At 44.3% G+C, this 288,358-nt stretch overlaps 3 protein-coding genes across 20 annotated transcripts in view; 1 reads left to right on the forward strand and 2 right to left on the reverse strand.

Annotated features, from left to right (window-relative positions):
- Positions 1-7,182: 7,182 nt before the first annotated feature.
- On the reverse strand, positions 7,183-230,956 carry ARHGEF33 (Rho guanine nucleotide exchange factor 33). 15 transcript variants are annotated; one of them, XM_068232187.1, is made up of 18 exons: positions 109,894-109,942; positions 79,345-79,496; positions 67,587-67,657; positions 66,647-66,696; positions 63,747-63,911; positions 56,690-56,811; positions 50,475-50,611; positions 50,313-50,372; positions 48,737-48,955; positions 35,495-35,624; positions 34,193-34,325; positions 25,140-25,223; positions 22,625-22,708; positions 19,200-19,348; positions 17,435-17,596; positions 15,358-16,120; positions 14,330-14,481; positions 7,183-10,540 (listed from the first exon to the last, which is right to left on the reverse strand). In XM_068232187.1, exons 5-18 carry the CDS (start codon positions 63,864-63,866, stop codon positions 10,411-10,413), a joined length of 2,445 nt encoding a protein of 814 aa, XP_068088288.1. In that variant the 5' UTR covers positions 63,867-63,911; positions 66,647-66,696; positions 67,587-67,657; positions 79,345-79,496; positions 109,894-109,942; the 3' UTR covers positions 7,183-10,410. The 15 variants fall into 15 exon arrangements, with proteins under 15 accessions (XP_068088288.1, XP_068088280.1, XP_068088279.1 ...); XM_068232179.1 differs by lacking the exons at positions 67,587-67,657; positions 109,894-109,942 and adding an exon at positions 129,059-129,118; XM_068232178.1 differs by lacking the exon at positions 67,587-67,657 and having other exon boundaries at positions 109,894-109,943.
- Positions 230,957-266,233: 35,277 nt separating this feature from the next.
- Positions 266,234-278,603, reverse strand: MORN2 (MORN repeat containing 2). The gene is made up of 5 exons (XM_068232196.1): positions 278,419-278,603; positions 275,134-275,184; positions 274,147-274,253; positions 269,502-269,638; positions 266,234-266,433 (listed from the first exon to the last, which is right to left on the reverse strand). Exons 1-5 carry the CDS (start codon positions 278,441-278,443, stop codon positions 266,331-266,333), a joined length of 423 nt encoding a protein of 140 aa, XP_068088297.1. The 5' UTR covers positions 278,444-278,603; the 3' UTR covers positions 266,234-266,330.
- DHX57 (DExH-box helicase 57) overlaps positions 267,165-288,358 on the forward strand; it is an 80,550-nt gene continuing 59,356 nt past the window's right edge. Inside the window, exons 1-3 of one of the 4 annotated variants that reach the window (XM_068232193.1) lie at positions 267,165-267,183; positions 283,023-283,267; positions 284,447-284,581. In XM_068232193.1, coding sequence (XP_068088294.1) covers positions 283,023-283,267; positions 284,447-284,581 — 380 coding nt within the window. In that variant the 5' untranslated portion in view covers positions 267,165-267,183. The other 3 variants (XM_068232195.1, XM_068232191.1, XM_068232192.1) reach the window with 3 other exon arrangements.

Consider the following 288,358-nt stretch of genomic DNA (forward strand, 5'->3'; position numbering starts at 1 on the left):
ATGTATGATTTTCCTTGCCCTGAAGGGTGGCATCAAAACTTCAAATGATCGATTAATAGCAGAAACAAAATTTATAAATCAGTTCCAAGCTGTGGACAAGGGCTTGAATAAGGACAAAAACTTTTTATATTGGTATGAGGCTGATGATATTGTGAGGATGTAAGCCCGACGAAGGCTGCAAGGCTGAAAGCTTGCTTATTCTTATTCATTTTTAGTTAGCCAATAAATGGTATCATCCTGATTTAAAACTTCTTGCTTTTACTCATGGCTAACACGGTACAATACCCTACTGCTACTACTTTTAACAGGAAGTCTCTGAAGTGGTGGAGGAGGACCTTTTTTTGGTTGTTGGAGCTGGCAGTAGTGAATAGCTTCATAATTTACAACCAGTTGCATCCACATGAACCACATGATTCCATGTAAGAATGGGAGAGAGAGTAAGAGGGAGAGTGCATTTCTGTACAAAAAAACCCTGCATTTTTTCCTAAAGGGAGTTGTTTCTACTCTGAGTGGAAAGGGTTAAAGGGCTCATACACATGTCCAATTTTGATTAGCCTATTTTACCACTTCCATGCAGTATGAGGGCCAACAGATTTTGAATACTATTGCAGATAGTGTAGATGATCACTTCCATCTATGAGAGCTTAATTGGCCAATCATTGGTCAGTTAAAAAGGTATGTGTGTAGCCAAAGTATTCACACCCGTTTTTGTGATTTCACTCTGACGCCGGATACAAAGATTTTTAGGAAATTCTATTGGCTGTGGTGGACCATGATGTAACTAGGTACCCTGTATAACTGTTTTCACTCTGCTGCATGGCTGTTCTAAATGGGACTCACACTGCTGAATCCAAAATGCCACCATTATATCATCATCAGCAATCAGAGCTTCCTGCACTGCTTCTGGACAGGGCAACGCACTATTATAGGGCAACTGCGCATGTCTCCGAAATCAGCTGTCCGTCAGTTGTTTTTGGAGCTATTGCGCATGTGTAGCTAACGTGATGATGCAATATGGCTACATCATCACGCTAAGGAGACGCTAACAATCTAGGGCATGCCGACACCATACCGGTGTCAAATTACACAGTGAGTGCCGATGTAGCTGCCATTAATATTACAGCCTATGGCAGCACTCAAATTAGCTGTCTAGTGGACAGTCCCCTGGATATTTTTACTGTTACCCAAAAGCAAAAAAACTTTAATTATTGCTCAGGTTGAGACCCGTGAATGAATTACTGCCCTTGCCTCATGTGTTGTCTCCTTAGGCTGCAGCTGTGTGTAAGCTGTATTAGGAAGGCTACATTCACTGTGCCCTCTCCCATGGGAGACCTGGGTTTTTCTCTTCTTCAGTAGTCCAGCACCTATTCTGTGAGGACTCACTAATACTGCTACTGCCTGCCTACTGAGCGCGCCCTAGTGGCTACTGCTCTGGCCAGGAGAAAAGCACAATAGAAGTGTTCTGAACATTCTGCAGTCAATTAAGGTTTTTTTTTTTTATTGAAGTGTAAAGAGGAACTTGTAAGGCTACTTAACTCTGGGTGGTTTCAATTCCTGGAAAAAGAGTGTAATGCGATGCATGCAGTGTTGTACCTCATAAAATGCGCATTAACAGTTGCAGTGAAGCATACTTTCTATGTATTGTATCCTTTTTTTACCTCCATTGCAATGGAGGTAAAAAAGGATACAATACATAGAAAGTATGCTTCACTGCAACTGTTAATGCGCATTTCATGCGGTACAACACTGCATGCATCGCATTACACCAATGGATCCACTGTACTGCTAACACGCCAATGTAAGCATTCTATTATAATATAATATTGTCCACACCGCACCAGTGTAAAAGTCCAGCCCTGTGTGCACACAAAACACATCTGGATGTGCAGAAAGAACAAATGCCAGACATTTTTTTTCATGTTTTTATTATTTCTTATCAATCTCAGCACCATCTTGATTACTGCAGTTAATTGTTACACATAAAACTACAGGAATAATACTATAAAAGCATATAATAGATATCTGTTTTACTATCATATAGATTAATGTCAGCCACATATTTCCTATGACTATGCTGGTTGGAGACCAGTCCAGGGAATCTGTTCCTATTCACCTGCTGCACTTGCTGGCACTACAGTTCCGAAGTGTTCCATTACAGAAGACACATATATGTCTGTGGATCTATACATGGTGGGAAATTGAAAAGCAGTATCAGGTTCTGAAAATCAGAGTTCCCCTGAATGTTACAATTTGTGCTTTGGCAGTGATAGCTGCAGCCAACAGGAAGACCAGTAGAATTCACATGTGGTGTACCCCAGTCTGCAGGAAATCTGACTATTGAGCCCAGTAAGGCTTCTTCCACAGCTAATTGAACTGTGTGTTCAGCAAGCAGTTGCCAGGCAGCAGTGAGCAGTTGTAAAGTTTGAGAGGCATTTCACTGCCTATGAACTGCACGTGGAAAAGAGGCCTAAGGATCCCTTGAGGGCTGGCTGATCAGCTCCCCATATCGGAATCTTTTCATGGAACTACAGTCAAAATCTCCCCTCTTGCCACAGTGGATTAAGACCATGTTTACATAGGTTTGTTGTGGTGCAGTGTAAAGGCCACTGTGTAATGCGGCTTACCGCACTGCAATTAATCGCCTGTGCGACGTTCACAGTGTGGCGGGGGCACTGCATGCAGTGCATTACTGCAAAATGTGCTCGTTAAAAGTAGGGGAAGCATACTTTGTTTTACTTTATACTTTATCCAATGTAACACTTAGACAACGTGTAGCACCGATGTTCATTGTGTTCCCTGTGGCCGTTGCATTTCCTGTTACAGCAGGAACATGGCCTTAAAGAGACTCTGTAACAATTTTTTCAGCCTTAGTTCTTCTATCATATAAGTTCCTATGCCTGTTCTAATGTGCTGGGGCTTACTGCAGTCTTTCCTAACTGCACTGTCTCTGTAATAAATCAATGTATCTTTCCTCTGTCCTGTTTGTCGGGCTAAGGCTTTGAATGTGTGGAATGTGCAGGGCTGCTTGTCATTGGATAGAAGCGATACACACCCTCTGCAGGCCCCCTGCACACTGAATGACTCACACACTCTGTATATGTGAACCTATTAGGAGCTGGTTAGTTTGTTTGTAAACACTGCCTAAAACTGTTAATTACAAGCCAGGATTGCAGCAGAGAGTGGCAGAAGCAGCACAGAGGGGCACAGGAGAAAATAAGGAATAGAATGGTATGCTTTTTAGTGTAAGAATATTAGAGTACAGATTCTCTTTAAAAAAAATAGGGCCCAAGGCAAGATAGATTACCAAAAAGACGATGAGGGAGCCAAAACTACTAAGGTGGTAGAGGGGTTAGAGTAGGTGGCTGGGCAGGACTGGGAAGTCAGTCCGAGCAATTTTTGGGTACCTGGAGTCTGACTACTCAGTTTATGAACCCACAAACTCAGAGTCTGGCCCTTTGATATCCTTAAGCCCATGGGCATCAGCCTAGGTTACCTTGTGCATGATATTGCTCTGACTAGCCACACCATAGGAACAATCTGGTTTTGTTTTTTTAAGTGCCTGAAGGAGCACAAGAGTAAGTAATCATTAACAACTAGCTGTATACAGCTGCTTTGGTTGCAAAAACAAAAAAAGTTATAGCAGCTGCAGACAGCTGCATGAGCTCTGTAGTGTTTCGTCTATTTGTTCCCAATACTTTTAATGTACGTCATGGCAATGAAATTATTAAAGCAAATCTTTGGGTCTTGTTTTTTTTTTCCAGGCCCATAATTTTGTATAGCTATAATACTGGTGGCTTAGAATCTGCCCAGGGATGTCTGTAAGGTACCACACAATCCTATCCCTATTCTCACCACTCTCCTGTCAGATGTGCCCCCATATTCATTGTATGTGGCCATTCCTGTCAGCCATTTCACTGCTGTGATCAGTGTGATGCACCAGTTATAGTCTAGTCTAGTGTAGTGTAAGGGGAAATTCTGCTGTTTATAATTAATTAAAAAAATGAGTTTTATGTAGTAATAAGTCCTATAGAGACAATGCTACGCATATTTTAGCTATATCTAAAAGCATAAACTAACGTCTGGACAGATTTTATATAAAATTAGAAAGGTTGTGCTCATAAATGAGTCCAAGGATACATGAGACTATATGACCCATGTCAGGATAATCCATAGGATAAGCCTCATCGTTTATTTATGGGTACATACTTTGCAGAGGAGGAGAAACCTCTCACTGTAGTTGCTGCACTGTGGATAAGCAGTTGGCACTCTCATCTTGCAGCGCAGAGTCGAGTCCTAGTTCAAATATTGGCCAGAGTACTGTCTGCACAGAGTACTGTTTTCCTGTGTTCTCTGAGCACTCCAGTTTCCTCCAACATCTCTATAAAATACTGGTAATTTAACTGAAAGGGACATTAGACTGTCACTGTGTAAACAAGGTGTAAACTGTGAGCTCCTTTAAAAGACATTTAGTAATGGTACCTGTTCAATCCACTAAAGTAGAGCTACAATTCTTACTCCTGATCTTGTAATGACTGACCAGTTGTGCTTTCTTTATCTCCTGTTCTCTGATATAGTTGCATCACAGGACAAATACTCAAGATGCCCCCACAATGGGGACCTGCAATATATATTTGCACATATCGTTAATAACCGTTATAAAATTGTTAAAAGAAGCATTCTAAAATACCAATAAATCTTAAACTGTATTCACAAAACACCTCCATCAGGATGAATCAATATGTATTTAGAAATAAGTGCAGTGTTGTCTGTTGTCTAGTGTCCGTTCACAGTCTCATCAGTTCGAGTTATCTCTTAAAACTGGCCAACCAGCCTGGTCATGTACAGCCTGTATAACTTTCTATATCACTTGCTACTGCTCAAGCTATTTATATTTTCCTTACGCTACACGTAAACACTGTTATGTATAGAGTGCTTGGTGGGCCCCACTGTAAAACTTGCATCGGGGCCCACAGCTCCTTAGCTAAGCCACTGGAGGAGATGTCTGTTGTGGTTCCTAGGACCTTCCGGAAGACAAAAGCACAGAAAAGACACAGTAGCCCCTTATGGTGTAGTAGTTCGTTAAACCAGGTGTGTAAGGCCAAATATAAACAACTCACAAGTGTGGGTTGCACTACTGGTAATGACCGTGTCAAGCAGGTGAGGAAAACCTCTAATCCTTTAACAGTGGACTCACTTAGGTCTTTTGGATCATCTGTTATAGATCACTCCCTTGAAAAGCTTAATCAGGAAGAGTTCCAAAGAACTCTACACATACAGTGCTGCCATAAGTATTCATACCCCTGGCAAATTTTGATTTGAAGTTAGTTTTATTCAACCAGCAAGTAATTTTTTTGACGGGAAATGACATAGGTGTCTCCCAAAAGATAATAAAAAGATGTACAAGAGGCATTATTGTGGAAAAAGTATTTCTCAGCTTTTATTTACATTTGAGCAAAAAGTGTCCCGTCCAAAATTATTCATACCCTTCACAAACTGTCACAGTCTGTGGGAAAATTCAAAGTTCTATACCATTCCAAATAATCAGGGTAATTAGGATGTTTTAGAACAGCTTGGACTAATTGTGAACAGCTGTTTTAATCAACTCAACAGGTGAAAAACAGGGACTCTGTAGAGTATTTGTGGACAGTCATGGCTAAGACAAAGGGGCTCAGTGGACATGCGGCTGCTCATTGTGGCTGCTCACAAGTCAAGGGCTACAAGGCCATTTCTAAATGTTTTCAAGTTCCAGTGGCTACAGTGCAAAGTATTAATAAAAAATACAAGATGTTTCCGCACTGTCGGAAATCCCTGAGGTCGTGGTTGGAAGCCAAAAGTAACACGTGTGCTAGCCAGGACAATAGTGAGAGAGGTGAAAAAGTATCCAAGGATTACCACCAAGGCCATCCTGGTGTATCTTGGCTCTCCTGGTGGCAATTTCTCAAGGCAGACAATCCAAAGACACTGCACTCTGCTGGGTTCCACGGATGCAGACCAAGGAGGACACCACTTCTCCAGATAAGGCACACAAAAGCTTGCTTGGCCTTTGGAAATGCTCATCTGGACAAAGACGACGACTTCTGGTCTTCTGTGTTATGGTCAGATGAAACAAAAATGTAATTGTTTAGTCACAAAGATATTTCCTTCATTTGGTGTAAAAAAGGAGAACCCAAAGAACACCATGCCCACTGTCAAATGTGGTGGGAACCTAATGCTTTGGGGGTGTTTTATAGCCAATGGACCAGGGAACCTAATCATGGTAAACGGAACCATGAAAAAAAGAGCAATACATGAGGATTCTCAACAACAACATCAGGCAGTCTGCAGAGAAACTTGGCCTTGGGCACCAGCGGACATTTCAGCATGACAAGAACACTAAACACACATCAAAAGTGGTGAAGAAATGGTTAGCAGACAGCAAAACAACATTAAAGTTTTGGAGTGGCCCAGCCAGAGTCCTGATTAGAATCCAATTGAGAATCAGCGGAGGGAGCTAAAGATCAGGGTAATGGCAAGAAGACCCTCCAACCTGAAAGATTTGGAGCTCATTGCTAAAGATGAATGGTCAAAAATACCTCTGGAGACATGCAAAAAGCTGGTCTGCAATTACTGGAAGCAATTGATTGCTGTAATATTATTATTATTATTATTTATTTAGTATTTAGTATTTATATAGCGCCGACATATTACGCAGCGCTGTACAGTGTGTATATATATATATATATATATATATATATATATATATATATCTTGTCACTAACTGTCCCTCAAAGGAGCTCACAATCTAATCCCTACCATTACCATATGTCTATATTATGTAGTGTAAGTACTGTAGTCTAGGGCCAATTTTTTTTAGGGGGAGCCAATTAACTTATCCGTATGTTTTTGGAATGTGGGAGGAAACCGGAGTGCCCGGAGGAAACCCACGCAGACACGGAGAGAACATACAAACTCTTTGCAGATAGTGCCCTGGCTGGGATTCGAACCAGGGACCCAGTGCTGCAAGGCGAGAGAGCTAACCACTACGCCACCGTGCTGCCCAATAAAGGCTTTTCTATTGATTATTGAGAAGGGTATGAATAATTTTGGACTGTATACATTTTGCTCAAATGTAAATAAAAGTTGAGAAATGTTTTTTTTCCACAATAATGCCTCTTGTACAACGTCTTATTATCTTTTGGGAGACACCTATGTTATTTCCCTCAAAGTTATTTTTATTCAACCAGCAAGTAATTTTTTAAGTCAAAATTTGCCAGGGGTATGAATAATTATGGGCAGCACTGTAAGCCCAATCCCCACCCCCCTCCTTCCCAAGCTGAACTTGGAGAGTCAGGATGTACACTGCGGTGCTAGAGGCTCCCTGAAGAGGATAACTCGATTTGGCTGAATAATGTGTAAATACAGTAATTCGATAAAGGCTTGCCTGAGGCAATAAACCACTGATAAAAGATTAGAGGTTCTTCACTAGAGCACTACGCAATGCTTTTCGCCGGTCACAGCCTGCTTCATCAAGCTCATAAAATGTCTTTGAGGAAAACACCTGTCACGTTTTTACAGGCACTCCAAGTGATGGAAGTTTTCTTCAAAGACATTTTATGAGCCTGATGAAGTGGGCTGTGACCTGAAATGTGTTGTTTTATGCTGGGAATACACGGGTCGTTTTTGCGGCAGATAGTTGGTTAGATAGATCATTTCTGACACGTCCGATCTCCCATTCAATTGTTTTGCCTCTCGATTCCTGATAGAGGTGAATGGAAAAAGATAAGAAAAACGAGCAGAAGAAAACAGAATCGTGTGGAGAATCAAGCGGCAAAATAGATTGAGCGGAAAAAAATGACCCGGGTATTCCCAGCATACGTGCTCAAATGAAGAACCTTTAATCTTTTATCAGAGGATTACTACCGTTTATCTGAATTATATACACATTTTTCAGCCAAATCAAGTGATCCTCATTGGGGGACCTCTCACACCACACTGTATATTGACAAATACTGCTCAGTGCAAATTCCAAGAGGATGTAAATGTAATGATTTGCAACAGAACACTGGCGTCATGTGACTTTCATTGTCTTATAAATCAACCCCCATGATGGCAATACAAAGCTGTATTCAGCAATATACTTTACATACTACGAATCATTCTTCCTCACTTACAGAAATCTTCTATATACATTTACTTATACATGGAACATACTAGCCTGCTGCTCCTGGGAGGAATCTCAGCTGTATACCCCATTACCAACTATCCGTACTGTATTCCTGGATTGGCACAGTTTTCCAGGGACTTACACATGCCACTACTAGATCCAGCCATGTCTCCATCAAACACTACTTAAATACTTTGGCAGTGGTGGATTTGCTAGCACTGCAGAGTAGGCAGTCTGATTGGCCCCTATAATAGTTTTGCTGTAGGGCCTGATGATTTCTAGTGATTTATGTACCAGCAATACTATGCTTCTATTATTATGCATTACTTACGATAAAGTACTGGCACTTTCTTCAGCATTTTACAAAAGGTATTCTAAGTAACAAACCACTAACTGTCCCTGAAAGGAGTTTACAGTCTAATGTCCCAACCATAGTTCAAGACCGTGAGTGAGTGAGTGAGTGAGTGAGTGAGTGAGTGAGAGTGTCTGCTGCACTGCCTCTACTTGGGATTTTCTTTATCAAAATGGCACCATAAATATGTGTCTAGATCAGGCATGGGCAAACTTGACCCTCCAGCTGTTAAGGAAGTACAAGTCCCACAATGCATTGCAGGAGTCTGACAGCCAGAGTCATGACTCATAAAGGCAAATGCATTGTGGGACTTGTAGTTCCGTAACAGCTGGAGGGCCGAGTTTGCCCATGCCTGATCTAGATGCATTTTTATGTGGGGGAAAGATTGCATCCATTCTCTTGCTCTGCCGCACCACTTGCTGGGATGGCACCACAGGTAGTGCGAATGGGCTTAGCTCTTTCTGAACCACTGAGATCAAGTCTGCATACTCATTCTGAGTCACTTATCTCTAGCTTCACTGGCTGTATGCTTATTGCAGGTATAGTTATAATACTGATGCTGTCCACTTAAATAAACTAGTCAGGAGATGGGCCTTCTGGTGGCAGTGGACAATGCCATGGCAGTCTATAGCTGTGAAGCCCTCCCTAACATAGTCTCCTCCCCCAGCCACCCGAGAGACCCAACCTCCTGTCTACCTCCTAGTTACTAATCTGGATTAAGATAGCCACACACTCAATTACTGTCACCCACAGGGATTGGAACCCTTGGCCAACAGTTCAGGGCCGAGTGTTAAACAGTCGATAGTGATGTGCCTGTTGGCAGGTTGGGTGGATAGAAAAACAATGTGCTGAGGGGTCAGTTAGGTGTCATTGTCACTAAAGATCTGGCATGTGGAATCTTTAAACAAGGTCCCTAATACACATGCTAGAGTGTCAGCAGGGACAGTCCTTAACAGCCGAGTGTCATCTGGCATGTGGACCTAGCTTTAGAAGGTCACTACACTGCTATGTCAAGATCATAATATATGGAAATACTAGGTGGAGGAGTCCAATTTATCCTTATTATACTCTACATGTGTATGCGGGGGTGGATAGGCAATAGATCCCGGTATTTTGTAGCAAACCGCAGCCAGATTATGTGTATTTTTGTGGGTGGGGGGACGCGGGCGGGGGGGGGGGACTAGCAAGAACCCTATTTATTGAAGTCCACCCTTCCCCATGTAGTCTGGAAAAAATTGGCCCTCCATGCCCATGAAGTTGGACAGCAGTAACCCCAACCAAACTTAACTTCGTTGCATGCCTTACGATTTCTCTGAAAGTACAAGACTTTTCCCGTGACACTTTGTACATACACTGGTCTGGCAGATGCACAGCAGAAACAACATACATATTTTCTGAAGCGGACAGCTGGTAAATAACTGCTTGAGGAAAAATTTGCCAATCAGTGCAGAAAGATTTCTGAACATTTTGGGAAGTCATTGTTACTGTCTGACTGATATATTTTGACGCAAGCAAGCAGAAGTTTTGGTGACACCATTCTGCACTGTACAGTAACTCTGATATACACTGTTGTACTGACACGATTATAGGTATCCATTAATGGATGTTGTCAGACTCTGAAAAACAGCCTTAATTAGAAGTGGACATCATTGGTGGAGAGTAGAACTAAATCTGAAGACTGAGTGGGTAGCAGTAATGGTGTTACATTCATTATACTAAGGAACTAAATGTAGCCCTTACAGTATCTATTACTAAAATTAGATCTATACAAAGGTTTATATTTTCTACTTTTGTGAAAAATAAATAAATTGTTAAGTGTTCTTTTGCTACCAGAGTTTTCAGCAGTTAGTTTTTGGGTCCACGGACTGGCAGCCAGCTGTGGTTCATGGTGGGTCTATATGAAGCGGATGTCTCACTATACAGCTGTCCCGCGGTCAAGCTCATTTATAAGCGCAGAGTGAGCTCGGAAGATCTCCTGCCTGGTTGGAGACTGGTCAATGGATGACTTCTCACTCGTCTTCTCTTTCCCATCTATTCCACATGACCTAAAATCTCAGAACACAAAAATGATACAGGTTATTCCTTTTCTTCTCTCTTCTGAAATAACTGCTTTTTAACCAACACAATAATGGCTATGTTTAGAGGAATCCTTGCACTGTTTCCTGAGTGGCACTTAAAGTACTTAATGTATATCATTGTAAACATGCTAAATTTTGAGCACCAAAGAAATTGGCAAAAAGTGTGTGCATGTGTGTGGTGGAGGGTCACCTTATCTGTGGGTCTAGAGCCCCATCGAGAAAGAAACGGGGTCTGCCAAAAGGGGTCTGCCATGGGCCTCATGGAGCCCTGCAGTGGGCCCCCTGAAATGCAGAGTGTAAGAGAAGTGTAGTGGTACTTCTACAGGCCCCAGTGACAAGAACACTGTCCTTCCTCTTCAGCATCCCAGTCTCCATGGCACCAGCAGCATCTCTCATTACGTGATCTGCTGACAAGTACTGGCAGGTTAAGTGATGTGACACACCACTAGACCCATAGAAACCAGGACACAGGATAAGGAAGGACAGTGATCTAATTGCTGGATCCACTCACATTTTGCATGGGGGGTCATCTCCGACTACATAATTCCTGTGGGAGTACCCTCTGTCCGCCTAAACTGTGCTAGGAAGATTATCATTGACTATGTATACTGGTGGGACACCTCTGAACAGAAACAGTAATCAGTCTTGTTGCTGTCTGTGCTAATAGGTACATTCCTGTAAGGTACAAACATCCAGTCAGGCTGTATTTCCTATTCTCAAGTGGGAAAAATGTCCAGATGATCATAAGAAGTTGATTTACTCATCAATCTGACAGTCTATTTACCAAAGAAGTGTTCCAGAATAGTAGAACTCTGTACAGTAACGAATATACTTAGTAGCAATGACTAACAATGACTAACTACAGGTATTGTATATAAAACATGTACGCTTTACATTTCTAAAAATATTTATTTGATTTCAGTATAATTGCTGAGCTTCTGAAAATACTACTTTTCTGGCTATTGCATCACAATGATCCTTTCCATTTACAACCTTCTCAGTCACGTGTCTAGAATATGCACATCAGATGTCCTAACTTCACTGGCTGTGCTATTATACCAAACCAGTAACTGACAGACCGAGTCTTTAAAACTGTCTGAATCCCAACTTCTTACAAGCAAAAATAAAAAAACAGTGTAGTTAGGGCATCTGCATGCTTATTCTGGGCCAGTGACAAAAGTTCAAATTTGGCATTGGCATCTGCTCCTGTTTTCCTAGTCCTTATTTGCAGGTTTCTTTTCTGTTTACCAACTTAGGCCAGCTTTCCTATTGTTCCCCTTCCATGTGCAGCAATGCCCCTCCCATGCTATGTGTAGCACCCTCTTCCATGTAGAACATCCATGTACAGCAGCCTCTCCCTTTTATATAAAGCTCCCTTGGGCAGCAGCTCTCCTCGTTCACGTGTTTCTCCCCATTTACAGCCTCTTCCATATTCAGAAATCCTTTGTCCACGTCTAACCGCCCCCCATGAACAGCAGCCATCAAAGGCCTTTTGTGACAATCCAGCCCCGCGATCCCGTCGAGATCTGCTCCCGTTAGCGTACGCAGGAAGTACGGGCGCAGACGGACAACGAGACCGGTTGCTGGATCGTCAGAGGGAAGAAAGAAAAGGCGACAGAGTGTGCCAATCCCGTCTAATCTGCTCCTGTTAGCACACGCAGGAAGTACGGTGAACAGACTGATCATAAAGATTGGTCGCGCAGCTGGCGACAATATGTAATGGGACAAACATCCACCAATCCCGTATTACTAGGCCACTGTTGCCATGCAGGTCTCATGCACTAGAGACTGCTGGAGGCAAATTCACTGTGTGCGTAGTAAACGGTTAAGATCGGTTGGAGGTGCCCATACATGTACAATTCTGATTGTTTGTACAATCTGTAAACTAAAAATATCGATTTCGCGCTGGAAATCAGGTAAATACACTGCCACCACTCTTTCAGTTCAGTAGGGAGGAAAGAGACTCCCGCTATCATAATACGGTAGCCAGCCCAATCACATTCGACATGCTCCAGTCACCGTTCGGGGAATAGTCATTTCCGACGGCTTAAAGACTGTGAGCAATGTGACGTTAAAGAAAGGTTACTGGGTCCCTATATGATGCAATCTCGAATTGTATTTACAATCGAGAAACGAAAGTTATCGATTTCGCACAGGAAATCTGGTACTAGCTAATCCTAGAAGGAAGAAACGGTTATTTACAACCTAGCTAGCAAATCAACAATTTATAAGCAAATTATAAAACAATGCAGTAGTAGGACTGACTCTTCAGAGGGCAGATTCGTTATAGCAGCAATCAGATGACCAGAACAGGCACACGACTGAACGATAAAAAATCGTTAGTTTATTTCTAAACTACATACACACAGCTTGATTTAGAACAGTTTGGTTTGATAGAGAGTAGAGATGAAAAGAAACAGAATGTCTGGATATACAGTTCAAATACCGTTATTGGTAGTCCATGCGACAATCGCAAGTCTTTGGCGTAAAGTCCAAGATGGCGGTTTTGGGCCCGTGTCCTGCGGGCTGGTCGATTTGATGTTACTTCGACGTCAGATAAAAGGTGAAGGACCTGGACTTTTGGGTCATGTCAGTTTTGCTCCTCACTGTAGGTGGGAGGAGTTATGACACATACAAGTCCAGCCTTGTGCAATTTGAATAAGGCAGTGCCCCCTTAGGCAGGGAGAGGTTTGGGCCAATTCATATTTTGCCCGCTCTCGGCATGCCCGTGGGTAATATCAAGAACCCGAATAAATATTCATAATCAGCGCAAGTGTGTGAATCTGCTAATACCAAACTTGGGGGGTTTAGAGTGAACGGTGACCCCAAAATGCATATCTCTGCTTTGGCAGAGCTTACCGTTAATTCGGAAACATCCAATTGTGTGGTTTGTTCCGAATTTCCGAATAAGCGGGTTCTAAAGGCCGTTGCCTATTTGGAAAGTCATCTTTATGACAAAAGAGGAATTTCATATTTGTGAGATCACAGAAAGGTTTTCCTAAGGACAGAAGTCTTTTGAAGCGCGGGCATCAGCCTAGGTGTCAGATCTCCTGCTGAGACTGGGGCTGAACAGTCTAGAGAAAACTGCAATTTATGAGCTTCTGTCAGCTAATATCTACCCCTCATCTGATGGATGAGCTTATAAACTCTCTAGGGGGCCACATAAGGCCAGGAAACACCCTGTCCCATGTAGGTGAGAGATTTTGTAATTAGAAGCTACCAAAGAGCCATGGTTCTCTAGCAGCCAGAGAGTAAGAGAAAAAAAAAAGTGGATTTTAAACCAACAAATGTCAGTTTGGCTGGTTTGCAAAGAACCTGGCGTTTGTGACTCCATCACGCATTCGATATGTCATATCGACGGCGTCACACCTTTAAGACATTTCTAGAAATTTGGTTCTATCACTGCAACTTCAGGGGTGGATGGCACATCTTTTGCGTCCGGTAAACTAAAATGCGCAAACTTATTTAATACATTATTTAAAAATGTTTTAAAAAAATAGTATTATATAAGGAATTGCACAATGGTGCAGACAGGTTCCAATGACCATCCTACTGAAGCTGCACAAAGCCTGTCCTGGTTACATTCATTAGTGCAATAAAGCATAATTCACATGATTTTAATAACATTTTAATACAAAAAGGGGTATGTTTTAATAACATATGCAATGCAGTATTATTTTAAATAAAAAGCTGAGTTCCATTTTCAGTCTACAAGACACAAGACTTGGCCAGAAGACAAACTTTCTTACTACTCACTTCTTTTTAAACAGCTTACGGAAGGAGCTCCGGAATCCTCCTTTCTGATCTGATCGGGGATTATGATCACTAAAAGATGTTTGTTCAGTTTCATCTTTTTGGTAGAATCTTGCATTTCCATCCATGTGGATATCCTTTAAAAAGTAGATCAACTAGTATGAGAGATAACGACAGTAATAAGAATAAAATACTTGTGTGTAGAATTACCGTATTTCTTCTTATATGTGCTTAGCATTTACTAATAGATTGCATTCTGTGCACTGGAGATCCTTCTAAAACATAAGTGATCAAAATACTGGACAGGACTTTTGAAAACAATGCTTTGCTATTATTTAGATGGACAATAGGGCCGATGGGCAAAATTAACCTTTGGCCCCCCAGAACCCTCTGTAAGCAGAATTAGGACCCCCTTTATTTCTGAAAAATTGCAACTCCCAGGGTACCCATGCCAGCTGCTAGGCTCCCCGTTAACCCTTCCCCCCACCCACCCCCCTCAGCTTTATCATGGTCCCTGGGTCCCCTGCAAAGTTTTTGGCAGCATAGTGACTCACCTGTCCTGGTCGGCAAGCTCCTACATTATTCCATGCATCCCACTTGGAGCCCTGTGTTCATCCTCACAGGGGCACCTCTCCTCCGTGACTCAGTTCATGTTATTACATAATAACATGCTGCCGGGTCAATGGGAAGATGCGGTCAGAGGGGATAGACAGGACAGAGACTGGAATGCATGGACTAATGGACGCACGTGTAGGTCGGGATAAGTGAGTCGCTACACTGCCAAAAACTTTGCAGTTAATCAACATAAAGATGAGGGGTCTGGCAGTGCATGGGGCCCTGAGGCAATTGCCTAGTTTGCCACTATGGAAGCGCCGGCCCTGCACTCTTCTGGGTCTTATCAAATCATAGCAAGAATTGGCATATAGTCTACTGCCATCTACATAAATATAAATGTTTAGCTAAACTGAGCACCTGTTTTGATGCAGTTCGCAGTGCACAACCACCCTTGGAAGTTCAGTGGACATCCTTACCTCTAGTAGGGATCGACTATCTACTTGTTGCCTCTGTGGAACATAGAACTGCCTGTGGGGGTTGCGAGTTGAGGCTGACAGTAGATGGGATTGGGTGCCTTGATCCTGCTTGAACTGCATCCTATTGGCGTGGGTGCTCCTAGTGCTGTACAGTCTGGCGTTGGCCAAAGCTTCTTGATTACGAGGAAACTCCTTAAGAGATCGGCTCAGAGGTTTGTTTTTTACATGGATACCTTCATGCCGGTAACTGTTATTGCTCACAGGGGAAATACAACTTCTTGCCAAGGGCAGATGAGAGCGATCCGTCCTGTTAGATTCAAGTGTGAAGTTGATGGGCCTCAAGAAGCAAATGTCAAGACTAGACTCAGAAGAACCTGCAGAGCAAGACTCAAACAGAGGCCTGTTAGGAAATGTCTCTTCTTCATAAGGAGTGGACAGGCCTATTATCTCACCGCCATACTCAAATTCTTCATAGTTGTTTGCGAAAGTGCCATCAGGTAGAATGTTCGATGAGGTCCTCATGGATCTTTCCATATCAATCATTGAATTAACAGGATTACTTTCATAGTCCATCTCAGGAATAGACTGTAGAGGAGTCAGAAGAGAACTGACTTCTTGGTCTGTCCCACTGAAAGACGCCGGAGCTGATGAGCTTTCGGTCCTGTCATGTTTTTTTCCATTAACTTCCCATTCTGATGCCTTCAGCGGCTGGATGACTTCTATGGCTGTCTGTCTGCTCTTTTTCAGATGTGGAATCAAATGCCTTGAAAACGATACAGATAGTATAACACAGTTAGTCTACTGAGTGCACCAGTCATGCGTACACACTAGCTATGTGAGATGAATGTGTGTTTGAGAAACTGAAACCTGTCAACGCCCATGGGGAAAAGCTCATCACCACATAATAAGTGTACCATTCACTCAGGGAACAGATAGTCCACATATTATGCAACCAGCAAACGTTCTTTATTCTCTGTTTTCTAGTGACAGGTACATTTTGCAATATGGTACTTACAGAACAGATTAGGTGACACTATAAAGCATCAACCCATCAAATAACAGTGATTTGCAGCCAGATTCATTGAAAACCTACGGAAGTCTGTAGAATTGTGGAAACTCAGTGGGGCTGATTTAGCAATACAGGTGTGGAGAAACTGGCAGCAATTTTCCAGGTCAGCCATTTTTCAGCTCAAAAATAATACACAAATTCTAACTGGTTTATGTGGACAAATGTGGTTTGTTTTTCTCACCTACCTTGGCAAATCAGCCTCATTTGTAAAAAGGCAATTAGTAGGGCAAGCATGTTTCAGGAGGGTAAAGCCTCTGAAGCAGGTAAAAAGGGGACCAGAGGTGCCTGCTAAAATAGCGGGCACAGGGCCGCCCACTATGCAAACTTCAGCATTAACATTGCCACCTATGAGGGAGCCAAACATATCGGCAGATAAGGTTGGGGGGCTCTTTAGGGTTAGGCGCTGGGGGGGGGTCCTTAGGGTTAGGATCTGCCAAGGCCAGTTTTAAGGTTAGGCGCCAGGGGGATCAGTTGACGTTAGGCATCAACAGGGATCATGTTAGAGTAAGGTTAAGTTAGGTCGTAGTAGAATATCAGCAAAATTACCGTTATTTTACTATCAGAATTTAGTGACTATCTCTGCCTCCCTTTTTATCGCAGGCCCTTTTTATGTACGCAAAACTTCCCCAGTAGAGCAATATCAGAGTAGTGATTCAGATTATTACACATGCTTACTTCTGACTAGTTCTGTCTGGAAATGAAATATACACATATTCTTTTTTTCTCATTTTCTTTTTTTTCTTTACATGTATTATTCAATTTCATATTTTTGACTTAGGTGATATTTAAATTTGTTTTGCAAGTTTGCCTCTTGCACATACATACATAACTAATATGCCATATTTGTTTTTTTTCTTATCCAATTTGGAGTTCATCTGTACAGCTTTCCTGCATGGCATGGAAATAAGACTTGTATCCAATACATAATAAATGAAGCACAACCCATCAGACAATGACTCCTCATTAAACTTCCTGGATAGCGAGAATGTCTCTCTTGGGGCAGCTTACGTGACTGATGTGTTGGAGCCAGGCGCCGCTGTGTAAGACTGGAGCATTTCATCAGGCTGGGGTGTGTTTTCTTTAATATTTGGAGTCAAACCATTGGGAACTTCCTGACTAGTGGCTGTGCACTGAGATGCCAGACCCCTGTACAGTTTAATGAGGGAGGACCTGTAAAAGCAAAGCACCACTTAGTATCAAGTAACCAGTTACAAGCAATAATGTTTTCATGCAAAAAGTGATACAGTGACTTTGCAGAAAGTGCCACAAGGAAGGTGAGTGCTCCAATTTAAAGACATTTTGTAACGGATGGGCTTTCTGGGGATATGTGTTTCCAGAGCTTGGTTACAAAGACCTTGAAAAAGCGATATGGGATGACAACCAGGAGCTAGACTGTAAGCCAATATAAAATGTCTAAATAAAGTATATGTAAAGTGCATACTTATTAAACAAGGTCACCACTGAGGAGAGCACTCTGAAAGCCTTTGGGGAAAATTGTTCCATCCCTACTGAGATACGGAGGTGAATCTCTCTATAAGGTTCAGAAAGGGTGATTGTTCTTCAAAAATAAAAACATTTTCTGAAAACATTAAAAGCATTTTAAAGGCAAGAAAAACACACCATAAATGGGTTAAACAGCAGTATAAACACAAAGATTGTGGAGGGACCCTTCAAAAATTACTTCAAATATAAAAGGAAGTGTAAGTAGAACAGTTACTGTATATACTTCAAATACAGTTGTGTGTCTATAGCCCACTTTTTATTAGGAAATTGAAGGGGGTGGGGGGAACTTATACTCTGGTCATCCTACTATTTTAACTAGATTTAGGCCTAAAACCGTGCTCAAACCCATGCAAAGTGGCACATGGAAGCATATTATGTCATTGTATCTTTCCAGGAGGCCCTTCTTCTCACACATTTGTGTCCATCTCCCACCAGAGCTCCTTCACATCTCTAGACTTAGGACCAGGACCAACATGAACACGAATGACCCATCCTACCGCACATTAGGCCGCCGCTACAGATCTATACCCTTCAAAACAGTCAGGCAAAGGAACACCTGCTTTCCCCAAGTTGTCCTTCTCCTGAACTCAAGACCACCCCCAACAAAATCTCCCAGCCTCCCACATCTGTATTACCTGTATCTCTTGCATTACTGAACCTATGAATATAGATTCATAGGTTCAGTAATGCAAGAGATACAGGTAATACTGTAATAGTTCCAAAGCCTTGTGTACCAAAAACAATTCCAAGTGCAACGCCTGTCATCCTGGCAGCAAATATTGAAATCCCATGTTATATCTTACTTTTGAAACATTGTCAAATGGCTTTATTTTAGGTAAACACAAAACACAGTAAACAAAGTGATAACTTGTCTCCCCCCGTTTCCCTTCTCCTCCCCAAAAAACTATAACTTATGACACAGGGCTATATTACTACAGCACATGTGTATTTTTCGTTACAGGAATTTCCCCAGAAAAATCATACATTTATTTTGCCTAAAAGTCCTACTTAACTGCATGTGTTTGCATGCATGCAACAGTGGACCTTTTGTCCTCTAATAACATGTACCTATTGCATTGCTGGCCAATATCCTCCTCTTTTAAAATTACATACAATAGTTTTACTAGAGGATTCATCAATTATTATTAGCAATGAACAAAATAATTGTCCTAATAAGTATTCTCAATTGACCCAGGAAGGAAATTAAAGTTAGTCTACTAAAGTTTCCCGTTCACACATTCTAAAATGATTTTGTGTAGAGAAATCTTACTTCTTGAGTTTCTTTCTCTTCTGTATTAGCAGATCTTCGTTGTACTGGAATAGTACGCTGTAGTGAGAAATGAAAACACGCAGGCGCTGGACACACACCAGCAGCAAGTAGTAATCTGGGTGGTCTTGCTCTGTGTACTTTAGGATATTCTGAACAGAAAGGGAAGAATGCAAAAATGAATAATAAAGGAGATCAGTACTGAAAATAATGTGGAGCAGGTGGCTTTGCTACTTTTGCTACTTGACTGGCTGATCTGCTATTGCTACTTGACTGGCTGATCTGCTGATTCTCTGCCTTTAACATTTCTGACTTTGTGTTACTTTGAGAGTATGCAGATCTGATTTTGTTTTTTTCTTTTTTACTGCACGCTGACTCCCCTGGCTGTGCAACAGTTCTTTCTGAATTGAACCAGTTGCTAAGCCACCAATGAGCATCCTTGATCTGGTCATCTGCTCCATTTTTACAACAGTTCTGATCCAGTTTTGCTTGCACTAGTTTTAGTAATTGCGGTCCCACAAGAATTAATTGGACAATAAGGTTACCGCTCTATCATCGATTAAAGGTGCACCGGTGTAGTGCAGGGGGATACTTAGACCCCATGCCCTAGGTGAGTGTGTTACCTACTGTGGGCAGGCCTAACAATCCCATTGTGTATTTTTACGTTTCTATCAATTAATTCACAAAGTCTGTTCCACTGAGGCCATATTTCTCTTTGTGCTTGGCAGGAATGAAGATTATAATCGCTGCTTACTTTGCTCACCATCATTTCCATTGGATTGACTCAGTGTTAATGGATTATACAATTTAAAAAAATGTTATTCTATCCATAGATATCTTTTTTTGCATTTCAGAGCATTGGCTACATTATTGAAATTGTATATATGAAATATGAAGTCATTTTGCTTGATTGTTGCTCATATGCTAATATGTGTGTACCTGATGTATGCTGTTTGAATAATTTATTGGAGGATATGATGTCATAAGTCCCAGCAAACCACAAGTCTGGGCAGTGGGACAACAAACTAGACCAGCAGCTCCATAAATACAATGCACAGGAACTTCAAATCCAAGCTCGGTTGCAATAAAAGAAAATGTCAGAGGTCAGAGTGAGGTCTGGAGAAGTTCCTGGATGTTCCTCCAGTGATCAGACAGCCAGTTGCTTCTGATGGATTCTGTCTGGAGCGTCGGGCTCCACTACAGCAGTGTGTGAACTCTTATGCAGTGGGACACCAATTACAGATTCTGGGCTCTCCACAGTTATAACAAAAGGTAGGCAGACAATGCTTCTCTTGGGAGAGACCCAACCTCCCAGATATTCATCCATTAGAAGGGAGCGGCACAGGGCAGGATAGTGCTTAACAATCACTCTCATGGCAACAGGCCAGCTCAGAGTTCAGCAGTGTGGCCTGGTGTGGACTTTGACTTCAGCTGTAACTTCCTTAAATAAGAAAAAGGCAAGCAGCAAAAGTGATGTGCAGGGATGGACAATGTATACATCAACTTGTGACACAGTTATTATTATGACTCAGTCAGGTTTATTGTTGTCTTAATGTAAAAGTCAAGAAGATTCCTGTAACATGTAGCTGCTTATGATCAGTTGACCTCCAGGAAATCTGTTTCTCGTTGAATGGTTTATTTAAGGATTTTTGCATTGGTTTTATCTTGGTGTATGGAAACCTGCCCCCATATATATACTGCAGTAGAGCATTACTTCTTTTTGTGCTTGTATCAGAGATAAAGGTTATTCATATGCTACCATATTTATTTCCTTTTAAACAATACCAGTTGCCTGGCAGTCCTGCTGATCTTTCTGGTCAGTAGGGTCTAAATCGCAAACCTGAAACAAGCATGCAGCTAATCTTGTCAGATTTGTCAGAAACATCTGATCTGCAAGCTTGTTCGTGGTCTATGGCTAAAAGTATTAGAGGCAGAGGATCAGCAGGACAGCCAGGGCACTGGTATCATTTAAAAGGAAATACACATGTCAGCCTCCATATCCTTCTCACCTCGAGTTCCCTTTTAGAAACTGGTAATTTGTAAGCCAATAAAACGGATTTAGTGCTCCACAGCAGCTGCATATTGGAAGGCTTGGTTCCCCATCACAACGAAGGATGGCATTTCAAAGACACATTTCATATAAAAGATATTAAGTAATAAAATGAAACGGATTACATTCTCTGCTGTATTCAAGGTTTTTTATTTCTGCATCTTCACAGCTCTCTAGGAGCTCAGCTAGCGGGTAACCCCCTAGCCTTGGGACAACTTGGGATATTTTAAGTTTGCCTTTTTAATAACTGGTGTCACCAGCTAAAGTAAGTTAGCCATACATATTTTATTTGTAATGCACTAAAGATTACACAAAACACCATTCTTATTTGTCCAGTAACAGCTGTGCGGAGGGTGAGGGTGAACATCTCCCCATTATCCCAGAGACAGTAAGTATTGCGGTGCTGCCACATCAGTTGGGCACCAGGTGGTCCCGCTAATAGCATAATATCAGTCATTTAAATAACCAATATTTTACTATGCAGCACCCGGCATCCATTCTCACTTGAACTCTCTAAGAACATCTAACCCCTCCACCTAATGCCTGATGCCTAACCCTAACCCCCATTCCCCTAGGCACCTAGCCCTTACCCCGCACCTAATACCTAACACTAAGCCCTCAGTAAATGTCTAAAACCCCTCACCTAATGCCTAAACCTACCCCCCTCCATGGTAGACACCTAGCCCTAACCCACCACCTATTGCCTAAGACTAATCCCTTGGTGTCTAAATCCCCTTCCCACCCTAATGCCTATCACTAACCCCCCGGTAATTGCTTAAGAAGAACCCACCTCACCTAATGTCTAAGCCCCCCCCCCCCCGCCTTCCCCCCAGTTAGCCTAAAACTAACCACAAAACCCTGGCACCAAAAAGAACCAATATTTGTAGCTGGTCAACTACAAGCATTAATTATTATGTAGAAGCCGATCAGCTAGTTGCCACAATTAGGCACCCAACTACAGAAAATTAACACAGGCATCTATTAGAGGCTTGCCGATTGCAGCGCCCATTTGACCTGACCACTCCAGCGAGAGGTAAGGTCTAGGTTAGAGTTTGATTCCGGCCTCACCACCCTAAAAAAATCCCCTTTGGGCTATGTTCCACTTTAATCTCTATAGACAAATAGCTTTCAGGTGAAGGTGCCCTTTGCTAAAAGCTGCCAAATCTGACTGCCTGTACCTTCTGGTGTGCTTTAAGTAGGAATGCATTGAGGATTACTACAACATGGAAAGATCTTTACCACTTCTGTTGAGTAAAATGTGACAAGATTGCAGCAGGGATATAAGAATGTATCAGCACTTACATTTACTGATTATTTATATTGAGACATTACTTTGTAACATTAAAAGGTAATGCTGAATTTATTTCATTGGTCTTACCTGCAGGAGAATAAGGTATTCTGGAATTCTCTGTACTACATGGAAAAGCAGAATATACAGATCTGACTTTATGTCTTCTTCAGCCTAAATGGCAATAAAAAAAATAGAAAAATGTAATTTATAGTTATTTAGTTATTAAATTATGTTTGCGTCAATGTACAATGTTGTTTGACATCAATGGCAATTGTAAACTATAAGTGGCCAGCCAGCATCTACCTCTACTCAAAACCTCAGTTATTTGACCATGTCAACACACCAATAAAATAGACAATACAGTTTTGCTGAAATTGTTAATAGTCTTTAGGTGCCATTGACTGAAGCCTGTAGGTGTCCTTTGTTTACATTATTTTCTGCTTATGTGACCTTAACTCTACTCACCACTAGAGGTCGCTGCTGGCAGATGGTCTCTGTGTTAAGGTGCATGACAAAGTAACAAAGTAACAGATTTCATGTGCCAAAGAGGACATCTAGAGGACAATTTGAGCAGTGACCACACAAGAATGAAGTGCACTAAAGAACACCAGTGAAGATGCAGTGTGTAATTTTGAGAAACCTTAATCATTTTAAAAAAATAAATCATTCAGAAAACTATTGATTATCCTTTTTTTTTCGATAAAAATCTGATCAGACATGTTGGTAAAATCTTTGTATTCAATCTAATGGAATAATCGAATGAAATTATCTAATAAAAAAAAAAGGAATTTTTTTTACCATGTATGGGTACCATTAGGAAGATGCTTACCTGGCTCAGTCATCTGGCCATGGCAAATATTCTTTTTCGTTATGGCCATAGCTACATGATTGGTCATGAGTGTATTACCTAGGTAACATGAGTTACGCTAATTACGCAATGCACGCTCTATAATTGATGTAAGTAACAGTACAATTGTCTGAACACTGCAATGTTGCCACTATTTAGCCACTATTTAGTAAATATACCCGTATATGGGTATGTACGTTTCAGAAGTGTATGCAAAATGTGTACATTTTGTATTACACTAGTATTTTTTTTTTAAATAATGGTATGCAATTTTTATGCAGTGTGTGTAAACTTACTGTGCTTGTCTAATCAGGGACGGGCTGAGGGAGAGGCGAGAGAGGCTCCAGCCTCAGGGAGCAGTGTAGGAGGGGGATGTACAACTCACTCAGCTATCACTCCCCTATTGTGTTTGAAGTAGAGAGAAATAAGAAAAGGGGATACATGGCAGTGACTGCAAGCCAGATAACTAGAGAGGAAGGTGTTGGGGGCCCTGGGGTGCCTCTTAGTCTGATAGCAATTAGTGTGTGACGGCTGGGGTGGGAGGGATGGAGGAGTGCACTCTGGTGTCTCAGCCTTAGGTGCTGGAGGACCTTGTCCCAGCTCTGCGTCTAATCCCTGTGTCTTTTTCTACCAGTTTTCAGCTTTTACATGAATCATTTGACCTTCTGTCTCCGTATTATATAGGGTGTAGAGCTCATGGTGGGAGTGTGTTTGAGCATTTTCCATCAAAATGCTGCAATTGATTGTGTGTCACTGTGCATGGGTGGAGTGTGGGCGGAGTTGCCTCTGGGTGTGTCAGTGTGCATGGGTGGAGTGTGGGCGGAGTTGCCTCTGGGTGTGTCACTGTGCATGTGTGAAGTGTGGATGGAATTGCCTCTGAGTGTGTCACTGTGTATGGGTGGAGTGTGGGCGGAGTTGCCTCTGGGTGTGTCACTGTGCATGTGTGAAGTGTGGGTGGAATTGCCTCTGAGTGCGTCAGTGTGCATGTGTGGAGTGTGGGCGGAATTGCCTCTGGGTGTGTCACTGTGCATGTGAGAAGTGTGGGTGGAATTGCCTCTGAGTGTGTCACTGTGTATGGGTGGAGTGTGGGTGGAATTGCCTCTGGGTGGGTCAGTGTGCATGGGTGGAGTGTGGGCGGAGTTGCCTCTGGGTGTGTCAGTGTGCATGGGTGGAGTGTGGGCGGAGTTGCCTCTGGATGTGTCACTGTGCATGTGTGAAGTGTGGGTGGAATTGCCTCTGAGTGCGTCAGTGTGCATGTGTGGAGTGTGGGCGGAGTTGCCTCTGGGTGTGTCACTGTGCATGGGTGGAGTGTGGGTGGAATTGCCTCTAAGTGTGTCAGTGTGCATGGGTGGAGTGTGGGTGGAGTTGCCTCTGGGTGTGTCAGTGTGCATGGGTGGAGTGTGGGCTGAGTTGCCTCTGGGTGTATCACTGTGCATGGGTGGAGTGTGGGTGGAGTTGCCTCTGAGTGTGTCAGTGAGCATGGGTGGAGTGTGGGTGGAGTTGCCTCTGGGTGTGTTACTGTGCATGGGCGGGGTGTAAGAGGAGTAGAAGGTTGCTGAGTCCGGGAAGGGGAGGTGAGGGCGGAGGTTTCAGGTATGTGTGGATGGGTACACACCCCACATCTGGACTCTGCTGACATATGCAGCCATCCACCAGAGGTCACAGTGCTCTATTCAGCTTTTACAATGTATCAGGAAGATTGAGTAAATGATTAAGGTAGGGAAATAAAGAAGGACAGAAGGAAGAATAGCTTACCTCTTTAAGAACCACAATATGGATGACAGAAATACTTTCTGGCAGGTCTTTCAAGTAAGCCACGTAATAGTCCAAGAAATTGTTCTTGAATAAAAAAAAAAGAAACAAATATATAGCTACACCATTCACAATGAATTGCTTATATGACATTAAAAGGCACCTGAGCTACAGGGAATATGGAGGCTTCCAACTTCGTTCCTTTTCAGGAAATAAACCAGCTGCTTGGCTGTCATGTTAAGCTTTTCACATTAGTAGTTTGAGTCACAAGCATGCAGAAAGAAGCTGCATACAGCACAGTACCGGCACTCTCAGGCATCTATCTGTGACTAGCAGTTTGCATTTTTAATGCATTCTATTTTTAAATATACAGTGAGGCACTGATGATGATAAATCTATGATGCCATGGAGGGGCCTGTGATCATTTCCAAAGCCAGTGGGTCAGCAGTACGCTAGAGGTAGGCAAGCAGCATTAGCCAATTGTGGCAACTTCCTCTCACTTCAGGAGCACCTGTTACACACAGCACAATATACAACTGTTGTCTGTTCACAAACAAGTATATAGGTTAACCTTTTAAAGTGACAAGCACTATGAAAATGTATCACCAGCCACAGTAAATAGCCACCACTATGCACAGAGATAGGCGTGGGGGAGTTAGCATATTTAGAAAAAACAAATGTAGTGTCATAGGCCCTGATTTAAAGAGAAACTCTGACCAAGAATTGAACTTTTTCCAAATCAGTAGCCGATACCCCCTTTTACATGAGAAATCTATTCCTTTTCACAAACAGACCATCAGGGGGCGCTGTATGGCTGATATTGTGGTGAAATCCCTCCCACAAAGAAATTCTGAGTACATACTCTTGGCAGTTTCCGGTCTGTGAACCTTGCTGCATTGAGGGAAATAGCTGTTTCCAGCTGTTTCCAACTGCCAATAAAACATGCAGCAGCTACATTACCTGCCAACAGTAAAAATGTCACCATGTAATAAATGTCACAATGTAAATCAGGGAATTAAAAGATTTTACAATGGGCAAACATTAACTAAATCATGTATACATAATTATTGTAAAAATGAAGCTTTTTTTATTACATTATTTTCACTGGAGTTCCTCTTTAAAGGACAACTGTAACGAGAGGTATATGGAGGCTGCCATATGTAATTCCTTTTAAACAATACCAGTTGCCTACAGTTGAACTTTAATCACGGATTGGGGGGGGGGGGGGCTGTGTGTGGCTGATATTGTGGTGAAACCCCTCCCACAGTGTGATGTCATGACCATGGTGATGACAACTTCCTTTCTGTGAACCTTGTTGCATTGTAGGAAATAATGGTGCTAAGCAACAAGTATCTCTCCCTTTGTGCGTTAGTATATCTATAAAAAGACAATCTTTTAGCCTATCGCAATGTTAGTGGGTGAGGTTATAAATAATGGCAGTTGGTGCTGTCTATGAATAACATGGCAAATATCAATCATTTCTTGATCTCTCTTCTGTTTTTAGGCTTCTCACTCTACAATGTATTTATTTATTTATTTTTTGCTTCACTACAATTTTTCAGTAAAGTTCCTCTTGAAGCATTTTTACCACCAGATCGATCACGCTGATCAATCGGACGTGATGGAGGAGTGGCGGCAGATCGACAGCCCATAACATTGCACTGAATGGAATACTGCAATGCTGCAGTTTGACACATTTTCAACAGATTTCATGGTAAAATCTATGCAGGGCCTGTAGAGAGTTGAATATCCCTTGTTCCTCTCCCTCTCTCTCCTCACTAAAAAAAAACAATAAATAAACAGCACACATGCTTCACAGAGGATGTATACTGTGTTTGTACAGTGATTGTTGATTAGAGCTAAATTCCTAATAGAGAGCAATACAGTAATTGGATCATGATTTTCACATCCAGCTGCCATAGTATACTGTATGTACCTTAAGCCAAACCTAAAGAAAAAATAAACTGATGAGATTTATTTATTTTTATTTTTTTAAGTATTTATATAGCGCCGACATATTACGTAGCGCTGTACAGGTATATTGTCTTCTCACTAACTGTCCCTCAGAGGAGCTCACAATCTAGTCCCTACCATAGTCATATGTCTATGTATGTATCGTGTAGTGTATGTATCATAGTCTAGGGCCAATTTAGGGGGAAGCCAATTAACTTAACTGTGTGTTTTTGGGATGTGGGAGGAAACCGGAGTACCCAGAGGAAACACACACAGACACGAGGAGACCGTGTAAGAAGGTCGTTCTTGTTGACAATATAATTATCACAACCTTTCAAATGATAATAACATCAATGTAAGTTTTAGGCGTTTGGGGAGAGAAAATGCCCGAATAAGAATTTATGAAACATTTGTAAGAAATCTGATATTGCTGAAAATATTGTATCAACAATGGGATATTAATAAATACAACAATATCTATTTCTCGTTTGTTCTAGGTGGTCGTTCGGCAAAGGAATACACACCAACAACAGTATAAATAAAGTTTATATTGCATGTGATATTTACAATGCAGGTACAGATATTCATGAATTTCAGATGAATGAGACAAACAATTCTATCTATGAACTAAATAGGACTTTCCTGGAACCTAAAGTCTTATTATGTAATTACAAGTTAAAATCTACCTTTAAACGTCTTTGGTGAATTACAACAGTTTTTCATTTTTTTCAGCTTCCACAAAGAAAAAATATTGAACTACTGAACTGTTTTTTTTGTTTGTTTTTTAATCTATTTAATCTATTTCCTGCAATCAAAAATGTTTTGTCACACAGTCTTGAATCAGCTCTAATGAACTATCAGTGAGAGATATAAAGTATCAGTGAGAGATATGCTACAATTCCATCTTCCATATCACAGAGAAACTGATATAGAACACTGAATCCTTATCTCCCACAGTGAGAAAAAAACTGAACACAACCTAGGTGTAAGTAGGATTGGGACTGTACATACACGTTTATATCATCATGGGCCTGATGTACGAAGCAATGATAAAATTGGCATGTGCAGGCAGCACAAAATAATTTTAAATGGCGGGGGCAGCACACATTAGTGCCATGAGCATTACTGGGGTAAGGTAGGTAAGTAAGGTAAAGTAGGGTTGCTATGGTATCATACGATACATTACCAAGGTACCACGCATTGAGTTAATAGTGTGGCGCAAGCTGCTCCCCTGTTGTTAGTACTGATAAAATTGCCATGGATCACAAAACGAGTGTGCTCTCTTCAGACCAGGGTCATCTGCTATGTGGAAACATGTGTAAAAGAGCGAGCACCCCTTAAACCAGTCAGTGACAATGTCAAATGTTGTATTCTGTAGAAAAATTTACTAAATTACTCCAATTCACCTTCCTCAGAGCTAGGGCTGTGTTTTCTTGCTGTTATATTAGTGCTCACTTAAGGTCTATGGTGTTATCATGAAAGCAATCATTTTCTATTTCAGCTCATGGAGAAATGACAGCTCTGATGGGAATGGACAGCATACTAAAATGTAGGGCACACAATCACACTTCCCATATGATAAAGTATAATCTAATCTAATTTCAGATCCCTAAAGGAAGGGGGGGGGGGGGGCTTGCAGATAATTGGTATGAGGATTGCTGGAAGGTTCTGTGGTATTTGTAGCAGGGGTGGATCATACAAGGAAAATACTGAAAAAGGCAGGAGAGCTGCAAAGCATACAGCCTTCACTTAGTTCTTGTAATAGAGATGGCAGGGTCAGTTAATGCCATAGGCAAGTTCAGGGGGAATTACAGCTGCCCAGAATCCCCCCTCAGACCAGGGCTGGGGCAGTGTCTGGGGACAGGCACAAGTTGAGACACCAGAATATCTGCAGGTATCCTGCAGCTCACAGCACTGCCCCCTTTATTTCCTGGCTACAGTTGACTTAGGATGGAGCAGCAGCATGTGTACAGAGCATGGAGCAGCAGCGTGTGTACAGAGCATGGAGCAGCAGCATGTGTACAGAGCATGGAGCAGTAGTGTGTGTACAAGCCATAGAGCAGCTCTGGGGAACTTAACAGAGTCAGGTATGAGCACAGCCCAGTGCCCCGCTGTGTGAAAGCTTCACTTTCCCCTTCATTACCAATGTCGGCTGTTATTATCTGTATCCAAACTGCTCCTGATCAATCCAATTGTCGATCATGAGCAGATTGGACATGTTGGAAATTATTCTCATATCCTGTCAGTCGGATGGGAAATTGCATTGTGTGTACCCAGCATGATGTCCTACCATATTATCATACTGTATTGTACGTGGCTGAGGGAGACCTTTCAGGAATCCCCCCCCCCCCCCCTTGAAAATCCTTGGCTTGCCCCTGAATGCCTAGGCATTGGCTGAAGAAGTGAGGAAAATATCTCATGTACGGTAAGTACACAGGCAGCAATAATATCCTGATAATAGTATTCGTTTCCATTCTACAAGTGTTTTTTTTTTAAATCAGCCTTTATTAAAAACAAAAAGGTATATAACAATACAGGTAGTCCCTGACTTACGAACGCCCGACTTATGAACGGCATTCAGTCAGTGCTTCCATGGGAACAAGCCAAAAAAAAAATTCAAATTGGACTTGTAGTTTTTGAGAAAATCGATTTTAAAAAATGGCTTTTAAACTTGTATAAGCATGTAGACAGGGCATAGGTGACACAGAGGGGGACAATGGAGGCTCAGGGGGAGCGCAGAGGAGGCACAGGTTACAGAGATCGCACATTGTTCTGACTTAAGAACAGATTCAGGTTAACAACGAACCTACAGTCCCTATCTCGTTCGTTAACCAGGGACTACCTGTATAACAAAAACACTGTAAAATGTACTTTACAAACAGAGCAGCAGCAAGTCATGAAGAAATAAATGACAAATCAACCAATGCAGCGGCACAGCATGACCAGTCCTAGACCTTCCCACTTAAGCCCAAATACCATGGAGCATCACATCAACCCTAACATTTACCTCAGCCATAACCAACATGCCAGACCAGCAGGATTGATCTTTCTTTATTGGATACGCCCACCAAAGATTATGTCTTGAATTAAAGAATAATCCGGTAACCCGGGAGTATCTAACCACCCTGACCAAATCAGATCAAATTTATGAGGAGCACCTCTATGAGCATAAATTAATTTTTCCATTTTAAGATATGCATTTATCTGTTTTACCCAGGTATCTGCTGATGGGGAGCTGGGGTCCTTCCAAGATCTTAGAATAAGCAATCTTGCTTGAAACAGGAGTCTGTGAACCATCAGTTGAACATGTTCTGGCATTGTCAAACCAGTAAACAAACCTAAAATACAAAATTGGATCGTTCTAGGAATTTTTTGTTTTACTACGGTATCAATAGTTTCTAATATTGTTCCCCAATACCTATGTAACTTTGGACAATACCAGAGCATGTGTAAAAGATCTCCATGATCTCTACGGCACCTGGCACAAATTAGATCTTCTCTGCGATGCATAGTGTAGTCTTTTGGGTGTTAGTAAATTCCTATGTAAGATATTAAGTTGTAACAGTTTTTGCGAGGCATTAGTGGACACCTAGGGAACGGATTGAAGAATCACCACCCAGTCTTCATTTGTCAATGAATCTATATCCTCCACCCATTTGTTATTGCATTTGAGAGGAAATTTCTTCAAAAACAAACCCAACAACAGAGCATAGCAAGACGAGATAAATCCACTCTGTACACTGAATTGACTAATAAGGTTAAATACCAGGATCAGAGACATCTGCATGGGAGTAATAATTCGTTGTTTGTGACTAGCATGAGCTAATTGCATATACTGAAATTGAAATAATAACGAGTTACGACTTTGCCTTAATTCTAATATTTGCTCAGAAGATTTTAACCCTTCTCTCTCTATTATTTGTGCAAATTACCATTTCCATTTTTTCAGGAAATCTAAATTGGACAATTCAGAAAATCTCAGTGTACAATGGAGTATAATTTGTGTACCCTTCTACATCTTGCATGAAGCGAGTCTGTTCCAAACCTTCTGTAGTAGTAGTGTTAATGTAGGTGCTCGTACACATTTAGAGCCACAAAATTCTGCTTCCAGAGCAGCATATATTGATTGACAACCCAAAATTTGGTTTAACAAAAGTCTAGTTAAGTGTAACGATTGTGGAATTCTCTCCGTGATCAGCGCACAAGGCGTGCGCTGACACGGCGGAAATCCTCCACAAGCGTATAATTTGCAGAAACCCAGCAAAAGGTGCAACGCACCTGTAGAGGGAAATTCCTGTCGGCAGGTGGAGCTGTGGAGTGCAGAGGAACAGCTCCTCTGCCCTGCCACAGACGCCAGACAGGAATTGTATGAAGGGAAGAAACGCAGGGCAAGATAGCCCTGAAAGAGAGAGAGCAAAGCGACTGAGGGTATGCGTGTTCACCAATCTAGTCGCCACTCTGCGACGATGAACACACAACCATGAAGATCAGGTGAGAAGGCAATCGCAGGAGATGGCGATTGCTAACAGCGACACAAGACAGAATAAGCACAGAGGAGGAATGTATGTGTGTGCACCAATCTAGTCGCCAACCTGCGACGGTGGACACACAACATAGGAAACCGAGTGAGAAAGCAATCGCCTGAGAAGCGATTGCGAATGAGAATGAGCAAAGGGACAGATTGTATGTGTGTGCACCAATCTAGTCGCCAACCCACGACGGTGCATACACAACAGCAGATATGAAGTAGGAATGCAATCACGAGAGAGGCGATTGCCAGAGGTGACACAAGGCTACAGCAAGGCAGAGCACGAGAGTAGCAAAGGCACAGCAAATCATACAATGAGAAGATAAGGAAAATAATAAACGCGAACTTAACGAGAACACCGCACTCATTCGCAACAGCGAATGCGTTTTCTGCGCGGTCTCCGCGTGTTAAGCACAACAGTGACAAGCATGCCTAACTAACCACCGACAGACAAACATGAAACAGAGGACGCGAGCGCTTGCTTAACGGTTACCTCACCGAGCCTCCAGAAAGCGTTCGTAGCAGACAAAACAGGTACACAAAAACAGGGATAAGTGCGAGATATGATCCACTGCTTTTTCCGCCAGAGCGAGTGCGACCCAAGTAAGGCAACAGAGCTAGCAGGATCCACTGCTCTTACCATCAGAGCAAGTGCGATCCAAGTATAGCAAGGGAGTTGCAGACCAGAAGGATCCACAGCCGCTACTGCTAGAGGCTAGTGTGATCCAAGCACGACAGACAGACAGAACAGAAGGGCCTACCAGTAACAACCGCTGTTCTGGTTAGCACCCCACAGACAGACAGAACAGGCAATACAAATAATACAAACCTGACTGCCCTAGCAAGGATGCCTAGTGCAGTCCCAGGGATTACTCTAAGCTAATCTTCAAACAATAAGCATGGCTGACACTCCAAGAGTGTTACACAGGACAAACCCTTATGACCAGCGCAGGTCTGTGATATCACATGGTATTTATAGTACAAACCTCCAAAGGATGTGGCTAGGCAATTTGCATGACAAACGTATGCAAATTCCTCAGCAGCAGCAAGCTGCAAAACTGACAAAAGGTCTCTCTTCCAGAGACCTGCAGAATGCAGACCTGAACAGTGGTCAAAAAGCTGCCTGCCTGCGCAGGCAGCTGAACGGATCATTACATTAAGTCTAATAATTCTTAATTTTTCCAGCCCACCAAATGCTGTGCTTGCGAAGCTAAGAAATAAACCCAGGCATTAGGCACCGTTAAGCCACCTTCCTCTTTGGAGTATTGCAAATATTAAAATTTTATTTTAACCCTACCCTGCCCCCATATAAAGTCCCAAAATATTTTATCTATAGTCTATAAGTTTTTATTGATGTTTGTATCACAGACATCTGTCCACTGACTGGCCCTGGTAGAATGTCAGTAGATAGGAAGTGAGCAGGAATCTCAATAACTATAATAAGAATAACTGTAAAAGGTCATTAAAAATCTGACATGATGAGACAAATGTGTACAGACAGTTCCAAAACTAAAGTACTTAGAACTAGGGATAGTCAATGACATGCAAATAATTCTGAAATGATGCAGGATTTAAGCAGATTTTGTATGCAAATTTATGCTGCTTGAAATGGACCAATCAAATTCTGCCAAGTTGTAATCCGATTAGTCCATTTTTATAGCTGCGTAAATTTGCTCACAAAATTTACATAAACTGAAATAACTCAGAATGATGTACATCTCATTGACTATGCCTACTTAGAACTATGCCATGTTATTTTTTTTCTCACTTTTTGCAGTCGGAGCAGTTGGACAGCTGGGTAACTCTCATTGATAAGCAATTAGAGGTTGTAAAACTTTTGCATGGCAAAGAAAAATACATCTGAGTGCAGAGAACAGATAACAATATCAATAGTCCAAGATCTGTCTTTATGGGAGCTGAGTGACATTACAATACTAATCTCATGTACCTGAGATAGCCAAAACTTTAAATGCAGATTTTTTAACCTTTAAAGAGACACTGAAGTGGAAAAAAAATATGATATAATGATTGGTATGTGTAGTACAGGTAAGAAATAAAACATTAACCACTTGAGCTCCACAACTTTCAAAGTCGCAGAGAGCTCTGTCTTCTGAAGCTCATTATCTTAAGTATCTGGCACTGTATTGTTTTTTTTCCTGCTGAGAACAGTTCAAAAGTTCACTGGCCTGCTCTATAAAATCATTTACAATGCTGAGTAGTGTGTAAACTGCAAATATTAGAGAATGATGCAATGTTATAAATATTTTCTTTGTTACGAATGATCTAGTAATTATCCGTACTACATAACCAATTCATTATATCATCATTTTTTTTTCTCGCTTCAGTGTCTCTTTAAATACAAAGTAAGACTAATGGATTTCCAGGAAAGCCTGTAATTAGGACTGGCACTATAGATTGAATTGCTTATTTCACCATTTTGTTTATCACTTCAGGTTCACATGAACTCATTCCCACTCTATCCAAAATCAAAATAAAACAAGTTCAGTATTGTCTTGTACTTTAACAACCATGTGGTGCAGAAAGAAAAAGGAAAAATTGCACATGAATGATTTACCTCATCATTTGTTAGTTTCAGGAAAATATCTCCCAGGATTCCTTGCCGGGACCACTTAATTACTCTCTCCTGCAATATGTGCAGCAAGTCCAGGTGGTGCTGAATCAAATAGCGCAAGGAACTGGGGAAGAAACTGAGAAATGAACAAAAAGTGACCCTTGAAGATGTTTTCAGCCTGTAAATGGAACTGATGTTGAAAGACAACAAATAATTCATGAACTGTTATTTTACTTGGAGGGAAAATACCATGTTTCTCTGAAAATGCTCTCATTTATCGTAAATGATTACAGCAATGTCTGTGTTAATAAAAGTAATAAGCAATCCTATATAATAATTGGCAAGTGTCTCTGCATCCCATGTCCCTGTGTGTGTGTGTGTGTGTGTTTTTTTTTTGTGCGCGCATGTGCAGGGAGGGACGCAGAGACACTGAGGAGAGCTGGGGAATGATGCGAGGCTTGCAGGGGAGGACGGGGCCAGGAGGGGCGAGTGTGTGTGTGCGCGGCGGATGAGCGATGACAGACCTAGCCCGTATATAATAAAATAACAATATTTCGCAAAGATTTATTTGTTCAATCCCATTGTACCTTCCCCTAATACTCTCCCTATCCAGTGTCCCTTGTGGTTGTTTATTACTATTTCCTAATGGCGTTCTGATACACCCTACTAACCGTAAAACGCGGTGCATTTTGTAGCAATTTTAGCAGAGTTTCCCAGAGCAATTTACTGTTTTTAAATGTAATGCTAGTGATTTGTACAGAAATTGCAATTTCATTTTTTTGTGCATGTGTGTGTGTGTGGTCTGGGTAGTAAAATCACTGCAAACTCAGCAATTGAGAGTGATTTTACAGCGATCCTGTGGCTTGAAGTACAATTGCAACAAGGAATATTGCAAGACCCACAATTGAATTTGGGGAAATTACAATTGTTCCAGTGGAATAATCACCATTGACTTTCGTTAGCATAGTGCTTTTAGAATCGCTGCCAATTCCAAAGCGCTGCCGAAGCAATTTCTATGTTTCCCAGCCCTAATTATTTACATACCCACTGCTGTTCCTCCAGGCCACTTGTTCTACAGGACCCACTGGATGACTTCACCCATGAAATGAATGGGGGATAGTGACTTTTGTTTTGGGGCTGTCTTGTGGGGCACAGACAATCATGTACCATAACTGTAGTTTATTAGTACACATTCATAATCTCTTCTCATTCCCTTAACACTCCGATGTAGCATTGATATCATACAATATAACAGCTGGTCTGTAGTCTATAATCTCTCTATTAGCATGAAAGACAACACAATACCTCCTCTCCTTTGCACTCTTCTTAATGTCGGACCCTTGTAGAGTGGCCCTGATCTTCAGGATATGGGACAAGTTCAAGACATATTTTCGCTCCGATTCTAGAAGGTCTTTGGCAGCGCTTTGCCTTCTTGCTTAATATTATAAACAAATGAAAATGAATAACATTTATACTAAAAGCATAAACACAAGCCACGAGTCAATTTTTCTGCAGTAAAATTCATTTTCTGTTGTTTTAGTTAAAGGTGTAACATAATCTAGGATCTCATCATGCCTGATACGTACCTCAGGGGTATTTCAGTTGGCTTCAAATTGTTCTTGAACTTTTTACATTCAATTCATTATTGTAAGTTTTGAGATAAGAAAGGATAAATCATATTTACAGTATCAACAAATATATCTAAACAAATGAAAATATTTGTAGGTTTTAGTTAATTTAAGTACAAGGAGATGTCTGAAAAGCACCTTTACACAATTATAGAAAATTCCTAACAAATATGTGCGTGTGTGCACACGCTCCCACCAAGGGGCAGTTGAGGTCATGCTACCCAGAGCATGGGGTCATTGGTGGACATCATCCTTCATAAAGGAGTAGACAAGACACAGAACATTTATATTGCACTTTTCTCCTGGCAGACTCAAAGCTCCAGAGCTGTAGCCACGAGGGTGTGCTCAGTAGGCGGTAGCAGGGAGTCTTGTCCAAGATCTCCTACTGAATAGGTGCTGGCTTACTGGAAGAGCTAAGATTCACACCCTGGTCTCCTGAGTCAGAAGCAGAGCCGTTAACCAGGTACACTATCCAGCCACTACTGGATTTACACTACTGGATAGTACATTCTGCAGTGATGTTGATAAACACTGGTCTAGTGGAATCGTACATTTTATTTGACTAAAATCCCCCTCTAAACATCTGAAAACTGTCCAGGGCTTATCATTTCATAGAAAAATACAGTTTAATATGTGTAACTGCTCCTGTCACTGGATCTTCATGGGGAGTCCATGATCTGTTCAGCTTTCATCTGTGAGCTTCCAGACAGCAATTTCTGGCAGTCCTGCCTTCCACAGTCTATCACCAGAATGTGGTGCACACATACTATGGGAAGGGAGACAAGGAGGATCATCTTTTCTTTCCATGGAAAGCCTCCTACCTACTGTTATAGTCACTTCAAAAACTGATCTCGATTAGAAAATGGAAGATTAAAATAAGGCAATACTACTTTGTTAGTACAAACGTTCATTAATGTCTTTTGCAAACAGAGCCGGGACAAGGTCCTCCAGCACCCAAGGCTGAGACACTAAACAGTGCCCCTCCATTCCTCCCACCCCAGGTGTCACACACTGATTACTATTAGACTAAGATGTGCCCCAGGGCCCCCAACACCTTCATCTCTAGTTATCTGGCTTGCAGTCACTGCCATGTATCCCCTTTTCTTATTTCTCTCTGCTTCAAACACAATAGGGGATTGATAGCTGAGTGAGTTGTGTGCCCCCTCCTACACTGTGCCCTGAGGCTGGAGCCTCTCTTGCCTCTGCCTCGGCCCTGTTTGCAAATACATTTTGCTTTCCTGCAGAGGATGTAACTACAAACCATGGAGGCTCCTATCAAAGTATTTATGGGTCCCCCAACATCTAGAGCCCCTTCTGTATCCCCCATGGCTAAGGATGCCTTCAGACAGGGGTCACATAGCAAATTAAATCACCATGATCCCCTCCCATATCAGTGTGACTGCCATGACTCCATTCACACATATCAAGAGTGGCCACAATGACACCTTATGATGTTTTATCATGCCAAGTATGCAGTTAACATAAAGTATGGAGTCAGACTTGAAGACTATACAGGGGCAGGGGCGTAGCAATAGGGGGTGCAGAGGTAGCGACCGCATCGGGGCCCTTGGGCCAGAGGGGCCCCAAAGGGCCCTCCCTTAACTACATTATTAGCTCTCTATTGGTCCTGTGCTGGTAATAATCACTTCTATAGATACTTTGAATAGTGGTATTCATTAACTAACTGCTCCCCATCTACTTCTTGAACCTCTGACACTGTAGTTGCCATTGGCAGGTTTTAGTGCGCCATATCAATTGTTATGTATAGAGTGCTTGGGGGGCCCCATTGTAAAACATGCATCGGGGCCCAAAACTCCACTGTACAGGGGCATGCCCATAATGTGGGGAGGTCAATGCTGACATGGTGCATTGTTTATGGAATTGTCCATGTATAAGTAGGTATAGATGTAAAGTTATTCAGTATACTGCAAAGGTATCTAAGAAACAGGTCACCGAAGAGTATTTGTTTTGTTTATTTAATTATGCATAAACCACACAAGATTAGTCTTCAAGGTCTCAGAAACTCTCAGATCTGGCACATATCAAAGTAGTAGTGGCCAGGAAAACCATTTATAACCATTGGATATACCAAAGTACTCCAAGCCCATGAGAGGAGTTGTCTCATTTTATGTCTATGGGCAGACTTGATGTTATTTTGCATAAAGAAGCTGGGGAAAAAAAATTCTTTAAAAAATGGAAACCATTTATATTCTATAGCATTTCTGGACAACAGTTTAATGGGAACCCAAACTGAGAAGGATATGGATTTTCCTTTTCCAATTATTCCAGTTGCCTGACTCTCCTGCTGATCCTGTGTCTCTAATACTTTTAGCCACAGCCCCTCAACAAGCATGCAGATCAGGTGCTCTGACTGAAATCAGACTGGATTAGCTGCATGCTTGTTTCAGGTGTGTGATTCAGCCACTATTGCAGCCAAAGAGATCAGCAAGACTGACAAGCAACTGGTATTATATAAAAGGACACTTCCACATCCCTCTCAGTTAAGGTTCCCTTTAAAGTCCTTGGCCTATATGCAGTTAACTTCTTTCTTAACAAAGTTTTCTCCTAGGACCTAGGTGATATTTTCAAACTGTCAGTAAAATGGCCTTTAAACCACTCGCAAGGAAAAAACATATTTAAAATAATTTTGATAGTACTTTTTCTCCTACTTTTTGGTACTTTTTTTCATTGCAAAATGTTTAAAAGTTATTGTAAATTGAAGATGAAAAACTTAATTGCATAAGGCCCTTTATGTCACCTTTCCGCCTCACCTGGTGGTATGCCACAGAATAACAGAATAACTCACAGGGATGTTGGGAGCCCTGAGGGCTCGTTTCCACCATAGCGAATCCGCGTGCAGCGACGAGATGCGGATTCGCTTGTTACACTGAAGTGGCCGGGGCAGTTTCCACATGTGCGGCGTGCGGGAGCGATTTGGCGGCGGGCCAAATCTGCACGACGGGACCCACAGAATTCGCCTGCGTCGGGAATCCGTGCGAATCGCCGCTAATGTATTTAATAGTAAAAACGCATGCGTTTGTTACATGCGTTTTTACCCGCGATTTCGCACCTTTTTCAATGTTATTTTGTCCAGGCAGTGTCATGGTTAATTTCGCATGGCACCCTGCCATGCGAAATCGCACGCGAAATTGCGGGTAAAAACGCATGCGGAAACGCATCCGCATGCGTTTTTACAAGCGTCGGAATGCCGGCGAAATCGCGTCGCAACAGTGGAAACGGGCCCTGATGGTAACGTAAAGTGCTCAAACAATGATTTAATATTCAATAGAAAAAGAACTTGAACTACTTTTATATCTGTTTTTTTTTTAAATCCAGATTGGGGTGAGAGGAGCAAAGTGGAATGGGGGAGGGGGGGGGGGTATAATTGCATGGTTAACATCATCCTTGATGCCTTTGATGGTACTACGATGGCAGAAAAACTATGTTATATTGTTTGTCAACTATTAAGAAATGTGAATAAATATATTTAAAAAAAAAGAGGGGGGGGGGGGGGAGACTACTATCTAAATTATTAAATTATTATTTTCTTGCTTGATGGTGATTGAGAAGGAATTTTATTGATAAGGTATGACAGTATCCTCTAGGAGAAAACTTAGGAGGAAAATTGAATTGAATAAGGGCCCTGGTGAGGCTACCCAGCAGTAAGAACTACATCATACAGGGACATGTCAACCAAATTAAAAAACTAAGAAAACGAAGCCCATTGCAGTGTATATAATGACAGTAGGTGTTTTCCCAGTCAAATGGCGGTCTTTAGGTCCTCCATTAAGGACTGGTTTAATAGAGTCAACCTAATCAAAGATCCTGAGGAGCAGTTGGCGCTCAATGCAGATAGGTTTGACAAATACTATATTGCTATGTACTAATGTAATTCGTTTTTGGTCAGCTGCTCCCACTTAACAGCCATGCTTTTGGTGTATATGCAGAGCTTCTGTTTGGGTTCAAGGTGCGTTTGTAGTTCCTGGGGGGGCTCAGCGCATCTCTGATGGAGGCCATTCGGAGGCGGCCTGGTGTTGCGCTGATCCACCTTGTGCGCAATTTTCAATTTTTGATTTTATTTGATTAGCCGCACCCAGGCTATGCATATACATAGATTAGGATTTAGTTAGTGTTAGGCCCCTCCCATGGAGGATTGACTTCTTTGCAGTGGGAGGGACGAGTACTTAATAGGTTGCATGCAAGCTGTTAATGGAAACCAACATCCTCCTCTAGTGGTAGACAGGTCATGTGTATGCTCGGTGTGTATTCGACCCCACAAGTGGGGCTTGCACTCTTTTGCAGGTAGGCACTAATCTGTTTTTAAGTAGCGCTGCTCATTTCCTTGCTATGTACTAATGTAATTCGTTTTTGGTCAGCTGCTCCCACTTAACAGCCATGCTTTTGGTGTATATGCAGAGCTTCTGTTTGGGTTCAAGGTGCGTTTGTAGTTCCTGGGGGGGCTCAGCGCATCTCTGATGGAGGCCATTCGGAGGCGGCCTGGTGTTGCGCTGATCCACCTTGTGCGCAATTTTCAATTTTCGATTTTATTTGATTAGCCGCACCCAGGCTATGCATATACATAGATTAGGATTTAGTTAGTGTTAGGCCCCTCCCATGGAGGATTGACTTCTTCGCAGTGGGAGGGACGAGTACTTAATAGGTTGCATGCAAGCTGTTAATGGAAACCAACATCCTCCTCTAGTGGTAGACAGGTCATGTGTATGCTCGGTGTGTATTCGACCCCACAAGTGGGGCTTGCACTCTTTTGCAGGTAGGCACTAATCTGTTTTTAAGTAGCGCTGCTCATTTCCTTGCTATGTACTAATGTAATTCGTTTTTGGTCAGCTGCTCCCACTTAACAGCCATGCTTTTGGTGTATATGCAGAGCTTCTGTTTGGGTTCAAGGTGCGTTTGTAGTTCCTGGGGGGGCTCAGCACATCTCTGATGGAGGCCATTCGGAGGCGGCCTGGTGTTGCGCTGATCCACCTTGTGCGCAATTTTCAATTTTCGATCTTATTTGATTAGCCGCACCCAGGCTATGCATATACATAGGTTAGGATTTAGTTAGTGTTAGGCCCCTCCCATGGAGGATTGACTTCTTCGCAGTGGGAGGGACGAGTACTTAATAGGTTGCATGCAAGCTGTTAATGGAAACCAACATCCTCCTCTAGTGGTAGACAGGTCATGTGTATGCTCGGTGTGTATTCGACCCCACAAGTGGGGCTTGCACTCTTTTGCAGGTAGGCACTAATCTGTTTTTAAGTAGCGCTGCTCATTTCCTTGCTATGTACTAATGTAATTCGTTTTTGGTCAGCTGCTCCCACTTAACAGCCATGCTTTTGGTGTATATGCAGAGCTTCTGTTTGGGTTCAAGGTGCGTTTGTAGTTCCTGGGGGGGCTCAGCGCATCTCTGATGGAGGCCATTCGGAGGCAACCTGGTGTTGCGCTGATCCACCTTGTGTGCAATTTTGAATTTTTGATTTTATTTGATTAGCCCCACCCAGGCTATGCATATACATAGGTTAGGATTTAGTGTTAGGCCCCTCCCATGGAGGATTGACTTCTTCGCAGTGGGAGGGACGAGTACTTAATAGGTTGCATGCAAGCTGTTAATGGAAACCAACATCCTCCTCTAGTGGTAGACAGGTCATGTGTATGCTCGGTGTGTATTCGACCCCACAAGTGGGGCTTGCACTCTTTTGCAGGTAGGCACTAATCTGTTTTTAAGTAGCGCTGCTCATTTCCTTGCTATGTACTAATGTAATTTGTTTTTGGTCAGCTGCTCCCACTTAACAGCCATGCTTTTGGTGTATATGCAGAGCTTCTGTTTGGGTTCAAGGTGCGTTTGTAGTTTCTGGGGGGGCTCAGCGCATCTCTGATGGAGGCCATTCGGAGGCGGCCTGGTGTTGCGCTGATCCACCTTGTGCGCAATTTTCAATTTTCGATTTTATTTGATTAGCCGCACCCAGGCTATGCATATACATAGGTTAGGATTTAGTTAGTGTTAGGCCCCTCCCATGGAGGATTGACTTCTTCGCAGTGGGAGGGACTAGTACTTAATAGGTTGCATGCAAGCTGTTAATGGAAACCAACATCCTCCTCTAGTGGTAGACAGGTCATGTGTATGCTCGGTGTGTATTCGACCCCACAAGTGGGGCTTGCACTCTTTTGCAGGTAGGCACTAATCTGTTTTTAAGTAGCGCTGCTCATTTCCTTGCTATATAGCTAATAAGTAGTTTGGCTGGATTTCCATGACTCTGCGGAGTACAAAAATGCCATGTTCCTAGCCCCTTGACCCAATGCTTTCTCATGACCTCATAAGTGTAACATCCGCAGTAATGGCGGCTGCGGGCATGCATGGTGTCTCTGCAGCCGCCTTGCCTTCCTGTTCAGGAACTTCCCCCTTGCCTCTGGTGTCTAGTACGCCGAGGACGGGTTTGTCTTTTGCACATAGGGTTGCCGTATCGCGCGGGGAGACAGGACCTTTATGCGGGGAGGAGGCGCGTCAGCTGACCGGCCGGTCGGCTGACGTCAGAGGAGACTCACGGCGCTCCGGATTGGCTGATTGTTGTGGGCGCGGCCGTGGGGTCTCCTCTGCTTCATAAGCCTTCACTGTTCACTCGCAACTTGTCTGCTGTTGCGAATACTTATGTGCTAGCGCTCAGACCTTATATAGTTGATAGTATCCGGTGTGCTTTGATCTGGGAGGAAACCAGGGATTTCACACAAGACTAGGATTATTGTATTACTGTTTATTGATACTCTGTGTATGACTCTAGCTACCCTCTGACTCTGCTCTTGCTTATCGTTTCTGTACTTCTGCCCACCTGACTCTGTTGCTGAACCCTGCCTGATATCTTACTACTCTCTTGCCTGCCGATTCTGTACTGTCCAGTATACAAGAAAAGGCAGATAGCGTGCACCTTCCGTCCAAAACTCGTGGTTTAATGGCAAAAACAGACAGTCTATATCGTAATGCAAGCGATGACAGCAATTCATAAATTGGAAAGCATGAAGTAGCCAATGTTGCCAGGCAACTCTTACGTGACCGTCAGTGACCGGGTGACTGGTGCTGGAGGTGGGTGTCCGGCTAAGAGTGGTGGGGCTAGACGATTCTGTACTGTACCTGCCCGCTTGTTACTGATCCTAGCCTGTCTGACCTTTCTACTCACCAGTGAGCCCTTGTCACTGGTGAGGTGCTCTTCTAATAGTACCCACCAGCTCCTCTGATGAGCTAAACTATTCTGTTACTGTTGCACCAAGCACTACATACTTTGTATTCTGCCAGCTATACTTGTATTATTGGTGATACTGCAGATCACCACATAATCAGGTATAACGTCTGATTATGTGTGATTTGCAGAATCACCAATAATACAGACATCTGTGTTGCTACACCAATCGTTACAATAAGTCTGAGAGTGGAACCTGCCTTAGTATGGTGCTGAGCCACCATACATTCCTTACATGCGGTCCAGTGGATTTTGTAGCATATTCCTCAGAGTGCCTATGTGTTTAATCATTATTATGTGTTCAGTCTTGCTTTATGTAAGGTGATGTATGTAAAGTTATCTTTTTAGTCTCCATGGCTGATTTGGCTGTGAATATACCTCTTATCTGACCTCTTATTATTAATATTATTATTATTGATTTATAAAGCGCCAACATATTCCGTGGCGCTGTACAAAGTAAGAAACAAACATGGGGTACATAATAATACAGACAATGGTGTACACCAATATACATGATACATCATTGGTGACAAAATACAAAAATGATACAAAATACAGAATACAAAATACAGAATTGGTAATGACAGTGATAAAAGTAAGAGGATAAATACAATGTATAATGATTTCCAAGACACAAAAGGGGGAGAGAGCCCTGCCCTTGCGAGCTTACAATCTAAAGGGAATGGGGGGGGGGGGGGACAAGAGGAGGGGTAGTATACAACATATATATAGAGGTAGTGTGTTTTAGGATACCTAGTAGGAGTGCAATTTGGTCTTAGGACAAAGGGAAGTGGCCTAAGGTAGCGCATATGCTATGTGTTATCTTATCTGATTGCATTTCAAATAAAGATTATAATATAATAATTATAAAAATATAATAGAACACTTGTAACTGTAATGATCTGCTCAGCTGCCTGTGCAGGCAGGCAGCTTTTTGACCATTGTTCAGGTCTGCATTCTGCAGGTCTCTGGAAGAGAGACCTTTTGTCAGTTTTGCAGCTTGCTTCTGCTGAGGAATTTGCATACGTTTGTCATGCAGATTGCCTAGCCACATCCTTTGTGGGCTTGCTCTATATATACCATGTGATATCACAGACCTTCGCTGGTCATAAGGATTTAGTCCTGTGTAACACTCCTGGAGGAGTGTCAGCCTTGCTCTTTGTTTGAAGATCAGCTTAGAGTAATCCCTGGAAACTGCACTGGGCATGTTTCCTTAGTGCAGTTAGGATTGCTTATCTGTTTTGTTTGTCTGTTGCGATTGTCCTGTCCCAGCGGTGGTCGACAGGAAATCGGTCTGTGTGTCTGGGTGCTAACCGGAACAGCGGTTGTTACTGGTAGCCCCTTCTGATCTGTCTCCTTGGATCGCACTAGCATCCTGCGCTAGTGCTGTGGATCCTTCTGTTCTGTCTCCCTGAATCGCACTAGCATCCTGCGCTAGTGCTGTGGATCCTTCTGTTCTGTCTACCTGGATCGCACTAGCATCCTGCGCTAGTGCTGTGGATCCTTCTGTTCTGCTACTCTGTACCTGGATCGCACTAGCATCCTGCGCTAGTGCTGTGGATCCTTCTGTTCTGCTACTCTGTACCTGGATCGCACTAGCATCCTGCACTAGTGCTGTGGATCCTTCTGTTCTGCTAGTCTGTATCTGGATCGCACTAGCATCCTGCGCTAGTGCTGTGGATCCTTCAGTTCTGCTACTCTGTACCTGGATCGCACTAGCATCCTGCGCTAGTGCTGTGGATCCTTCTGTTCTGCTACTCTGTACCTGGATCGCACTAGTATCCTGCGCTAGTGCTGTGGATCCTTCTGTTCTGTCTCCCTGGATCGCACTGGCCTCTTTTCGCTAGTGCTGTGGATCCTATCTCCCGCCTGTTCCTGTTTTCGTGTGTCTGTCTTGTCTGCTATGAACGCTCGCTGGAGGCTCGGTGAGGTAACCGTTAAGCAAGCGCTCGCGTCCTCTGTTTCATGTTTGTCTGTCGATGGTTAGTTAGGCGTGCTGTCTCTATTGTGCTTATCACGTGGAGACCACGCACGAACGCGTGCACTGTGGCGAATGAGTGCGGTGTTCACGTTCAGTTAGCGTTTGTTATTTTCCTTGTCTTCTCATTGTATGATTTGCTGTGCCTTTGCTACTCTCGTGCTCTGCCTTGCTGTAGCCTTGTGTCACGTCTGGCGATCGCACCTCTCGCGATCGCGTTCCTACTTCATATCTGCTGTGGTGTGTGCACCGTCGCGGGTTTGGTGCACACACATACAATCTGTCTCTGTGCTCATTCTCAATCGCCTCTCTTGCGATTGCGTTCCGTCCCTTCGTGCAATTCCTGTCTGGCGTGTGTGGTAGGGCAGAGGAGCTGTTCCTCTGCACTCCACAGCTCCCTCTGTCGACAGGAATTTCCCTCTACAGGTGCATTGCACCTTCTGCTGGGTTTCCGCAAATTATACGTTTGTGGAGGATTTCCGCAGTGTCAGCGCACACGTCTTGTGCGCTGATCACGGAGAGAATTCCACAATCGTTACAGCAACATACATTATGGCAGCATGGCCATGAATAATTCAATTAGTGCATCTCTATTTTCAATAATCTGATATAATCACAATAGAAAAACAAACAAATAAAAACATTAAAAACAGGACCCTCAACTCAACCACTCTTCCAATGAAAATATGAGCTTCTCCCATAATAAATAATAAATTATATAATCAATGTGACACTGTAAGAGTGCCCATCACAGATAAGAATAGCTACATAATCTGGAATGCCTACAAACAGGCACGTCGCTAGGGTTTAGGAGGCGGGGCTTGAGCCCCGGATGCCCTGGCACTGTGACCTGGATGTCGGTGCAAGGAGTGCTCATCATGGTGCTGCGGTTCTCATGCCGAGATTGCTGAGCCCAGCCAATGACACAGGCTGCCCTGTTCTGCAGACAGCACAGAAGTGTGCTTCCTCCCTGCACTTACATTACTTACGCCCCCTTTATTTCCCAGCTGCTTTTCAATTTGAGTCCTCCGGCACGTGTGTTGTGAGTTTTCTGGTCAGATTGCACTGCAGTTAAGCAGGTACTGAAAAGTTTACAGCTTGCTGGGGGTCCAAGGAACAGGTCTGCTTTGGGGAAGGAGCCACCTACTTAGATTGCCATGTATTGGCATTTGGCAAGTCTTATCTAAATAGGCATCAGGGCCTTCTACAGTGCGTCCATCTGATATGTCTGCTTTCATCATTATACTGTACTCATCCAGTGACTGCTGCAGCCCGCAACAACTGCCCCTTACTGCTGAAGAATGGGATCACCATACTATTCATAGTGCATGACAGGTAGGAGTTGCAGGAATCAGTGATTATACCGATGATAAAACAAGGTGCTAGAGATCTACAGTATATTACAAAGTAACAAGTGCTAATGAGGTAGATACCAAAAGAGTGAGGTAGATAGTAAAAAAAAATCCAGTACCGTAATACACAATTCATTTTGCTCATTCATACATACTGTATTTGCCACTTTGCTACACTCAGTCTTATCAACGCAGAGGCAGATACTGAGTATACAGCGCCTGCATCAGTGTAAGAAGGAGGACTGACACCAGACTGCAATAAAACAGTGACTAAGCCATTAAACAATCACTCAGTAATAGCTGTGCTGCTGATGTGGGGTTCCTCTGAGGATTTTTAAGCACTCAGCAAGGCCATGTCACAGCTATTAATAAACCAGAAGGTGACTGTGTGTCCTGAAGTATGCTGAAACCTATAAAAAAAGTACATAGAAACAATTTCCACCAAGGGAATGCTGTGCCATCCAAATACAGCTTTTTCACTTTGGAATACAAAACTATTCTGTAGATCTTAGCAGTTTAATTTTGAAGGGCCTCCTAAAGCGAAAGGGATATAGAGGCTGACATACTGTATTTATTTGCTTTTAAACAATGCATATGCCTGGCTGTCCTGTTGATCTTCTGCCTTTAATAGTATTAGCCATAGACCCTGAACAGGCATGCAGATGAGATGCTCAGCCTAAAATCTGACTGGATTAGCTGCATGCTTGTTTCATGTGTGTGAATCAGACACTACCGCAGCTAAAGAGATCAGCAGGATAGCAAGGCAACTGGTATTGCTTAAAAAGAAATACCAGTAAATATGGCAGCTTCGCTTTCGGTTCCCTTTAATGAAAAACTAGTACATTTTGTAGGGAGAACACAGGCTAATTTTAAAGAGAACCCGAGGTGGGTTTGAAGAATATTATCTGCATACAGAGGATGGATCTGCCTATACAGCCCAGCCTCTGTTGCTATCCCAAACCCCCCTAAGGTCCTCCTGCACTCTGCAATCCCTCATAAATCACAGCCACGCTGCTGACAAACAGCTTGTCAGAGCTGGCTGTGTTTATCTCTATAGTGTCAGTCTGCTGCTCTCCCCGCCTCCTGCAGAACTCCAGTCCCCGCCTGCATCCCTTCCCTCCCTGCTGATTGGAGGGAAGGGATGGGGGCAGGGACCGGAGCTATGCAGGAGGCGGGGGAGCAGCTGAGACTGACACTACAGATGTAAACACAGTCTCACAGCACGGCTGTGATTTATGAGGGATTGCAGAGTGCCGGGGGACCTTAGTGGGGTTTGGGATAGCAACAGAGGCTGGGCTGTATAGGTAGATCCAGCCTCTGTATGCAGATAACATTCTTTAAACACACCTCGGGTTCTCTTTAAGGGGGTAATTCTGGCTAGGTTTTTGTGTGTGAGTGTGTGTGTGTGTGTGTGTGAGTGTGTGTGTGTGAGGGGGGGGGGGGCAGTAGGTTTGCCCAGTATGGAGCCCAGAATTTCTGATCGCAGCCCCGCCCAGCGCTGATCACAATAAAGCCCACAAGCAATGTTACAAACATTTCTATGTTGCCTTCTCCTTTGTTCTGGTGGCTTTGGGACAGCTCCCTCAAAGAACTCTATGCCAAATACACCAGGATGGGTTAAAATGTTTACCATAAGTGTGATTTCTACTAATCTGTAACATAATTATGAATCCTGCTAAACATTCCATTATATGGAAACCTTTTCTGGATAAGTCATGATTTATAGGACCTTGCATCAAGATGCTATTACGTAAATTTGTATTTGTAAACAAAATGCTATTAAAAGTAGTTCTATAACTAGGAAACAAAGGGATTTTCTTTAGCTGGGAGTCAGCAGCTAAAAGTTTAATGCTGGGAATACACAGTTCGTTTTGAACCGTGTATCGAGCCGCTCGATAGATTCGCGAGAGAAGGGGGCGGCTTCTTATTTTCTTTTCATTTTTTACTATTGTCCTGCCCGCGGTATTGAGCGGGGAATCGATCCGGCGGGGTATCGGACAGGTCGGAAATTATCAATCGACCCATCAACGGCTCGATTACACGGTTCAAAACGAACCGTGTATTCCCAGCATAACACTTTTAACACGTATTGACCTATTCAAAAATAAGGATAAAGGTTTTGGTTTGAGAGCTTGAGTTGCACCATATAACAGGTAATTCTTAAACACTGGTCCGCATGACAGCCGGGGGCCCCAGGTCTCTCTCACTAGCTGGGTCCCCCAAACCACCATGCGGTACCTAGAGGGAAGTGTGGGCAAGCCCTGGACCTCTCACCTCATGTAACAGGTAATTCTCCATGGTTTCCATGGTAGAATTCATAATGCTATATAAATAATGTAAATTATTGTTTTTTTTACCAAAAGTAGCAGGCTCACTCAGAACATTTTCAGCAGGGGCATTTCTGATCTGCACTGGGTCCCTCAGTCTGTCCATTGGTTCCTTAGAAGACTCCTCCTCCCAGTCTCTTCCCTCTTTTGGTTGCTTCCAGACTAGAGAAGGCATATAAGCTCGTGCCTGACCTTCAGCTGGTGCAGACTTGAAGCCCTCATCAGTTTCCTCATGCGTTGCCCGATCTGCTTAGCACATGAATAGATTAGAACGACACATAATATTTTAGAAAATAAATGTTCATAAATGCTGAACATACATTTATATTGTGTTCCAGTCTCTTTCACATTTCTTTTGGATCTACAACTGTTTCTTATCACCTTCCTATCTCCTGCTTTTACCTTACTCTTCTTCTTCTATTTGTGAATTTACCACTATAGGCCTCAATTCACTAAGCTTTATCAACCACTTTATCAAACGTTTGATAACTAACCTCATGAGTAAAATCTAATTTTGAATCCACTAAGGTATTATAGATTTATTGAACATTTTATGGATAAAAGATTCGATAAATCTATAACACCTTAGTGAATTCAAAATTAGATTTTACTCATGAGGTATATTATCAAACGTTTGATAAAGTGTTTGATTAAGCTTAGTGAATTGAGGCCTTTGTGAGTTGTTCTGTTCAATCAAAATCCACATTTGAAAAAAAAGTTGAATATACAAATAAGGCATTGTTCTTCCTTGGTAAAATAGGCATGGTGCGTCTGGTTGTGGTTTGTTGGTTTAAAAATATGGTTAAATTCAGAAAACATAAAATCAATGGGACTAACATGGCCATTTAAACCAGAATGTTAGAATTTCAATTTATGTTACGCACCAACCACCAATAAGGCACTATCTGTTGGATCAGGTGTCGGTTCTGGCAGGCCTCTCGTAGACGCCAATGCAAATGGCATCTAACAGGCAACCAGGCAGTGATTTAGGGGGACAGTGTGCCTCATAGAAGCTAGCCGAACAGCACATTAGAAGCCGATTGGCTACTTATACGGATTGATTGGCTATTAGAGGCTGATTGGCAAGTAGTTTCTATAGCCGAGCAGTTATTAGCCCACCAGCTACTTCCGTTTCAGACATTTTGGCGCCAGGGGTTAGTGTAGGGGATTAGGGGCGTAGGTTACTATTAGGCAATAGGAAGGGGTGCATAATTGTTAGGCTTCAGGAGGGGGTTACTGTTAGGCACTAGGAATGGGGGGGGGGCAGTTAGTGTAGGAAGAGGGGCACGGTAAATCTATAGTAAAATATCAATAATAGTACATAACCAAGATTTTAACTATCAGTTTCACCGGCACCCAGTAGAAGCAGCAGTGGGTCAATATGTACTCCTATCTTTACCTCAGGTCAAAGCATCATGGGATTGGGGAGAGCGGGTGATAAGGTGTGTTTTCTCACCATCCACCTTCACTGGTCACTTACTACCTGGGAATGAAATACAACTGAACTTTTCGAGGATTTAGACTACAAGATCCAAGACCTGCCCTTGTTTCATTGAAGGCAAGCATACATTACACAGTAAGAGAGCACTTTAATCATTTTACTCACTTGTGTTTGTAAGTGCCATCAAACATTCACTAGAGGCATTCACTACCCTTTGTGGGGGACCTATATTACAAGCAGAGAAGATGAATAACCACACTGTACAGTAGGTGTGCCTGTCCCAAAGCATACAGTATGCCAAGATAATAATCTGCTGTATCACTGTACCTTTTTCATATGCTGATGTCTGCACTAGGTTGTTAAAACTTTGATTGACCATCATAGATTCAGAATGGTTAGACGTCTGGAATGTGCCATTCTGAGTTGCCTGGGTCTGGGTTGTATTCTCTTCCTTCTGGATTCTTCTAGGAACAGCAAAAATCACTAAAAATACATGAACTACTTGTATTATGAGCAAGTACAAAAATTAAAGGACAACTGCAGTGAGAGGTATAAGGAGGCTGCCATATTTATGTCTATTTAAACAATACCTGTTACCTGGCAGCCCTGCTGATCTATTTGACTGCAGAAGTGTCTGAATCACACCAGAAGTAATCATGCAGCTAATCTTGCCAGATCTGACAATAATGTCAGAAACACCTGATCTGCTGCATGCTTGTTCCGGGTCTATGGCTAAAAGTATTAGAGGCAGAGGATCAGCAGGACAGCCAGGCAACTGGTATTGCTTAAAGTGAACCTCCAGACTAAAAATCGACTCAGCAGCACTGAAAAGGCCTGGTGTTTCTTTAACAGTTTCACAGCATCAGAACTTTGTTTCTCTTATACAAGCCTCATTTTTAGCTGCACAGAAGAAAACTGCCCAGGCAGTTTTCCCCTGATATTGTGCAAAGCATGATGGGATTTCTGATGTTGTTATTCTTGTTCTGCTGTTTTGGTGCAATTATTTTTTTTTTTACATTTTGAATTTGACATTTGAAGCCTAGCGCATGCTGCTGGGAGGGGTTATCAGGACACAGGACAGTTGGAACTGTGTCCCACGCTCCCTGTCACCTCCTTTCAATCAAAAAGATGGCTGCCCCCATGACAAAGATGGCAGCCCCCTTGAATCACAAACATTTGCCCGTTCTTTTAAAACAGGGTGGTTAAAATTTATATTGTCTATCTATTCTAATTAACATAACTAATGTAACTTAATGACAGTATGTTTGTTAGGCTGAAGTTCCCCTTTAAAAGGAAATAAATATGGCAACCTCCATATACCTCTTGCTACAGTTGTCCTTTAAAGGATACCCGAAGTGACATGTGACACGATGAGATAGACATGTGTATGTACAGTACCTAGCACAAAAATTACTATGCTGTGTTCCTTTTTTTCTTTCTCTGCCTGAAAGAGTTAAATATCAGGTATGTAAGTGGCTGACTCAGTCAGTAGAGAGGAGCAGGAGGCGGCACTAGTTGCTGAATGGCGACCTTTGTGGGGGTCGGTGGTCAAAGCTTACATGTGCCTCCGGATAGCAGGGCATACATCCAATACAGTAGAGAAGTAGAATCCGGGCACCAGTAAACTGCAAATTCCACGTTTATTTCATCCCACACAAAGACAGATACATGAGCATAGGGCTGGTCTAACAGCCGTTTCACAAGCCCACAAGCTTGCTTCCTCAGAGACAAAAACCCTAATACAATGACACATTATATACATACGTTTCCGCAATTGATTGCATGTACATGGAAGAAGGAGGGAGGAGAGAGGGAGGATCCACTCACCAATCAGCCGTCCGGTTCATTACCGTGCGTGCATCATCTATATCCTCCCTCTCTCCTCCCTCCTTCTTCCGTGTACATGCAATCAATTGCGGAAACGTATGTATATAATGTGTCATTGTATTAGGGTTTTTGTCTCTGAGGAAGCAAGCTTGTAGGCTTGTGAAACGGCTGTTAGACCAGCCCTATGCTCATGCAACTGCAAATTCTACGTTTATTTCATCCCACACAAAGACAGATGTCTTTGTGTGGGATGAAATAAACGAAGAACTTGCAGTCTACTGGTGCCCGGATTCTACTTCTCTACTGTATTGGATGTCAGTCCTGACTCAGACAGGAAGTGACTACAGTGTGACCCTCACTGATGAGAAATTCCAACTATAAATCACTTTCCTAGTAGAAAATGGCTTCTGAGAGCAAGAAAGAGGTAAAAAAAAGTGAAATTTCTTATCAGTGACAGTCACACTGTAGTCACTTCCTGCCTGAGTCAGGACCGAGTCAGCCACTTACATACCTGATATTTAACACTTTCAGGCATAGAAAGAAAAAAAGGAACACAGCATAGTTAATAGTGTACTAAGCACTGTACAAACACACGCCTATCTCAGCATGCCACATGTCACTTCGGGTATCCTTTAAGTTGCAAACATATACCAAAGGATTATATGCAGTGTATATGTAGAGCCAAATGTACATAGACACATGAACAGCATGCCAATAAGAGCCTGCTGAACAGTTTATTTTGATACCATTTGTATGAAATTGGTCTGTCAATCTGACAGAAGGTTTTGCCTTAAATTCTGGCAAACAACTGTATGGATTTTTTTTCCGTTTAATAACAGGATATAAGGCAAATCAGCATGGCTCTCAGTATTCTAGTTCATCCCAAAGGTGTTCAGTGTAGTTTAGTGCGGTTCAGGTGTGGCCTCCATTCACAATAGACTTACGGTAATAAACCATTTCATCATAAAACTTGCTTTAGTGAGCAATAGCATTGTCATGCTTTGTCATTCTGTTGCCACAAGGAGGCTAGAAGCTTAGTAGTCTCTAGGACATCATTGTATATTGCAGCATTCAAACCTCCCTTTGCTACAATGAGCTCAAACAGCAAATCTCTGCTCCAGATCTTTATTTCTCCACTATCACTGGCACCAGTGCAGAGAATTCTGGGTGCAGCTGCTTAGCCACAGAGCATCAGTTCATGGGGCTCAAGACAATCAGTTGGTGTTGCTTCCAGAGGCTATTTGGAACTTGTTGGTGTTGCCAATAAAGACTGGTGTTTTTTTACACGGAAAAAGCTTGAGCATTTGGTGGTCCTGTTAAGAAAATCTGAGCTTGTGTGGTCTTCCCCTGCTTAGCTGAGTTGCTACTCCTGAATGTTTCTACTTTACAATATCAGAGCTAACTGATTTCATGGCAGAAATCAGATGAAGTGATTTGTTGGAAAGGTGACAATTTATGGTGAAAGCCACCAAGCTCTTCAGGACAAACCTTTCTGCTAGAGATCTGCAATGAGGAAGATATATTTGTATTTTATCACTGTATTATTATTATTCTATAAAATGTACAGCGATGTCTTATTAAGTGAAAGATAATTAGATCATTTACAATCCTCACCTTCTCAGAAAAAAAAATCAGATCCCTGTTCGTTTGCACTGAGAATTTAATTTAATTGGTTATGTGGTGGCCTAATTATTAAAAAAAAAAGTAGAATAGAACATGGATCTTATAATTAGTTTGAAGACACTCACAGGAATAGTTCAATTCAGCATTTTACTCCAAATTAACGGTTCCCAAATGTTTTCATATCATGAGACACCATCACCAAATTTCAAACCTTTGCGATCTATAGCATAATTTATATTATAAATAAAAACAATAATACTAACACATTTTCCTCTTGAGGGACCCTAGTGAGCAGGCTGACAAGACTGCCTGGCCATCTGGATTTTGGCTAACTGGCTTTGGTGGACTGTCAGTCTGGCTTGGTCTTGCAGTACTGACAGTCCGACTTGTCTTTCCTGGACTAGCTGTGTAGCCTGACCTTGATACAATGACTATCTCACCTGACCTAGCTGGACTAGTTGCCTCACTTGGCCTTTCTGGCCTGGTCCTAGGTGGCTTTGATTTGTTGTTTCTAGTCTGGCGTTGCTAAACTGTCTGGTCTTGCCCGACTGCCCTTTCTATTAGACATCATTTTCTCAAGACTGAGAAATATCCTCAGGCAGTTAATCTCTTACAGCAGCAAATAATAGATCAAAATGTTACTTACCACTGAATAACATTACATCCTTACAGAAATATAAGGGCACACACACTGCCTCTAGGGGAAACCTAGGGGCTGGTTCAGCCCGGTATTTCACTCAAATGCTTTTCTGCTAACAAGCAGAAAAACATTTGGCAACCTTTGGCGGCGCTTTCCGTAGTTCGGCAAATGCATCATGTTTTGACCTCTGCAGGGGGACACAGAAGCGCCCTGGTAGAAACGAGATCACTAGAAACGACAGGATCAAGCACGGCATTTGTGCGAACGATGGTAAAAGATTGTACTGAAGGCTGTTCACTCATTTGAATGGACAGCACTTAACCGTTGAGCATCGCGGCCATCGTTTTAACGCTGATGCATCGTCCTTCCTTCCGTTCTTCCAAGGCAAATTGTATTACATTCCTACAAATGCACAGGCATTACAGGACATACAAAATATGTTCTCTTATAAAACAATATTCTAACATTAACATTCAAAAATGTCATATTTGTTTTTAAACTGTTATTTTAATGCAGAAATAAGATCCAATTTTTTAAAATGACTACAAGAGTCACTGATTCTCCCTACTGGCAATTATTTTAAAGTGTACTTGAAGTGATATGTGACATGATGAGCTAAACATAGATACATATAGTACTGGTCCTACTAAGAAATGGTATTTCTCTTTTCCTGTACAGCAAGTGTTAAAAAACTAGAGTTGCTATCTATGCACATGAGCTTCTTGAACAACTTGTAGAATTCTCAGCCATATTTCCTGAAAAGTTAATAGAAGGCAAATCCCTTTTGTCTGGCTAAGAAAAGTCTGATAGCATTTTAGTGCTGAAAATTTCAAGGGGTCATTACTTCTGTTTGTTTTGGAACTGAAAGAAAAATAATTCAGTCTTAAAACAAAGTTATTAAACAGAAAATAAAAATATGAGGCTCTATTCTATGTTATTATTGTTTTATTTACCATTAGTACTACACATATAATTAATTAGCTCATAAGTTTATTTTCAGTTCAGATGTGCTTTACACAGCTGTATTCATTTATATCAACAGTATGTGTATTTGAATTAAGCATATGGTGAACCCAGTTTTTTTGAAGTGACCAAGAACATTGACAACTTAATTACACATTAATTCAGTGGTCCTTAAACTTTTTCAGCAATGAGCCAATTTGCCAATCATTTATGCTAGGTACGCACGATACAATTTTCTGGCAGATTTACCTGCCAAATCATTTTTTTTCCAACATGTCCGATCTGAATTTTGATTGATTTTCTGATCGGTTTTCTGATCGATTTCCATTCACTTCTATGGAAATCGATTGGAAAATCGATCAAAATTGATCGGGGGGGCACATTTTACACTAGGTGGGACAGTGCCGAGGGTTCCGTCACATTCGTTGCTCTCCCTATATATAATATTGCACACTGTTCCTGTTGCGCACCCGATCGAGCACAATGGTCCGGCATCTTGCAGCATGACCAATAGATATATGCAACCAATTCTGGCTCAAATTTGAATCGAATTGGATGGTTGACTTATCTGCTTTGTTAAACCATTTCCGTACCAGCAGTCTCTGCCCCCTTAAGCACCAGAGACTGCTGATACCGTAAAATGCCGCCTCCCGATAAATCGCTGCACATACTCGCTGCTCTCGCCAGTCATGATGCTGTCCCATCGCCGCAGGCTCCTCTCTCTCCCGTCTCTATGACGGCAGAGCACTGTCAGCCAGTCAAGAGCCGCTTTCACTGACTCCTAACGTTGTCTATCACTGTGAGCCAATGAGATTGGCTCACAGTGATCACACGGTCAGGAGCCATAGAAAGCGGCTCCTGACCTGCTCACAGAGCTCTGCTGTCTGCAAATTGCAGCGGGTGCAGAGCGGCAAGATCGGCGGTAACGGTGGTAGCGCGGAGTGCCGAAGCAGTAGAATCTACGTCCAGTCAGAGCCAGAGCACCACCAGCTGGACGTAGATTCGTACTGCTTCGGTAAACATAAGACAATCTGATAATTTTGTACTGACTTTATACCAGTATTTTTTCCCTAGAAGTTTTCAATACTGTGTTTAATCTTTTAGCATTGATGACATTTTTAGCTTCACATAACTTAATATCAGCTTTCCTTGTGAAGTCCATACCTTGAAAGGTCAGAACTGTTTTGATGGAACAAGAGAAGCCTACACATTTAGCAGGTGGTTGTAATGTTTTGGCTGATTTGCGATTTGTTATACTTTCAATGGACAGTGGTAATAACTGAAATAGCCCATGTCAATCAGTGTTACCACAGATGCAGACTCGTGGGATAGACATTCTCTTGAAATTAATTTGGAAAACAACCACTTGTCACTCTGTATCTATGTTCTGCATTACCTTAACAAGTTCTAGCTAACTATACTGACAAATGTACACTGAACTGGGAAATCTAGCATTGTCCTCATTAAAATCTAGCCAAAGGCCACTTACTTGTTTTTCACTTTGCGAGACTCTCTCCTCTTTTCCTGCTGAAGTTGTTCAATCTTCTGCTGCATCTCCTCCTGCTTGGCAATTATGGCATGAATCATTGCCATGGCTGTGTTTACTTCTTCCTGTGAAAAACACTAAATTGAATGCAAGGGAATCATGGTGGCCTGTGCCATACATCTGTACACTGCAATACAAGCATTGTACAAACACATGCTTTGCTAAAATAATGTTGCACCACAGCCGATAGGCACCCTGGTGAGGGTATACGTGTGCTAAGATGATATGGCGCTGTAGTCCAGCAGCTCCCAAAGTATCAGTTGAAGAGATCAGCAGCACCACGTGGATGTATTCAAGCTCTTTATTGCATAAAGATAGCGCCCAGGGACAGCGACAGACGCTGTTTCGGAGACAAGCTCCTTCCTCAAGCTGTATAGGCTCACTCAAAAGAGGTAACAAACACAAAGGCATTTATATACAGTTTCAGTAGGGTCACATGGACCAATCAGATAACATCACAATACAAAAAAACATACGTGTCCAATCACAGGGCAAAGCATAATGAGAGGACCTGATGGGAAACAGATATGTAAATCAGCAGCCGTTATCACAGCATGATTTAAAAAGTGTCATAACCCCAATGGCCAATCAGCACTTACCAAGTCAGGAGGACCTGATGGGAAACCACAGCAATGTCATAACGCTCCTCCCAATCTCCCAGGGGGCAATGCGAGAAGCGTACTGCTGAAAAACGGAACGAATGACGTCATGACGTCATCCGTTTCCATGCGTAAAAGCGTCCTAGCGATGCGTAAAAACGTACGCATAAGATTCTCAATAGCATCCATGCGTAAAAGCAACCTAACGATGCGTAAAGCGTACGCGTACAAAAAAGCCTCCGTGCGTAAAAACGTCCAAACCACGCGCCAAAAACGCGAAAGAACGCGAAAAAACGCGGAAAAAAACAGAATAGCCGCCACGCCGAACGCAAAAACACGCAAACCGGCGCACAAAACGCATGTAATGCAGAACAAGCTGACGAAGTCAGCACCATAGAATTATCAGATGATGACCAAAAGCGAAAAAAATGCTAGTGCTGTGGTAAAGTAAGGCTGAGTGTGCCATGAGAGATAATCACCCTTATAAGTAAATCGTTGTATTAGATGTAAAAAATACAATAACAATAAAGAAACCTGCACATCACAAAATAGCAACCCCCAGAATACTCAAAGTGTAACCACAAGGGAAACACACATAGCTGGACTCGGCAGTCAGCACACCGCCGATGCAGCATAGCAGACCGCACAAGAACATGTGAGGGCACAATATATCAATGAATCTTATACTCAAATAAGATATAAAAGTTTAAATGCAAAAAGAAAGGTCATAATCACGGTTGAGACCGCCCCCTCCCAGGGTACCCAACCTCCTAATCCAACCCGCCTCCCGTCTAAGTAATTCCTTTTCCCTATTTCCTCTAAAATGAACGGGAACCCCATCTATAACCTGCACACGGAGCTGTGGTATAGAGTGGCGGAACTGGGTGAAATGGGCCGAGACAGATTGAGACATATTCTTGGTCCTGATGGCCGATTTATGTGAGGAGATTCGTTCACGCAGTCGTTGAGTGGTCTCTCCCACATATAATAGCCCACATGGGCATTTTAGTATATAAACTACATATGAAGAATCACATGTATACAGACCACGTATGCTGAACTCAGTACCCTTGGACGGGTGCCTGAACTTATCTCCCTTAAAAATCAAGCCACACATATGACAGCCTAAACATGGAAAGGTGCCACTTCGGCCGCTCTGTACCACAGCTCGAGGTGTGCGTGCTCGAATCTTGTCCCTAACCATAGGGGCTCGTTTGAAGGATAGCAAACGAGGAAATTTAAACTCCGGAACCTGAGGAAAAGCACTCTGTAAGAGGCCCCAATGCTGCCGTACAATGGACCCCAGCTTATAGCTGCAGGCATTGTACCTGGAAACAAAAGGGAGTCTCACTCCTCCATGGCGTCTTCTGGTGGGTCTATTGGATACCAGGGTGTGTTCAGGGTACCCCCTTGACCTAAATCTGTCCCTCATTTCATTAAGACGAATCTCGCACTGGCCAGAGTCAGACACAATCCTGGAGACTCTCTGCAACTGTCCACCAGGAATGTGTTCCCTAGTCGACCTGGGGTGGAAGCTAGAGAATTCCAAAACAGAATTTCTATCTGTTGGTTTAACATACAGATCTGTCTGGAAACCACCGGGTCCCAAGACAACCTGAGTATCCAGAAAGGAAACACTCTTCGAGTCAAAGCGTGCCGTCAGTCTAATGGGGGGGGGGGGGGGGCATTTGCTCGAAAGCTCCTCAATGAATGAGTTAAGGGTCGACTGTGGCCCCCTCCAAACGCAAAAAATATCGTCAACGTACCTCCACCAACAAACCACATGTTGGCGGAAGTACATGCTGGTATAGACGAATGCCTCTTCGTAGAGGCCCATAAAAAGATTTGCGTAGGAGGGGGCCACATTAGAACCCATAGCCGTCCCCCGTAATTGCTGATAGAAGACACCCTCGAACTCAAAGTAATTCTCCTCCAAGATAATCTTCAAGAGTGAAACTGCAAACTTTCTCTGTTCAACGGTCAGGTCAGACTGTGTCAGAAGATACCAATCGACAGCCTCCACACCCCCATCATGTGGGATGGAGGTGTAGAGGCTCTCGACGTCCAATGTAACCAGCGCAAGATCCGTATAATCAATCTGAAGTTTACCCAACTCCTCCAAAAACATAGTGGTGTCTCTTAGATGAGAATCCAAAGACACAACGAAGGGCTGCAAAAGCGTATCCAGAAACTTAGCCAAAGGGACAAACACCGAACCTACCCCGGCCACAATGGGTCTCCCCGGTGGCCGGAGTAGGTTCTTGTGAATTTTCGGTAAAGTATAAAATTTGGGGGTCGCAGGGTGGTCACAGGAGAGGAATTTCCTTAAATCTTCATCAATGGTACCCCTAGTGTATGCATCATCAATAACGGACTTAATGCGTGAACAAATCCTCTGAATGGGGTCACCACTTAATTTCTTATAGACTAAGGTATGATCAAGCTGCGATAGAATCTCCTCTCTGTAATAACTAGTGTCCATGACCACCACTGCTCCCCCCTTATCCGCTGCCCGAACAGTGATATCAGAGTTCCTCTGTATAGAAGCCAGCGCATCCCTTTCAGAACGACTTAAATTTGATTTGATCTTTAAAGAGTAACTGTTAGCCCCCAAATTGAAATTTAAAACACTATTGCAATGTTTTATTTATTATATAAGTGAGCCAAAAAGCCAATGTACAAGTTAAAAATCAATCTACTTTTGTTACTATCTAACCTTTTCCCCCAGCTCCGGACGCAAGCCGCATATCAGATACTGTAGCATGCAGAGCATGCCTATGTCTGGCCGACCCCCCTCTCCCCCCCAGGACCATGTGCCAATATATTCTCCCCACCGCAGCTGACCGCTCTGACACGGAGAGAGAGCGGCAGCACTTCCAGAGCAGCACCGCAGAGCAGCCGCCGCCGAGTCACATGTGAGAGAATCACATGTGAGAGAGATGCACGGCGCTGGCTGCTCTGCGGTGCTGCTCTGGAAGTGCTGCCGCTCTCTCTCCGTGTCAGAGCGGTCAGCTGCGGTCTGGAGAATATATTGGCACCTGGTCCTGGGGGGGAGAGGGGGGTCGGCCAGACATAGGCATGCTCTGCATGCTACAGTATCTGATATGCGGCTTGCGTCCGGAGCTGGGGGAAAAGGTTAGATAGTAACAAAATTAGATTGATTTTTAACTTGTACATTGGCTTTTTGGCTCACTTATATAATAAATAAAACATTGCAATAGTGTTTTAAATTTCAATTTGGGGGCTAACAGTTACTCTTTAAATGACCATTGTTAAATTTCAATTTAGAAGCAAAGATATCAATAGTGGGGTGGCTGGGTGGAACAAAGGAACTCTTATTCGTAAGCTGATAGTCCCTTAATGAAAAGAGTCCTTCCCTTTCAATCCGTTGTCGAGGTAAAAAAAAGTTAGTGGAGAAGAAGGCCTTCAATTTAATACTTCGCAAGAAGCGATAGCATTCCTGTTCCATGAGGAAGAAATCCGGAGGGTTGGTGGGGCAGAAACCCAAACCATGATCAAGGGCCCTAGTTTCTTCATTCGAGAGCACATGATGTGAGAAGGTCTTTGGAAGGGAGGTCTCCTCTTACGAGTACTTCGTCAGCTTGTTCTGCATTACATGCGTTTTGTGCGCCGGTTTGCGTGTTTTTGCGTTCGGCGTGGCGGCTATTCTGTATGGTTCTGTGTTTGATTTTGTGCGTACGTTTTTTTCCGCGTTTTTTCGCGTTTTTGGCGTGTGGTTTGGACGTTTTTACGCACGGAGGCTTTTTGGTACGCGTACGCTTTTACGCATCGTTAGGACGCTTTTACGCATGGATGCTATTGAGAATCTTATGCGTACGTTTTTACGCATCGCTAGGACGCTTTTACGCATGGAAACGGATGACGTCATGACGTCATTCGTTCCGTTTTTCAGCAGTACGCTTCTTGCATTGCCCCCTGGGAGATTGGGAGGAGCGTTATGACATTGCTGTGGTTTCCCATCAGGTCCTCCTGACTTGGTAAGTGCTGATTGGCCATTGGGGTTATGACACTTTTTAAATCATGCTGTGATAACGGCTGCTGATTTACATATCTGTTTCCCATCAGGTCCTCTCATTATGCTTTGCCCTGTGATTGGACACGTATGTTTTTTTGTATTGTGATGTTATCTGATTGGTCCATGTGACCCTACTGAAACTGTATATAAATGCCTTTGTGTTTGTTACCTCTTTTGAGTGAGCCTATACAGCTTGAGGAAGGAGCTTGTCTCCGAAACAGCGTCTGTCGCTGTCCCTGGGCGCTATCTTTATGCAATAAAGAGCTTGAATACATCCATGTGGTGCTGCTGATCTCTTCAACTGTTGCTAAAATAATGAAAAGCCATTACCGTTATACTGTTATTTTCACTGCTGATGGTGTACTTTTTGTACTTCTGCACTTATGGCTTTCAATCGTTTCTCTACACTGCTCATGGGGCGGTCTGGAACAATTTGGCCTTTGGGGCAAACACAACCAAGTGGGCCTTGGAGAGGGGGACGGGGAAAATGTGCTGAGCAAAAGTTGGTGGTGTCACAAGTGTCAAATATACCACAAAAATATTCCTGTACCCCAGCTTTTCATTACTCACTGGTGCATTTCCTGCTTTTTAATGCCCTAATGTGTATTAACTTCTCAGAGAATGTATTACAACTCTTTAGTTTACTTCACAATATATCATTATCTTTGTATTACTTGCTAACCAGTGACAGAGGCAAGGATCATCTCTAACAGAGACTGTGGCCACCTATCAATGCTGTTAATATTGAGAACCACCCATGACTGCTGGATGAAACTGGGGGCCACCTAAGACTGCAAGGTGAATATTGGGTGCTGCCTATGACTGCTGGCAGACATTGGAAGCCACCTATGACTGCTGGGAAATATTAGGGCCACCTATGATTGTTGACTGATATTGGGAGCCATCTATAACTCGTGGCCAATATCGGGGGCCACCTATGAATGCTGGCAGATATTGGGAGTCACCTATGACTTCTGGATGATAGTGGAAGCCACCTATAACTTCTGGTTGATATATAGAGCCACCTATGACTATTGATAGATATTGGGGACCAGCTATGACTGCTGGCAGATATTGGGAGTCACTTATGACTGGTGAGCAATATTGGGGGCCACCTAGGACTGCTGGAAGATATAGGGGGCCATCTATGACTGTTGGTAGATATTGTGAGTCACGTATGACTGGTGACCAATATTGTGGGCCACCTAGGACTGCTGGCAGATATTGGGGGCCACCTATTACTGGTGGTAGATATTCAGAGTACCCTATGACTTCTGGCTGATATTGGGAGCCACCTATGACGACTAACAGATATTGGAGGCCAGCTATGACTGCTGGCAGATATTGTGAGCTGGCAGATATTGTGAGCTGGCAGATACTGTGAGCCACAAACATTACTTGGTCCTTTTAACTCTGCTTAAAGAGAACCTGTACTGAGTAAAAATATTTAAAATAAACACATGAGGTAACCTCAAATGAACATTACATAGTTACCTTGCCATCAGTTCCTCTCAGAAGCTCACCATTTTCTTCTGACAATAATCCCTTCCAGTTCTGACAATATTTTGTCAGATCTGAAATATATCAGTTGCTGTCAGTACAATATCAGTTGCTGTCAGTTATAGCTGAGAGGAAAACTGATGTACCAGGTAATGTCCATGTTTCCCTATGGCTCAAGTGGGCGATGTTACAGTTTAACTGTGTGCTGACCAGAAAGCTGTTATGGGTAATGGCCATTTTCAAAATGGAGGACGGAAAATTCCCTTGATCACAGTGAACAAACAGGACGCAGGACAGGAGAAAGACACTGAGGAGTAGACTACATGGAAGGTAAGTATGACTTGTGTATACTTATTTCGACTTTTAATTTTCAGTTCAGGTTTTCTTTAATAATTCTCCATTAGAAAAGGGTCAATTTTACATTATACAATTTATACAATACATTAAACAATTTTTCTTAACCTCTTCCAGGCGGCCATAGTTGAAATCTACGCCTTGTTTGTGGCCCCCTGTTCCTGCCAAGTCGTAGATTTCAACTTCGCCCTATTCTGTGACACTGCAGCCCGTTAGTCTGCTGTCACCCTGACATTTATTACAGCTCGTTATTTAGGGGGAAAAATGATCTGGTCCTTAAGGGGCCAGAGACGTCTAATACTAAAGTAGTTGAACAGGAATTACTTTTTCCAAATAAATAAACATGAAAAATAATACCAATATTAAATAATGTTTAATATTAACAATTAATGTATTGGAAGATGATTATTTGTTAGAACAATTATGTATTTTAAATGATAATTTTAGCTGTTATCTAAGACATTGATGCCAACTACTGATCCACCTATGGGATTTCTGTCACTGCTATTACCTTTAAGTTATTGAGTGAATTCTTCAGCTCGGTGACTTTTTCCTCCATGGTGCATCGGCAGCTCTTGACCTTCTCCTCCAGAGCGTATTCTCCATGCTGTATGCGGGACAGCTCTTGCATGGCCTCCGTAAAGCCAGTTTTTAGTTCAGAGGCCAAAATCTGCAGCTAAATAATACAGTCATTCAATCTCTCACCCCATTCTGCCACCTACATTTGTTATTTATGATTTAGCAAAACGTGTAAATAAAACTACATAACTGAATAAATTACTTCTTTCTAAAAACTAACTCTTTCAGATATTGGGCTGTGGAGACACACAACACAATAGACTATAAAAGACCTGTGAATTCTCCCTGTGCTGTGCACACTGCTGACCAGTGGCGTAGCTAAGGAGCTGTGGCCCTGATGCAAGTTTTACAATGGGGCCCCCCACGCACTCTATACATAAAAACTGATACGTCGCACCAAAACCTGCCAATGGCAACTACAGTGCCAGAGGTGCAGGAAGAGGATGGGGAACAGCTTGTTAATAATTACCACTAATCAAAGTATCTATAGAAGTGATTATTATGAGCACAGGACCAATAGAGAGCCAATACTGTAGTTGAGAGAGGGCCCTTCGTGGGCCCCTCTGGCCCAAGGGCCCCCGATGCGGTCGCAACCTCTATTGCTACGCCCCTGCTGCTGACATCAATAAGCACACCGGAACCAAGAGGGATATGGAAGCTGACATATTAATTTACGTTTAAATAAGGCATATTGCCTGGCTGTCCTATTGGGCTTCTGCCTCTTATACTTTTAGTCATAGACTCTGAACAAGCAAGCAGATCAGATGTTTCTGACTGAAGTCTGACTGGATTAGCTACATGCTTGTTTCAGGTGTGTGATTCAGACACTACTGCAGCAGGTCAGCAGGGCAACCCTTTCGGCAAGATGACCTCATCACAGTGGAAGGGTCTAGTACAAAATCATTTGCATGCAAATTATTTTGGAAGCGAACATCCTCCATTACATGTTTAGCACCTGTATCAGCTGTAATGAGTGCCTTTAAGAAGCCCTGCAGCTCTATATGCAGATAGTGTCAGTAAGGTGCTGCTTGGTTTTAGATGCGTTGCCATTTCTCTCTACAAGATCGACAGGGCTGCCAGGCATCTGGTATTGTTTAAAAGAAAATAAATATGGAATCTACCATATTCCTGTATTTTAAACTAAAAAACTAAATGCCTGGGTGAAGCAGCTTATTAGTCTAAATACAACAGAAGAAGTGAAAAAGTTCCTTTATCTCATTACATGATTCACTGTGTTTTCGACAACAGGATGCTGCTTTTAGATATAGTTTAGAGAATATTATAAGGAAACTGATACTATACTACCCCATTCCTTTAGAGTGTAAGCTCACAAGGGCAGGGCTCTCACCCTTTTGTGTCATGGAATGTTATTAATTCAATTGCTTGCACTCTGTTAGACATTTATACATTTTAGTCATCATGTTAAATTTGCAATTGTAATCAGTAGTTCTGTATTTTGTATCAGTGTTCATATTTGATGTATATCATTATGTATCCCTTGTTTGTTTTCTTACATTGTACAGCGCCACGGAATATGTTGGCGCTTTATAAATAAATAATAATAATAATACTAGTGAATGTACATTCTGTATGTCTCCCTTGATAGATTGCTGAGTTGTGTGCACTGGGGTGAGCATGCGTAATTGCAATTACTGTAAGTCAAGTATTGTACTTGCCGCTATAGAGCTTAAAGAGAACCCGCTGCAGATTTTTTAAAACTTAATAGGACACATGTCCTTCTTCTGCCGCCGCCAGTCCCCCGCGGGCACTGCTGTCCCCCTGATAAATAGCGCCAGGCTAGCGGCAATCTGGTTGTCGCTACCCGTCTGTTTACCTGCAGATTGTCAATCAGTTTCCCTGCATTGCCTCCCCGCCTTCTCCATTACATGCTGCTCCCCGCCTCTGCTAGCTTCCTCCAATCAGAAGCTAAGCCGCGACCCAGGAGTTGTTCCTGGGTCGTGGCTTAACGTCTGATTGGAGGAAGCTAGCGGAGGCAGGAAGACAACCAGATTGCCGCTAGCCTGGCGCTATTTATCAGGGGGGACAGTAGAGCCATGGGGAAACTAGCAGCGGCGATAGAAGGACACAGAGGCATGTCATTGTGCACAGAATATGCCTCTATGTCTTGTTAACCCTCCTGGCGGTCTATTAAAAACCGCCAGGGGGCAGCGCCGCAGCTTTTTTTCAAATTTTTTTTTAATCATGCAGCGAGCCCAGGGCTCGCTACATGATAGCCGCTGTGCAGCGGCATCCCCCCCCCACTTCGATCGCCTCCGGCGACCTCCGATCAGGAGGGCTTCCCCCGTCGCCATGGCGAGGGGCGGGATGACATCATCGACGTCGTGACGTCATTGGGAGTCCCGATCCACCCCTCAGCGCTGCCTGGCACTAATTGGCCAGGCAGCGCACGGGGTCTGGGGGGGCGGCACGGCGAGCGGCGGGTAATCAGCGCAGAGCGGCGGCGATCAGAGTGCACACGCAGCTAGCAAAGTGCTAGCTGCGTGTTGCAAGAAAAAAATTATGCAAATCGGCCCAGCAGGGCCTGAGAAAGCCTCCTGCGCGGCTTACCCCGAACGTAGTACCGCCAGGAAGGTTAAGATTTAAAAAATCCGCCTCGGGTTCTTTAATATAAATCAGGCATTCTGGGGTTTAGATAGAGACTAGACAATATTAAAGCATAGCTGTCTTACAATATATTGTAATCACAATATGAAAAGTATGTAATAAAGTATTAAATTAAATGATGTATTAAATATAAAAAAGCAAAGGCTCATTTGAATTGCGCACACAATTTTCTCACTTTAGTAAACGTGTCAGTGACTTTCATACTACCTGGTATATTTGTGCTGGCAGACCGCTTACTGGAACATTTTCAGTTTCTCCTGTGTGAGGAACAAAGATAGTGACCTATTAAAACATACGCTGGGATTGTTTTACTGTTACCATATGGAGTACATTGAAGACATCACACAATACCTCTGGGCTTTCCTGTAATCAAGCAAGCAAGCAAAAAAAAAATCCCTTGCCTCAGATTACACGCATGACAGCTGCATCTAATCTTAAAGGTAAACTCCAATGTTGTTAAAAACTGTACTATACTTTCAGCTTAGCTCTATATGTTACCAGGATGAATTGCAAACATTCTGCAGTGGGATTAGTTTTTGTGCATATAAAATAAAACCATCCCATAATGCTTCTGACAGGTACTGTCAGCTTGAAGCATCACAGTTTGCTGCCTGTTAGTAGATTGGTGCAGGTGTTAAAATAACAAAGGCTCTGGTCTTGTGCAAAGTAGTATTCTAGCAGTAAAGTGGGAGTTTTTGGACAGTCTCATAGCAAAAGTACTCTTAGCAAAGTACACAGAGTACTGTTGCAAAAGGTTGCTATAATGAGCAATTTGAGCTTAAATTATACCTGACCCAAGGAGTGGTTACAGGGACCAGGGGAAGAAAGACAGGAACGGACAATGCACATAGGTAAATGGACCCAGCATGAACATTGCCCTGTGCATAATGAGGGGAGTTTGGAAAATCTGCAGTTTTTTCAAAGAGATAAAAAGGAGGAACCAGGAGCTCCTTATACTGTAGTATGTCACATCAAGTAGTATATAGTGTAGTATGACACATCACACAAGAGGAAATTCTATAAAAAAAACAAAACGGAAAATGCATTTCACGGGTATCGACCCGCTTCTTCAGGTCAGTGAACAGTGTCTAAAGGCATCAATGGCTCGGAACGACTGTAGTTTTCCTTCCAACACCTCTGTGCTTACCTTAGGTAGCTTTGCCTCAGGTCAGGTATACTTTAATTTTTTTTGTTTTTTTAATTCTTAGCTGATCCAGACTGAAATAGAAAGATAATTACAAAAAAATTGCAAAAGACGACCATTTATGTTAATTTTACTTTCGAAAGTGGAAACTGGTACCTTTAAGAAAGTGCAATCTCTGAATTTATGGCCTATATGCAATTCACTTTTTCTTCTGACTTTTCTCCTGGGAGAAAAATTGTCATCTGCTTTTTAAAATAACTTTTCAGCACTTTGCAATTGAAAAAGTTGGTGAAAAGTACTATCAAAATTACTGGTATTTTTTAATATTTTATCGCTTGCTGGTAGTTTAAAGGGCATTTTATTAACAAGGTATGAAAATTTCACCTAGGAGAAAATGTGAATTGCATATGGGCCTATATCTCCACAATATGAAGATCTACATCATCTGTTTATGGAAAGATTAATCTTTTTGGGAATATGCTCATTTAGGTGTGCTAAATCCATGCAAAATGTATTCATAATGATGCAGCACAATTCCAGTTCTTATTAGCCCTCTGCCTGGCTTAGTTCATGATCGGGGGAAGCTGTGCTTTAAAGAAATCTGAGCACTGATTTAAAGGACAACTGTAATGAGAGGGATATGGAGGCTGCCATATTTATTTCCTTTTAAACAATACCAGTTGCCTGGCTATCCTGCTGATCATCTGCCTCTAATACTTTTAGCCATAGACCCTGATCAAGCATGCAGCAGATGAGGTGTTTCTGACATTATTGTCAGACAAGATTAGCTGCATGCTAGTTTCTGGTGTTATTCAGATACTACTGCAGCCAAATAGACCAGCAGGCTGCCAGGCAACTGGTATTGTTTAAAAGGGAATAAATATGGCAGCCTCCATATCCCTCTCATTACAGTTGTCCTTTAATATAGAACATTTAATATAAGATATAAAACTAATCTCCCCTAAGGGAGGTTTATAAATAGTGTGGGTGTTAAGCTTGGAGGTGTATTCTCCACAGTCAGCATGCAACGCATGAGCTGACGTGGAGGAGGTACACACACTAGCACAAGGAAACAGGCTATCCCTAGTATAGTGGAGGGGAGGACTGACTCCAAAAGGAGATTGTGGCGCACAGAGCCGGTGCAGATCCGACAGCCACAAACAATACTTTTGCGATAACGTCTCAGCGCAAGGTAGCGCTGAGCGCATAAACCAGAACTGAGGAGATCAGGACAGGTAGACAGAATGAACGCTTGCTAGCTAGCCGCTACTTAGTGACAGCAAGCGTCCACAACAAGACAGACTGGAATGAGGCAGCCAATGCGTTTGCAGCGATGGCGTGCCTCACAAAGACAGGACAGGATAGTCAGGAAATAGCAGGATCAAGATAGATGAACGTAACACAGACAAAAATACAACAAGTATGTTTTCCTAGCGTATTACAATTACAGCTATCAATGAAACTATTTGTAAAGTCTGACTAACATATGTATATATCGGCAATGAACCGATATATGACATAAGCAGGAACACTGACTTAGACTGGAGCAATACAGGGAACAGGACTCAGAAGGATTCGCTATCTCTTCACAGAGATGAACGCAATCCACAAATGGTAACAGAACAGGATTCAGAAGGATTCGTTATCTCTTTGCAGAGATGAACGCAATCCACAAACGGTAACAGAACAGGATTCAGAAGGATTCGTTATCTCTTCGCAGAGATGAACGCAATCCACAAACAGAACCAGGAGCAGGGTAACTACCTCAGCACGGGTGATCACGGTACGCGCAACCTACCAAAACGTGCTGGAAAGCTGACTAACTGCACACAGGATATAAACAGTTCGTGTACATATACATCAGTGACACTGATGTATCAACGTAACACGAATACAAGGAAAATAATAAACGTGCTGGTATGCATATATATTGGCAATAAACCAATATATGATGCAAAGACCAGCAAAGTATCTTTAGAACAAGAAACACGATCGGGGGCTGAAGCGACAGCAAGACAGGCTTAAAGTGAAGCTATGAAAACCCGAGGAGTCCTGCAGGAAGCAGATCTTTATACTGAGGTCATCCAATGGGAGCAGACATGCAGATTCCCACACAGGTGAATGATAATCAGTCACAAGCTGACAGCAGGGAAAGGCAGACAAAGCTATGCAGCTTGCATGGAAAGAGTTCAGAACTACCTGAGCTGCAGCACTACTACTTCCAGCAATACCTGCTGCAGCAGCGATCATGACAGTACCCCCGCCCTTAAAAGCGGATTCCAGACGCTTTTTAAAACTGAAATTCCCAACAAAACAGTCTGACTGATAATTCATGATGACCGGGACAGCCCGACAAGACCGAATTCCAGAATCAGTCCCCACAAGACTGGACCCATCAGAACCAGAACCTACAGAACCATGCCCATCAGTACTACAAGCCCCAGTGTGACACCCATCAGAACCATGATTTCCAGAAGAAAGCCCTCCGAAACTTCCTGAGCGATACCCACCGCCTTCCAGGAACCGTTCAAAAACGCCAAAGCCTTTGCAATGCCCACCGGGACTGTCTTTACCAACACAAAACCCACTGTTGAACCAGTCCAAGGCACCAGGACAAGTTTTCTCAGAGACCTCCCAGAACACCTTGAAGCTCCAAAGAGATCCCCATAGGTCAGAATGCCCCTTAGGCTCACATGGAGAACTATCAAGAACCCCTATGGAACCTAAGGCAATTCCCGAGTCAGGGCCACAAGGACAAACATCAAGATCAGGGCTTTCAGGGACCAGAACCATCTCTGGGCATGCAGGCAGACTGGCAACATCAGAACATGTTCCCACTAAGGAAGCATCAGAGCACGCTAACACCTTAGACACACTTGGGCATTCTGGCACACAAAGAACATCTGGGCACACTGGCACAAGAGAAACCTCTGGGCATGTCAAGGAACTGTGAGCCTCAGGGCCAGCCAAGACAGGACCAAAACCAGGACTGGCCAAAAAAAAAAATCATCATGACTAGACTTCGCAACTACTGGACTTTTACACGAGAATGCAGGATCAGACTTAGATGTCGCTGATTCCAGCAAAGTCAGTAACAAATCAGATTCAGGGGCACTAACAAGACAGGACAAATCTTCTGATGTATGCACTGAACCAGATAAGGACTCCACAACTACCTCTGGACTGGACAGAGACTCATCTAATACACTGGATTGGAGCTCATGAGGCGCTGCAGAACAAGTCAGTATTGCAGCAGCCCCCACTGGACTAGGCAAAACTGAGGAATTCCCTGGACAGGAAGGGGACTCTGGAACCTCTGCCACAGCGGCCAGAGAACCAGAATCTTTCAGGATACAGGGCAGGGTTTCAGGAACACTCATCAGACCGGACTGAAATTCTGAGATTTCTATTCTTTTGACCAGAGAATCAGAATTATCCATGTTACAGGGCAAGACTTCTGAAACATTCAGAGGACAGGGCTGGAGTTCCTCGGCTGTTACAACACTGGAGAGGGACTCAACAACATTGGTTAAATCAGACTGTGTACAGGGCAAGGTATCTAACACACTTGCTGACGAGGACAATATTTCAATGGCTTCTGCTTTGCTGGGCAGAAATTCATCAAGTTTTATTAGAGCAGACTGTAATTCCAAAACAGCTGCTAGACAAGTGAATATTACTGCAACACCAACTGAGGTAAGCAGTGCCTCAGACTCCTCTGCTAGAGGGTTTGAAGTATCCAAAGTACTGGGTGAAGCATAAGACTCTGCGACCACAGCTTCACTGGACAGGATCACTGAACAGTCCATATTGCAGGGCAAAACCATGGAAGCACCTGCTGGACAGCTTAATGATTCTGTGACCTGAGTTTCATTGGAGAGATCTACTGCACAATTCATGGTACAGGGCAATTTTACTGGAACATTTTCTGAACAAGGTAATAATTCTGCGATTTCAGGTTCACATAGCAGATGCTCTGAGCTATTCACGATACAGGGCAAATTTACTGGAACATTTTCTGAACAAGGTAATAATTCTGCGATTTCAGGTTCACATAGCAGATGCTCTGAGCTATTCAGGATACAGGGCAAATTTACTGGAACATTTTCTGAACAAGGTAATAATTCTGCGATTTCAGGTTCACATAGCAGATGCTCTGAGCTATTCACGAAACTAGAGCGAGGTGTAGAAACAGGAAGATCAAGACACAATGTTTGCGCATCTGAATCACCATTCATTTGTAAAATTGGAAAATTCAGATGCTGGGGTTCTGAGGTTTCTAGACAGGATTGCTGGGACTCAGAAACTGATGTAGTGCATCTATTGGCATCTGCTGGATCAGACAGGAGTTGAACTTTATTAACACAGGTAATTTCTGCAGAAGTGTTTGCAGAGGCAGGCAAGATTTTTCTGGTGTCTGTTTCACTAAACAAAGACTCATGAGTACTGGCTAGACTGGACTCGGAAGTCAGCCGGACCTCTGGATTCTCTGCTGAGAAATTTGTGCAGGGCAAGGTTAAGAATGTATCAGTGGCTTCTGTTTTACTGGTAAGTAACACTGAGTTATCCATGGTACAGGGTGGAATTGCAGGAACTTTAATTTCACACAAAAAGAGCTCCGAATCACCTGCTGAATCAGCGAAAGGTGCTGAAGCAGGCGGGTCAGAACGCCATATTTGCGAATTCGGAGTCACATAAAAATCATCCAAAATCAGTTCCCACACATCAATCAAAGGAGCCACACAGTCATACCTACACACACCAGTCTCTATTAGGTTATAGGCTGACTTAATGCATGCATTCAATACCATTTCACTTTTTGCACTGTAAAATTGACAAAATGAACTTGAATCATTCTTCCATTCACAGACCAGGGCTTCCATCTCTCCCCTCTCGAATGGAGGATCCCATGCATACTTAACAGCGAAACATTTAGGCTGATCACAGTTGGCAGATATGATTGTGGCAGGCACATGTATAGGGTTAATTAGCAGGTGATTGGCAGATTCCTTATTCTTAAGAATCTCCAATACCTGTAGCAAGTGTTGAACTGTAGTGTATGCAAACTTCCCTTGGTTCACAAATAAGTTGATTTGTTCAATACTCTGTAATATCTCCTCATAATCATACTCAGATAATTCTTTTAAACAAAAATCTTTATTTTCCCTAGCCAGGGAGGAAAGTTTATTAGTAGTTTCATAAGTCCATTTAACTCCCCTGAAAGACAATTGCATTTCATTATCTGTTAACCTCCCTGGCGTTCTATTAAAATCGCCAGGGAGGCTGCGGGAGGGTTTTTTTTTAAATTAAAAAAAAACTATTTCATGCAGCCAACTGAAAGTTGGCTGCATGAAAGCCCACTAGAGGGCGCTCCGGAAGCGTACTTTCGATCGCCTCCGGCAATCGAAAGTAACAAGATAGGCCGCAATGAGCGGCCTATCTTGTTTCGCTTTCCTCGTCGCCATGGCGACGAGCGGAGTGACGTCATGGACGTCAGTCGACGTCCTGACGTCAGAGCCGCCCGATCCAGCCCCTAGCGCCGGCCGGAACTGTTTGTTCCGGCTGCACTGGGCTCGGGCGGCTGGGGGGACCCTCTTTCGCCGCTGCACGCGGCGGATCGCCGCGGAGCGGCGGCGATCGGGCAGCACACGCGGCTGGCAAAGTGCCGGCTGCGTGTGCTGCTTTTTTCAGATTGAAAATCGGCCCAGCAGGGCCTGAGCGGCGACCTCCGGCGGCATACCCCGAGCTCAGCTCGGGATTACCGCCAAGGGGGTTAATGGCAGAATCTCATTATAGGTCTCAGTCGCTAAGGATAACGACTCTGCAGATCGGACACGTTTCTTATAACGTTTGCGTTTGGCCTTAGACCCTGCTGCCTTTGGTGATTTATTCAAAGCTGCAGGAAAATTATCAGGAACTCTCTCTGCTTGCTGATCATTTTTGCAAACAATTGAAGGGGAAGCTAATTGGCCTGCTGCCAGGAGTTCATTTAGAGGAAAAGGCAATGGATCTATGCGCAACCAGTTATGGATCACAAACGCTAGAAATTCCAGCGGTCTCTCTTTCAAATCGGAATGATTGAGAACATCAAATGCCCACTGAAATAATTCCCCTTTAAACAAAATATAACTTAATTGGAGTGCCCAGGTTGAAACAGGAGTCGCTTGGAGATCGGGATTGGCCAGGAACCTGGCACATTCAGAGAAAAACTCATTTTCTGTTTCAGAGTTAAGTTCTTCAAATTTCTTAAAGGAACAGGAACCATAATTAACAGTGTCATACTTTCTGGGAATCCCCCCCACAATGGGGATTGGTAATGGGGTTTTCATAATGTTAAGCTTGGAGGTGTATTCTCCACAGTCAGCATGCAACGCATGAGCTGACGTGGAGGAGGTACACACACTAGCACAAGGAAACAGGCTATCCCTAGTATAGTGGAGGGGAGGACTGACTCCAAAAGGAGATTGTGGCGCACAGAGCCGGTGCCGATCCGATAGCCACAACCATTACTTTTGCGATAACGTCTCAGCGCAAGGTAGCGCTGAGCGCATAAACCAGAACTGAGGAGATCAGGACAGGTAGACAGAATGAACGCTTGCTAGCTAGCCGCTACTTAGTGACAGCAAGCGTCCACAACAAGACAGACTGGAATGAGGCAGCCAATGCGTTTGCAGCGATGGCGTGCCTCACAAAGACAGGACAGGATAGTCAGGAAATAGCAGGATCAAGATAGATGAACGTAACACAGACAAAAATACAATAAGTATGTTTTCCTAGCGTATTACAATTACAGCTATCAATGAAACTATTTGTAACGTCTGACTAACATATGTATATATCGGCAATGAACCGATATATGACATAAGCAGGAACACTGACTTAGACTGGAGCAATACAGGGAACAGGACTCAGAAGGATTCGCTATCTCTTCGCAGAGATGAACGCAATCCACAAATGGTAACAGAACAGGATTCAGAAGGATTCGTTATCTCTTTGCAGAGATGAACGCAATCCACAAACGGTAACAGAACAGGATTCAGAAGGATTCGTTATTTCTTCGCAGAGATGAACGCAATCCACAAACAGAACCAGGAGCAGGGTAACTACCTCAGCACGGGTGATCACGGTACGCGCAACCTACCAAAACGTGCTGGAAAGCTGACTAACTGCACACAGGATATAAACAGTTCGTGTACATATACATCAGCGACACTGATGTATCAACGTAACACGAATACAAGGAAAATAATAAACGTGCTGGTATGCATATATATTAGCAATGAACCAATATATGATGCAAAGACCAGCAAAGTATCTTTAGAACAAGAAACACGATCGGGGGCTGAAGCGACAGCAAGACAGGCTTAAAGTGAAGCTATGAAAACCCGAGGAGTCCTGCAGGAAGCAGATCTTTATACTGAGGTCATCCAATGGGAGCAGACATGCAGATTCCCACACAGGTGAATGATAATCAGTCACAAGCTGACAGCAGGGAAAGGCAGACAAAGCTATGCAGCTTGCATGGAAAGAGATCAGAACTACCTGAGCTGCAGCACTACTACTTCCAGCAATACCTGCTGCAGCAGCGATCATGACAGTGGGGTGTTGAAGAGGGCGAGGAGGGGATGTTTGCAGGGCCGGATTTCTGGCAAGGCCGCATAGGCCATGGCCTAGGGCACCAGAAATTTAGGGGCGGCTCAGTGAGGGGCAGTAAAGCTGTTCTATGCAGCCATCCCTATCTACAAGGACAGATTTACCCTTTGAACCCTCTGTCCTGTACTTGTGTCGCCCCTGCAAGACCTGTAAGCTCTATCATGCAGATACACATCAGCCTCTCATGGTGACACAATGGTTCCATCATGAACGAGATAGCAAGCATAACATAAAAGTTCTTAAGGAAAACATAACATAGTCTATACGCATATGACTAAAATATTTATTGTCTGTGACATCCAATGATGAAAAGTAAGTAGAATTCTCATTGGGGCACACAGATATAAAAAACAAATAGACAGTATAGTTGGCCTTGGGCGGTAAAAAGTACAAATCCGGCCCTGGATGTTTGTGGCAGGCATTACTTACCTCCGGGGGGCTGCTCCCTAGCACCTCACCTGTATGGGCTGCACCATGTTCTCCAACCATAACCACAGGTGCCGCAGCAATGTCATGCTTTTTCTGGATAGCCAGGAGATGTTATCACATTAAAGGACTACATCTCTCAGAATGCATTGTTGTGTCCAGGAGCACAAGACACTGCTGCAGGCAGTTCAAACTGCGTCAGCTGGTGGAGAAAATGACTCAAAAATCATACTACTGACAGTCAGATGACCAGTCACTGTTACAACTCAACTGACTACATTGTTATTTTCAATTAGTGGCTAAGGAACTGCATATACCATCAAATTATCTTAATACTCAGGCCGTTCTCTTTTATTTTATTTTATTTTTTTTTTAATAAAGAAAAAACATAATTAGCAAGCAGCATATTTTGTATTTGTGATTTTGCGTTTTGCTTTCTTGCATCCGATTCGTTTTTTGGTTTGCGGTTTTCATGCAAATGTTTGTATTACCTTTTCTCCCGTGTATTGATAAAGTAATTTACATCATTTTGTATGTAATTAACTTTACATTCGTATGCACATATTGGGGGGGGGGAGGGGAGCATACATGTAGGCAGGTTTTTTTCTGCAGAAAATGTGGATGCAATAATTTGTGTTAAACTTGCATTAGAATTGTGTTGAATGCGAATTAGTGAGAAATGCAATTTGCATACAAATTTTGTCAAGTGTGAAAGCAGAGGATCAGCGTGCCAGCTAGAAAGCTACCTTCATCAATAGTTAATTTATTTTATTGGCATATGAAAAAAACAAACCAGGAACAACATTGCAACGATTGCACAGCAACAAGAATTTCCATTCCCTTCCACCCACACTACTAATGGCCAGACCTTCCCACCCCTTCCCCGAGTAAGTAATAATGCTTCCACATACCTACCAACTTTTTGAGATAAGAAAGAGGAACACTTAAACCACACCCCTAACCACGCCCCGTCACACCCCTAGTCAACATACCATAAAGATTTCAAGATAAAAATATGTTGTTTTATAATAAAAAAAACCACACTTGTCCTTTCTATTCTGATTTATTTTCCTTCATTTCAACATTTGAAAATAAGAAATATATCACTTTAAAAGATGAGAATAAAGTTTAGGGTCAATTAAACACATTTTTCAGTAAAAAAATATATATATATATTTTCATAGATCTGTACATCAGTCCTGAAAGAGGGACAGTTGAGGACGAAAAAGGGACAGAGGGATTAGGTTCACAAAGAGGAACTGTCCCTCTGAAAAAGGAACAGTTGATAGCTATGCTTCCCCCCCCCAGCTTGATCATGCACCCTCAATGTTAGACACCCCTCTCACGGACTAGAACAGACTCTATCTACTGCATTTTACCTAAGACATTGAAGTTTGCATGATCTTAGTTTTTTTGTTGTGAGCTCCTTGTATGTCCTACCTTGTATGTTAACCCCATTTATCTATTGTCCAGTGCTGGATAAGATGTTGGGGCTTTATAAATACAATAAGCAATAATCATATAAAGACTAATATGACAACATAATGCCTACATTTTAAGATACTATACTTTCTGCAGAAAATAAGACATGGAAACCTCCATATCACTCTTATTATGCTTGCTCTTTAATGTTTCCATATTGAGAAGGTCAGAACTACAGCTGGCCTTTTTACAGATTTATTATACTCAAAGTTGAGGATCTACATTTGTTTGTAGTCATGAATGGTATAGTAAAATGTGTACAGTATGCTGGACGTATCAATTTATAATGTTTCAGCACATCCTGTTAGTAAGAAGTCGCACTGGAGCCCCAAATCATCCAGGTTCTGACACATAGTTCCACCCCCTTGCTGAAAAATAGGTGCGCTTGAACTACACTTGTCTCCAGATACCACCCTGCCCAAAATAGCCAATCTTCTAACAATATTCTCCTGTCCTCCTCTTTAGATAACTTTGCTCATTCTAGCATAAAATACCTCTCTCACATTTCCTCCCTTTTCTGGAACTCTCCTTCACAATCTTTTTGATCCACACTTACCATCTTTAGGAATAACCTCAACTCACACTCAGTAGCTGGATAGTGTACTGATTAACCTCTTGATGACCAGTTAACGCCGATTGGCGTAAACTGGTCGTCTGCGGCCGCTCGTTCGAGCGGCCTTTCCATGTCCGTTCACGGAGGGTGTCTCCGTGAACAGCCGGAGAGCCGCCGATCGCGGCTCGCCGGCAAAATGTAAACACGCGGGGAAGAAACCCCCGCTGTTTACATCATACGGCGCCGTAAGGCAGATCGGCGATCACCGGCCTCTGATTGGCCGGGAATCGCCGGCCTATGATAGGCTGAAGCCTATCCTTCAATGCGCAGGACGGATATCCGTCCTGCGCAGCTCACAGGGGGAGGGAGAGGGACGGAGTGCAGAGAACGCTGCGGAGGGGGGCTTTAAAGAGCCCCCCCCCCCCGCAAAGCGCAGCAAGCCGGCGGCGATCAGACCCCCCCAGCAAGACATCCCCTTAGTGGGGAAAAAAGGGGGTAAGTCTGATCGCCCTGGCTCTATCCTAAAATGTGCTGCGGGCTGGAGAGCCCACGCAGCACAGATCAGCCATAAATCCCCTGGTCGTCAAGTGGTTAAGGGCACTGTCTTTGACATGGGAGACCAGGGTTCAAATCCTGGCTAGGGTCAGTACCTATTCAGTAAGGAGATCAAGGCAAGGCTCCCTAACACTGTAGGGTGGCCTCTTGAGTGTGTCCCAGTGGCTGCAGCTCTTGAGGGCTTTGAGTCCGACAGGAGAAAACCACTTTACAAATGTTCGGATTATTATTATTACATATTCAGACAAGCATATAACCTTACCTAAGGCAATTTAACTAGTCATTGACTACTACACTACCACCTTGTTCACAGCTTCCCCTTGCTTACTTACCCCCCATTGTAAGGGGTTAATGTGCAGTGCACCTTAACCCTTTACAATGTAAGAACAAATGGGAAGAACTATCTCCCCTTATACATATTTTCTACCTTTATGTACAAAGCATTATTCTCAGGTGGGTGGTCAATCAATGGCTACACAGCTGTGCACTGCATTAAATATATTTCAACAGTAACAAGGCCAGCAGTCCCATCTGATACCAGCCAGTTTTCTTCTGAAACCTGACACAAATCAAGAGGGAAAAGTGTGGTTTTCATGCATCTGGTCTGTAGATGGCACTTTTGTTAATATATAACTGATAAGATTATCTAGACTGCTGTGAATTGTTTGTTCCTGTTCTGCTCCAGCTAGGAAGAGTTTCAGTTCTTCTGCCTCTGTGATTACTGAACACAACAGAAAGATGGTACATTTCTGTAAACAACTGCACAATAATTAATAATAAAACAATAGTTTATATTGCAAACCTATACTGGGCTTTTCAGCTAGTCATTTAGAAAAACACTTGTAAGGAGAACAGTGATGGGAACAGATGTGTGACTTTACAGTGAGAAGGGCTGCTGGCAGGAAATAAGAAAGTTTACAGCCACTGAACCAAATAATGACAATTTTACTCCAGTTCTCAGCAAAGCACGAAACTCAAACAGCTATCGCTACAAGCGTAACAAGTGCATTTAGCTTCCTGTGGATACAAGCTTCCCAAGAGACATGCTTATCTGACTAAAGTGATAGACGTTTATATTTAGAAAGAGGTTACCTTCTTGTTTGTTTGAGTCCATGGCTGTCTTTCCCTGTTGTGAAGAAGCACAGATCATCCCTTCCCAGAGCTATTTTGTTGTCTGCAATGTTGTCTCATGGGGCAGCATTAACTATCATGTGAGTTCAATGATGCTTCATGACGGCCAATGCCTGTTTTCAGAAAAAGTATAAAGGGTTTATTGAAATTCTGGATCTAGAAAATGAAGAGGTTGAACTCACATGCAGTGACATGCTGAAAGATGACGTTTTTATAACATGAGGTTGATGCTATAGGTTATGGGAAATACACTGCTAGATAAGTATGTACTTTGTGTGTATCATTAGTGCTGGGACAAGGTCCCTCAGCATCCAAGGCTGAGATGCTAAAGTGCACCTCTAACCCATCAGAACCTGCTTGCAGCTTACTCTCTCGGTTAGGCTGACTGAGAAAGGTGCACCTCATTCATCCCTCCGACCCAAACACTCATACACAAGGTTACACGGCCAAACACCTACCACCCCTTTTGATGGTGCCACTTGTATCACAGAGCAACAGCTATGTACAGACACTGCCTGTCAGCCCCAGCTGTTTGCTCTGATGGTCATACTTAAAGCAGGGAATGCGAGTGCAGTTGGGCTGTGCAAGCAGGAGGCACTTTTGCTGTGCAGTTGTGTCTGGCTACAGCTTCTCTGATTCAAATGCTTCCCCTCAACGCTCATCCTGCATCCAACTCTGGCGTCTCAATCGGCTCTACCTTGGCCCGACCCCAGAGTCGTAACTATAAATCATGGTGCCCCCCAGCAAAACTTTGATGTGGCCCCTGCAATGTTCACAACCCTTCCCTAGCCTTCCCTTGGTGACCTTCAAAGCCTGGGGGCCCACCTTGCAAGGGTGATAAAACAAGTGTGGCCATCATAATGTGCACACCCATAACAAGTGTAGTGACAAAAACAGCTGATCTGGAACACCAGAGCAATATTGGAAGGAGTAAAATAGTAGTTGGGGCCCCCTTAAAACTCTGCCCCCCCCCCCCCATTTTTGTAGTGGCTGCTCCCCTATAGTTATGCCCCTGCCCGATCCTTACTATCTTATACTGACTAGTAGGACTGATTACTAAAATTTCACAGGGCTCAATATGCCTATATATTACCATTCAGCAGCCATTCAATGCCGGTCATTGTACCCCCTCACAGAGATACACTATAAATATGAACTCTTAATACAGAGAGTCTCCACCAGACATAAAAATAGGATCCGCCTCTACCTCCCCGTCACACTTCTCTCCCCATTCCAACCTACCCCATCTACCACCATCCTATTTGGCATACCTAGATGCAGACTACTAGTGCCTCTCACAGGGACCATTACATTTTATAGATGTGACACAATTCTATGTTCCAACAGAATGTGACATCTGGAACTGCAATTCTAAATCCTGAACAATACCTTGCAGAGTTGTGAGGGTAAGATTAGCCCTAAATAGTTTATTAGGCTACCTGTACATCATAAAGACTATCATTCTGTCCAGGGTGACATCAGTTCATATCTCTGCTACACAAAACAATGCAACATTCTGGATGACTTGATTGCATCATCATCATCTCAACCAACTTTACTGAATAGTATAATGTAATGAATAAAATAGATTTTTTTTTTACAATACCACTCTGTTAATTATTTAGTCAGTGCTTGCCCATTGTAAAATCCTTCATCCACTTGATTAGCAAGCGGAATTTATCACAGGTGGCAACATCTTTAGTGATGGCAAGGAGCATCACTGCAGAATGTTTGTTTCTTGTGTGCTCCGAAATGATTAGAAACAACATCTGGTCTCCCAGAGTGCACTGGGAGGAGAAAAACGCATAATAAACAGCCTAGGCTAAGCATCACTAGGTGGGTGGATTATATACCTATACACAGCAATATATAGATATAGGAAATGTTTCCGATGCTGAAACCAGGATAATTAATGTAAACGTGGGTATCCTAAATATTTTACTACATTCCAACATATGTCACTGGAGTTCCTCTTTAAATTAAACCAAAACTGATCAAGGTGCAGTCAACCTGCATTGTATCAATAAAGGATTCCAGCGCACATCTTTCAAATTTCATTAACATGCAAGTCCATTAGATGTACAAGCTTCTATATCTTGCTATCATCATTTCTCGGTCAATGCAGGTCCACCACCAGATACACCCCTTTAATCTCTTGAGGACCACAGTTTTAAACCTCCCTAAAGACCGGGTAATTTTTTGTAAAATAGGCCACTGCAGCTTTAAGGCCAATATTTATTCCTGCAGCTTTAAGGCCAATATCAATATTTATTCCTTTCTTTTTTTAAAATAAAATTAACTTTTTTTTTGTTTTTATTATTTTCCCTAGCTCCCTCCCTCCCTACCCCCGCCAGCCAATCACTGTGATCGGCTGTCATAGGCTTCAGCCTATGACAGCGGATCACTGCCGAGACTCTGGATGGGACAGCCTTGTGTGGTTATTCTTTAAAAGAGTGTATCTGGCGGTGGACCTACATTGACAGACAAATGATGATAGCAAGATATATAAGCTTGAACATCTAATGGACTTGCATGTCAATGAACTTTGAAAGATGTGCGCTGGAATCCTTTATTGATATAAGATTTGGTTGTGGCCTAAACCTGATTGAAGCACACTATTGAAATTCACTTGTGGTTACACTAATATTTCTGTTGCAACGCTTTGATATTGATTGATAATAAAGTCAACCTGCATTGGACATGTAGCAAAACTGATGCAGCATTGATGACAAACTGAGTTTAGAGTTTTGCATTCACTAGCTGTCACCTGTGCACATATGTGTGCCAATACAGTACTGGACACTTCCTGGGGATTGAAAAAACCTCCTGCCATAACTATCAGTGAACATCAGTTTTGGGCACAGAAACACCACTGACAGACAGTAGCCTGACATCCTGAGTGATGACTGATTTGTTGTCAATGTATCTAAGAACATGAATGTGCTGATAAACAGAATGTGTTGCTGCTTGATCAGAAGGTTTACTCAATCAAGAACTGGAACATGGATCAGCTTCAAGTTATTTTTACACCTTCAGTTATACCATAACCAAATGGAACTTAGAATCCAATAGCCATGTAATGTTGTGACACAGTTATAAGATGCAATTTGGTTTTCAGCCAAGGAGCTTAAAATGTTGTAAAACCTCCAGTATAAGTTTATAGTGGTGTTCTCCAGCCAAAGTGAGCCCTACTAAGCCAGGCCCAAGGTGTTCTGGTCAGTATACCTGCAAGTTAGGTTGATGAACAACTAGGACCAAACAGCTAATTATACACTTGAAGTGCATATGCAAAAGAAAAAGTGCTTGTGAAGCACCTCCCCATATGCTATGTACTCCTAGCTATGACACACAAAAAGCATTTGAAACTTTACAAAGTTTCCTTGTGTTGTTCTTGTTATCTTGTTAGAGTCTGATCCCCAGTGGAACTATGTTTATATTAACAGAGCTGGATTTACAGCTCAGGAGCCTATAGGCACAGGCATTCTGGTGTCCTAAACTGCGCCCCTCAACTCAGGCCACACCCCCATATTAAGTAGGTTTCCCTCCTCCCCAGACTAGGTAGCCAGATTTTCCCCAGTATTTGGTAGTCTCATTGATCGAGGTAGTAGATGTGCCCCCACCCCAGTAATTAGGGGAGGGGAGCCGCCTCTCCTACATAAGACGCCTGTAGGCACAAGCCTACTGTGCCTTATGGTAAATTGTTAAATTCACACAAGTTTGCATTAAGCCAGTTATTTTTAATCTATGTACTCTCACCTCTTATCATTGCATAAGAAGAAGTGTAATTGGTTTGGAAATTGCATAGGAATCAATTTTGTAATGTTTATTACAAAAAAATAAGTTGTCCTTTGAAGTTTAGCAGCTGAAAAATGTTAACATCCCTTTGCAGGTGGCTGTCTCAGCCAGAATTAAGGTGGCCATACCTCTCTCGATCTGCCACCAGATCGACCATCAGGTAGATCCCTCTCTTATCGAATCTGATTAGAGAGGGATCTATTGCTTACCCACACACTACATACAGAATCACCCTTATGCCACCGCCTGCAGTGCCACCCCTCATGTAATGTCCTACCCCACCTGGGCTTGTGGTGAGTGACGCAACTAGTCTCCCGAGGCTGAGCAGGGACACCCCACATTGGGTGAAGACTGCGGTGGAGATTGGGGCATAGGAACTTATAATAAGGCTAGGCCTTACAGGTATTTTTTGGAATTGCCACCTCGAGTGCCTGTACCATGTGCCACCACTGCATGTAGCGATGCCAGTACATGCCAGTCACATGGTACAGGAGGCCCAGATGGCCATGGAAAAACAAAAAGACCGGACACAGGAGGAGGCGAGGATTCATGCTGGGGTGACAAAGAAACCTGCAACTCTCATTACGGGCCCTGGGAGTACACATAACCTTGAGGGGAGACTGGCCAGGGATCCATTGTTCAACGGGAAATCGAATGCCATTATGGTTGCACACCCAATCAAGCACATTCGGCTTAAAATCTATCTAAACCATGGTCTATCTAAACCATACATTAAGTGGCCATGTTGCGGCATCAATCTCTGCCAGATTCAATTATTTAGATTGAATCTGTCAGATACAGACAGCTAAAATCAAGTAATGTATGGGCAAGTAGAGAAACAGACTGCTTGACTAAAGATGCCCATAAGTTACTCAACTTGGCTGAGGATCAACCATGCGATTTGATGCAACCAATATTGGACGTATCAATTGGACATGCAGGTAAATCTGAGGATGACATGCTCGATCGGGTGCGCAGTGGTAACGGCGTGCAATATCGGGCTGAGTAACAAACACGATGGAACCCCTGGCTCTGTCCACTTTAGAGTAAATTTGACCCCTGTGCGTGCATTTATACGTTACCCGTCCGCTGTTGCCCACTGCAGTGCACAAGCATCTTCTGATTCCTTCATTGCATGGGCATTGCGGTGGGCAACAGCGGAAAGGTAACCTATAAACGCATGCACTGTGTGGGGGGTACATTTACACTATGGGGGGCAGCGGATGCGACGCCACAAGGACGATTCATGAGAGATTTCATGCAGAAATTGATGGAGAATCCACCTGCGGTATGGGCAGCCGACATATCTCTCTCTGATCAGATTGGATCTGATCAGTCTATTGGTCGTATCTGCCCATTATCCCTACTAGATGGACCTTAATAGCTTCAAAGATGATCATTAAATGTTGAGAGATAATAGAATTGTTAGGTTTGTTTGGAAGAATCTGCTTATCAGTGTTAACAGTGAAGTTGAAAACCCCTTCCTAACATTCTTTTAAGCTTAAACAATTACATACAGTGACTAAAAAAAAGCCCGTAAAAGCTGATTGTCACCCCCAAAAAATAGATACTCAAAAATGACTTGCAGTAACCAGTACAGCTATGGGGGATACTTGTATTTAATGCGTACTGGCATTATTATTTAAGTTCATTAGGAAACGTAGTACCCGTACTATAGACTGTACTGCCATTTCATTTTTGTAAGTATAATAAGGTAGCCTACTGGTTGTTAGAACAAAAACATAAAAACGCTGTAAGAAAATGTTATTGGCTGCATAATTTACTTGTATTCAAACTTTCTGTACTGTAATTGCTACCATAAATTGCTGTGTTCTCTTTAATGTTGTAGCTAGCTGACTCTTTAAAACTTATTTTTCAAAGCAAGATTCACAGTCGCTTTTTACTAAGTAATCTTTAATTTGTGACATGTCCCCAGGCCCTCTCTTAGATAATTGCTTTGAACTGGACAACATCCAACACTTACATATTACTTTTACTGAATTTATAAGTGTTTTCTCAATGCTAATAGTGTTACAGTTAAAAAGAGCAGCAGCCATTAAAATCTCAAGAGCCTCCTGCAGAAACACATACCCCAATTAGTCCTCCTAGGTAGCAGGTTATTGCTTCTGCCTACATCCCCATTTACAGCAGCCTGTTTAACTAAAACGTAGGCAGGGCACACAGAGGACGTAGTGGGCGGGGCAGCAAATATGGCTCTCAACTTTGGGTGTCCCCTTGGCTGTGGGAAGGGAGACACAGCAAACCCTCCTGCCACACCTGTCCCAATGTTGAAGGTTTAAAAGTTCCATCCAGGTTTTTGACAGAAGCACTGCTGCTGATGTACCTCACAGCATCTCTGGTAGTTGGAAAACTGCTGTACTGAAGGCAGGATGGTACAAATGGCACTAGGCCTCAGCAGCCAAAACCCTGGATCTGCAGTAAAGATGTGATTCACTTTCTCTACATTTAAACTCTCCTGATTTCAATGGGAAAGGTGCATGTAGGAAACGGGGTCACAGATGTCCCAAATGCATTCGAGCTCTATGCTCCAGAGTGCCTTTTTGAGACCGCATCTGTTGCTCCCAAGAGAAAATATTATTGATAGGTTTGTCATGTAGCTACCACAGTGTTAATGACTGATACCTATCAGCTACCGTGAATGAAGTAATTGTTTCTAAATCTGGTTTGCCCTGCAACAAGTTAGTTCCAGTTCTGTTTAACCACTTAATGACAAGCTGACATAAAAACGTCCTGCTAGAGCCTCTTAACGGCTCCAGGACGTTTTTATAAGTCAAACAGTGCTGCTGCTGCTGTGCACGTGCGCGCCACTGCGCGTGCACATGCATTTCCATGCGCGCACACGTGGAAATAGTGAAAAAAAACCATCATAAAAAAATACACCTTTATTTCCAAATAATATATTGTCACCATACTTTGTACTAGGGACATAATTAAAATCTTGTGATAACCAGGAAAAATAGGCAAATAAAATTTGTGGGTTTTATGCACAGTAGCAGTGTTTATATACATTTTTTCCATGCTTTTCCCTTTAAAATGCATAGTAAATATAGTAATTACTAAAAACAAATATCAACCCCAAAAAGCCCAGTTGGTGGTGACAAATGGTTCCCATGCCTGTCGGCCGGTGACGGCCAAACCGGAAGTGTTCGCCGGCGGGTCCTGGACCATCGGAGCGGGGCTGCGAGGGCACCGATCGGCTGCAGGGGGCTGAGGGAAGCCCCAGGTGAGTTAATCTCATTTTTTTTACTTGACTTTAGGTTCACTTTAAAGTGGATCTGAGATAAACTTTTACTCATTGCATAATTGTGTTCCTTTCATATAGTTTATAGGGCATTCCTCAAGCCAAATACTTTTTTTGTTTTAATACTCTAATTCCCTATAAACTAAACAAGCCTCGCCCACAGCTCCTTTTGTGCCTTGGCGCTGTAGCAAGGGCTTATGGGAGTTCAGTCTGGGCAGGAGGAGGTTACTAGCCATTGATTTCAGAGGCAGAGGTGAGAAGGGAGGAGGAGAGGGAACTAAATTTAAACACAGGCAAGCTGATAGCATCTCCAGCCCTCAGCCTGTGACAATGTGACAAACTGTTTGATCAAAAGACCGCACTCACGTCAGTGGGCAAGCTGGTGCCGGGCCCCAAGGCCATCAATCACAGTTATCATGAAGGAGTCCGCACACAGACTTATCGGAGCAATCCACGTAAATGTTATTGTCCCATCACATGTGTGGATATAAATAGTCTGACCTGCATAGGCCGACGATCGTTTCGGGGCCACCCAGGGTCCCCTTTATCAAGGCGGATAGCAGCAAAGACATATATGGGTATATGTCTGTGCTGCTATCCGCCTTGATAAAGGGGACCCTGGGTGGCCCCGAAACGATCGTCGGCCTATGCAGGTCAGATTATTTATTTACACACATGTGATGGGACAATAAAATTTACGAGGATTGCTCCGATAAGTCTGTGTGCGGACTCCTTCATGATAACAATGTGACAAACAGAACATGGCTGCCCTCATTGTATCACAGTAATAAATAATCATACACTTTTAAAGCTGTTTGCAGCTAGATATGCTGCGTAAACTATCTCAACTTTAGATAAGATATATAGACAAGTTACTTGTTATAGTTAGTTTTTCATCTTGGATCCGCTTTAAGTTAACTGCGCTTCCTGTGGAGCAAGGAACACAAAGTCAAATTATCTGTTTGTCCACCATGGAACTGGAATATACTGTTACTGTAAAATGCACTCTGACTGGATAAAGCGCAGCCCCAGACACAACATGAAAATTAACACTTTGGCAGAATTTTTTTGCGGCTACTTTTCCTTTCTGTTTCGTGACAATCCCTTCTGGATTGATTTTATTTCTATGACAGTTCATGTTTTGTTGGGTAAAAAAATCTTGTGCTGTACTAGATTCAGTATGTCATTTCTGATGGCTTCCCAGTGAATAGTTTACATGATATGAAGCCTTTTTTGAGGGGAACCTCATGAGTCGCAAAACACGTCAGGCCTCCCTACAATTTGAAGACCTTTGTATGTGAATAAATCATGCTTTTATAAATATGATTAATGGACATGATAAAAAGTTATATTTTGATGTTTTATTTCGACTCCTTTTAAACCGTTATTTGATCTTTTAGACAGTGGTATAGCTAGTGATCATGAGGCCCCATAGCAAAACTTGTATGGGGCCCTCAGATGTAGGCACTCCTAAGCAATGCCACCTCACTCTACCTTATAGATAAGAGTTAATTAGGCAATTTACATTCTCATGCAATCAGCACTGCACATAGTTCATGGGCAGCAAGACAAAGTCAGAGGGTGGAGAAACAAAAGAAAGTTAATAGTGAATACATTAAGTACCACCTGGGCCCTCTCTGCTCCAGAGCCCCATAACAATTGCTATGGCTATTGCTACACCCCTGCCTTTAGATCTTTTTGATGACTGCATGTAACTCATAGCATGGAGAGGAAGACATCACTAATTACCTCATCTTTTTCTCTTAAAGGAATCCTGAAATGTGTTTAAAAATTCTGCCGCTCTGTGCCCACTCCATCCCGGAACAATCCTCCAGTCCCCCGCCGCGAATCACTTTCAGTGACTGAGCCTGTCTCCGGCCATTGCGCCTGCACGCTTCTGGCTATGCGCAGTACAAGGTTTTCTCGTACATGCTCCCGGCGAAGTGGACATCGACTTGCCAGTTGGCAACAGTGAAAGTTCTTATTCGATATAAGTTTATCTAGAGTGGTAAATTTCTCTAATCAATTTTTATGAAAATTGAATGGTGTGTGGTAGATGGTGTGTCAGTTTATAAATATACTGTATACACCTAAGCAATTTTCTCAGAGTTTTCAATCAATTTTTTCTTTATTGGGGAAAAATTTTACAAATGTGTGTGGTACATAGATCAGATTTTTCAAATGCCACGGTCAATCAGAAAAATGTATTGTGATCCGTGAATTGAAAAGAAATTTAAAAAATTGTACGGTGTGTGGCCACCTTAATCTTTTCTGTGGTCCGAACCTAGTCTTTCACTGGACAGTGTGACGAGAGCTAGATGGAATGGGACAAGTAGCGTACTTTTATAAAGACTTTTTAGCTCTGCTGCCACAACAACTACGAGGTACAACAGCAGCAGCAACAACATTCAGATTTATGATGTCCATAGATTTTGACTTAAAAAAAAAAGTTATAAAGTAAGATTTTAAGGGTGAATATTAAACTCAGTAAGTTGGCTAAATGGACCTGATTCAGACTTCAGTTCTAATCTATAATGGTTTTTGACAGTTTGTGAACTCTTTCATCCACCCACGGTGGCGTAGTGGTTAGCTCTCTCGTCTTGCAGCACTGGGTCCCTGGTTCGAATCCCAGCCAGGGCACTATCTGCAAAGAGTTTGTATGTTCTCTCCGTGTCTGTGTGGGTTTCCTCCGGGCACTCCGGTTTCCTCCCACATTCCAAAAACATACGGATAAGTTAATTGGCTCCCCCTAAAAAATTGGCCCTAGACTACAGTACTTACACTACATAATATAGACATATGGCAATGGTAGGGATTAGATTGTGAGCTCCTTTGAGGGACAGTTAGTGACAAGATATATATATATATATATATATATATATATACACACACACACACTGTACAGCGCTGCGTAATATGTCGGCGCTATATAAATACTAAATAATAATAATAATAATAATCCACCAGGACAGGCTGCCAATCACTAGTGGAGATTGGATCCATTGAAGACCGTAGTAGGATGTGCCCATAATGAAGCAGAATGCATCACTTTCTTACAGGGAAGAGGGGAAGGAACTTAAGGGGAGGGGAGGGGGGGATTGCAAGAAAAATAGTGGTGAGAATCTTATCAATTGTGTAATGGCAGAGTCCACAATCATGTGACCAGAGGCTGGGCTCTCCACTTCCCACCTTTCCTTCAGTACTGTGCAGCATCCCTTTGCTTTATGAGAGGGGGTGTGGCCCTGACTGCCACTCACCTTGCCTCTAGGAAAGGCTTATTGGAGGTGGGCAATTATCGGACTGCCAGTTACTCAAAGAGTGCAGGAAGGAGCCTGGCAGTCTGCCATAGAAGAAAGTCCACCCCACAACAGTAAAAAAGCGGAAAATTGTATACTCACCTAACGGTAATTTTCCTTTCCTGATGCATCCATGGCAGCACATTGGATAGTGATTCCGCCCCCACTACCTCATAGGACCAGTAAATATTTAAATGCGTTTGAGAGGAGGTGCTTGCTGTCTTTGTAACTATTAACTCACCGAATAATCGGGTGGGATCCATGTGCTGCCATGGATGCATCAGGAAAGGAAAATTACTGTTAGGTGAGTATACAATTTTCTGCTTTCCTTATGCCTCCATGGCAGCACATTGGGATCTAAGTAGTAAAAATTAAAGGGTGGGAGACATGTATATGCTGAAACACACAGAAAATGTATTCATAATGTAATCATTCATAATGTAGCCATAGAGGAGGAGATTACAGCTCTCCCGAACTCTAAAGATGTTGAGGTAGACACATGCACTTTATAATGTGATATGAAGGTATTAATCGTGGACCAATTTGCCGCTTGACAAATTGTCCACAATGATACATTCGACACTTCTGGTTGAGTGTGCCACGCCCTGACATCTTCCGGAGGCTGCATGTTGATAGCCCTGTAGGAACTTTGAATTACTTTAACCAGCCAGGAGGCTATGGTTCTGGATGAGGCAGGCTGCCCCTTCCTATATCCTGCTGGCACCACAAACAGATGATCCGATTTTCGAAATGGCTCCGTTGCCGCTAGATATGCAGTTAGAACTCTGGCGACATCTAGAGTGTGAATAGCCGAGTTTGTATCTTCTTTGAATACAGGGAGCGAGAACTCCTGATTTAAATGATAAGACTTTGCCACCTTGGGTAGGAAATGTTCCATCGGTCTTAGTTGAACTCGGTCATAGTAAAAGACCAGATATGGTTCCCTGCAGCTTAAAGCACCTAGTTCCGAAAATCTGCGAGCTGAGGTAATGGCTACCAGGAAACAAGCTTTTAAAGTCAAGTTCCAAAGTGAACAGGAATGTAACGGCTCAAAAGGATTGCCCATGAGGTAGTTCAGTACAAGAGGTAGGTCCCATTTAGGATACACCGCCTTTCTTGGAGGTTTTATTTTAATTACTGCTAGCATGGATTGCTTGGGTTGCTTGACTAATGGATGAAGGGCCCAACGATAGTCCGTTAAAGCCGATAAGGCCGATATTTGTACTTTTATGGTGTTATAACTGAGTCCTTTTTCAACTCCTGTCTGGAGAAAGGCTAATATGTGTTGTGGTTCCGGCTGTAATGGATTGAAGGAAGAGTCTACCGCAAATGCTGTAAATCTGTTCCAAATGTTATGGTAGGATCTATTAGTTGATGGTATCCTTGCTTGAAGTAGAATGTTGATTACTTGAGGAGTGCAACCTAACTTCTCTAATTTCCGCCTCTCAACCTCCACACCATTAATTTCAGTTTGGCCAGATCGGGATGTAGAATTGGACCCTGAGATAGCAAGTTCTTCTTGATTGGAATGAGGATTGGCTTGAGAGTTGACATCTGTCGTAAGAGTGGATACCACGGTCGGCGAGGCCAGTCTGGAATGACTGCTACCAGTATCACATTCTCCTGTTGTAGTATCTTGAGGAGCTTGTAAATCATGGGTATAGGAGGGAACACATACCCCACATGGAAGTCCAATTGCACAGTTAACGCATCCACTGCCTCCACCTTCGAAAAGGGGTATTTCGCTAAGAATCTCTTGCACTTCGCATTCTTGCTGGATGCCATTAAGTCCACTTCCGGTATCTCCCATAATGAACATATCCACGAAAAAGTTCTGTGATCCAGGGCCCATTCATTGTTGTCCAACGACTTCCTGCTCAAGTAATCTGCCTCTAGGTTCTGTACTCCCGGAATATAAACTGCCTTTAGTGATGTTAAGTTCTCTGTCAACTGAAAGATTTTATTCGTAATGTTCATTAGTGCAGGACTGCGTGTACCGCCCTGTCTCTGTATATAGGCCACTGCTGTCGTGTTGTCTATACGTAGTAGACAGTTCCTGCGAGCAATGTGGCTGAGGAAGTTCTGTAGAGTAAACAATGCTGCCATTAATTCCAGATGATTCAAGGACTGCATCTCCAACCCTCTGCACCATGTGCCCTGGGCTACTAGTTCTCCGCAGGTAGCTCCCCATCCCCTCTTGCTGGCATCTGTGGTGATTATCACCGAGGGATCTGGGGAAATCTGGACATGGCGATGTATGTTCGCATTTGACATCCACCAAACGAGGCTGTTTGTCATTTTGTCGGAAATTACAATGCGTTGTTCCAGATTCTCCCTGTCCCATTGCTGCAGGAACCCCTCCTGAAAGTCTCGTATGTGCCAGTGGGCCCATGGCAGCATAGGGATGGTCGACGAGAGGGTGCCCAATAGTTTTAGGCAATTCCTTGCTGAGCAGTGTGATGTTTGTATCATCGTCTGGACTTTTTCCTGGATTGCTGGAATCTTTTCCTCTGGAATCGATATTTAATTTATTTGGGTTTGAAACCGTGCACCCAGAAAGATTAAATCTTGTGTTGGATTTAGATGGCTTTTCTCTTGGTTTATCAACCACCCGAACCTTTTTAAAGTTTGGAACAGAATCTGTCTGTGTCACAGAATTGTTTCTTGATTGTCTGACAACAGAAGGACATCATCCAAGTAATGAAAGACGCGTAAGCCTAGAGTTCTTAACATGACTATCAGAGACACGAGGACTTTGGCAAATGTCCTCGGCGCGGTGGAAATGCCAAAGGGGAGGCATCTAAACTGGAAATGCTGGTTGCCCACCACGAATCTTAGATACAGATGCAGGTATTCGTCTTGAAGGTCTACTGACAGCAACCAATCTTTCGTTGATACAGCTTGTATTATCGACTGAAGGGACTCCATTTTGAAACTGCTTAGATCGATGAATCGATTCAGTCTCTTCTGGTACAAAACAGGACGTAACTTTCCTGATTTCTTTAGAACAAAGAACAGAGGAGAGTAAAACCCCTCTCCTTTCTGATCTGAAGGTACCTGTGAAAATGGAGGAAAACTCGACTAAACCAGGATTTCCTACAGTACAAGACTAACCTGCTGCAGTTCCACACTGCCCTTGCTCATGCAAAGCAGGAATACTTAACCAAGCTCATTGGAGCACAAGCTTCAATCCCCGGCGTCTTTTTGGCACCTTCAACTCCCTGCTTAAACCCACCCACCTTCTGTTTCCTCCCTCTCTGCCACAGATTTAGCCACCCACTTCACCAACAAAATAGTCTCCATCTGTCAGGAAATATCCAATCTCCAATCTTCACCTCCCACCCGCTCACAACCAACTTCTCCTCCACCCTATCCTCCCCTCACCTCCTTCACTCCTACTACCATTGAGGAAGTCAACCACCTACTGCAGACTTCCCATACCACTACCTCCCCCCTTGACCCTATCCCTTCTGATCTACTTCAGCCTCACTTCAAGGATTTGGCACCAGTCCTCACTACCCTGTTTAACCTCTCCCTATCCACAGGCACCTTCCCCTCAGACTTCAAGCAGGCCACAGTACTGCCCCTGCTCAAGAAACCCTCCCTCGACCTCTCGCTACCCTCCAACTACCGCCCGATCTCCCTCCTCCCCTTTGCCTCAAAACTCTTTGAGCGTCTGGTTCACAAACGCCTGACCCAGTACCTCAATGCCAACTCACTACTAGACCCACTACAATCTGGATCTGAACTCTCACCAAAGTGGTAAATGACCCTGCCTTAGCTAAAGCTGAAGGTAAATACTCCATTCTCCTCCTCTTTGACCTTTCAGCAGCTTTTGATACAGTAGATCATCCCCTACTCCTCCAGTCCCTCCAGTCCATGGGCATTCATGATCTCGCCCTGACCTGGCTTTCATCCTACCTCTCCAACCGCTCCTTCACGACCTCCTTCAATGAGTCCTCGTCCACCCCCAACCACCTCTCAGTGGGAGTCCCCCAAGGCTCGGTCCTTGGCCCCCTACTGTTCTTCCTATACACATCCTCCATTGGCAAGGTTATCTCCTCCATGGGTTTTAACTATCATCTGTATGCAGATGACACCCAAATCTACTTTCACACCCCTGACATATCCACCACTACCATGGACAAGGTCTCCTCCTGCCTATCTGCCATCTCCTCCTGGATGTCCGCTAGGTTCCTGAAACTAAATCTAGACAAAACGGAATTTATGATCTTCCCACCCCGGTCATCCCTGGACCTCCCAGTTGTGCAGGTCACTGTTAACCACTCGCCCTACCTCTCAAGCCCGCTGTCTGGGTGTCACCCTGGACTCCGCACTCTCCTTCACTCCCCATATCCAAAACCTCACAAAGTCCTGCAACTTCCACCTTCGTAACATCTGTAAGATTCATCCTTTCCTAACCTCTGCCACCACCAAACTCCTCATCCATGCCCTCATAATTTCCCGCCTCGACTACTGCAATGCCCTTCTGTCTGGTCTTCCTATGACCCGAATAGCCCCACTGCAGTCCATCATGAATGCAGGAGCCAGAATTATCCACTCCTCCCATCGCTCCACCAGGGCGGCTCTCTCCGTGAATCCCTCCACTGGCTTCCTATCCAGTCCAGAATCAGATTCAAGATATTGTGTCTGACCTACAAATCCGTCCACAAAACCTGTCCAACCTACATTTCTGATCTTACTCAGAGATACACACCAAGCCGCTCACTCCGCTCCTCCAATGAACTTCGCCTGACCGTCTCCCACATCACCCAGTCCCATGCACGCCTCCAGGACTTCTCAAGAACCGCTCCAACACTATGGAACTCCCTACCTCCACCCATTAGGGCAGCCCCCTCCTTCAACACCTTCAAGAAGGCCCTCAAAACTCACCTTTTCACTCTGGCCTACCACCCATCACAATTGCTCTAAACCCACAGCTGAACTCTGGTCTCACTACCTCTCGTGTCCCTACCACTCCCTCTAGATTGTAAGCCTTTGGGCAGGGTCCTCCTCCTTTTGTGTCCTACCTGATCATGCACCTCCATTACTGTAAACCCATGCTATGCATTTGAGTGAACCTAACTTGCCTAATCTCCATGCTCCCATCCAAAGACTGACTAAGCATTAACTTGTACTCATACTGTGCTGTGTGATCTGGTTTACTTGTATTCCTGTATTGTCATATTGCTGTATGTGACCCCTAAATATTGTCTGTAACCTAAATTAATGTCCAGCGCTGTGTAATATGTTGGCGCTTTATAAATACAATAAATAATAATAATAATAATATGGCCCGTTTCTCTCCAGATAGGAGTATAAGATGAGTCTCTTGTCGTGGTTTGTCAGTATTCTGATTGGTATAAACGTGTTTGGAGGAGTCCTTTTGAAGGTCCAGTGAAAGTCTGAAGCCCACACTTTGCTGACTGCTTGTAGTCGAGCTCCCACCGGCACCTCCTGGACAGATGGATTGTCAAAAAGACTTCTTCTGAGAAGTCCCCGGAGTCGCTGATTTCTGTTTATTAATAGAGTTTAATGTGCCTTGGGTACTCTTGCAGTTTCTTTTGAAGTTTTTGCCCGGGCTATAGGATCTGGCATTCCTGTACCTATTCTGTTGTTGCGAGGCAGAGAAATTTAGTTTTGCTGGCCGCTTATCTTGCGGTAATAGACCCGATTTTCCACCAGTCACTTTTGTAATTGCGGCATCCATTTTTTCTCCGAACAGTGATTTTCCGTCGAATGGTATCTTACACCAGGCTTGGCGTGAGTTTGGGTCGGCTGACCAAGATTTCAGCCACAAGGCTCTTTCGCTGTCACCGAGTACAACATAGAACGTGAAGCGCATCTTACTACATCAAACGCAGCCTCTCCAATAAAATCTGCTGAGAGTTTTAGGTTTTCTAATGCTGAGATAATTGTATTCTTGTCTACTTCCGCTTTAACTGCTGTCTCTATGTTGTCTATCCAAGCCTTCACTGCTTTACACACTGCTGCTAGAGCCACAGCTGGCTTGCATGCTCCTCCTGCCGCTAAGTAGGACTTCTTAAGATCCAGGTCTGCTTTACGCAGAAGCGCATCCCTAAAGGAAATGCAGTCATCTAACGGAAGGGTGACATGTTTTGCCAACCTAATCACTGAGGCATCTGTCACTGGGGCATTTTCCAAAGATTTAGCGTCCTGTGAAGGCATTGGATATAGCTTGGACAGCCTGTTGTTCAATGGCGGTTTCTTTTCGATCTTTTGCCACTCTTTTTTCATTACATCCTCTATTTCTGCCATAAAGGGAAAAGTCTCTTTTGTCTTATTTAAATGAGCGTAGTATCTTTTCTTTGCGTTTTGAGGTAGATTGCTCTGCTTCCTCATCTGACTCCCATTCAATGGCTTCCCTTACTGATTTTATTAAGGGTGGAACCAGGGCATAATCGAAAAACCACACTGTAATGAATCTTCCAGCATAGCTTCTGCAGAAGTTGAAGCCTGTGGCTGTTGGTTATCAGCTTGACTTGACGGCAGGTTAGCAATGTAGGATTGAATAGACTCTTGCACAGCCTTTTTAATTAGCTCCAAGACGTCTAATGAAGACTGTGGCGGTTCTCCTGACATCTGATTGAAGCAAGATGCACATACTAACTTTCCGGGTAACACTATGTCTCCACATGCCCAGCAACCAGACATTCTGTGTAAATAATCTTCAGGTGCATAATTTTGCTTGGGTGATCTTTCACGTCTATGCGATGAGTAGTAATCATGGTAGTCATCATAGTGATGTCTGGAGCGAGAGAGTGATCTACTTCTTGATTGGCGTCTGTCAGATCTCGAAGAGTAGTAATGTGGTGGTGAGAATTTTCTTGTAGCCTTCCTTCCCTCCGGTTGAACTTGCCGTTGGTCTTACGGGCTGTAGAAATAATAGTCATATTATGAATATAGTTTCCAAGCGTAACCCCCAGAATAGGACAGAATACTTACCCTGAGTGGCACCTACCTATCAACATTTTGCTGGTCTGTGACTGGCGCAGCAGTGTCCATAGGAACAGAAGAAAGCACAGAGCTGCAAGCAATAGACTATAGGTTACAGAAGTGTAGGAAGGATGTATGTAATTAAAAAAGGAACCATCTGTGCACTCACCCTTCCGCAGGAGCTATGTCAGAATCCATCTCCACCTCCAAGGAGGGAGAGCGTTGCGAGGCAACAGAAGAGCCAGGAATATCAAAGCACAAGGAATCCGACATATTAGCAGCTGACACCGCTGCTGTGCTGGGTTAAATAAACCTCCCCGTGTTCAGGGACTCCCTGATCCACCCCCTCAGCTGCTGTGAGCTTGGCAGCCAATTAGGAATGCCCAGGAGCGAGGCAGGCATGCGGACCAATAGCCGCCAAATGCGGCTGAAACTCTGCCCCCCCTGCTGTCACTGCAGCTCTCGGCGAATAGAAGCTGTGCTTCCTGATAGCGTCCAATAGCGGCTCTATGCGGCGAAAAGGTTGCATACTGCTCCACCTCCAGATTCCTCATGTGCTCCACCTCCGATCCGAGCTGGAGCGCATGCTAGCAAGCACGAGGGAGCCGGCAAAGGTAGAGAGAGAGACAGAGTGGACACTGGCAGCAAGCAAAGTAGACTCGTTTAGAGTCCCAAAAAGGTAAGGGCTTTGCCATATAAGCATGTAGGCGCACTATTAGTGCGCACTTTGCCCAAAACAGAAAAAAACCCAAGACCAGCAGAACGGGGTGCCCCACTTGGACCTAATTTATAGGACATACAGGGGACCTTCACACAAGGGGTTTGTTGTGTGGTGACTATAAGAGACAGTCTGGTAGGTGGCAAAAAAATATGAAACATTTTCTGAGCTAAGCCCAGAACCTGTAATCCTATGAGGTGAGGACAAAAAACAAAGGCAGCGAGCACCTCCTCTCAAACTCATTTAAATATTTACTGGTCCTATGAGGTAGTGGGGGCGGACCCCCTACCCAATGTGCTGTTATGGAGGCATAAGGAAAGATCATTACAATATTTCTAAAAAAAATAAATAAATAAATAAAAAGCAATACATAAAATGTATGTGATAAATGAGGTGAGGAAGAAGCAAACAGGATATAAAAATAATAATTCCTGAAATTCTGCTGGATGTAACAAGAAAAAAGTACATTTTGCTGTGTGTGGTATTCTATACCCCTTGTTTATATTTATATCACCTTCATTCATTAGTCGTGTTGTGCACTGGAACCCCATTGATATCGGCTGTTCTGATGTCAGCGAATAAGGAAGGAATAAATCCAAGTAAATATTTACTGCCTGCGTGCAAATTGTACATGGAAAGTAACTGACTACACTTTTGTTTTCTGGAAGATGCCCTTAATGCCTCATTTCCCAATCCTTATTTTACTTCTGGACAGCTAAGTCAGGAGTGAGAATCTATTTTTGAATTCTTGCTGCTCTCCTGTGCCCCCATTTCAAAGAATTTCCTTCACTTTCTGTCCAGGCGAGATCATGCCAAAAGAGACACAAAAAGCAATAAAACATTTTTGTAAAGTGAGGAACAGTTGAAATGCCCAACTACTATTATATATTACTGTCCTTTATATCCTAGGTTCTCAACGTGTGGTACGTGTACCCAAGGGGGTACTTCTGATGGTTTCGGGGGTACTCATGCTTGATACACCTAGCCAAGAATAACAAATTTAGAGTTTTACAAAATGATAAATCTTATTTAAACAACACCAAATTAGCTTTTTAGATAATTAAAAGCAATAGTAAATGCTTGGAAATGGTTTAGAACCAATTATCATGTACTACGATTAAATATATATTTGTCAAGGGGTACTTGTGATGTTTACTCTGCTAGGGGGACTTAGTCACATAGTCACATAGTTATTTTGGTTGAAAAAAGACATAAGTCCATCGAGTTCAACCAGTATAAAGTACAACACCAGCCTGCTCCCTCACATATCCCTGTTGATCCAGAGGAAGGTGAAAAAACCCTTACAAGGCATGGTCCAATTAGCCCCTAAAGGGAAAAATTCCTTCCCGACTCCAGTTGGCAATCAGATAAAATCCCTGGATCAACAAGGTTTTAAAAGGCGTACATACCAATAACATGTTGAGAAACACTGCTTTATATCATGCCCCATACCATCAGTATACATATTAAAGCCACAAGTCCCATGGAGGTCAGACACGCAGGAAGTGAGGGACAATCTCTCCAATGGGGATGCACATGGTAATAAAACACAACAAATGTTTCTAATCACTAGCCACACTATCCAAAACCGATTTTGAAATTGGGCCTTCTAGCCACTTCTGATCTTGCTGTTATTCTTACGGTTGGCAAAAATCTATCCCCCCCCCCCCCCAACTGGCTGGCGCAACATAGCTATATTCTGGAACCTCCTTTACAACTATTCATAATGTATCAACATTGAAAGTTTGGTGGGTTGCTCTCATTTCCCTATATGCCAAATAGAAGTGCAGGCAGACACTCCAAATCACACCCACCCAGCTGCAACCAACCATCTCTCTATTTATCAATCATGTAAGATTTTGTATATTGGTTGCTATTGGCAACAGCACCACACACCTTTTGCTCCAGCACCAGCAACTCATCAGAGCTGCAACTCACAGCGACAGCATACAGGAGATAGAGCGGAGACAGCCTTCTTCACCTTTCAAAGGGGTTTATTAAGCCTGTGTTACATGTTGATTTCTTCAGAGTATAAACAGTCTTTCCTATGTCCTATGTACATCACATATATTTACAGCATACATACAGGAAGCTAGTATTCTAACTAGGAAGCATAGAGAGAGCCGGATAGCTGGAACGTATAGTACCCTTTTCCCTCCGCTCTCCCTAATTTATATGAACATCAAAGAGTTAAATTCTGACATCATCTGAGCCATACCCCCCAAGCCTACAATTGGCTCAGATCCCTCGTGGTGTCATGACACGCACCTAATTAATTAATATTCCCTTGTTCTATACCCTAGTTACAAAGAATGCAATGTTTTGTAAATATCGCTCTGTTTATTGTTCCCGTTGTCTAACTGACCCATTATGTGGCCTTCTAAAGGCACATGTTTCTGGTAACGGCTGCATCATTTCTTCTCTGAGAAACTCTAGTCTCCCATAGAAGTAGTTATCCCTGCCACAGCCAGTTGCAGGATCCAAATGAAAATCCAGAACATTACTAATGATAATTATTGTAGCTAGGCTGGAAACGAGGAAAGAGATCAGCACCTGCTTCAGCAAGTAGGACGGGAACTTCCCTTCATGAAAAAGTGATACAATCAAAGTGTAACTAGTAGGGCTGTGGCCACCCTGGTCCTCTGCCTGGTTGCCAGTATCTTACCTTCCTGGGTGACTTAAGACTTGCACATTGTGCACAGACACTCACTCCTCATAGTCACTGTCTAGGACGGCATCTCAGTACCTGCTGTTTCATTTGAATATGGTTTTTATGATGGTTTTGATAGCACATAGATTTGTATGCACCTTTTGTATTCAGTGATTTTGATAACAGCACTTGCACTGTACTGTATTTCGATTCACTATTACACAATCTATGCACTATTATCCTGAACCTGGGTTCACCTGTGTGTGGGCTCCATCCTGAACCCTCCAGAGCGCAATTATTTATGATAGCCAGTCATTTGGTCTATTATATTACTAAATTATGATGATTATGTTATTTATTTTATTGGTGAAAACCATGACAGCCTTTTAGGGGCGTTTTTAATATGTTTTAATTTAGAGATATATTATACCTACAATTTTGATATTCATGTATTATATCTTTGACCATACCAATGAGTGATGCTATTTTCTATAGGGCAAGCTCTCTTTCTTTTTCTGCATGGTGTAACTAGGCTGGGGCAACACTTAGAACAGGCATCGGAACAAACTGTCCCTTTCACTAAAATCACAGGTAACAGTCAGAGCCGGATTAAGGCTAAATGGGGACCTAAGCAAAGTAACTGATTTGGGCCCCCCGTCATGTCGTAATAGAATCAGAAAATGCAGCTGCACAGCAACATTCCGCACACAACGGGGCAGCCGAGCTACTGGTTGCTATGGGCAACAGCCCGCTTTCCTCTGTGGGTCCACAATGCAGGGAATAGCAGCGGCAAAATGCAGAGTGAGAGATGAATGGCTGGGACACTTGCGCTCAGGGGCTGGGGCACCCCTGTGAAGAGGGCGCCAGATATCACAGCAGCAGCACTTTCCCCTTGCATCTCCAGCCTGGCAATAGCAGAAAGCTCTATACACCGCCAAACCGGAAGCCGTTCCCCAGACAGAATTACATAACCACCCCCACCACCGAACAACCGATTTCCTCCCAAACTAGACAGCCACCATGCAGCCTCCATCCCAGTGAATACAATAGTCCAGCAGAGAAGGCAGCCACAGCGGGGGAGAATGACAGCACCAGATGACTCACATTCACCTATTGCGATCCAAGCAATAGAGGTCCCGTCATCCGAAGCCCATCTGTCTCCTCTAGAGTGCTGCCGCTCTGTTACTACTACTATTACTACTTCCTACTTCCTGTCTGATCTGAGAATCAGGAAGTTCAGAGCGAGCGGCTGCACTGTAGAAGAGACAGATGGGTTTCAGATGACGGGATCTCTATCGCTTGGATCATGGATAGGTGAATGAGCGTTTGCCATCTGCTGCTATCATTCTTGCTGCAGCTGTGGTTCTCTGTGGGAAGGGAGGGCGGAGTGGGCAGCGGCAGAGCACACAATAGCAGAAGGGGGACCTAGGAGGAGAGCCTGGCTCTGAAGACAATCAGCAGCGCACGGCATCATTTGACAAGACAAGATAAATAACATTTATATCGCGCTTTTCTCCTGGCGGACTCAAAGCAGCCTGCAGCCACTAGGACGCGCCCTATAGGCAGTAGCAGTGTTAGAGAGACTTGCCTAAGGTCTCCTATTGAATAGGTGCTGGCTTACTGAACAGGCAGAGACGAGATTCGAACCCTGGTCTCCTGTGTCAGAGGAAGAGCCCTTAAAGGGACTCCGAGCAGTGCCTGTGGGTATGCCTTTAAGCATACTCACAACTAATTAATTACATCCTCACACCTACCAGCATGATGTTTGTAATTATATCCCCCTGGGTTCCTTATATTTCATTGCATTGTGCTGAATCGAGCTGCCGACTTGGGAGAAAAGTCGTCCTGTGGCCGCGATTTCGATCGCGAAAATAGCAAAAACTAAAAGGCATAGGGCGGCCATTTATATATCATTGGAAAGAGGAGAAAGAGAGCTTTAAAATGATATGCATCTTTCCATAGTTACTGCACTGCTCGGAGTCCCTTTAACCATTATACCATCCAGCCACCGCTGACAGGATGGCGAGGGCTGGTTTATTTGCTGATGGGGCCCCTTTGACTCTGAATGGGGCCCCAAGCGACTGCTTTTATTGCCTGGTCGGTAATCCGGCCCTGGTAACAGTCACATAAAATGACAACTGCATATTTTCAACATGGGGGTACAATACTTGCAAATCTCTTATGTTATCCATGGTCATACCAATGGTAGGTCTGGCTTATGCCAGTGCCAGTTCTGGGTGCCACCTTCAGCCTTTTTATACATAGGATTAGGATTAAGCAATGTTTGCAATAAAAATAAATGCAGAGAATACTATGGTACTCCTAACACTAGCACCAGACAAACAGTAACGTAGCAATAGGGGGTGCAGAGGTTGCGACCGCATCAGGGCCCCAAAAAAGCCCTCCCTCAACCACAGTATTAGCTCTCTATTGGTCCTGTGCTTGTAATATTCATTTCTATAGATGCTTTAAACAGTATTAATAAATGACATACTGTTCCCATTCCCCTTCTTGCACCTCTGACACTGTGGTTGTCCTTGGCAGGTTTTGTGTGCCGTATCAATTGTTATGCATAGAGTACTTGGGGGGTGGGGGGGGGCAATGTAAAACATGCACTGGGGCCCATAGATCCTTAGCTATGCAACTGCAGACAAACCCCACAGTAACTTTAACTATAATCTCAGATTATAATAGCTGAAGATTTTGATTGGTTCAATACTAAGGTTCATACATTTTGATAAGGTTAACATAAAATTTGCACCAACTCAAATTTTGTAGCATCTTATTGGCTATCTCTAATCCTATCCATAATCTTTAGTTTAACCTTCACAATAAAGGTGGCTACTCACAATACAATATTTTATGTTTATTTTCAAATTGAGAAGCACAATTCATTTTTATGATTGATTGTAACTTTAAAGCAATCTAAACAATGTAGCCTCAATTATGAAATAAACAATCACTGAACTCTGAAGAATTTGCTTAGGTCTATATATCAAGAAATTGACCATTTATATTACACCTTTTATTTTTCTGAAAAACTGTACAGAAATTTCCACCACACCCAATCGAATGTTATTAGAAAAAAAGTGAAAGGCAATTGGATTTCTTGCTAGAGAGAAAAAAAACTTTCTGTACAACCAATCTTTTTTATTGCCATGGCATCGGTAGTGAGTGGCCACCTTAACGAGGAACTGTAGTGAAAATAACACAATTAATAAAATCCCTTATTTTATTTTTTTTTACATTATTAATTTATTTAGCCAGTGTTTGCCCATTGTAAAATCTTTCTCTAAATTTACATTTTTAGTTCCTCACTGGTGGTGACATTTTTAGTTCTGCAACGTGATCTGTGCGTAACGTTTGTTACTGAGAGTTCTATGCACAAAGGGAAATACTGCTTTCTTGGCAATTGGAAACAGCTGTGATTTCCCACAATGCAAAGAGTTTCACAGACAGCAAACTGTCAAGACATCATACTGTGGGAGGGGTTTCACCACAATATCAGCCACACAGACCCCCCTGATGATCTATTTGAGAAAGGTAAGAATTTCCTGTGGGGAAGGGGGTATCAGTTACTGATTGGGATGAACTTGACGTCTTGGGTTAAAGTTCCTCTTTAAGCCTGGCTACACACCATACAATGTTGATTCCTCAATCTTACCACTTTCATGTAGTAAGAGATCTTATCAAAACTTTAGAGTATTTTCAATCTGTTGGCTCTATACTAAGTAAATTTTTATTATTTATTGGTAATCTGTATAATCTGTGTAAGAATGTAGGGTATATTACCATGGACTGACAGTATACGTACAATTTTACCATGTCCATGTAGCATAATGGTCAAGAGTCTGAATATACTTTAAACCAATAATTCGAGTAAGCTCTCCCACTATAATGATGTAGTAAAAGTGAATCGCATGTATAGCCAGCCTCAGTTAAAGGATACCCAAACTGACATGTGACATGATGAGATAGACATGTGTATGTACAGTGCCTAGCAAACAAATAACTATGCTGTGTTCCTTTTTTTCTTTCTCTGCCTGAAAGAGTTAAATATCAGGCATGCGAGTGGCTGACTCAGTCCTGACTCAGACAGGAAGTGACTACAGTGTGACCCTCACTGATAAGAAATCTCAACTATAAAACATTTTCCTAGCAGAAAATGGCGGCTTCTGAGAGCAAGAAAGAGGTAAAAAAGAAGAATTTCTTGTCAGTGAGGGTCACACTGTAGTCACTTCCTGTCTGAGTCAGGACTGAGTCGGCCACTTGCATACCTGATATTTAACTCTTTCAGGCAGAGAAAGAAAAAAAGGAACACAGCATAGTTATTTGTGTGCTAGGCACTATACATACACATGTCTATCTCATCATGTCACATGTCAGTTCGGGTATCCTTTAAACCTCTCAGTAATTCTGTCCAGCGTAGCATAATAACTGTACGTGTGAAGTACTTATGGGCATAGAATTGTTTGCTTCCTTAGTGGAAACGCTCCTCTTAATTATTTTTTCCTTTAGTACTGCCAAGTATTATTTTGGTTGAACGATTCTGCCGTAAAATGCAATTTCACTAAACATGTATCACTGGGAGATGTTACAAGATACAACGGTGGCACTTATTAGAATGGGATAATCAAATACAAGACACAGCACTTATGGACTCCACTGTTCTATTAGTATGACATTAAAGAAACAGAGACGCGATTCTCCAGATAAATAATGCACTAACAATTATCAGAAGAACTTATTCTTAACCCATTAGTAGCTTCAAGCACTCTAAACCTCTGCCGGCAAATCTTGTCAGGCTGCCTTGTGCAGTGAGCAGTTATATTGACCTGTTTCAGACGGCTTCTCTTCCTCCACCCTTGGCTCTGAACTTTCAGCGCTACAGCACCAGCCGGTGGACTCGTCCATTACTCCTCTTCCACCACCGGGTGGCACTGTAATGCTGACCTGGTCTCCTGGATTCCAATCACATGTCATATCATGTGACAAGGCCAAGAAGACATGTTAGGGTCACATCAATGCCACGGTGCAGGAGAGAAGAAGCTGATCCAGCCATCCAGACAGGTAGCTATAAAGTCTCCCTGCCGCCCACCCTGCATACCCTGGCAAGTCTGCCAGGCTAGGGAAAGCACACTTCCCCAGCAGCAGGAAGAATTTGGCCCTGAAGACCAAAAAAAAGCTTTTCTTTATTTGGCTGCTGATGGGTTAAAGAGAAGTTGAAAACACGTGTATTGCAGCTACCTTTTATGTCGTGAAACTTTGTCTCACATTCTATAATCAACTGTCTGTGTACCACAACTGAACTTGTATGGTCAAAATTATCATTATTACACAAGGTTCTAATCTGTCATTAATATGGCTCACCACAAATATACATATATATAAGCTTTTTTGGGACTTCAGTGCAGTTTGATCATTTGTCACCATTATCCCAAAGCAGAAGGCAGAACAGGGTGTAACTAGAAATCACTGGGTCCCACTGCAAAACTTTGAATGGGGCCCCCCTCCCTCGTAAATGCACACGGGCAGGCGGTGAACCCCAGAGACGTGTGGCCCCTCTGGGTTTCTCCCCACACCGGACCCCCCTGCACCTGCATCCCTCGAAGGAGTGATTGCTACGCCACTGAGGCAGAAGACTCCTTAATACTGCTACTGCCTATAGAGCGTGTCCTAGTGGCTGCAGCTCTGGAGCTTTGAGTCCTCCAGGAGAAGAGCACAATATAAATGTTCTATGTCTTGTCTTGAGAATCTGGCAAATTTACTGTTTGCAACGCAAAGACAATACAATTATTTGCATGCATGGGAGTAATATAAATTTTAAAAAACAAAGTGTATTTATGAAAGCCAACCAATCATAAATGGGCTCCCAGGAATCTGAAGTGGAGAGAATGAGAGGAGATAAGTGATTGGTCATGTGGACTCTGCTGCTACACGCTACTTCCCTTTGCCTGTTCATGTAGCATGATGAGAGAAACATAAGTGTGTTTATAAGTACAAATCTACTAGGAACTTCTCTGCGTTCCCTTCTTCTTATGCTAAGTACACACATTAACACACAACATTAACTGATTGTCATCTGATTTTGGTCTGTTGGATGACAATCAGGCATATGTATGTGGGGCAAATGGCTAGACGAGCAACTGATAACAGGTGGTTTGCCTAACCCATCCAGCGAATCAACTCAAGACCTTTCGGCTGATATTGTGTAGTCGGCCACATGTGTACAACGTCATTTGAACAACGCACTTGTTTTGAATGTGGCCATGTTGTGCAGTTCATTGTTTTGCTTGCATATTAATGAATTGGTCGTTCAGTTGGTTGATACACGGAAAATACAAGTCGTGTAAACGGTTTGTTGTGGGGTCGGTCATGTCATAGTGTTGTTCCTGCATTCTGTTGGATGTGTGTTCGTACCTTAAAGAGTAACTGTCAGGCTGCAAAAGCTAATTTAAACCTCTATTCTCCTGTGTTAAACAGTTTAGAAGGAAGCCAAAAAGGCAATACTGAAGTTAAAAATCTCTCTTACTTTTGATGTGTGCTGAACAGCAAGGATGTTAGACACAAGCTCTTAAAAAAAGACAGGCCGCATACCATACTGCAAAGCATTCTGGGGCTGCTTGGGTCCTCCCCTCGGCTGCTAGTGAGAAGTCACAGGCTCATGTTACAACAGCCAGCACTGAAAAATCTCCGGGCAGAATATACTGCATGAGTCCGCTATTGTTCCTAGCCACATGGCTAATTAATATTCACTGCACAGTAGTGTTGTCTTTTTTCTGAGTGGAATCATCAGAAAGCAGGCAGGGCATGACGACACATTTGGCTTCATAGGAGACAGACAAACATGGAACCTGCCATGAGCTGTCAGGAGCACCATTCTCTGCAAATACTATATAACAATTCTGTGAAATCCAAACGTGGACAGTGAAATGCATATGTAATGTAAGTACAGCCAATCTTTAGCTACTGATATATGTGTTTTTTTCTCTGAGACCTTATACCTAACAGCTCCTCTTTAACAACCCTTATCTCAGCATCATTGTTTTGCTGTGAATTTGCAGTGTGTACAGACACCCCCCAACTTTCATGAGGTAGTTGTCAGTAATTCATCCTGCTGGATCTCTTATGGCCAACTTTTGTTGACCTTAGAGCGACTTCTATTGACTTTCCCTCAGCAGGGCACCTTGCAAATAATTGTTTTATATTACATACATTTAAAGTGTGTATATAACTGTATTCCTAATGTAATAAGCAAATTCTATAAATCTCCATTGCTCTGTAGGCAGGTGAAGCTGGAATGCAGCTCAGTACTTCCAGAAACCTGATAAGAGGTCATAAAACTGATTTGTGGCTGTTAGAAACACTCCTGAAGTTCAGTAGGTCATCATTACTCTGAATGGGAGTATGACAAGTTGATGTTCACACTTTAATTTTCGCCTTTTCCCCTATGTTTTCTCTTAGGAGATAATTTTTCATCTTCTATTTAAAATAACTTTTGCACTCTGCAATAGAAAAAGTACCAGAGTAGGTGAAAACATACTGCCCAAACGGTTCTAATTTTTTTCTTGCTTGCTGGTGGCTTAACCTCCTTGGCGGTTCAATTTTTCCACCAAGGAGGCTGCATTGCACTTTTTTTTTAATTTATTTATGTTTTTGTTTCATGTAGCTACCTGAGTGGTAGCTACATAAAACACCACTAGAGGGCGCATGTGTCCCTCTAGTCCGATCGCTGCCGGCAAAAAAAGTAAACAGGAGATCGCGTATAGAACACGATCTCCTGTTTGGCTTCTCCTGTCGCCATGGCTACGATCGGAATGACGTCATGGACGTCAGCCGACGTCCTGACGTCAGACCCATCCGATCCAGCCCTTTGCGCTGCCCGGGACTGATTGGTCCGGGCTGCACAGGGCTCTGGCGGGGGGGCGCTATTCCGCCGCTGCGTGCGGACGATCGCCGATCGAGCTGGACGCGCAGCTAGCAAAGTGCTGGCTGCGCTTACAGCAATTTACAGCACAGGAATCGCCCCACCAGGGGCTGAGATATCATCCGCGGCGGCTTACCCCGAGCTCAGCTCGGGGTTACCGCTAAGGAGGTTAAAAAGCATTTTATTTATAATGTGAAAATATCACCTAGGAGAAAACTTAGGAGAAAGGGTGAATTGGATCTGGCCCTTTTATATCTCATTTTCTTTTCACACTGTCCCCATTGTAATGAAGAATATAATCAATTATATTTCTATGGTACATTCATATCGGCACATCGGCGGTACGGTGTGGTGGGTTCTGCCAGAATGCTGCAGGAAATGTGCAGGTTTACAGTGGAAATAAAGCACACTTTCAATGTACTGTATACTATGCATCGGATCACAGTCCTAATACGCAGTGGCCCACATGCAATTCACTTTTCCTCCTTAGTTTTCTCTTAGGTGGTATTTTCACAACTTGTCATAAAATACCTTTTAAACCACCAGCAAGCAAGAAAGTACTCAAAATAATTATGATAGTAATTTTCTTCCGACTTTTGGGTATGCTTTTCAATTGTAAAATGCTTAAAAGTAATTTTAAAGAGAATATTAAAATTATCTCCTAGGAGAAAACTCAGGAGAAAAAGTGAATTGCATATGAGCCAATGAGACTTTTTACCACCGTTGCAATCATATCGCAATCCTAGTGTGAAAGTAAACGAAAATAAGAATAAGCAGTTCCAGGAAATTGCCATTTTGGATTATTTAATTGTTTACAGCATCAAGCTATCTCCTCTTCAAGTTCACTTTGAAATAGTTGTTTATAAGAACCTAGGTTCTTAAAAAGTGGGTCAAGGGGGTACTTCTGGGTCCAGTGGTACTTGAGCTTGGCGCAGTTGATCAAATATATAAAATGTAGAGTTTTAGAAACCGATAATCCCATATAAACTACAACACCAAATTAGTTGGTTAGCTAATTAAACACAATAGTAAATGCACGGAAACTGTTTAGAAACAATTTCTGTGTCCTATTATCAAATATATCTGTGTCAAGGGGTACTTGAGATCATGTTTACTGTATCAAGGGGTACTTGATGAACACAGGTTTACAAAAGGGGGGAAATACCAAATAATGTTGAGAAACATTGATACACTAGAATCTCGTTATAGTTAACTCTGATATAGTAACCCTCTGAATACAGTAAATATAGTAAACTAATATAGTAAACTTTTGATATAGTAATCTACTTTTCCTAGTCCCTTGGAGTTTACTATAAAGGGATTCTGCAGTATAAGATAAGGCTGAAAGCAATACAATGTCTGTGGTTTGGTGGTGTACATAGCAGCACTAAATCACTTGGCAGGATAGAAATCTTAACATAACTACGGCATTGACTTATAATAGTATTATTCACAATACACAAGCATATCTATTACCAGGGGGAAATGCACTCCCTGGAATGCAAAACAACATTATTAACACCCCAGAGCATAGCTATACACAGCCACTGAGACAATAGAGCAGTTCACAGAAGATCTTCTCTAGTTTTGGCAGAAGAGCAAAACCCAAGCCAGCTGCACAGGGCTATTTATCCAGGAAACACTGTGCTACAGAGTCCCTCACTTCATTAACAAATGGGATTCATCAGACCTTAACGCAGTCAATAAAACAGACCAATCTTAACTGCATTAATTCTAGGCACTTAAACCGTGCCTGCATGATCCATGCAGAACAGATGACTTAAAACACGTCAGAGAATACAAGTTATCTACAAAACAACATACTGAGTGACATCCTTACATGGTGTTTTGTGCAGAAATTTCCTGGTTAAAATGAGAGGAGGTAAAAGGAAAGGGTTAACTCACCATAGGTCACTTCAGTGCGGTGCAGGGAGCGTCTGTGTGGACAGCTCTGTCTCAGCTGGAGGTGCATGTGAGGAGAGTGGAGGGACTGCAGCCCTCCTTCAGCTCAATGCTCCTGGGCTAGAACTGTCACTTGCTACTCATTGGTTTTGGAGGCGAGACGAACTAATGTACTCTTCTTGTTACATAACCTTCAGACTCAGCAATCAAAAAGCTGTGTGCTCACTTCGACAGGCGGCGCAGCGCGGGCACCGAACAAGGCTGTTCTGTCTCTCACTCCCTCCAGTAACATCCTGGGAAAGTTAATGCCAGTGCATTAACACTTTATGGCAGACAGTGGCGTTAAAACAAATGAGTGCTGTGATACCCAGAGCCAGAGGAGGGAATAGGGGTATTGTGCTCAGCCATGCACCAGAATTATCCTTCTAATTCTTAAGAAGCATGTTTTGGCTGGGTGAAAAAAAACACCCGAGATGCTAAGCAGGATAACTACTTACCCATGTATTAAATGCTCCCCACCTCCTGCCTGTTTAATGCTGCACTGCACCACACCTTTGCCCTCACTTCAGTGTGCAGCATCACCACCTGGACTTGCAGTAGACTTGCATAAGACGAGACAAATGGTCATAATAAATCATCCTGGCATGCATTACTGAAGAGCCATTCAGTCAGTGTGACAGTTCTCACAGTCATCTGCAAAGTGCCTGCCCATGCCTTCTGCATCGCTGCACCTGTTTTAATGTCAACTTTTCAGTACAATAATATTTAACATATGATTTATAGTGCTGCACACGTTTTTTTTTTAATAAATTTTCCATTTGCGCCCAACCACCAATTTCAATAACTGACTGTGAGCTCAAATTACACTTGTACTGGGGGTGGAGGCGTCCAAAAATAGGTAATGTAATGAAACAAAAATATGGTGGAGGGAGGGTGTCTTTACCACTCAAGATGGAAGAACCCAAACCACAGGGTTAATGTAAAAAGATTAAATAATTTATTCAGCACGATTAAAAGGACAACGCGTTTCATGGGTCTCAGCCTGCTTCTTCAGATCAATACAAGTGCCTTTAACCACTTGAGGACCACAGTCTTTTCACCCCTAAAGGACCAGAACCTTTTTTTCCATTCAGACCACTGCAGCTTTCACGGTTTATTGCTCGGTCATACAACCTACCACCTAAATGAATTTTACCTCCTTTTCTTGTCACTAATACAGCTTTCTTTTGGTGCTATTTGATTGCTGCTGCGAGTTTTAGTTTTTATTATATTCATCAAAAAAGACATTAATTTTGTCAAAAAAATGACTTTTTTAACTTTCTGTGCTGACATTTTTTAAATAAAGTAAAATTTCCTATACATTTGAGCGCAAAAGTTATTGTGCTACATGTCTTTGATAAAAAACAAAAAACATTCAGTGTATATTTATTGGATTGGGTAAAAGTTATAGCGTTCACAAACTATGGTGCCAAAAGTGAATTTTCCCATTTTGAAGCATTTCCGACTTTTCTGCCCACCTGTCATGTTTCATGAGGTGCTAAAATTCCAGGATAGTATAAATGCCCCCCAAATGACCCATTTTGGAAAGAAGACATCCCAAAGTATTCACTGAGAGGCATGGTGAGTTCATAGAAGATTTTATTTTTTGTCACAAGTTAGCGGAAAATGACACTTTTAAACAAAAAAAAAAAAAAAGAAGTTTCCATTTTTTCTAACTTGCGACAAAAAAAAAAATGAAATCTGCCACGGACTCACTATGCTCCTCTCTGAATACCTTGAAGTGTCTACTTTCCAAAATGGGGTCATTTGTGGGGTGTGTTCACTGTCCTGGCATTTTGGGGGGTGCCTAATTGTAAGCACCCCTGTAAAGCCTAAAGATGCTCAATGGACTTTGGGCCCCTTAGCGCAGTTAGGCTGCAAAAAAGTGCCACACATGTGGTATTGCCATACTCAGGAGAAGTAGTATAATGTGTTTTGGGGTTCATTTTTACACATACCAATGCTGAGTGGGAGAAATATCTCCATAAATGACAATTTTTTGATTTTTTTACACACAATTGTCTATTTACAGAGATATTTCTCCCACTCAGCATGGGTATGTGTAAAAATACACCCAAAACACATTATACTACTTCTCCTGAGTACGGCGATACCACATGTGTGGCACTTTTTTGCACCCTAACTGCGCTAAGGGGCCCAAAGTCCAATGAGTACCTTTAGGATTTCACAGGTCATTTTGCGACATTTGGTTTCAAGACTACTCACGGTTTAGGGCCCCTGAAATGCCAGGGCAGTATGGGAACCCCACAAATGACCCCATTTTAGAAAGAAGACACCCAAAGGTATTCCGTTAGGAGTATGGCGAGTTCATAGAAGATTTTATTTTTTGTCACAAGTTAGCGGAAAATGACACTTTGTGAAAAAAAACAATTGAAATCAATTTCCGCTAAGTGTCATTTTCCGCTAACTTGTGACAAAAAATAAAATCTATGAACTCGCCATACTCCTAACGGAATACCTTCCCATACTGCCCTGGCATTTCAGGGGCCCTAAACCGTGAGGAGTAGTCTTGAAACCAAATGTCGCAAAATGACCTGTGAAATCCTAAAGGTACTCATTGGACTTTGGGCCCCTTAGCGCACTTAGGGTGCAAAAAAGTGCCACACATGTGGCACCGCCGTACTCAGGAGAAGTAGTATAATGTGTTTTGTGGTGTATTTTTACACATACAGATGCTGGGTGGGAGAAATATCTCTGTGAATGACAATTATTTGATTTTTTTACACACAATTGTCCATTTACAGAGAGATTTCTCCCACCCAGCATGGGTATGTAAAAAATACACCCCAAAACACATTATACTACTTCTTCTGAGTATGGCAATACCACATGTGTGACACTTTTTTGCAACCTAGGTGCGCTAAGGGGCCGAACGTCCTATTCACAGGTCATTTTGAGGCATTTGGATTCTAGACTACTCCTCACGGTTTAGGGCCCCTAAAATGCCAGGACAGTATAGGAACCCCACAAATGACCCCATTTTAGAAAGAAGACACCCCAAGGTATTCCGTTACGAGTATGGTGAGTTCATAGAAGATTTTTTTTTGTCACAAGTTAGCGGAAATTGATTTTAATTGTTTTTTTTCACAAAGTGTCATTTTCCGCTAACTTGTGACAAAAAATAAAATCTTCTATGAACTCGCCATACTCCTAACGGAATACCTTTGGGTGTCTTCTTTCTAAAATGGGGTCATTTGTGGGGTTCCTATACTGCCCTGGCATTTTAGGGGCCCTAAACCGTGAGGAGTAGTCTTGAAACCAAATGTTGCAAAATGACCTGTGAAATCCTAAAGGTACTCATTGGACTTTTGGCCCCTTAGCGCACTTAGGGTGCAAAAAAGTGCCACACATGTGGCACCTCCGTACTCAGGAGAAGTAGTATAATGTGTTTTGTGGTGTATTTTTACACATACAGATGCTGGGTGGGAGAAATATCTCTGTAAATGACAATTATTTGATTTTTTTTACACACAATTGTCCATTTACAGAGAGATTTCTCCCACCCAGCATGGGTATGTATAAAAATACACCCCAAAACACATTATACATACTTCTGAGTACGGCGATACCACATGTGTGACACTTTTTTGCAACCTAGGTGCGCTAAGGGGCCTAACGTCCTATTCACAGGTCATTTTGAGGCATTTGGATTCTAGACTACACATCACGGTTTAGGGCCCCTAAAATGCCAGGGCAGTATAGGAACCCCACAAGTGACCCCATTTTAGAAAGAAGACACCCAAAGGTATTCTGTTAGGAGTATGGTGAGTTCATAGAAGATTTTTTTTTTGTCACAAGTTAGCGGAAAATTACACTTTGTGAAAAGAAAAATAATACAAATCAATTTCCGCTAACTTGTGACAAAAAATAAAATCTTCTATGAACTCATCATACACCTAACAGAATACCTTGGGGTGTCTTCTTTCTAAAATGAGGTCACTTGTGGGGTTCCTATACTGCCCTGGCATTTTACGGGCCCAAAACCGTGAGTAGTCTGGAAACCAAATTTCTCAAAATGACTGTTCAGGGGTATAAGCATCTGCAAATTTTGATGACAGGTGGTCTATGAGGGGGCAAATTTTGTGGAACCAGTCATAAGCAGGGTGGCCTCTTAGATGACAGGTTGTATTGGGCCTGATCTGATAGATAGGAGTGCTAGGGGGGTGACAGGAGGTGATTGATAGGTGTCTCAGGGGGTGGTTAGAGGGGAAAATAGATGCAATCAATGCACTGGGGAGGTGATCGGAAGGGGGTCTGAGGGGGATCTGAGGGTTTGGCGGAGTGATCAGGAGCCCACATGGGGCAAATTAGGGCCTGATCTGATGGGTAGGTGTGCTAGGGGGTGACAGGTGGTGACAGGAGGTGATTGATGGGTGTCTCAAGGTGTGATTAGAGGGGAAAATAGATGCAAGCAATGCACTGGCGAGGTGATCAGGGCTGGGGTCTGAGGGCGTTCTGAGGGTGTGGGCGGGTGAATGGGTGCCCTAGGGGAAGATTAGGGTCTAATCTGATGGGTAACAGTGACAGGTGGTGATAGGGGGTGATTGATGGGTGATTGATGGGTAATTAGTGGGTGTTTATGGTAGAGAACAGATGTAAACACTGCACTTGGGAGGTGATCTGACATTGGATCTGCGGGCGATCTGTTGGTGTGGGTGGGTGATTAGATTGCCCGCAAGGGGCAGGTTAGGGGGTGACTGACGGGTGGCAGTGACAGGGGGTGATTGATGGGTGGCAGTGACAGGGGGTGATTGATGGGTGATTGATAGGTGATTGACAGGTGATTGACATGTGATCAGTGGGTTATTACAGGGAATAACAGATGTAAATAATGCACTGGCGAATTGATAAGGGGGGGTCTGAGGGCAATCTGAGCATGTGGGTGGGTGATTGGGTGCCCACAAGGGGCAGATTAAGGTCTAATCTGATGGGTAACAGTGACAGGTGGTGATAGGGGGTGATTGATGGGTGATTAGTGGGTGTTTAGGGTAGAGAACAGATGTAAACACTGCACTTGGGAGGTGATCTGATGTCGGATCTGCGGGTGATCTATTGGTGTGGGTGGGTTATCAAATTGCCCGCAAGGGGCAGGTTAGGGGCTGATTGATGGGTGGCAGTGACAGGGGGTGATTGATGGGTGGCAGTGACAGGGGGTGATTGATGGGTGATTGACAGGTGATCAGTGGGTTTTACAGGGGGGATAGGCATACAGTACACAGGGGGGGGCGTCTGGGGAGAATCTGAGGGGTGGGGGGTGATCAGGAGGGAGCAGGGGGCAGTTTACGGTTAAAAAAAAAATAGCGTTGACAGATAGTGACAGGGAGTGATTGATGGGTGATTAGGGGGGTGACTGGGTGCAAACAGTGGTCTGGGGGGTGGGCAGGGGGGTGTGAGGGGTGCTGTGGGCGATCAGGGGGCAGGGGGGTGGGAGATCAGTGGGACCACCAGGGCAGGAGGCAGCCTGTATAATAGGCTTCGTATGTATTACAAAGCCTATTATACAATGTACATGCGGCGATCCGGGTGCTAGTAACCCGCTGGCGCTTCCGAACGGCCGGCGGGTTACAGCGCGAGGAGGGCGGAGCCAGTCGCCGACGGCTGATCGCGTCACTAATGACGTGATCGCCGCATAACCACGCCTGCAGCTGCCCCCGCCGATGGGCGTATTGCGGTCGTTTGGACCCGGACTTTGCCGCCGCCCATCGGCTGGGGGCGGTCCTTAAGTGGTTAAAATATGGTCACAAGCATGGACAACAGAAATCTGGCATCCTTGTATTGACCTGAAGAAGCGGGCTGAGACCCGTGAAACGCGTTGTCCTTTTAATCATGCTGAATAAATTATTTAATCTTTTTACATTAACCCTGTGGTTTGGGTTCTTCCATCTTCAGTGGTAAAGACACCCTCCCTCCACCATATTTTTGTTTCATTACATTACCTATTTTTGGGCACCTCCAACGCCCAGTACTATACATTACATCTCCTTTGGAGGTGTTCACCTTCCGGGTGTGGTGTTTTCTACAACCAAGAAGGAACAACCAGGAGTGCGACCATCCAGTTCCAGAAGGACCTGGAAGACTAAGCGGGGACGGTTATTTCCCCGTTGACGATATACAGTGGCTTGTAAAAGTATTCGGCCCCCTTGAAGTTTTCCACATTTTGTCATATTACTGCCACAAACATGAATCAATTTTATTGGAATTCCTCTTGAAAGACCAATACAAAGTGGTGTACACGTGAGAAGTGGAACGAAAAACATACATGATTCCAAACATTTTTTACAAATCAATAACTGCAAAGTGGGGTGTGCATAATTATTCAGCCCCCCGAGTCAATACTTTGTAGAACCACCTTTTGCTGCAATTACAGCTGCCAGTCTTTTAGGGTATGTCTCCACCAGCTTTGCACATCTAGAGACTGAAATCCTTGCCCATTCTTCTTTGCAAAACAGCTCCAGCTCAGTCTGATTAGATGGACAGCGTATGTGAACAGCAGTTTTCAGATCTTGCCACAGATTCTCGATTGCATTTAGATCTGGACTTTGACTGGGCCATTCTAACACATGGATATGTTTTGTTTTAAACCATTCCATTGTTGCCCTGGCTTTATGTTTAGGGTTGTTGTCCTGCTGGAAGGTGAACCTCCGCCCCAGTCTCAAGTCTTTTGCAAACTCCAAGAGGTTTTCTTCCAAGATTGCCCTGTATTTGGCTCCATCCATCTTCCCATCAACTCTGACCAGCTTCCCTGTCCCTGCTGAAGAGAAGCACCCCCAGAGCATGATGCGGCCACCATCATTTTTGACAGTGGGGATGGTGTGTTCAGAGTGATGTGCAGTGTTAGTTTTCCGCCACACATAGAGTTTTGCATTTTGGCCAAAACATTCCATTTTGGTCTCATTTGACCAGAGCACCTTCTTCCATATGTTTTCTGTCCCCCCCCCCTCCACATGGCTTGTGGCAAACTGCAAACGGGACTTCTTATGCTTTTCTGTTAATAGTGGCTTTCTTCTTGCCACTCTTCCATAAAGGCCAACTTTGTGCAGTGCACGACTAATAGTTGTCCTATGGACAGATTCCCCCACCTAAGCTGTAGATCTCTGCAGCTCGTCCAGAGTCACCATGGGCCTCTTGACTGCATTTCTGATCAGCGCTCTCCTTGTTCGGCCTGATAGTTTAGGTGGACAGCCTTGTCTTGGTAGGATTACAGTTGTGCCATACTCCTTCCATTTCTGAATGATCGCTTGAACAGTGCTCCGTGGGATGTTCAAGGCTTTGGAAATCTTTTTGTATCCTAAGCCTGCTTTAAATGTCTCAATAACTTTATCCCTGACCTGTCTGGTGTGTTCTTTGGACTTCATGGTGTTGTTGCTCTCAAGATTCTCTTAGACAACCTCTGAGGCCGTCACAGAGCAGCTGTATTTGTACTGAGATTAGATTACACATAGGTGCACTCCAGTTAGTCATTAGCACTCATCAGGCAATGTCTATGGGCAACTGGCTGCACTCAGACCAAAGGGGGCTAAATAATTACGCACACCCCACTTTGCAGTTATTTATTTTTAAAAAATGTTTGGAATCATGTATGATTTTCATTCCACTTCTCATGTGTACACCACTTTGTATTGGTATTTCACGTGGAATTCCAATAAAATTGATTCATGTTTGTGGCAGTAATGTGACAAAATGTGGAAAACTTCAAGGGAGCCGAATACTTTTGCAAGCCACTGTACGATGGTTGCAGGGACTGCAACCCACCTTTGTGAGTATAAATACTCTTGTACCACAATCTAGCATCTAATACCCCACAATACTGCACCATTTGGCTCCTGGTCTCTCCTTGTCATACACGTGACCGTGGTATCCCCACAGTGACCACCTTTTTTACTCAAATTAAACTGATTTGCAGGCATGGAATGTGTACTCTTCTTGGCGTATAGGCTGCTAGAACATCCCATCTTCTTGGATGAGTACTTAGATAGATACATGCAGAGTAGGAACCCTTGTTACTTGTATCAACAACTACCTACTCCAGTGATTCACAACAGTCTTTGAAACACCCATTTAAATAGAACCTTAAAGCAAACCTGAACTGAAAGTTAAAAATCAAAATGAACATACAAACGTCATCAATGTCTTTCTACCCTCCTGCGTCCTGTTTGTCCACCGTGATCAGTGGTATTCCCCATACTTCATTTTGAAAATGGCCATTACCCCATAACAGCTTCCTGGTCAACACACTGTTAAACAGTAATAATGCCCACTTGAGCCATAGGGAAACAGACTTGCTCATCAGTTGTCCTTTGAGGTATAACAGGCAGGATCTGATGTATAACTGAAAACAACTGATATATTTCAGTTCTGACAAAATGTTGTAAGAAGAAGATGGTGAGCTTCTGAGCGAAACTGTAATATTCATTTGTAGGTACATCATAGGTTTATTTTAAATAATTTTACTTGATTCAGGTTCTTTTTAAGGTTCCTTTTACTAGCAAGTTATAATAGTGCATGTTACTGATCCTGGCAAGGTATGAAACTGAACTCAATCTTTTTTTTTTTTTACTTACCATAATTAAAATTGTACGTTAATGTTCTTTCTTCTTAGGTGCACCACCCTTATACACTTTTGACCAAATGCTCCAATGCTTATTAAAGAAGAAATTCTATTTATTTTGCATGAAAGCACTTTTTAATCTTACACGATTCATTGAATCTTATCTCATGTACATCAAGCAAATAATTAAAATTAATTATAGGCAGAAAATCAGCTTTTAATCTTGAAATTAAAAGGATGTATGTTATTTTTTTACAGATTTGTTTTATTGTGTTTATTTTTAAAAAGTACCTCTGTATCTAATTTTTTTTAACGTTACGAATGTCTGAAATATTACAAAGATTTCATTTTTGGGGGCAGGCAATCAAACTACCGTATATACTCGCATATAAGCCGACCCACGTATAAGCTGAGGTACTTAGTTTTCCCTCAGAAACCAGGAAAAGGTGATTGACTTGTGTATAAGCTCCCTTCCCAGTATAGCCCCCTCCACAGTAACCAGATGTGCCCCCATTACTAGTCAGCTCATCTCCCCATAGCCAGATGTGCCCCAAGCATTATACAGCTGTGTCTCAAAACGCCACTAGATGGAGTCAGATATGAGACACAGAAATTGCCACACAGGAAGATTCCCCGATCACTGCACCACTGACACGATGCTAGCACGCTCCACTCCCCAAGCCAGGGGACACAGTGCACACTGCACACCATGTTGCAGGGGGAGGGGGGGCGCATACACATCAGGGAGCCAGCTGGCAAGAGCAGGATCACTAGTGCATGTCTGATCCTTACACTCCTCTGTCTGTAACAAAAACTACTCCACCATCTGTTCTGCTCAATTGACTTGCATATAATCCGAGGGGGTAACTTTTCAGCACATTTTTTTTTGTGCTGAAAAATTAGGCTTATATACAAGTATATAAGATACTTGCTTATCAGTTGTAGTAAACAAATCGCCTACATTACAGTAACCAAGTCCCCTGACATGGTGATATGTATCTGATTTTTAGTACACAGTAGTAGACAAGAGTCTCTTATAATTATTCACCCCCCCCCCCAATGTTTATTAAAGTTTTCAATAAGTAACAGTTTGTGTACATGCATTTATACAAGAACATAAGAAAATATATGCCTTGTGAAGACATCTAATATCCATGTCTATTGGAACACTTTACATAGTAATGTATAGAAACAGCTTAAAGTATTGCCTAAAAGTATTGCCCATGTGCAATTAACTTTTTATCCAGATTTTTCTCCTAGGAGGTAATTTTTCATCTTCTTATTAAAATAATTTTTCAGCCCTCTGCAATTAAAAAAGCACCAAAAACTAGGTGTTTGCTGGTGGCTTAAGCCCCATACACACGCTCAACAGCGGTCTTTTATGCAGCACAATTCTTGAACAACTTTTATTATGAAACAAGTTGAAACAGCTAAAAAAAGTATTTTGCTATTGTTAAAAAAGCTGACAAGACTGATAAGAAGTCAATTCAACAGTTGGAATGATGTCTTATCAGTCTTATCAGCTTTTTTAACAATAGCAAAACACTTTTTTAGCTGTTTCAACTTGTTTCACAACAAAAGTTGTTCAACAATTGTGCTGCATAAAAGACCGCTGTTGAGCGTGTGTATGGGGCTTCAGAAGGCCTTTTATTGATAGAGGCCCATATGCAATTAACCCTTTCTCTTGAGCTTCCTCCTAAGGGATACAGTGGCTTGCAAAAGTATTCGGCCCCCTTGAAGTTTTCCACATTTTGTCACATTACTGCCACAAACATGAATCAATTTTATTGGAATTCCACGTGAAATACCAATACAAAGTGGTGTACACGTGAGAAGTGGAACGAAAATCATACATGATTCCAATCATTTTATAAAAATTAATAACTGCAAAGTGGGGTGTGCGTAATTATTTAGCCCCCTTTGGTCTGAGTGCAGCCAGTTGCCCATAGACATTGCCTGATGAGTGCTAATGACTAAATGGAGTGCACCTGTGTGTAATCTAATGTCAGTACAAATACAGCTGCTCTGTGACGGCCTCAGAGATTGTCTAAGGGAATCTTGGGAGCAAAAACACCATGAAGTCCAAAGAACACACCAGACAGGTCAAGATAAAGTTATTGAGACATTTAAAGCAGGCTTAGGATACAAAAAGATTTCCAAAGCCTTGAACATCCCACGGAGCACTGTTCAAGCGATCATTCAGAAATGGAAGGAGTATGGCACAACTGTACACCTACCAAGACAAGGCCATCCACCTAAATTCACAGGCCGAACAAGGAGAGCGCTGATCAGAAATGCAGTCAAGAGGCCCATGGTGACTCTGGACGAGCTGCAGAGATCTACAGCTCAGGTGGGAGAATATGTCCATAGGACAACTATTAGTCGTGCACTGCACAAAGTTGGTCTTTATGGAAGAGTGGCAAGAAGAAAGCCACTGTTAACAGAAAAGCATAAGAAGTCCCGTTTGCAGTTTGCCACAAGTCATGTGGGGGGGGGGGGAGACAGCAAACATATGGAAGAAGGTGCTCTGGTCAGATTAGACCAAAATGGAATGTTTTGGCCAAAATGCAAAACACTATGTGTGGCGGAAAACTAACACTACACATCACTCTGAACACACCATCCCCACTGTGAAAAATGGTGGTGGCAGCATCATGCTCTGGGGGTGCTTCTCTTCAGCAGGGACAGGGAATCTGATCAGAGTTGATGGGAAGATGGATGGAGCCAAATACAGGGCAATCTTGGAAGAAAACCTCTTGGAGTTTGCAAAAAACTTGAGACTGGGGTGGAGGTTCACCTTCCAGCAGGACAACAACCCTAAGCATAAAGCCAGGGCAACAATGGAATGGTTTAAAACAAAACATATCCATGTGTTAGAATGGCCCAGTCAAAGTCCAGATCTAAATGCAATCGAGAATCTGTGGCAAGATCTGAAAACTGCTGTTCAAAAACGCTGTCCATCTAATCAGACTGAGCTGCAGCTGTTTTGCAAAGAAGAATGGGCAAGGATTTCAGTCTCGATGTGCAACGCTGGTAAGAGACATACCCTAAAAGTCTGGCAGCTGTAATTGCAGCAAAAGGTGGTTCTACAAAGTATTGACTCGGGGGGCTGAATAATTACGCACACCCCACTTTGCAGTTATTGATTTCTAAAAAAAGTTTGGAATCATGTATGATTTTCGTTCCACTTCTCATGTGTACACCACTTTGTATTGGTCTTTCACAAGGAATTCCAATAAAATTGATTCATGTTTGTGGCAGTAATATGACAAAATGTGGAAAACTTCAAGGGGGCCGAATACTTTTGCAAGCCAGTGTATTTTCAAACTTGTCAATAAAATGCTTTTAAATCATCAGCAAGCAAGAAAATACTTAAAATTGTTTTGTTAGTAGTTTTTTCACCTACTTTTTCAATTGCAAAGTGCTGAAAAGTTATTCTATATAGATGAAAAATTATCTCCTAGGAGAAAACGTATGAGAAAAAGTTAATTGCATATGGGCCAACAGGGGCGTTCCTAGGGTCCTTGGAGATCGGGGGCACCTGTGGGCACTAAGCGGGGGGGGGGGGGGGGGGGGCGTATGCGGCCCGCGGTAAAAAAAAAAGGGCGTGGCCATACAGTGAGTGGGTGTGGCCATGGGTGGGGCCAAATGTACATGAACTTAGCAGCGATGTAAGCTACAGATAACGGGCCTGCCCATCAAAATATTGGATGGAGCCCCCTGTCCTTTATTTAGATAATTTACAATCAGTATAGGCATAGATAAAAGATGTATAAGCACATAAAATTTTGATTGGTGAATCACTGACCAATTTTACCACCCCCCTGCAGTAAGTGGGCCAACAGACAATGGATTTGATAAACAAAGCTAAAATTGGCTAATCAAAATTTTATGTGTGTACCAGGCTTTACAGCTAATACTGTACATACTGAAAGTAGCAAGGATCAGCATACAATACAGCTGGTTTACAATCAGTAAAGGCACAGAATGACACCTTATACTGTACACACTGGAGGTAGATCAGCACACAGTGCAGGCACTAGAGAACAGCTTATACTGTACATACTGTAGGCAGCAGAGATCAGCACACTGCAGCTAGCGCACCCAAAAATATGAGGGTTAGGTTGTGCGGTGTTATACGCGCACCCGACGAAAAATGGGTGTGGCCATCGACCAGAATGTGGGTGTAGTCACAGGTGGAGACAAATTTACATGAACCTAGCAATGGTGGGACATTAGATTAGGACAGTGGTGGCGAACCTTTTGGAGGCCAAGTGCCCAAACTGCAACCCAAAAGTCACTTATCTGTACAGTGTTTAGTTTAAATTGCGGTTTCCACTTTGCGATAAACGTTTTAACTCATACAGGAACATTATGGAAAATGCAGGTTGAAAATAAACTGTGAAGATAAACAACTGAAAAATGTATTCATTTTTTTAGAACCTACCAGTTTTAGTTTCGGTTTTAAAAAGCTAAAAAAGTAGGTTTAATGCAATTGTCTCATATGATGATGATTCAGCTTTTCCCATAGTCCCACAGTTAGCAATCATGTGACCCCCAACAAAACAAATTCAGCAATCATGAGGCTCCCAACAAGACAAATTCAGCAATCATGAGGCCCCCAACATGACAAATTGAGCAATCGTGAGGCCTCTAACAAGACAAATTCAGCAATCTTAAGGCCCCCAACAAATCATGGGGCCCCCAACAAGACAAATTCAGCAATCATGGGGCCCCCAACAAGACAAATTCAGCAGTCATGAGGCACATAAATAGACAGCATTTCGCATAAATAGGCAGAATGCCCCCTTAATATGGTAGACACCTCTCACCTGGCTTCTGAATTCTCCTCTACAGGTTGCTGTGCCTGGCAATACCGTTTTTGGCTGGATTGAGGATGATGTGTGGGCTGAAAATCCTGGCAGTGACGCTGTGGCCTGGCTGGCGGTGATGCTGTGGCCGGGTTGGCTGGCGGTGATGCTGTGACCTGGCTGGTGGTAAAGCTGGGCTGTGCTTGGCTGGTTGAAGTAAACGCTGGCCTAACTGGTGGTGATACTGTGGCCTTTTTGACAGTGATTCTGGGCTGGTTGGCTGGTGGTGATGCTGGTCTGGCTGGCCTGGATAGTTTAGGTAGTGACAGGTGATCCCTAGTTAAGGTAGCGCCAGGAGTCCCCCAGTTTAGGTAGTGACAAGAGCACCCCAGTTCAGGTAGTGACAGGAGCCTCCCAGTTCAGGCAGTGACAGGAGCGCCCCAGCTCATTTAGTGATAGGAGCCCCCCAGTGTATGTAGTGACAGGTGTCCCCCAGTTCAGGTAGTGACAGGGACCCCCCAGTTTAGGTAGAGACAAGAGCCCCCCAGTTTAGGTAGTGAGTGACAGGAACCCCTCAGGTTAGGTAGTGAGTGACAGGGACCACCAGGTTAGGTAGTGAAAGGTGCCCCCTAGTTAAGGTAGCTCCAGGAGTCCCCCAGTTTAGGTAGTAAGTTACAGGGACCCCCAGGTTAGGTAGTGAGTGACAGGCGCCCCCCAGGTTAGGTAGTGAGTGACAGGGATCCCCAGGTTAGGTAGTGAGTGACAGGGTCCCCCAGGTTAGGCAGTGAGCGACATGCGTCCCCCAGGTTAGGTAGCGAGTGACAGGCGCCCCCCAGGTTAAGTAGCGAGTGACAGGCACCCCCCAGGTGAGGTAGTGAGTGACAGGGACCCCCAGGTTAGGTAGTGTGTGACAGGCGCCCCCCAGGTTGAGTAGTGAGTGACAGGCACCCCCCAGGTTAGGTAGTGAGTGACAGGGACCCCCAGGTTAGGTAGTGAGTGACAGGCAGCACCCCCCAGGTTAGGTTAGGCCGCCCCTCCCCCAGGGCCCGCTCAGGGCCGTTTTTGGGGGCTGGAGGGGTCGCAGCATGAGGGGAGAGCTTGGTGGCATGTCGGTGGGGAAGGGGGATGGTCCCCCCCCCTCACCTCGGGCTCTCCCCTCCAGCATTTAATAGTGTGGGTATGCAGGCGGCAGGACAGCAGCAGATACATACCTTCCGTGCGTACCACGGATGCTTCTCTCTCTAGCTTCTGACGCGACTTCCTGTATAAACAGGAAGTCGCGTCAGACACTAGAGGGAGAACCATCCTCGCTGGAGAGCACGGAAGGTATGTATCTGCCGCTGCCTGCATACCCACACTATTCAATGCTGGAGGGGAGAGCCCGAGGTGAGGTAGGGGGATCGTCCCCCTCCCCACTGACATGCCACCAAGCTCTCCCCTCATGCTGCGACCCCTCCAGAACCTAGCGGCGGCCGGCGGGGCACCCCTAGAAATAGATTAGGGGCACCCTAGGACATGTTGGGGGCACGGGCCCCCCTAAAACAGGGCTAGCGACGCCCATGTGGGCCAAAGTGTGAAATTTTATCCCAGGAGATTGGCCCATATGCAATTAACTTTTTCTCCTGAGTTTTAAAACTTGTCAATAAAATGCCTTAGTTAGTTCATGTTTGACTCTTACCTGACCTTTTCAACTTCAGATGCAATCTGATTCTGATATACTGTATTTTGTAAAATGGAAACTTCAGATCTATTCTGATCCTGATTCTTATATACTGTATCCATCTAATAAGGGAACTAAGGACCAGGAGTATAACTACAGAGGTAAGTGGGGAGCCCAAACTACTAACCTACCCCCCCCCCCCCCCCTCCGATACTCCAGATCAGATGTTTTTGTGGCTTCACATATTATGGGTGTAAAGATCCTGATGGCCACACTGTTTTATGAATCTTGTGAGATGGGTCCCCCGACTGTGAGGGTCACCAAGGGGAGGCAAGGGAATGATTGTGAACATTAAGGAGGCCCCATCAATAGAGAGTACCAATCTTTATGGCATCACACACTGAAATTAAACCATCAGCCCATCGCTCCCCTAAATAAGAGGACCGGCCCACCAAGCAGTGAGTATGACCAACATAAAACAATAAAAAACATCTTCTAAAATTTTAAACTTTCTCTTCCACAACCTATGGCAGTGATGGCTAACCTTGGCACTCCAACTGTCCAAAAACTACAAATCCCATCATGCCTCTGCCCCCCGAGTTATGCTTAGAGCTGTCAAAGCATTGCAATGCCTGACAGGACTTTTAGTTTCACCACAGCTGGAGTGCCAAGGTTAGCCATCACTGACCTATGGCCTCCTCCTCCCCAATAGCCATAGCCATTCCTCTCCTAAGTCAATGGTTCTTGCGACTGTATGTAACGCCTTATGGCATCACACGTTTAAAAAAAAAGAAGTAAAACTACACTATCAGCCCGTCTTACTCCTAAAAAAGGAGCGCCGGACCACAATATGGTGAGAATGACAAACATATAACAAAAAGTAAAACCATCTAACATGCATAATACAAACAATCACAGACATACACATATTTTACACATAAAAAGGCCCACAAAGTGAGCTGTACAAAATAGTTGGGAGGTATCTGCGAATGGACAGTACCGATCTTTATGGCATCACACAATAAAATTTAACCGTCAGCCCGTCACTCCCCTAAAAAAGAGGGCCGGACCACAAAGCAGTGAGTATGACAAACATAAAACAAAAAAAGACATCTTTTAAAGTCTTGAACTGTCTCTTCCACAACGTACGGCAGTGATGGCTAACCTTGGCACTCCAACTGTCCAAAAACTACAAATCCCATTATGCCTCTGCCTCCCTGAGATATACTTAGAGCTGTCAGAGCATTGCAATGCCTGACGGGACTTTTAGTTCACAGCTGGAGTGCCAAGGTTAGCCATCACTGACCTATGGCCTCCTCCCCCCCAATAGCCTTAGCCATTCCTCTACTAAGTTAATGGTTCTTGCGACTGTATGTAACGCCTTATGGCATCACATGCTAAAAAAAAAAAAAAGTAAAACTACACTATCAACCCATCGTACTCCTAAAAAAGGAGCGCCAGACCACAATATGGTGAGAATGACAAACATATAACAAAAAGATAAACCATTTAACATGCATAATACAAACAATCACAGACATACACATATTTTACACATAAAAAGGCCCACAAAGTGAGCTGTACAAAATAGTTGGGTGGTATCTGCGAATAGAGAGTACCGATCTTTATGGCATCACACAATGAAATTAAACCGTCAGCCCGTCACTCCCCTAAAAAAGAGGGCCGGACCATAAAGCAGTGAGTATGACAAACATAAAACAAAAAAAGACATCTTTTAAAGTTTTAAACTTTCTCTTCCATAACGTACTGCAGTGATGGCTAACCTTGGCACTCCAACTGTCCAAAAACTACAAATCCCATCATGCCTCTGCCTCCCCGACTTATGCTTAGAGCTGTCAGAGCTTTGCAATGCCGGATGGGACTTTTAGTTTCACCATGTAACGATCGGTGTAACACAGAGAGGGTCTGATTACCGGTGAACTGCAGTATCACCGAGAATACAGAATATACCGATTATTGATGATCTGCAGTATCACCGATAATCAGATATATCTACTAACCTCTGGACACCTGAGATATTAAGTGAGTGTTAAGTGCAACAGCAATACCAAGAGTACTGCACAGAAGTATGTTCCTTCCGTTGGCCTAGACTCTCCCGGGGGAGGAGCTCGGCTGAGAGTAGGAAGGACAGAGTGTGAGAGACACCAGTGAGAAGGTGTCACTAACAGGTCTGGGAACTGCCTCTAACAGTAAGGCCAGTTCTCGAGGTCGGGCAAGCCAGGTCGTTAACACACAGACAGATAAGGTACAGATTCAGGAGACAGATACGGAATCCGATGAACAGGCAGGGTTTGGCAACAGAGTATCAGAATTGCAGGGTACAGAATCAGGAGGCAAATACAGAGTCCAGGAATGAGCAGATATTTGGCAACAGGAAATCAGAAATAGCAAGGTACAGGATCAGAGTTCAGAGGAATAGTCAGGCAGGCAGAAGGTCATAACAAATAATACAATTCAATATTCCTAATGCTAAGGTGTGAGCTCCTTGATGTCAACACCTTTGGAAACTATGCTAGAACACAGATACAGACAAGGTCTGAGTGCTACCACGTAGTGGTCGCAACACCAGACACCAGAGAAATGACCAGCACCCAGTATATATACTATAGCGCTCTCCAGCGCCACCCTAAAGTGCTGGACCAATGGAAGGTGGTAAAAATGTCAGCTGACCAGCTTGGTCAGCTGACTCTTCTCTGGCTGTCATATAAGCTCGCGCGTCCTTCTGAACCTGTGTGGACTAGCAGTCCCAGCCACACCAGACATGTTTTGCAATGTATCCGCTGATTCGGGCGCAGGGGCCGCCGCACTGCTCTCCAAGCAAGCGGCGGCTTCCCCGCATCCACCCACAGTGTCAGCAGTATTGCTATGCGCGCAATCCGCCGCGTCCAACGCGGACTCCACCGCTCTGCCCATGCGGCATGCGGCAGTTTCTTCGTGTTGTGCCACCATGTTGGACGCGGAAACAGCCGCCTCACTCTGAGCACTTGCGGCGGCTTTTCCGCGTTTCCTCACAGTACCCCCCCTGAGGAGTGGACTCCGGACAACTCCTACCAGGCTTCTCATGATGCAACGCGTGGAACTCCCTTCTTAATTTGTCAGCATGCATGCGACCTTCAGGTACCCATGATCTCTCCTCAATACCATACCCTTTCCAATGAACCAGGTATTGTACTGAGTTCTGAACTATGCGTGAGTCTAAAATCTTCTCTACTTCGTACTCAGGTTGGTCATCTATCATCACAGGAGGAGGAGGAGTGGGACCCACATGGACTGCTGGCTTAAGCAGGGACACATGAAAAGATCTTACGCCACGCATACTGGCCGGAAGATCAATGGCATAAGTAACATTGTTGATCTTTCTAGTTACTGAAAACTGACCCACAAACCTGGGCCCCAACTTGGCTGAGGGCTGTTTCAAGTTCAAGTGACGTGTGGACACCCAGACTAAGTCTCCTGGTTGAAACCTCCACTCTACGGAACGTCTTTTGTCAGCTTCACCTTTTTGACTCTGAAACGCCTTCTCCAAATTATTTTTCACGATCCACCACATGTCTTTAAATGACCTTTGCCAGGCCTCCAGAGCTGGAAACGGAGTGGAGGCGACTGGCAATGGGGAGAATTTAGGCAACTTCCCGGTCACTATCTGAAATGGACAAAATCTCGAGGAAGAACTTTTCAAATTATTGTGCGCAAATTCTGCGAAGGGCAAAAACTTGACCCAATCATTTTGCGCTTCAGCAACATATGAATCACAAATTATACAAGTAAAGCTGCGCTCAGCACACATGTAACCAGCTAAGAACGAGCAGTATCACGGCAAAAAAGCCACTGGTATTATAAGGGCATTCCAAGTGCAATTCAGATAAAAAGGGTGTGAGATCTATCACATATAATCAAAGTCCATAAACTTATTTCATATGGAGCGCTCCTGCAAAATGTGTATAAGCATTAACAGTCAATTAATCGTGAAATCAGTAAGCGCTTCTTCAAAGATGTCACAGCGATGAAGTTCTATAGAAATAGATGCATAAAACCATCAGGAGATGCCCCCATCAGGTGTGAACTCACCGGATCAGAAGACCACCAAGGCCAAGTCTCGCATCTGGGGTATTGGCCACCCCACAGCCTCTCCGGCAAGCCTCTCTCCACACGCCCAGGTCTCCCGGTAGGATAACACTGTCAGTATGACAAAACAAGGCTCCTCATCGCGTAAAAGTCCAAATAAAGTTTATTGCACGTTTCAATCTCAAAAATGTCCATAGGACACAGCAGCAATCAGTTACAGGTCAGCTCTATACGAGCCAGTGGGGAATGCGCTGGGCAGAACCATATGTTGTGTTCAAATGGCCTCCTGTCGCTATCCCCTATCCTGTATAATGAACCCACCAAACAGTATAAAAATTTTTAAAACAGCAGCTGCGTGTGAGCTCCAGCCGCGTCCGACTGGCAACACACGCTTCACGTCACGCCGTAGCTCCGCCCAACGTTTCGTTGCTACGGCAACTCATCAGGGGCACGGAGCTACGGCCATCGGCGTTCTAAATAGTGGAAAGGTGGGAGGTCCAGTGCACTCCAACCAATGGGCAACCATCCCTTCAGCGCCTGCGCATATCTGTACACTAGCTCGCTCAATAAGCGGCGTTTCCGCCGCGCTAATGGCCGCTCTATGACGGCTATCAAAAGGTCAGCTCTGCGCCTACACTCTATGAATGCCCACACAGTGAGCAGTGGTGCTGCAGCGCAAAGCAGCCGCCCAGGCGGCTATGAAATAAACAACATTATGTAAATGCCCACTGCATGCCCCGTACATAGCAGTTTCAGCAGATTCCACCTAAACACATAGTCTCTATAAAATAAAATAGAACAGACAGTTCTAATGCTCAAAAAATGGTAATTAAAATTAAAATTAAAATTACACTCATTAAGCAATATGATCCCCACATTCCCATACGATTACATGCCTATTCAAAGACAGTGTTTAAGATACAGTGATAATGATGTATTATTACAGAGGATATTTAAAGCCATTAGGTTCTCTCATAATGTAAAAACTAAATTAGCTCATGATGGTGGGGCAAATGCCCAATTAACTGTTATTAATAAAGCAATTTAAATCAATATCCACATTATGGCCCCCAGGAACCAGAGTATTAAGCTTATGTATCCACTGTGTTTCTTTCTGGGAAATGGTCCTCTCTTTGTTACAACCTCTCCATCCTGGCACAAGCTTTTCTAATCCACACATCTTAAGCGATTTTATAATACATCCATGGTGTTCCCCCACATGTTTAGACAAATTGTGTTGTTTAAAACCTTTTCCTGAGTTGTAAATATGCTCCCCCCATCTCTTGTATATGGCTCTAGTTGTGCGGCCTACATATTGGAGGCCGCAATCACACCAGACCAAATACACAGCGCAAACAGTGCGACAGGTAATGAACCCCTTAATCTTAAACAATCTTCCGGATACAAATGACCTAACTTCCTTCATTCTTGCTGTTAACCCCTCTTCGCAAGCCCTGCATGTCCCACAGGGGTAGAACCCATCTTGCTGCCAGGGGTTAGACAGCTGTTTAGGGGGGTTCACACAACTGGGTGCGAGATGATCTTTTAGGTTGTGAGCCCTACGGTATAGAAATTTTGGTTTTTCAGGTATCACCCTCTTCAAAACGGGATCAGCTTTAAGTAGCTCCCAATGTTTTTTGATAACACCCTCCATTTTTCTGTGCTGCTTATTAAAGCCTGTTAAGAAACCAAAATCAAAGATATTATTGGACCCTTGAGGTTTAGAAATAAAGGTGACAGGCCTCTCCAAAATAGCTACATCCCTTCTGGTTTTTTCAATCTCTGCAGCGGAGTACCCCTTTTCCCGAAATCTATTGGCCAACATAGTTGATTGTTCATTATAGTCATCAAGTGTGGAGCAGTTCCTTCTCAATCGCAGGAACTGCCCTCTAGGTATAGCCCTCATCCATTGCGGGTGGTGGCAGCTCCCTTTGGGAATATAGGCATTCCTGTCAGTTGCCTTAAAATAGGTTCTAGACCACAATTCAGAGCCATGTTTATATATTTCCAAGTCCAAGAAGACAATTGATTGTAAACTACACACAGCATTTAATTCAATATTCAAATCATTGATGTTAAGCATCTCAATGTACGATGTAAATTCTAACTCTGTCCCCTCCCACAGTATGAATAAGTCATCAATGAATCTGGACCATTGTCTGACCTTGGCCGATTCAGGTTTAAGTAGCATGGCCTCTTCCCAGACTGCCATAAAAATATTCGCAAAACTGGGGGCATACCCAGCCCCCATCGCACAGCCCCTCTTCTGCACATAATAACTACCTTCATGCCAGAAGTAATTATGTTTCAAGGCGTATTCTAGAAGCTGCACGATAAATTCACATTGCTCTGGTTTCATTTCAGTTTTTTCAAGGTATTGTTTCACTGCCCATATCCCAGGCTCGTGAGGAATACATGTATATAAGGAGGACACATCAGCAGTACCCAGTAATGTTCCCTCAGTAACACTAATATGCTCAATAATCTGCAGCGTATGCTTAGTATCACGTAATAGATGTGGAATATGCTTTACAGCAGGTTGTAGCATGTCATCCAAATACTCACCCAATCGGTGAGTAATGGACCCCATGCCACTGATAATTGGACGCCCAGGTGGATGGTTAGCATCCTTATGTAATTTAGGAGTTTGGTATATAACCGGTATTTTGGGCGCTGATGGTATGAGATAATCATATTCTTTATCATTCAAAAATCCTCTATCCAATCCCTGCTTAAGGAGGTCTCTAAGTTCTCCCAAAAACATCCTAGTGGGATCACCTCTAAGTTTCAAATACGTATTACTGTCTCCCACAAGCCTGTTCAACTCAGCCGTATACTGTTCCCGGCTCATGATGGCAACACCCCCCCCTTTGTCAGCAGGGCGAACTACAAGCTGTTTATCATCTAGCAGATCTTTAACAAGGTCATTAATCTGTCTGTCACAACGTGGGATTTTAATCCTATTGAGGTCATTCAAGACCATATTTTTAAAACTTTCAATGGTACTAGCAGTGTCATAGTCAGGGGGGTTGAAGACAGACCTGTTTCGTAGATTAGTATGTATATAACTCTGAGGTGGATTAAACCTATTGGAGGGGCCTTCTTTCTTAAGAAAATACTTCTTAATATTAAGTTTTCTGGTGAATTTATGTACATCGATATAAGTTTCAAATTTGTTAAGATTAGTTGGAGGGGCATACTTCAAACCACGATCAATTAAAGTGAGTTGTGGTTTAGTGAGGGTTACTCCACTGATATTAAAAATACCCTGGCCTACCAACTTTTTGTGCGCTTCCCGTCGCCCCCCTCTACATCCTCTTCTGCTCTTCTTTTCACAGTGTTTCGGGGCGTGTCCCCCACTCCCCCATCCTGTTCGTATCTGTACCTGGGTTTGGGGTAATCCCATGGAAAATGGTCATTCTCAGTATTCCCAATGGGTTCATACCTATTGTGAACCGGGACAGCATATTTACTACCTTCCTGAGGTCGAGGTAATTGTGCAGGTATGTCATATGATGGACGATTGAAGTCATGCCTCACAGTCTGAGGCCTATAATAACCACTATAAGTGGGTTTAGGCGGTCTGGGCTTTGGGTATCGGGGCCCTGGTCTCGGTCGGGCGCTACCTAAGGGATTATCAAAGTAATTAGACATTCTGTGTGGGGGACCTCCCCTAGGTCCATACATATAAGTGCCATTGGATTGCATAGGGCCTGGGTGTCCCTGAGGGTACCTCCTCCCCCCCCCCGAGGTGTACTGGGCAAGTTGGGTTGTGGTTTTTTAGGGATAGCGCCTCCTCTATTTTCAGTACTGGCTGGATCCTGATTGGGGGGACGATTGTCTAAGACTATAGCCTCTTTCTCTTTTTTCCTCATTTGCCATCTATAAGCAACATGATTTTTGTACAATTCACAGTCATAAGCAAATTTCCTCTGTTTATCAGATATCAGAAATTTCTCATGTTTTTTAAGGACCTCATGCAGTCCCTTTGATTTTTCCTTAAATTCCTCTGTGTTCTTATAGGGCTCTAATACCTTCCTCAATTCATCAATCTCACCACCAATACGATCCAGTCTTTTAGCTTTTCTTTTTGCCATAATCTCAATAGCCCCCAGCCCGCATTTGTTGACATAATCTTCCCATTCCTGATCATTCTCCGCATTACTTTCACCATCATTTAGCTCCAATTCCCATCGTATAGTTTTGGGGATAATCCCTTTCTGGTGGTATCTTTTTAAGGTGGCTAGATCCCACCATGTATTTAACTCTTTATTCATAGATTGCTGTAACTTCTTAAAATTTTGATCAAGTACTCCTCTGGTCTCTGTCTCCTGCCCAAAGATAGCATCAAGGTCAATATCCCTATGGGATCTGAACTCAAATACTTCCATTTCGTATATCCGTGCAGCAGCAATCAATAATAAAAACTATGAATCACAAATTATACAAGTAAAGCTGCGCTCAGCACACATGTAACCAGCTAAGAACGAGCAGTATCACGGCAAAAAAGCCACTGGTATTATAAGGGCATTCCAAGTGCAATTCAGATAAAAAGGGTGTGAGATCTATCACATATAATCAAAGTCCATAAACTTATTTCATATGGAGCGCTCCTGCAAAATGTGTATAAGCATTAACAGTCAATTAATCGTGAAATCAGTAAGCGCTTCTTCAAAGATGTCACAGCGATGAAGTTCTATAGAAATAGATGCATAAAACCATCAGGAGATGCCCCCATCAGGTATGAACTCACCGGATCAGAAGACCACCAAGGCCAAGTCTCGCATCTGGGGTATTGGCCACCCCACAGCCTCTCCGGCAAGCCTCTCTCCACACGCCCAGGTCTCCCGGTAGGATAACACTGTCAGTATGACAAAACAAGGCTCCTCATCGCTTCAGCAACATAACACCTCAAAAACTGTTCCAATGATTGATTGACTCTTTCCGTCTGCCCATTGGTCTGTGGGTGGTAGCCTGACGAAAAGGACAGTTCCATGCCCATTTGGTGACAAAATGCCCTCCAAAATCTCGAGACAAATTGGACTCCCCGATCTGACACTATGTTTTCCGGAATGCCGTGCAATCGGAAAACGTGGATGATGAACAAATCGGCCAACTCCTGGGCCGAGGGGAGTCCTTTCAATGGCACAAAATGGGCCATTTTACTGAAGCGTTCGACTACCACCCAAATGACCGACATGCCCTCAGACCTGGGAAGCTCACCCACAAAATCCATGGACAAGTGGGTCCACGGCTCACTCGGGGTGGGCAAGGACTGCAACGTTCCCATAGGTGCCAGCCGCGAGGGCTTACTTTTCACACACACCGCACACTCTCTAACATACTCCTTGCAATCTGTTGCCAGAGACGGCCACCAAGCACACCTGGCAACAATATCCTGTGTTCTGGAGGCCCCAGGGTGTCCTGCGTTTTTGTGTGAGTGAAACATCTGCAGAATCTGAAAACGGAATGGTAGTGGTATAAACATAACCCCCTCGGGCTTCCCCTCCGGGACGTCCTGCTGAAAGGGACTTAAAGTCTCTGTCCAGTCTTCCCAAGTCTCAGTTGTTGCTAGCACCAATCTCTGTGGGACAATGGTCTCTGGGACAGAGGGCTGTGCTGTCTCTGGCTCAAAGCATCTGGACAGGGCATCTGCCTTAATGTTTTTGCTACCCGGAGTGTACGTAATTATAAATCTGAACCTCGAGAAGAACAATGACCATCGAGCCTGACGGGGGCTTAATCTTTTAGCTCCCTCGATGTATTCCAAATTTTTGTGATCAGTGTAAACTGTAATCGTGTGTTCTGCCCCGTTCAACCAATGACGCCATTCTTCAAAGGCCAATTTGATGGCCAGGAGCTCCCTGTTGCCTATATCGTAGTTTCTCTCTGCCGGAGAGAACCTACGCGAAAAATAGGCACATGGGTGCAATCTACCCTGCAACCCCGACCGCTGGGACAGCACAGCCCCTACCCCGACCTCCGAGGCGTCCACCTCAACAATAAAAGGATAGGCGGTGTCAACGTGTCTTAGGATGGGTGCAGAGCAAAACAAATCTTTCAGAGTGGAGAATGCATGCAGAGCTTCTGGAGACCAGTGGGTAGTATCTGCCCCTTTCTTAGTGAGACTGGTGAGGGGTGCAATGACAGTGGAGTACCCCTTTATGAACCTCCTATAATAATTGGCAAAGCCTAAAAATCTCTGAAGAGATTTTAACCCCACTGGTTTAGGCCATTCCAACACAGAAGAGACCTTGGCAGGATCCATAGACAGGCCCGAGGTGGAAATTATGTACCCTAAAAAGGTGACAGACGTTACCTCGAAGATGCAATTCTCCAATTTAGCGTAAAGCATGTTTTGCCTTAGTTTGTCCAATACAAACTTGACGTGTGTCCTGTGCTCAGAGAGGTTGTTTGCAAAAATAAGTATATCATCTAGGTATACTAACACGAATTTGCTCAACACCTCCCTGAACACCTCATTAATTAGTTCTTGGAAGACGGCCGGGGCGTTACACAGTCCGAAGGGCATCACTAGATACTCGTAATGCCCGTCGGGCGTGTTAAAGGCCGTCTTCCATTCATTGCCCTTTCTGATCCGCACCAGGTTGTATGCACCCCGTAAATCCAATTTTGAAAAGATCTTAGCGTCGGTAACCTGTGTAAACAAGTCATCTATCAGGGGCAATGGGTAGCGATTCTTCACTGTGATTTTATTCAGGCCCCGGTAATCAATGCATGGCCGCAGGCCTCCGTCTTTTTTCTTAACAAAAAAGAACCCTGCGCCAGCGGGCGACCGGGAAGGGCGAATAAACCCCTTGGCTAAATTTTCACGAATGTACTCCTGCATGGCCACTTTCTCTGGCCCAGACAAATTATAGAGATGACCCCTAGGGGGCATACAACCAGATCGGAGATCGATGGGGCAATCAAACGGGCGATGTGGCGGTAACTTATCAGCAGCCTTGGGACAGAACACATCGGAATACTCGGAATATTGTACTGGTACACCCTCCAAATGAATCCTGGTCTGGCCCAGTGTCACCCTCCCTAAACACTGCTGAAAACAATGAGTTGACCAGCTAATTAGCTGACCAGTAGCCCAATTGATCTGTGGGGAGTGAAGGTGCAACCAAGGCATGCCAAGGATGACTGTGGAGGTGGTCATGTGTAACAAAAAAAATTGCAGTTTCTCTGTATGTAGCACCCCTATAGTGACTTCCACCTCTGGTGTCTGAGACAGCGGATGATTACTTTGCAGGGGGGAATCATCTACTGCCGTAACCTGAATGGGTGGTTTTACCGGGGTGAGCGGAATACCCAATTTCTTTCAAATTCGAAATCCATAGAATTAGCTGCAGAGCCGGAATCAACAAAAGCCTCAGAAACCTCAGTCTTATCTTCCCATGTAATAGTACAAGGTAGAAGTAATCGTTTATCTTCTAGGGGTAAAAGTCATGCGCCTAGGGTGTTACCCCCGACAACTCCTAGGCGGTAGCGTTTCCCGACTTGTTAGGGCAATTACGTACTCTATGACCCCCCTCTGCGCAGTAAAGACACAGCTGCTCAGACATCCTACGTCTTCGCTCCACTTGGGATAGTTTCGACCGACCAGCTTGCATTGGTTCGGGTGGAGGCGAGACGGGAGGAGGTGGAGTCACTGGAGGCGCAGCGTAGGACACCATTCTTACATGACTACTACCCCGGGTCTGTTTCTGATAACGCAGCCTGCGGTCGACTCGAATGACCGATGAAATGGTCTCATCGACTGTTTTTGGTTCAGGCAGACTTAACATGAGATCTGAGACCTCATCTGACAACCCTGATAAGAAACAATCTAAGAGGGCATAGGTGTCCCACCTGGCTGAAAGTGACCACCTCCTAAATTCGGCTGCGTAATCCTCGACCAAACCCTTGCCTTGACACAAAAGCTTGAGCTTCCGTTCAGAAGTCGCAGCAAGGTCTGGGTCGTCGTAAATTACTGCCATAGCTTTAAAAAATTCATCCACTGAGGTGAGGGCTAAGTCTCCGGTGGGCAAACTGTACGCCCACGTCTGAGAATCGCCTGATAACAAAGTCTTAATAAATGTGACCCTTTGGGCTACAGTTCCAGAAGATCGGGGTCTCAACTCAAAGTAAGATAACACTCTACTTCTAAAATTTCGGAAGTCAGATCTGTGACCAGAAAATTTCTCAGGTACAGGCAGACGTATGTCAGAGCTAGGAGGGGATCGCACCTCATCCACTGCTGTCTGGAGGGTTTGTAAAGAACCAGACAAGGCTTCAATCATAGTCTTGTGGCTACCCAGCACTTGGTTGATGTTTTCCACCGAAGTGGCAAGTGCGCCCAGACGGTCAGTGTGTGCGTCCATTTGCATTTTGGTCTGGCGTTCTGTAACGATCGGTGTAACACAGAGAGGGTCTGATTACCGGTGAACTGCAGTATCACAGAGAATACAGAATATACCCGATTATTGATGATCTGCAGTATCACCGATAATCAGATATATCTACTAACCTCTGGACACCTGAGATATTAAGTGTTAAGTGCAACAGCACTACCAAGAGTACTGCACAGAAGTATGTTCCTTCCGTTGGCCTAGACTCTCCCGGGGGAGGAGCTCGGCTGAGAGTAGGAAGGACAGAGTGTGAGTGACACCAGTGAGAAGGTGTCACTAACAGGTCTGGGAACTGCCTCTAACAGTAAGGCCAGTTCTCGAGGTCGGGCAAGCCAGGTCGTTAACACACAGACAGATAAGGTACAGATTCAGGAGACAGATACGGAATGCAATGAACAGGCAGGGTTTGGCAACAGAGTATCAGAATTGCAGGGTACAGAATCAGGAGGCAAATACAGAGTCCAGGAACGAGCAGATATTTGGCAACAGGAAATCAGAAATAGCAAGGTACAGGATCAGAGTTCAGAGGAATAGTCAGGCAGGCAGAAGGTCATAACAAATAATACAATTCAATATTCCTAATGCTGAGGTGTGAGTTCCTTGATGTCAACACCTTTGGAAACTATGCTAGAACACAGATACAGACAAGGTCTGAGTGCTACCACGTAGTGATCGCAACGCCAGACACCAGAGAAATGACCAGCACCCAGTATATATACTATAGCACTCTCCAGCGCCACCCTAAAGTGCTGGACCAATGAAAGGTGGTAAAAATGTCAGCTGACCAGCTTGGTCAGCTGACTCTTCTCTGGCTGTCATATAAGCTCTGCCTCTCAGCGCGCACGCTCATCCTTCTGAACCTGTGTGGACTAGCAGTCCTAGCCACACCAGACATGTTTTGCAATGTATCCGCTGATTCGGGCGCGAGGGCCGCCGCACTGCTCTCCAAGCATGCGGCGGCTTCCCCGCATCCACCCACAGTGTCAGCAGTATTGCTGCTATGCGCGCAATCCGCCGCGTCCTACGCGAACTCCACCGCTCTGCCCATGCGGCATGCGGCAGTTTCTTAGCGTTGTGCCGCCATGTTGGACGCGGAAACAGCCGTCTCACTCTGAGCACTTGCGGCGGCTTTTCCGCGTTTCCTCACACACCACAGCTGGAGTGCCAAGGTTAGCCATCACTAACCTATGGCCTCCTCCTCCCCAATAGCCATAGCCATTCCTCTCCTAAGTCAATGGTTCTTGCGACTGTATGTAACGCCTTATGGCATCACACGCTTAAAAAAAAAGAAGTAAAACTACACTATCAGCCCGTCGCTCCCCTAAAAAAGAGGGCCGGACCACAAAGCAGTGAGTATGACAAACATAAAACAAAAAGAGACATCCTTTAAAGTTTTAAACTTTCTCTTCCATAACGTACTGCAGTGATGGCTAACCTTGGCACTCCAACTGTCCAAAAACTACAAATCCCATCCTTCCTCTGCCTTCCCGAGTTATGTTTAGAGCTGTCAGAGCATTGCAATGCCTGAAAGGACTTTTAGTTTCACCACAGCTGGAGTGCCAAGGTTAGCCATCACTGACATATGGCCTCCTCCTCCCCAATAGCCATAGCCATTCCTCTCCTAAGTTAATGGTTCTTGCGACTGTATGTAACGTCTTATGGCATCACACGCTTTAAAAAAAAGAAGTAAAACTACACTATCAGCCCGTCGCACTCCTAAAAAAGGAGCGCCAGACCACAATATGGTGAGAATGACAAACATATAACAAAAAGATTAACCATTTAACATGCATAATACAAACAATCTCAGACATACACATATTTTACACATAAAAAGGCCCACAAAGTGAGCTGTAAAAAATAGTTGGGTGGTATCTGCGAATAGAGAGTACCGATCTTTATGGCATCACACAATGAAATTAAACCGTCAGCCCGTCGCTCCCCTAAATAATAGGGCCGGACCTAAAAAAGGAGCGCCAGACCACAATATGGTGAGAATGACAAACATATAACAAAAAGATTAACCATCTAACATGCATAATACAAACAATCACAGACATACACATATTTTACACATAAAAAGGCCCACAAAGTGAGCTGTACAAAATAGTTGGGTGGTATCTGCGAATAGAGAGTACCGATCTTTATGGCATCACACAATGAAATTAAACCGTCAGCCTGTCGCTCCCCTAAAAAAGAGGGCCGGACCACCAAGCAGTGAGTATGACAAGCATAAAACAAAAAAAGACATCTTTTAAAGTTTTAAACTTTCTCTTCCATAACGTACTGATGTGATGGCTAACCTTGGCAATCCAACTGTCCAAAAACTACAAATCCTATCATGCCTCTGCCCCCCGAGTTATGCTTAGAGCTGTCAGAGCATTGCAATGCCTGACGGGACTATTAGTTCACCACAGCTGGAGTGCCAAGGTTAGCCATCACTGACCTATGGCCTCCTCCTCCCCAATAGCCATAGCCATTCCTCTCCTAAGTTAATGGTTCTTGCGACTGTATGTAATGCCTTATGGCATTGCAATGCCTGATGGGACTTTTAGTTCACCACAGCTGGAGTGCCAAGGTTAGCCATCACTGACCTATGGCCTCCTCCTCCCCAATAGCCATAGCCATTCCTCTCCTAAGTCAATAGTTCTTGCGGTTCTTAGAGCTGTCAGAGCATTGCAATGCCTGAAAGGACTTTTAGTTTCACCAAAGGTGGAGTACCAAGGTTAGCCATCACTAACCTATGGCCTCCTCCTCCCCAATAGCCATAGCCATTCCTCTCCTAAGTTAATGGTTCTTGCGACTGTATGTAACGCCTTATGGCATCACACGCTTAAAAAAAAAAGAAGTAAAACTATACTATCAGCCCGTCACACTCCTAAAAAAGGAGCACCAGACCACAATATGGTGAGAATGACGTACATATAACAAAAAGATAAACCATCTAACATGCATAATACAAACAATCACAGACATACACATATTTTACACATAAAAAGGCCCACAAAGTGAGCTGTACAAAATAGTTGGGTGGTATCTGCGAATAGAGAGTACCGATCTTTATGGCATCACACAATGAAATTAAACCGTCAGCCCGTCGCTCCCCTAAATAATAGGGCCGGACCACCAAGCAGTGAGTATGACAAACATAAAACAATAAAAAAAATCTTCTAGAGTTGTAAACTTTCTCTCCACAACCTACGGCAGTGATGGCTAACCTTGGCACTCCAACAGTCCAAAAACCACAAATCCCATCATGCCTCTGCCCCCCCCCCCCCCCCCGAGTTATGCTTAGAGCTGTCAGAGCATTTCAATGCCAGAAGGGACTTTTAGTTCACCACAGCTGGAGTGCCAAGGTTAGCCATCACTGACCTATGGCCTCCTCCTCCCCAATAGCCATAGCCATTCCTCTCCTAAGTCAATGGTTCTTGCGACTCTATATAACGCCTTATGGCATCACATGCTTAAAAAAAAAGAAGTAAACTACACTATCAGCCCGTTGCACTCCTAAAAAAGGAGCGCCGGACCACAATATGGTTAGAATGACAAACATATAACAAAAAGATAAACCATTTAACATGCATAATACAATTTATTACAGACATACACATATTTTACACATTAAAAGGCCCACAAAGTGAGCTGTACAAAATAGTTGGGTGCTATCTGCGAATAGAGAGTACCGATCTTTATGGCATCACACAATGAAATTAAACCATCAGCCCGTCGCTCCCCTAAATAAGAGGGCAGGACCACCAAGCAGTGAGTATGACAAGCATAAAACAATAAAAAAAATCTTCTAGAGGTTTTAAACTTTCTCTTCCACAACCTACAGCAGTGATGGCTAACCTTGGCACTCCAACTGTCCAAAAAACGACAAATCCCATCATGCCTCTGCCCCCCAAAGTTATGCTTAGAGCTGTCAGAGCATTGCAATGCCTGACGGGACTTTTAGTTCACCACAGCTGGAGTGCCAAGGTTAGCCATCACTGACCTATGGCCTCCTCCTCCCCAATAGCCATAGCCATTCCTCTCCTAAATCAATGGTTCTTGCAACTGTATGTAACGCCTTATGGCACTACACGCTAAAAAAAAAAAGTAAAACTACACTATCAGCCCGTTGCACTCCTAAAAAAGGAGCGCCGGACCACAATATGGTTAGAATGACAAACATATAACAAAAAGATAAACCATTTAACATGCATAATACAAACTATTACAGACATACACATATTTTACACATTAAAAGGCCCACAAAGTGAGCTGTACAAAATAGTTGGGTGGTATCTGCGAATAGAGAGTACCGATCTTTATGGCATCACACAATGAAATTAAACCATCAGCCCGTCGCTCCCCTAAATAAGAGGGCCGGACCACCAAGCAGTGAGTATGACAAGCATAAAACAATAAAAAAAAATCTTTTAAAGTTTTAAACTTTCTCTTCCACAACCTACAGCAGTGATGGCTAACCTTGGCACTCCAACTGTCCAAAAAACGACAAATCCCATCATGCCTCTGCCCCCCAAAGTTATGCTTAGAGCTGTCAGAGCATTGCAATGCCTGACGGGACTTTTAGTTCACCACAGCTGGAGTGCCAAGGTTAGCCATCACTGACCTATGGCCTCCTCCTCCCCAATAGCCATAGCCATTCCTCTCCTAAGTCAATGGTTCGTGCAATTGTATGTAACGCCTTATGGCACTACACGCTAAAAAAAAGAAGTAAAACTACACTATCAGCCCGTCGCACTCCTAAAAAAGGAGCGCCGGACCACAATATGGTTAGAATGACAAACATATAACTAAAAGTTAAACCATTTAACATGCATAATACAAACTATTACAGACATACACATATTTTACACATTAAAAGGCCCACAAAGTGAGCTGTACAAAATAGTTGGGTGGTATCTGCGAATAGAGAGTACCGATCTTTATGGCATCACACAATGAAATTAAACCATCAGCCCGTCGCTCCCCTAAATAAGAGGGCCGGACCACCAAGCAGTGAGTATGACAAACATAAAACCATAAAAAACATCTTCTAAAAAGTTTTAAACTTTCTCTTCCACAACCTACAGCAGTGATGGCTAACTCTGGCACTCCAACTGTCCAAAAACCAAAAATTCCATCATGCCTCTGCCCCCCCCCGAGTTATGCTTAGAGCTGTCAGAGCATTGCAATGCCTGAAGGGACTTTTAGTTCACCACAGCTGGAGTGCCAAGGTTAGCCATCACTGACCTATGGCCTCCTCCTCCCCAATAGCCATAGCCATTCCTCTCCTAAGTCAATGGTTCTTGCAACTGTATGTAACGCCTTATGGCATCACACGCTAAAAAAAAAGAAGTAAAACTACACTATCAGCCCGTTGCACTCCTAAAAAAGGAGCGCCGGACCACAATATGGTGAGAATGACAAACATATAACAAAAAGATAAAATATCTAACATGCATAATACAAACAATCACAGACATACACATATTTTACACATAAAAAGGCCCACAAAGTGAGCTGTACAAAATAGTTGGGTGGTATCTGCGAATACAGAGTACCGATCTTTATGGCATCACACAATGAAATGAAACCATCAGCCCGTCGCTCCCCTAAATAAGAGGGCCGGACCACCAAGCAGTGAGTATGACAAACATAAAACAATAAAAAAAATCTTCTAAATGTAACGTTTGCGGAATTGTTTTCGTGGTCAGCGCACGAGATGCGCACTGACACAGCGAAAACCTTTCACAAGCGTATAATTGGGTGAACCCAGGCTAGGTGCAATGCACCAGCAGAGGGCAATTCCCACCGGCAGATGGCGCTGTGGAGTGCAGACGAGTACAATCGCTGCACGGCCACAGATGCCAGATGGGGATTGTACAGATCAAGACAATGCGGGGCTGAACAGCCCATAAAGAGAAAGAGCACAGGGACAGGACAAATGAGTGTTCACCAATCTAGTCGCGACCCTGCGACGGTGAACACACATCAGCAGAAACAAAAGTAGGAACGCGATCGCGAGAAAGGCGATCGCCAGAAGTGACACAAGATAGACGAGAACAGAACACAAGAGGAGCAAAAGCACAGCAAATAATACAATGAGAATGATAAAGAAAATAACAAACGCTAACTAAACGCGAACACCGCACTCATTCGCAACAGCGAACGCGTTATAACGCGGTCTCCGCGTGTTAAGCACAACAGAGACAAGCACGTCTAACTAACCACCGACAGACAAACACGAAACAAAGAACGTGGCCTCCTCCTCCCCAATAGCCATAGCCATTCCTCTCCTGAGTCAATGGTTCTTGCGACTGTATGTAACGCCTTATGGCATCACTTGCTTAAAAAAAAAGAAGTAAAACTACACTATCAGCCCGTCGCACTCCTAAAAAAGGAGCGCCGGACCACAATATGGTGTGAATGACAAACATATAACAAAAAGCTAAACCATCTTACATGCATACTACAACCATTCACAGACATACACACATATTACACATAAAAAGGCCCATAAAGTGAGCTGTACAAAATAGTTGGGTGGTATCTGCGAATACAGAGTACCGATCTTTATGGCATCACACAATGAAATTAAACCATCAGTCCGTCGCTCCCCTAAATATGAGGGCTGGACCACCAAGCAGTGAGTATGACAAACATAAAACAATATAAAATATCTTCTTAAGTTTTAAACTTTCTCTTCCACAACCTACAGCAGTGATGGCTAACCTTGGCACTCCAACTGTCCAAAAAACGACAAATTTCATCATGGCTCTGCCCCCCAAAGTTATGCTTAGAGCTGTCAGAGCATTGCAATGCCTGACGGGACTTTTAGTTCACCACAGCTGGAGTGCCATGGTTAGCCATCACTGACCTAGGCCTCCTCCTCCCCAATAGCCATAGCCATTCCTCTCCTAAGTCAATGGTTCTTGCAACTGTATGTAATGCCTTATGGCACTACACGCTAAAAAAAAAAGAAGTAAAACTACACTATCAGCCCGTTGCACTCCTAAAAAAGGAGCGCCGGACCACAATATGGTGTGAATGACAAACATATAACAAAAAGATAAACCATTTAACATGCATAATACAAACTATTACAGACATACACATATTTTACACATTAAAAGGCCCACAAAGTGAGCTGTACAAAACAGTTGGGTGGTATCTGCAAATAGAGAGTACCGATCTTTATGGCATCACACAATGAAATTAAAGCATCAGCCTGTCGCTCCCCTAAATAAGAGGGCCGGACCACCAAGCAGTGAGTATGACAAACATAAAACAATAAAAAAAAATCTTCTAAAGTTTTAAACTTTCTCTTCCACAACCTACAGCAGTGATGGCTAACCTTGGCACTCCAACTGTCCAAAAAACGACAAATCCCATCATGCCTCTGCCCCCCAAAGTTATGCTTAGAGCTGTCAGAGCATTGCAATGCCTGACGGGACTTTTAGTTCACCACAGCTGGAGTGCCAAGGTTAGCCATCACTGACCTATGGCCTCCTCCTCCCCAATAGCCATAGCCATTCCTCTCCTAAGTCAATGGTTCTTGCAACTGTATGTAACGCCTTATGGCACTACACGCTAAAAAAAAAGAAGTAAAACTACACTATCAGCCCGTTGCACTCCTAAAAAAGGAGCGCCGGACCACAATATGGTTAGAATGACAAACATAAAACAAAAAGATAAACCATTTAACATGCATAATACAAACTATTACAGACATACACATATTTTACACATTAAAAGGCCCACAAAGTGAGCTGTACAAAATAGTTGGGTGATATCTGCGAATAGAGAGTACCGATCTTTATGGCATCACACAATGAAATTAAACCATCAGCCCGTCGCTCCCCTAAATAAGAGGGCCGGACCACCAAGCAGTGAGTACGACAAGCATAAAACAATAAAAAAAATCTTCTAGAGGTTTTAAACTTTCTCTTCCACAACCTACAGCAGTGATGGCTAACCTTGGCACTCCAACTGTCCAAAAAACGACAAATCCCATCATGCCTCTGCCCCCAAAGTTATGCTTAGAGCTGTCAGAGCATTGCAATGCCTGACGGGACTTTTAGTTCACCACAGCTGGAGTGCCAAGGTTAGCCATCACTGACCTATGGCCTCCTCCTCCCCAATAGCCATAGCCATTCCTCTCCTAAGTCAATGGTTCTTGCAACTGTATGTAACGCCTTATGGCACTACACGCTAAAAAAAAAAGAAGTAAAACTACACTATCAGCCCGTTGCACTCCTAAAAAAGGAGCGCCGGACCACAATATGGTTAGAATGACAAACATATAACAAAAAGATAAAATATCTAACATGCATAATACAAACAATCACAGACATACACATATTTTACACATTAAAAGGCCCACAAAGTGAGCTGTAAAAAATAGTTGGGTGGTATCTGCGAATACAGAGTACCGATCTTTATGGCATCACACAATGAAATTAAACCATCAGCCTGTCGCTCCCCTAAATAAGAGGGCCGGACCACCAAGCAGTGAGTATGACAAACATAAAACAATAAAAAAAAATCTTCTAAAGTTTTAAACTTTCTCTTCCACAACCTACAGCAGTGATGGCTAACCTTGGCACTCCAACTGTCCAAAAAACGACAAATCCCATCATGCCTCTGCCCCCCAAAGTTATGCTTAGAGCTGTCAGAGCATTGCAATGCCTGACGGGAATTTTAGTTCACCACAGCTGGAGTGCCAAGGTTAGCCATCACTGACCTATGGCCTCCTCCTCCCCAATAGCCATAGCCATTCCTCTCCTAAGTCAATGGTTCTTGCAACTTTATGTAACGCCTTATGGCACTACACGCTAAAAAAAAAGAAGTAAAACTACACTATCAGCCCATTGCACTCCTAAAAAAGGAGCGCCGGACCACAATATGGTTAGAATGACAAACATATAACAAAAAGATAAACCATTTAACATGCATAATACAATTTATTACAAACATACACATATTTTACACATTAAAAGGCCCACAAAGTGAGCTGTACAAAATAGTTGGGTGGTATCTGCGAATAGAGAGTACCGATCTTTATGGCATCACACAATAAAATTAAACCATCAGCCCGTCGCTCCCCTAAATAAGAGGGCCGGACCACCAAGCAGTGAGTATGACAAACAAAAAACAATAAAAAAAAATCTTCTAAAGTTTTAAACTTTCTCTTCCACAACCTACAGCAGTGATGGCTAACCTTGGCACTCCAACTGTCCAAAAAACGACAAATCCCATCATGCCTCTGCCCCCCAAAGTTATGCTTAGAGCTGTCAGAGCATTGCAATGCCTGACGGGACTTTTAGTTCACCACAGCTGGAGTGCCAAGGTTAGCCATCACTGACCTATGGCCTCCTCCTCACCAATAGCCATAGCCATTCCTCTCCTAAGTCAATGGTTCTTGCAACTGTATGTAATGCCTTATGGCACTACACGCTAAAAAAAAAGAAGTAAAACTACACTATCAGCCCGTTGCACTCCTAAAAAAGGAGCGCCGGACCACAATATGGTTAGAAAGACAAACATATAACAAAAAGATAAAATATCTAACATGCATAATACAAACAATCACAGACATACACATATTTTACACATAAAAAGGCCCACAAAGTGAGCTGTACAAAATAGTTGGGTGGTATCTGCGAATAGAGAGTACCGATCTTTATGGCATCACACAATGAAATTAAACCATCAGCCCGTCGCTCCCCTAAATAAGAGGGCCGGACCACCAAGCAGTGAGTATGACAAACATAAAACAATAAAAAACATCTTCTAAATGTAACGTTTGCGGAATCGTTTTCGTGGTCAGCGCACGAGATGCGCACTGACACAGCGAAAACCTTCCACAAGCGTATAATTGGGTGAACCCAGGCTAGGTGCAATGCACCAGTAGAGGGCAATTCCCACCGGCAGATGGCGCTGTGGAGTGCAGACGAGTACAATCGCTGCACGGCCACAGATGCCAGATGGGGATTGTACAGATCAAGACAATGCGGGGCTGAACAGCCCATAAAGAGAAAGAGCACAGGGACAGGACAAATGTGTGTTCACCAATCTAGTCGCGACCCTGCGACGGTGAACACACATCAGCAGAAACAAAAGTAGGAACGCGATCACGAGAAAGGCGATCGCCAGAAGTGACACAAGACAGACGAGAACAGAACACAAGAGGAGCAAAGGCACAGCAAATAATACAATGAGAATGATAAAGGAAATAACAAACGCTAACTAAACACGAACACCGCACTCATTCGCAACAGCGAACGCGTTTATAACGCGGTCTCCGCGTGTTAAGCACAATAGAGACAAGCACGTCTAACTAACCACCGACAGACAAACACGAAACAAAGAACGTGGCCTCCTCCTCCCCAATAGCCATAGCAATTCCTCTCCTAAGTCAATGGTTCTTGCGACTGTATGTAACGCCTTATGGCATCACTTGCTTAAAAAAAAAGAAGTGAAACTACACTATCGGCCCGTCGCACTCCTAAAAAAGGAGCGCCGGACCACAATATGGTGTAAATGACAAACATATAACAAAAAGATAAACCATCTTACATGTATAATACAAACAATCACAGACATACACATATTTTACACATAAAAAGGCCCATAAAGTGAGCTGTACAAAATAGTTGGGTGGTATCTGCGAATAGAGAGTACCGATCTTTATGGCATCACACAATAAAATTAAACCATCAGCCCGTCGCTCCCCTAAATAAGAGGGCCGAACCACCAAGCAGTGAGGATGACAAACATAAAACAACAAAAAAAATCTTCTAAAGTTTTAAACTTTCTCTTGCACAACCTACAGCAGTGATGGCTAACCTTGGCACTCCAACTGTCCAAAAAATGACAAATCCCATCATGCCTCTGCCCCCCAAAGTTATGCTTAGAGCTGTCAGAGCATTGCAATGCCTGACGGGACTTTTTAGTTCACCACAGCTGGAGTGCCAAGGTTAGCCATCACTGACCTATGGCCTCCTCCTCCCCAATAGCCATAGCCATTCCTCTCCTAAGTCAATGGTTCTTGCAACTGTATGTAACGCCTTATGGCACTACACGCTAAAAAAAAAGAAGTAAAACTACACTATCAGCCCGTTGCACTCCTAAAAAATGAGCGCCGGACCACAATATGGTTAGAATGACAAACATATAACAAAAAGATAAACCATTTAACATGCAGAATACAAACTATTACAGACATACACATATTTTACACATTAAAAGGCCCACAAAGTGAGCTGTACAAAATAGTTGGGTGGTATCTGCGAATAGAGAGTACCGATCTTTATGGCATCACACAATGAAATTAAACCATCAGCCCGTCGCTCCCCTAAATAAGAGGGCCGGACCACCAAGCGGTGAGTATGACAAACATAAAACAATAAAAAAAATCTTCTAAATGTAACGTTTGCAGAATCGTTTTCGTGGTCAGCGCACGAGATGCGCACTGACACAGCGAAAACCTTCCACAAGCGTATAATTGGGTGAACCCAGGCTAGGTGCAATGCACCAGCAGAGGGCATTTCCCACCGGCAGATGGCGCTGTGGAGTGCAGACGAGTACAATCGCTGCACGGCCACAGATGCCAGATGGGGATTGTACAGATCAAGACAATGCGGGGCTGAACAGCCCATAAAGAGAAAGAGCACAGAGACAGGACAAATGTGTGTTCACCAATCTAGTCGCGACCCTGCGACGGTGAACACACATCAGCAGAAACAAAAGTAGGAAAGCGATCGCGAGAAAGGCGATCGCCAGAAGTGACACAAGTCAGACGAGAACAGAACACAAGAGGAGCAAAGGCACAGCAAATAATACAATCAGAATGATAAAGAAAATAATAAACGCTAACTAAACGCGAACACCGCACTCATTCGCAACAGCGAACGCGTTATAACGCGGTCTCCGCATGTTAAGCACAACAGAGACAAGCACGTCTAACTAACCACCGACAGACAAACATGAAACAAAGAACGTGGCCTCCTCCTCCCCAATAGCCATAGCCATTCCTCTCCTGAGTCAATGGTTCCTACGACTGTATGTAACGCCTTATGGCATCACTTGCTTAAAAAAAAAGAAGTAAAACTACACTATCAGCCCGTCGTACTCCTAAAAAAGGAGCGCCGGACCACAATATGGTGTGAATGACAAACATATAACAAAAAGCTAAACCATTTTACATGCATAATACAAACATTCACAGACATACACATATTTTACACATAAAAAGGCCCATAAAGTGAGCTGTACAAAATAGTTGGGTGGTATCTGCGAATACAGAGTACCGATCTTTATGGCATCACACAATGAAATTAAACCATCAGCCCGTCGCTCCCCTAAATAAGAGGGCCGGACCACCAAGCAGTGAGTATGACAAACATAAAACAAAAAAAATCTTCTAAAGTTTTAAACTTTCTCTTCCACAACCTACAGCAGTGATGGCTAACCTTGGCACTCCAACTGTCCAAAAAATGACAAATCCCATCATGCCTCTGCCCCCCAAAGGTATGCTTAGAGCTGTCAGAGCATTGCAATGCCTGACGGGACTTTTTAGTTCACCACAGCTGGAGTGCCAAGGTTAGCCATCACTGACCTATAACCTCCTCCTCCCCAATAGCCATAGCCATTCCTCTCCTAAGTCAATGGTTCTTGCAACTGTATGTAACTCCTTATGGCACTACACGCTAAAAAAAAAGAAATAAAACTACACTATCAGCCCGTTGCACTCCTAAAAATGGAGCGCCGGACCACAATATGGTTAGAATGACAAACATATAACAAAAAGATAAACCATTTAACATGCATAATACAAACTATTACAGACATACACATATTTTACACATTAAAAGGCCCACAAAGTGAGCTGTACAAAATAGTTGGGTGGTATCTGCGAATAGAGAGTACCGATCTTTATGGCATCACACAATGAAATTAAACCATCAGCCCGTCGCTCCCCTAAATAAGAGGGCCGGACCACCAAGCAGTGAGTATGACAAGCATAAAACAATAAAAAAAATCTTCTAGAGGTTTCAAACTTTCTCTTCCACAACCTACAGCAGTGATGGCTAACCTTAGCACTCCAACTGTCCAAAAAACCACAAATCCCATCAAGCCTCTGCCCCCCAAAATTATGCTTAGAGCTGTCAGAGCATTGCAATGCCTGACGGGACTTTTAGTTCACCACAGCTGGAGTGCCAAGGTTAGCCATCACTGACCTATGGCCTCCTCCTCCCCAATAGCCATAGCCATTCCTCTCCTAAGTCAGTGGTTCATGCAACTGTATGTAACGCCTTATGGCACTAGTACACGCTAAAAAAAAAGAAGTAAAACTACACTATCAGCCCGTTGCACTCCTAAAAAAGGAGCGCCGGACCACAATATGGTTAGAATGACAAACATATAACAAAAAGATAAACCATTTAACATGCATAATACAATTTATTACAGACATACACATATTTTACACATTAAAAGGCCCACAAAGTGAGCTGTACAAAATAGTTGGGTGGTATCTGCGAATAGAGAGTACCGATCTTTATGGCATCACACAATGAAATTAAACCATCAGCCCGTCGCTCCCCTAAATAAGAGGGCCGGACCACCAAGCAGTGAGTATGACAAACATAAAACAATAAAAAACATCTTCTAAATGTAACGTTTGCGGAATCGTTTTCGTGGTCAGCGCACGAGATGCGCACTGACACAGCGAAAACCTTCCACAAGCGTATAATTGGGTGAACCCAGGCTAGGTGCAATGCACCAGTAGAGGGCAATTCCCACCGGCAGATGGCGCGGTGGAGTGCAGACGAGTACAATCGCTGCACGGCCACAGATGCCAGATGGGGATTGTACAGATCAAGACAATGCGGGGCTGAACAGCCCATAAAGAGAAAGAGCACAGGGACAGGACAAATGTGTGTTCACCAATCTAGTCGCGACCCTGCGACGGTGAACACACATCAGCAGAAACAAAAGTAGGAACGCGATCGCGAGAAAGGCGATCGCCAGAAGTGACACAAGACAGACGAGAACAGAACACAAGAGGAGCAAAGGCACAGCAAATAATACAATGAGAATGATAAAGGAAATAACAAACGCTAACTAAACACGAACACCGCACTCATTCGCAACAGCGAACGCGTTTATAACGCGGTCTCCGCGTGTTAAGCACAACAGAGACAAGCACGTCTAACTAACCACCGACAGACAAACACGAAACAAAGAACGTGGCCTCCTCCTCCCCAATAGCCATAGCCATTCCTCTCCTAAGTCAATGGTTCTTGCGACTGTATGTAACGCCTTATGGCATCACTTGCTTAAAAAAAAAGAAGTAAAACTACACTATCGGCCCGTCGCACTCCTAAAAAAGGAGCGCCGGACCACAATATGGTGTAAATGACAAACATATAACAAAAAGATAAACCATCTTACATGCATAATACAAACAATCACAGACATACACATATTTTACACATAAAAAGGCCCATAAAGTGAGCTGTACAAAATAGTTGGGTGGTATCTGCGAATAGAGAGTACCGATCTTTATGGCATCACACAATAAAATTAAACCATCAGCCCGTCGCTCCCCTAAATAAGAGGGCCGAACCACCAAGCAGTGAGTATGACAAACATAAAACAACAAAAAAAATCTTCTAAAGTTTTAAACTTTCTCTTCCACAACCTACAGCAGTGATGGCTAACCTTGGCACTCCAACTGTCCAAAAAATGACAAATCCCATCATGCCTCTGCCCCCCAAAGTTATGCTTAGAGCTGTCAGAGCATTGCAATGCCTGACGGGACTTTTTAGTTCACCACAGCTGGAGTGCCAAGGTTAGCCATCACTGACCTATAACCTCCTCCTCCCCAATAGCCATAGCCATTCCTCTCCTAAGTCAATGGTTCTTGCAACTGTATGTAACGCCTTATGGCACTACACGCTAAAAAAAAAGAAGTAAAACTACACTATCAGCCCGTTGCACTCCTAAAAAAGGAGCGCCGGACCACAATATGATTAGAATGACAAACATATAATAAAAAGATAAACCATTTAACATGCATAATACAATTTATTACAGACATACACATATTTTACACATTAAAAGGCCCACAAAGTGAGCTGTACAAAATAGTTGGGTGGTATCTGCGAATAGAGAGTACCGATCTTTATGGCATCACACAATGAAATTAAACCATCAGCCCGTCGCTCCCCTAAATAAGAGGGCCGGACCACCAAGCAGTGAGTATGACAAACATAAAACAATAAAAAACATCTTCTAAATGTAACGTTTGCGGAATCGTTTTCGTGGTCAGCGCACGAGATGCGCACTGACACAGCGAAAACCTTCCACAAGCGTATAATTGGGTGAACCCAGGCTAGGTGCAATGCACCAGTAGAGGGCAATTCCCACCGGCAGATGGCGCGGTGGAGTGCAGACGAGTACAATCGCTGCACGGCCACAGATGCCAGATGGGGATTGTACAGATCAAGACAATGCGGGGCTGAACAGCCCATGAAGAGAAAGAGCACAGGGACAGGACAAATGTGTGTTCACCAATCTAGTCGCGGCCCTGCGACGGTGAACACACATCAGCAGAAACAAAAGTAGGAACGCGATCGCGAGAAAGGCGATCGCCAGAAGTGACACAAGACAGACGAGAACAGAACACAAGAGGAGCAAAGGCACAGCAAATAATACAATGAGAATGATAAAGGAAATAACAAACGCTAACTAAACACGAACACCGCACTCATTCGCAACAGCGAACGCGTTTATAACGTGGTCTCCGCGTGTTAAGCACAACAGAGACAAGCACGTCTAACTAACCACCGACAGACAAACACGAAACAAAGAACGTGGCCTCCTCCTCCCCAATAGCCATAGCCATTCCTCTCCTAAGTCAATGGTTCTTGCGACTGTATGTAACGCCTTATGGCATCACTTGCTTAAAAAAAAAGAAGTAAAACTACACTATCGGCCCGTCGCACTCCTAAAAAAGGAGCGCCGGACCACAATATGGTGTAAATGACAAACATATAACAAAAAGATAAACCATCTTACATGCATAATACAAACAATCACAGACATACACATATTTTACACATAAAAAGGCCCATAAAGTGAGCTGTACAAAATAGTTGGGTGGTATCTGCGAATAGAGAGTACCGATCTTTATGGCATCACACAATAAAATTAAACCATCAGCCCGTCGCTCCCCTAAATAAGAGGGCCGAACCACCAAGCAGTGAGTATGACAAACATAAAACAACAAAAAAAATCTTCTAAAGTTTTAAACTTTCTCTTCCACAACCTACAGCAGTGATGGCTAACCTTGGCACTCCAACTGTCCAAAAAATGACAAATCCCATCATGCCTCTGCCCCCCAAAGTTATGCTTAGAGCTGTCAGAGCATTGCAATGCCTGACGGGACTTTTTAGTTCACCACAGCTGGAGTGCCAAGGTTAGCCATCACTGACCTATAACCTCCTCCTCCCCAATAGCCATAGCCATTCCTCTCCTAAGTCAATGGTCCTTGCAACTGTATGTAACGCCTTATGGCACTACACGCTAAAAAAAAAGAAATAAAACTACACTATCAGCCCGTTGCACTCCTAAAAATGGAGCGCCGGACCACAATATGGTTAGAATGACAAACATATAACAAAAAGATAAACCATTTAACATGCATAATACAAACTATTACAGACATACACATATTTTACACATTAAAAGGCCCACAAAGTGAGCTGTACAAAATAGTTGGGTGGTATCTGCGAATAGAGAGTACCGATCTTTATGGCATCACACAATGAAATTAAACCATCAGCCCGTCGCTCCCCTAAATAAGAGGGCCGGACCACCAAGCAGTGAGTATGACAAGCATAAAACAATAAAAAAAAATCTTCTAGAGGTTTCAAACTTTCTCTTCCACAACCTACAGCAGTGATGGCTAACCTTAGCACTCCAACTGTCCAAAAAACCACAAATCCCATCAAGCCTCTGCCCCCCAAAATTATGCTTAGAGCTGTCAGAGCATTGCAATGCCTGACGGGACTTTTAGTTCACCACAGCTGGAGTGCCAAGGTTAGCCATCACTGACCTATGGCCTCCTCCTCCCCAATAGCCATAGCCATTCCTCTCCTAAGTCAGTGGTTCATGCAACTGTATGTAACGCCTTATGGCACTAGTACACGCTAAAAAAAAAGAAGTAAAACTACACTATCAGCCCGTTGCACTCCTAAAAAAGGAGCGCCGGACCACAATATGGTTAGAATGACAAACATATAACAAAAAGATAAACCATTTAACATGCATAATACAATTTATTACAGACATACACATATTTTACACATTAAAAGGCCCACAAAGTGAGCTGTACAAAATAGTTGGGTGGTATCTGCGAATAGAGAGTACCGATCTTTATGGCATCACACAATGAAATTAAACCATCAGCCCGTCGCTCCCCTAAATAAGAGGGCCGGACCACCAAGCAGTGAGTATGACAAACATAAAACAATAAAAAACATCTTCTAAATGTAACGTTTGCGGAATCGTTTTCGTGGTCAGCGCACGAGATGCGCACTGACACAGCGAAAACCTTCCACAAGCGTATAATTGGGTGAACCCAGGCTAGGTGCAATGCACCAGTAGAGGGCAATTCCCACCGGCAGATGGCGCTGTGGAGTGCAGACGAGTACAATCGCTGCACGGCCACAGATGCCAGATGGGGATTGTACAGATCAAGACAATGCGGGGCTGAACAGCCCATAAAGAGAAAGAGCACAGGGACAGGACAAATGTGTGTTCACCAATCTAGTCGCGACCCTGCGACGGTGAACACACATCAGCAGAAACAAAAGTAGGAACGCGATCGCGAGAAAGGCGATCGCCAGAAGTGACACAAGACAGACGAGAACAGAACACAAGAGGAGCAAAGGCACAGCAAATAATACAATGAGAATGATAAAGGAAATAACAAACGCTAACTAAACACGAACACCGCACTCATTCGCAACAGCGAACGCGTTTATAACGCGGTCTCCGCGTGTTAAGCACAACAGAGACAAGCACGTCTAACTAACCACCGACAGACAAACACGAAACAAAGAACGTGGCCTCCTCCTCCCCAATAGCCATAGCCATTCCTCTCCTAAGTCAATGGTTCTTGCGACTGTATGTAACGCCTTATGGCATCACTTGCTTAAAAAAAAAGAAGTAAAACTACACTATTGGCCCGTCGCACTCCTAAAAAAGGAGCGCCGGACCACAATATGGTGTAAATGACAAACATATAACAAAAAGATAAACCATCTTACATGCATAATACAAACAATCACAGACATACACATATTTTACACATAAAAAGGCCCATAAAGTGAGCTGTACAAAATAGTTGGGTGGTATCTGCGAATACAGAGTACCGATCTTTATGGCATCACACAATGAAATTAAACCATCAGCCCGTCGCTCCCCTAAATAAGAGGGCCGGACCACCAAGCAGTGAGTATGACAAGCATAAAACAATAAAAAAAATCTTCTAGAGGTTTCAAACTTTCTCTTCCACAACCTACAGCAGTGATGGCTAATCTTAGCACTCCAACTGTCCAAAAAACGACAAATCCCATCAAGCCTCTGCCCCCCAAAATTATGCTTAGAGCTGTCAGAGCATTGCAATGCCTGACGGGACTTTTAGTTCACCACAGCTGGAGTGCCAAGGTTAGCCATCACTGACCTATGGCCTCCTCCTCCCCAATAGCCATAGCCATTCCTCTCCTAAGTCAGTGGTTCTTGCAACTGTATGTAACGCCTTATGGCACTAGTACACGCTAAAAAAAAGAAGTAAAACTACACTATCAGCCCGTTGCACTCCTAAAAAAGGAGCGCCGGACCACAATATGGTTAGAATGACTAACATATAACAAAAAGATAAACCATTTAACATGCATAATACAATTTATTACAGACATACACATATTTTACACATTAAAAGGCCCACAAAGTGAGCTGTACAAAATAGTTGGGTGGTATCTGCGAATAGAGAGTACCGATCTTTATGGCATCACACAATGAAATTAAACCATCAGCCCGTCGCTCCCCTAAATAAGAGGGCCGGACCAACAAGCAGTGAGTATGACAAACATAAAACAATAAAAAACATCTTCTAAATGTAACGTTTGCGGAATCGTTTTCGTGGTCAGCGCACGAGATGCGCACTGACACAGCGAAAACCTTCCACAAGCGTATAATTGGGTGAACCCAGGCTAGGTGCAATGCACCAGTAGAGGGCAATTCCCACCGGCAGATGGCGCTGTGGAGTGCAGACGAGTACAATCGCTGCACGGCCACAGATGCCAGATGGGGATTGTACAGATCAAGACAATGCGGGGCTGAACAGCCCATAAAGAGAAAGAGCACAGGGACAGGACAAATGTGTGTTCACCAATCTAGTCGCGACCCTGCGACGGTGAACACACATCAGCAGAAACAAAAGTAGGAACGCGATCGCGAGAAAGGCGATCGCCAGAAGTGACACAAGACAGACGAGAACAGAACACAAGAGGAGCAAAGGCACAGCAAATAATACAATGAGAATGATAAAGGAAATAACAAACGCTAACTAAACACGAACACCGCACTCATTCGCAACAGCGAACGCGTTTATAACGCGGTCTCCGCGTGTTAAGCACAACAGAGACAAGCACGTCTAACTAACCACCGACAGACAAACACGAAACAAAGAACGTGGCCTCCTCCTCCCCAATAGCCATAGCCATTCCTCTCCTAAGTCAATGGTTCTTGCGACTGTATGTAACGCCTTATGGCATCACTTGCTTAAAAAAAAAGAAGTAAAACTACACTATCGGCCCGTCGCACTCCTAAAAAAGGAGCGCCGGACCACAATATGGTGTACATGACAAACATATAACAAAAAGATAAACCATCTTACATGCATAATACAAACAATCACAGACATACACATATTTTACACATAAAAAGGCCCATAAAGTGAGCTGTACAAAATAGTTGGGTGGTATCTGCGAATAGAGAGTACCGATCTTTATGGCATCACACAATAAAATTAAACCATCAGCCCGTCGCTCCCCTAAATAAGAGGGCCGAACCACCAAGCAGTGAGTATGACAAACATAAAACAACAAAAAAAATCTTCTAAAGTTTTAAACTTTCTCTTCCACAACCTACAGCAGTGATGGCTAACCTTGGCACTCCAACTGTCTAAAAAATGACAAATCCCATCATGCCTCTGCCCCCCAAAGTTATGCTTAGAGCTGTCAGAGCATTGCAATGCCTGACGGGACTTTTTAGTTCACCACAGCTGGAGTGCCAAGGTTAGCCATCACTGACCTATAACCTCCTCCTCCCCAATAGCCATAGCCATTCCTCTCCTAAGTCAATGGTTCTTGCAACTGTATGTAACGCCTTATGGCACTACACGCTAAAAAAAAAGAAATAAAACTACACTATCAGCCCGTTGCACTCCTAAAAATGGAGCGCCGGACCACAATATGGTTAGAATGACAAACATATAACAAAAAGATAAACCATTTAACATGCATAATACAAACTATTACAGACATACACATATTTTACACATTAAAAGGCCCACAAAGTGAGCTGTACAAAATAGTTGGGTGGTATCTGCGAATAGAGAGTACCGATCTTTATGGCATCACACAATGAAATTAAACCATCAGCCCGTCGCTCCCCTAAATAAGAGGGCCGGACCACCAAGCAGTGAGTATGACAAGCATAAAACAATAAAAAAAATCTTCTAGAGGTTTCAAACTTTCTCTTCCACAACCTACAGCAGTGATGGCTAACCTTAGCACTCCAACTGTCCAAAAAACCACAAATCCCATCAAGCCTCTGCCCCCCAAAATTATGCTTAGAGCTGTCAGAGCATTGCAATGCCTGACGGGACTTTTAGTTCACCACAGCTGGAGTGCCAAGGTTAGCCATCACTGACCTATGGCCTCCTCCTCCCCAATAGCCATAGCCATTCCTCTCCTAAGTCAGTGGTTCATGCAACTGTATGTAACGCCTTATGGCACTAGTACACGCTAAAAAAAAGAAGTAAAACTACACTATCAGCCCGTTGCACTCCTAAAAAAGGAGCGCCGGACCACAATATGGTTAGAATGACAAACATATAACAAAAAGATAAACCATTTAACATGCATAATACAATTTATTACAGACATACACATATTTTACACATTAAAAGGCCCACAAAGTGAGCTGTACAAAATAGTTGGGTGGTATCTGCGAATAGAGAGTACCGATCTTTACGGCATCACACAATGAAATTAAACCATCAGCCCGTCGCTCCCCTAAATAAGAGGGCCGGACCACCAAGCAGTGAATATGACAAACATAAAACAATAAAAAAACATCTTCTAAATGTAACGTTTGCGGAATCGTTTTCGTGGTCAGCGCACGAGATGCGCACTGACACAGCGAAAACCTTCCACAAGCGTATAATTGGGTGAACCCAGGCTAGGTGCAATGCACCAGTAGAGGGCAATTCCCACCGGCAGATGGCGCTGTGGAGTGCAGACGAGTACAATCGCTGCACGGCCACAGATGCCAGATGGGGATTGTACAGATCAAGACAATGCGGGGCTGAACAGCCCATAAAGAGAAAGAGCACAGGGACAGGACAAATGTGTGTTCACCAATCTAGTCGCGACCCTGCGACGGTGAACACACATCAGCAGAAACAAAAGTAGGAACGCGATCGCGAGAAAGGCGATCGCCAGAAGTGACACAAGACAGACGAGAACAGAACACAAGAGGAGCAAAGGCACAGCAAATAATACAATGAGAATGATAAAGGAAATAACAAACGCTAACTAAACACGAACACCGCACTCATTCGCAACAGCGAACGCGTTTATAACGCGGTCTCCGCATGTTAAGCACAACAGAGACAAGCACGTCTAACTAACCACCGACAGACAAACACGAAACAAAGAACGTGGCCTCCTCCTCCCCAATAGCCATAGCCATTCCTCTCCTAAGTCAATGGTTCTTGCGACTGTATGTAACGCCTTATGGCATCACTTGCTTAAAAAAAAAGAAGTAAAACTACACTATCGGCCCGTCGCACTCCTAAAAAAGGAGCGCCGGACCACAATATGGTGTAAATGACAAACATATAACAAAAAGAAAAACCATCTTACATGCATAATACAAACAATCACAGACATACACATATTTTACACATAAAAAGGCCCATAAAGTGAGCTGTACAAAATAGTTGGGTGGTATCTGCGAATACAGAGTACCGATCTTTATGGCATCACACAATGAAATTAAACCATCAGCCCGTCGCTCCCCTAAATAAGAGGGCCGGACCACCAAGCAGTGAGTATGACAAGCATAAAACAATAAAAAAAATCTTCTAGAGGTTTCAAACTTTCTCTTCCACAACCTACAGCAGTGATGGCTAACCTTAGCACTCCAACTGTCCAAAAAACGACAAATCCCATCAAGCCTCTGCCCCCCAAAATTATGCTTAGAGCTGTCAGAGCATTGCAATGCCTGACGGGACTTTTAGTTCACCACAGCTGGAGTGCCAAGGTTAGCCATCACTGACCTATGGCCTCCTCCTCCCCAATAGCCATAGCCATTCCTCTCCTAAGTCAGTGCTTCTTGCAACTGTATGTAACGCCTTATGGCACTAGTACACGCTAAAAAAAAGAAGTAAAACTACACTATCAGCCCGTTGCACTCCTAAAAAAGGAGCGCCGGACCACAATATGGTTAGAATGACAAACATATAACAAAAAGATAAACCATTTAACATGCATAATACAATTTATTACAGACATACACATATTTTACACATTAAAAGGCCCACAAAGTGAGCTGTACAAAATAGTTGGGTGGTATCTGCGAATAGAGAGTACCGATCTTTATGGCATCACACAATGAAATTAAACCATCAGCCCGTCGCTCCCCTAAATAAGAGGGCCGGACCACCAAGCAGTGAGTATGACAAACATAAAACAATAAAAAACATCTTCTAAATGTAACGTTTGCGGAATCGTTTTCGTGGTCAGCGCACGAGATGCGCACTGACACAGCGAAAACCTTCCACAAGCGTATAATTGGGTGAACCCAGGCTAGGTGCAATGCACCAGTAGAGGGCAATTCCCACCGGCAGATGGCGCTGTGGAGTGCAGACGAGTACAATCGCTGCACGGCCACAGATGCCAGATGGGGATTGTACAGATCAAGACAATGCGGGGCTGAACAGCCCATAAAGAGAAAGAGCACAGGGACAGGACAAATGTGTGTTCACCAATCTAGTCGCGACCCTGCGACGGTGAACACACATCAGGAGAAACAAAAGTAGGAACGCGATCGCGAGAAAGGCGATCGCCAGAAGTGACACAAGACAGACGAGAACAGAACACAAGAGGAGCAAAGGCACAGCAAATAATACAATGAGAATGATAAAGGAAATAACAAACGCTAACTAAACACGAACACCGCACTCATTCGCAACAGCGAACGCGTTTATAACGCGGTCTCCGCGTGTTAAGCACAACAGAGACAAGCACGTCTAACTAACCACCGACAGACAAACACGAAACAAAGAACGTGGCCTCCTCCTCCCCAATAGCCATAGCCATTCCTCTCCTAAGTCAATGGTTCTTGCGACTGTATGTAACGCCTTATGGCATCACTTGCTTAAAAAAAAAGAAGTAAAACTACACTATCGGCCCGTCGCACTCCTAAAAAAGGAGCGCCGGACCACAATATGGTGTAAATGACAAACATATAACAAAAAGATAAACCATCTTACATGCATAATACAAACAATCACAGACATACACATATTTTACACATAAAAAGGCCCATAAAGTGAGCTGTACAAAATAGTTGGGTGGTATCTGCGAATTCAGAGTACCGATCTTTATGGCATCACACAATGAAATTAAACCATCAGCCCGTCGCTCCCCTAAATAAGAGGGCCGGACTACCAAGCAGTGAGTATGACAAACATAAAACAAAAAAAATCTTCTAAAGTTTTAAACTTTCTCTTCCACAACCTACAGCAGTGATGGCTAACCTTGGCACTCCAACTGTCCAAAAAACGACAAATCCCATCATGCCTCTGCCCCCCAAAGTTATGCTTAGAGCTGTCAGAGCATTGCAATGCCTGACGGGACTTTTAGTTCACCACAGCTGGAGTGCCAAGGTTAGCCATCACTGACCTATGGCCTCCTCCTCCCCAATAGCCATAGCCATTCCTCTCCTAAGTCAATGGTTCTTGCAATTGTATGTAACGCCTTATGGCACTACACGCTAAAAAAAAAGAAGTAAAACTACACTATCAGCCCGTTGCACTCCTAAAAAAGGAGCGCCGGACCACAATATGGTTAGAATGACAAACATATAACAAAAAGATAAACCATTTAACATGCATAATACAAACTATTACAGACATACACATATTTTACACATTAAAAGGCCCACAAAGTGAGCTGTACAAAATAGTTGGGTGGTATCTGCGAATAGAGAGTACCGATCTTTATGGCATCACACAATGAAATTAAACCATCAGCCCGTCGCTCCCCTAAATAAGAGGGCCGGACCACCAAGCAGTGAGTATGACAAGCATAAAACAATAAAAAAAATCTTCTAGAGGTTTTAAGCTTTCTCTTCCACAACCTACAGCAGTGATGGCTAACCTTAGCACTCCAACTGTCCAAAAAACGACAAATCCCATCAAGCCTCTGCCCCCCAAAATTATGCTTAGAGCTGTCAGAGCATTGCAATGCCTGACGGGACTTTTAGTTCACCACAGCTGGAGTGCCAAGGTTAGCCATCACTGACCTATGGCCTCCTCCTCCCCAATAGCCATAGCCATTCCTCTCCTAAGTCAGTGGTTCTTGCAACTGTATGTAACGCCTTATGGCACTAGTACACGCTAAAAAAAAGAAGTAAAACTACACTATCAGCCCGTTGCACTCCTAAAAAAGGAGCGCCGGACCACAATATGATTAGAATGACAAACATATAACAAAAAGATAAACCATTTAACATGCATAATACAATTTATTACAGACATACACATATTTTACACATTAAAAGGCCCACAAAGTGAGCTGTACAAAATAGTTGGGTGGTATCTGCGAATAGAGAGTACCGATCTTTATGGCATCACACAATGAAATTAAACCATCAGCCCGTCGCTCCCCTAAATAAGAGGGCCGGACCACCAAGCAGTGAGTATGACCAGCATAAAACAATAAAAAAAATCTTCTAGAGGTTTTAAGCTTTCTCTTCCACAACCTACAGCAGTGATGGCTAACCTTGGCACTTCAACTGTCCAAAAAACGACAAATCCCATCATGCCTCTGCCCCCCAAAGTTATGCTTAGAGCTGTCAGAGCATTGCAATGCCTGACGGGACTTTTAGTTCACCACAGCTGGAGTGCCAAGGTTAGCCATCACTGACCTATGGCCTCCTCCTCCCCAATAGCCATAGCCATTCCTCTCCTAAGTCAATGGTTCTTGCAACTGTATGTAACGCCTTATGGCACTACACGCTAAAAAAAAAGAAGTAAAACTACACTATCAGCCCGTTGCACTCCTAAAAAAGGAGCGCCGGACCACAATATGGTTAGAATGACAAACATATAACAAACAGATAAAATATCTAACATGCATAATACAAACAATCACAGACAAACACATATTTTACACATAAAAAGGCCCACAAAGTGAGCTGTACAAAATAGTTGGGTGGTATCTGAGAATAGAGAGTACCGATCTTTATGGCATCACACAATGAAAATAAACCATCAGCCCGTCGCTCCCCTAAATAAGAGGGCCGGACCACCAAGCAGTGAGTATGACAAACATAAAACAATAAAAAAACATCTTCTAAATGTAACGTTTGTGGAATCGTTTTAGTGGTCAGCGCACGAGATGCGCACTGACACAGCGAAAACCTTCCACAAGCGTATAATTGGGTGAACCCAGGCTAGGTGCAATGCACCAGCAGAGGGCATTTCCCACCGGCAGATGGCGCTGTGGAGTGCAGACGAGTACAATCGCTGCACGGCCACAGATGCCAGATGGGGATTGTACAGATCAAGACAATGCGGGGCTGAACAGCCCATAAAGAGAAAGAGCACAGGGACAGGACACATGTGTGTTTACCAATCTAGTCACGACCCTGCGACGGTGAACACACATCAGCAGAAACAAAAGTAGGGACTCGATCGCGAGAAAGGCGATCGCCAGAAGTGACACAAGACAGACGAGAACAGAACACAAGAGGAGCAAAGGCACAGCAAATAATACAATGAGAATGATAAAGAAAATAACAAACGCTAACTAAACGCGAACACCGCACTCATTCGCAACAGCGAACGCGTTTATAACGCGGTCTCCGCGTGTTAAGCACAACAGAGACAAGCACGTCTAACTAACCACCGACAGACAAACATGAAACAAAGAACGTGGCCTCCTCCTCCCCAATAGCCATAGCCATTCCTCTCCTAAGTCAATGGTTCTTGCGACTGTATGTAACGCCTTATGGCATCACTTGCTTAAAAAAAAAGAAGTAAAACTACACTATCGGCCCGTCGCACTCCTAAAAAAGGAGCGCCGGACCACAATATGGTGTAAATGACAAACATATAACAAAAAGCTAAACCATCTTACATGCATAATACAAACAATCACAGACATACACATATTTTACACATAAAAAGGCCCATAAAGTGAGCTGTACAAAATAGTTGGGTGGTATCTGCGAATAGAGAGTACCGATCTTTATGGCATCACACAATAAAATTAAACCATCAGCCCGTCGCTCCCCTAAATAAGAGGGCCGAACCACCAAGCAGTGAGTATGACAAACATAAAACAACAAAAAAAATCTTCTAAAGTTTTAAACTTTCTCTTCCACAACCTACAGCAGTGATGGCTAAGCTTGGCACTCCAACTGTCCAAAAAACGACAAATCCCATCATGCCTCTGCCCCCCAAAGTTATGCTTAGAGCTGTCAGAGCATTGCAATGCCTGACGGGACTTTTAGTTCACCACAGCTGGAGTGCCAAGGTTAGCCATCACTGACCTATGGCCTCCTCCTCCCCAATAGCCATAGCCATTCCTCCCCTAAGTCAATGGTTCTTGCAACTGTATGTAACGCCTTATGGCACTACACGCTAAAAAGAAGAAGTAAAACTACACTATCAGCCCGTTGCACTCCTAAAAAATGAGCGCCGGACCACAATATGGTTAGAATGACAAACATATAACAAAAAGATAAACCATTTAACATGCATAATACAAACTATTACAGACATACACATATTTTACACATTAAAAGGCCCACAAAGTGAGCTGTACAAAATAGTTGGGTGGTATCTGCGAATAGAGAGTACCGATCTTTATGGCATCACACAATGAAATTAAACCATCAGCCCGTCGCTCCCCTAAATAAGAGGGCCGGACCCCTAAGCGGTGAGTATGACAAACATAAAACAATAAAAAAAATCTTCTAAATGTAACATTTGCGGAATCGTTTTCGTGGTCAGCGCACGAAATGCGCACTGACACAGCGAAAACCTTCCCCAAGCGTATAATTGTGTGAACCCAGGCTAGGTGCAATGCACCAGTAGAGGGCATTTCCCACCGGCAGATGGCGCTGTGGAGTGCAGACGAGTACAATCGCTGCACGGCCACAGATGCCAGATGGGGATTGTACAGATCAAGACAATGCGGGGCTGAACAGCCCATAAAGAGAAAGAGCACAGGGACAGGACAAATGTGTGTTCACCAATCTAGTCGCGACCCTGCGACGGTGACCACACATCAGCAGAAACAAAAGTAGGAACGCGATCGCGAGAAAGGCGATCGCCAGAAGTGACACAAGACAGACGAGAACAGAACACAAGAGGAGCAAAGGCACAGCAAATAATACAATGAGAATGATAAAGAAAATAACAAACGCTAACTAAACGCGAACACCGCACTCATTCGCAACAGCGAACGCGTTTATAACGCGGTCTCCGCGTGTTAAGCACAACAGAGACAAGCACGTCTAACTAACCACCGACAGACAAACACGAAACAAAGAACGTGGCCTCCTCCTCCCCAATAGCCATAGCCATTCCTCTCCTAAGTCAATGGTTCTTGCGACTGTATGTAACGCCTTATGGCATCACTTGCTTAAAAAAAAAGAAGTAAAACTACACTATCGGCCCGTCGCACTCCTAAAAAAGGAGCGCCGGACCACAATATGGTGTAAATGACAAACATATAACAAAAAGCTAAACCATCTTACATGCATAATACAAACAATCACAGACATACACATATTTTACACATAAAAAGGCCCATAAAGTGAGCTGTACAAAATAGTTGGGTGGTATCTGCGAATAGAGAGTACCGATCTTTATGGCATCACACAATAAAATTAAACCATCAGCCCGTCGCTCCTCTAAATAAGAGGGCCGGACCACCAAGCAGTGAGTATGACAAACATAAAACAATAAAAAAAAATCTTCTAAAGTTTTAAACTTTCTCTTCCACAACCTACAGCAGTGATGGCTAAGCTTGGCACTCCAACTGTCCAAAAAACGACAAATCCCATCATGCCTCTGCCCCCCAAAGTTATGCTTAGAGCTGTCAGAGCATTGCAATGTCTGACGGGACTTTTAGTTCACCACAGCTGGAGTGCCAAGGTTAGCCATCACTGACCTATGGCCTCCTCCTCCCCAATAGCCATAGCCATTCCTCTCCTAAGTCAATGGTTCTTGCAACTGTATGTAACGCCTTATGGCACTACACGCTAAAAAAAAGAAGTAAAACTACACTATCAGCCCGTTGCACTCCTAAAAAATGAGCGCCGGACCACAATATGGTTAGAATGACAAACATATAACAAAAAGATAAACCATTTAACATGCATAATACAAACTATTACAGACATACACATATTTTACACATTAAAAGGCCCACAAAGTGAGCTGTACAAAATAGTTGGGTGGTATCTGCGAATAGAGAGTACCGATCTTTATGGCATCACACAATGAAATTAAACCATCAGCCCGTCGCTCCCCTAAATAAGAGGGCCGGACCACCAAGCAGTGAGTATGACAAGCATAAAACAATAAAAAAAATCTTCTAGAGGTTTCAAACTTTCTCTTCCATAACCTACAGCAGTGATGGCTAACCTTAGCACTCCAACTGTCCAAAAAACGACAAATCCCATCAAGCCTCTGCCCCCCAAAATTATGCTTAGAGCTGTCAGAGCATTGCAATGCCTGACGGGACTTTTAGTTCACCACAGCTGGAGTGCCAAGGTTAGCCATCACTGACCTATGGCCTCCTCCTCCCCAATAGCCATAGCCATTCCTCTCCTAAGTCAGTGGTTCTTGCAACTGTATGTAACGCCTTATGGCACTAGTACACGCTAAAAAAAAGAAGTAAAACTACACTATCAGCCCGTTGCACTAGTAAAAAAGGAGCGCCGGACCACAATATGGTTAGAATGACAAACATATAACAAAAAGATAAACCATTTAACATGCATAATACAATTTATTACAGACATACACATATTTTACACATTAAAAGGCCCACAAAGTGAGCTGTACAAAATAGTTGGGTGGTATCTGCGAATAGAGAGTACCGATCTTTATGGCATCACACAATGAAATTAAACCATCAGCCCGTCGCTCCCCTAAATAAGAGGGCCGGACCACCAAGCAGTGAGTATGACAAACATAAAACAATAAAAAAAATCTTCTAAAGTTTTAAACTTTCTCTTCCACAACCTACAGCAGTGATGGCTAACCTTCGCACTCCAACTGTCCAAAAAACGACAAATCCCATCATGCCTCTGCCCCCCAAAGTTATGCTTAGAGCTGTCAGAGCATTGCAATGCCTGACGGGACTTTTAGTTCACCACAGCTGGAGTGCCAAGGTTAGCCATCACTGACCTATGGCCTCCTCCTCCCCAATAGCCATAGCCATTCCTCTCCTAAGTCAATGGTTCTTGCAACTGTATGTAACGCCTTATGGCACTACACGCTAAAAAAAAGAAGTAAAACTACACTATTAGCCCATTGCACTCCTAAAAAAGGAGCGCCGGACCACAATATGGTAAGAATGACAAACATATAACAAAAAGATGAAATATCTAACATGCATATTACAAACAATCACAGACATACACATATTTTACACATAAAAAGGCCCACAAAGTGAGCTGTACAAAATAGTTGGGTGGTATCTGCGAATAGAGAGTACCGATCTTTATGGCATCACACAATGAAAATAAACCATCAGCCCGTCGCTCCCCTAAATAAGAGGGCCGGACCACCAAGCAGTGAGTATGACAAACATAAAACAATAAAAAAACATCTTCTAAATGTAACGTTTGCGGAATCGTTTTCGTGGTCAGCGCACGAGATGCACACTGACACAGCGAAAACCTTCCACAAGCGTATAATTGGGTGAACCCAGGCTAGGTGCAATGCACCAGCAGAGGGCATTTCCCACCGGCAGATGGCGCTGTGGAGTGCAGACGAGTACAATCGCTGCACGCCCACAGATGCCAGATGGGGATTGTACAGATCAAGACAATGCGGGGCTGAACAGCCCATAAAGAGAAAGAGCACAGGGACAGGACGAATGTGTGTTCACCAATCTAGTCGCGACCCTGCGACGGTGAACACACATCAGCAGAAACAAAAGTAGGAACGCGATCGCGAGAAAGGCGATCGCCAGAAGTGACACAAGACAGACGAGAACAGAACACAAGAGGAGCAAAGGCACAGCAAATAATACAATGAGAATGATAAAGAAAATAACAAACGCTAACTAAACGCGAACACCGCACTCATTCGCAACAGCGAACGCGTTTATAACGCGGTCTCTGCGTGTTAAGCACAACAGAGACAAGCACGTCTAACTAACCACTGACAGACAAACACGAAACAAAGAACATGGCCTCCTCCTCCCCAATAGCCATAGCCATTCCTCTCCTAATTCAATGGTTCTTGCGACTGTATGTAACGCCTTATGGCATCACTTGCTTAAAAAAAAAAGACGTAAAACTACACTATCAGCCCGTCGCACTCCTAAAAAAGGAGCGCCGGACCACAATATGGTGTGAATGACAAACATATAACAAAAAGCTAAAACATCTTACATGCATAATACAAACAATCACAGACATACACATATTTTACACATAAAAAGGCCCATAAAGTGAGCTGTACAAAATAGTTGGGTGGTGCCTGCGAATACAGAGTACCGATCTTTATGGCATCACACAATGAAATTAAACCATTAGCCCGTCGCTCCCCTAAATAAGAGGGCCGGACCACCAAGCAGTGAGTATGACAAGCATAAAACAATAAAAAAAATCTTCTAGAGGTTTTAAACTTTCTCTTACACAACCTACAGCAGTGATGGCTAACCTTGGCACTCCAACTGTCCAAAAAACAACAAATCCCATCATGCCTCTGCCCCCCAAAGTTATGCTTAGAGCAGTCAGAGCATTGCTATGCCTGACGGGACTTTTAGTTCACCACAGCTGGAGTGCCAAGGTTAGCCATCACTGACCTATGGCCTCCTCCTCCCCAATAGCCATAGCCATTCCTCTCCTAAGTCAATGGTTCTTGCAATTGTATGTAACGCCTTATGGCACTACACGCTAAAAAAAAGAAGTAAAACTACACTATCAGCCCATTGCACTCCTAAAAAAGGAGCGCCGGACCACAATATGGTGTGAATGAAAAACATATAACAAAAAGATAAACCATTTAACATGCATAATACAAACTATTACAGACATACACATATTTTACACATTAAAAGGCCCACAAAGTGAGCTGTACAAAATAGTTGGGTGGTATCTGCGAATACAGAGTACCGATCTTTATGGCATCACACAATGAAATTAAACCATCAGCCTGTCGCTCCCCTAAATAAGAGGGCCGGACCACCAAGCAGTGAGTATGACAAACATAAAACAATAAAAAAAAATCTTCTAAAGTTTTAAACTTTCTCTTCCACAACCTACAGCAGTGATGGCTAACCTTGGCACTCCAACTGTCCAAAAAACGACAAATCCCATCATGCCTCTGCCCCCCAAAGTTATGCTTAGAGCTGTCAGAGCATTGCAATGCCTGACGGGACTTTTAGTTCACCACAGCTGGAGTGCCAAGGTTAGCCATCACTGACCTATGGCCTCCTCCTCCCCAATAGCCATAGCCATTCCTCTCCTAAGTCAATGGTTCTTGCAACTTTATGTAACGCCTTATGGCACTACACGCTAAAAAAAAAGAAGTAAAACTACACTATCAGCCCATTGCACTCCTAAAAAAGGAGCGCCAGACCACAATATGGTTAGAATGACAAACATATAACAAAAAGATAAACCATTTAACATGCATAATACAAACTATTACAGACATACACATATTTTACACATTAAAAGGCCCACAAAGTGAGCTGTACAAAATAGTTGGGTGGTATCTGCGAATAGAGAGTACCGATCTTTATGGCATCACACAATGAAATTAAACCATCAGCCCGTCGCTCCCCTAAATAAGAGGGCCGGACCACCAAGCAGTGAGTATGACAAGCATAAAACAATAAAAAAAATCTTCTAGAGGTTTTAAACTTTCTCTTCCACAACCTACAGAAGTGATGGCTAACCTTATCACTCCAACTGTCCAAAAAACGACAAATCCCATAATGCCTCTGCCCCCCAAAATTATGCTTAGAGCTGTCAGAGCATTGCAATGCCTGACGGGACTTTTAGTTCACCACAGCTGGAGTGCCAAGGTTAGCCATCACTGACCTATGGCCTCCTCCTCCCCAATAGCCATAGCCATTCCTCTCCTAAGTCAGTGGTTCTTGCAACTGTATGTAACGCCTTATGGCACTAGTACACGCTAAAAAAAAGAAGTAAAACTACACTATCAGCCCGTTGCACTCCTAAAAAAGGAGCGCCGGACCACAATATGGTTAGAATGACAAACATATAACAAAAAGATAAACCATTTAACATGCATAATACAATTTATTACAAACATACACATATTTTACACATTAAAAGGCCCACAAAGTGAGCTGTACAAAATAGTTGGGTGGTATCTGCAAATAGAGAGTACTGATCTTTATGGCATCACACAATAAAATTAAACCATCAGCCCGTCGCTCCCCTAAATAAGAGGGCCGGACCACCAAGCAGTGAGTATGACAAACAAAAAACAATAAAAAAAATCTTCTAAAGTTTTAAACTTTCTCTTCCACAACCTACAGCAGTGATGGCTAACCTTCGCACTCCAACTGTCCAAAAAACGACAAATCCCATCATGCCTCTGCCCCCCAAAGTTATGCTTAGAGCTGTCAGAGCATTGCAATGCCTGACGGGACTTTTAGTTCACCACAGCTGGAGTGCCAAGGTTAGCCATCACTGACCTATGGCCTCCTCCTCCCCAATAGCCATAGCCATTCCTCTCCTAAGTCAATGGTTCTTGCAACTGTATGTAACGCCTTATGGCACTACACGCTAAAAAAAAGAAGTAAAACTACACTATTAGCCCATTGCACTCCTAAAAAAGGAGCGCCGGACCACAATATGGTTAGAATGACAAACATATAACAAAAAGATGAAATATCTAACATGCATATTACAAACAATCACAGACATACACATATTTTACACATAAAAAGGCCCACAAAGTGAGCTGTACAAAATAGTTGGGTGGTATCTGCGAATAGAGAGTACCGATCTTTATGGCATCACACAAAGAAAATAAACCATCAGCCCGTCGCTCCCCTAAATAAGAGGGCCGGACCACCAAGCAGTGGGTATGACAAACATAAAACAATAAAAAAAACATCTTCTAAATGTAACGTTTGCGGAATCGTTTTCGTGGTCAGCGCACGAGATGCGCACTGACACAGCGAAAACCTTCCACAAGCGTATAATTGGGTGAACCCAGGCTAGGTGCAATGCACCAGCAGAGGGCATTTCCCACCGGCAGATGGCGCTGTGGAGTGCAGACGAGTACAATCGCTGCACGGCCACAGATGCCAGATGGGGATTGTACAGATCAAGACAATGCGGGGCTGAACAGCCCATAAAGAGAAAGAGCACAGGGACAGGACACATGTGTGTTTACCAATCTAGTCACGACCCTGCGACGGTGAACACACATCAGCAGAAACAAAAGTAGGGACGCGATCGCGAGAAAGGCGATCGCCAGAAGTGACACAAGACAGACGAGAACAGAACACAAGAGGAGCAAAGGCACAGCAAATAATACAATGAGAATGATAAAGAAAATAACAAACGCTAACTAAACGCGAACACCGCACTCATTCGCAACAGCGAACGCGTTTATAACGCGGTCTCCGCGTGTTAAGCACAACAGAGACAAGCACGTCTAACTAACCACCGACAGACAAACACGAAACAAAGAACGTGGCCTCCTCCTCCCCAATAGCCATAGCCATTCCTCTCCTAAGTCAATGGTTCTTGCGACTGTATGTAACGCCTTATGGCATCACTTGCTTAAAAAAAAAGAAGTAAAACTACACTATCGGCCCGTCGCACTCCTAAAAAAGGAGCGCCGGACCACAATATGGTGTAAATGACAAACATATAACAAAAAGCTAAACCATCTTACATGCATAATACAAACAATCACAGACATACACATATTTTACACATAAAAAGGCCCATAAAGTGAGCTGTACAAAATAGTTGGGTGGTATCTGCGAATAGAGAGTACCGATCTTTATGGCATCACACAATAAAATTAAACCATCAGCCCGTCGCTCCTCTAAATAAGAGGGCCGGACCACCAAGCAGTGAGTATGACAAACATAAAACAATAAAAAAAAATCTTCTAAAGTTTTAAACTTTCTCTTCCACAACCTACAGCAGTGATGGCTAAGCTTGGCACTCCAACTGTCCAAAAAACGACAAATCCCATCATGCCTCTGCCCCCCAAAGTTATGCTTAGAGCTGTCAGAGCATTGCAATGTCTGACGGGACTTTTAGTTCACCACAGCTGGAGTGCCAAGGTTAGCCATCACTGACCTATGGCCTCCTCCTCCCCAATAGCCATAGCCATTCCTCTCCTAAGTCAATGGTTCTTGCAACTGTATGTAACGCCTTATGGCACTACACGCTAAAAAAAAGAAGTAAAACTACACTATCAGCCCGTTGCACTCCTAAAAAATGAGCGCCGGACCACAATATGGTTAGAATGACAAACATATAACAAAAAGATAAACCATTTAACATGCATAATACAAACTATTACAGACATACACATATTTTACACATTAAAAGGCCCACAAAGTGAGCTGTACAAAATAGTTGGGTGGTATCTGCGAATAGAGAGTACCGATCTTTATGGCATCACACAATGAAATTAAACCATCAGCCCGTCGCTCCCCTAAATAAGAGGGCCGGACCACCAAGCGGTGAGTATGACAAACATAAAACAATAAAAAAAATCTTCTAAATGTAACGTTTGCGGAATCGTTTTCGTGGTCAGCGCACGAAATGCGCACTGACACAGCGAAAACCTTCCCCAAGCGTATAATTGTGTGAACCCAGGCTAGGTGCAATGCACCAGTAGAGGGCATTTCCCACCGGCAGATGGCGCTGTGGAGTGCAGACGAGTACAATCGCTGCACGGCCACAGATGCCAGATGGGGATTGTACAGATCAAGACAATGCGGGACTGAACAGCCCATAAAGAGAAAGAGCACAGGGACAGGACAAATGTGTGTTCACCAATCTAGTCGCGACCCTGCGACGGTGAACACACATCAGCAGAAACAAAAGTAGGAACGCGATCGCGAGAAAGGCGATCGCCAGAAGTGACACAAGACAGACAAGAACAGAACACAAGAGGAGCAAAGGCACAGCAAATAATACAATCAGAATGATAAAGAAAATAACAAACGCTAACTAAACGCGAACACCGCACTCATTCGCAACAGCGAACGCGTTATAACGCGGTCTCCGCGTGTTAAGCACAACAGAGACAAGCACGTCTAACTAACCACCGACAGACAAACACGAAACAAAGAACGTGGCCTCCTCCTCCCCAATGGCCATAGCCATTCCTCTCCTGAGTCAATGGTTCCTACGACTGTATGTAACGCCTTATGGCATCACTTGCTTAAAAAAAAAGAAGTAAAACTACACTATCAGCCCGTCGTACTCCTAAAAAAGGAGCGCCGGACCACAATATGGTGTGAATGACAAACATATAACAAAAAGCTAAACCATTTTACATGCATAATACAAACATTCACAGACATACACATATTTTACACATAAAAAGGCCCATAAAGTGAGCTGTACAAAATAGTTGGGTGGTATCTGCGAATACAGAGTACCGATCTTTATGGCATCACACAATGAAATTAAAACATCAGCCCGTCGCTCCCCTAAATAAGAGGGCCGGACCACCAAGCAGTGAGTATGACAAACATAAAACAATAAAAAAAATCTTCTAAAGTTTTAAACTTTCTCTTCCACAACCTACAGCAGTGATGGCTAACCTTGGCACTCCAACTGTCCAAAAAATGACAAATCCCATCATGCCTCTGCCCCCCAAAGTTATGCTTAGAGCTGTCAGAGCATTGCAATGCCTGACGGGACTTTTTAGTTCACCACAGCTGGAGTGCCAAGGTTAGCCATCACTGACCTATAACCTCCTCCTCCCCAATAGCCATAGCCATTCCTCTCCTAAGTCAATGGTTCTTGCAACTGTATGTAACGCCTTATGGCACTACACGCTAAAAAAAAAGAAATAAAACTACACTATCAGCCCGTTGCACTCCTAAAAATGGAGCGCCGGACCACAATATGGTTAGAATGACAAACATATAACAAAAAGATAAACCATTTAACATGCATAATACAAACTATTACAGACATACACATATTTTACACATTAAAAGGCCCACAAAGTGAGCTGTACAAAATAGTTGGGTGGTATCTGCGAATAGAGAGTACCGATCTTTATGGCATCACACAATGAAATTAAACCATCAGCCCGTCGCTCCCCTAAATAAGAGGGCCGGACCACCAAGCAGTGAGTATGACAAGCATAAAACAATAAAAAAAATCTTCTAGAGGTTTTAAGCTTTCTCTTCCACAACCTACAGCAGTGATGGCTAACCTTAGCACTCCAACTGTCCAAAAAACGACAAATCCCATCAAGCCTCTGCCCCCCAAAATTATGCTTAGAGCTGTCAGAGCATTGCAATGCCTGACGGGACTTTTAGTTCACCACAGCTGGAGTGCCAAGGTTAGCCATCACTGACCTATGGCCTCCTCCTCCCCAATAGCCATAGCCATTCCTCTCCTAAGTCAGTGGTTCTTGCAACTGTATGTAACGCCTTATGGCACTAGTACACGCTAAAAAAAAGAAGTAAAACTACACTATCAGCCCGTTGCACTCCTAAAAAAGGAGCGCCGGACCACAATATGATTAGAATGACAAACATATAACAAAAAGATAAACCATTTAACATGCATAATACAATTTATTACAGACATACACATATTTTACACATTAAAAGGCCCACAAAGTGAGCTGTACAAAATAGTTGGGTGGTATCTGCGAATAGAGAGTACCGATCTTTATGGCATCACACAATGAAATTAAACCATCAGCCCGTCGCTCCCCTAAATAAGAGGGCCGGACCACCAAGCAGTGAGTATGACCAGCATAAAACAATAAAAAAAAATCTTCTAGAGGTTTTAAGCTTTCTCTTCCACAACCTACAGCAGTGATGGCTAACCTTGGCACTTCAACTGTCCAAAAAACGACAAATCCCATCATGCCTCTGCCCCCCAAAGTTATGCTTAGAGCTGTCAGAGCATTGCAATGCCTGACGGGACTTTTAGTTCACCACAGCTGGAGTGCCAAGGTTAGCCATCACTGACCTATGGCCTCCTCCTCCCCAATAGCCATAGCCATTCCTCTCCTAAGTCAATGGTTCTTGCAACTGTATGTAACGCCTTATGGCACTACACGCTAAAAAAAAAGAAGTAAAACTACACTATCAGCCCGTTGCACTCCTAAAAAAGGAGCGCCGGACCACAATATGGTTAGAATGACAAACATATAACAAACAGATAAAATATCTAACATGCATAATACAAACAATCACAGACAAACACATATTTTACACATAAAAAGGCCCACAAAGTGAGCTGTACAAAATAGTTGGGTGGTATCTGCGAATAGAGAGTACCGATCTTTATGGCATCACACAATGAAAATAAACCATCAGCCCGTCGCTCCCCTAAATAAGAGGGCCGGACCACCAAGCAGTGAGTATGACAAACATAAAACAATAAAAAAACATCTTCTAAATGTAACGTTTGTGGAATCGTTTTAGTGGTCAGCGCACGAGATGCGCACTGACACAGCGAAAACCTTCCACAAGCGTATAATTGGGTGAACCCAGGCTAGGTGCAATGCACCAGCAGAGGGCATTTCCCACCGGCAGATGGCGCTGTGGAGTGCAGACGAGTACAATCGCTGCACGGCCACAGATGCCAGATGGGGATTGTACAGATCAAGACAATGCGGGGCTGAACAGCCCATAAAGAGAAAGAGCACAGGGACAGGACACATGTGTGTTTACCAATCTAGTCACGACCCTGCGACGGTGAACACACATCAGCAGAAACAAAAGTAGGGACTCGATCGCGAGAAAGGCGATCGCCAGAAGTGACACAAGACAGACGAGAACAGAACACAAGAGGAGCAAAGGCACAGCAAATAATACAATGAGAATGATAAAGAAAATAACAAACGCTAACTAAACGCGAACACCGCACTCATTCGCAACAGCGAACGCGTTTATAACGCGGTCTCCGCGTGTTAAGCACAACAGAGACAAGCACGTCTAACTAACCACCGACAGACAAACATGAAACAAAGAACGTGGCCTCCTCCTCCCCAATAGCCATAGCCATTCCTCTCCTAAGTCAATGGTTCTTGCGACTGTATGTAACGCCTTATGGCATCACTTGCTTAAAAAAAAAGAAATAAAACTACACTATCGGCCCGTCGCACTCCTAAAAAAGGAGCGCCGGACCACAATATGGTGTAAATGACAAACATATAACAAAAAGCTAAACCATCTTACATGCATAATACAAACAATCACAGACATACACATATTTTACACATAAAAAGGCCCATAAAGTGAGCTGTACAAAATAGTTGGGTGGTATCTGCGAATAGAGAGTACCGATCTTTATGGCATCACACAATAAAATTAAACCATCAGCCCGTCGCTCCCCTAAATAAGAGGGCCGAACCACCAAGCAGTGAGTATGACAAACATAAAACAACAAAAAAAATCTTCTAAAGTTTTAAACTTTCTCTTCCACAACCTACAGCAGTGATGGCTAACCTTGGCACTCCAACTGTCCAAAAAACGACAAATCCCATCATGCCTCTGCCCCCCAAAGTTATGCTTAGAGCTGTCAGAGCATTGCAATGCCTGACGGGACTTTTAGTTCACCACAGCTGGAGTGCCAAGGTTAGCCATCACTGACCTATGGCCTCCTCCTCCCCAATAGCCATAGCCATTCCTCCCCTAAGTCAATGGTTCTTGCAACTGTATGTAACGCCTTATGGCACTACACGCTAAAAAAAAGAAGTAAAACTACACTATCAGCCCGTTGCACTCCTAAAAAATGAGCGCCGGACCACAATATGGTTAGAATGACAAACATATAACAAAAAGATAAACCATTTAACATGCATAATACAAACTATTACAGACATACACATATTTTACACATTAAAAGGCCCACAAAGTGATCTGTACAAAATAGTTGGGTGGTATCTGCGAATAGAGAGTACCGATCTTTATGGCATCACACAATGAAATTAAACCATCAGCCCGTCGCTCCCCTAAATAAGAGGGCCGGACCCCTAAGCGGTGAGTATGACAAACATAAAACAATAAAAAAAAATCTTCTAAATGTAACATTTGCGGAATCGTTTTCGTGGTCAGCGCACGAAATGCGCACTGACACAGCGAAAACCTTCCCCAAGCGTATAATTGTGTGAACCCAGGCTAGGTGCAATGCACCAGTAGAGGGCATTTCCCACCGGCAGATGGCGCTGTGGAGTGCAGACGAGTACAATCGCTGCACGGCCACAGATGCCAGATGGGGATTGTACAGATCAAGACAATGCGGGGCTGAACAGCCCATAAAGAGAAAGAGCACAGGGACAGGACAAATGTGTGTTCACCAATCTAGTCGCGACCCTGCGACGGTGAACACACATCAGCAGAAACAAAAGTAGGAACGCGATCGCGAGAAAGGCGATCGCCAGAAGTGACACAAGACAGACGAGAACAGAACACAAGAGGAGCAAAGGCACAGCAAATAATACAATGAGAATGATAAAGAAAATAACAAACGCTAACTAAACGCGAACACCGCACTCATTCGCAACAGCGAACGCGTTTATAACGCGGTCTCCGCGTGTTAAGCACAACAGAGACAAGCACGTCTAACTAACCACCGACAGACAAACACGAAACAAAGAACGTGGCCTCCTCCTCCCCAATAGCCATAGCCATTCCTCTCCTAAGTCAATGGTTCTTGCGACTGTATGTAACGCCTTATGGCATCACTTGCTTAAAAAAAAAGAAGTAAAACTACACTATCGGCCCGTCGCACTCCTAAAAAAGGAGCGCCGGACCACAATATGGTGTAAATGACAAACATATAACAAAAAGCTAAACCATCTTACATGCATAATACAAACAATCACAGACATACACATATTTTACACATAAAAAGGCCCATAAAGTGAGCTGTACAAAATAGTTGGGTGGTATCTGCGAATAGAGAGTACCGATCTTTATGGCATCACACAATAAAATTAAACCATCAGCCCGTCGCTCCTCTAAATAAGAGGGCCGAACCACCAAGCAGTGAGTATGACAAACATAAAACAACAAAAAAAATCTTCTAAAGTTTTAAACTTTCTCTTCCACAACCTACAGCAGTGATGGCTAAGCTTGGCACTCCAACTGTCCAAAAAACGACAAATCCCATCATGCCTCTGCCCCCCAAAGTTATGCTTAGAGCTGTCAGAGCATTGCAATGCCTGACGGGACTTTTAGTTCACCACAGCTGGAGTGCCAAGGTTAGCCATCACTGACCTATGGCCTCCTCCTCCCCAATAGCCATAGCCATTCCTCTCCTAAGTCAATGGTTCTTGCAACTGTATGTAACGCCTTATGGCACTACACGCTAAAAAAAAGAAGTAAAACTACACTATCAGCCCGTTGCACTCCTAAAAAATGAGCGCCGGACCACAATATGGTTAAAATGACAAACATATAACAAAAAGATAAACCATTTAACATGCATAATACAAACTATTACAGACATACACATATTTTACACATTAAAAGGCCCACAAAGTGAGCTGTACAAAATAGTTGGGTGGTATCTGCGAATAGAGAGTACCGATCTTTATGGCATCACACAATGAAATTAAACCATCAGCCCGTCGCTCCCCTAAATAAGAGGGCCGGACCACCAAGCGGTGAGTATGACAAACATAAAAGAATAAAAAAAATCTTCTAAATGTAACGTTTGCGGAATCGTTTTCGTGGTCAGCGCACGAAATGCGCACTGACACAGCGAAAACCTTCCCCAAGCGTATAATTGTGTGAACCCAGGCTAGGTGCAATGCACCAGTAGAGGGCATTTCCCACCGGCAGATGGCGCTGTGGAGTGCAGACGAGTACAATCGCTGCACGGCCACAGATGCCAGTTGGGGATTGTACAGATCAAGACAATGCGGGACTGAACAGCCCATAAAGAGAAAGAGCACAGGGACAGGACAAATGTGTGTTCACCAATCTAGTCGCGACCCTGCGACGGTGAACACACATCAGCAGAAACAAAAGTAGGAACGCGATCGCGAGAAAGGCGATCGCCAGAAGTGACACAAGACAGACGAGAACAGAACACAAGAGGAGCAAAGGCACAGCAAATAATACAATCAGAATGATAAAGAAAATAACAAACGCTAACTAAACGCGAACACCGCACTCATTCGCAACAGCGAACGCGTTATAACGCGGTCTCCGCGTGTTAAGCACAACAGAGACAAGCACGTCTAACTAACCACCGACAGACAAACACGAAACAAAGAACGTGGCCTCCTCCTCCCCAATGGCCATAGCCATTCCTCTCCTGAGTCAATGGTTCCTACGACTGTATGTAACGCCTTATGGCATCACTTGCTTAAAAAAAAAGAAGTAAAACTACACTATCAGCCCGTCGTACTCCTAAAAAAGGAGCGCCGGACCACAATATGGTGTGAATGACAAACATTTAACAAAAAGCTAAACCATTTTACATGCATAATACAAACATTCACAGACATACACATATTTTACACATAAAAAGGCCCATAAAGTGAGCTGTACAAAATAGTTGGGTGGTATCTGCGAATAGAGAGTACCGATCTTTATGGCATCACACAATGAAATTAAACCATCAGCCCGTCGCTCCCCTAAATAAGAGGGCCGGACCACCAAGCAGTGAGTATGACAAACATAAAACAATAAAAAAAATCTTCTAAAGTTTTAAACTTTCTCTTCCACAACCTACAGCAGTGATGGCTAACCTTGGCACTCCAACTGTCCAAAAAATGACAAATCCCATCATGCCTCTGCCCCCCAAAGTTATGCTTAGAGCTGTCAGAGCATTGCAATGCCTGACGGGACTTTTTAGTTCACCACAGCTGGAGTGCCAAGGTTAGCCATCACTGACCTATAACCTCCTCCTCCCCAATAGCCATAGCCATTCCTCTCCTAAGTCAATGGTTCTTGCAACTGTATGTAACGCCTTATGGCACTACACGCTAAAAAAAAAGAAATAAAACTACACTATCAGCCCGTTGCACTCCTAAAAATGGAGCGCCGGACCACAATATGGTTAGAATGACAAACATATAACAAAAAGATAAACCATTTAAAATGCATAATACAAACTATTACAGACATACACATATTTTACACATTAAAAGGCCCACAAAGTGAGCTGTACAAAATAGTTGGGTGGTATCTGCGAATAGAGAGTACCGATCTTTATGGCATCACACAATGAAATTAAACCATCAGCCCGTCGCTCCCCTAAATAAGAGGGCCGGACCACCAAGCAGTGAGTATGACAAGCATAAAACAATAAAAAAAATCTTCTAGAGGTTTTAAACTTTCTCTTCCACAACCTACAGCAGTGATGGCTAACCTTGGCACTTCAACTGTCCAAAAAACGACAAATCCCATCATGCCTCTGCCCCCCAAAGTTATGCTTAGAGCTGTCAGAGCATTGCAATGCCTGACGGGACTTTTAGTTCACCACAGCTGGAGTGCCAAGGTTAGCCATCACTGACCTATGGCCTCCTCCTCCCCAATAGCCATAGCCATTCCTCTCCTAAGTCAATGGTTCTTGCAACTGTATGTAACGCCTTATGGCACTACACGCTAAAAAAAAAGAAGTAAAACTACACTATCAGCCCGTTGCACTCCTAAAAAAGGAGCGCCGGACCACAATATGGTTAGAATGACAAACATATAACAAAAAGATAAAATATCTAACATGCATAATACAAACAATCACAGACATACACATATTTTACACATAAAAAGGCCCACAAAGTGAGCTGTACAAAATAGTTGGGTGGTATCTGCGAATAGAGAGTACCGATCTTTATGGCATCACACAATGAAAATAAACCATCAGCCCGTCGCTCCCCTAAATAAGAGGGCCGGACCACCAAGCAGTGAGTATGACAAACATAAAACAATAAAAAAACATCTTCTAAATGTAACGTTTGCGGAATCGTTTTCGTGGTCAGCGCACGAGATGCGCACTGACACAGCGAAAACCTTCCACAAGCGTATAATTGGGTGAACCCAGGCTAGGTGCAATGCACCAGCAGAGGGCATTTCCCACCGGCAGATGGCGCTGTGGAGTGCAGACGAGTACAATCGCTGCACGGCCACAGATGCCAGATGGGGATTGTACAGATCAAGACAATGCGGGGCTGAACAGCCCATAAAGAGAAAGAGCACAGGGACAGGACACATGTGTGTTTACCAATCTAGTCACGACCCTGCGACGGTGAACACACATCAGCAGAAACAAAAGTAGGGACTCGATCGCGAGAAAGGCGATCGCCAGAAGTGACACAAGACAGACGAGAACAGAACACAAGAGGAGCAAAGGCACAGAAAATAATACAATGAGAATGATAAAGAAAATAACAAACGCTAACTAAACGCGAACACCGCACTCATTCGCAACAGCGAACGCGTTTATAACGCGGTCTCCGCGTGTTAAGCACAACAGAGACAAGCACGTCTAACTAACCACCGACAGACAAACATGAAACAAAGAACGTGGCCTCCTCCTCCCCAATAGCCATAGCCATTCCTCTCCTAAGTCAATGGTTCTTGCGACTGTATGTAACGCCTTATGGCATCACTTGCTTAAAAAAAAAGAAGTAAAACTACACTATCGGCCCGTCGCACTCCTAAAAAAGGAGCGCCGGACCACAATATGGTGTAAATGACAAACATATAACAAAAAGCTAAACCATCTTACATGCATAATACAAACAATCACAGACATACACATATTTTACACATAAAAAGGCCCATAAAGTGAGCTGTACAAAATAGTTGGGTGGTATCTGCGAATAGAGAGTACCGATCTTTATGGCATCACACAATAAAATTAAACCATCAGCCCGTCGCTCCCCTAAATAAGAGGGCCGAACCACCAAGCAGTGAGTATGACAAACATAAAACAACAAAAAAAATCTTCTAAAGTTTTAAACTTTCTCTTCCACAACCTACAGCAGTGATGGCTAAGCTTGGCACTCCAACTGTCCAAAAAACGACAAATCCCATCATGCCTCTGCCCCCCAAAGTTATGCTTAGAGCTGTCAGAGCATTGCAATGCCTGACGGGACTTTTAGTTCACCACAGCTGGAGTGCCAAGGTTAGCCATCACTGACCTATGGCCTCTTCCTCCCCAATAGCCATAGCCATTCCTCCCCTAAGTCAATGGTTCTTGCAACTGTATGTAACGCCTTATGGCACTCCACGCTAAAAAAAAGAAGTAAAACTACACTATCAGCCCGTTGCACTCCTAAAAAAGGAGCGCCGGACCACAATATGGTTAGAATGACAAACATATAACAAAAAGATAAACCATTTACCATGCATAATACAAACTATTACAGACATACACATATTTTACACATTAAAAGGCCCACAAAGTGAGCTGTACAAAATAGTTGGGTGGTATCTGCGAATAGAGAGTACCGATCTTTATGGCATCACACAATGAAATTAAACCATCAGCCCGTCGCTCCCCTAAATAAGAGGGCCGGACCCCTAAGCGGTGAGTATGACAAACATAAAACAATAAAAAAAATCTTCTAAATGTAACATTTGCGGAATCGTTTTCGTGGTCAGCGCACGAAATGCGCACTGACACAGCGAAAACCTTCCCCAAGCTTATAATTGTGTGAACCCAGGCTAGGTGCAATGCACCAGTAGAGGGCATTTCCCACCGGCAGATGGCGCTGTGGAGTGCAGACGAGTACAATCGCTGCACGGCCACAGATGCCAGATGGGGATTGTACAGATCAAGACAATGCGGGGCTGAACAGCCCATAAAGAGAAAGAGCACAGGGACAGGACAAATGTGTGTTCACCAATCTAGTCGCGACCCTGCGACGGTGAACACACATCAGCAGAAACAAAAGTAGGAACGCGATCGCGAGAAAGGCGATCGCCAGAAGTGACACAAGACAGATGACAACAGAACACAAGAGGAGCAAAGGCACAGCAAATAATACAATCAGAATGATAAAGAAAATAACAAACGCTAACTAAGCGCGAACACCGCAATCATTCGCAACAGCGAACGCGTTATAACGCGGTCTCCGCGTGTTAAGCACAACAGAGACAAGCACGTCTAACTAACCACCGACAGACAAACACGAAACAAAGAACGTGGCCTCCTCCTCCCCAAAAGCCATAGCCATTCCTCTCCTGAGTCAATGGTTCCTACGACTGTATGTAACGCCTTATGGCATCACTTGCTTAAAAAAAAAAGAAGTAAAACTACACTATCAGCCCGTCGTACTCCTAAAAAAGGAGCGCCGGACCACAATATGGTGTGAATGACAAACATTTAACAAAAAGCTAAACCATTTTACATGCATAATACAAACATTCACAGACATACACATATTTTACACATAAAAAGGCCCATAAAGTGAGCTGTACAAAATAGTTGGGTGGTATCTGCGAATACAGAGTACCGATCTTTATGGCATCACACAATGAAATTAAACCATCAGCCCGTCGCTCCCCTAAATAAGAGGGCCGGACCACCAAGCAGTGAGTATGACAAACATAAAACAATAAAAAAAATCTTCTAAAGTTTTAAACTTTCTCTTCCACAACCTACAGCAGTGATGGCTAACCTTGGCACTCCAACTGTCCAAAAAATGACAAATCCCATCATGCCTCTGCCCCCCAAAGTTATGCTTAGAGCTGTCAGAGCATTGCAATGCCTGACGGGACTTTTTAGTTCACCACAGCTGGAGTGCCAAGGTTAGCCATCACTGACCTATAACCTCCTCCTCCCCAATAGCCATAGCCATTCCTCTCCTAAGTCAATGGTTCTTGCAACTGTATGTAACGCCTTATGGCACTACACGCTAAAAAAAAAGAAATAAAACTACACTATCAGCCCGTTGCACTCCTAAAAAAGGAGCGCCGGACCACAATATGGTTAGAATGACAAACATATAACAAAAAGATAAACCATTTAACATGCATAATACAAACTATTACAGACATACACATATTTTACACATTAAAAGGCCCACAAAGTGAGCTGTACAAAATAGTTGGGTGGTATCTGCGAATAGAGAGTACCGATCTTTATGGCATCACACAATGAAATTAAACCATCAGCCCGTCGCTCCCCTAAATAAGAGGGCCGGACCACCAAGCGGTGAGTATGACAAACATAAAACAATAAAAAAAATCTTCTAAATGTAACGTTTGCGGAATCGTTTTCTTGGTCAGCGCACGAGATGCGCACTGACACAGCGAAAACCTTCCACAAGCGTATAATTGGGTGAACCCAGGCTAGGTGCAATGCACCAGCAGAGGGCATTTCCCACCGGCAGATGGCGCTGTGGAGTGCAGACGAGTACAATCGCTGCACGGCCACAGATGCCAGATGGGGATTGTACAGATCAAGACAATGCGGGGCTGAACAGCCCATAAAGAGAAAGAGCACAGGGACAGGACAAATGTGTGTTCACCAATCTAGTCGCGACCCTGCGACAGTGACCACACATCAGCAGAAACAAAAGTAGGAACGCGATCGCGAGAAAGGCGATCGCCAGAAGTGACACAAGACAGACGAGAACAGAACACAAGAGGAGCAAAGGCACAGCAAATAATACAATCAGAATGATAAAGAAAATAACAAACGCTAACTAAACGCGAACACCGCACTCATTCGCAACAGCGAACGCGTTATAACGCGGTCTCCGCGTGTTAAGCACAACAGAGACAAGCACGTCTAACTAATCACCGACAGACAAACACAAAACAAAGAACGTGGCATCCTCCTCCCCAATAGCCATAGCCATTCCTCTCCTGAGTCAATGGTTCCTACGACTGTATGTAACGCCTTATGGCATCACTTGCTTAAAAAAAAAGAAGTAAAACTACACTATCAGCCCGTCGTACTCCTAAAAAAGGAGCGCCGGACCACAATATGGTGTGAATGACAAACATATAACAAAAAGCTAAACCATCTTACATGCATAATACAACCATTCACAGACAAACACATATTTTACACATAAAAAGGCCCATAAAGTGAGCTGTACAAAATAGTTGGGTGGTATCTGCGAATACAGAGTACCGATCTTTATGGCATCACACAATGAAATTAAACCATCAGCCTGTCGCTCCCCTAAATAAGAGGGCCGGACCACCAAGCAGTGAGTATGACAAGCATAAATCAATAAAAAAAATCTTCTAGAGGTTTTAAACTTTCTCTTCCACAACCTACAGCAGTGATGGCTAACCTTGGCACTTCAACTGTCCAAAAAACGACAAATCCCATCATGCCTCTGCCCCCCAAAGTTATGCTTAGAGCTGTCAGAGCATTGCAATGCCTGACGGGACTTTTAGTTCACCACAGCTGGAGTGCCAAGGTTAGCCATCACTGACCTATGGCCTCCTCCTCCCCAATAGCCATAGCCATTCCTCTCCTAAGTCAATGGTTCTTGCAACTGTATGTAACGCCTTATGGCACTACACGCTAAAAAAAAAGAAGTAAAACTACACTATCAGCCCGTTGCACTCCTAAAAAAGGAGCGCCGGACCACAATATGGTTAGAATGACAAACATGTAACAAAAAGATAAAATATCTAATATGCATAATACAAACAATCACAGACATACACATATTTTACACATAAAAAGGCCCACAAAGTGAGCTGTACAAAATAGTTGGGTGGTATCTGCGAATAGAGAGTACCGATCTTTATGGCATCACACAATGAAATGAAACCATCAGCCCGTCGCTCCCCTAAATAAGAGGGCCGGACCACCAAGCAGTGAGTATGACAAACATAAAACAATAAAAAAACATCTTCTAAATGTAACGTTTGCGGAATCGTTTTCGTGGTCAGCGCACGAGATGCGCACTGACACAGCGAAAACCTTCCACAAGCGTATAATTGGGTGAACCCAGGCTAGGTGCAATGCACCAGCAGAGGGCAATTCCCACCGGCAGATGGCGCTGTGGAGTGCAGACGAGTACAATCGCTGCACGGCCACAGGTGCCAGATGGGGATTGTACAGATCAAGACAATGCGGGGCTGAACAGCCCATAAAGAGAAAGAGCACAGGTACAGGACAAATGTGTGTTCACCAATCTAGTCGCGACCCTGCGACGGTGAACACACATCAGCAGAAACAAAAGTAGGAACGCGATCGCAAGAAAGGCAATCGCCAGAAGTGACACAAGACAGACGAGAACAGAACACAAGAGGAGCAAAGGCACAGCAAATAATACAATGAGAATGATAAAGAAAATAACAAACGCTAACTAAACGCGAACACCGCACTCATTCGCAACAGCGAACGCGTTATAACGCGGTCTCCGCGTGTTAAGCACAACAGAGACAAGCACGTCTAACTAACCACTGACAGACAAACACGAAACAAAGAACGTGGCCTCCTCCTCCCCAATAGCCATTCCTCTCCTGAGTCAACGGTTCTTGCGACTGTATGTAACGCCTTATGGCATCACTTGCTTAAAAAAAAAGAAGTAAAACTACACTATCAGCCCGTCGCACTACTAAAAAAGGAGCGCCGGACCACAATATGGTGTGAATGACAAACATATAACAAAAGCTAAACCATCTTACATGCATACTACAACCATTCACAGACATACACATATTTTACACATAAAAAGGCCCATAAAGTGAGCTGTACAAAATAGTTGGGTGGTATCTGCGAATACAGAGTACCGATCTTTATGGCATCACACAATGAAATTAAACCATCAGCCCGTCGCTCCCCTAAATAAGAGGGCCGGACCACCAAGCAGTGAGTATGACAAACATAAAACAATAAAAAAAAATCTTCTAAAGTTTTAAACTTTCTCTTCCACAACCTACAGCAGTGATGGCTAACCTTGGCACTCCAACTGTCCAAAAACGAAAAAACCCATCATGCCTCTGCCCCCCAAAGTTATGCTTAGAGCTGTCAGAGCATTGCAATGCCTGACGGGACTTTTTAGTTTACCACAGCTGGAGTGCCAAGGTTAGCCATCACTGACCTATGGCCTCCTCCTCCCCAATAGCCATAGCCATTCCTCTCCTAAGTCAATGGTTCTTGCAACTGTATGTAACGCCTTATGGCACTACACGCTAAAAAAAAAGAAGTAAAACTACACTATCAGCCCGTTGCACTCCTAAAAAAGGAGCGCCGGACCACAATATGGTTAGAATGACAAACATATAACAAAAAGATAAACCATTTAACATGCATAATACAAACATTTACAGACATACACATATTTTACACATTAAAAGGCCCACAAAGTGAGCTGTACAAAATAGTTGGGTGGTATCTGCGAATAGAGAGTACCGATCTTTATGGCATCACACAATGAAATTAAACCATCAGCCCGTCGCTCCCCTAAATAAGAGGGCCGGACCACCAAGCAGCTAGTATGACAAGCATAAAACAATAAAAAAAATCTTCTAGAGGTTTTAAACTTTCTCTTCCACAACCTACAGCAGTGATGGCTAACCTTAGCACTCCAACTGTCCAAAAAACGACAAATCCCATCATGCCTCTGCCCCCCAAAATTATGCTTAGAGCTGTCAGAGCATTGCAATGCCTGACGGGACTTTTAGTTTACCACAGCTGGAGTGCCAAGGTTAGCCATCACTGACCTATGGCCTCCTCCTCCCCAATAGCCATAGCCATTCCTCTCCTAAGTCAATGGTTCTTGCAACTGTATGTAACGCCTTATGGCACTACACGCTAAAAAAAAAGAAGTAAAACTACACTATCAGCCCGTTGCACTCCTAAAAAAGGAGTGCCGGACCACAATATGGTTAGAATGACAAACATATAACATAAAGATAAAATATCTAACATGCATAATACAAACAATCACAGACATACACATATTTTACACATTAAAATGCCCACAAAGTGAGCTGTACAAAATACTTGGGTGGTATCTGCGAATAGAGAGTACCGATCTTTATGGCATCACACAATGAAATGAAACCATCAGCCCGTCACTCCCCTAAATAAGAGGGCCGGACCACCAAGCAGTGAGTATGACAAACATAACACAATAAAAAAAATCTTCTAAATGTAACGTTTGCGGAATCGTTTTCGTGGTCAGCGCACGAGATGCGCACTGACACAGTGAAAACCTTCCACAAGCGTATAATTGGGTGAACCCAGGCTAGGTGCAATGCACCAGCAGAGGGCAATTCCCACCGGCAGATGGCGCTGTGGAGTGCAGACGAGTACAATCGCTGCACGGCCACAGATGCCAGATGGGGATTGTACAGATCAAGACAATGCGGGGCTGAACAGCCCATAAAGAGAAAGAGCACAGGGACAGGACAAATGTGTGTTCACCAATCTAGTCGCGACCCTGCGACGGTGAACACACATCAGCAGAAACAAAAGTAGGAGAGAAAGGCGATCGCCAGAAGTGACACAAGACAGACGAGAACAGAACACAAGACGAGCAAAGACACAGCAAATAATACAATGAGAATGATAAAGAAAATAACAAACGCTAACTAAACGCGAACACCGCACTCATTCGCAACAGCGAACGCGTTTATAACGCGGTCTCCGCGTGTTAAGCACAACAGAGACAAGCACGTCTAACTAACCACCGACAGACAAACACGAAACAAAGAACGTGAACGCTTGCTTAACAGTTACCTCACCGAGCCTACAGCAAGCGCCCGTATCAGACAAGACAGACAAACGAGAAACAGGAACTAGGCAGAAAGTATCCACCGCTCTTCCGCCAGAGTAAGTGTGATCCAAGCAGGAACACAGATCAGAAAGATCCACAGCCGCTAACGCTAACGGCTAGTGCGATCTAAACAAGACAGATCAGATGAGGTACCTGGAAGCAAGCGCAGCTCCAGCTTACACTCCAGAAACTAGATCAGAAGGATCCATAGCCACTAACGCTAGAGGCTATTGCGATCAAGGCAAGACAGATTAGACGAGGTAGCCAGAAGCGACCGCAGCTCCAGCTTACACTCCAGAAACTAGATCAGAAGGATCCACAGCCACTACCGCTAGAGGCTATTGCGATCCAGACAAGACAGATCAGAAGGGGCTACCAGTAACTACCGCAGCGCCGGTTAGCACCCCAGACAAACAGAACGATTTCCTGTCGACCACCGCTGGGAAAGGACAATCGTAACAGACAAACAAACAGATATGCAATCCTAAGTGCACTAGGGAAACTGCCTAGTGCAGTCCTAAGAATTACTCTAAGATAACTTTAACAAGAAGTAGCATGGCTGACACTCTAGGAGTGTTTACTACAAACCCTGAAGGAATGACCAGCAAAGCATTCTGGGAGCAGAAAGCTCTTATAGTGCCAGTCATCAAAGGAGGCAGGCAGGGGATTTGCATAACGAATGTATGCAAATTCCTCAGCAGCAGAACAGACCAGAAACTTGCAATGGAAAAATAGGTCTCTCTTCCAGAGACCTAAAGCCCACAGACTAGAGGAATGGTCAAACAGCTGTCTGCCTGAGCAGCCAGCTGAGCGGATCATCACACTAAAGTTTTAAACTTTCTCTTCCACAACCTACAGCGGTGATGGCTAACCTTGGCACTCCAACTGTCCAAAAAACGACAAATCCCATCATGCCTCTGCCCCCCCAAAGTTATGCTTAGAGCTGTCAAAGCATTGCAATGCCTGACGGGACTTTTAGTTCACCACAGCTGGAGTGCCAAGGTTAGCCATCACTGACCTATGGCCTCCTCCTCCCCAATAGCCATAGCCATTCCTCTCCTAAGTCAATGGTTCTTGCAACTGTATGTAACGCCTTATGGCATTACACGCTAAAAAAAAAGAAGAAGTACAACTACACTATCAGCCCGTTGCACTCCTAAAAAAGGAGCACCAGACCACAATATGGTTAGAATGACAAACATATAACAAAAAGATAAACCATTTAACATGCATAATACAAACTATCACAGACATACACATATTTTACACATAAAAAGGCCCATAAAGTGAGCTGTAAAAAATAGTTGGGTGGTATCTGCGAATAGAGAGTACCGATCTTTATGGCATCACACAATGAAATTAAACCATCAGCCCGTCGCTCCCCTAAATAAGAGGGCCGGACCACCAAGCAGTGAGCATGACAAACATAAAACAATAAAAAAAAATCTTCTAAAGTTTTAAACTTTCTCTTCCACAACCTACAGCAGTGATGGCTAACCTTGGCACTCCAACTGTCCAAAAACCACAAATCCCATCATGCCTCTGCCCCCCTTCCCCCCCCCCAAGTTATGCTTAGAGCTGTCAGAGCATTGCAATGCCTGACGGGACTTTTAGTTCACCACAGCTGGAGTGCCAAGGTTAGCCATCACTGACCTATGGCCTCCTCCTCCCCAATAGCCATAGCCATTCCACTCCTACGTCAATGGTTCTTGTGACTGTATGTAACGCCTTATGGCATCACATGCTTAAAAAAAAAAGAAGTAAAACTACACTATCAGCCCGTCGCACTCCTAAAAAAGGAGCGCCGGACCACAATATGGTGAGAATGACAAACATATAACAAAAAGATAAACCATCTAACATGCATAATACAAACAATCACAGACATACACATATTTTACACATAAAAAGGCCCAGAAAGTGAGCTGTACAAAATAGTTGGGTGGTATCTGCGAATAGAGAGTACCGATCTTTATGGCATCACACAATGAAATTAAACCATCAGCCCGTCGCTCCCATAAATAAGAAGGCCGGACCACCAAGCAGTGAGTATGACAAACATAAAACAATAAAAAAACATCTTCTAAAGTTTTAAACTTTCTCTTCCACAACCTACAGCAGTGATGGCTAACCTTGGCACTCCAACTGTCCAAAAAATGACAAATCCCATCATGCCTCTGCCCCCCAAAGTTATGCTTAGAGCTGTCAGAGCATTACAATGCCTGACGGGACTTTTAGTTCACCACAGCTGGAGTGCCAAGGTTAGCCATCACTGACCTATGGCCTCCTCCTCCCCAATAGCCATAGCCATTTCTCTCCTAAGTCAATGGTTCTTGCGACTGTATGTAACGCCTTATGGCATCACACGCCAAAAAAAAAGAAGTAAAACTACACTATCAGCCCGTTGCACTCCTAAAGAAGGGGTGTCGGACAGCAAGATGGTGAGAATGACAAACATATAACAAAAAGATAAAGCATATAACATGCATAAGAGAAACAATGACAGATATACAAATACATTACACATAAAAGGCACACAGAGTAAGCTGTACAAAATAGTTGGGTGGCATAGCCATAGCCATTCCTCTCCTTAGTCCGTGGTTTTTGCACACTGTAACACCTTATGGCATCATAGGCTGAAAAAAACCCCACTGAAAAATTAGCCAGACCCCAAATTACCCCTTTCTTCGAGTTGCAGTAACTTAGAGGAGGAATAGTATTTAACACCGTTGGGGAGTTTAGCGGCAGCAGGGAGGGCCCTCACTTAGCTTTCCCGGAGCCCAACTCACTGACAGTGTACTGACACGTATGCAATATGGGAGATAAAGATTTACCCTCATCTCTATCTGGCAGTTACTAATAAAATGTATACATTTTACTTCAACTTCCTCTCTTTTATCATGTAAAATGTATAAAAACAGATATACCGGCACCAGTATGCAGCAGGGAAAGGAGACCACACTTGGGCTTATTACAGCACAGAACAGAAGAGTCGACAGGCACTGCTGCATAAAAACCCTCTATTGTAGCCGGGTAGACACAGTGATAGACAGCCGTGGGGGGAAAAGGTGCCTGACAGCTGTTTCGCAAAGTTTAACCTTGCTTCATTATAGACAAAAGAGGGTTTTTACGCAGCTGTGCCCGTCTTCTCCTCTGTTCTGTGCAACTTTCTCTTTTAGTTGCAGTGTGCTTCCATTCACTTTTGTATGTATTGAGCAACAATGCATAAAAAAAAAATAAACACTTGCAGCAGTAAAAAAACCCCTTTCAGTTAAAGGGATACTGTAGGGGGGTTGGGGGAAAATGAGTTGAACTTACCCGGGGCTTCTAATGGTCCCCCGCAGACATCCTGTGCCCGCGCAGCCACTCACCGATGCTCTGGCCCCGCCTCCCGTTCACTTCTGGAATTTCAGACTTTAAAGTCTGAAAACCACTGCGCCCACGTTGCCGTGTCCTCGATCCTGCTGATGTCACCAGGAGCGTACTACGCAGGCCTAGTATGGTCTGTGTCTGAGAAGTACGCTCCTGGTGACATCAGCGGGAACAAGGACACAGCAATGCAGGCACATTGGTTTTCAGACTTTAAAGTCTGAAATTGTAGAACTTAACCGGAGGCGGGGCCAGAGCATCGGTGAGTGGCTGCGTGGGCACAGGATGTCTGTGGGGGACCGTTAGAAGCCCCTGGTAAGTTCAACTCATTTCCTCCCGACCCCCCTACAGTATCCCTTTAAATACATATAAATGGGTTTACACTGAATCAGCTGCATTCAGCTATAACACAATTGATGACTGATGCACAGCGCAGGTAAGTGAATTTCCCATGTTTCTCTATTTCTCAGTTTACATATATGTGCAATAACTGAAAAAATTTTCACACCGCACTGCTGTTTGCAATTTATTGGTCCGCTGTGGATTTCACACATACAAATGTGCATGAAAATGCACAGCATCCGGAAGAGAAAGCTCATAACAACTGATAATTTAAAATGCACCAATTGTTATCAGCTTCCAGTGTAATTTCAGCTATAAAGTGACCCTTAATTAGGGCTCATTCACACTACAAGAGCTTTTCTAAGCGCTTTGTGATTTAAAAAGCTCTTGCTGTTATCCTATGTGTGTGTTCTCACTGGAGCGATGTGATTGCGTAAACATCCCCCATTGCATTGCATTAGCAAGAGCTAAACCACATTTAAAAGGTGAGACGTTGCATTCCCTGTATAACGGGAGCACAATGCAAGGGAACAAAAAAGTATACTCGGGTGCAGTGAAGCACAGTGAAGCATATAGTCAATGAAAAGTATTCTTCACGTACTGTTGACGCACACGTTTACCGGTATCGCACTACATGCAGTGCCTTACCATACTGCAACCTGCTATGCTGCAACGCTCCCGCCACACTGTGAACTTCACATAGGTGGTGCACTGAACTGCGGTAAGCTGCATGACAAAGCAGCTGTTACACTGCTCGCTGTGAACGGGGCCAGTAGCTAGGTACACAGTGGACTTTACATTTCTTGTAACAGCTGGAACGCAATGTAATAGGAAAGTCGCTCCACACATTATTCCTGCGTTGAGTTGCTTACAGTGAAGCATACAGCCAATAAAATGTATGCTTCACTGTCACTGAGCATTTTGCGTTAACGCACTTCATAGGAAACCACATGCCATTAAACTCCACCGGCCACACCGTGAATGCTGCATAGGTGGTGCATTGCGGAAAGCTAAATCACAATGTGGCCGCACCACAATGCACCAGTTTACATAGCTATAGAGAAACATGGACAATTCCTTCAGCTGTGCTGCACATCAGTTGTCCGTTGCTGACAGCAACTGATTTAGTGTAAACCTGGCCTAAAGCCTGGTACACACATCCAATGTTCATTCAATTATTAACCCCACCATTGGATTCGCACTGTACAAAGTTCAGTCTGCACTTACTCCATTCTAACTTTACTAGAGTAGAGAGATGAGCTATAAATTCAACTTTAGCAGCATTTCTTAAAGGGGTTTTCCGGTGTATTTTATACAGCTACAACTGACACTTACCCAGGGCTTCTATCGGCCCCCTGCAGTAGTAATGTCCCGCGCCGTCCTCCTCCGATGCACCGTTCCCCGTCGCCGGTAACCTGCTAATTGTTCGTCTAAAGGTGGCCATACACTGGTCGATTTGCCATCAGATTGACCAACAGATAGATCCCTCTCTGATCGAATCTGATCAGGGAAGGACCGTATGGCTGCCTTTACGGCAAACAGATTGTGAATCGATTTCAGCATGAAACCGATCGCAATCTGTGAAGCTTCCACTGCCAAAAGCCATCCCACCCCCCGCCACCTCTACGCATACATTACCTGCTCCGCCAGCGCATATCCCCCGCTGTCTTCTTCTCCGCGCTGGGCTCCGAGTCCGGCTGGCTTCACTGAACTTCCTGCCGGGGAAGTTTAAACAGTAGAGGGCGCTCTACTGTTTGAACTTCCTGCCGGGACAGAAGGTTCAGTGAAGCCTGCCGGATTCGGAGCCCAGCACGGAGAAGAAGAAAGCGGAGACCTGGAATACGCGCTGGCCGGATCAGGTAATGTATTGCCACTAGCGTCGGTCATTCTAACATCGCTATCGACGCACTCCCGACTCGCCGGCGATCGAGCAAAATCTTCCGCACGGACGGATAGACAGGAATCGATGGGAACGATTGATTTCAGATGGAAATCGATCGTTCTGTCAGCGTATGCGCAACAATTTCACAGCAGATTCGATCGCAGTGATCGAATCTGTTGTATATCGGCGGGAAAATCGTTAGGTGTATGGGCCCCTTTACTGTTACTAGGCGAATAGAACTGCGGCTGCGTGTGTCGTCGGGAACTTACTGCGCAGGTGCAGTATAGTACTGCATTACAGTACAGCCACGGCCGCACAGCCACAGCTCTATTCGTCTAGTTAGACGAATAATTAGCAGGTTAGCGGCAGCGGGGAATGAAGCATCCGAGGAGGACAGTGCGGGACATTACAGCTGCAGGGGGCCGATAGAAGCACCAGGTAAGTGTCAGTTTTAGCTTTTTAAAATATACCGGAGAACTCTTTTAAGGTGGCCACACACCATACAATTTTTAAAAATATCTGTTTAATTCAAGAATAGCAATCAGTTTTTTTGACTGATTCAATGTACCACACACCTATTCAATTTTTACCCAATCACAAATAAAATAATTGAAAGCTCAGAAAAAAAATCTATCACACACCATACAATTCTTGATAAAGTTAGTCTGAAATTTCCAACATGTGCAATTTCCAAAAATCGACCCCCCCCCCCCCCCCCCCAAAAAAACCACAAAAAAAACAGGAAATCCGATCACATTTATCGATCGAAAACAATGAAAAGCTCTCAATTTTTCAAGACAACTGATCGTAATTTGAAAAATTGGATCTTTTCATTGTATGGTGTGTGGCCACCTTTACATGGTTTCTACCTAGCAGTTACTGATGTAATGTCACTATTTTTTTTTCCTGATCAAACTCCCTATAATATGTACTGGACATTTTGTTGTCATTTTCGAAGCCCCGCAGCAAACCACCACTAAGCCCCACCCCAAACTGACACAAAACTCCGCCCACAGCTCCTCTGGCCAAATGACTTTAATATTGCCTATAGTATGTATGTGACATTTATTAGCTGTAATTTTCAGCAGTTCCCTGTTGCTGTGCAGCTCTGCATGCAGCCGCCCTACTCCCTTGTGTTCAGCGGCCATATGTACGGAATTTCCCATAAGGCAGAAATAAGACTGAGAATATCCGCTCACTGCTCATACCTCAATTGCCTTTGCCTCCCAGATATGTATTCTGCAGGGAACTCACTAACACATTGTTACAGTAATGCTACTTATCAGGTCCAGCAGGGGGCGCTCCGGTGTCCGGCAGAGCTAATGCCTCCTCTCTGCTGACATGCGGACTTCTGGCTGCTCCGTGATGCCGCTGCTCAGAGATGTCCCCTCCGCTGCAGTGCAGCCACAGACACGTCCAGCTCCTTCGCCTGTCTACGCTAGTGTCCCCGCGGGCCGAGTTTTGTTTACAAGAAGCAGCTGCTCTACTATGACGTCACGCTGATGCCTCGAGCTTGTGATATCACGCTGATGCCTCGAGCTTGTGACGTGATGAGAGCTGTGCAACCAGCCCCCCTGGCCAAAGTAATATATATATACACACATATACCATCGCATTACATGAATATATACTGTACCATAACAGTACATTCATTTTATTATTAGTATATTTGAAAGAGCAAGGGATCTGCGTGAAGACCCGCCCCCAAACTGTCACTAAGCCCCGCCCAAAATGGCACCAAACTCCACCCCCAGATTCCCTGGCCAAAGTACTTTATGTAATATATACAGAAATACCATAACATTACATTAATATACTGTATACACATATACTGTATCAGGACATTACATTCATTTTATTATCAATATATTTGAAAGAGCACTGCCATGGGTGTGAGGCCCCGCCCCCAAAACGTCACGAAGCCCCGCCCCGAACATCACGACACTCTACCCCCAAAGTACTTTTAATATAAACACATATAACATTGCATTCAGTTTACTTAATCTATTTGACAGAGCTCTAAAACCAGTGCGAAGCCCCGCCCCAACCGCCTTTAAGCCCCGCCCCCAAATGGCACGAGGCCCCGCCCACAGCTCCGCTGTCCAAATTACTTTAATATTGCCTATAGTATGTATGGGGCATTTAGCTGTAATTTTCAGCAGTCCCCTGTTGCTGTGCAGCTCTGCTATTCCCCTGTGTTCAGCAGCCTTATGTACGGAATTTCCCATAAGGCAGAAATAAGGCTGAGAATATCCGTTCACTGCTCATAACCCAATTGCCTCCCCGATATGTATTTCTATCTGCAGGGAACTCACACATTGTTACAGTAATGATACTTATCAGGTCCAGCAGGGGGCGCTCCGGTGTCCGGCACAGCTAATGCCTCCTCTCTGCTGACATGCAGACTTCTGGCTGCTCCGTGATGCCGCTGCTCAGAGATGTCCCCTCCGCTGCAGCCACAGACACGTCCAGCTCCTTCGCCTGTCTACGCTAGTGTCCCCGCGGGCCGAGTTTTGTTTACAAGAAGCAGCTGCTCTACTATGACGTCACGCTGATGCCTCGAGCTTGTGACGTCACGCTGATGCCTCGAGCTTGTGAAGTGATGAGAGCTGTGCAACCAGCCCCCCTGGCCAAAGTAATATATACATATACACACATATACGATAGCATTACATGAATATATACTGTACCATAACAGTACATTCATTTTATTATTAGTATATTTGAAAGAGCATGGGATCGACGTGAAGTCACGCCCCCCAAATTGTCACTAAGCCCCGCCCTAAATGACACGAAACTCCGCCCCCCGATTCCCTGGCCAAAGTACTTTATATAATATATACACATATATAGTTGCATAGCATTACATTAATACATGACATTATAATAATTTAATTTTCAGATTATATAAAAAGGTGCTGGGATCAGCGTGAAGCCCGCCCCGACCGCAGCTAAGCCCCACCCCCAAGTACATGAAACTCCGCCCCAGCTCCCCTGGCCAAAGTACTTTAAGCAATTTATACACTTATAACATTACATTCATTTTATTTTCAATATATTTCAAAGGGCATGGGACCAGTGTGAAGCTCCGCCTCCAACTGCCACTGCACCTTGCCCCCCAAATGGTACAAAACTCCACCCTGAGCTCCCCTGAGCAAAGTACTTTAAAATAGATACCATAACATTACCTTAGGGCATATTCACACTAGAAATCGCAAAATGCTAGCGATTACAGCTAGCGTTTTGCAGGCATGATTTTTCCATGATAAACACAGAAAAATCACTGGAAAATTAGCGTTTTGGGAGCGATCGCGATTAGCGGTTCTACACATGATAATCGTGATTGCTCCAGAATCGTCGGCAAACCGCTGCAGGTAACACGTTTGCGATTAACGATTATCACAAACCGCCCGCGATTGTGGCAGTGACAACAATGCCATAGACTAGAATAGGACTGGCGTTTTTTAAAAACGCTAGCGGTTTGCAGATAGCGGGAATCGTGCGTTTCCCACTTAGGTGTGAACTAGGCCTAAATCTTATTACTTCATATTTTTATTATGTTCCCGAACCACTGCTAAGCCCCGCCTGTAAAATTACATGAAACTCTACCCCCAGTCTCCCAGAAACTCCACCCTCACTGGCACGGAGAGGAAACCCAAACAGCAGTGCATGCATCAGGTGAAGGTTATAGGATGGGAAGGCAAGTTGCTCATGTGCTGGGAGCAGCTGTTTCCCACCTCCTCCCCCCTCCCCCCTTCCTTTGCTGCCTGATCAGTGCACAGCGAATGATCTGTAGCGCTTGGTCTTTCACACCGCACTGATGTTCTATTTTTCTCTCCTATTATCAACCAGAACAATTATGGACCAGAACACTTTTAACCTTCGAGCACTCCTCCCATTCCCAATAACTTTATCACTATTCATCACAACAAAATGATCTATATCTTGTTGTTTTCGCAACAAATCAGGCTGTCTTTGGGTGGTACATTTTGCTAACAATTATTTTATTTTAAATGTATTTTAACAGGAATAATAAGAAAGAAAAAAAGGAAAAAAATTCATTATTTCTCAGTTTTTGGCCATTATAGTTTTAAAATAAAACTTGCTACGGTGGATAAAACCCACACATTTTATTTGTCCCACTTATTGCAACGTTTAAATTATGTCCCTCCCTAGTACAATGTACAGTGGCTTGCAAAAGTATTCGGCCCCCTTGAAGTTTTCCACATTTTGTCACATTACTGCCACAAACATGAATCAATTTTATTGGAATTCCACGTGAAAGACCAATACAAAGTGGTGTACATGTGAGAAGTGGAACGAAAATCATACATGATTCCAAACATTTTAAAAAAATAAATAACTGCAAAGTGGGGTGTGCATAATTATTCAGCCCCCTTTGGTCTGAGTGCAGTCAGTTGCCCATAGACATTGCCTGATGAGTGCTAATGACTAAATAGAGTGCACCTGTGTGCAGGGGCGGCGCCAGGCACCAAGCAGACCAAGCAGCCGCTTGGGGCCTCATGTTTTTAGGGGCCTCGGAAGCTCTGTGACGTCACACCAGGGGCGCACATAGAGGCGCTGCTTTTTTTTTTTATTACAGTCTCTGGACTCCGGAAAGATGCCACAGCTACGAGTGCTGTTTGGCCACACCTCTCTTTCCTCCTCCTCCTCTCTCTGGCTGGTACTGAGAGAGACGTCAGACGTGCACACTTTGACCTGACGTCTCTCTGCAAAAACGAATGAGGCGGGAAACAGCTGAGTGAGGAGAGGAGACAGACCAGCTGGCTGGAGTTTGGAGATCTTGACCAGCCAAAATGTGCACGGCAGGCCCAGCGGCTCTTCGGACTAACCTCTGCCTGTCATTGATGGATGTGTCTGCCTCTGACAACTTCTCCCCTGAGGCAAGTAAAAGCGACACTGCTGGGGATGAGTGAGGTCCAGCTGCTTTACACTACAGTCAGGACAGGAGACTCTGTGTGAGGGCTTCTCACAGGCAAGAGGCAAGTGTATGAATGGGAAGTGGAGAGTTGGCATGTTTATGTGTAGTCTGGGAGGGGGAGATGTGGACATGTCTGAGGGGATTTTTCTGCTGACATGTGGCCGGAGTTGCGTTTGTTTTCTGCTGACATGTGGCCGGAGTTGCGTTTGTTTTCTGCTGACATGTGGCCGGATTTGCGTTTGTTTTCTGCTGACATGTGGCCGGATTTGCATTTGTTTTCTGCTGACATGTGGCCCAAAATGCGTTTGTTTTCTGCTGACATGTGGCCGGATTTGCGTTTGTTTTCTGCTGACATGTGGCCGAAGTTGCGTTTTTGTTTTCTGCTGACATGTGGCCGGAGTTGCGTTTGTTTTCTGCTGACATGTGGCCGAAGTTGCGTTTTTGTTTTCTGCTGACATGTGGCCGGAGTTGCGTTTGTTTTCTGCTGACATGTGGCCGAAGTTGCGTTTTTGTTTTCTGCTGACATGTGGCCGGAGTTGCGTTTGTTTTCTGCTGACATGTGGCCGGATTTGCGTTTGTTTTCTGCTGACATGTGGCCCAAAATGTGTTTGTTTTCTGCTGACATGTGGCCCAAAATGCGTTTGTTTTCTGCTGACATGTGGCCGGATTTGCGTTTGTTTTCTGCTGACATGTGGCCGGATTTGCGTTTGTTTTCTGCTGACATGTGGCCGGATTTGCGTTTGTTTTCTGCTGACATGTGGCCCAAAATGCGTTTGTTTTCTGTTGACATGTGGCCCAAAATGCGTTTGTTTTCTGTTGACATGTGGCCCAAAATGTGTTTGTTTTCTGCTGACATGTGGCCCAAAATGCATTTGTTTTCTGCTGACATGTGGCCCAAAATGCGTTTGTTTTCTGCTGACATGTGGCCGGAGTTGAGTTTGTTTTCTGCTGACATGTGGCCCAAAATGCGTTTGTTTTCTGCTGACATGTGGCCGGATTTGCGTTTGTTTTCTGCTGACATATGGCCGGAGTTGCGTTTGTTTTCTGCTGACATGTGGCCGGAGTTGCGTTTGTTTTCTGCTGACATGTGGCCGGAGTTGCGTTTGTTTTCTGCTGACATGTGGCCGGAGTTGCGTTTGTTTTCTGCTGACATGTGGCCGGAGTTGCGTTTGTTTTCTGCTGACATGTGGCCGGATTTGCGTTTGTTTTCTGCTGACATGTGGCCCAAAATGTGTTTGTTTTCTGCTGACATGTGGCCCAAAATGCGTTTGTTTTCTGCTGACATGTGGCCCAAAATGCGTTTGTTTTCTGCTGACATGTGGCCGGAGTTGCGTTTGTTTTCTGCTGACATGTGGCCCAAAATGCGTTTGTTTTCTGCTGACATGTGGCCGGAGTTGCGTTTGTTTTCTGCTGACATGTGGCCGGAGTTGCGTTTGTTTTCTGCTGACATGTGGCTGGAGTTGCGTTTGTTTTCTGCTGACATGTGGCCGGAGTTGCGTTTGTTTTCTGCTGACATGTGGCCGGAGTTGCGTTTGTTTTCTGCTGACATGTGGCCCAAAATGCGTTTGTTTTCTGCTGACATGTGGCCCAAAATGTGTTTGTTTTCTGCTGACATGTGGCCCAAAATGCATTTGTTTTCTGCTGACATGTGGCCCAAAATGCATTTGTTTTCTGCTGACATGTGGCCCAAAATGCATTTGTTTTCTGCTGACATGTGGCCGGAGTTACGTTTTGTTTTCTGCTGACATGTGGCCGGAGTTGCGTTTGTTTTCTGCTGACATGTGGCCGAAATTGCGTTTTTGTTTTCTGCTGACATGTGGCCGAAATTGCGTTTATTTTCAATGTCATGGTCACCCCGTTTTTTCGGCACCACGCACGCCGCAAACACCCCTCCCTCCCCCACGCCCTTTTTCCGCCGCGCTACGTGTGCGGCAAACACCCACTCCAGTCCCGCTCCACCCACATGTCATGGCCACGCCCACTGGCTGCAGAATAGCCACGCCCATTTTTTGCCTAGGGCCACTACCTACAGTCCGCTTGGGGCCACAAAAACCTTAGCTGCACCCCTGCCTGTGTGTAATTTAATGTCAGTACAAATACAGCTGCTCTGTGACGGCCTCAGAGGTGGTCTAAGTGAATATTGGGAGCAACAACACCGTGAAGTCCAAATAACACACCAGACAGGTCAGTGATAAAGTTATTGAAAAATTTAAAGCAGGCTTAGGCTACAAAAAGATTTCCAAAGCCTTGAACATCCCATGGAGCACTGTTCAAACGATCATTCAGAAATGGAAGGAGTATGGCACAACTGTAAACCTACCAAGACAAGGCCATCCACCTAAACTCACAGGCCGAACAAGAAGAGCGCTGATCAAAAATGCAGTCAAGAGGCCCATGGTGACTCTGGACGAGCTGCAGAGATCTACAGCTCAGGTGGGGGAATCTGTCCATAGGACAACTATTAGTCGTGCACTGCACAAAGTTGGCCTTTAGGGAAGAGTGGCAAGAAGAAAGCCATTGTTAACAGAAAATCATAAGAAGTCCCGTTTGTAGTTTGACACAAGCCATGTGGGGACACAGCAAACATGTGGAAGAAGGTGCTCTGGTCAGATGAGACCAAAGTGGAACTTTTTGGCCAAAATGCAAAACGCTATGTGTGGCGGAAAACTAACACTGCACATCACTCTGAACACACCATCCCCGCTGCCAAATATGGTGGTGGCAGCATCATGCTCTGGGGGTGCTTCTCTTCAACAGGGACAGGGAAGCTGGTCAGAGTTGATGGGAAGATGGATGGAGCCAATTACAGGGCAATCTTGGAAGAAAACCGCTTGGAGTCTGCAAAAGACTTGAGACTGGGGCGGAGGTTCACCTCCAGCAGGACAACGACCCTAAACATAAAGCCAGGGCAATAATGGAATGGTTTAAAACAAAACATATCTGAAAACTGCTGTTCACAAACGCTGTCCATCTAATCTGACTCACTTTTGCAAAGAAGAATGGGCAAAGAAGAACGGGCAAGGATTTCAGTCTCTAGATGTGCAAAGCTGGTAGAGACATACCCTAAAGGACTGGCAGCTGTAATTGCAGCAAAATGTGGTTCTACACAGTATTGACTCAGGGGGCTGAATAATTATGCACACCCCACTTTGCAGTTATTTATTTTAAAAAAATGTTTGGAATCATGTATGATTTCCGTTCCACTTCTCACGTATACACCACTTTGTATGGGTCTTTCACATAGAATTCCAATAAAATTGATTCATGTTTGTGGCAGTAATGTGACAAAATGTGGAAAACTTCAAGGGGGCCGAATACTTTTGCAAGCCACTGTATTTAAAAAGGTAGGAGGATATAGGCACTACAATGTACTGTATGCAAACCCAATGAGGCCTCTTTCACACTACATGATTCCGATTTTTTTATATGATCCGATTTTTGATTCAGATTAAAAAGCGTAGCAGCATGCAGTACTTTTTTAATCGAAATCAAAAATCAGATAGTATAAAAAATTGGAATCACATGTAGTGTGCAAGAAGCCTGACTGTGTAGATGTCGTCTTCCGGCATGTGTCACGCAATGACTGACTGCCTGTAACCACTGCACACTACTATTAAATCTATCTATCAGCAGTGCCTGTCGCTCTCTTTTCTACAGTAGTAGAATGTATGGCAACAATATTTTATTTGAAAATAAAGGTGTATTTTTTCAGTTTCATCACTAATTACAAGCCTTTTTTTGTGTGTGCAAAAATAGCAGTAATATACCCTCATGACATACATATTAAAAAAGTTGAGTCCCGGAGGTAACCATTTGTGAATTTTTTAAAAGGACCCCGAGCAGTAGATAAAAATGAAATCGGTACTTACCTGGGGCTTCCTCCAGCCTACCGTAGGCCACGAGGTCCCCCGGCGTCTTCCTGGCTCCTCTCCCGGTCCCGCTGGTGACTTCATTACCGGTGACAGCCGGGCCGAGTCTCGGCCCAACACTACTTGAACGGTGTCGCTCCGCGTCATCATGCCGGCCGCTACACGTTATCATGGCGGCTGGCGGGACAGTCTTGTGCATGCGCAGTTCAGAGTTAGAAAACCGCACATGCGCAGGACTGTCACGCCGGCCACTGCGATGATGCGTAGTGGCCGGTGGGATGATGCGGAGCGTCACCGTTCAGGAAGTGTTGGGCCCACACTCGGCCCGGGTGTCGCCAGTAATGAAGTCACCAGCGGGACTGGGAGAGGAGGACACCGGGGGACCTCACGGCCTACGGTGGGCTGGAGGAAGCCTCAGGGAAGTACTGATTTCAGTTTCATCTACTGCTCAGGGTCCCTTTTAAATGTTATCATCTTTTGAGAGACACCTATGTCATATCCCATCAAAAAAATACTTGCTGGTTATACTTGCTGGCAATAAATACAATATAATAAAGGCCAATGCGGCCTGCGAGCCTGAATATATACACCAGGTAATTGGTGGATCGCTTTCCTGTTAGTAAGTTCAATAGGTAATGGTAAAATAGGGAAAGCGCTCTAAGATCCAGTCCCAAGGCTCAATTGAGTCAATAAACCTCAGACATCTCATGGAGATTATGATGCACACAATTCATATAAGGGTGAGTGGCACCTAGATACCATCCCCCTAGGTGGACTAACTCACCAGGGTGGTCCGTCTGCACGTCAAGGGTTTTGGCCACCCCTCAGCCTCTCTGGCAGTCCTTCTCCACAGCGTATCTCCAAACGGGTAGGGCCTCCAAAAAAAACAACAAACACTTCACATAGCGTAAAAGGGAGACCTTCCCGAATTTATTGTAAAAAATTAAAAACAAATCAAAGGCACTAGCGCGGTTAGGGACTGAGGAGTAGGCAACCGTAAACCAGTAGGGTCGCGTCCCGCTCGAACAGTATCACAGATACAAAAAAACGGCGCTAGTACAGTCAAGTATGGCATGCGCCGACCATGGCCAGCCCATAGCGATGAAACACGTTGGGCGGAGCTACAGAGCAGCGTGACGCCAGACGTCACCGGATGTGGTGTTTGGTCGGCGCACGCCATACTTGGCTGTACTAGCGCCGTTTTTTTGTATCTGTGATACTGTTCGAGCGGGACGCGACCCTACCGCCGCATTAAGGTTTACGGTTGCCTACTCCTAGTCCCTAACCGCGCTAGTGCCTTTGATTTGTTTTTAATTTTTTTACTATAAATTCGGGAAGGTCTTCCTTTTACGCTATGTGAAGCGTTTGTTGTGTTTTTTTGGAGGCCCTACCTGTTTGGAGATACGCTGTGGAGAAGGACTGCCAGAGAGGCTGAGGGGTGGCCAATACCCCTGACATGCAGACGGGCCACCCTGGTGAGTTAATCCACCTAGGGGGGTGGTATCTAGGTGCCACTCACCCTTATATGAATTGTGACCCTTATATGAATTGTGTGCATCATAATCTCCGTGAGATGTCTGAAGTTTATTGACTCAATTGAGCCTTGGGACTGGATCTTAGAGCGCTTCCCCTATTTTACCATTACCTATTGTTATGGGGTATTCATGTATTTTTAAGTTTATGTATTAGGATATATTAGGGTACAAAGAAGTATCACTGCACTCTTGCCCCACAAGTGTGTGCTAGAGCTGTAAGTAGTAATGCAAACAAAAAGGGGGGGGGGGGGGATGTCAGCCCTAAGGTACTAGCACTACACCATATATATTTAAATATAGAAAATATTTATAAAACAATATACACCACTACAAAATTGTTCAAATCAATTAAAAATAAGGAAGCCATATCCACATGCACAATATGCACATCATTGAGGAAAACATACCTGTAATGCTTAATCAATAATAATGTATGATACAGTGGCTTGCAAAAGTATTCGGCCCCCTTGAAGTTTTCCACATTTTGTCACATGACTGCCACAAACATGCATCAAATTTATTGGAATTCCACGTGAAAGACCAATACAAAGTGGTGTACATGTGAGAAGTGGAAAGAAAATCATACATTATTCCAAACATTTTTTTACAAATAAATAACTGCAAAGTGGGGTGTGCGTAATTTTTCGGCCCCCTGAGTCAATACTTTGTGGAACCACCTTTTGCTGCAATTACAGCTGCCAGTTTTTTAGGGTGTGTCTCTACCAGCTTTGCACATCTAGAGACTGAAATCCTTTCCCATTCTTCTTTGCAAAACAGCTCCAGCTCAGTCAGATTAGATGGACAGCGTTTGTGAACAGCAGTTTTCAGATCTTGCCACCGATTCTCGATTGGATTTATATCTGGACTTTGACTGGGCCATTCTAAAACATAGATATGTTTTGTTTTAAACCATTCCATTGTTGCCCTGGCTTTATGTTTAGGGTCGTTGTCCTGCTGGAAGGTGAACCTCCGCCCCAGTCTCAAGTCTTTTGCAGTCACCAAGAGGTTTTCTTCCAAGTTTGCCCTGTATTTGGCTCCATCCATCTTCCCATCAACTCTGACCAGCTTCCCTGTCCCTGCTGAAGAGATGCACCCCCCCCCCCCCCCCCGAGCATGATGCTGCCACCACCATATTTGAGAGTGGGGATGGTGTGTTCAGAGTGATGTGCATGTTAGTTTTCTGCCACACATAGCGTTTTGCATTTTGGCCAAAAAGTTCCATTTTGGTCTCATCTGACCAGAGCACCTTCTTCCACATGGTTGCTGTGCCCCCCACATGGCTTGTGGTAAACTGCAAACGGGACTTCTTATGCTTTCTGTTAACAATGCCTTTCTTCTTGCCACTCTTCCATAAAGGCCAACTTTGTACAGTGCATGACTAATAGTTGTCCTATGGACAGAGTCTCCCACTTGAGCTGTAGATCTCTGCAGCTCGTCCAGAGTCACCATGGGCCTCTTGACTGCATTTCTGCAGTTCGGCCTGTGAGTTGAGGTGGGTGGCCTTGTCTTGGTAGGTGTACAGTTGTGCCATACTCCTTCCGTTTCTGAATGATCGCTTGAACAGTGCTCCGTGGGATGTTCAAGGCTTTGGAAATCTTTTTGTAGCCTAAGCCTGCTTTAAATTTCTCAATAACTTGATCCCTGACCTGTCTTGTGTGTTCTTTGGACTTCACCGTGTTGTTGCTCCCAATATTCTCTTAGACAACCTCTGAGGCCCTCACAGAGCAGCTGTATTTGTACTGACATTAGATTACACACAGGTGCACTCTATTTAGTCATTAGCACTCATCAGGCAATGTCTATAGGCAACTGACTGCACTCAGATGAAAGGGGGCCGAATAATTATGCACACACCACTTTGCAGTTATTGATTTGTAAAAAATGTTTGGAATCATGTATGATTTTTGTTCCACTTCTCACATGTACACCACTTTGTGTTGTTCTTTCATGTGGAATTCCAATAAAATTGATTAATGTTTGTGGCAGTAATGTGACAAAATGTGGAAAACTTCAAGGGGGCCGAATACTTTTGCAACCCACTGTAAATGCTAGCAACCAAGATGCTCAGAATAAGGGCCAAGAACCCAGGTTCAGTAACTCAGCTGATAAAGTGCAAAAATAAACACGCTGCAGTAGAAACAAAGAAAATACCTGATACAGTAACCCAATGCATCCTAACAGTAATGAGTGAGATCAGACATGACTATAGGTAAACAGTGTAGAGATAAGGCAGCCGTGATACTTAGCCAAGGAAGTAAGAGAAGGTAGTGGTATGGACCAGGTAGGGAACCCCAGGTGGACTGCTCCACCAGTATCGTGGCTGTCACCCCGCTTTTTCAAAGAGCAGGGGGATCCATGCATCTGCTGGCGTCATAACGCCAGATTAAATAGTGGAGGCCGGGAGCGATGTCAGTGGATGTGACGTCAGAGCAGTTCCCCGCGAAGGCTCATACAGGAAGCGGCCCATCAGCCTCCAAAGAATACAGAACCATGCTGGAGCACAAATAAGGAAGTATGTATAAGGCCATACAAAGCGCTTAAAGGTAAAGGGTCAGGCCCAGATTTCTGCAAAGGCCACAAAGGCCATGGCCTAGGGCAATAAAATCAGATAAGATCAGAAGGGCGGCATGACTTGGAGAGAGAAGAGGTCATATGTCAAAGTAAATCATCTCCCCTGTTCCCGCAGCGCAGCCAGCCAGCGCCCTGCTCTGCACTAATAGATGAATTCCAGAGTTTCCCAATCCCTGCACCTCTCACTTCCTGATGTGTTATAACAATCAGGATCAATCATAACTGTAACCTGATGATTCAATTATCTATAAGATCGACATACAGTACAAGTGTATGTGAAAAATACCAGGGATTTACATTACAAAGCAGATAAAACTAAGTTCCGCTGAGTTCTAATGCAGGCATTCACAAACATTTCTGCTAGTTTCTTTGCCTTCTTTTTTACAGCTGTGACACTGACCCCAGCAGTTGTAAATTACACTTTCTTATCTAGCCGTAATTTATTGCTTTTTTTTCTTCCTAGCCAGTGATCTCGTCTCTGCTTAAGTTAACTCTTTCCTGACTCATTTTCTGTCCTTCAGCTCTGACCATCTATGAGAACTGCTGCAGCCTGGAATAAAAATGCTGTATGCTTCCCTTTCATTGCTAAACTGTCACTGTCACCTGAGCTGTTACTACCTCTATGCTAGTGTGTATGGTTTGGCATCCTGCTTTCCTGTAGCAGTGAAGCATTGCACCATCTTAGCCATCAGCAAAAGCAGAGAGTTTTGAATCAGGATGATACCATTTATTGGCTTAAAAGAAAAAGAGTAACCGTTCTGCTAATAAACCTTCTTCAGACTTTGTTCCTGTATACTGTTAGTATGTTAGAGCACACCACCATATGTACATTCAGCATTCAAAAGAGATACATAGATTTTTCAGCAAATATAAATAAAGGTCATTCAGATGCTTTAAAGTGGAGCTGAACTCTTGCACAGAACAAAAGGAAAACATGCAGAGAAATGCACCATGTATGTATTTAGAGAGCCTTTCGAATTCTTCCACATCTGTGTCTAATCACAAATTTGATATCTTCCCTGTGTCACCTGACTGCCACAGCATATAAGCTTATTTTAAAGCACAAGATGTTAATATGTCTGCTTCCATGAAAGTAGGAATTAGACACACTGTCTATTTATTGCAGGATTTGTATCAGCTGTAACAAAGACATGTTTTTTCTTTAAAGGTTATTATGTTGCTGAGTATCTTTTAGAGCAGAGAGGAAGTTCTGAGTTCAGGTGCACTGTAATTACAGCCAAACATCCAAAGTAGGTCTTGACAGGATGTTTGCTACTTACCTATTCTATGCTTTGGATGGGCTTCTCTCCATTGCACTGCCCTGCCACCTGTCTGTGGCTCTGACTGCAGCCAGTCGCACAGAGGACAAAGAAGCAGCGCATGCTCTGGCCACTCGCACTCCCTGTAATTTCCTGCTCCTGCCCAGATGTGCACAGCAACCGAGGCCGGTACAGTGTTATGCATTCTTGACGAGTACCGGTCATACATCAGCGTCATTTCTCAAGTATGCATTCCCAGAACACTATCGGCTGCTGTGCACATTCGAGTAGGAGCGCAAATTTCCATCGTGAGAGGACAGAGCATCCACTGATTCTTTGTTCAATGAGGGGCACAACAGCACAACTGAAATGAGCCCATTCAAACCAGTGATCGCTACTCAGATAGTTGGACAGAATGTTTTTTGGTGGTGGTGATGGCTGGGGGGGGGGGGGGGGCGCTTGGTGACAGCAGGCCTAGGGCACTGGAAAGTACAAATCCGGCCCTGTAAAGGGTACGAGTAGCAGCCTTCAGAGAGTGTGGACCCAAGCTGGAGCGCATATAGGGAAGTAAATATAAGGCCATACAAGGCGCTTAAGGGGGGAAATCGTATAAAAAGGGGCCAGTAAGCCTGCAAAAACTTTGGAGCGCAAATAAGGAAGTAATTAAAAGGTAATATGGAGCGCTTAAGAGTGAATTAACATGTTGGTAAACATTTGAGCTCACTCATATATAATCACATCTACTTACCATATATACTCGCATACAAGCCTAATTTTTCAGCCCAAAAAATGGGCTGAAAAGTTGCCCCCTCGGCTTGTATGTGAGTCAGCTCCCTGCCAGCACACAATCTCAGTACAGACACTCAGCCGTGTGCCCCCTCCCGCAAGCCTGTGCATCATACAGTAGTAGAGCGACCAGACGTCCCGGATTGCCCGGGTTGCGTCCCGGATTCGGGGTCCGCTGTCCCAGGCAGCATGAGGTCCCGGGAAACGTCCCGCTTTTAGCAGCGGGACGTCCTGGCCTCGGGACTCTGGTCACTTTATTGTATGAACTGGCAGCGGCGTCTATAGACGCCGTGCCAGTTCATTGCCCGCAGCCCCGCTCCAGCCTCCTTATTAGTCCTCCGGTGTTCCGGCAGGCGAGCAGGGCTACGGCAAGATGGCTGCCAAAGCTCTGTACTGGAGACTATTTTTGTCTCTAGTACAGGGCTTCGGGCGCCATCTTGCCGTAGCCCTGTTCTGCCTGTAAGTGCGGGAGACAGCAGAAGGATCGTCCGGGGGAGATGCGCGCCAGAGGAGTCTTCTGCCAGGTGAGTAAATGCTTTTTTTCCCCAGGTGTTGCCCACAATGCATTTATTTTCTGGTGAAATGTTTCGGCTTCGGGAGATATCCGGATTTTTGCTATCCGGATATCTCCCAGTAATGCTGTGCGGGCTGGGCGGGGGGGTCAAGCTTACCTCTCTGACGTCTTCTTCGGTCGTCCCTCAGCGCCTCCCACGATGCGCTCCAAGCGGCGGTCACCTGATTACAAACACTTCCTCCTTCCGGGTTGAAGGAGGAAGTGTTTGTAATCACGTGACGCGCATGGAGCGCATCGTGGGAGGCGCCGAGGGACGACCGAAGAAGACGTCAGAGAGGTAAGCTTGACCCCCCCGCCCACCATTACTGGGAGATATCCGGATAGCAAAAATCCGGATATCTCCCGAAGCCGAATTTGAGCATGCCTATTGCCCGCAGTGAGTTTATTTTGTACTGACATGTTGCCCGCAGTGCGTTTATTTTGTACTGACATGTTTGCCCGCAGTGCGTTTATTTTGTACTGACATGTTTGCCCACAGTGCGTTTATTTTGTACTGACATGTTTGCCCACAGTGCGTTTATATTGTGCTGACATGTTTGCCCGCAGTGCGTTTATTTTGTGCTGACATGTTTGCCTGCAGTGCGTTTATTTTGTGCTGACATGTTTGCCTGCAGTGCGTTTATTTTGTGCTGAAATTTTGCCCACATTGCGTTTATTTTCTGGTGTCTGGGGTAACTGTTGTTGCATTTATTATTTAATGGTCATAGTTGCCTATGTTTGCTGCTTTGGGGTTTGGGTATACTATTAAATAGCATGACACAGTTTCTGCACACCCATGATGCGAAACCTCGTCTGACCACATCATGGCGTAAACACTGCTTTCTCATGTCTCGCTGTTACATCATTATGTTAGCTCCGCCCATGCAATGTCATGGCCACACCCATTTTTCGGAGCACTACGCACGCCCCCCCCCCCCTTCATCACAGGTTGAACCAACAAAAATCTGGTCACTCTATACAGTAGCCATTATAGTTCTATCACCGCTCTACCTCGGAGTAAACTCTGGCAGCTAGTATCCTCCCCGTGTTGCCTCCGCACAGACTGCTCAGATTTGTGTCGCTGGCTTTTCAGATGGATGATCCACCCTTTAGTATGGCTGCAGCCTGTGTGTCTCCCGAACCGATGCCGTTCCCGGTTACCAGCTCTATCTGCACGCCAGCTGGCCGTCCCCAAACAAACACGCCTCCTTACTAGATGTTTTGAAACCGAAGGGAGGAAAAAATGCAGCTCTGTCCATGCCTCCCATCCTCCGTGCGGCAGGGTACGGTATACTCACGCTGCCCCTCTGCAAGCCATATGGGACAGAGCTTCCCCTTTCAGTCTCGAAACATCTAGTAAGGAGGCGTGTTTGTTTGGGGACGGCCATCCGGCGTGGAGATGGAGCTGGTAACCGGGAACGGCATCGGTTCGGGACACACACAGGCTGCAGCCATGCTAAAGACTGAGCGGATCATTCATCTGAAAAGCCAGCGACACAAACGTGGCTGGGTGTCTGTACTTAGATTGTGTGCTGGCAGGGCAGATCAGTGTGCTCCATAGGAGAGCATTACGCCAGAGAGGACATTAGCTGCTGGAATCTGTTCTGCCATGCCTGTGTCCTGGGTGATGGTATTAATGATAACGCTGCTGCTGTACAGGCTGGCTGTAGTTACCTGATGATTTATTTATCATATGGGCTTCAGCTGAGTGGGCACTAGTGCAGTGATTGAAATGTGTCATGGCTGTGCTAGTAGTTATAGTTGGCTTCTTATGAGAGATATCTGGCTACCAGTAGGGGAGCTGCCACATATTGGGGGTACATCTGGGTATTTTGGTATACCTCATAAAGGGGGCGTTTAGGGAAAAAATGAATCGTGCTAGTGGAACAAACAGCACCACTATTTAATTGTTAATTGTGGTGCTGCTGCCATCAGCAAAAAAGGGCCATGATCTGCTTTTTAAAGAGGATTGCAGCCTAGTGGGAAAGGGCCCTTGCTTCTCTTGGTCTGTATTTACATCTGTATGGGCTGGGTGGTCACTGTCCCTGATCTCTTGCATCGGTTTGGTATATCCGAAGCAGCCCGTCATTAGTGCATTGAATGGTCTGTTTACTTTTTTTTTCTATTTGTGTTTAAGTTTATCATTAATCAGCACTGATTTATTCACAGGTGTTTAATTATTTTGTGTATGGCCTCGGACGCTCTAGGGATTGCTGCTGTGCTTGCAATAGGTCAACGCTTTGTGCACTGATCCCCAGGACAATTTGGGGGGGTGATTTTGTGGGGGTTTTTAAGGAAAAAAAACACCTGTATAATTTTTAATATACTTACTGGATCTTATGATTTTTGGGGGGCAGGAGAGGTTGGAGCATGAGGAGAGAGCATAGACACACATCGGCGGGGAGGGGGGACAGTCCCCCCCTCCCTCACCTCAGGCTCTCCCCTCAGCGATCCCCTCCAGCATCAATCAGTGGCAGCAGGAACACATACCTTCATGCGTTCCACGCGCCGGAGGTTCAACTCTCTAAGTGTCTTCTTTAAACAGGAAGTAGTGTGAGGCACTTAGAGATCGGACCCCTCCACAGTGGAACACGGAGGAATGTGTTCCTGCCCGCCACCTGCTGCCAGTGATTGATGCTGGAGGGGAGCGCTGAGCCCGAAGTGAGGGGGGGGGGGGACTGTCCCCCCTCCCTGATGATGTGCAGGCTACGCTCTCCCCTCTTGCTGCGACCTCTCCTGCATCCAAATTTTTGAAGGGGAGCCCGGTAATTTCTAGTTTCTCCCCTGCGTGCACCGTTTGCCTGGCTGTCTCTTCACTGCAACTGGCTTACCGATGATGAGGTGTGAGCTATATCGCAGGGCAGCACAGCAAGGAGTGAGCAAGGGTGAGCCGAACTTTGTGGTGAGTCACTGCCTAGCTCACAGCCCTCTGGTGGTGGGGCCAGGCTACCTATATTAAGTGGGGGGGGGGGGGGGGGGCGGAGAGGAACTTGCAAGGCTACCTATATTGGCAATCTACTTCCAGATTGCCAATACTGACGATCTGTAGGCTGGCAATCTAGTTGTAGTCTTTTTCCCCATCAATGCCTCCTACTTTTCCCCTCCCATATGCCCTTTTTTGTGTCTACCTGTAAGAAAAAAGTGGCCCTGGAGGGTACTTACCTCGGGGAGGGGAAGGCCTTTGTATCCTCAACAGACTTCCCCCCTTCTCCTCAGTAGATGGGATCCAGCGCTGGGAGCCCCAAAGTTCTCCTTGTCGGTGTGCGCATGCGCAGTAGCTGCTCTCCGTTCAGGCTCCAGCAGAAACAGCCAAGCCCAATCACGTCCAATCTACTGCGCAGGCACACTGGTGGTACTTTTTAGGTGATAAAAGTGGTAGAATTAGTGAAGGAGTTGAAAAGTCCTGCTCTAGACACACACACACAAACACCACACACACAGTGACCACACACACCATAAACACACACACACCACACACACAGTGACCACACACACCATAAACACACACACCACACACACACAGTGACCACACATCTGATTCAGATTGCTCCCTGCACACTGCAAATCTGAATATGAATCGGATGTAAAAACTGATTAAAAAGCGGAATCTGAATCGGAATCGCGTGCAGTGTGCAAGAGGCCTCAAAGGGTTAATGAAGAATATGGTGACTGCCATATTTATCTCCTTTTAACCTTCTTAGCGGTATGCCCGATACTGTGTCGGGCATACCGTCGGCTGTCCCCAGTAGTCCCCCAGTATAATTTTTTGAGATCGCATAGTTGTAATAGCTTCAACAGCACTAGGCTAGCTAGCAGTGGTGGCCGGCATCCCCTGATTACTTTTGATCCCCCCCCCGATTGCCGCTAAATACATTACCCCCCCTCGATCCAGCGATCGTGCAGCCTCCCTGTACATCCCCGGTCCTCTATGGGGAGGATCAGGTCTGCGCATGACGTCAAGCGGAGCTGTCCGGGGAGGCTGCGCCGATCGCTGGATCCAGGCTGGGTAATGTATTTAGCGGCGTCTGAACCACACCAGAAACAAGCATGCAGCTAATCTTGTCAGATATGACAATAATGTCAGAAACACATGATCTGCTTGTGCTTGTTCAGGAGCTATGGCTAAAAGTATTAGAGGCAGAGGGTCAGCATAATAGCCAGGTAACTGACATTGTTTAAAAGGAAATAAATATGGCAGCCTCAATATCACTCTCACTTCAATTCTCCTTTAATTGCTCACTTTTTTCACTGTAGTGGTCCTTAAACAGTTTAAATTTGACAGTTGGAAAATTACAGTTTAAAAAAGACAGTTAGAAAATGGCAGCTGAAAAACTGTTTACATTTGGCAGTTGAAAAATGACAGTTGAAATTCGGCAGTTGAAAAATTACAGTTGAAAAACAGCAGCTTAAACTTGGCAGTTAAAAAAACAACAGTTGAACTGTCGTTTTTCAACTGTCATTTTCCAGCTGCCATTCTCCAACTGTTGTTTTCCAACTGCTGTTTTCCAACTGCCATTTTCCAACTGTCATTTTTCAACTGCCATTTTCCAACTGCCATTTCCCAACTGTCATTTCCAACTGCCATTTTCCAACTGTCATTTTCCAACTGCCATTTTCCAACTGTCATTTTCCAACTGCCATTTTTCAACTGTCATTTTCCAACTGCCATTTTCCAACTGCCATTTTTCAACTGCCATTTTCCAACTGTCATGTTCCAACTGTCATGTTCCAACTGTCATGTTCCAACTGTCATTTTCTAACTGCCAATTTCCAACTGTCATTTTTCAACTGCCATTTTCCAACTGTCATTTGCAACTGCCATTTTTCAACTGTCATTTTACAACTGCCATTTTTCAACTGCCATTTTCCAACTGCCATTTTCAACTGTAATTTTTCAACTGTCATTTTCCAACCATCATTTTTCAACTGCCATTTTCCAACTGTCATCTGCTGTTTACTTACTGATAAGGCCTAATTAGACAGGCTAATCTCTCTAGACCAGGGCTTTGCACCTTTGGTACACATACCACCGGTGATACTTTGCTGTTGGCCAGGTGGTACTCACCAGGTTTGGCTGCCACTTTGTTGTCCACCTGCCACTTGTCCTGGTCCTGTCCTGCCTCCACAAAGTTTTGCTCCCCCTCCCTAGCTTCTTGCCGTGCTGCTCTGCAGCATACTTCAGACCTCAGATCAGTGGGGAAGAGACAACCAGGCGACCGGTGCACAGTGATGGCGCAGATACAGAAAGTGACATCACTGCTCACTTCCTGTATTTGAAGTTATACATGCCATCACTGTACACCGTTTCCCTGGCAGTCTCTTCACTGCGGCTGGCTTTTCCCCTCCCATATGCCCTTTTTTCTTAAAGTGTACCTGTAAGAATAAAGTGCCCCCGGGGGGTACTTACCTCAGGGAGGGGGAGACCTTTGTATCCTAAAGAGGCTTCCCCCTTCCTCCTCAGTAGAGGGGATCCAGCACTGGGAGCCCCAAAGTTCTCCTCGTCGGTGTGCGCATGCGCAGTAGCTGCTCTCCATTCAGGCTCCAGCAGAAACAGCCAAGCCCAATCACGTCCAATCTACTGCGCAGGCACACTGGTGGTACTTGAACATTTTCAGGCGATAAAAGTGGTACAATTAGTGAAAAGGTTGAAAAGCCCTGTATTGGAGCCACTCACAGGAAGCGAATGGCTGCTTCTATTCAGTGACAGCTGCAATTTTTAAGGAGCCCTGGATACTGTACCAGCAATGTGTCCAGCCTGGCTATGCAGCCCTAAGGTATACTTAATCTTTTAGGCAACCAAATGTGCAAGTGCTTTTACTGTACCTCCAATGGGAGGACAGAGTTGCTCCTTTGTAGCAGAGAATGTACCAGGGCATGCTGGGCCATTTCTAGTACAATTTCTGATATGGTAAACTTCTGATATAGGAAACCACTTTCACCAGTCCCTTGGAGTTTACTATAACGAGATTATACTGTATACTGTAAAAACACACTGTAAAACATACATATATGTGTTTTTACATGCGTCCCATAGACTTTCATTAGCAGCAAAAAACGCTAACGTTTCTGCATAGTCTGTTCCTACCCTGTGGGAATTGCCTGTCATCTGTGACTTGCTTGTGCATGGCTGCAACACTACTGTCTCATCCAAGCTGTAGTGTTGCTTTTACCGAGTAGCTATGTACTCATAGCTACTCGGCATCAACATTTAAATAAGACAGCTGTGACCAATGGAGGGCTGTGATCAATGGAGGGGGTAACCTTACCCATGCTGAGACCTATGCTTCTTGTGCAAGCTGTTACATGATTATTGCATGCAAATTCTTGGATATTTAAAGGAATACTGTAGTGAGATGTACATGGAGCCTGCTATATTTATTTCCCTTTAAACAATACCAGTTGATCTATTTGGCTGCAGTAGTGTCTGAATCACACCAGAAACAAGCATGCAGCTAATCTTATCAGATCTGACATAAATGTCAGAAACATCTGATCTGCATGCTTCTTCAGAGTCTATGACTAAAAGTATTATGCTAGGTACACACTCTGAGATTTTCTGGCACATTTACTGTCAGATTGATCATTTCCAATATGTCCGATCAATTTCGAACTGTTTTCTGTTCACTGCTATCGGAAATCGAACGGAAAATGACCAGAGATCGATCGGACATGTTGGAAATAATTGATCTGACAGTAAATCTGCCAGAAAATCTCATAGTGTGTACCTAGCATTAGAGGTGGAAGATCAGCAGGACTGCCAGGTAACTGGTATGGCTTAAAAGGAAATAAATATGGCAGCTTCCATATACCTCTCACCACAGTTTTCCTTTAAGCACTGTGTATTTTGATCTAGCTTAAGAGGGCCACAAACAATACAATAAAAGTATCAGATTTTTACGACAATTTTATAAAAATGATTGGTTGTTAAAAATGAGAAAGCTTTATATTTATGCGTTTCGAATTTCTTGGAGTAATCAGGAGTGCTGGATTTTTCTGCTCAATTTTTCTGAAAATTGAATGGTGTGTGGTAGATTGTCAATTTCTTAATACATAGACCCAAGCAATTTTTTCAGAGTTCTCAATAATTTTTTTCATAATTGCGACTGGTTGCTCCGTAGTTTGGCAGCCTCGGCTCTTGACTTTTGGACATTATCCCTCCCCCATCCTTCTAGAACCTGTATGAGCCAAAACCAATTCCGGGTACAACCCCCGTTTGTACTTGGCGAAACAGATTATTCTGATTCTGGTAACTTTAAACACGTGTGGGTGGTACATTGGGCACATTTTTCTAATGTTACAATCAATCTGAAAAATTGATTTGCATAGAGATGTCGGCGAACCCCTCACCCTGTACTACATCCGGGTCGCTATTACCCGGGGTAGTACGGCTGCGCTGGGCCGGTGGTATGCGTCCTTGATCGCGGGCCTGTTTCCGGGCACTCTCTGCGCATGTTCGTGACGTCATGAGTGACATCACGCTTATGCGCAGAGAGTGCCCAGCAACAGGCGCGCAATCAAAGACGCACAGCAGCCGTACTACTACGGGTCATAGCGACCCGGATGTAGTATAGGCCCATAGAGATTCACTGGCGAACGTTTCGCCAACATCTCTATTCTTAATTTGAGAAGAAATATACAAAATTGTATGGTGTGTGTGGCCACCTTCAGATACTGTCTGTGTTTGCTCGCTAAAGCATTGAAAATAAAAAATGACTCCTTTTTCCTTAGAGTTTACTATACAGGGATTGTACTATAAATGTATGTGTTGCTGGTGTAATGCACGGCACAAAAGTGGCTTAAGTAACAGTAAAATTGTGCGCTCCCTACGCACAACAGTTTTATCGGAATTTAGTGAATATTCCCCAGTGCTTGTTTTTCACTTATTCGGTCGGGGTTTATAATCTGAGGGGGCCTATAAAGTCTAGTTCCCCTCAGGGCATTGTGAAACCTAAGGCCGGTGTGATGTCTAAGTATCATACTTTGTCAAGGGACCCTACCCGGACTATTTAGGTAGAGCAGTTAGATACTAGTATATGTCAAAGTATCATACTGCTAAATTTTTAACTACTGTCTGCACCCCCTTCCCTCACCTTGCCCCCCCCCCCTTCCTCGCTCTCCCCTCCAGAATTCTATGGAGTCGGCGGCTGCAGTGGGTGTGAACTTAATGCTCAGTTGAGAACTTAATGCTCTGTGGCCGCGGATGTGCACACTACTACAGTGTTAAAAAATGTGTGGATAGGGTGAGCAGGCGGCTGTTGTGGGGGTCTGGGGGTGACCAGGCAGCTGGCGTAATGCTTTGAGGGGTCACCACGTGGCTGGTCGGCGTCCTCGGGCACAACGCAGCTTGTCTCTGCTGCTGCCGTGCGGAGATAGGAAAGATCGACTAGCCGCGGATGGATCTTTCAGTAGTTTGCCCATAGCCTTACTGCGCATGTGCAGAATGGCTATGCGCGTGGGCAGAAGAGATGGTATGATAATTCAATGGGAGTACTGTCTCGACGTGACACCGGCCCTGGTTCAGCGGTATCATATTACAAACCTCAGATCCAAGATGCACAGTTACTGAGCCATATCACCAGCGATTCTTCTTTGCAAGAAGCAGGGGTGCAGCTAGGGTACAAGCAAGACAAGCGCCTGCATGTGACCTGACCCTTGGATCTGTCATCTTACATACTGCGATTTTCTAGGACGTGCCTATAGTCTGAGGTTCGTGTATGGGGGCGATACAGAGCCATATTATGGTGCCATTTGGAAAGTGGAGGTGGACTGGTTTGCTGGCAGTGTGCAGTGCTGTATCATACGCCACAAGGTGACTGCTATGGTTTCAATGCACTGAGGCAGCGCTGGGCAAACTACGGGCCGCGGGTTATCTGGCCTGCCGATAGGCAGCATGTGATACGCTGGCATGTCATGTGACGATTCCGTTACCATGGAGACGTGACACAAGAAGCAGCGAGTGCGTAAGTATTAACCCCTGCTAATCGTCCACTCACAACTCTGCAGGGAGGGAGGGGGGAGGAGGACAAAAATGATAGAAATGCGGCCCGCGGGCGAGGGGAGGGGGAGTTGGGGGGGATTCGCCTTTCCACCTCCTTTGCTGAGCCCTAGCAAGCATGTGGACAGGAGCAGCTGACAGGCGGTGAATTCACTACCTTCAGCTGCTCATAGAAAAGCAATATTATTATTCTTTTATAGCGCCAGCATGTTCCGCAACATTGTACAGAGTATATTGATTAACTTTCCTTCAGAGGGGCTCACAATCTAATCCCTACCATAGTCATATGTCTATGTATGTATCGTGTAGTGTATGTTTTTGGGGGATGTGGGAGGAAATCTGAGTGCCTGGAGGAAACCCACGCAGACACAGGGAGGACATACAAACTCTGTGCAGATAGTGCTCTGACTGGGAGTCAAACTGGGGACCCAGCGCTGCAAGGCGAGAGCGCTAACCACTAGGAGATGACAAGTTCGGCACTACTATAGAAATACTGCATTCGGTGTGTTAGACATTTTTCCCTAAAGTTAGAAAGATTTTTAAACATGCGGTAATAGTATAATTTACTGAAAAATTGCATGACAATTCACGAAGATTTTTTTTAATTCATATTTCATTCAGTATTTGATGGGTTATTGCAGTGCAAGATGCATACAATTAACATAAAATTAGTTTCAGCTCAAAACCATTGGTATCTTATTAACCATTTTTAATTACAGGGAGGTCCTGACTGACGAACGGCCTGTCAATCCCATTGCATCACACCTGGGGCTGCCCTTGAGCCACCTTCCATCCCCTTGCGCTCCCTGAGCCCAGAGTATAGTGCAGCTGCAAGCTACTCACCTCCCTGCTGTAGTCCAATGCAGTGTAACCTCCTCTTACCCTCGCTGCTCACTCTAGTGCCCGGCATTTCTTCCTGCATAATTACATGCGTCATGCAGTAGGTGATGCTGAGCACTAGAGTGAGTAGTGAGCGCAGAGGATGGTTGCACAGAGCTGGACTCTGGCAGGGAGGTAAGTAGCTTCCAGCTGTAACATGCTTTGGGGGCACAAGGGGAGGGAAGGTGGCACAAGGGGGGTAGAGGAACACAGTAGAGGCACAAAGGCAGCAGATGGACACAACAGAGGAACAAAGGAGAAACAGAGGGACACAGTGGAGGCACAAATGGGGACAGAGGGACACAGCAGAAGTACAAAGGGGGGACAGAAGAACACAGCGGAGGCACAAAGGTGGGCAGAGGGATACAGCGGAGGCACAATGGGGGGCAGAGGGAAACAGTGGAGACACAAGGGGACAGAGGGACACAGCAGAGGCACAAAGGGGGGGGGGGGTACACAGTGGAGGCACAAAGGGGGACAGAGGGACACAGCAGAGGCACAAAGGAAGACAGAGGGACGCAGCGAAGGCACAAAGGGGGACAGAGTGACACAGCGGAGGCAAAAAAAGGTGGAAGTGGGACATAGCGGAGGCACAAAAGGGGGACATAGGGACACAGCAGAGGTACAAAGGGGGACTGCTAACATTGCCTTGCGAAGGAAGGGCACAAAGGCCAGTGGTGAAGTAAAATTAATTGCCTTTACCTTTGAATTATAATGATAAATTGATCATTATTAATGTGGTGATAGGGCCTCTGGCTACAGACCCCAAAACATAAGGTACAGGGAGAACTGAGGAATAATGAGGCACAGGGTCAGATGAACTATTCTGAGGTGTGAGGCACAAAGCCTAATGTATAATTAGTAATTAATTTGCCCAGATACTTTATGGCTGTGTCAACATTTATTAAATTCATCAGCTGCACTGGGACTGTGCAATGAAATAAAATGTAATAAAAATGTAATGATAATGAACCACAAAGACTCTCAGCATAAACAGGCCCTTAGGCAGCATGTCCCCCAAATAACAGGCAGCCATGTCCCCCAAATAACAGGCAGCCATGTCCCACAAATAAAAGGCAGCCATGTCCCACAAACAGGGGCGTCTCTAGCCATCATAACGCAGCAATGATTTATCATAAACTAATTATAACACAGCAATGATTCACCATAAAATAATCTTATGTGGCCAGCGTTCATCAGAAAATAATCTTAATGTGGCCAGTGTTCACCAGAAAATAATCTTATGTGGCCAGCGTTCACCAGAAAATAATCGTAATGTGGCCAGCATTAACCAGAAAATTATCCTAATGCAGGCAGCGTTTCACTAAAAATGTAAAATTACCTGTAAAAAGAAAAGCATTTACTCACCTGCAGAAGACTCTTCTCCCTGGGCGCAGCTCCCCCGACGATCTTCCTGCAGCAGCGCAGCCAGCCTCCGAAAGTCCCGCGCTGACGGGCAGAGCAGGGCTACAGGGAGATGGCGCCCGAAGCCCTATACTGGAGACATAAATAGTCTAAAGTACAGGGATTCGGACGCCATCTTCCCGTAGCCCTGCTCTGCCTGCCGGAAGACTATGCAGGCTGGAGCAGTGAGCTGTGGGCTGCGGGGATGAACTGGCGCAGCGTCTATTAGACACCGCGGCAAGTTCACCACAGGGGGTCGTACAGTCTGGCGGGGGAAGGTGGGCGCTCCCCCCGCAGCAGCGCTCCTCCCCCACCCGGCGCTCCAGGCCACCGTTTGTCCTTGCCTGGTGGCTGGGACACCTCTGCCCACAAAATACCAGGCAGCCACAGTGTTTTCCTCCCAAAAAAATTTCCAGCCGGGTGGCATGAAATAGTAGCTGGATGACATGAAAAAGTAGCCGGGTGGGGCGAGATGAGAATGCAGCCGATGATAGCCGGGTGGTCACCAAACCAAGCCGGGTGAAGCACCCGGCTAAAAAGAGCCTGGGGAGAACACTGAGCCATATCCCACAAATAGCAGGCAGCCATGTCCCCCAAATAGTAGGCAGCCATGTCCCCTAATAACAGGCAGCCATGTCCAACAAATAACAGGTAGCCATGTCCCACAGATAACAGGCAGCTATGTCCCTTAAAGCAGGGGTCCCCAACCCCCGGTCCGTGGCCCAATACCGGTCCGCGGGACGTTTTGCGCCGGGCCGCGGCTAATCCATTGCCTCACACTGATTTTATTTTGCCTCTCCCCCTCCTTCATTAGCCGCGACTCTGCGAGTGCACGCGGCTAGATCCCTGCATGTACGCATTGCAGAGCGCAGCCGCGCAAGCCGGAAGTCACGCCGCCCTAGCCCATCCCATCTTTCTCGAGCATTTGGCTTCAGCGTGTGCACCCGCGCTTTCCTCCGGCAGTGTGAGACAGGGAGGCAGTGAGACAGAGATAGCGTGGCGGACCATATTCATCAATCTAAATGTATTTTCTTCTGGGTAAGGCTGACAAGTTAGTTTCTAATGTGTATTTGTTGTATATTTCATACTTGTTCCTCCTTTCCTTTGAATGCAGCGACACTACCTCATATGCTTCTGTGCTGCATACTAGGGCAGGCCCTAGGCCTGGGACATGCATTTTAATACTTTGCTGATATATCAGTGATCATAATTACACTGGGCTAACTGTGCTGGCTACACTGGGCTAACTGTGCTAGCTACACTGGGCTAACTGTGCTGGCTACACTGGGCTAACTGTGCTGACTACACTGGGCTAACTGTACTGGCTACACTGGGCTAACTGTACTGACTACACTGGGCTAACTGTACTGGCTACACTGGGCTAACTGTGCTGGCTACACTGGGCTAACTGTGCTGGCTACACTGGGCTAACTGTGCTAGCTACACTGGGCTAACTGTGCTGGCTACACTGGGCTAACTGTGCTGACTACACTGGGCTAACTGTACTGGCTACACTGGGCTAACTGTACTGACTACACTGGGCTAACTGTACTGGCTACACTGGGCTAACTGTGCTGGCTACACTGGGCTAACTGTGCTGGCTACACTGGGCTAACTGTGCTGGCTACACTGGGCTAACTGTGCTGGCTACACTGGGCTAACTGTACTTGCTACACTGGGCTAACTGTACTGGCTACACTGGGCTAACTGTACTGGCTACACTGGGCTACACTGTACTAGCTATACCGGGATAACTGTACTTACTACACTGGGCTAACTGTACTTGCTACACTGGGCTAACTGTAGTAGCTATACTGGGCTAACTGTACTTACTATACTGGGGTAACTGTACTAACTATATTGGGGTAACTATACTACCTAACTATACTGGGGCACCTATAGACCTTATACAGGGGCAACTGTGTTAGCTACCTATGCTGGGGGCAACTATACCTAGATAACTAGTTACCTATATACTACACTCAAAATCAGGGAAAAAAGGGGGGCTGCCCCCGCCACTAACCACGGGCCCCAGAGAAAAGTTTGGTCGAGACATTGGGCCCCGGGCTCAAAAAGGTTGGGGACCCCTGCCAAGGATACTCGAGGTGACATGTGATGTGCGGGTTAAGTCTCTAAACAGCGGTAATGTTACTTTGCTCACATAGCACACGACAATATTACCCTAACTTCTGCCTGCAAGTACCCCGAGTTACTCAAGTAGAGTGACCGTTGCCACTGTCATGCACGTAACTAACAGTAAGTTGGTAACACTTGTTAGTTATATGCAGCAACAGTTGCGCTGCTCGAGTACCGTGGGTTACGCTATTTGTGTAACTCGCGGTACTTGCATGTAATACGCGCTGCTAACGGTAACGCTCCTTAGTAATGCGCATTACTGTAGCAACGGTCGCACTACTCGAGTACCACGGGTCAGGCTAATCGTGTAACTCATGGTACATGCAAATATTGCCGTGCACTATGTGAGCAAGGTAACATTACCACTGTTTAGAGACTTAAACCACCCAATGAGATAGACATGTGTATGTACAGTGCTAAGCATACAGATAACTAGGCTGTGTTCCTTTCTTTCTTTCTTTCTTTGCCTAAAAAAGTTATCATTTAGGAGTTGGGACTAAGTCAAACTATAGTGTAACCCTCACTGATAAGGAATTACAGCCATAACACTGTCCTGGCATAGAACTGTTCCTGAGAGCAGGTGGTAGAAATAAAAGGTCAATAGTTCATGTATTTTAGCTTCTGGGACACTGAAAGACTGTGTCAGTATATGAGAAAATATAACATTTAGGCCTCTTTCTCACCAAGACGTTGTGTTTTAGGGGACGTTATAGGTCGCATAACGTGCCCCTAATGCAACGCCTGGTGGTGTTGTAGGAGGACGCTACCAAGAGCCGCGTTATGCAGCTCCTTTTTTATGCTATGGGATGCGGAGACCACGTGATCCGCATCACGTGGTCCCGCCCGCCAATCGCCGCACAGAGTGGCCGTTCCAGGAAGTAAACACTGCACGTCACTGAGTGCAGTAAATATTAATTAGCCATGTGGCTGGCCGCGGAGGAGGAGGGGAGACCTCCTACTCCAACATTACTGAGCATGTGCAAACAGTCTAACGCGGCTTAGCCACGTATAGCGCACAGCATGCAGCACTTTGTTTGAACGTGCTGCGTTACAATGTAACGCAACGCAACGTGGGCACTGTGAACAGCCCATTGATTTTTCATTGCTGTGCGGTGGGCTGCGTTACAGGCTGCACTAACGTGCGCCTGTAACGTCTTACTGTGAAAGCAGCCTTAACGTTCTTTCATATCATTTTCACCTTGGTTTCCTTTAAATAACAAGCAACAGGCAGTCATGTACCCCGAATAACAGGCAGTCATGTCCCCAGAATGACAGGCAGTCTTTTACCCAAATAACAGGCAGCCATGTCCTCCAATTGACAGCCAGCATGTCCTCCAAATACCATAATTAAGCAGCAATGTTCCCCATATAATTTAGGCAGCAGCATGATCCAAATAGCAATTAGGCAGCCGCATTACCAAACTCAGATAACATTAAAGGAAAGGTTCAGGGAGGGTGGGCAAAAAATAAAAATCAAATTCCACTTACCTGGGGCTTCCTCCAGCCCGTGGCAGGCAGGAGGTGCCCTCGCCGCCGCTCCGCAGGCTCCCGGTGGTCTCCGGTGGCGCGCCCGACCTGGCCAGGCCGGCTGCCAGGTCGGGCTGTTCTGCGCTCCAAGGCCCGGAACTTCTGCGTCCCACGCCGGCGCTCTGACGTCATCGGACGTCCTCCGGGCTCTACTGCGCATGCGCAGAACTACTGCGCCTGCGCAGTACAGCCCGGAGGACGTCCGATGACGTCAGCGCGCCCGCGTGGGACGCAGAAGAGCCCGTCCTTGGAGCGCAGAAGAGCCCGACCTTTACAGCCGGCCTGGCCAGGGCGGGTCGGCCACCGAAGACGACCGGAAGCCTCTGGAGCGGCGGCGAGGGCACCTCCTGCCTGCCACGGGCTGGAGGAAGCCCCAGGTAAGTGGATAGGGATTTTTATTTTTTTACAGGTTTCCCTGAACCTTTCCTTTAAGTAAAAGTACTGCATGTTGTGCGTTATACACGTTATTAGCTGTGTTAGACTTTTGCACATGCTCAGTAATGACTTGGTGACATACTTTTCATTGCCTGTATTTTCTACTGTATATGCTGTATACGTTGGTAACGCTGCGTTATGACCTTTTGGCCACGTTGCGTTGTTAATTTGCGGTGCAACTTTAACGTCGCATCAAACCGCAACGTCCTAATGTGAAAGTAGCCTTAAAAATGGCATTTATACAAAATTGCAAGCAGAAATTTCAAGCCCAGCTAAGACTCTGTAAGAAAAAAAAAACCCTCTGGGGGATACTTACCCGTGAGGGGGAAGCCTCTGGATCCTAATGGTTCCTCTGTCTCGGCTATCCAGCGCTGGAAGCCCCTGAAACCACAGCCAACAAGGATGTTGGCTGTGACGCAGGCGCAGTAGTAGCTTTCCGATCGGCCTCAGGCAGAAACAGCCGATCCTAATCGGGTCCTCTCTACTGCGTAGGCGACTCACCTGTGCAGTACAGCGGACCTGATGGGGCTCAGCTATTTCCGCTTGAGCCCGATCGGAAAGCCGCTACTGCTCCTGCTCTGGATCGTGGTAGATATATAGTTACCTTCACGGTGTTCAGGGTCTTCTAGCACTGGATTGCCGGGACCGAGGACGGGGGAAGCCTCATTAGGATCCAGAGGCTTCCCCCTCCCGAGGTAAGTATGCCTCAGAGGGCTTTTTTTTTTTCTTTACAATTTTCTTTAAAGATTTTATAAAACTACACTGTGTGCCATAAACTGCGTTAAAGGACTTCTGAGGCGAAATATGTATTCTATTTTTATCCACCGAAGAGGACCAGGGCTGCGGCGAGGAACTAAGACAGCTGTGAGGGTCTGGAAGAAGCACCAGGTAAGTAAAAAAATAGATTATATATTTTGCTTTGGAAGTGCTTTAAGCAAAATTACGTGCGCATAGTTTAATATATGCAATGCATTAGTCTCTACTTCTCGTGCGTAAGACATTACGTGCGTACCCCAAAGTCACATGGTATGAGGGTATGGGGGGAATGCATGTAAAGTATGCCCGTTGCTAAAATAAAGTGCCCACACCATGGATCTGAGGAGTGACAGGTTAATTAATACAAAGGTGTCTTTTCCATGAGCTTCTGTCAGGCACTGAATTCCGTCTGGCCGCTTTCTAGCTCAGCATGGGGCGTGGCCTAGCTGCCCCCCATGTTGTTGTGTCTGAGCATGGCAGTTTTTCTTCACTTGGTAACACCACTGCCTGTGAACAGCTGATACGTGTTGTAATAAACAATGTCATTCAGCTGCATTTCAACTGCACCCAAATTGCAGTCAAGCCCGGCACAAGATCAGTCAAGACGCTGAGCTGCCCGAGAAACAAGCAGTGCAGTCATCCCTGGAAAAGAGGCCTGAAAGTGGTCTTGAAGGGGGAAAAGTTCCCCTGGGGGGTAGTTACCTTGGGAGGGAGAAGTCTCTGGGTACTAAAGAGGCTCCCTGTCCTCCTCAGCAGAGGCGATCCTGCACTGGCACCCCCAAAACTCTGATTGTCACTGGTGTGTGCAGGCGCAGTAGCAGTTTCCCCTTTGGGCTCCGGCGGGAACAGCTAAGCTCAATTTTGTCCGCTATACTGAGCAGGCGAGCTGACTCCCCAGTAGAGCGGACCCAATCGGGTTCAGCTATTTCCGCTGGAGTCTGAGCAGAAAGCCGCTATTGCATCTGAGCGCAGTGGTGAATGTACAGTACATATTGTCACTGTTGCTGCAAGGGTGCCAGTGATGGATTGGGCTGACTGAGGAGGATGGAGGAAGCCCCATTAGGATCCAGAGGCTTCCCCCTTCCAAGGTACATTTTTGCTTAATTTAATGTCACAGGTGTACTTTCGTAGCTAGTTACAGAAGCAGGTCATTTGGGCTATTATGTAGACAAAACCCATATCTGGTAACATGGGTGTTCGCAGAAAATTTTCCAGAGGGGGTCATGTTGTGCAGCACGCGTAGCACATCGCGCCGAAAGATGGGTGTGGTCATGGACCAGAATGTGGGTGTGGTCATGGGTGGAGACAAATTTACATGAACTTAGCAATAGTGGGACATTAGATTAGGACAGTGGTGGCGAACCTTTTGGAGGCCGAGTGCCCAAACTGCAACCCAAAAGTCACTTATCTATCGCAAAGTGCCAACAGAAATTTAAACGAAATACAAACGTTTTAACTCATACATGAACATTATGGAAAATCCAAGTTGAAAATAAATTGTGAAGATAAACAATTTCATCCATCCTATTCCTGAAAAATGTATTCATTTTTTTAGAACCTCACAGTTTTATTTTCGGTTTTAAGCGAAAAAAGTAGGTTTAATGCTATTGTCGCATATGATGATGATGATGATTCAGCTTTTCCCATAGTCTCGCAGTTAGCAATCATGTGACCGCCATCAAGACAAATTCAGCAATCATGAGGCCCTCAACAAGACAAACTCAGCAATCATGAGGCCCCCAACATGACAAATTCAGCAATCATGAGGCCACCAACAAGACAAATTCAGCAATCATGAGGCCCCCAACAAGACAAATTCAGCAATCTTGAGGCCCCCAACATATCATGAGGCCCCCAACAAGACAAATTCAGTAATCATGAGGCCCCCAACAAGACAAATTCAGCAACCATGAGGGCCCCAACAATACAAATTCAGCAGTCATGAAGCACATAAATAGACAGCATTTCACATAAATAGGCAGAATGCCCCCTTAATATGGTAGACACCTCTCACCTGGCTTCTGAATTCTCCTCTACTGGCTGCTGTGCCTGGCAATACTGTTTTTGGTAGCGCCAGGAGCCCCCCAGTTTAGGTAGTGACAGGGCCCCCCAGTTTAGGTAGTGACAGGAGCCCCCCTGTTCAGGTAGTGAGAGGTACCCCCCAGTTTAGCTAGTGACAGAAGCCCCCCCGTGTATGTAGTGACAGGTGCCCCCCAGTTTAGGTAGTGACAGGTACCCCCCAGTTTAGGTAGTGACAGATGCCCCCCAGTTCAGGAAGTGACAGGAGCCCCCCAGTGTATGTAGTGACAGGTGCCCCCCAGTGTATGTAGTGACAGGAGCCCCCCAGTTCAGGAAGTGACAGGAGCCCCCCAGTGTATGTAGTGACAGGAGCCTCCCAGTTCAGGAAGTGACAGGTGCCCCCCAGTTTAGGTAGAGACAGGGACCCCCCAGTGTATGTAGTGACAGGAGTCTCCAGTTTAGGTAGTGACAGGGCCCCCCCAGTTCAGTTAGTGACAGGTACCCCCAGTTTAGGTAGTGACAGGAGCCCCCCAGTGTATGTATATAGGGGGTAGGAGGCGCCCTCGGGGTACTCGAATATTGGTTAGTATACCAATTAAAAATAAATTTTAACTTTTAAAAGTGCCCCATTAAAGTACTACTTTTTACGATATCCTGAGTGACTACTTTGTAAGGTAGGACTTATCCTTACCTTCTATGTGCAACCCGGCTTTGTGAGTATATACGATTTTTCTTTTACATCTATCAATCAAACGTAAGATAATACACCAGATCGGGCTCCCGGGGTCCTCCTGCTCCTTTTCTCTGCCCCACAGCGTCCCCCCAGTGTATGTAGTGACAGGTGCACCCCAGTTCAGGAAGTGACAGGGACTCCTCAGTGTATGTAGTGACAGGGCCCCCCAGTTCAGTTAGTGACAGGAGCCCCCCAGTTTAGGTAGTGACAGGAGCCCCCCAGTGTATGTAGTGACAGATGCCCCCAAGTTCAGGTAGTGACAGGGACCCCCCTCTGCATGTAGTGACAGGAGCTCCCAGTTTAGGTAGTGACAGGAGCCCCCAGGTTAGGTAGTGACAGGGACCCCCAGATTGGTAGTGACAGGGACGCCCAGTTAGGTAGTGACAGGGACGCCCAGTTAGGTAGTGACAGGCACCCCCAGTTTAGGTAGTGACAGGACCTCCCCAGGTTAGGTAGTGACAGGGACCCCCAGTTAAGTTAGTGACAGGAGCACCCCAGGTTAGGTAGTGACAGGCGCCCCCCAGGTTAGGTAGTGACAGGGACCCCCAGTTAGGTAGTGACAGGCGCCTCCCTCACCTTGACAGCCAGAGTCAGACCTCAGAATCAGCCGGCGATCAGTCTGCGAGTGAAAGAGGGCGCACAGTACTCGTGAACACCACGCTGCATATGCGGAAGTGATGTCACTTCCGCATATCAGTGCGTGTCTGCTAGGTCCTAGCGCCCGCACTAGTGGTTGTCGGCTGATTGGAGGTCTGACGCTGGGCTACCTGGCAGCGGGATGGCCGGGGGTCAGTGGGGACGGCCGGGGGGGGGGGGGGGGGGCGGACAGCCGGGGGGTCAGATGCCCCAAGTTGCCTGACGTGCAGACGCCCGTGCCTAGTAATTTTTACTGTTATACATAAGGGAATGGGTGGCATGTTGGGAGTAGAATGGAAATACATATATCCAGGCACATCGCCTCTAGTTAGGACATGTTGGGAGTAGGTCGAGGGAGGTTTAGTGTTAGGTACAGTGCTTTTTCTCCAGCGCCCAGGTTTGCTAGCACCTTTTTTACATATATGTATTACTCAGCCTGGGATGAGGGCTGGTTCACACTTGGTCGCTTTTCAGCTCTTTGCTGAGTGACGGTGATCAGCAAAGCACTGTTGCTAGCGTAGCCATATGGGATAATTCTCATTGCAGCGTGTGTGATTTGCATAAATCGGAACTTGCTGCATGCAGCGCTTTGAGAGCGATTGCGATGTGATACTCGTTCTGTCAAACAAGAATAACAACGCAAATTGCTGCAAACGCGCAATTTAAAAGAGCAATTGTGAGGACTAGTTCACAAAATTAACGCAAAATGTGAATCGCAACTGCAATTTTGCGCCACAAATTACATTGTAATTCCTATTCGAGAGAACAAGAATCTCATCGCAATTGCCCCCAAAGCGCTGCATGCACATTTGCAATTTAAACAAAATGCAAACAGTGCAGTGACAACGCTCCCATAGTAATACATTAGCAACAGGCAACAGCACTTTGCTGATCTATGGCAATCAGCAAAGCGCTGAAAAGCGCACAAGTGTGAACTAGCCCTGAGTGTTTACACTGTAATCAATCATTTCTACTCACAGCAATCTGCTTCTGCTGCAGCGATGAGCGATCCAGCCTCAGCGAGGCAGTTCCTACTACCAGCCACATGGGGGAGCTCCGGTGCACTTACTGATGGGATGACCTCTCTCTCACTTCATGTTTCTGGTGTCGATGTTTGGGACAGGGATAGACTAGCTGCCATCTCCTCTGCTGCCGCTGATAGGAAGTGGTTTCCAGGGAGATTTGGAAGCGGAGCATTTATTGTGACGCGCATATGACGCACATGTCACGCGCATCACCGCTGAGGACGGCACATGCAGCAACACGTGACCACATCGGACCAATGCAGCCACACAGCTTAGCCTTTTTCCCCATTAGCAAGCTAAATACTAGATACATGCATACTATATACAGTAACACAGCAACAGCCCTTCCTTATTACCCCAGTAGCTGCTCTGCACTGATCACTGAGGAACACATAGCACTGTGGAGGAGGGGCATTATACATTATACATAGCTCCCAACTGTCCCTCTTTCAGAGGGACAGTCCCTTTTTGGGAGCACTGTCCCTCTTTCCCCCTCATTTGTCCCTCTTTCTATATAAATATATATAATTCTATACTAAAAATGTGCTTGATTGATTTTAAACTTTATTCCCATCATATTTTAAAATGTTACTATGAAGGAAAATGAATCAGGATAGAAAGCATCAGTGGGGTTTGAATTATAAAACATATTTTTTTTATGAAATCTTTATGGTATGTGGGATTAGGGGCATGGTGGGGGCGTGGCCAGGGGTGTGTCAGGGGCGTGGCCTAAGTGTCCCTTTTTCTCATCTCAAAAAGTTGGGAGGTATGATTATATGTAATGGAAAGGAGGGAGCCTGTGCTTAATGTAGTGATGTTCTCCTGTGTACAGGTCACCTGTATGGAGGTAGAGCCCTGGAAATTGGGGGATTACTGGGTCTAGGGAGAGCAGGAGTAAAGGCAGGGGCATTAGTGGTGGAGGAAAACAAGGGCTGTTTAGCTTGGGATTCAAAAATTGGTCTGAAACGGCAGCTCTGGATTGGTCAAATACATAAACGCTGTTCATCTTTGCTACCTTATGGAGTAAAAGGTAGTGGTTTTTTTTAATGCTGTATTATTATTGGAGTCATAACTGTACAAAAGATTTCAGCACTACATCTAAAATATTTTAATCTTGTATATCAGCCACAATGGTGTAATGTAAACTGTACCTGTAATTAAAAAGTGCCATCTTCTTACTCATGTAAACACACGACTGGCGTGAACAAGAGTTTAAACGATCGCTGCACTTTGTGCGGGAGACGTTGGAAATCTTAAAGATCTGCTGTGACGGTCTTAATCGCTGAGCGATTAAGCAAAATGCTTGTTTAATTGTGCACACGTAAACACTTCGCAAAATCGGGGAAGCGATTGCTTGTTGTGCAAAAATCGTGGGAAAAAAATCGCTTAAAAATGACAACATGTGTATGTAGTTTTAGGAGGACAATTGGGGTAAACAGAAGCTGAGAGATAAGCAGACGCTGGGGTGCACATAGCAAGTTATCAGGGATGGGAGTGCTAGTAGAGAGGAAAGAGGCAGAGAGATGGTAGTGAGGTCAGGGACATTCAGAAACTCTGTGATGTTAGGAGAAACAGTATTGAGGGTGTTAACAGGCAGAATGGTAGCCCACTTATGAAATCGCCGCTGGGAGAGTTGGGCGCAGGGTAAAGCCGATATACGTGTTACCCTGCGCTAATTACTATTCCCCTTCCAGGTCGGTGGGGATGGTGGAAATTATGTAATTCGGCTTCCAGCTATTGCTGGCGGCCCAATGACAGTGTTTTAAAAGTAATTAGAGCTCCGTCTTTTGACGATGCTCAAATTACTCACTGAGCGCAGCTATAGCCGTAATTCCTATTAAGTTGTATGGCTGCGCCCAAATCTCCTGCGCTTCAAAATGGGATTCACAAAAAACTGGGGAGTTAATGACTAGTCTGGGCATAATGTTTAGAGTATTGTGTTATAAGAATTTTAAGCACTGTAGGGTTGGAATGATGTGAAATAAATTGAAAAACATAACGTGAACTTGAGACATTATAAAAATAAAAAAGGAGATTCCCACGTCCTCCTCAAGGCCACTGCCCTCTGGACCCTTTGGAAGATTGATGCCACACTCCTCTTCCTGCATGAGTGCGGCTGTACTGCACCTGTACGAATATAACTGTGCCTGCGCAGTAGCACGGAGCACCTTGTGCATGGCGCAAGAAGCCATGCTTCTCCGCAGGCCGTCTTTCGCCTGTGCAATGCAGCCGCGCTCAGCCACGGGAACGTATCTGACGGGCTCTTGAGGGTTTGAGGTTTGTGTGTTGTGTGATCAAATTGGGGTTCATAGGAGCAGAACTGTTTTGGGGATGATTGTGTGAGCAGGATGAGCTCAAAGACTAGTAGAGAATAGAATGAGAAGCAGCCTAATATTGGGTAGGTGGAATGAGCAAAGCAGGTGGAGGTAGATTGTCTTTTTCTGCACCAGTTCTCTTTCTCCTCTTTCTTCTTCCCCCGTTACTTTTAACCCTTTTTCTCGGACACACTATAGGGGGACACTACAAAGCTAGGCTTGGGCCAAGTTGGGGGAGGATGACTGTAATGTTGAGATCAATTGTTAGAGCACTAGAAAACAGCAACACTCTAAATTGCACTAGTAAAGTGAGATACAAGGCACCTAGGATAGGGCTCAGAAAATTCTGACAGTGGTCTTACACTCACCTACCTTTAGGTGCTATCTAACAGGTTTAGGGACCACATCCTCCACCATTCTATTTTCCTATTAAGAACTGACCAGACAGCAGAGAGATACATCTGGTCCAGTTGACTGTCTCTCTAAATCCCGAACGCAAGACCATTGCATCTGACTGTCAGTAACCCGCTTCCTCCATTCAGGGAGCTCTGGGGAGATTCCTGCTACATGATCACAGACTTAGGCCTGGAATCCACTAGCAGTGCTTCTCTAAGTGCTTGTGATCTGAAAAGCTCTTGCTAATGTAATGCTATGGGGGTGATTCCACTTGAGGGATGTGATTCTTTTTTTTTTAAATAAATCAATCATAGCATTACATTAGCAAGAGCTTTTCAAATCACAAGCCCTTAGAAAAAGCACTGCTAGTGGGTACCAGGCCTTATGCTTTGTGTGTCTCAGTGGGGTGAAGCAATACTTGGTGATGTAAACTGGATGTAAACTGATTGTTATGTATTAGCTGACACCAGGCACATGACATTCATATTTATGGGATACTTTTTACAACCTCAAATAAAGTTTCTTGAGGAAATTAGGCCTAAATGGTATAATTGACAGTGCCATGGTGTGTTTTTAGACTCTACTGCTAATTGCAGTATGTACAATGTGATTTGCAGGAAGCCACTGGATCCGAATAAGGCTTCCCTCATCCTCCTCAGTGAGCCCGATCCAGCAATCTCAGCCCCTGAACAGACCATAATAATAACAGTGGCGCCTGCGCAGGTGCACTAGCAGCTTTCCGCTCTGGAGAAAATAGCCAAGCCCAATCGGGTCCACTCTGCTGTGCAGGCGCACAATGGGACATTAATGAGACATTCCTTTTCCTGAGGATAGGTGTGGGTGCTGGGGGGAGGGGGTGACTGTTAATTAGGGAGAGCAGGATTAAAGACAAGACAACAAATTCACTTGCCTGCCTGGTGATGGAAAGAGGCCCATATAATGTGGGTTGCATAGAGTCTATCGTGGTGATTTGAGGTTTGTTTGTTTTTCTGAACTGGTCCTATTATCCTTTTCATTAGTCTGTTATAAGTTGCGTTCTGTAAATACTACTGGAAAAATTGGTGTATCTGCGTTTCAGGTCACAGAGCAATACAATTATATATTTTGAGGGTTTTTTAATCAGATCCCTCCAGGTAAGGCTGGGTGCACACATAGCAGAAATGCTAGTGTTGTGGAAAACGCTGCGTTTTTGCCTCTAATGAAAGTCTGTGGGCCGCAGGAAAAAATGCATATGCGTTTTCTATGCGTTTTTAAAGCTGCCTTTTCAAAAACGCTGGTTTTGTTGCATAATATGCAGGAATGCTGCCAAAACGCACATAAAGTCAATGGAAATGCAATGGTATGTGTTTTTTTATGCCTTTTCTATGTGTTTTTATATGCGGTTTTTTAAAAATAGGGTTTTTTGTACTGTATTTTCGCTTCCTGTTGTCTTTCAAGTGATTTACATAAATGAAAAAATTAAAACATATGGAAACCGCATATGCGTTTTGTATATGCAAACGCATTAAAAAGCATGAAAAACTGATCACAAACACATCAAAAACTCAGTAAAAACGCACAAAAAATGTACACAACATTAATATAAAATGTGACATAAAATGCAGCCTTTCACGCTATGTCATACGTGAACCCAGCCTCTCTCTTGCTTGTAATAAGACAACCTTTGTGCCTGGTTTCTATTTCAGATGACAGAATTAACCAATTTTGCACATATAATATCATCAGCAAGCTGAAAACACTCCGAGTCATGCCCAGCGGGCCTGCAAAACAAAATCACTGTTTCCAATTGTCATAAAAAACAAGATTATTCTGTACATAAACAGATGCACATTAAAGCGGAATTCCAGCATAACTTTAAAAAAAATCTGTAAAACAAACCGCTCACCACCACCACCAACACACACACGCCCAGTGCACACCAAAATCCTCTAGCAGATCTGCAAAACGCTAGAGGTTTTTGAAGCAGATTTGAGAGCGATTCTAGGCATGTTTAGAGACGTTTTGTAAACATGCCTAGCGTTTTTTGGAGCGTTTTTGTGTAGCAGATATCATATATTGTTACAGTAAAAGCTGTTACTAAACAGCTTCTATAACAAAAACACCTGGAAAACTGCTCTGATCTAGCATTTTTCAGAGTGTTTCCACTTTCCTATACCTTAACATTGAGGCAGAAACACCTCAGAAATCTAAAAAATGCTGCAGCCCCTGAGTTTGCGTTTGTGAAAAAAACAAACCGCTCTGGTGTGCACCATCCCATTCACTTTCATTAGCCATTATTTTTCCCCTGCAAGAATAAAAAACGCTTCAGAACCGCTCTGGTGTGCACCAGCCCACACACACACACAAACCCAGGGGATACTTACCTCGGGAGGGGGAAGCCTCTGGATCCCAATGAGGCTTTCCCCGTCCTCCTCACCCTCCAGTATCCAGTGCTGGCAGCCCCCAAACCCCGGCTTTCCAATCGGGTCTGGCTATGTCAGCCTGAGCGTGCAAAAAGCCGCTACTGTGTCCACACTGGATATATGTATATTGCAGGCGCTACCGCGCCTATGCAGCAGCCGACACGCTTGTCAGCTGTAATTTGGGGGCTGCCAGGGCTGGATCCTTTAGGTTCAGGAGGATAGGGGAAGACTTAATAGGCCCCAGAGGCTTCCCCTCCCAAAGTAAGCATCCCCCGGGGGCAAAAACGCTCAGAAAATGGCACATGTATCGCGTTTTGCAATTTTAATAAAATTGAAAATTGAATACTCTCACAGGAAATCATTGCACAAGAGCTTTTATGGTGATTTCTAAAATCGGCAGCACTTAAAAAAAAAAATTTCCGCGTTTCTGCAGCCGCTTGCGGCTGCGGATCCGCTTGGTCAATGTATCTCAATGGGGTGGTGCACACCAGAGCGGGAGGCGTTTTGCAGAAACGAATCCTCCCGGGGTGAGGCATTTTTTGGATTTCGGAATGCGTTTCTGCCTCAATGTTAAGTATAGGAAAAACGCAAACCGCTCTGAAAAACGCCTGTTCAGAGCGGTTTTGCCAGCGTTTTTGTTACAGAAGCTGTTCAGTAACAGCTTTACTGTAACAATATATGAAATCTACTACACCAAAACCGCTACACAAAACCGCAAAACGCTAGCTGAAACGCTACAGAAAAAGAAGAAAAAGCGTTTCAAAATCTGCTAGCATTTTGCGGATCTGCTAGCGGGTTTTGGTGTGCACCAGGCCTTACTGTTTATTTCTGCACTACCTACACACACGGCTTTATCACAGATTATATAAGAACAGGTGAGAGATTTTTGCAACTATAGAGCAGCTTTTAAAGAGGAGTCTTACTTTATTCCTGTAAAGCCCAATCTACACAATACGATTCTTTGTACGATTCGATTACGATTCGATTAAATCCAACATGTCCGATCGGGATTCGATTCGATGCAATTCCATTTGCCATTGTTTTGCAAATCGAACTGTATCGAATCAAATCCCAATCTGACATGTTGGATTTAATCGAATCGTAAATAAAATCGTAATCGAATCGTACAAAGAATTGTATCGTGTAGATTGGGCTTAGACTTGGATGCTTACAACCCCCATTCAGAATGAGCTCTTCCTGGCTGAAATCTCTGTTTACTTTAGAACTGCCTGAAGCACACAGACACATAGGAGCAGCTGATGAGTTATTTACACACTATTTTATGTTATATCTGAACTTTCTGTCATTTTGAAGTGACTTTAATCACAGGATTACAGGCCGTTAGGGCCCATTCACACTTGAAAAAGATTATTGCGGTAAAATTATTGTACAAATCCGCATTTCATGAGTCATCGCTTCTATAGCATGCTAATCACGATCACTCTCGAATCAGCATAAAATGCCGCATGTAACGCGTTTGCAATTGCCGCTGATCGTGAACCGCCCGCGATTAGCGGCAGTGAGATCAGTCATATACTGTACTTAATATTGCGCTAGCACTTTAAAAAGTGCTAGCGCTTCGGCGATTAGCAGGAATCACCAACTAATTGCCTTTTTGTTGCTATTTGCTAGTAACTGGTTAGTTGTCCTATGAGATTAAGCTTATGATTCTCAAGACTTTGCTATTATTTGAAACATGTCATCTTGTTACTTACACCTAATGTTTGCAAAAATGTTGGATTTGACATGATTTATTTTTCTAAAAAAAATATTATACAAAAAAAAATGAAAAAGTGTCTCCTCGGATAAAACTTAGGAGAATTATGCTACATACACACTTGAGATAAAAGTCTTTGGAAAAGGCAAGATCACAGACCAATTTTATCCCATTCCATGTAGTATGAGAGCCATACTCTACACCAGGGGTCTCAAACTCAATTTACCTGGGAGGCCGCAGGAGGCAAAGTCAGGATGAGGCTGGGCCGCATAAGGAATTTCACAATCGCGGCGCATCGCCGCCTCTGCCCGCCCCTCTCACTCTTCTTTCACAAATTGCACAATAGTATCCAGCGCTCAGTATGTTTCAAATGGTTAGTGTTAACCCACTTCAGGGGAGCCCCAAAATGATAAAATTATTCTGGAAAAATGCACAATATCACTGGGTCTGCATAAACACACTATAATTTATTAACTCGACTAAACCAGGATTTCCTACAGTACAAGACTAACCTGCAGCAGTTCCACACTGCCCTTGCTCATGCGAAGCAGGAATACTTTACCAAGCTCATCGGAGCACAAGCTTCCAATCCCCGGCGTCTTTTTAGCACCTTCAACTCCCTGCTTAAACCCACCCCCCCACCTTCTGTTTCCTCCCTCTCTGCCACAGATTTAGCCACCCACTTCACCAACAAAATAGTCTCCATCCGTCAGGAAATATCCAATCTTCAATCTTTACCTCCCACCTGCTCACAACCTACTCCTTCTCCACCCTATCCTCCCCTCATCTCCTTCACTCCTACTACCACTGAGGAGGTCAACCACCTACTGCAGACTTCCCATACCACTACCTCCCCCATTGACCCTATCCCTTCTGATCTACTTCAGCCTCACTTCACGGATCTGGCCCCAGTCCTTACTACCATGTTTAACCTCTCCCTATCCACAGGCACCTTCCCCTCAGACTTCAAGCAGGCCACTGTACTGCCTCTGCTCAAGAAACCCTCCCTCGACCCCTCGCTACCCTCCAACTACCGCCCGATCTCCCTCCTCCCCTTCGCCTCAAAACTCCTTGAGCGTCTGGTTCACAAACGCCTGACCCAGTACCTCAATGCCAACTCACTACTAGACCCACTGCAATCTGGATTTCGGCCTGCCCACTCAACCGAAACGGCTCTCACCAAAGTGGTCAATGACCTTGCCTTAGCTAAAGCTGAAGGTAAATACACCATTCTCCTCCTCCTTGACCTTTCAGCAGCTTTTGATACAGTAGATCATCCCCTACTCCTCCAGTCCCTCCAATCCATGGGCATTCACGATCTCGCCCTGACCTGGCTTTCATCCTACCTCTCCAACCGCTCCTTCACGACCTCCTTTAATGAGTCCTCGTCCACCCCCAACCACCTCTCAGTGGGAGTCCCCCAAGGCTCGGTCCTTGGCCCCCTACTGTTCTCCCTATACACATCCTCCATTGGCAAGGTTATCTCCTCCATGGGTTTTAACTATCATCTGTATGCAGATGACACCCAAATCTATCTCCACACCCCTGACATATCCACCACTACCATGGACAAGGTCTCCTCCTGCCTATCTGCCATCTCCTCCTGGATGTCCGCTAGGTTCCTAAAACTAAATCTAGACAAAACGGAATTTATGATCTTCCCACCCCGGTCATCCCTGGACCTCCCAGATGTGCAAGTCACTGTTAACCACACTACTATTCACCCTACCTCTCAAGCCCGCTGTCTGGGTGTCACCCTGGACTCCGCACTCTCCTTCACTCCCCACATCCAAAACCTCACAAAGTCCTGCAACTTCCACCTTCGTAACATCTGTAAGATTCGCCCTTTCCTGACCCCTGCCACCACCAAACTCCTCATCCATGCCCTCATAATTTCCCGCCTCGACTACTGCAATGCCCTTCTGTCTGGACTCCCTAAGACCCGAATAGCCCCACTGCAGTCCATCATGAATGCGGCTGCCAGAATTATCCACTCCTCCCATCGCTCCACCAGGGCGGCTCCCCTCCGTGAATCCCTCCACTGGCTTCCTATCCAGTCCAGAATCAGATTCAAGATATTGTGTCTGACCTACAAATCCATCCACAAAACCTGTCCAACCTACATTTCTGATCTTACTCAGAGATACACACCAAGCCGCTCACTCCGCTCCTCCAATGAACTTGGCCTGACCGTCCCCCGCATCACCCAGTCCCATGCACGCCTCCAAGATTTCTCAAGAGCCGCTCCGACACTATGGAACTCCCTACCTCCACCCATTAGGGCAGCCCCCTCCTTCAACACCTTCAAGAAGGCCCTCAAAACTCACCTTTTCACTCTTGCCTACCACCCCTCACAATTGCTCTAAACCCACAGCCGAACTCTGGTCCCCTACCTCTCGTGTCCCTACCTCTCCCTCTAGATTGTAAGCCTTTGGGCAGGGTCCTCACTCCTTTTTTGTCCTACCTGATCATGCACCTCCATTACTGTGCACCCATGCTATGCATTTGAGTGAACCTAACTTGCCTAACTCCATGCTCCCATCCAGTGACTGACTAAGCATTACCTTGTACTCATACTGTGCTGTGTGATCTGGTTTTCTTGTATTCCTGTATTGTCATATTGCTGTTTGTCACCCCTAAATATTGTCTGTAACCTAAATTAATGTCCAGCGCTGCGTAATATGTTGGCGCTTTATAAATACAACAAATAAATAATAAATAAATAATGTCTGCGTAACAAAATTGTCAAGTTTGGTATAGCAAGTGGATGGCTTGTTTTGAAATCTAGTGCTGAGACAATCAAACTTGGAATACGCGGCATACTGCCTACGCATCTGAAACTGTTGCCCTAGCTCACGCATTGAGGAAAGTGTTGCTACTGGAAATTACTCCCGGGAGTGCAATATACTTGAGTGTGTGGACATTGTGTGTAAGCGCAGGGTGAATGACACGGCCGGCTGTGTATGGTTAGGCTGTATTACACTTCTAAGCTTGCATTTTATGGGGGTGTTGGGGGTATTTTGTTACGCAGACATTAATAAATTATAGTGTGTTTATGCAGACCCAGTGATATTGTGCATTTTTACTCTTCCTTCACAGAGAGGGTCGGGGAGAGGCGGCGATCCGTGCGGCGATTGACGTCAGGTGGGGCAGAGCTGAAGCTGAAAGCACTGCCCCTTCCAGGAAATGCCGGCAGATTGCCCCCCGGGCGATTTGGGGGCTCTGCAGGCCTCGTTTAGCGGCGGGATGCGGCGGATTACTTAGGAGCACTGAAGCGAACTATAAGGAAGCTTTTGCCGGCGAGGGCCACAAAATATTGTATCGAGGGCCGCAAATGGCCCGCGGGCCGCGAATTTAAGACCCCTGCTCTACACAGTCTATTCTATGGAGCTGCACGCCCCATCAGATAAAATCTTTGCAAGATGCTGCACACAAAGATGCCCGTACACATTCAAAAGATCGTTATCTGCAAAACATCTGTTCCTGCAAAAGATCCATTCCTGCAAAATGCATTCATAGTCTATGAGATCTGCAGATCATCATACACACCTTGTTTAACAGGCAATCATCTGAAGATCATCTGCAGATCAGATCCACCAGGATGGATTTTCAGATCTGCAGATGATTGCCAGATATGCAGATGAAGTCTGTTAAACAAGGTGTGTATGAGGATCTGCAGATCTCATAGACTATGAATGCATTTTGCAGGAAGTGGATCTTTTGCAGGAAGAGATCTTTTGCAGATAATGATCTTTTGAATGTGTACGGGCATCTTTGTGTGCAGCATCTTGCAAAGGTTTTATCTGATGGGGAGTGCAGCTCCATAGAATAGACTGTGTAGAGTATGGCTCTCATACTACATGGAATGGGGTAAAATTGGTCTCTGATCTTGCCTTTTCCAAAGACTTTTACCTCAAGTGTGTATGCAGCATAAGGGAATTAAATAAGAGACACTTCAGATTTTCACCTGAATTGATCAAAAATTATCACTTTGACAAAAATCTCACATGTTCGCATAGCTTTAAGGCTCATACACACATCAGACCATAGTCTTTGGAAAATGAAAGATCACAGACCAATTTTACCCCCTTCCATGTAGTATGAGAGCCATACCTACACAGTCTATTCTATGGAGCTGAACTCCCCATCAGACAGAAATCTTTGCAAGATGCTGCACACAAAGATGCTGTAGACATTCAAAAGATCAGTATCTGCAAAAGATCTGTTCCAGCCAAAGATCCGTTCCTGCAAAATGCATTCATAGTCTATGAGGTCTGCAGATCATCATACACACTTTGTTTAACAGACATTCATCTGCAGATCAGATCCACCAGGATGGATTTTCAGATCTGCAGATGATTGTCTGATCTGCAGATGAATGTCAGTTAAACAAGGTGTGTATGATGATCTGCAGATCTCATAGACTATAAATGCAATTTGCAGGAACGGATCTTTGGCAGGAACAGATCTTTTGCAGATACTGATCTTTTGTGTCTGTACAGCATCTGTGTGTGCAGCATCTTGCAAAGATTTTTTTCTGGTGGGGAGTTCAGCTCCATAGAAAAGACTGTGAAGGTATGGCTCACATACTACATGGAATGGGGTAAAATTGGTCTGTGATCTTTCATTTTCAAAAGACTATGGTCTGATGTGTGTATGTGGCCTTAGGCTTTAAAGAACAAGCTACACCCATGCTAACCTAGAAATAAGAACCACATATACAGTGGAGGAAATAATTATTTGACCCCTCACTGATTTTGTAAGTTTGTCCAATGACAAAGAAATGAAAAGTCTCAGAACAGTATCATTTCAATGGTAGGTTTATTTTAACAGTGGCAGATAGCACATCAAAAGGAAAATCGAAAACATAACCTTAAATAAAAGATAGCAACTGATTTGCATTTCATTGAGTGAAATAAGTTTTTGAACCCCTACCAACCATTAAGAGTTCTGGCTCCCACAGAGTGGTTAGACACTTCTACTCAATTAGTCACCCTCATTAAGGACACCTGTCTTAACTAGTCACCTGTATAAAAGACATATGTCCACAGAATCAATCAGTCAAGCAGACTCCAAACTCTCCAACATGGGAAAGACCAAAGAGCTGTCCAAGGATGTCAGAGACAAAATTGTAGACCTGCACAAGGCTGGAATGGGCTACAAAACTATTAGCAAGAAGCTGGGAGAGAAGGTGACAACTGTTGGCGCGATTGTTCGAAAATGGAAGGAGCACAAAATGACCATCAATCGACCTCGCTCTGGGGCTCCACGCAAGATCTCACCTCGTGGGGTGTCAATGGTTCTGAGAAAGGTGAAAAAGCATCCTAGAACTACACGGGAGGAGTTAGTGAATGACCTCAAATTAGCAGGGACCACAGTCACCAAGAAAACCATTGGAAACACATTACACCGCAATGGATTAAAATCCTGCAGGGCTCGCAAGGTCCCCCTGCTCAAGAAAGCACATGTGCAGGCCCGTCTGAAGTTTGCCAATGAACACCTGAATGATTCTGTGAGTGACTGGGAGAAGGTGCTGTGGTCTGATGAGACCAAAATAGAGCTCTTTGGCATTAACTCAACTCGCTGTGTTTGGAGGAAGAAAAATGCTGCCTATGACCCCCAAAACACCGTCCCCACCATCAAGCATGGGGGTGGAAACATTTTGCTTTGGGGATGTTTTTCTGCTAAGGGCACAGGACAACTTAATCGCATTAACGGGAAAATGGACGGAGCCATGTATCGTGAAATCCTGAACGACAACCTCCCTCCCTCTGCCAGGAAACTGAAAATGGGTCGTGGATGGGTGTTCCAGCACGACAATGACCCAAAACATACAGCAAAGGCAACAAAGGAGTGGCTCAAGAAGAAGCACATTAAGGTCATGGAGTGGCCTAGTCAGTCTCCGGACCTTAAAGAGGAACTGTAACGACAAAACGGCCCCTGGGGGGTACTCACCTCGGGTGGGGGAATCCTCAGGATCCTAATGAGGCTTCCCACGCCGTCCTGCGTCCCTCGGGGGTCTCGCTGTAGCCCTCCGTACAGCCGTGACGCAATATTTACCTTCCTGGCTCCTGCGCAGGCGCTCTGATGCCTCTCGGCGCCGAAGTAGGCGGAAATACTCGATCACCGTCGGGTCTGCTGTACTGCGCAGGCGCAAGTTTCCGGCGCCTGCGCAGTAGAGCGGACCCGACGGAGATCGGGTATTTCCGTCTATTTCCGTGCAGAAAGTCGCCACAGCGCCCCCGCTGGAGCCAGCAAAGGTAAATATTGAACTGACAGTCGGCACAGTCGCCGGCTGTTCGGAGGGCTGCGGCGAGACCCCCGTGGGACAGAGGACGGCGTGGGAAGCCTCATTAGGATCCGGAGGCTTCCCCCACCCGAGGTGAGTACCCCCCAGGGGATCTTTTTAATGTTACAGAGTCTCTTTAATCCAATAGAAAACCTATGGAGGGAGCTCAAGCTCAGAGTTGCACAGAGACAGCCTCGAAACCTTAGGGATTTAGAGATGATATGCAAAGAGGAGTGGACCAACATTCCTCCTAAAATGTGTGCAAACTTGGTCATCAATTACAAGAAACGTTTGACCTCTGTGCTTGCAAACAAGAGTTTTTCCACTAAGTATTAAGTCTTTTATTGTTAGAGGGTTCAAAAACTTATTTCACTCAATGAAATGCAAATCAGTTGCTATCTTTTATTTAAGGTTATTTTTTCGATTTTCCTTTTGATGTGCTATCTGCCACTGTTAAAATAAACCTACCATTGAAATGATACTGTTCTGAGACTTTTCATTTCTTTGTCATTGGACAAACTTACAAAATCAGTGAGGGGTCAAATAATTATTTCCTCCACTGTATAAGTAGAGAAATACTACTTCTACTTACATAACAGATGTATTGTGCTATCCACGTAATGATTCCTGTAAATTTTACAAAGAAAAAGCAAAAAATCCTTTTCTAGGCAGTGGCCATCTTGCCAAGCTAGTGCTGACATCATATCCTCCCTGACTCTTGTTTCCCCCCTCCCTTCTCTTGCTCATTGTGTATTCATTAGCTGCCCTCCTCCCAGAGTCTTTTTTTTTATTATTTACACATCCAATCACTGAGTCACCTCAGCCTTGCTTGTAAACACAGGTGATCAGCTAGGCAGGGAAATAAATGGAAGAGGAGGAATATATTATAGATAAAAAAAACTCCCAGCATTCAAAAGAACTCCCAGCATCCAACTTTTTGGCACTGTTTGGCACTAGGGCCAGTGCTCCTATAGTATGTAATAATAACTCCAAACCATAAAAGCAGAAAAAAAAATTGAATGCAGGATTAGCATCTTTATCACTTAATACACTCAGACCAGTTGCTGTTGAAATTTGATTTTTATGGTGACAATACCGCTTTAAAGGAAACCTGAGCTGAAAGATGTCTCAGGTTTTATCTTTACTTGGGACTTCCTCCGGCCCCCTTGAGGCTGCCTGGTCCCTCGCTGTCTCCCCGGGCCACTCCTGTCCCCCCGCTGGAAGAGGCGGGGCAGTAGTCTGACTCGTCGTGCTTTGTTGAGCATGCGTGTTCCTGAAACGCTCTCTCCCGTGGTCGGCTGGGGCACGTGTGGCTGTGGCTGTATGCGCGAAGAAGCGCGACTCGGTCAGAGTAATGAACTGTCCAGTGGGGGACACGAGCGGCCCAGGGAGACGGCAAGGAACTAGGCTGCCTCAAGGGGGCTGGAGAAAGCCCCAGGTAAGTATAAAACCTGAGACCTCTTTCGTTTCAGGTACACTTTAAAGAGGAACTGTTATGTAGAGTAATGAATACAATTGCTTATTTTTTTACAATGTTGACAGTGTTCTCCCCAGGCTCTTTTAGCTAGGTGCTCCACCTGGCTAGTTTTGGTGAACACCTGGCTGTTATCAGCTCACCCCCTCCTATGCTGTGAACAGAGTTGCGCACAGAAGCACCGACCCTGCATTCTCTCATCTCACCCCACCCGGCTACTTTTTCATGCCACCCGGCTACTATTTCATGCCACCCGGCTGGAAAAAAATTCTGGGGAGAACACTGATTGATTTATAAACTATTTACTCATTGTTAAATCTTTCCTCACCCTGATTTACATTCTGAAATATATTTCTGGTGGCAACATCTTTAGTCCTGTCAGGTGATGTTTGTGCACAGAACTCTCCGAAAACGAACATTCTGCAAAGGGAGATACTGCTTGATTGGCAGTTGGAAACAGCCATTATTTCCCACAATGCAATAAGGTTCACAGACATGCCAGGGTCCTGACATCACACTGTGGGAGGGATGTCATCACAATATCAACCACACAGACCCCCCTGATGATCTGTTTGAGAAAAGGTAAAGATTTCTTGTGGGAAAGGTGGTATCGGCAACTGCATATGAGGTTAAAGTTCTTTTTAAAATTCTGGGCAGTTCTCACATCTAGCTAGTTGGCATTCGGGAAACAATTCTGTTTTTGGCACTGTCTTTTCTGTTATTGCACAATGCCAGCTCACAACAGCTGATGGTTAGTTACTCTTGTAGTGGGAGAAAACAAACATTGTGGAACTCCACAACACCAAACAGCCAGTGCTGAGAAACACCCATCCAAAATAGCTATAAAAGATCAGAAGTCTCCCAACATGTTGAGTACAAATTTAACCTTCTACTTCACGTACGTTTGGTATAGATGTTTGGAAGTTTGGCGCAGGATATTATCAATAATTTTGAATGCCGGTAATGTCGCTACAAACTCCGGTGTCGCATTCTAACACAAACTCCAGCTTTTCGACTCCTAACTAGGGAAGATCAGTGAGATGCAAATTGTTCCGAAATTATGCAAATTTTTATGCAAATGTATGCAGGTAACCCAGGTTTAAGTTGATTGGTCCATTTTCAAGTTGCATATATTTGCATAAGAATTGGCATACATTTGCATCAACTTGGAACAATTTGCATATCTGTGATCATCCTACTCCTAACACCAATCTCTACCCTCTCCTTTCCTAACACCAACCTCTCCCGTCTCCGCTCCTAACACTTACCTCCCCCTCTCCACCCCCATACAGTGATCCCTGGAGTTTAGTGGTTCCCCCTCCCTCATACCGAGAGTATCCTAAGGCCCCAAATTCATGACATTGTGCCTCAGATGACGGGGCACAAACTTCCCATCACGGTGCCGGTTGGCATGGCGTCACTCTATTGCCACACAGGTGGCACAGCTTCAGTTTGCCCCCAGCTCCTGGTGCTCTCTCTAGGCCTCCTAATTAGCATCAAAATCAGGCCCGGTCTAATGGATGCGACTGAGATGTAGCTCCACCCCCTCCCCATCATTGCTTGGAGCTGCTGAGGTTGAAGGGGCAAGGATATGAGGCCACAAGTGCATGAGATGAAGCCAGAGGAGAAGAGGCAGAGCACACACAGACATGTTTATAGCAAGTAAAGGAATGTTGGGGAGCACATCCTATAATTTTAGCATTTATTTTATTCAAAAAGATAAAATATCAATAAAGAGTACATGTTGATGGTCATAATTTGATATTTTGAGATAATGGTTGCTGTATTTGCCATTTTGACTAAATGGTATGCTAATACATTAACTGAAAGGAACACAATTGCAGGGAGAGTTATATACTTTGCTGGCAACTTTATTAACTGCATCTTGCCTTAATTCTTCATGGCATTGTTCAGAAATTTTGGTCCATACTGACATAAAAGCTTCACCCAGGTCCTGCAAATTTATCAGTAGCACATCTATGATCCTGTTTGACCCCATCAAAAGTTCTGCGTGTGTGTGAGTACTTTTTAGTTAAACTGTTATATAACATTTGGCTCCACCTACATACTGTCCTAGCTATGCCTGTTTTCCTTGAAGCCCTGGATATTTCAGGATTTTAGCAATGCCTCAGCCTCTTACAGTAATTATTGTTGTCTACTGGCTCCCCCTCCCTCACCATATAGTAATCCCTGGTGTCCTGTGGTTTCCCCCTCCCTCCCCCATACAGAGTGATTCCTGGTGTCTAGTGGTACCCCCACCATACAGTGATCCCTGGTGTCTAGTGGTTCACTTCCCCTTACACTGATCCCTGGTGACTAGTGGCATGCCCCCCATACAGTGATCCCTGATGTCTGGTGGCTCCCCTGTCTCCCATACAGTGATCCCTGGTGTCTAGTGGCTCCCCCTCCTCCCCCCATACAATGTTCCCTGGTGTCTAGTGGCTCTCCCTCTCCCATACAGTGATCTCTGATGTCAAGTGACTCCCCCTTCCTTCCCCCATACAGTGATCCTTGGTGTCTAGTGACACCCCCTCCCTCCCCTATAGTGTGATCCCTGATGTCTGTTGGCACCCTTCCCTCCCCAATACAGTGATCCCTGGTGTCAAGGGGCTCCCCCCTCCCCATACAGTGGTCCCTGGGGTCTAGTGGCTCCCCCTCCCTCCTCCATACCGTGATCCCTGGTGCCTAGTGATTCCCTTTACCTTACAGTGAACCCTGATGTCTAGTGGCTCCCCTCTACCCCAGACAGTGATACCTTGTGTCTAGTGGATCCCCCTCCTTCCCCCGTTCAATGATCCCTGGTGTCTAGTGGCTCCCCCTTTCCCATACAGTGATCTCTGGTGTATAGTGGCTCCCCCCCTTCATTCCCCCATACAGTGATCCTTGGTGTCTAGCGGCACCCCCTCCCACCCACATACTGTGAGTCCTGATGTCTATTGGCACCCCTCCCTCTCTCGTACAGTGGTCCCTGGGGTCTAGTGGCTCCCCCCCCCCCCCCCCCCCCCCCTTGATTCCTGGTGTCTGGTGGTTTTCATTGTAAAGCACCTCGGTTCTCTGTGTTTTCCAGTTTAAAATCAATCTCCAGTTCATTGACCAGGGGTGCCCAATAGGTCGATCGCGATCTACCGGTAGATTGCGACCGCCTATTGGGTAGATTTCGGCCGCGTCATGTTAAATTTTGCGGCCGGCAGCTATCAGATTCTGCTGCCGGCAGCTGGCCAATCGGAAGAGACAGAGGATGAGAGAAGCGATGCAGCGGGAGAGGACGCCGCAACGTCATAGCTGGGGGCGGCACTGGGCACGATGTATCAACGCACGCTGCCCGTAGCCCCCTGCGCCTGCCATTCAGCCACCCATCTGCACGCTAGCCAGCATGGCCAAAGTAGGGGGGGAACAGGAGGAGCCCCATACACCGCCGCTGGAACTGGGGGAAGGTAAGTGGCCCCTACACCTAATTACACTATACCTGGCTAACTATCCTGAAGGCCCCTACACCTAACTACACTGTACCTGGCTAACTATACTGAATGCACCTACACCTAACTACACTATACCTGGCTAACTATACTGAAGGCACCTACACCTAACTACACTATACCTGGCTAACTATACTGAAGGCAACTACACCTAACTACACTATACCTGGCTAACTGTACTGAAGGCACCTACACCTAACTACACTATACCTGACTAACTGTCCTGAAGGCACCCACACCTAACTACATTATACTTGGCTAACTATACTGAAGGCACCTACACCTAACTACACTATACCTGGCTAACCATACTGAAGGCACCTACACCTAATTACACTATACCTGGCTAACTATACTTAATGCACCCACACCTAATTACACTATACCTGGCTAACTATACTTAATGCACCCACACCTAAGTACACTATACCTGGCTAACTATACTGAAGGCACCTACACCTAATTACACTATACCTGGCTAACTATACTTAATGCACCCACACCTAACTACACTTTACCTGGCTAACTATACTGAAGGCAACTACACCTAAGTACACTATACCTGGCTAACTATACTAAAGGCACCTACACCTAGCTATCTGTACTGAAGGCACCTATACCTGACTATACTATACCTGGCTTCTTATACTGAAGGCCCCTACTACACCTAGCTATCTACTGAAGGCACCTATATCTAACTATACTATACCTGGCTACCTATACTGAAGGCCGATATACCTAGCTATCTATACTTCAGGCACCTATACTTATCTACCTATACTGAAGGCACCTATACCTAGCTACCTAAAGGTTGGTAGATCTCCTGGACTCGGCAAATTTTAAAGTAGTTCACGAGCCAAAAAAGTGTGGGCATCCCTGTCATTGACTATCATATTAATAGCTTTCATTCACTGAATATCTTATCCGTTAGAAAAGAACACAAGAGACAACATTTCACACTAATAACAGAAGATATGTTATATTTGTTGGAGTTACAGAGACGTGTTTATGCTCCAGAGCACACTTTTTCCTGTTCTTTTAATCTAGGAGTCCAGTGGCACATCGAGGATCCTCGACACAGTGCTGTTGATCCCAGAGACTGCGTTCAATGTCTTCAGAGTGAGGCTAATGCAAGGTCCTCGTGGTTTTATGCCATAAGATGTGAAGTCACAAACTGCAGAGCTGAGAAAAGAGTAAGGCACACCTTCAATTCAAAAAAATCGATTCATCATAGATAACAAAAATAGTTAAAACATCATAGTTAACAATAACATTAGAAATTTGCTTTTTCAAACTCATTGGAAAAGTATGTTGAAATTAGAAGTTGATTAAGATGAACTATTGCCTGGGGCAAGATAGCAGTTTTTGCCCACTGCTGATGGTTACCTGGCTTGTTTTAGTTAATTTGGTGGGGGCTATCATCCACCAGGTACTAGGCAACTGCCTAGAATTGCCTTGTGGATGTCAGAAACACCTGATCTTCATTTGCTTGTTCAGGTTCTATGGCTAAACGTTATAGAGGCAGAGGATCTGCGTGATGGTTTTGCCTAAAAGGAAATAAATATGTCAGCCTCCATATCCCTCCCGCTTCAGTTGCCCTTTAAAGCACCCCTGACCCGGTTTCAAATAAACATACTGTTAACACAGTTTTAAGTGTGGTGACGTTGTCACAGCACCTTCCACCCCCTTCAGTGGTCCCTGTAGCCCCCACTCTGCTCCACCGAAATCTTCGACTGAGAAGAAAGTTGAATATGGGAAGGTAGGAAGTGTCAGTACTTCCTTCTCTCCGCCCGTCCTTGGTTCCGCCCCCTCCACTCACCTCTGATGGTTCCTGCTATGCAGAGCAGGGACAAGGTCCTCCAGCACCCAAGGCTGAGACACCAAAGTGCGCCCCTCCATCCCTCCCACCCCAGCTGTCACACACTGATTGCTATTAGACTAAGAGGGCCACAGGGCCCACAACCTCCCCAACACCTTAATATCTAGTTATCTGGCTTGAAGTCACTGCTATGTATCCCCTTTTGTTATTTCTTTCTGCTTCATACACAATTAGAAATGACAGCTGAATGAATTGTGCGCCCCCTCCTACACTGCGCCCTGATGCTGGAGCCTCTCCAGCCTATGCCTCGGCCCGGCCCTGCTGCTATGTGTTATAGTACACAGCATGCAGTGGAGTTGCGCTGTGTGCGGTCTTGTGATAGTTTAGCTCGGAAAGATAGTGTACTAATACAGCTATTAGTACACTATCTTTTACAGCTAAATGATCACAATACCGCACACAGCGCAGCTCCACTGCACGCTGTGTACTATAACACATAGCAGGAACCATCAGAGGTGAGTGGAGGGGGCGGAACTAAGGACAGGCGGAGAGGAGGAAGTACTGACACTTCCTCCCCGCCCAGAGGATTTCGGCTCAGCAGAGCGGGGGCGCAGGGGACACTGGAGGGGGAGAAAGTTTCTGTGTCACTTGTACACACACTATACATAAAATGTATTAAAAGCGTGTATCTGTTAGACCAGGTCAGGGGTACTGTATCTACAAGTGTTTTATGTAATTGTTTCCATGCCAGGAGAGAGCTTCTGGGAATCATTTTACCAAGTATTCGGTAAATTGGCAGCTGACAGGCGTGTTTGCCACCTTCTCTAGTGGAATTGGAGGTGCTTGAAGGTTAGCATGGGCAGTGGTGCCCTGGCAGTTATGTCAGTTCTAGAAGTGCCTTGTGAAAAGGGGTCCTGGTGTCCAGGGGTGTAAATATGGTCCTCCAAGCCCCACACCAGCAAAAATCTCACAGCCCTTAAGAAGTTTGAAACGTGGGCACCAGTGCACTTTAGCAAACATTTATTGCACGATAGTGTAAAACAGTTATAGCAATGTATCACATGGTAAAACCAGTACAGTACTTCACCCATCTAGATGACACCACACACATCAGAACCGATCCTCCAACAAATGTTTCACACCGAGCGGTGCTTGATCACGGATGGTTTGGCTCAATGGCGTTGGACTTCCTATCGTGCAATAAATGTTTGCTAAAGTGCACTAACTTAAAACTTCTTAAGGACTGTGGTTGTTTATACTAGTGTTTTGAGGCACAGTGCTCACAGAGAAGCAAACTGCACTTACGTGTGTCACTTTGATCGTGTCAGGAATGTGGGGTATCTGCTTTGCTGCTTTTCCAGCAAAAATCTGACAGCCACCCTCCCCCCCCCACCCTCCTCCCACACACAAGGTACAGTTGCTTCCTATTCCCTCCCTCTCATACCAAAAGTCAGAGTATCAGGTCGTTGCTTTCCACCTATTATGTAGAGCAGCAGCAGAGGGTTATGCATTACCTGGTCACGGTGGCAGGACAGGTCCTCTTCAGTGTAGCTCATCACCATGCGCCTCTAGATGCACGTCTTCAAGAGTCATGGCTGCACGGTATGGCGATGAGCTACACTAAAGAGTAAGGAAGACCCAGAGAAGGATTAAGACAAAATGGGGCCCCAGGCAAGGATATACTCTGGCTCCCCATGTCTTCCTGGCAAGCTAAGCTGGGAAAAGGTTCAAAAGGAGATGGCATCCGGGCACCTTGACCCACTAGGCCCCAGGTACCTGTCCAGGTTGCCTTGTGGATGATCCTGCTATGGGAGGACCTGTCTTGCCTCTGGGAGGTAATGCATAATCTTCCGCTGACACTCTGCATATTAACCATGGAGCGGGCCCCCTTTAGCTCCTCATTTCAATAACCTTTTGACAAAACACAGCAAACAGAGTACAACCAGTCTGTGAGTTAAACAACATTTCCCAGCTATTCCGATAAAAATACATTTTATACAGAGAAATAAGCAAATAAGTCATAGAGCTTCAATTAATACACAGATGCTTTTTTATTTATTTTTTTCTTATGAACTTTTGCTTTGTTATTATATTAGTGCCCAACCGGTGTCGGAACAAGGTTCTCTAGCTCCAGAAGTGGAGTTTCCAAAGTTGGCCCCTCTTCCCTCCCGAATTGTGCCTGCTCCAGTGTACAGATGTGGACTTAGTATTAAGTAGGTAGCCCCCTTTCCCATGATAGACAGAAAGAATTGCCCCCAGTTTTAGGCAGGCAGCCCTCCCTGAAGGTCCCAGCACAGAGACGAGAGGTGAAAAGCACTTCTACAGCTCCACTCGTGACTCTGCATATGGCTGAGCTAGGGGGTCCACTGGGAGGAGGAATGCATGGGCGCACCCTCAGGGCTGTGTGCCCAGAGACTGGTGCCTCCTCAGCCTCTGCCTCGGCTCAGCCCTGCATCCAACAGTCCATCTTATTCTCACTACTGGAAGTTTACAACATTTGGTTTGGTGACCTGTTCACAGAATAATCTTTACCGCTGTATGGAATGTGTCTCCCCAAGGATGGTGATCTGATCATTTTCTACAAGGACATTATCTTCCTCCATCAACTGACCTGGGGAGAAAAACAGGAATTATGAAAAATGCATTTCAGTGTGAAGGCATAAATCCTAACCATCCCACCAGCTGCACTGCGGTACAAGCTGTTTGGACATCAGCTCCACTCTACCTTTGGGAGAGGCAGTGAGCCAATAACAGGTGCAGAAAGAAGAGGATTGTGGGAAATCCCAACCAGGAAACAGAGTATAGGTGCCATGGCTTTAGAGAAGAGAGGTTTGTAATTTTTGGCAGAAAAGCATAGCTGGCTACAAGTTAAAGTGGACATATTAAATCATAAAATTACAGGTAAATAAAAAAGTGTCCCCGGCAGATTTCTGAACTGGCCACTACAGCTCCAGGTTCACTATGGTCATATGACAGTGCGCCCAGAGCTCTAGTGGCAAATACAGAAGCTGCATGGGAAACTATAGGAAACAAGCTGGAGCAAGGACATGTATCTATACATGCTGAAGCACTCGGTTTACAAATTACTCACCTGCCTTCAGAATCAATAGATCTAGATTAGGGGTGTCAAACTCAATCATGTAAGGGGCCAAAATCTAAAAGTAGTCTAAGTGGCGGGCTAAATTGTTTATGAAAATATAACATTTAGTGTTTCAAACTAAGTGGCATAACTATAGCGATCGTAGGGCCCACCCTTCCCCTCTCTTAACCTCCTTAGCGGTCTGGACGAGCTCAGCTTGTCTATTACCGCCGGAGGGTGCCGCTCAGGCCCTGCTGGGCCGATTTTACTCAAATAAAAAGGAGCACACGCAGCCGGCACTTTGCCAGCCGCGTGTGCTACCTGATCGCCGCCGCAGCGCGGCACCGGCGAAAGAGGGTCCCCCCAGCCGCCCGAGCCCAGCGCAGCCAGAACAAACAGTTCCGGCCAGCGCTAAGGGCTGGATTGAAGGCGGCTGACGTCCATGGCGACGAGGAAAGTGAAACAAGGAAGGCCGCTCATTACGGCCTTCCTTGTTACTTCTGATCGCCGGAGGCGATCAGACGTACGCATCGGGAGCGCCCTCTAGTGGGCTTTCATGTAGCCAACTTTCAGTTGGCTGCATGTAATAGTTATTTTTTAATTTAAAAAAAACCCTCCAGCAGCCGCCCTGGCGATCTTAATAGAACGCCAGGGAGGTTAAGGGTAGTGTAGTGGGACAGTTTAATATTTACCTGCTCTAGTGAGGCTTCTGGTCTCCTCAGATGTTCCTGACAGCCACATGCTCTATGCTGCATACCTCTGGCTCTGAAAACATGTCATGTGATCGGGAGCTAGAGATATGGAAGCATAGAGCGTTCAGCTGCAGGAAAGAACAGAAACTCGACGCATCACTGGAGTAGGTAAACAGTACTCAACTGCACTACTCTGCAATGTGAGAAGATTGGGGGGGGGGGGGGGAAGATGTGTAGACTTGTGTTTATTTTACTAGCCACTCAAGGAGATTTGGATCCCAGGTGGGAGCCCATGCTAATTTAGCTGGGGAGTCCCGTGGGTTGCTGCTGCACACCGGCTAACTGACAATGTTTCGATCACCGGAGTGCTTCTCTGGATGGGAGCGTAGCCACCCTTTGACCTGTGTGACCAGAACGATCGCTCAGAGCGCCGGCTTCTAAGGGGGCGCCTAATAGCTGGTTACCTATACTGAGGGCACCTACACCTGATTTCCTATACTGGGGGCACCTATAGCTGGCTACCTTTACTGAGGGCACCAACACATGGCTACCTATACTGGAGGCAGCTACGCCTGGCTACCTATGGGGGCGATAAAGACCTTAAACTGACTTCCTATATTGGGGGCACCTATGCTTGGCAACCTATATTAAGGGCACCTACACATGAGATGGGGGGGCGTTTTTTTTTGGGGGGGGGGCGCACTGCGGCTATTAACGCGTGGTGCAAATTGTCGGTGCTGTGCTATCATTCTAAATGGGGGGGGGGGGCTAACTGTCCCACTGATTGTTTTTACTAATATTCCTGAAAGGTTCTAGCCTTCATTTTTAAATATATTCAGGATAATGCGCTCTTTCCATCTATTCGTGGTTATTAATAGTATTTTTCCTATTATACATATGTGACGTGTCAAAGAGATCTGAGCATTTGGCGTGATGTGTCACGACGTCAAAAAGGTTGGGAACCACTGTACTAGGTGATATCTCAGGAGAAAAGGTGAATTGCATATGGGCCTGTGTGTATGTAAGTGCATGTGTGTGCGCGCATGCATGAAGAGGATGAAGGGGGGCACAAAAATCAGGTTTCGCTCAGGGCGCTGTGAAACCTAAGGCCGGCCCTGTCATGGGAGAGTTCTTTCATTCTTTAACTGCTTACAATGATGCACATTTGAAGCTCTCAAAGGCCACATGAAGTGGCCCGTGGGGCTTGAGTTTGACACCTGTGAGCTTGATGTTTTATCTATTAAGCCTCATCTACACGCGTAGATGAGGTGGCGATCCGGCGGCTCGATTAGCCGCCGGATCGCCTCTTCCACGTCCCCGCCGCGTTCCCACTCGCCTGCGCCGGAATCAATACCCGCTCGATTCCCGTTCGTCCCCGCGCCGCATCGCTTATACTCCGCTCGATTCCCTGCCATTGTCCCCTCGTGGGGAACAAGCAGGGAATCGGCGGTAGCAAGATCCGACCTGTCGGATCTTATCAATCGAGCCGCATCAGCGGCTCGATTGATAAGGAACATCGCCGCCTCATCTACACGTGTAAATGAGGCTTAAAGAGACTCCGTAACAAAAATTGCATCCTGTTTTTTATCATCCTACAAGTTCCAAAAGCTATTCTAATGTGTTCTGGCTAACTGCAGCACTTTATACTATCACTGTCTCTGTAATAAATCAATGTATCTTTCCCCTGTCAGACTTGTCGGCCTGTGTCTGGAAGGCTGCCAAGTTCTTCAGTGTTGTGGTTCTGCTATGAACTCCCCCTTCCAGGCCCCTCTATGCACACTGCCTGTGTGTTATTTAGATTAGAGCAGCTTCTCTCTTCTCTCTTATCTTTTACAAGCTGGATAAATCGTCCTCTGAGCTCGCTGGGCTTTCACATACTGAGGAATTACAAACAAGGGCAAAGCTGTTTGCAGGAAGAAAAGAGCAGCCTGAAACTTCAGTGCATGAGAACTTCAGGGGGAAAGAAACACACAAATGATCTCTTGAGATTCAAAAGGAATGCTGTATACAGCCTGCTTGTGTATGGATGTATTTTTCTATGTGTGGACATACTGTACATCAACCTACTTCCTGTTTTGGTGGCCATTTTGTTTGTTTACAAACAAACTTTTTAAAACTGTTTTTAACCACTTTTAATGCGGCGAGGAGCGGCGAAATTGTGACAGAGGGTAATAGGAGATGTCCCCTAACGCACTGGTATGTTTACTTTTGAGCGATTTTAACAATACAGATTCTCTTTAAGATTGCAGGTTTTGCTTGGTGGATTAAGCCCATATTTGGCTATCAGGGCTTTTCAACCCTGTCCTCAAGTACCACCAACAGTGCATGTTTTGTGGAAATCCACAGAGGCAGTTAATCGGCTCTGCTAAGACACTAATTACCTCACCTGTGAATGTTTGTGGTTTTCTGCAAAACATGCACTGTTGGTGGTACTTGAGGACGGGGTTGAAAAGCCCTGGGCTAGATTACCTGTTCCTGATCTAGTTTGTTGTGCTTGTTGTCTTTGGGAGCATTTTTGTTTCCAGTTTTCCATCTTTCTCACCCCGCCACTTTCCGAAAGTTCACTGAGGGGTGAACGAGTGATTCTGAACTGGGCATAAGCAAGTTCTGAACTGCACATGCCAAGTGAAAGCACTTCAAGCCTTGTAAACACACAAGATGGTTCTTGGCTGTGGTGGCCAGTCAGGGCCGACTCTTCTGAGAATCTGTGTGCCATAGTGCCGAAGCGTAAGAGACAAATCTGGTCTGCCGCATAATCTAGTCCAACTGCAGGCTGAATCTATTGTTCTACTCCTTAATCCTTCCCATCCGCTGTGAGTTGTCGATCCACCCCTTTCATAGCAACAGAAGGCACTTCTAGCCTCTAGGACCTCCGCCCTGAATTGTCGCCTATGGGATCAAGTACCCTTCCCTAGAGGTGACGGTTATTGTGCATGTGTACCTATCTTAAATTGATGCCATAGTGGTAATGATCTCGTCTACAGTATATGTGTTTCAATAGCAACTTGGAAGGAGTAGTAATTCGGGGTCCACTGGAACCACAAATTACCCGTGTGCGAGTCGCGTACTATAGTACTACTGCTATAGCGGGGACACGCGCACGGTGCCTATCCACCTGCGTCGCCTAAGAAAGCCTGCTATTATACAAGCATCCAACATAGTTTTCTGATTATGGAGGCATGCACTATGATTGACCAATGTGGTCACTGATATTTGGCCAGCAGTTTTTGGGGCAAGGCCAAGGGCTCTATCCAGTTTGGTGGTAGAATTAGGAGAATCACTGAGCTGAAAAGAAAGGATCAGAGTACAGAACAGTTCTAGTACCTCATGTGATTGCCACCTAATCAAGAGTGTCAAACTACAAATCTGGTAAATGACAGGTCTACTTTATGGTGCATAGTAACTGACAGTCGGTACATATCAATGAGGCCCACACCAAATTCCAAGTACTTCTTCTTACTCTCCACATGTTCATTCAGGCGGCCAGGATTTTTCCCCCGTAAAACAATGACTTGAAATCCACTGTGCAATGATATGATTAATTTCTCTCCTTCTTTCTTTACAAATCTTTCAGGAAATGTTAAAACGTTTTGTAAGTATAGTTGTGCAAAGTCATAAACAATTCCAAAGATGGCTCTAAGCAGGTACAAAATTTGCTGAATAAAAAAAGCATTAAAATCCACTATCATAAACATTTTTTTAATTTTGAATACATCTGTACACATACTTATAAGAAGTACATTTTAAAATGCACCTACATTACTTTCCTCCCAAGTCACTGTCGCTTTCAGTAGGAAGTAAAAATCTGACAGGTTTTGGACTAGTCCATCTCCACTGGGGAATTCTCAGTATTTCCTTTATTCTTTAAAAAAAAGCACATCCTGGCATGGATCTATACAAAGATAGATATACACTTAATTGGCAAATTAGTCTCCTCCCAGGCCTTCAAATGCCACCTTTATGCCAACGGCACTCAGATTTACTTCCATACCCTTGAATTCTCAACCATCATAGACAAGGTCTTCTCATGCCTTTCAACTATTTCTTCCTGGATGTCGGCTAGATTCCTGAAGGTTAACCTAAACAAAGCTGAGCTCCCGATCTTTGCACCCCACGCTGCTGCATCTATAACAAGAAGTTCTGAAGCACTGAAATGTTGAAGCTTACTGATATCTACTCTAAAGATTTAAAACATGATTAGGATTTAGCACATGAGCAGTGCACCATTACTTGTAATGTATTATTTACCATGATGTCTGACCTTCACATGGATTCTGAACAAGCCTCTTGAAGTGATGGCTGTCAAGAAGAACTCCGTTAAGAACTATTTTCTTACAAGCCAAGTGTTATTTTACAGTAAAATTCCACTTTTGCTGAGAAAATAAAGCATTTTATTTCCACATCAGTCCCATACACAAGAATTATAGCAAATGTTATTTCAGATTTGTATTTATTTATTTTGGCATATACGGTAAAATAAAAACTACTTTTAGTAAACTAATTGGCTAGGTCTCTTGAAGTTTACTATATCAGAAATTTACTGTATCAGAATTCACATAACATTGTATGCAGGTGCATGGCTGGGACCTGGAGACCGAGTTTACTATAGCCAGAGGTTTACTTTGTCAGAGTTTACTATAATGAGATTCTGCTGTACATGTACCAACTACTCTGTGCAAGCAAGTCAGGATAATGGGAATTTGATAATGCCAGAGGTGCCCCTTAAAATATATTCGGCAGCCATAGCTACCCCCCAAATAGTAGTAAATAGCCAGAGAAGCCTCCTATATTGTATTACGTAGGTAGCCAGAGATGCTCCACAAAAAAGGTTGCCACAAGTGACCTTTAGAATTAGGTAGGAAGATGTGCCCGCAGTAATAGGTAACATATACACCTCGCCTGCACTATTAGATAGGTAGTTTTCCACCAGTATTAGGTAGCCAAATGTGCCCCCCATGCAGAGTGGCAAGCAGAGCGGTGACTGAGAAGAGGTAACTCCAAAGCAGGTAACTTCGGCGCACAACGCTCAGCACCGAAGCTGGGCCCCGTCATAGCAGCAATGCTATGATGTGTGCCCCACGCAAGGGTAATTCGGAGATACAGACCATGAATTACATCTCCTCCGAGTTGCTATGGAAAGTTTAGTGGCAGCAGGGAGAGCCATCATTTGTCTCAAACTGCGCCCAACTCACTAAAGGCTGTAAAATATGTACGCAGGTAACTCACTTGTCCATGCTGCATCCATGTGATCTTCCTTCATCCTCCTCAGTGTCCTTGTGTCTATGGGTCCAGTGGCGTGGGTATTTTCCCCCACCACCAGACTCCACTTGGCTCACAACTCTGTAGTTCAGGGGGCCCTTTGAGGCTGGAAGTACAGATAACAGACCACAGTGCATTGTAACCTGCAGTTATCACATTATATCTAGGCACCATAGACTTGTTACAGATAAAAGTGCATGTAATTTGTAAATAAAGTATAATTTCGTTATAGTAAACTCTGATATAGTAAAGATTAGGGTATAGTCAACTAATGCTGGGTACACACGTTGTGATTTCCCGCTTAATCGGCGGGATCGATCCTGGTCGATCGATTATTTCCGACATGTTCGATCAGGTTTCGATCGATGCAGCCGTCGATTTTGCATACTTAGCATGATTAAATCGATGGCTGTATCGATCGAGAATGTTGGATATAATCGATCGACCAGGATAGAGCTCGGGATCGAGTGGGAAATCGCAACGTCCTCCTAATGTTTACTGTTTTTGTTGCAATATTTGTGCTGCTTGAGACTCTGCTGTATATTTTTTGGTTTACCTATGTTCCCTGTGTTGTCTTACTGTGTTTTGTAAAGCGCTGCGGAATATGTTGGCGCTATATAAATAAATAATAATAATAAAGTGTGTACCCAGCATAAGTGTCCAGGCCCCGGCCAAGCCCCATTATAATTATATGGGAGTAATGCCTGTTATAGTAAACATGATATAATAGAACTTCTGTTATAGTAAACCTGTTTTTTTTGTCCCTGCTGTATTTTGTATACGGTTATATTGGAAAGTGGGCGGGCATATGCAGCATACCTCAGTCAGAGACCCATGAGCTGTGATCAGCGGGGGGGGGGGGGGGGCAGCCACTCGTACCCTGCTCCCTATCTGCACTGCACACTACTCTGGGCCTGCATAGATTACCTCAAAAGCAACAGCAGATGAGACCTATGCTTCCTGGTTAACCTGCTGCCTGATTACTGAGGGAACTGATTGTCATCTGTGACTTTCTTGTGCATTGCTGCAATGCTACAGTATTACCCAGGCTGCAGAGAAATATGGACAGAGGAGCACACTATCAGCAGGGGGCGTAACAATAGACCCTGCTAGGGATGCATCCGCAGGGGGGCCCACAAGCAGCAGGGGGCCCCATGAGGGAGAAGTTTCTTTCCTTGTCCTGAGACACTGACAACTAAGGGCACGGAGAGAAAAAGCTTTCTGCTCTCTGCATTATTGTTCTAATGCCTGCATCTGCTCAGCCACTAATAAAGAATCATACAACATTTTGTAGGCCCCATCCAAACTTTAGCAGGGGGGTCCAGTAATTTCTAGTTACGCCCCTGTCAGTATTGTACCTGCAAAAACTGTTGAGACCTTCCTGTGTAAGCTGCTGCCTGATCACTGAGGGAATTGCTTGTCATCTGTGACTTGCTTGTGCATGGCTGTAATGCTACAGTATCATCCAGGCTGCACAGAAATGTGGACAGAGGAGAACACTATCATCCTGCATTAAGTAGTGAGACATATGCTTCTTGTGTAAGCTGTTGAGAGATGATTGCATGCATCTGCAATTTGATCTAGCTTAGACTCTGTCTGTGCTCGCTTCCTGAAGCACTGAAAAACAAAGTGCTTGTGCATGACCATTTCTCATATAGTAAACTCCTGTTATAGTAAACCACTTTGCCCAGTTTCTTGGAGCTTACTATAAAGGGATTCTACTGTATGCACAAATTTTGCTTTACGCAATTTTTATCGCTGCATAGTTTGCCATTATAATTGTTGCACCTTCAAGGTGTAGAAGTATTTTCATGTTATTGACAGTTTTCATATGAGCTTTCTTGTCTAAAACAGATGTAAAATAAGTTTTTGTATATGTTACGGCCAGAACCCGAAGTTTGGCCACTTCGGGTTCTGGCCGGCCAATGTGCGAAGTGGCCGCTGCGGCCAATGTGAGAAATGGAATGATTTCTGTAACATTCATGTATCTTTTGGCCGTCTCGCTGCGGCCAAATTTATCAAAACGTAGTTCATTTAACGAAATGAAGCGGGCGGCAATGTAACAGATGAAGCCGCTGGCTTTTTCTCTGCCTCTCTCTACCCCCCCTCCCCCCCCCGCCTCTCTCTCTCTCCTATGGGCAGCCGGCGGGAGTCGTTCGTCGCAGCAGGGAATCCTGCCGTTCTTGCAGAGCGGGTGCTGGCAGAAGCAATGTCTGCAGCCTCCCCACTCTGCTTTCCCTGCAGCCACAAACGACTCTGGGGGGACACGCGTGTCCCCCCGGCTGCCCATAGGAGAGAGAGAGAGAGGCGGGGGAGGAGAGAGAGGCAGAGCAAAAGCCAGCGGCTTCATCTGTTACATTGCCGCCGGCTTCATTTGATTAAATTAACTAAGTTTTGATAAATTTGGCCGCAGCGAGATGGCCAGAAGATACATTAACGTTACAGAAATCATTCCATTTCTCACATTGGCCGCCGCGCAGCGGCCACTTCGCACATTGGCCGGCCGGAACCCGAAGTGGCCGGCCAGAACGAGAAGTGGCCAAAATTCGGGTTCTGGCCGTAACATATATACAAACCCCACTTGTCCCATTGGTAGATACAGCTCCAAACGAATATACATTTTTCAAATTTTATAATTGCCTAATTTAAGAGATTTAAACAAGAAGAACAACATTGTTCTGATCATAATAAATAAATAAGAATATATATATATTAAAACACAATAGATTCTGTTTAAGCGTCCAGCTTTTTTTTAATGAAAAATCTTCAAGTGCTGAGTAGGACATTTTATAGTTTATTTATGAGATATAAGGAGGTTTTCGATTTTACACCAGTTGTATTTACATTTTTCCATGTACTGCTATTGCTTTATTATATTGGGGAATTTATAAGTCCTAAATCCTATCTTTTAGCTTAAAATTTACCAGAAAGCTAAAACTAATTGTCTACTGTATAAACCTTTTAGTTTTTATATAAAAACATCAAAGTGAGGAATCACAAAATATTTATCCCTTATTAATACATCAATGGCGATGTAAAACTGCAATGATTAAAAAAAAGGTCAACATAAAGAATAATGCTGAAAAATGTAAAACTAAAAAGAACATTAGAGGCAGTACAATCAAAAGACTGTTATTGTGCAATGAGTACCAAGCAAATAATTGCACACTGATGTAAAATAAATATTTATTTTATTGAATTTTTAGGTAGGACATTTATTGATGACTCAAAAACACTGAACAACACAGCAAAGTAATATACACTGTATTTCCAAACTGCTTTCCAGAAATTAATTAATCTAAATCAGTTGTCATCAATCTCCCCCAAAAAGAAAAGTATTAAAAGAAGTTAAAGAGGAACTCCAGTGAAAATAATGTAATAAAAAAGTGCTTTATTTTTACAATAATTACAGTATGTATAAATGATTTAGTCAGTGTTTTCTCATTGTAAAATCTTTCCTCTCCCTGATTTACATTCAGACTGGCAGGTGATGTCACTGGAAGGAGATGCTGCTTGCTTTTTTGGCAGTTGGAAACAGCTGTTAATTCCCACAATGCAACAAGGTTCCCACAGTGTGATGTCAGTACCTCAGAGCTGTGAGGCGCTGACATCACACTGTGGGAAAGGTTTCACCACAAAATCAGCCATACAGAGCCCCCTGATGATCCGTTTAAGAAAAGGAATAGATTTCTCATGGGAAAGAGGGTATCAGCTACTGACTGGGATGAAGCTCAATTTTTGGTTATGGTTTCTCTTTAAGGCACTGTACATATCTTTATTTAACAAGTGGGATGCAACAAATCGGGCCTCACAAGGCAAAAAATAAAAATGCACTTTTACTTACCCGGGGCTTCTTCCAGCTACTAGAAGTCATTTGGGTCCCTTGGCGCCGTTATGGTCCTCCCCGGGTTCCCGCTAACTGTCTGTAAAGATTGCCAACCCCCGATGGGTCAGGGCCTTCTGCACATGTGCGCTATCAGTGATGTGGGCACGTACTCACCGGGGGTGGGGGGTGGTCTCACACCCGCACATGCTCAGAATGGGTCGGCGATCCTTACAGACTGCCAGCAAGATGCCAGGGAGGACCAAAGCTGTGCCAAGGGACCCAAATGACCTCTACGGGCTGGAAGAAGCTCCAGGAAGGTAAAAGTACATTTCTTTTTTTCACCTTGTGAGTCCTTTAAACCTTGTGTTCTATTAGACTGAGAAATAATCTTTCGTGACTACATCAGGTGAAAGTTTACCTGCAGTCAGAGTACAGATGACATGCTCTACTCTCTGATGATCAGCCTGTTATATTCTATATAAATAGGAGTGGGAGGATGAGCAAGAGAAATCCTTGAAGAATTTGAATATCGGTCTTCTGAGCATGTACTAATTTGACAGATTGCTACAGTGGAAGGACCTGACATGGGGGAAAGAGGGACACAGTGTACCCATTTTTGACTGTTATGAAAAGTTATTGCAAAAGATTATTTTGCACAACAAAAATCTAGCTTCTGTATGTAGCTTTAAAATGACTAATGGTCTATTGTTTGGAAAAATGCATGTCCACGGCGTACCAGTATGCACCAATGTACCTTATTAAAAAATGCTCTTTTGACATAACCTCGTGATATACTGTATTTGTGGATTGTGCATTCAGAAGTCTATGGTTAACATACGGTAACACTTTTAAACACATAGATGTGTGTTAATCTCTGCATTGAGCTGAACTGAAGGAAATATTAATTTCTCAGTGATAGTGCAAGTTTCACTTTAAAGCCCTAAATTAAAAAAATAAGTAGAACTAGTGCTGATTTGTTCAGCACTGTGCTGCTTTGCTTAATGTAATGTCTTTCACCATCCTTTTACATAATGTAGTGGGTGAGTGACCTCTTCTTAGTCTATCGGCAGTATATTGGAGCAAGGACCATGTTGCTGCTTTTTAGTCCCATTCTACACTATGTACGTCGCTAAGCGGTGCGTAGCACGAAAATGCTGCATCTTATCACAGGAGCAGGGAGAGCCCTATGGGGCTATCACAGTGATCGCGGTGCAGTGGTTCCCGGTGCCGTAACGCGCTGCATCCAGTGCGCTCGTCTGGTGCGTATACCGCGGAAGTGAGGCATACTTTCAATACACAGTATATCAAATAACAGTTCAAGGATCAAGCAGGAGATTAGTCAAAAGAACAGGCCGAGTCATACACAGTATATCAAATAACAATTCAGGGGTCAGGCAGGCGAGTAGTCAAAAATCAGTCCGAGTCATACACATAAATCATACAGAGAATAATTACAGCCAACAGTTACAGAAGTGACTAGCACAATTACAGAAGTGACTAGCAGTGCCCTAGCTAACGCTATCACAGGCGAAGAGCGGCGTTCCGGAAGCCTGTATATACCTGGCGCCTGCGCCACTTCCGGAACACCTGACTCCTGAGTGAATGGAGGGGACGCGTACTGTGACGCGTATGAGCCGCCCCGGAGTTGGAACGCTTGTGCCTGCGCACCTCCGGCGAGGAGGGAATCGTGGGACCCAAGCCGGAAGTGCCCGGATCGTCACAGGCACGCGGCTCAGGTAATATCATTACAGAAGTCTTAAAGAGAACCCGAGGTTGGATTTAATTATGTTACTGGGGCACAGAGGCTGGTTGTGCACACTAAGACCAGCCTCCGTTGCCCCATGGTGTGCCTCCATGTCCCCCCTGCGCGCCGCTATACCCCCCGCAGTGCTGGTGACACGCAGCGCGTCGCCAGCACAATGTTTACCTATGCGCTGTAAGTCAGCGCCGCTCCCCCACATCGGCGCTACCCGCCCGCGTCACTTCCCTCCTATCAGCGGGAGGGAAGGGACAGGGGCGGGTAGCGCCGATGCGGAGGAGCCGGGGGAGCGGCGCTGACAGACAGCGCTTAGGTAAACATTGTGCTGGCGACACGCTGCGTGTCACCAGCACTGCGGGGGGTATAGCGGCGCGCAGGGGGGACATGGAGGCACACCATGGGGCAACGGAGGCTGGTCTTAGTGTGCACAACCAGCCTCTGTGCCCCACTAACATAATTAAATCCCACCTCAGGTTCTCTTTAAGCCTCGTCTACACGAAGCGATCCGGCGGATCGATTAGCCGGCGGATCGCCTCTTCCGCATCCCCGCACGTACCCGCTCGCCCGCGCGTGGGATTCTATCCCCCGCTCGTCCCCGCCTATCTTCCGCTCGATTCCCTGCCATTGTCCCCTCGTGGGAAACGAGCAGGGAATCGGCTGCAGCAAAATCGGACCTGTCGGATGTTATCAATCGAGCATTATGTGCATTTTTACAGGCGTTTTATGCAACTGCCAAACGTGACCCTAGCCACAGAAATCTCAAACACAATGGGAAATCTCTACAAGCAATAGTGACTACTTCTGACACACAAATATGCCCAAATACTGACCAACTGTTGCATGTAAGTCTCCATCTAGGCTGCAATGCTTGTGGGTATCAGGCTGAAAAAGTCTGACTTGTGTCACAGTGAAAACAGAACGATGTCTTCTTTGCAAAACCTTTAATGATGTAAACAGATGTAAAGTGATATAAAGAGTAACAATGTGAAGAGTAACAAGTCTTCCTTCCACTCTGTGGTGAATTTACATTTTAAGCTTCAGCTTTAGCCCCGGTGCTGCCTTGTCGTAAAAAGATCCTTTCCAGCACAGTCCGCTGGCGTCCACATATTCACCTTCTCCCATCATCCTGTGAAGTAGAGAGTCCGGGTGAGGCGTGATTCCCTGTGACATGTACTTCATGCATGAAATGCTCTAATTTACTGCCCTAGATGTCTACTTCTTCTACAAATGACTTTGCTCCCAAACTGGATTACATGTGACAGGTTAGTGTAAGCTCAAACTACAATATTATTTTAAATGGATTTTAATGAGCAGGATAATTTGCTTTGGAATAAAGTGCTGGCTTTTCATAGCAACTGTAAAATAAAATGTAAAACTTTTTAACACCATGAGAAAAACATTGAATAAGCAGGCACAGTACAGCAAAAGGAGAGCTATACTGTATATGAAAACAGTTAAAGCGGACCTGAACTCAAACTTCCTCTGCTCTAAAAGATAAACTGTCACGAAAATCTTAACGTTTAAAACACATACAAATAAGACGTACATTTCTCCCAGAGTAAAATGAGCCATAAATGACTTTTCTCCTATGTTGCTGTCACATACAATAAGAAGTAGAAATCTGTCATTACCGACAGATTTTGGACTAGCCCATCTTTTCATAGGGGGTTCTCAGGGTTTTCTTTATTTTTAAAAGCACTCAGTGAATGGCAGTTGCTCCGTCCAAGTGCCAAAATAGTGTACAGCGAGCAGGGAGGCGGCCAGCATCATTGTATAAATCTTTTTCAGGGAATGTCTTTATAAAGAATAAAGGCTATGCTGAGAATCCCCTATGGAGAGATGGACTGTCGGTAATATCAGATTTCTACTACCTACTGTAAGTGACAGCAACATAGGAGAGAAGTAATTTATGGCTCGTTTTACTCTGGGAGAATGCACATGTTATTTGTATGTGTGCAACAGCATAATCACCTTTAAAGAAAAACATTTCTTTGCTGAAGCTTACAGAACTCCTGCAATAAATCTGTAATGTGTCTACTTTAACATCCTGTGTTTACATATTAGCAGTGTCTGCCAAGACTGACGAATTTCTGTGCTGACACAGCAAAGTGATCAAAATTACACTTGTGATTACTTACAGATGAGGAATTATTCAGGCTCTTCTCTCCAGAAACACACAGGGTGGCTGGAAGTGTAATGGTTAAGGGCTCTGCCTCTGACACAGGAGACCAGGGTTCAAATCTCGGCTCTCCCTGTTCAGTAAGCCAGCAATTATTCAGTAGGAGACCTTGGGCAAGTCACTCTAACACTGCTAGAGTGCATCCTAGTGGCTGCAGCTCTGGTGTTTTGAGCCCTCTAGGAGAAAGGCCTGATATAAATGTTCTGTGTCTGTCTGTTGGTGCATTTCTGTTTTCCTTTTTGTCCTGTGCAAGAGTTCAGGTCCACTTTAAAGTGAACCCAAAGTGCTTGATTCACAAAGCGGTGCTAACCCAGTTAGAGACTTTAGGCGTGATAACCATTGCACCACGCTGGCGAAAAGCCAGTTTAGGCGTGATAAGTTTAGATCACGCGCAAAGTCCCGCACGCAAAGCAGCGCCATTAAACTCTATGCGAAGTGCACCAGACTTTGCTAGCGCAAAACATTTGATCAGCTGTGCACTGCGGTGCTAACCCAGTTGGTGCTATAGTTATCACGCCTAAACTTATCACACCTAAACTTATCATGACTAAACTGAGTTTAGGCGTGATACAGGGCTTTTCACCAGCGTGCTAACTGTTAGCACCGCTTTGTGAATCAACCCCAAAGTGTCTTAAAAAAAAAAAAAAAAAAAAAAAAAAAAAAGATGCTTACCTAAGCGGAGGGAAAGCCTCTGGATCTTTCAGAGGCTTCACATGCCTTCCTAGAGACCACTGCCGGAACCCTCTAAAAAAAAATGTATACATACTCGGGGCTTCCTCCGGCCCCTTTCAGGCTGATCGCTCCCTCCATGATGCTCCACTAGCCGGCCCAGTAATACCTTCAGTCGGGGCCAATCGGCGCATGCGCAGACCAGTAGTACTGCGCATGCCTATAATGCTCCCGGCCATGGGAACATGAAGGGGGCGCACATGGCTGGGCTGCTCATGCACAGTATGCCCCGACTGGAAGAATTACCAGGGCAGCTAGTGTAGGATCCATGCAGCCTGGGGAGATGGGGGCGGCGACAGAGCAAACAGTCTGCAGGGGGCTGGAGGAAGCCCCCGGTATGTATACATTTTTGTATTCCCCAGTCTCAGGTTTCCTTTCAGTGAAAATAAATGGATGAGATAAACAACTGTATCTGTAGTCCTAATCCTAAACAGGACTTTCCTAGAATACCACGGTCTTATTTTGTTTAAAGAGGAACTCCAGTGAAAATAATGTAGTAAAAAAAAAATGCTTCATTTTTACCATAATTATGTATAAATGATTTAGTCAGTGTTTGCTCGTTGTAAAATCTTTCCTCTCCCCGATTTACATTCTGACATTTATTACATGGTGACATTTTTACTGTGGGCAGGTTATGTAGCTGCTCCTAGCTGTTTTGGCTGTTAGAGACAGCTGTAAACAGCTATTTCCTGTCTGTGAACCTTGTTACATTGTAAAAAACTGCCAAAAGTACCACAGTCCCAGAGCTTCTTGTAGGAGGGGTTTCAGCACAAAATAAGTCATACAGCGCCCCCTGATGGTCTGTTTGTGAAAAGCATTATATTTCTCATGTAAAAGGGGGTATCAGCTACTGATTGGGATAAAGTTCAATTCTAGGTTGGAGTTTCTCTTTAAGTTGAAAGTCTATGCTTAAAATGTTTTATTGTCTCAGGTGATTTTTTTTTATTGTCTCAGTTTTGTAAAGTTTTACAGCTCCGTTTTGAACTACTGACCCTTTTTTTCCTGCACTAAGAAGTTCTTCTCTGCCGGCATGCAAGAGTTTTATGACCTGTAAATAATTATCATTGACAGTTTCCCATCTCAAGCTCCACTGCAGAGAAAGTGTTATTTACAGCCCTGGATTTTTAACCCTCACAGAGAGAAAGAGTAACGCAGCTTAGTAATATGTAGGTTTGGGACTGTGCAGGTTTATCTCATCATGTCATGTGTCACTTCAGGAACCCTTTAAGTGCCTTTGAACATCTGTCCAGGAACTTGGCGACCACCAGCAATAGTGTTTAACTTACTTGTTCTTACTAAAGCCTCCTGTGTATTGCGCTCCACTGGGAAATGTATACGTGCCAACCCCATGGAACACATTGTCACTGAATTCACCTTCATAAATGGCTCCTGAAGGATGCTCAAGCCTTCCAATTCCATTCATCTGTGTTCAACATAAAAGACACAGTTCCTACATAATGTGGTGAAATATTTACGAGCCAGATGTACAAAGGAAAAAAAAAAGACATACAGAAAGAAATGAGTGGCAGCAACTTATTTCTGTCTCGGTGATTCCCCAGAGCATGGCCTGTGTACTTGCAGCACAAAATGTCTCTCTCAGCCTGAAACTTTGCCAGTGTCTTTCAAATTAGGACACGGCTTAATCTGTTGTCTCTAGTGGTCTCCAAACTCATTATGCAGAATTTAGCATTCATATATTTAAAGGACCTCTCCATGTGATACCTCCACAAAGCAAAAGCACGAGGAAATCACTAGAGTGACTTGCCACATAGGTAGTACACCAAAAATAGCGTTACGAACGCTCCAACTACCAATAGCTGAAGGCGGATTTGCCCTACCGGATTACCAAGCCTACTACCTCGCATCTCAACTGGTGCCTATACAGCACTGGTTGAGTTCCACAAGAACACACTCAGACATGAATACAGAGGCGGACATCGCCACCTCTTATGAAGCTTTATGCTCTGTTATATATAGAGGTAAAGCCCCCATGGGAGATGAAGGCTCATGTTTGATCCAACACACTATTAGGGTATTTAAAAAGGCACAAAAAATATGCGACCCCTCTCCCAGCACCATATCTCCTAACTTGCCCCTGTGGCATAACGAGCAACTTCCAGAACTTAAAAAAATTCCGGATATTCATTTTTGGTGCAAAGTAGGTATTAAGTACGTCAACCAGTTATATTGTGAAGGTTCCTTTAAGGACTTTGCCACTCTGAGGCAGGAGTTTGGGTTACCACCCCACTCTCTCTTCCGTTACTTTCAAATCAGGCACGCTCTTAAATCCCAACTTGGCTTACAAGGAGTTATAATGGCTCCAATGCCACTAGAATCACTGCTTCTACAAAAGGATGCTAACAAACAAATATCAAGATACTATAACTTTGTACTCCTTGCTAAACAGAACAATATCCGTAATAAGTATAAATACAAATGGGAGGGTGGGGGGGTGAATATCACTGACTCGGAGTGGTCGGAATTTCAGGACACATACTCTAAAACTGTAATTACCTCAAGGGATAAAGTAATTCAGCTCAAGTGGCAACACCAGGCTTATATAACACCAATCCGATTGGCTAGGATGGGAAGAGGGGCTGCGGACTCATGCTTTAAGTGTAAGGCGATAAGTGCTGATTTTCTACACTGTGTGTGGTACTGCTCCCAAGTCCAAACTTACTGGAGGACAGTAATACAATTCCTATCAGACAAACTTAAACTCCCTGTTGTAATGACCTTTCAAGCATGCATGCTAGGTATATTAGGGGACATAGGATGTGGAACACACAAGAAAACTTTAATACGCATACTATTGTTCTATGCTAGGAAATCCCTTACTTCCAAATGGAAGCAAAATTCGGTACCCTCACTAAAACAGTGGAAGGAAACAGTAAATAATGTATTGCCCTTATATAAACTAACATACCAATCCAGGTCACAGTTTGGAAAATTCGAAAAGGTATGGAGTATTTGGGTTAATGCTTTCGAAACTGTAATCCCTCACCTTGATATCTCTGTTATGATACAAGATCTTCATTAGTTATGTTGGTTATGCTGTTATCAATGATTAGATGAATACTTACCTGAGGTCTAAATGGTGGGAATGAGGCGTTATCTCTTCCTTTTCTGATTTGTAAAGTATAGTAACAACTAGCTTTGTAAGAATTTGAGACATGACATCTGTTAAATGTAATGACATAAAAATAGATATCTTGGGGTTGATGCGGAAGAACACCAAATGTTATTGTTATTGTGTTGTAATGTCTGTTAATGTGTAAATATATCACAAAATCAATAAAAATTCTCTTTAAAAAAAAAGAGTGACTTGCCACCCCTCACCTTAATGCTTAGTACACCTAATGCAATTTTCCATCAGATTGATGGTCGAATCGATTATTTCCAACAGGGCCGATCTGGTTCCTGATCGTTTTTCTGATCAATTTTGTATTGAAGTGATCAGACAATCGATGAAAAAACGTTCGGAATCAGATCAGACCTGTCGGAAATAGTCGATTCACCTGTCAATCTGACAGAAAATTACATCATGTGTACTAAACAGTAGGCAGGGTTTACACTTATTTTAAAATGACAAATAACACCAAAATCGCTATTGCCACACTTCTAGTGTATTTTAACTGCATAGTGTTTTTGTGTGCATTTTGGGGTAGTTCTGTGTTTCAGGTCAGCATTTTTTTCACATGCGTCTTTGTGATTTTTCAAGTAAATTAGATATATTTTTTATGTAAATGAACTTCACTGGTAAGCAAAAAATAATTGCAAAATGAAAATTTGATCATACATTTTCACAAAAATCGCAACATGCGCACAAAAGTTCCTACAAAAACAATGGGAACATCATAGACGCAAAATTGCAAGTGCGAATGGCTCCTATGTGCTGCCACAATCACAAAACTAACAGACATGCGGCAGTCAAGAGGCAGAAGTGTGAACTATTGCACTTTTTGAGCCCAGACCAGAAACTGCTGCTGCTGCACTGTGCTTCATTGAAGAGAATAAGGAGACAATAATGTACATTTCCTGATACACTGCCGGCTATTATAAAGCTGAGATATCAACCTGTCTGCACGTTTATCACTTTTATGTGTGAAAATTATTATTGGGCTTCACCATTGGTCCATAATACTGTGGGCCAACTTGCAAAAGTACGGTATTATGGCAAAGCCTCCTAGTCCTCACACCTTTGAAAACTGCCCTTGTCCAGTATTAGGTACTACAAGCCATGTGTACCCCACCCATGCTGGGGCTGGAACTGACAGCCTATTCAAAACAATCATTGTGTGTGGGGAAAAGAAAATAGCGCCTGCAGCAATTTTTCAGCCATTGCGTCTGTTTCCTCACTACCATGCACTGGCGCGACAGTGGGGAAGGGACATGAATCCACACATGTACATGTGCAATGCTCTTCATGGAGATGGACGTTGTCACCTAGTGGAAACAGTCCCTTAAGGTGTGCATACATCTAGCAAAGATGGGCAGATTCCACAACGAGATAAATCTCTCTCTGATCAAATCTTATCAGAGAGAGATCTGTTGGCTGCCCATACACCGCAGGTTGATTCGCGGTTGGTTTTAGCATAAAATCTTTCGAGAATCGACCTTATGACACCGTCTCGCTGTCCCCATTTGTCTTATGTGCCCCCCCTGATGTCCACGCATTTATACTTTACCTGTCACGCTGTCCCCAAGTGTCCACTCTGTATTGCCACATTGGCAACCCACAAGGCTGCCGGCGTTACAGCACATGAGGCGCGTGTGTGACATCACACATGTGCCCCATGTACTATATACCGGTAGTCACGTGGGACCCGTATGCGAAAATACAGCATGCACCCTCGGGGGACGCCATGACAGGGAAAGTATAAATGCACAGGCACCGGGGAGTACATAAAACATTTGAGGTACAGCGGCATGGGGCTTCCATCCTGTTCGTCATTTGCGATTATCGCACACTGTTACTGCTGTGCACCTGAGCAACCGCGTCGGCCCAAAATTTCCCAGCATGTTTGATCGATGCATTCGACCAATTTCAGCCTCAAACAGTCAAATTGTTGTTCAGGCATGCTTGCGGCAATACCAATTTTTATCCAATTCGATAATAATTATCAAATCAGATACTCGCTCGGCCGCCAAGTCGATAGATGTATGGCTACCTTTAATAATAAGGCGTCCCGATCTCTACCCACTTCAGCCTTCTTCTGGATTATCAAGAGAAGTTTCTGCAGGAACAATTCCCTTCAGATGTGATTGAACTGTCCTATCATATCACCAGACCGGCAGCGTCGCACTGCACACCTGTACATACTGTAGATAAGGATGATTGTGTCAGCCGAGTCTGGTCACCATTTGCGGTTTTATAGATTAACTTTAAAGAGAACCTGTACTGAGTAAAAATATTTAAAATAAACACATGAGGTAACTTCAAATGAACATTACATAGTTACCTTGCCATCAGTTCCTCTCAGAAGCTCACCATTTTCTTCTGACAATGATCCCTTCCAGTTCTGACAATATTTTGTCAGATCTGAAATATATCAGTTGCTGTCAGTACAATATCAGTTGCTGTCAGTTATAGCTGAGTGGACAACTGATGTACCAGGTAATGTCCATGTTTCTCTATGGCTCAAGTGGGCGATGTTACAGTTTAACTGTGTGCTGACCAGAAAGCTGTTATGGGGTTATGGCCATTTTCAAAATGGAGGACGGAAAATTCCCTTGATCACAGTGAACAAACAGGACGCGGGACAGGAGAAAGGCACTGAGGAGTAGACTACATGGAAGGCAAGTATGACTTGTGTATGCTTAGTTTGACTTTTAATTTTCAGTTCGGGTTTTCTTTAAGTATAACTGTGTTTATTTTATTTGTATTGGAATGAAATGTTCTAGAGTGACCAATAAGGCCTTGTAAAGTACCTTGTCTTTCTCCCATGATCCAGTGTATGTCACCCCATTTGGAGTCTTATTTACTCCTTCCCCATTCCTCTCAAGTACTCCGCCTGCGGATCGTGCACACTGGCCATCTGCAAAGATACAATACAAAGTTATTTACTGGGTTTTGGTGTCAAAGGAAAGTTTTGTGCTACTTGTATCAAATGGATGAATTTTAGTGCCTAACTCGTTAACCTCTTGTGGACCTTGATGATTGAAAAGCAAACCCTGTGTATGTACTGTTATTCCTCCCATGGTGTAGATTTCAATCATCCCGACTGTGCGCGCTGCTCGCTTTCGCTGTTCCCAACGCTATCTGTGTTACTGTTACTGCTCGCTCTGCTGTCACGCTGACAGCAGAGCTTCCGTGTATCAGTCAGGAGCCAATTTCATTGGTTCCTAACCCTGTGATTGCTGTGAGCCCCCATCCTCCACTTTTCCCAGTCTGGACCAACACTCAAAATCAACAGAAGCCCCCAAGCCAAATACCCCATTGTGTCACTTGCTTGAGAAGACTATTCTCCTCCACTTGACCTAACATTTCCCAAGCGATTTATATAGCTAAAAAAATGCTACATGTAGTGGAAACATCCTCATAGGGTTCCAATGCGCTAATGTTTTACTGATTGCTGGCAATTGCTGGTGATCAGCAAGCGTACTGAAAGCATTGCTGCTGAGTCCCAGCCCTAATGCTGAGAATACACGGGTCGTTTTTGTGGCAGATAGATGGTTAGATAGATAATTTCCGATATGTACGTTCTCCCGTTCGATCGTTTTGCCGATCGATTCCTGATAGAGGTGAATGGAAAAAGATAAGAAAAACGAGCGGAAGATAAGAGAATCGAGTGGAGAATTGAGCGACAAAATCGATTGAGCGGAAAAAACGACCTGTGTATTCCCAGCATTAGGGACTTCAAAGATCTGATAACAATTGTACCTTGCAGAAAAATAAAAATATAGTTCACTTCTTACCATATGTGTCTCCATTTGGGAATACAAATGAAATGTGAAATACATCCGGAGCTGTTGATACAATAAAAAATGAACACAGATGTAAATATTTGAGACAAGAAGTGTGTGTATGACTTCTGTAGTATGTTATGTTGTGGCGTTTAGTTTTTTTATCGTTGGAGAGATTTTCATCTGATGAAGCCAGCAATAACAGCCTGCCCCGAAATGCAGAGTGGGCGGAGCATGCTTCACTCACCGGTCAGCTCTGCAGCCGCAGGGATCTCTCCTCAGCCTGTCTGTCTGTTTTCTATGACTCCCTCAGAGCACATAATGAGAGACGTCACTAGAGGGCATAGTAGCGGGGAGATGTTGTGCGTCAGAAGTAATATCTGTTACTTTCGCTTTTATTAAATAAAAAAGGTTTGTTAAAAAAAAAAGAAGTTGTAGAGGCCACCGTGCTGACAGGTGAGGAAGCACGATCCACTCTGCATACGGACAGGTGGGGGGGAGGGCACTCGGGGAGACACAGGCGCTCCATCAGGGCTCTGCACCCAGAGGCTAATGCCTCTAAAGGCCCTGAGTGTGTTAACGAAAGAGAATAAAATCTGAGTATACTGCGGACGAAAAGGAAATAGAGAAATCTATGAGGTAAATATAACCAGTCTGCTTTTGCCAATTTCTGCAAGGGGGTGTGGTGAACATTTTTGCAGCTTTATAAAATTTTGCAACCGGTTGCATTCATTTATAGGTATCGCTATCAGAAAGTGCAACCGAAGCATTGACTTAAGCTATTATTATCGGAAAATGCAACCCAACCTAACCATATACTCACACAGAACCCTCCTCTGGCGGGCAACTAATAACCCCCACTGGAGGTAAGTAAACCCCCTTTGTTTGGCAACTAATAACACCCCCCTCCCCCCCCCCCCCCCCCCCGAGGAAATTTTTGCAACCGGTTGCATTCATTTATAGGTATCGCTGTCAGAAAGTGCAACCGAAGCATTGACTTAAGCTATTATTATCAGAAAATGCAACCCAACCTAACCCTATACTCACACAGAACCCTCCTCTGGCGGGCAACTAATAACCCCCACTGGAGGTAAGTAAACCCCCTTTGTATGGCAACTAATAACCCCCCCCCCCCCCCGGAGGAAACCAATAACCCCCCCTTGGTGGCGACTAATAACACTCCCCTCCCCCCCCCCCCGAAGGAAGAAAAACTGTTTAATTGCAGGCCACTAGCAGCTGCAAATAATTACAGGTGAAATAGATACCTGAGAGAGGCCACGCATGCTCAGTTATACACACGCAGGCCACGCATGTACTGTACGACAAGTTGCTAAAAGTAATAGGTTGCTATTTCTTTCATCACTTGGGTGCTGTGGTTTATTAATGGGGATCACTAAAAAGGAGGAGGCAGCATAAGGCACAATACGGGTACTAAAATGGGGAGAAAATACAATAAGAAAGCACTGTAATAGGAAGATGGTATTTTTAAGGCAATATCAAAGTATGATAAGAAGCATTAATATCACAGAGCACTGCACATCAGGGCTGTTTCTGTGCGCTTTTCACAGCGCATAGCCCTGTGCGTTCTGCAAGGTATTGAATTTCCCATGTAATTAAATGTGCCTGGTTCACATCTATGCGCTGTGCTGAGCTGCATTACAAAAACGTAGTGCTGCATGCATTTCTGTGTGTTGAGCTGTAAAGCGCACAATAATGCAAGTGAATAGGAGTGCTTTTTTACCGCATTTACAACTGCTACATTAAACAAAACATGCAACCGCAACGCACTGAAACATGCACTAAAGCGCGCAGAAGCGCATGCGTTTATCATGTGCTTTTACACGTTTTTCAACGCACCCAATGTGAACGAGGCCTAATAGTGGGAGTTATCAGAAGCACTATAATGCAAACCACTATAAGAGGAAGCAGTACAATGGAAGGTGTGAAATGGTTGTACTGTAAATGAGGAACAGGGAGGGGAAGGGAAAGATAAAAGTTCTACATATTTGCATAATCTATAAGGTCTCCAGACCTTTATTGTACCCACCCTCCTCTCCGTACTGCTGCTGTAGGCCATTCATAGCTCGGTTGGAAGGGCACATGCACTGTCCATCCGCAAGCCCTTTTTGTGTCCGCACCTGCACACCTATGTGTAGCAGCCATTGCCAGGAGCATCCTGGGAATACATGGTTCTGAAGGTTTTCAGTCTCGAACGTGGCTTCCTTGCACAGCTGTTCGGAGAAGACGGCGTGGACAGCACATGAGCCCAGCTCTGAATGGAACCAGTCAGAGCTGTAAATGGGGTCTACAATGGCAGCATGGAAGGGAGGAAGAGCACAATAATGGGCCACACAATGTCTGGAGACCTTATAGATAATGCAGGTATGTAAAACTTTTAACATTTTTAACACCCCAAGTACACTTTTAGCTACACCCACATTAAAAAACATGCCACCTACAAAATAAATCCCCTCTGACCCGACATTGTACAGCAGTAGTATTATTGGTCAAAAAGGTTTGGGTCTAGTGCCCTAAACCTCTACCACTGTGCCCTGATTGTCTTGATCTTCCTCCTCCCTAAGTGTCCAGAAGACTCCAGAGACTAACAGTGGGTGACACTGCAGCTGGCCTGAAGGTGGATGTACCTGATCCAAGGTCCCATACTGCTCCACTGCACAAATGCAGAGCTTCCATCCTCTTCCTTCCCCACATGGTGCACACTGCCCATAATAGAGCTTGTACCGATAACTCAAAAATACTAACCACAGTAGAAGGAAGCCTCAGCTCAACACACACTCAAGCCACAGCTCAACACACACCATACAATCTTGGTTGTACAGATTTACCAAATCTGTGTAGTATAAGGGCCAACAGATTGAAAATACCTTGAATGATTGATTGGATAAGCTCTTATACTACATGAAAGTGGTAAGATTGAACAACCAAGATTGTATGGTGTGTGTTGAGCCTTAGTCTAATAGCAATCATCGTGTGACGGCTGGGGTGGGACAGATGGGGGGGGGGGGGGGGGGGGGGGAGGGGCACTTTGGTGTCTCAGCCTTGGGTGCTGGAGGACCCTGTCCCAGCTCTCAGGTCCAAAATTCCATACAGCAAAACTTAAAAAACCCATTTACTTTTTTCCATACACTTTATTCATTTTAATTCGATGAACCTTAAACATCTGCAGGTGGGAAAATAAGTGTACAGGCGCTGCAGATCACAGCTCATCTGTAAAGGAACGTTATATTATAAGTAATAATGGAGATTTAAACACTATGATGTGCCCACAGCTCTCACCAGAGTCCCCACTTGCTGTCTCCATCCTCGGGAGCCCAGACGCTGCAATGCTCCCTCCAAGCTCCCGCGTTGCTATAGCTACAAGGGGAAGGCATCAACCTTCACCAAGGCGGGGAGAGGAAAAGGCCTATAACAGCCCATCAGTGCGGAGAGGGCTGGATACCGTGCGGTCATGTGACAGACAGGAAGTGGCTGTCTTCTGGAGGAGCAGGAGTGAGTAGATGTTATGTGCTGAGTGGCTGAGTGTGCACGCTGGCATTCGCTAAGCTTTATTGTTCACAAGTAGTGAGGTGGGGACAAAACGGAGTAGGGATGGAGTTGTAATCAGGCATGGAGTGTGGCTTTTGTGATAGCTGATTGTCCCTCAGCATCTGTCAAGTCTCATCACTGTCTGCTTAGGGCAGTTCCTGTGCCATCACAGTGTTTCACATTCTTTTACTTCTATTAGAGGTTTTCATATTCATATGCTGATCACAAACTTATTTAAAATATGTGTCTTTTAAGCACATCTGTCACTCCCTATACAAAATTTAGTAATTATTATTATTATTATTATTATTATTATTATTATTATTAGTTACAGAGAAGGGACTGAACTTTACATACTTACCACTTCTACCTCACAACTTTTAAAAATGAGAAATGGGGTCAGTAGTCTACTATAGGGGACCCAACGGGAATCCTCATAGACAAGAATCTGGTTCTTGATCTCGCCAAACTCGCTATATTTGGTCATGACCACCCATTTGTAAGAAATAGGGGACTGGGGGGAACACTAACACTAAAATTGTACACCATGGTCCTCACCTTTGAACATTAGGCATGCTGTTCGCTTTGGCTTCCGCACACAACTTTACTACACTTATTTGGTTGGTGGCATAGATTCTGACTCCTGCTGCGTCCCCTATTTCTTACAAGTGGAAGTGGACGTTTGTCTATTGAGATTCTTGTTGGGTTCCTTAAAGTAGGCTAGCACCACATTCTGGGGGCCAAGATTGCCTGGTCATTTTCCCAGCATTTAATTGCTACATATTAAACCCCCCCTCCCATCTGTTGTTACCGTTATCTGCTGGATGCTTGCAGGCAGCTGCAAACATCCCGCACAGGAGGAGGGGTATCATCGTACACGTACATTTGCGCCAGCAGCAGCCACCCTCTAGATGTGATGTAGCTATTTTTTTACTGTGCAGTAACTGCGCCACTTTTCAGGCTCTGACACGTTACAAATGCTTCCATTTGGTTGCATGCATTATAATGTTGCTTGCTCCCTGCAGTTGGGAGGTCATTTTGTAGTTCAAGTGAAACAGCCCGGTTGCTGGATCGGTGGCGTACCTACCATAAGGCTGCAGGTGCTCACAGCCCGGGTGTAGCCATGGCAAGGGGTGCCACTGTGGTGCTCCCCCGCTGTTCTTCCACCTGGGACTTTTTTTTCATAATGCAGGCAACATTTGGAAAAATAGCAGCAGGCAGTGCATGGGACTGTACTACTTCCTGCACTAGATGCAGCACCCCTCCCTGTCCTGTGGGAAAAGTGTTTCCTTGCTCTCTACACACAGCCTGCAGTGAGTGAATGTGCAGGGTGAGTAGAGAGAATGATTGCTGTGCTGCAGCTGGACAGGGAGAGGTGGCAGGATGTGTTTCAGACGTTGCTTGTCATTAGTAGCCATGTTCACTGGCTGCTTTAAGGCTTCTTGCACACAGGGACATTACAGGCGCACGTTAGTGCAGCCTGTAACGCTCCCCCAACGCACAGCAATGTAACACAAGTGGGCTGTTCAAACTGCCCACGTTGCGTTACATTGTAACGCAGCAAAGTGCTGCATGCTGTGCGTTCTAAGCCGCGTTAGACTGTTTGCACATGCTCAGTCATGTTGGAGAGGAGGGGAGAGCGGCCAGGCACATGGCTAATTAATATTCACTGCACTCAGTGACGTGCAGTGTTTACTTCCTGGAGCGGCCGCTCTATGCGGCGACTGGCCGGGCGGGACCACGTGATGCCACATGCGTCCAAGAGTACGCATCACGTCATCACGGACGCCAGAGTGAGCTGCACAACGCGGCTCACTCCGACGTCCACACCAGAGAGCACCAGGCGTTGCGTTAGGGGCACGTTATGTGCCCTATAACGTCCCCTAAACGCAACGTCCTGGTGTGTAACTAGCCTTCTACCAGAGTGCCCTGGACTATTGATTATTTATCCTGACCAGAGTAATTAATCAATAATGCAGAGCAGTCTGCTGTTGCAGAAGCCATTGATACAGGTGCTGACAGCCGACTTCTGTAGTGAGCAGAAAAGCAAGCTCCAGGAAATTTATATAGGCTTGATTGCAGGTAATCTTAATCACCCTGTTTTCTTCCCCCGTGACCCTTTCCTCTTTTCAAATTTCAGTGGCTTCTTTTAAAGGATACCAGAGCCCAAAAACAGATGAGAAATGGGGGGAGCAGGCATGTATGGTGAGCGTTCCTGATGCTCACCGCCACCCCCAACCACCCCCCCCCCCGTTCTCCTTTCTGCCCCCTCTTGTAGCTGCAATTGCTCTGTGGCCCGACTTCTGGTCGGGAGCATTGCGGCTTTCTGGCCAGGTTGCACGCCTGCTACAGCATGCAATCACTGGCAGCACGTGTATCACAGCACAAAACTCTGCGCATGTGTGTGACATCACACGCATGCGCATAGCGCTCCTGGACGGGAGTTCCTTACTGCGGTACGTGTGCTGGCAGCGGTTGCGCAACATGTGCAACCCTGCCAAAAAGCCGCAATGCTACCCGACCTGGCCAACCAGAAGACGGGGCCATGGATCAATTACAGCTACAGGAGGGGGCAGAAAGGAGAGTGGTGGCAGAGCAGTGCTTTTCAGCGCTGCTGGATTTGGGCGCAGCCGGCGCCACCGTAGACTTTTATAGGAATTACATCTATAGTGCGCTCAGTGAGTAACGTCGGCGCCGCCAGAAGACAGAGCCGAAGTTGCTTTTAAAACGCAATCATTCGGCCTCCAGCAATCGCTGGAAGCCGAATTATATCATTCCCCCAATATCCAAGGCGGCCTGGAGGGGAAATAGTAATTAACACAGCCTGGACTTGTGCAGAAGCAGGATCAGCCATATACCGGCTGCATCCTGCGCCCAAGTCTACCGGCGCCAATTTCAAATGTATGCGAGTGGTGAGCATCATGATAGCTCACTCACCATACATGCCTGCTCTCCCCCTGTTTCTCATCTGTTTTTGGGCTCTGGTATCCTTAAACAGCATGTCCATGCCAAACAACACTGGTGAAGTCTACAGTTCTGATGAAAGTCCTTCCTGCAATTTCCTCTCTCCTTCCAGGCTCTCTGTCTTGTGCCTCTACCTCTTAATCCCCCACCCTCCTCCTATGCATCTTCTCTTTCATATGTCTTCCTTTTCTGACTTTCCTCAGAGGAGCTTGCAATCTAATCCTATTATAGTCGTATGTCCTACTATATTATTATTGTGTATTTATATAGCACTGACATATTCTGCAGCACTGTAGAAAGTACAAAGTTTCATAAGTTAGCTCCATCCACAGCCTTATGACTCCTTTGCTGCCAAAATTTGCAGCAACACACTCGGCGCCCCAACCAGTCAACCCTCCCATGAAAAAAATTGGTTGTTCTTTTTGGGGGGGAGGGGATGTGTGTCTGTAGATAATCAGCACCGGGTGTCCTATTCCCTAGGAACACCACTGCTTAGGATGTTAAGGTAAGTCCACTAATGTGTCACCAAGGGTCCTTTACCACAAGTGGCTAAACTGTACGCTCGGTGAGCAGTTGCCAGGCAGCAGCAAGTATTTGTGAGAGTCCATCAACTGCTCATGGAAAAGGACCCATAGACCACTTTTCCACGGGCAGTTGATAGGCAGTGAAATGCCTCTCAAACGCTCACAACTGCTCGCTGCTGCCTAGCAACTGCTTGCTGGGCACATAGTTCAACTGACCGTGGAAAAGAGACCTTACTGTGGTAAGCCATACCGCAGTCATATGTCCATCATAGTGTTTGGCTTATTTTGGGGGAAGCCAATTAATATCTTTATATTTTGGGGATGTGGGAGGAAAGTGGAATGTCCAGAGCAAACCCCATACAAACACTGAGAATTGTATATAATTTTTGCATTTCCACTCATCTAGTCTAAAACAATAAACACTTGTAAAATGCTTGCATAATCAGGTACACAAACTACCTTTCCCAGGTGTTTTTATAAAATCATTTATATATACAAAGCTGTAAGTTTACTATTCCTAAGTTGTAAACAGTTTATCACCCTTAAAACTTTAAGGGTGATAAACTGTTTACAACTTAGGAATAGTACATATAGTGGTTTGTGGTGCTATTTTGAGGATGGTTTAAAAAATGTAATGTTTTGTGTCCAGACTTGTAGTATTTGCGTCCAGGTTTGAGCAAATCATGCAAGCAAATCTGGTATATGAGGGATCAGGCCCACTTAAATATCAGCAGTACCAGCTTACTGGCCAAATACTGAATTGTTTGGTCACTAAGCTACCATATGACCTATTTTTAGAATGCATTATTTGACCATTGTTTAGAACTACAGCTTTACTCCTGTGCATGATTATTTGTGTACCTACAGATGGATTTTCCAGTTCGACGGAAAGGGAAACCAAACAAAGGAGGTGGCGGCAAAAGACAGAGCGGTAGTGGAAAACGTGGTCGAGGTGGCAGAAGAGGTGGTGGTAGACAAGGAGGTGGTGGTAGACAAGAAAGGCCCTCTTATGAACCTGGAGGAGGAGGAGGCGGCGGTAGCAGAAAGAGCTCTAGCAAAGCATGGGATGGTGGAGAAGACATTTGCTTCTCAAGCAAACCAGTGTTAACAAAGTAAGCAGTTTCCTTATTGTGCTCTTCCTGGTTGGAGTGATAATTATCAGGGTTTCCTTTAATTCTTGCCTGATAAAAATCCTTAGGTCTCAAACGTGAGTTCCAAGAAAGGCCCACCTTGCTGTGCTCTGATTTAAGTCATAGTGAGCAATGTTGGAAAATCTATTATTATTGCAAAAAATAAATAAAAAATGCTCTTTCTCCTCAACATTGGAATAAGGGTGGTCTGTGAAGTAGGGCAATATTAGATACCCCCTTTCTTTCAAGGTATTGACCCCAATGTTGAAGTCTGTGTGGCTCTTCGTGACAGGATAGTGTTAGCGAAACAGGTAAAAAGGGCACCTGATGCGCCCCTGGTTAGAAGGGCGAGAAGTGCCTGCTATTTATAGTCACAATTCACATGGGTAGTCCACATGCCCGCCATTTTATCGGGCACCTCAAAGGCGGGGGAGGTCAAGGGTTGGCTTTGGTAGAGGGAGGGTTGAGGGCTAAGCATTGGTAGATGGAAGGGGGGGGGTCTGTGTGAAATTTGGGTTAGATCATCGTAAAATAATAAAGACTACTGATATTAAGTAGCAGAATATCGTTAATTTTACTGATATTCAACTAGCCGCGATATCCAGCACCCTTTTTTCCAGGCACCTTTATTACAGGTACACAATGTTAGAGATAGTTACTTAGCATTACAGTTTATAAACTATGAAAAATAAAAAACCTACTGCTGGCTAATTTTAAGTTTTATCCTCTCCCCTCTTACACAACACTACAGGAAGGTGATACCTGATCTTTGTCACAGTTGTAAATGTCTCCTCAGCAGCCAGGATGGTGGCACCTATTGTGTGTCGGGTGTCCTGTGGTACTGCTGAATGCTTCCTAGACCTATTCTACAGCCAGGACTGCAAGAAGAGGCGCCAGAAATGGAAACATCCTTGTGGTCCTTACTGTGAGGTTAGGACAGAAATGCAGCTAGTGCGGCGATGATCAGGTGTTTAGCTAGAGGACTTTGATAATCTGGCAAGTCTCCTGCTGTAGCGAAATAACAGCTCTTAAAATTTAAGAGATATTTATGGCACTGGTAGAGTTTTCCTCCGAGACGATTCTGTATATTTAACTACATTTGATAATTGTACTTTTTTTTTTTTTTTTTAATTATTATTATTTTTTAATGGATTTCCACAGATACAGTTCACGGGTTCGTGGTGGCACTGTAGTGAAAACGCCCATGCAGACAATCCACATGACCACTGAAAACCAGGAACGTGTGAAAGCGTTGCTACGGGACCTCCAGGCTCCAGACCTAGATGCTGCTGCTGAGTGAGTAATGGGCTGTAGTGATATTTTTTCATTGTTTTTCTTTTTGTTTGTTTATATTTTTTTCAGTAAAATGTTTTATTAAACCAAAACAAGGAGCATTCACAGTATAATATCAAACAGGGCATGTTTAGTAGTTTGTTTGTTTGTTTGTTTTATTTAGTTTTACAGTTTAAAGGGGAACTTTAGCCCAGGATTGAATTTCATCCCAATCAGTAGCTGATACCCCGTTTCCCATGCGAAATCTTTACCTTTTCTCAAACGGATCATCAGGGTGCTCTGTATGGCTGATATTGTGGAGAAACCCCTCCCACAGTGTGATGTCCTGACAGTTTGCTGTCTGTGAACCTTGTTGCATTGTGGGAAATGACTGCTTTTTCCAACTGCCAAGCAAGCAGTATCTGCCTCTGTGCATAGAACACCAAGGCCCGGTTCACATTAGCGGTTGTGTGCCAAACGGACCGGATAACCTGACCGGATCCGGACCGGATCCGGATCGGAACCGTACGGTTCTGATCCGGATCCGATCCGGATCCGGTCAGGTTGCATCAGGTGGTCATCAGGATGCAATCCGGATCCGTTTGGCAAAAGTACCTAAAAAAACAAAAAAAAAGTTGGGGTCTGGGAGGTCAGCAGAAGGGGGACCTGTGGAATCAGGCCCTCTGCTGCTTAGCACTCACCTCCACCTGCGACATGCTGCCAACATCTCCGGATCCGGATCCAGCTGTGCTGCTCCACTCCAAAATGCTTCCCCATGTGTCCCCATCCAATATCGCCGCAATAATCCGCATAGGAAGTGGGGTAGAACATCCGGATTTCTCAGCCAGTGTGTTGTGCGGCCTCTGGTTCCCATTGGTGTGTATTGGCCGGATGGTGCAGTCCGGCTCCGCCCCGGATACGGCTGCCGGAGGAGCCGGAGGAAAAAATAGCGCATGTTGGAACGGAGGCCGGAGTCCGGATCCGGTCCGGCTCCGGTCCGGCTCCGGTTCTGCAGAACGGACCCATGTGAACGGACGCATAGGCTTTAATTGCTATGCCGTGCGTCCGTTCCGTCCGTTCTGCAGGCGGTGCGGCTCCGGCACGGCGATTCCGGAGGGCCACCGCAAGTGTGAACCGGGCCTTAGTAACGAACATTCCGTACAGATCACCTGGCAGAACTAAAGATTTCCTCACCAGTGATACATTTCAGAATGTAAATCAGGCAGAGGAAAGATCTTCCAATGGGCAAACAGTGACTAAATAATCTATAAATGAATATTGTAAACCATAAGCAATTTTATTAATCATGTTATTTTCACTACCGTTCCTCTTTAACATACAACAAAACCTTAAAGGACAACTGTAGCGAGAGGGATTTGGAGGCTGCTATATTTATTTCCATTTAAGCAATTCCAATTGCCTGGCTCTCCTGCTGATCCTCTGCCTCCTATACTTTTAGCCATAGAACCTGAACAAGCAGGCAGCAGATCAGGTTATTCTGACATTATTAACAGATCTGACAAGATTAGCTGCATGCTTGTTTCTGGTGTTATTCAGACACTACTGCAGCCAAATAGATAAACAGGGTTGCTAGGCAACTGGTATTATTTAAAAGGAAATATGTCAGTCTCCATAGTCGTCTTGCTACAGTTGTCCTTTAATCATAACCTGACAGGGAAAACCACGTAACTTGCACAGTGAAACACAACATTCTGATCTGGTTGCTCTGCACCTAACCTCCTCGCCACCTGCACCAACCCACACAACGCAGCCCAAGTTTAACCTACTGGGTTCACCTAAAGGTCTGTATTACCGGTAAGTCAGTAAAATCACTGCAATTGCAATTTTTCAAAACAAATCACGAACACTGCAATTTTGTTGCAATTTTAATGCAAGTTAATGGTATCCGGTTTTAAAAATTAAAATGGATCAAAAAGCGCTCTGCAGTGTGGCTCAGCCGAAAAGGAATAATGGGCACACAAAATATTGATACTTTGGGCACAATTTTGACATCAGCAGTTTAGACATTTATGGCCGTGTGAGCTACTGTAATTTGATGGAACAGAAAATGTACAGTTTTACACAAGCTAGACTGACAACTTTACATCATATCAAAATATCATATATTGCTGTTGTCTCATGAAAATAAAATATTTACGAAAATTTGAAAGGTGTACTCAATTTTGTGAGATACTGTATATCAATTTAATATAAGTCAGGTCCTTGGACATTATTAACCCAAATATTACACGCGGGGGTGTTTTTTTAATTTGGATTTTTTTTTTTTTTTTATTATTATATATTTTTTTTTTTAGTATACTTAAACAAGTAGCATTCACAGTATAACCAGATATCTGAAGTCATAGATATAGCAAGTAACTAGAGGGAAATACAATACATCGTACAAAGAGTAATAATCCTAACATACACAAATTATAACAGGAAGAGAAGAGAAACCTGTCAACTTTGCAAAGAAAATACCAACACTAATGTTAAGGCCCTTAATAAAATTGCTAATTATTATTGTCGATTTATAAAGTGCCAACATATTCTTTGGAACTGTACAGAGTTAGAAACAAAACATGGGGTACATAATACAGCCAATGGCATACACAAAATATAGACACTGGTACACAATATGGAAATGGTAGTAACTACAGTGACAAATGTAACATGGTAAACCAAATGTAAAGTGAATACCAAGACACAAACTGGTGAGAGAGCCTTCTGAGCTTAAAATCTAGAGGAATAGGGAGGAAACATACAGTATGTGTTAAGTGGCCATCCAGATGTTTTAATAACACTGCAGAAAGATATAAATGAAATGCCCATACACCGCTAATATAGAAATGAGAAAGGAACAAGTTTGATAAAGAAATAAGTATGAAGAGAAAACCGTAAAGAGAAAATAAGAGGATAAGAACAAAGATTAAACCAAAAAGGAACGCATGGTGAGTTTACTGGGATCTACACAATCTGTATAGCGAGTTACACAAATTGTGTAACTTGCTGTAAAGGAAGCCTAAAGTGAAATAAAGCCCCTGCAGTCATTCTGGTCCCTCACAGTCATTCCCTCCACTCCGATCAGCAGCTGTGCCCCTCCGAATGGTTCATGCGCGAACGCGTGCCTCCTGATCAACCTCCTGTCGACCGGGTGCATTCTGTGCTTGCACAGTTCATAAACTGTGCATGCACTGAACACTCCAGTCTACAGGAGTGCAATCAAGGAGGTGCATGGCCAAGGCCGTGCATGCGCAGTAACCCGCCACTGGCTCAGTTGGCCAGTTTTCAGAAGGGCCTTCTGCTAAATGGAGCAGAGTGGAATGATTGTGAGGGACCAGAAGGACTACAGGGGGCTGGAAGAAGCCGAAGGTAAGTTAAATTGGCTACTGTTATTTCACTTTAGGTACTCTTTGAACCTGCAACACCTGTTTCTTGTAAGGCAACATAAGTGAAGCATATATATAGAGAGATGTGCAGTTTGTGTGACAGTCTATGTAAATTGTGCATATCACATGAAACATGTAGTAATTAAAATACAGGATTTTATTTATTATATGTTTTTAACCACTTCAGCCTACAGTGTCAAATCGTATGCATCCGAGCAACGTTCACCTCCCATTCATTTGCCAATAACTTTATCGCTACTTATCACAATTAATTGATCTATATCTTGTTTTTTTCCGCCACTGATTAGGCTTTCTTTGGGTAGTACATTTTGCTAAGAATTATTTTTTTTCTAAACCCATTTTAACAGGAAAATTAAGAAAGAAATGGAAAAAAAATCATTATTTCTCAGTT

Source organism: Hyperolius riggenbachi, chromosome 4 (genome assembly GCF_040937935.1).
Source record: "Hyperolius riggenbachi isolate aHypRig1 chromosome 4, aHypRig1.pri, whole genome shotgun sequence".
NCBI classification, from domain to species: Eukaryota; Metazoa; Chordata; class Amphibia; order Anura; family Hyperoliidae; genus Hyperolius; species Hyperolius riggenbachi.

What these genes read in the sequence shown, in the direction of transcription:
- ARHGEF33 (XM_068232175.1), bottom strand. Translation starts at nt 109,960, where the DNA reads ATGCACCTCCAGCTGAGACAGAGCTGTCCACACAGACGCTCCCTGCAC. An exon ending in TGCCAGCACAAATATACCAG is followed by an intron (nt 63,912 to 66,646) that starts GTAGTATGAAAG and finishes TGTATTATTTAG; the next exon opens with CTGCAGATTTTGGCCTCTGA. An exon ending in GACATCAGCATATGAAAAAG is followed by an intron (nt 50,373 to 50,474) that starts GTACAGTGATAC and finishes CTTGTAATATAG; the next exon opens with GTCCCCCACAAAGGGTAGTG.
- MORN2 (XM_068232196.1), bottom strand. Translation starts at nt 278,443, where the DNA reads ATGGAGACAGCAAGTGGGGACTCTG. An exon ending in GACAGCAAGTGGGGACTCTG is followed by an intron (nt 275,185 to 278,418) that starts GTGAGAGCTGTG and finishes TTGTATCAACAG; the next exon opens with CTCCGGATGTATTTCACATT. An exon ending in CCCAAATGGAGACACATATG is followed by an intron (nt 274,254 to 275,133) that starts GTAAGAAGTGAA and finishes GTATCTTTGCAG; the next exon opens with ATGGCCAGTGTGCACGATCC.